Source organism: Anabrus simplex, chromosome 3 (genome assembly GCF_040414725.1).
Source record: "Anabrus simplex isolate iqAnaSimp1 chromosome 3, ASM4041472v1, whole genome shotgun sequence".
NCBI classification, from domain to species: Eukaryota; Metazoa; Arthropoda; class Insecta; order Orthoptera; family Tettigoniidae; genus Anabrus; species Anabrus simplex.
In genome coordinates, this window is record NC_090267.1 from 201,048,969 (window position 1) to 201,337,326 (window position 288,358).

Sequence of the window (288,358 nt, forward strand, 5' to 3'; positions counted from 1 at the left end):
CAGGTAGTCAGAAACTAAAAAAGCAAAAGTTATTGCCGTTATAAACAGTTCACGTGTCATCGCTATTGTGAAACGTGACCAACCCTAGGACGACTGAACTGCAGCAGCTATAAGGTGAAGACAAACTGCTTACCATTTAAATAATGGCTACGAATTTTGAGTCTGTCAGTACGTGACAGAATTCAAAGGGGTAACAACAAAACAACGAGTTCGTGGAGCACATACATTTCGGGATAAAGCTATTTTTATATTAAATAACGTGACCAGAAGGTGCCAGTTTATTGGGTAGTAGTGTAACTTATAAATATTCCCGCATGTGAACATTTAATCAATCGAGTTTTGATTAGAGTATGATCGGATATCGACAAATTTATCGATATTGGTTCACAATTAATCCATGTTGATAATCTCATAGAATAACGCAAAGGGTTGTTATGTCCGCCTTGTAAATATTTAATATCATTCATTAATTCAGTATTTAATTTTCTTACATCTTTAGAGAAATGACATTCTCTTTCTCAGCGTATAAACATCACAAGTAAAATTTCCGGTATTCTAGGAATCACTTACACCTAATTACATGAATTTTGATAGCAAAACTTTAAATCCTTAACAACACTGGTTTGCGAACCAGTAAATGCACATGCGTGCTTTATAGTGTACTACAATGTAACAAACTTCATAAACGATTACTAAACCCAAAGGATCGTACTTACATGGTATAATGGGCTGCTTGAGTCTCAGTTAATGGTAAGTCACGAAGGAAATGATAACCGTAGAAGGACTAAATTTAAATCTGAATAACTGGCAAGAATTTGGAGGTTTTTATCTGCCGATATGTTGTTTTAGGATAATGAAGATGTTTTAATATGAACTTGCAGCGTTTCACTAATAAACTAACAAAAATTTAAGTCTAAACTCTTACTTTACAAGATAATTTTTCAATGTAATACATGTAATAATTTCATATTTTATTATCAGTATTCATGAAATTAAGTTTAAGTATCTCTTAGAATATGGTAACTTTTACTTATGATGTTTATTCGCTGAGGAAGATAATGGCAGTTCTCGAAACATAGACGACAAATTAATATTGAATTATTGGAGGATATTAAATATTGACAGGGTGGACCTAACAACAATCCCTTGTGTTATTGTACGATCGGATAGACATAACATGGAAGTGAACAAATTTCTTCTTCTTCCTGAATATTTCTCAATCAATTTTGGGTCGGCGCTCTGTGTGTATTTAGCCCAGCTTGGCCCTCCCTGACGCCTACCCTATTTGAAGGGATGTATGCAGTGTTGGTAGTGTGATGTGTTGATAAACCAGACATGGCTAAAATCTCCAGTCCATGCGGGAATCCAACCGAGATCGCTACGTTGAACACTCAACCAAGCAACTAGCCATGGCAGTTAGCACACACAGTTCCGTTTTCCTTTGCGGGTTTCAACTTGGGCACAACGCAGTCAGGGCACCCACGAATATTAACACAACATATTGCAGCTGATAATCAACTAAATACAGCGATGGATCGAGAAAATCCGATTCGATCATATGAACATACGACACTTGTAGAGTCCGACCCTCATCAGCCCACAGAGGATATGGCAGTGAAATCGGGCGCATGCTAGTCGATAATTACCAGTCACTTGCCAGCAAGTCAATAATCTTTATGTCCCCCATACATTCACTGAAAAAGTAACACAGTGGCGCCTGTAAATCTCGGAAGAGAAGCATTCCGTTTCTTAGCAGCATACTGACGCGGGATATGAAAAATGGATATGAAGAATAGACATAATAATCATTCGGACTCAGTGGCTCACGATAGGTTATCTTCACCCAAGGTTGCTGGCTCGATCCCGGCTCAGTCTAGTGGTATTGGAAGGTGTTCAAATTTTTTGCACCGCAGCGCCTCCTAAAAAAAGATCCAAGTTGTTAATGAGACGCAAAACGAATAATATTATTATTATGAAAGTGTTAACAACCGCTTTAGAAGAGTAAAGTTTATTATTTTTGTGAATTAGGAGAGGTTAAATGCATTTAAAAGTGCGTGATGCTGTACAAGAAAATTATTTGTTAAATTAGGCGGAACGGGGAAAGGGGATTCATGAGTAGTATTTGTGAACCTAGTGGGGCAATATTAACATCTTGTCACTATGTTTTTCAAGTTATTTGTCACTATTAGTGTTTGATTGCAGTATATAGCACCTGTAGAGTTCTGTTAATATAGTAGAGGTTAAAGACATTAAAAGTGAGTGATTCTGTACAAGGAAATGACATAACGATTTTGCGCATACTATACAAATTTTAAACTATAACGCATATCCCAATAAGCAACACCTACCTCCAGAAGATGGTCCACAATTTGGAGAGGAAAATCACCGGTTCTCCGCGCGACAAAATTATTATCGGCACACTTTATCTTGGTGCATTTGTGTACGGGGGTGAGGAGTAAGGAGGGAGCTGTCCCAGTTCCGATAGTGCTGCCAACTGAATGAAAATGAAATCTGAATTGAATCGAGAATATGATCGATCGATATGAATTTTCTAAACCGTTATTATCTTAAGTCAACAACTATGTCACACACATAACATTTCTCTATGCGAATCTTGTTACTAGCATGAATTCTATAGTTTGGCTTTGCTGTGTAAACAACAACAGTACTAGTACGTAAAGTGTACGCCAGATGTCACACAACGATGCTTAAGCGATTCATAGTTTGTGTTTCAAAGGTTGCCAGTACGAATCTCGAAGATTGCCGAGGTCGACCGATTCAGCACTAGGGTGTAAATGCACCAAGATAAAGTGTGCCGATAATAGTATAACTGGGGAACACAATAGCTCGGGACGATGTATATGGTGTCGTTTAACATACCTCGACAAGTGCTTTATACTGTAATTTAACACTAATAGTGACAAACTCGAAAAATGTAGTGACATGATATTGAACTTCGACAAATTTCCCTCTAAAATTTCAATATGCAAATCAATAGCGAAATATATTCAAAATAAAAAGGTAAATGCCTGTTATAAACGCATATAAAGTGAAAGAGTAATCCAAACGTCGGCAAACTTGAGAAACTACTTTGTTAAATCTGTACCGGAAACTTAGTTACGCTTCTTAATCGAAGAGCCACTGCACACATTCTGCAATGAAACATACAACATAGAACAAGGCAGCTGTATACGTTTTACCTACTACCTAACAGAACAACATAGGACATCAATACAAACATAGATATAAACTATACTCCTATTATGTAAAGGTTTCTACGTATTATTACTGGTGGCGTAAACACTGAGATGTCAAGTCATCGTTAGAACAGTTTCGGAAGGACAAGTTCAGCTTGGTGCTGGCCACGGACACAAATAACTTCACAGCTTTAAAGAATACCACGATAGACGTAACAATCTCTACAGATACAATTTTGGCATATACGTTTTATACATTGCACTAATCGTACTGTTGTCCTGTCACCATCAAAATGTAACGAATCATTCAACGTTGTGAGAAATAAAATAAAAGACATGGAAGTTCGTTGCGCTCATATCTTTCTAATCAAACATACCATCAACCCATGCCGGCAATACTGCTTGGGTAAGACGATTTCCGGCAAAAACGTGAGCGGTAGTGACTCGAATACTACCTACCCGGATATTATATTCTATTTCAGGTTACGCGAGGGAAAAGCAGCTTAGTCGAGGTAATTTCAACTCAGAGTTAACGTTTGAGAATATCCTACAAAATATCTGAAGAGTCTGTATAGGCAAATCCAGAACTTAGACAAGATTGTTTGCCACCGTAATGGCATTTAACTAGCTTCACGGAACGATCCCTTGCCTCAAACTGCGCATGTTAACAATCCCGTTCATTACCCTACCGCTTGCGATAGTTGTAACATTCCGTGTATTACTCGTGTAGTCTAATACCAGCTGACATGCAACAGACACGAGTCCTCTAACCCACTTTGAGCACAGACATTAGCTTATACAACAAATTTTATTTTATTACTTTCCTAAAATTGTATCAGGCTGCCACAATGACGAAACATAACAGATAAAAATAATATGGTTAGACAATTACAAATGAAGGATAGCAAATGGTATAAAAGTTAGGAACAATAAGACATTGGTTACATGATATATTACGAGTGATGTTGTAGATCGCGAAATATCCCGTAACTGCCGAGATTTCAGTTTCCTTTACTAAATTATTCGACCGGGCGAGTTGGCCGTGCGCGTAGAGGCGCGCGGCTGTGAGCTTGCATCCGGGAGATAGTAGGTTCGAATCCCACTATCGGCAGCCCTGAAAATGGTTTTCCGTGGTTTCCCATTTTCACACCAAGCAAATGCTGGGGCTGTACCTTAATTAAGGCCACGGCCGCTTCCTTCCAACTCCTAGGTCTTTCCTATACCATCGTTGCCATAAGACCTATCTGTGTCGGCGCGACGTAAAGCCCCTAGCAAAAAAAAAAAAAAAATATTCGACGCCTAGCATTTTCGCAGGTCTTTACAAGAAAGCTTGGAATTGTTCCACGAGAACCCATCACAAATCCAATCACCTTATTATTATTATTATTATTATTATTATTATTATTATTATTATTACAAGCTGCTTTAGTTCACACCGACACAGATAAGTCTTATGGCGGCGATGGGATAGGAAAGGGCTAGGAATGGGAAGGAAACGGCCTTGGCCTTAATTAGGGTACAGCCCCAGCATTTGCGTGGTGTTAAAACGGGAAACCACGGAAATCCATCTACAGGGCTGCCAAACCCATTATCTCCTGGATGCATGCACACTGCTGCGCGCCCCTAACCGCGTGGTCAACGCTTCCGGTAATCCAATCACCTCAATATGATCAAATATAAATTTTTAGTAGGGCTTGTGTTTGTAGATGGCTTCATTCTCACTGTCAACCTCCTGCGGCTGGTCTGAACTGAGTTCAAATCTCACAGTTGGATCTAGTACCTAGCTAGTTTTCTATTAAGCTTTAAGGCTATAATATCAATTCGCTTTGTGCTCCCTTGCATAGCGATTCTAGAAACGTCCTTTTGAGTTGTATATCGTGGTTGCGCCGAGAAAAACCACCATGTGATGATGTTTCTGCTTAGAACTGTGACCAGAAAAGTTATCTAACCTAAGGCTCAGTATTGTATGAACTAAAAATAAACGAATTTTCATTCAAGGGAGACATGTGCTGCGGGTCAGTATTTCTCCCTACAACATTGTCACATAACGGTACTTCGAGGTGCAATGACGACATGCTGTCCTTCGCAACGTCTCAGCTATAGCATGTGGTGGTGGTGGTGGTGGTGGTGATTATTGTTTCAAGAGGAAGTACAACTAGGCAACCATCCTCTATATAACACTAATCAGAGTGAAATAATGGAAGGGGTCCGACACTTCGAAAAATGAAGATATCGGCCAAAGGAAGACAAGGGCCACGAAGGGCATGAAAATGAAAGACTCCCTAGCCCTCGCAAACCTAATAGCGTCGGGGTCTGAAAAGAACAAGAGTTGACCAAGGGAGGTCGGATAGGACAGATAAAAGTGAGGAGCCTGGCACAAGTAAGTGGAAGCAATGCCAGGACTCAGCTGAGGGCCCCGTAGTCGCCAACCCACGCCCCAAAGTTCAGAACCCCTGGGGCCCCTTTTAGTCGCCTCTTACGACAGGCAGGGGATACCGTGGGTGTTATTCTACCGCCCCCACCCACAGGGGGAAGAGCCTGTGGCGGATGGTATGGTGACAGGAACTGCGAAATGTTTCATCGTGCGCACAGAAGCTCGAGGACGTGTGGAAGAGTTTCGGTCTTATTGTGGCAACAGTAGTTACCGTCCAGACTTCTCCACTGCACAGCTAGGACTGCAGCAACATTGTACGTCATTTTGTGGGCATCCTTCTATGTAGAGAAGGATAGATAGAAGATTTTGGTGCCAGTTTCAATTATTTGGGGGATGTATTCTTCATAAATAATAACCCTGAGAGACTTGCCTAAAAGTTCGAAAGCAGGGAGAATTATCCTTTACAGAAGGACCATACTTCTTCTGTGAAGGTTTCTAAGATAACCAATGTGAATACAGCGTCCGTACTTAATTACTAGACTATAATTACTATTCAAGCTATTACTTTTAGATTATATCTTCATTAGATTTATATATAATAACTAGGCACGATGGCGTACAGGTTGACAACTCAAAGTGAGAGTGCTGAACATGCTTCTATTTTCGGCAAGGTTACTGGTGGTCAGCTGAGCGAAATCTCCGCTCCCATACCTACCCAGCCCCTTAATACTAATCCATTTACAAATGCTTTTAACAACTTTCCAAATTCATTGCTAAAGTTCAAAGTCTAATTCCTCACTTCCACGAACTCCGTAACATAATTGCTAATGTCAACCATCACATCGTCATGAACGGGGAAACCTGGATGAAACCTTGGTTGTCAGATTCTCTTGTCCACCTCGAAAATTATACTTTGATCCGAAATGATCGCACAGGTAAAGCCGGCGGCGGAGTAGCTATGTATATTAGGAAAGACCTAAAATATAAAATAATCTACAAAACAATTAGTGAATACTGCGCAAGGCCTGAATTCATGTTCATAGAAATTTAGGCTTTAGGTGAAAAGTGCTTACTGAGTGTTGTGTATCGCCCACCAAAGACTGGATACATCACCGACCTTGAAGACATCTTACTTGACCTCTTACCCAGGTATGAGCATGTTTTATTACTAGGAGACCTCAATACTGACATCCTTAACGACAAAATGACAGACTAAACAACTAACCAACATATTTAAATCCTGTAACATGACGATTTTGCCACTTAACGCAACACATCACACAGCCACGTCATATACATTACTGGACTTAATTGTGACGAATAACCCTGACAGGGTACTGACCCACGGGCAAATGTCTGCTTGCGGACTATCCAATCACGACTTAATTTATTTAGCTTATTCACTTAAATGCCCCAAGTACAGACCTAAATTAATTACATTCCGAGAACTAAACAGTAAAAATAATGAAGCCCTATTAGAAGACGCTGCAAACATACCTTGGCATAATGTCCATATTTTAGATAATATAGATGATAAAGTGGAGTTCTTAAACACACAACTGCTAGCATTTCTTAACAAATACGCACCAAAACGCACTGCTCGCGTAACATGACCTGCGGCTCCATGGATGACTCAGGAAATACGAGACTTAATGATAGAGAGAGACAAAGCTTTCAGAAAATTTAAGACTAGCCAAATACCAAACGATTTTGACCTGTACAAGACCCTCCGTAACAGGACTACACAGGCCGTAAGGAATGCTAAAATAAGACACTCGCAGAACATTTTGCTAACCCGGAACACGACAACAATCTGGAAAACCGTTAACAAAATTGGCATAGGTGGAAATAAAATACATACTGCTAACATTAAGCTACCACTGGATGATTTAAACCAATACTTTACTACAAGACCCGTTAACATTGACGAGACAACAAAAGAACAGACGATTAACAAAATTCTACGCAATGGCAATCCTAACAATGGAGGAGAACAGTTATATTTTTCCCTCGTAACTCCTACAGAAGCGAGACAAATTGCACGATCAATAAAGAGAACTGTGACAGGTTGTGACGAGATTGTTCCACAGTTACTGTTAAAAACTCTAGACGTAATCCTACCAACTCTAACCCACATCATTATTACCTCACTGATAACCGGCATATTCCCTTCCCTTTGGAAATGTGCAATTATTCGCCCACTCCCCAAGACCAACAATCCCGTGGAACCCAAAGACTTTCGATCCATTTGCATTTTACCAATTCTGGCCAACATTTTGGAGAAAATAGTTCACAGACAAATAACTGCATATTTATATAATAATATGCTTCTTGACAAATACCAGTCTGGTTTTAGAAGCAATCATAGCACAACTGCTGCACTGCTTAAAGTTACAAACGACATACGAGTAGCTATGGATAAGGGAGAATTTACTGTTTTAACTCTTCTAGACCTTAGTAAGGCCTTCGACTGGGTTGACACGGTCATACTAATAGCAAAATTATGTGCTCTTAATTTCTCACAAAGCACACTATCCTGGATATATTCCTATCTCTCTGATTGCCGGCAGTGTGTATTTACAGGTGAAAATTTCTCTTCATGGCAATCTGTAGAGACTGAAATACAACAGGGGTCAGTGCTAGCGCCACTCCTATTTTCGATCTTCATTTCAGGACTAACACAAGTAAGTAAACATTGTCAATATCATGTGTAATCAGACGACCTACAAATATATACACATGCACATCCTCGTGACTTACCGAATGCAATAAATAATATGAATGACGACCTAGGAAGAATATGTAGGTGGACCGACGATCATGCACTAAAATTCAATGCCCAAAAATCGCAGTAAATTCTTTTAGCTATCCAGAAAACCCACGCACGACTTACAGACGTGCATACTCACTCAGTAACATTAAAAGGCACTCAGTTACAATTCAAAGACACAGTTAAAACTTGATCGTGGATAAAAACCTTAGTTGGAACGATCATGTGTTTTATTCCTTTCATTCCCTTAAGAAACTCAGAGATTTACTCCCCCAAAATGTAAGAAAACTGCTTATCCAAGGTATGGTAGGGGCCGATGACCTTCGATGTTAGGCCCCTTTAAACAACAATCATCATCATCATCATCATCCAAGGTATGGTAATGCCAATATTCGAGTACTGTGACGTAGTATACAGTAACCCTAAACGCCTCACTTTCCATCAAGCTCCAAAAGGCACGTAACGCATGTGTTCGACTTATTTCAGATATACCAAGGTTTCGCCATATTTCTCCCGCATTTGGTAGGCTTTCATGGCTATGCTTAAGAGAATGACTAAATTTACACACTGTTTCCCTGTTACATCGTATACTGAACCTTAACACACCTTAATACCTTGCCACACAATTCCGTTACCTAGCATCACCTTCTAGTATTCCTACCAGATCATCATCCACCTCAGTACTAAGCATTCCCATTCACCGCTCAACTGGCTACAGTAGATCATTTGTGGTCTGCGAGCTCATACTTCCAGCTAGTACCAGCTTCAGACAGCTTATACAAGATCTGCATGAGAAGAAAAACAGCATACCAGAGGACTTCTATGCAACATCTGCTATGCAAGACAGGACCTGGATGGAAGCTAATCATGATATGCAACATGTGACGACGAGGTCGGCGATCCATGATTTCCACCACAAGGAGTGCTGTAGCAAATTATTTCACGAATCAAATGACGAACGTGTGTGTGTGTGTGTGTGTGTGTGTGTGTGTGTTGTGCTTTGAATTCTGTGATAGATACCATATTGTAAAATGCAGGAATAGACAGAAATCCATCGTAGCTTATAGCAAAGAAAAGTAATGTGTATGTAATGTAAATGTAATGTAATGGTATTCTGCACGGCATGTGCGCGTTTTCAATAATAATTTGTGGTCGGCGCCAGCCGAATTTGGAATTCCCTACCCGCTGAAATTAGGAGCGTGTTAAACCACCTCCGCTTTAATATACTCTGTCAAACCTGGTTAATAAATAATAATTTCTTATAACATAGTAGGATTAGTTCATAGCTAAGTTATAAGGTTAATTAAACATTTAATTGATACCTTAAGATATTAAACTGTAGATAATTTTGTGTATATTTAACTCTTCATGTAGGTGTATGAATGGTCGGACAGAATAGCAGGCTTCATAGCCTGAGTCCCGCCAAATAAATAAATAAATAAATAAATAAATAAATAAATAAATAAATAAATAAATAAATAAATAAATAAATAAATAAATAAATAAATAAATAAATAAATAAATAAATAAATAAATAAATAAATAAATAAATAAATAAATAAATAAATAAATAAATAAATAAATAAATAAATAAATAAATAAATAAATAAATAAATAAATAAATAAATAAATAAATAAATAAATAAATAAATAAATAAATAAATAAATAAATAAATAAATAAATAAATAAATAAATAAATAAATAAATAAATAAATAAATAAATAAATAAATAAATAAATAAATAAATAAATAAATAAATAAATAAATAAATAAATAAATAAATAAATAAATAAATAAATAAATAAATAAATAAATAAATAAATAAATAAATAAATAAATAAATAAATAAATAAATAAATAAATAAATAAATAAATAAATAAATAAATAAATAAATAAATAAATAAATAAATAAATAAATAAATAAATAAATAAATAAATAAATAAATAAATAAATAAATAAATAAATAAATAAATAAATAAATAAATAAATAAATAAATAAATAAATAAATAAATAAATAAATAAATAAATAAATAAATAAATAAATAAATAAATAAATAAATAAATAAATAAATAAATAAATAAATAAATAAATAAATAAATAAATAAATAAATAAATAAATAAATAAATAAATAAATAAATAAATAAATCAATAAATCAATAAATAAATAAATAAATAAATAAATAAATAAATAAATAAATAAATAAATAAATAAATAAATAAATAAATAAATAAATAAATAAATAAATAAATAAATAAATAAATAAATAAATAAATAAATAAATAAATAAATAAATAAATAAATAAATAAATAAATAAATAAATAAATAAATAGCATAATTGATGGGGAAAACTGGAAAGAAAACGGTCGCAGTGTGTAAATTTGATACCGTCCTAGCATTCACCTAGATTTGATGAGGTGCCAGGTTGAGCACTCAGATAGTAGAGCGCTGGCATGATGATCCCAAGTAGGCAGGTTGGATCCCGACTCTGCCCGCCGGTATTTGAAGATGCTCAAATACGCCAGCCTTGTAGCGGTAGATTTACCGGTATGTAACTCCTGTGGGAACAAATATCGGCACCTCGGCGTTTCAAAAATATGGTCAATGGGATGTAAAATCAATGAAATTAATATCTGATGCACGGTAACTGCACAAAAAAAATTCTATGTTGTCCAATTTGGGGATTTCAACCTACTTTTATTAAAGACATGAATACCAGAGTGACAGTGTGACTGATTCCTGGGAGCCATCGTTTTAATCGCTGTCAATCACGTAGTATATTTTATAGGTTAGTTCCATGGCTTCGGCATCGATCTGAATCAACTAGGCAGGAACTTCGCTGAAACCAAAGTTCACATCTTGGTCTTTGCAATTCTTAATGGCTATCATGATTGAACCACGTTGTTCTTTTTTGCTGGTCTGCTATGTTTATTATTCACTTGAAGCATGACGCTCTTTTATTCGGCTCCATGGCTAAATGGTTAGCGTGCTGGCCTTTGGTCACAGGAGTCCCGGGTTCGATTCCCGGCGGGGTCGAGCATTTTTGCCACAATTGGTTGATTTCGCTGACACGGGGGCTGGGTGTATGTGTCGTCTTCCTCATCGTTTCATCTTCATCACGACGCGCAGGCCGCCTAAGGGAGTCAAATCAAAAGACCTGCATCTGGCGAGCCGGACTTTTCCTCGGACACTCCCGGCACTAAAAGCCATAGGACATTTCATCACGCTCTTAACATGCAACGCTCCTCCTGAAGGTTCATCACTTTTCAGACGTAGCTTGTGAACGTGAGATCCCCAGAGATGAATCTTGCATTGCACACCTTTCTCTCCCTTTCCCCTTCTAGAGCCGGCCTGACTGGCTCAGACGGTTGAGGCGCTGGCCTTCTGACTTCAACTTGGCAGGTTCGTTCCTGGCTCAGTCCGGAGGTATTTGAAGGCGCTAAGGTACGTCAGTTTTATTAGCACGTAAGAGAACTCCTGCGGGACTAAATTTTGGCTCCTCGGCATCAGTGAAAACGGCAAAAGTACCTAGTTAGTGGTACGCAAAGCTATTATTATTATTATTATTATTATTATTATTATTATTATTATTATTATTATTATTACAACGTGTTTCATTGTTTTAGTTCGACCTCACTTGATCCTTCCGATCCGAACTCTAAGGCAGTTCAGCAGGATCATTATTAGTATCTCATCTTTTCTTACCTATCTTCTTAATGTTTGATTAGAGGGCGTGATAGCCGAGTGCCATAGTCACAGATTTCTCATGAAAGTGACCACGGATCGAATTCCGGCCAGTCGACACGGTATTGTCGTAGTGGTTTAGGTTCCCGGTAAAACTTCAGGTTCCCTGGCTATGCTCACGATATCGAAAGTCACATAAAACTACAAGCTTGCCACTTTTTCTTTTCATCTTAATGTTTCGAAGTAATAATTTCGTGTGGCTATTTCTAGCCGAGTGCAGCCCTTGTAAGGCAGACCCTCCGATGAGGGTGGGCGGCATCTGCCATTTGTAGGTAACTGCGTGTTATTGTGGTGGAGGATAGTGTTATATGTGGTGAGTGAGTTGCAGGGATGTTGGGGACAGCACAAACACCCAGCCCCCGGGCCAATGGAATTAACCAATTAAGGTTAAAATCCCCGACCCGGCCGGGAATCGAACCCGGGACCCTCTGAACCGAAGGCCAGTACGCTGACCATTCAGCCAACGAGTCGGACATGTTTCGAAGTACAATCTACAATTTGCTTTACGTCACACCGACACAGTTAGGTCCTATGGTCTGGGAATGGGAAGGAAGCGGCCGTGGCCTTCATTAAGTTACGCCCCAGAATTTGCCTGGTGTAAAAAAAACGAAAATATGGAAAACAAGGGCTGCCGATAGCAGGGTTCGAACCCACTATATCCCGGATGCAAGCTCATAGCTGCGCGCCCCTAATCACGGCCAATTCGCCCGGTTGTTTGGAAGTACTTTCCTCCATTGGATGAGGCAACATAGACTTGATACATCCGTGAACCTTGACAGTGAAGTTGAGGATTGGAAATTAATTATTGTAAATGATATTAGTGAAAAAAAATACCATATCGGGGTACATATATATATGGTCCAAATCACTTGTGTTGTTATAGGTATACAAGCTGAAATACATGGATATAGCGACACAATGTCTACCATTATATACCAAGCATGCGACAACAATTATTTTGAAAGACACAGTCTATAAAGGTAGAAATGTGTCAGTATAATTAATTCTCCTTGGCTGAATGGTCAGCGTACTGGCCTCCCGTTCAAAGAGCCTCGAGTTAGACTCCCGGTTGAGCCAAGAATTTTAACTGTGTTTAGTTCCTCCAGCTCGGGGGCTGGATGTTTATGTTCACCCTATTGCACACATTCATTGTTATACAACAGATACTACAAACTAAAAAATACACGTAAAAGTGAATACATCCCTCCACATAGGGTCTGCGTCAAGAAAAGGACTCGGTCGCAAAATTAAACTTAATCCACAACAGTGACGACCCTGCGTGGTTGGGAAAAGGTCGGGAAGAAGAACAGAATTGGAAGGAAACAATAGAAGGGGAAAGAATAGACGAAGAGATCACCATGGGATCGGGTGAGTGGGTAAAGCTGGAACCCAGGCGCTGTAATGATATAACTGGAAGGCAAATAAGAATTTCAAAGATCCACATTGAGTCTGTATGTGTACAAAAGCAGATTGGTGTTGTATGAAATGTACAAATATTATTACATTTAACTGATTCCAATTGAATGAAAATCCACAGCCTGTTTCCAGTCATTCGACCGGGTCAGGAATGAAACGAATGAAACCTCCTCTAGCGGCGAGGATAAGAATTGTGCCGGCTGCCGAAGCCTGTCGTACTCCTCTGGGGCAATGATTGATGAATGACAGATGAAATGAAATGATATTGGGGAGTGTTGCTGGAATGAAATATAACAGGGAAAACCGGAGTACCCAGAGAAAAACCTGTCCCACCTCCGTTTTGTCCAGCACAAATCTCACATGGAGTGACCGGGATTTGAACCACGGAACACAGCTGTGAGAGGCCAGTGCGCTGTCGCCTGAGCCACGGAGGTTCTAACTGATTCCAATTACAGTGTCTAATTTAGTTCAAATTGATTTGGACTTGTAATATCCACGTAATTAAATTTGCTACCATGGTTTCACATTTTGACCGACAGAACTGTTGCTTTTGCTGGGAATTATGAATCAAAATTCAGCTAATATGTTGCCAGCAATTATAAATTAAATTAAAGAGAGGTGCTAAGGGAATTTAAATGTATTTTCTGCCCATTCCTTATATGTTTCAGATTTATTGCGTATAAGGGAAAATTAACATGTTTCACTGGAAAAGTCAATAGCCTTTCTACGTAAGTTTCATATTGAATTATCTCTTGTAACTCATAAATGTAGCTCAATTCCAGGGGTGCTTAGGGACCATCATCAACATGTTATACAGTATTTGGTGAAAGTACAGCATTCCTTGTACATCAGTATCGTGTATCTACGTAAATTACAGGCCAGATGATCACCAAAGACAGATCTGATGTACAGCTATGCACCGAGTCAGGCGTGGAATATACTTTCTCCCACCAGAAGTAAATTAGCAGTCCGAGCGTTAATTATGTCGTGACCTGCTCTGAAATGCAATATATTTTTCCACTGTGACATGTCTCTGCGTCTATATATAGTGCGATCTGATCCAACAACTTGCGCTTCTATATATGAACTGTTTTTCTCTGCATAGCTCAGATGGTAACGCTCTTCTTTCACAACAGTGTCTTGGTTTATATTCGCTCACACAAATTTCTTACTGGACAAGCAGAGCAAGGGTAGGATTGTTGACATATCCCTTGTTCCCCGCCACTTTAATTCAAGTAATGCTATCGGTTAATTTTCGCTTTAATACATAGGTCTCCGGAGGCAGCGAGTTGCAAATGGGCTAACGCTAGGGAGGCATCGGCTGAGACCTTTATATTAAGATGCAGCCGTGGAATTTATCTGATATGAAAATGGGAAAGAACCTATGTTAATTTTGTAATATCTTGGATATTTTTGGCCCGTGTAACCTATATTCATGTTCATTGTGACTCGGTGCTCGCTCGGGCATCTTTTTTTAAATTTTCTTTACGTCGCACCAACACAGATAAGTCTTATGGCGACGATGGGACAGGTAAGGCCTAGGAATAGGAACGAAGCGGCCGTGGCATTAAGTAAGGTACAGCCCCAGCATTTGCCTGTAGTGAAAATGGGAAACCACGGAAAACCATCTTCAGGGCTGCCGACAGTGGGATTCGAACCCACAATCTCCAGAATGCGAGCTCACAGCTGCGTGCTCCTAACCGCACGGCCAACTCGTCCGGTCTGGGGCATCTTGACACGATTATTAAGCAGAATAAGTTAAAAAATAATTATTCTTTTTTTGCTATTTGCTTTACGTCGCACTGACACAGATAGGTCTTATGGCGACGATGGGATAGGAAAGGCCTAGGAGTTGGAAGGAAGCGGCCGTGGCCTTAATTACGGTACAGCCCCGGCATTTGCCTGGTGTGAAAATGTGAAACCACGGAAAACCATCTTCAAGGCTGCCGACAGTGGGACTCGAACCCACTATCTTCCGATTACCGGATACTGGCCGCACTTAAGCGACTACAGCTATCGAGCTCGGTAGAAAAAAAAATTATGTGCATGAGCAGTTTTAGCCCGCCTGGTGGCAATGATTGTTAAGGCGTCAAGTATATACGGGCTGACACCATGGTTATCCGGTTCGAGTCCCATTAGTCGAAAAAGTTTGGCCGTCAGGATAGGAGAACTGGTGGTACACAATTTCTAATCACTAGATTGTGCGCCAAAAGCCTGGATTCAATCCAAACCTCTCCGCTGTGGGCATATGTCGCTGTTGATGGTGATCCGTCCGTTGGATGGGGCTGTTAAACCTTGAGCAGACCCCTTGGTGCTATTCTACAGAAGTAGGCTATGTGCCGGCATTTGATTTCACCCTCTCCCTTCCTACTGTCTATATCACGTCATTCATTTCATCTCATTTATTCCTCTCATGAGGCTGATATCAGGAAAGTCATCCGGCCAAAAAAATTCGCTACAAAAATTCATCTCACTTCATATCTGACCACGTAGGGCAGCGGGAGAAGCGTTGGACATACATATATACATACATACATACACGAGCATTTCAGTTTTATGTACGGTAAGACTTTGGTCATCAGTTTGCGAGTACAGTATGTTTCTATGGGGACGACCAAAAAGTACATTTCCATGTGTATGTATATGTGCCTTGAGATCGAAATGGTAACTGTAAAGTCGTACAGTATCCGAATCGAACTCACGACCAAAAGGTTTTCTGGACCTAAAGATCAATTTAATGGCCACGTTTTTACACTGGGGATCACTCTATGACTATGCAATCTTATAAATTCATACATCATATGATAGGTTTGTCAGAAAATAATAATAATAATAATAATAATAATAATAATAATAATAATAATAATAACGCAATTGTGTGGAACATGAATTCCCATATCCCATACACGAAGAAAGAAACATCTCTTCTAGAATGTTAAAATTTTATCATTGCATTGTGTCGAAGTTGTGGTGGAATTCTATACCAGGTTGGAGATTAACAGCTACCCAGAGTGTTACACCTTCGAATGCTTTCCCATACCTTCAATCTAAAGAAACGCTAGTCTACTACCTTATGAAAATTCTCTGTGGCCTAGGCCAATAGAAGACCTTAATAATGAGTAATTACAATGCCATAGATTACACAGGAAATGAGATACTCAGCAAAGTTTAAAATCTAGAAACACACACGCTTGTTCAACGAAATTTCGCAGATAGTTATACTTCTTGTAGGGGGTTTCAATTCCGAAATTCAAACATCCTGTTCACAACCGTAACCTGTGATTCGAAACTGGTTTGGGTGTCGTGAAAAGCCATGTGTTACTAGTGCTACTTTACAATATCCAAGGATGAACAGACTCCGGCCTTTGAATTTTTTAATTGTAGAATATTCAAAATCCCATATAAACACCACGACACCAACGAGGGAGTACTCCACCCTGCCGTAAAATCTAATGGTCTTAACCCTCGTAAAACTTAGTAAAGAAACCTATATTAGTCATTTTCAGAAGTGAAAAATGCATACTTTTACAAATAATTATGGAATGCAAGATGAAATTGGTCGTGAACGTTAGTGGGGTAGATTACCTTGGATGCGGAACATCTGGCAATGGTTCAAAATACTCCATGATGGTCGCCAATCTGTTACGAGACAGCAGCAGCAGTAGTAGTAGTAGTAGTAGCAATTGTAGTAGAAGTTTAAGAAGAAGAAGAAGAAGAAGAAGAAGGAGGAAAAGAAGAAGAACAGGCAATATACCCTATGTGGCCAAAAGTCTCCGAATACCCCTTGCTCTTCATTCCAAATCATACAGCCAACAGCGTGTAGGACCTCCTCTTGCTATTATTACAGCGTTTAACTTTCGCGAAGGGCTCGCCACTAATTTCTGATAAAATGAAAGTGGAATTTTTTTCCATTCTTTCTGAAGGATGGCGATTGTTTGTTGTCAGTTGTTGGGTGAGTTGATATGACACACAACCGATGCTCTAGTTCATCCCAAAGATGTTCGATGGGATTCAGGTTGGAGCTTTCAGCAGGCCAGTCGAGCACATCCACCTGATTATCTTAGAACCACGATGCAATGGCCCTTGCTTTGTGGACAGGATACAGAAAATGTTCGATTCAAACTGCTGGCACAGTGTGGGAATTAGGATATTGCCCAAAATATCTTCATAAGCTCCTGTGATCATTGTGCCATCGACCAGAACTACCGAGGCCAAATCAGCTTTAAAGCTGTACACTTGTCTGAAGAGAGGACAGATAAACTGGCTGTTATATGTGGGACGATAATCGGGGCACAATCAGTGCCTGTGAATGCCACATAAAATATTAATAAATTGACCAAGAAGCAAACAATTCTCTAGTTTACACGCCGAATGACGTAGTGATTATAGTCAAGTGTTATGTAGAAACTGATCTACAGGGACGAATCTTTTATATATAAAACTTCAAAGGCCTTGTTGGGGATTCAAACAGAGGCCGCCTTAGCAGAAAGTCTCTGACAAGTACTTTAGCCAAATTTCTGATCGTCGAACTGGAAACAAGCTTCAAGCCAAATGGTGGAAGCACCAATAGTACAGGAGTTTCTGGCAATGTCACCCAACATGACATTAATTTGGCTCCCATGAGATTAAATCCCAGTTTGTGGGAGGAGCTACAGAATTCCTGTCTGGTACCTCAGGTGGATTGCCAGGTCCCACTATGGGACGTTTACAACAAGTGCTTCAATTAGTATGCTCAGCTGGCCGCTGATGCAGCATGTAATTTGTAGACAGCAGCTCAATTTGCATTCTTTAAAAACAGGAAAGGGTATGTTATGTATTTTATGCAATGGCCACAATCACACCAGTTTTATAATATTCTCTTCCATCTTCAAATGAACAGGGTAGTTTTAGATTAGCTTTACGAATTTCATTATAGGCATTACAACGTTGTTTTTGATAGTGATGATAATGATGATGATGATAATAATGGTGGTGGTGTGGTGATGACTATGATTATGATGATACAAGCAAAATATATAACTCACTCACTAACTAATAATTCTCACACCTTCTACGAAAGCGAAGGGCTGAAATTTGACACTAGTATTTCTTACAAGTCAATTAAGAACAGTAACGTTATTAATAAATAAAATATAACGCATCCCGTGCGACGAACAGACATTCAGATAATAATAATAATAATAATAATAATAATAATAATAATAATAATAATAATAATAATAATAATAATAATAGTAATAATAATCTTATGACCTCAGTTACAGGGTTGCATAACTCTGAGATATGGCACCATTTAGGTGACCTGTGTGTCATTTTTGACTCTTCGTATTAATAAATCGTAATCTCGGAATCAGGAAGCTAACAATCTACCAGTGATCACAGAGATAATTTGCCGGATCAACTCCAAATGTGTTCACTAGAATTTGTTTACTTGCCTACAAGACTGCTATGACAAGATATAGCCAAAAGACCCCTGATCTATACCAGGGGAAGTCAGAGGCCTTTGTCACAAGCGAAAATCTCGCCAACCACTCGAGCCCTGACCCGGGTAAATTCTCTCTTGAGAAGACTACTGTACGTTTAATGATGAGTGGAAAAGTTCGTACGATGGATTAGTAACGACAAATTATGTTGAAATAAATCTTTTAGATATACTGTATATATAACCTGTAAGTACAATTATTATCACGATAAAAGTACGGATGCGAAGATCTTCTGCCTTTCTGTACTGGTCTTAACAGTAAACACTTTGTTATTATTAGAAGTACTTGGAGTAAATAGAACTTTGTCGAAGAGCACTAAATAAGCGTAAAGAAGGGATGGTTTCACTCTTTTCTGACTGTTAATATTTTGATTAAATCCACAGGAACCCCAATTCTAAGTGGATACCGAACTACATGGGTATAAATTATCACTTCAAAAACTCCACACACATTTGCTGTGGAACCATTATAGATGCCACTTAGCAATCACGACCCTTCATCCTGGATTATAAATTTCAATGGCAAAGCAAAGTCATCTCCGTACAGGCCATGAAGGGATGGAAGGTAAAGGTTCCCACCACTGTGTAACCTCGGCACTTGTGGCGTAGAGTGTTTGGCTCTACGTCCAGCCGTCTTTACCCTGAGGAATAGTTTGTTGTACGCTGAGTGAACCTGAGGACCATGCGCACCTTCGGAAGTGGAAATATCATCTCTTAAATTTTTCGACATCCTGAAGGGGAATCGAGGTCACGTTCTTCCTAGTAAACAGAATACACCTTTTCCATCTCAGACAGGCAGCCCTTATGTTAATTTCATTGCTTTCAGGTTTTTTTTCTTAAAACAACCATCGCATTCATACGTATGTATTATGATCAACGGGCTCTGTGCCGATGGTAATTTTAAGCTCGGTACGGGAGGTAATGTGGTGGTGATCATTATTTTAACTAGGTGATCATCCCTTCTTAATGCTAATCAGGAGAGGAAGATGTCCAATCCTTCAACTAATAAAGGCGTATGTTTATTAATTTCACACATTTCATCATTCGCCGATGATCTTCAAGCGGTCAGACCTCCCGTTCTCCAGCTTCGGTTACATTTAGCGTATATGATTATCTTTAAAATAGCAATTAAGGAGCGAATTCGCTGCGCGTTTCGGGCTGTTTAGCTGTTTGCGTACATGTGGAAGCTGTGTGCGTTCGAACCGCACAACTGGCAACTAAAGATGGTTTTTTCGGTGGTTTCCCCATTTTCACACCAGGTAAATACTGTGGCCGTTTCTTAATTAAGGCCACGACCAATTTCTTCCTAGTTCTAACTCTTTTCAATAGCACAGTTGCCAAAAACTTACCTGAGTCGGTGCGACGTTTAAACACTTGCAGAATAAAAAAATCAATCACCACCAATCAACATGTAATTGTCCGACTCGTTGGCTGAATGGTCAGCGTTCTAGCCTTCGGTTCAGAGGGTCCCGGGTTCGATTCCCGGCCGGGTCGGGGATTTTAACCTTAATTGGTTAATTCCAATGGCCCGGGGGCTGGGTGTTTGTGCTGTCCCCAACATCCCTGCAACTCACACACCACACCTAACACTATCCTCCACCACAATAACACGCAGTTACCTACACAAGGCAGATGCCGCCCACCCTCATCGGAGGGTCTGCCTTACAAGGGCTGCACTCGGCTAGAAATAGCCACACGAAATTAAAACATGTAATTGGAAGAAATCCAGTATTTGAAAAAGCATGGAAAACTGGACGTAATTCAGGTTACTTCGTCTGTGTAACCTTGGTAAGGCACCGAAATGACTGTATAATTTTACTCTTCTTTCATGTAGAAGGAAATGGAAGCGAAATCAATCTCCTTGTGAAGATGCAAAGAACGGAACGATGATCATTCACCACTGTCTGTGTCAGCCCTCATAAAATATTACAACTTATTTGAGAGTAACGTCGCTTCCTCTTCTCTGTCAATCCACACCCTTTCTCGCGCAAAAACATAAAGAATGCGGAGCTATGAATGAAGAAATCGTCGTAAAACGACATAGCGATGGCCTAGAATGAAAACCTCGTATCTCACAAAGTTCTTCCTATCCATTATTTCCCTTAAGACTGGTCACGCCTCCCAGCCACACATGAATATTCAGTCCATCAGAACAATGTTCGTTGTGTTCTTTATTCCTATGCCGACGTGTGAAGGAAAATGAACCTTACCGTACCGTACTATAGGAAAGTATGTCTGCGTGACGTATTTACTAACTCCTAGAGTATAATTCTTATAAGGTTCATTTTCCTTTACGCGTCAGCATAGGAAAATAAACCCTTCGAACATTGTTCTCATGGACTGCATATTCATGTGTGGCTGGGAGGCGTGATCAGTCTTAAGGAAATAATGGATAGGAACAACTTTTTGAGATACGAGGTATTCAGTCTAGGCCATCGATAGGTTACTGAGAAGTGGAGATATATGTTGCGAGAAGCTGTGAGTTTAGGACTCGGCTCTATCTGAAATCAATATGTTTCAATTACAATCAATTTTGTAATACATTCATGAGCATTTCACTCTGACGACAGGCAGGCTCAGAACAAGCTTTTTACATTAGATACACTCTAATATTATTTTCCATTCTAATGTTAGAAATTCCCAAGCAAGTGACACTAACAAGTTTCACTGGGTATTCTAGACAAGGTCTTAACTGTACTGTCTTAATTTCTCTCTGTACACGCGACATTAGAGTCTGTAGCACTCTACATTTCCAGCTACATTTTCTTCAACTCTTGTTCAAAAAGGTAAGTTATTACAAAGCCTTTACACTTCGTTGACTCGGGGAGCAGTCAGCTTTCGTCTTGTTCTCTTCAGGGATGCATTGTAAATCTATTTGTCCAGCTGTCCGTCAGTGTTCACTATAAAATGCGTGGTATGTCCAATTATTTACAGTCTAAAATCGTGTGTCATTGGCGCAATGAGGTAATTTTGCCTTGTGAATTTGTCCTGTCTGTTGATTGTTAAGTTAATCTGTTGAAGGAATGCTTTCGCTTGTATATACACTGCTTTGACCGTCGGACAAGAGGTCAGTCTGTGAAGTATTGAGTCACTTTGAGCACAACATGAGCAATAATCAGAATCAGTCATTCGTACTCGATATAGCCTTTCCTTTGTTGGTAAAATGTTATGGACTACCATACACCATGTAGATCACACTTTAACTGGTAAGTGAGGAGCATTAATGTTTTTCCAGAGTTAATGAAAGTTAGTGTTTGGAGGGACTTGTTGAAATAAACGCATATGCGGTGAAGGTGATAGGCTAAGTATATCAGCATAAACCCGGCGTGTTATTTGCCCTTCTCTTGCTAACTTAGCTTCCACCAGATAGCACCATACTTGCAGATAAATGCCGAGATACTTCAGGCCTGGCGGGACAATCCGAAGATCAGGTGGATTGCGCAAATCCGTCACAGTAGACCGGTGTTTCAACCAAGCAGATGAGAATCTCTGTAGTTTCATTTATATTTTCTTCCACCACTCAAGAAGAGAGCTTGGCATTTATTGACGACTAGGGTTCGGATGTTTAGGACCTAAAATCATACAAATACGCAGACAAATCTGCTCTAAAAAATAGCTAAATACGAGGGTTGTTAATAAAGTAGTGGCAACGCAGTCCAGGCACTCGCAAGAGATTTGACATGCGCAAATAAGATAAGGGAGTGGTCAGGTGGCGCTGTTGTCAATGTGTAGTGTGGATTTGACGGGCATCAAGTTGGGAGTGTTGTTGGTGTGTGGCGTTGAAGTGAAGAGTGTCCATTTCAGTGCTCTGTAGTATGTTTTTCGGATTAAAATCGAGGTTGCCCGTGGCAAAAATGCATCAGAATGTTATCGAGAATTACGTGAAGCCTGTGGCGAGAATATATAACCGTATCGGACGGTTGCATGATGGGTCAAGGCGTTTCGTGCGGGTCGAAATGAGGTCTTGGAACACCCTGCGTACTCACCAGACACGAGACCTTATGACTTCGACCAGTTTCCGAAGTTGAAGGAACCCCTCCGAGGTCGCGCGGTAGCGTGCTCCGTCGCTGTCATCAACAGAGAACGCCTTGCGAACGTTCCCCAACGGCTTCCCGACATTTGGTAAAAGTAATACACTTTGCGAGTGACTACAATGAAGGAATGCAATGCAGTTGTACCTGTTAGCTCATTAAATATTTCATTCTATCAACATGTTTTATTGCGCACAAATGTGCATGAACAAAATTCTTATGAACAATCGTCTGTACAGAATTGATTCTATCAATATTGCCATTACTTTATTCACAGCCCTCGTATGACCCAAAAATGGAAAATATTACCAAACATATGTACTTCCAACGAATTATTTCTGCCATTAGTTATTTGACAATCTTATTACACGACTTAATTTCCTTACTAGATCTTTTAAATTAATTTCACTAGCCTATATTATAAATTCAGCATCCAACGTTAAAATGTGGTCAGTACCGAATGTATTTTAAATTAATATTGCAGTCTTACACAATGGAGGCAGAAGTCACATCGCTACTCTTACAAACCAAATTGTATAGTTATCGGAATTAAGAATGCGCCGACAGCCACCGTGGAAACAAAAGTAATATATGGGAATACGTATTTGTTGAGAGATCAGAAGAATGCACTTAGCCAGTGAGGCACGGGGCGAAGGGGTTTTCACCAGCAGAGCCAGTGACGCAATGTTTACCATAGCAACTCCGCTACTACCCAGGCGACTTTATATTATCTTCCACTGGTAACTCTTCGCTCTTGTCAGTTGTAATCCAGCAAGCTGCAAAGTGTGAGTCAATGTTTTCGTGTAGCAGATAAGAGCAGATAAGAGCCGATCTGTCTAGGCATAACAGGAAGTTCGTGCTTGCAGGCCACATTCCTCATTCTTGCATTCTTCTCATCTCTACACAGTACCTCTTATTCCCTGTGCGTCTAACAGTGTCGCTATGCTGCTGGACATTAACACGCTTTATAGCACTTACTTTAAATTCACACACTTTGCAGAAAAGGATTTTTCCTTCGGAAGAGAAGCATTCCTCCCTCAAAACTTTAACGCAATTTCTTCATTTAACACTTTCGCGCTACGTAAAGTATACACGAGCCACGAGTGCTAAGACAGATAAGAAGATAAGCCTTTGTGGTATTCCTTGTCTCCTAACAAGGGTCTTACTCTAAAGGAAGTTATTATAAAACTAGCGATTTAAACTCGTACGAGACACAATAAGCGTCTTCAGCTTTGAGGCCCGAGCTTCAAGTTTCGTCACAATGCCTTAAAACATTTGCGCAAGCAACAACGGATATATGTTCAAAGAACAATGCATTTTTTCGTGCAAAATATGACCTTAAGCAACTTAAATGAGCGAAATTTGACCAAAAGGATCGAAGTTGGTAAAATATGCATTTATGTGCCTATGAAGTAAAACTAAATATGCTCAGAATCGTCAAATTCGTTCAATTCTCCAACAAATATCCAAATAGGAAGACAGGAAAAATATATTTCCTGAACATCCGGATCCTAACGTTAACATTTACCAACCCAAGCCTACCAGCTGCCGGCTAAAGGTACAGCGCAGTTATCGGCACTCGGACGATATTTCCATGCCAAATGTACTATGAAATAGCACATATCTGTCTGGCAATCGTTAAAGGCAATGGTAGTACTTGTGCAAGGTACCAGCTTTGTGGTAGAATGTATGAGAGAGAGGTATCAGCAGTAGAATTATTTTGCATAGACTTTTATCTTGATTTCTGGTCCTAAGTTTTGTTGATTCATGTCACTGGTATTGGGAGCGCAATGTACCACAAGTAACTTACGTGTTTCCACCGTTTGTAGGGGTGACAGTTGAGGTAAAGTTTTCCAGTCTGCTACGGGAAGCCCTTTGGATATATTGTAGTTGACAGACAGCCCAGATACTGCACTTGACTCTGCGAGAGCATTTCGCATGATATGCACATTGTTATCCGATGTTAATATTACATTGACGTCATCCGCGTAAGCAGCTACAGCGAGCTCTGACCTTCCTTATATTATTCCTTCTAATTCCTTCTAATTCCTTATGTAGCTTACAAATAAGAGGATTCAAAGCCAAGGTAAACAGCACCATCGAAGCCGGACATCCTTACTTTATTGACCTCTTAGTGTGAAAGTCATCAATTTGCAAAGTCGCAGATACGTTTGTGTATAGCCGTTGAATGTAGGATAAAAATGTGGCGCTAAGACCACGCCATTTAATACACTTTGTCAGATAATAATGATTTACAATGTCGAACGCACGCTGATAGTTTAAAGACACTAGTAAGTGAATGATTACGATTGGTTCACGCTACGTAATCACGCAACGCACAGGTGACCTCAACAATTGTTCGACAAGGTATTTCACAGGACTGTGCAGCGTGAATGGGGGAGTACAATAAATTTCTTAACCTGTTGACGAGAATACTGCCTAATATTTTGTAGCCATACGTTAGAAGAGTGATTGGGCAATAATCATCGACTGTAATAGCTGTAGACAACTTTATCGGTACAACTTCTCGACAATGGTATTCACGAAGTTATTTCCTTTGTAGGACAGTATTCAGGACACAGGTGAGGTCTTCTCCAATTGTTGGTCAGCAGACAGAGTAAAATTCCTGAGGTATTCGATGAATCCCAGGTGTTTTTGAGTACTTCCCTTGACGTATCTCTGTTAAAACTTCATTTTCGGCTATGGGTATTTCAAGGATTGAGTTGTCTTCTTCTGTGAGAGTTGTAGGCTTACAGTGAGCAAAAAGATTCATTGCGTTGCTTTGGGTTGGCTCGCTGCTGTCGAAATATTAACAGCCACCTTTAGTGCTATTCGAAGACGATTGCAACCTCCAAAGGTATTCCGCAAATATCCCGCAGAATGGCAGCTTTACGTCTCTCTCACGTTCTACTCAAGGAACAACAGTATACAGGAATGATGACGAAAAAGGCATTACGTTACTTCTCTGCTGGTCAACAGACAGAGACGTTACCATGTTAATTGATAGGTTCGTTGTAGGTCTGCGAGGGTGTCTGTCATCCAACGCAAAGCACGAAACCCGCAGAAAATAGTAATGTCAAAAGTAAGCGAGATTATGTAGATAATAAAAAAGTATTTACAATGGAGGAACGTTTCACATATATTCTAGAGATTTTACAGGAAGTCAATTGTGTAAGAGAAAATATCAATTAACTCATTTGTTCTCCCTGTAAACCACCAGTCCGTTCCGTGATTTTTAAATCATATACATATCAAAACCTGCTCCTGGGTAAGTGAAGTGAAGTTTGATCGAGATCTATGTATCCGTTTCGCCGTGGTGGTGAAGCAGAAAAATAGACAGACAAATAGACATGAAAGCTAAAAACCAGTGATAAGCCTTCATTTGACCTAAAACGGATAAATATATGAAAAATTGGCAAATTAAACGAAATTACACACAGTGGACCCGCTACAACTTTATTTATATAGATTACATATTTATTGAAGAAATATAATGTTTAAAAAGGCAAAACTCTGGTGATATGCTACATGTATGATGGGTATCCATCCAGAAAGCTGGCTTGATCCTCCACAGCTCCACCAACAGCTGTCATAGACGGCCTACGCGTCACTTATTAGGCATACTAGGGAATAAACAGTGAGGGAGTTTCCCGTTGCTTTCCTTACCGTTCCAGAAGTTACTATTACATATCAGTCTGTCGAGCCTACTGAAATGCGTACACCAACCGACCCTATGAGCGACATTTTCATACTATTCATAACAGGGACCGGCTGTCTAAGGAATGGTATTACTAGCATCGCTCATATATCATAGTTAAACGAAGGATTAGACTGAGACAGGTCAATACAGTACGAAAATATATGAATGAAATTCTTCTTCTTTCAGACAATATATATTTTTAGATTAACATAATTAAACAAAGAAATTCCGTGTTTGTTAAAAAGTACTTGCAGAATTTTGAATTAAATATCTTTCCACCTAGAATGAATTCAGTGAAACCTCAATGGACATTCTGGAGAAAGAAATTGAAATTATTATATTTGGCTTAACCATAGATCCTCCGTGGCTCAGGTGGAAGCACACCGGCCTCTCACCACTGGGTTCCGTGGTTCAAATCCCGGTCACTCCGTGTGAGATTTGTGCTGGACAAAGCGGAGGCGGGACAGGTTTTTCTCCGGGTAATCCGGTTTTCCTCGTCATGTTTCATTTCAGAAACTCTCTTCAGTATCATTCCATTTCAACTGTCGTTCATTAATCATACCCCAGAGGAGTACGATAAGCTTCGGCAGCCGGCACAGTTCCTATCCTAGCCGCTAGATGGGGGCTTCATTCATTTCATTCCTGACCCGATCGAATGACTGGAAACAGGCTGAGGGTTTTCATATTTGGCTTAACCACACTAGGGTTACAGAAATTGGAATTCGGCAACCTTACTTCAGTTGGCTTTGCAGTATATCACCACAGTCATCTCGAGGTTCTTAGGTGTACAGGGTCGTCGGTTTCCAGACAATATGTTGCGAAACATCGAGAAACGTCTCTCCACATCAACGGATGTTAAGGGTTCATACTTGAATCAAGCGAGATCTTCCTCTTCAAAAAACACGCACAAACATTTTTCTCCTTTCAATATTTCACTTCTCTTGTACATAGTTTTATATTCCTGGATTTTCAAGCACTAGTTATTTTTTTCATTTCATTTAATTTTCTCTCTTTTCAGACGTGGTTTATATTTATATGTGTGTGTACTAGAGGAAAGATGATGAAGAGGTGATGGATGTGCTAATGGTGGTTCGAATAGAGAATGGACAGTTAGAAATATGTTCGAGACAAGGCGAAGTTGCAAAAGAAACCGTGAAGACCTAAGAAGAGGCTGAAAAGGACCAATAAGCCAAAATAAAAGCCGTAAAATGCAAATAAGGACAAATAAAACACACCATTTCCTGGCCTACGATGATCCAGAATGAACATAAATTATGTTGGGTCTTGTCTTTGGACACTCGAGTAAGAAACGATTTTTCCTCAACTTCCGAGCCCTAGTCATGATACCACAATAGAAAAAAAACATAATGCAGTTCACATATCGATATTCTATCAAACTATTTCTTCGCAGTTATGGACGGGGTAGGTAATTCTTGCTTACTCGTCCCTCCCTTGGACGGATGGGTTCGTTGTTTACTAGCTGATTTGCCTATTTTGTGCTGACCTGGGTCAAGCGATACTTCTGATACGGGGTCCTCCCGTCGTAACTCTTCCTCCTCTAGTTCCATTTGAATGTTCCACGATTCTAGATTGAGTGGCTTCTGCTCATTCTTCACCGAGCTCTCCAGATCAGATGAAGATGAATTATTTTCCTAAGGACGTTGGCTTCCAGCTTCTAACATTTTCAGCGTTTGTAAAGCGATGGCCACTGTACCATTTTGTTGGTCGTCCTGTATCAGTGTGTTTGTAGTCCCTGTATTTTCTTCTACATTTCCTTGATCAGATACATGTATGTCTCTGTTAACTAATGTGCCTTCTATTGAGATGGTATCTAAGTTTGAACTGTTATTCCTCTCTAATGTAAGTAGGTCCCCTGCAGTTGCGTTAACTCCATGCTGCGAACTCTCATTATTTAACACTGGTGCTTTTACTAAGTCGATGTGTTCTTACTTATTATAATTACTTGTGCCTGGTGTTGTGGGGTTGATGTTTTCCTCTCTGATCCTGTCTACTGCTCCGTACGGACGATAGTTTGTTTACATCCGTGAAAGCTGTTTCTGTATCTGATCGTGGGATGTCAAAAGAGGGAGGTTTCAATAGATCGCTCATTGTGAGGCGTGATCTGGACGCCACTATTGTTTTGGTGTTAGTGAATCTAGTGGAACAATTAGTCCGAATATGGGAAGAACTTAAACATAAAAAACAGTGTTGCCCCTGTCCGGGACAGGTTATATATGTCTCGTAACTCGCTACAATGACGGTTGAAGGAATAGATTTTTCAACTGACATCTGAACTAACCTTATTTCTGTATGGACTTGATAGCGACACCTATTTGATCATTTATCGTTTTCTATCTGTTATACTTTTCCGTAATTCTGGGGTACGTATTGCACCCGCTTGTTCGGTACTACCGGCGATATATTCGTTAATCGTACAGTGGTAAGTTCTATTTCACCGAGCATGATTGTTACTGTTACTGAATCGCCATTCATTAATTTAAGAGAAGTTGTACTTGTTAAAGAAAATTAAGTATTTTTGACAGCTTCTACCATTATAAAATTTTATATGGGATGAATTCTGTTTTCCTACTAGTTGAATTGTGTGAAGTTCATCATCACATACCTTTAGAACGTCTCCTATACACTGGGGAATTTCACGGGTTGTTGGTCTCTGTTGCTCCTTGTCGAATATCATTTTCAGTGTGTTTTGTCGTATAATTTTTTTATCTCATTTTGCCCAGATGTACTCTCTCAAAAACTTCAAGTAAAGAAACACTCGCACTACTGTCCTCGTCAAGTTAGCAGCGGACCGTCCAGACAACCTGCTTGTTTGCTGTTCAAGCAACAATGTGTGTATGAGGCAGATCGTTAGAATACATTTTATGTTTGAAGATAGCAGAATATTTATGAATTTGAAAGCCCGGGTCCTTTTTAGTAGGTATTTTTAGAACACATGAACATTTCGGGACCAAATAGATGGTCTTATACCGAGGTGAATAGAAGCCATTGAAGACCTGGCCTGCTACGACGACAGCTGCCCAGAACCTTTTAAGTTTATGAAGTCTGTACCACATATAGAGACAGATAGATTATGACCACATTCTAGGTGGAAACTAAACCGGCGCTATGTAATAAATAATAATAATAATAATAATAGTAATAGTAATAATAATAATAATACTTTTACAGCTTTTGGAGACGAGAGGTACTGGAAATTTGTCCCACAGGGGTTTCTTTACGTGCCGTTGAATCTTCCGAGACAAGGCTGGAGTAAATGAGTACCACTGGACTGAGCCAGGTTCGAACCTGCCAGAAGGCCAGTGCTCTGTCTGAGCTACTCAGCCCAGCCATCAGCTTATGTTAGCAAGCTGCAAGCTAATGGCGAGAAGAACGACCTAGATTAGCCCACGCATACCAGATTTTATTTATAATATTACCGACAAATGATCTTTGACAATTTTGGGCAACGTAAGCAATTTGATAAACTCAGTTGTAGTGCTTGGCTTCCACGACCGGATCCACTGTCTCTCATATCACACAGTTTCTCAGTTGGTTTAACCACGTTCCAGAATTTAAATCTTTAGAATCACGTGGAACCGAAACTAAGGACTCCGAGTAAGATACAGATACGTCACCCCTAAACCACGGGGCTGGCCATAGATGGACATGTTCAAGTATGTAAGAAGGGAAACCTCTCGGGGAGCCTTGTGAAAAGAAGGATGGAATTCATAGTGCACATATCAATACATGATGAGCTACACAAGAATATTGTGGAAGGAATGGTGGAGGGAAAGAACTACGAAGGAATGCCACGGCACAGTGATATTCCCCAGATTACCAACAATGCCTGATGTACCAACTACCTGGAAAAGAAGAGGAAATCCCAGAATAGAGAAGCATGGAGAATTGTTATCAAGCAATTGAAGGATTGAAACTATTTTTTCTTTTTGCAATTAGCTTTACGTCGCACCGACACAGATAGGTCTTATGGCGACGATGGGAGAGGAAAAGGCTAGGACTGGGAAGGAAGCGGCCGTGGCCTTAATTAAGGTACAGCCCCAGCATTTGCCTGGTGTGAAAATTGTAAACCACGGGAAACCATCTTCAGGTCTGCCGACAGTGGGGTTCGAACCCACTATCTCCCGAATATTGGATACTGGCCGCACTTAAGCGACTACAGCTATCGAGCTCGGTAGGATTGAAACTAATGATGATGAGTCAAGAATCGGAGTACCACTGCATTAACCAGCTTTTCTTCTTTTTAGTATGAATTAAATTTATACAAATCACGTCGTTAGAGTGTCTGACTGTGAAAGAAGGAGGAACGGGATTTTTGAGCTTCTCAGACTTTTAATTTTTGATATCCTTATATTCTTGAGCATTCTCGTTTTCTTTATTTTTTTACTTTTCTTGCTGTTCTTCCTTCTTTCCTTTTTTTTCTGTTTCTAATCTGTGTATCCTATATTTACTAATGTCAGTATCATTTTAGGGGTTAAATTGCATCAACACGTGTCGTATTTCAACCCGCCGAAGAACTCTGACGGGACATTATTTCAAGACGCTGGCGACTGATAAAGCCTATAATAACCGAAGGAACTTTAAAAGTGTATTTTTATAAGAGAATTACTTCTCTGCTTTAATTCATTTTTTATTTCTTCCTGTATTTATTTTCTCCACTAATTGCTCTCTCTGTTTCCCGTTCTGTGTTTCCTCTCAGATACGCCCTCTGCTATACTGCTCATAGTTGCTCGTTACAGTACAAAGCGCAAATATTTGACTAATGGGGTACACAACAGCTTATACACAAAGAACAGAAGACTTAGAATGGAAATCTTTATACAGTTTAATAATAATCCATCGAAGTAGAATTAGCCTCGAGCGGATACCATCACAGTAGCAGGGACGTGATTATCAAATAGCTTGACAGTAATATAGCGTTTAATCTGCATTCCTTCCAGTAGATTAATTTTCGATTTCAAATCACGCTGCAAAATACATTGGACGTCGAATGTAAGTTCCAGTTGTTCCATTTGTAGCTGTTGCATTGAAGAGAGGATTTCATCTTTCACTCAAGTGGCTTTGTATGATTTTGAATGTTCCAATTTGAAACGCAAGGTATTAAAGTAGTGGATAGTGTTCGTTTTATATTTATTTTAAAATATGAGATATTTGTACTATGTTTATACCCCTATTGGTAGAGGCAATATAATCTATATGAACGGTATCTCCCTCCTGTCGTAAAAGGCGTAGCATCTAAGTTACCATCTACGGAGCATGACTTGGTACAATGAGGCCCCTATCTCCATCCGGCATAGCTTCCACGTATTTGAACTAGGCTCCTCACTTTCATCATTCCTCTCCAACCTCCTCCGTCAACTCTTGCTCTCTCCTGACTCTAACCGGTATTAGGTTTTGGAGGCCCTTTGGTCCCATTTACCAATACCTTCTTTCTTCGAAGGATCAGTTCTTGAATCTAAGTCCCACCGAAACGAAGGAACACATTATCTGCAGAAACATAACGAGAGCTACAGAATTTATGTAGAAAGAATCTGGAGCTCGAGTTGTTGTTGTTTCGACTATTTAGCGAAAACAAATTAACGAAATCATGATAAAAGTGCGTAAGTATAAAAAAATCAAATACATAGGTATCCATGACCTATACAGAGAATAAGACTTTCAGTATGGAAATATATTATTATATTTTATTTTTGGCTTTTAAAATTTTTGGGCCGCAGTCTCTCAATATATTGGCTGTCGGCTTCATTAAAATAACACATTAACGTCCTGTTGATTGTCCAGTTTGTAGTCAAATGTATTACTGAAGACGTTATTAATAATAATAATAATAATAATAATAATAATAATAATAATAATAATAATAATAATAATAATAATAATGTATCGGAGGTACATCATCTCCCTTCAATTAATTGAACTGTGCGCCTTCTAGAAGGCCATCTGTGATGTAAACCCTGAACTGTGTATCTAAAGAAGTTTAGACCTTTAATCTTCAGATGTCTCGACTACCGACTTATATGCCCCCCTCTGGCACGAGGACGGACTATTAAATTTTCAAGGGAAATTCCTTGTTTCAAGATTTGTACACCTGAAGTGTTTGTAGATTTTTTTTTAAATGTGCTGAGGGTGTCAGCACTTCTAAGGCTTCCTTCTTCCTTATGTTATGGACCAATCAGAAAGTTTTGTATATATTTTGGTAGCCAGTTAAAATTGTGTGTGTGTGTGTGTGTGTGTGTGTGTGTGTGTGTGTGTGTGTGTGTGTGTGTGTGTGTGTGTGTACCGGCATTCTGCCCAGAGAGTCCTAGACCTTTCCCCTCTGCTATATAAGCTGGGCGTTTTTGGGCCAATTTGTCTTCTTCGTCGCTCCAGTCATAGAGTCCATACGGTATAAGTGGAGGCAGGGGAAGCCTTGCCTGTCGTCGGAAGACACACCAGCTAAAGGTAATGACAGACGTCTTTTAAATATGTGATAATTCCAGAAAGTTAACTTTAGGGGAAGATTTCAAAATTTCAAAATGTAAATTTCTAGTTTAAGGTCTCCCTTTTAAATGTAAATTTTCAGGAAAGTCTAAGAACTATATTCAGATATCTGCTGGGAAATATGTAACGTAGGGAATAAAGAGTGTTCATCCTCTATTAATTCCCATTCAACTTGGTATGGGGGTGAATACGATTTTCTACAAACTCTAAAATCTTCAAACCAGTTTGGAACTTAATATTCCGCCATATAATCACCGTCTGCAGTACAGGCTTAGCCTCTAAGTTAGCCCATATAGGATTTTAAGGGTATTTCGATAGAAGTTCAAGTGTTTCGCCTGCAAGCATTTTGCTCATGGCCGATTCCTTAAACCTTTCCTTGCGTACACTAAGGCCATTTTGAATGGGCACTCGTTGCCTCTATTTGAACTATCGTTAATTATGGACGAGTGTGTAATAGACCGTCGAGCTGAAATGACAGTGAACTCTGCTTTGAAGTTTATCGAGTGTAAAATTGGGATAAGCAACTTGTGCCTTTGAAAGGCTGCACTGTGTAAATTTTGGAGCTCAGTCTCCTGAATTGTAATTGAGTGGAGCAAAAATGCTCTTTGAAATGATGTACGCTTAGGGATACCACGCTAATTCATTTGTAAACTATTGTATCGAAAATCATCTTCTTGGTACCTGATTATTGACTTTAAGTCATTATTCCATTTAACTGTTATTTTTCGCTCTTCACTCAGATTATCCATCAAATTTTAAAATCAAAGTTTAAGGTCAGAAAAAGGAAAGAAATAAAATTTCAAAATTCCGTGTTTTAAATTATGCTCTCATCTTTTCTCTGTCCACCCATTCACGCCAGCACCTTCTTACACCTCTGGAAACTACAGTATTTCAGTGATAATAATAATAATAATAATAATAATAATAATAATAATAATAATAATAATAATAATAATAATAATAATAATAATAATAATAATAATAATAATAATAATAATAACCAGCTGTAGTACCTGGCGTTGTCCGGACAGTTTCTGAATATTTACCTTTTAAGACTTGCATTACCAGTTAGTTATGTGTGAAGTGAATTTTTATAGAATTCCTTTTTGAGTTGCAGATTGATATGTTACGATCTATTATATACTTTTAGAATTATTTAAATGTGTTTGATTTCAAGTTTTAGATTATTTAATTTTCGAGTAAAAATTCGTCCTTATAGGAGCTCGATTAGACTGGGAAGTATTTGATCCGGTCAAAAATCAATAAGTGATAACTATATGTATTTAGCCGTCGCACTATAGGTACGATCTATAGGATTTCAACTGTCAATGAGACTGCTTCCCTCTCGCCTCCACCCCTAAGGGATAAAAAATTGCCACCATTCATCTCAGTGATCCCGAAAATTGTAGATTCTACACTGTTTTCGATTATTTTTATATCTCACTCCCCCCTCACTCTCACACCAAAGGGGACTGAACATGACTTTAAAAAATTCGAAGTGTCACTACTCATTTCAGCGACCACGAAAATTATGGATTCGATACTATTCTAGATTATTTTTGTATCACCTTCCCTCACCCCCTGCCCATAAGGGTGCTAAGAGTGTCTTACTCACACGCGGTTTATCTCCTGATGCTAATTGATAAGTGTACCAAGTTTGGTGAAATTGCTCCAGTGGGTTAGGAGGAGACGTGTCATATTCACACACACACACACACACACACACACACACACACACACACACACACACACACACACACACACACACATTTTTATATATAGTAAGAAGATGAAAATAAGATTTTTATATAGTTTTTCGATTATTTTTATATCTCACCCCCTTGTACTTGTAAAAAATCCGCAGTATTACTATTCATCTCAGAGACCATGAAATCTATGAATTCGAAACTGTTTTTAATTATTTCTATATCTCACCCCCCCCTTCGCTCCCCACGTAAAAGGGGGCTGAACTTGGACTTTAAAAATTTCTGGAGTATTACTTTCCAACTCAGCAACCCCCAAAACTATGAATTCAACACTATTCTCGATTATTTTTAAAACTAACCCCCTGACCCTCCTCCCTTAAGGGCGCTAGGGATGGCTTACCCCCACAGTGCTCGTTTCCCGATAGTAAGTAATATGCGTATCAAGTTTGGTTGGCAGCTATGCCCAAACGTACATGCATAATCTCGCTGCTCTAGAATACTGGAGCTGACGTTGCCATGGTTACAGAAGTTCATTTCTTTTATCCGATTCCATGAGGAGGGGGAGTGTAGTACCAATATCTCCGTAACGGTTGGTTTTAGGGCGTTAAAACGTTTTCGGGCCCGTTACCGAGTTTTGTGCTTTGGGTGAAGAAAATTAAATTGAGCTTTGTATCGTCCTAATACGACAAATTCGATATTTTTCCTATATTATCCTATTATTTTATATCTCCCCCGGTGCCCCCCACCTCGAATTGTTTTGAAAATAAAATACAGCCCATGTTACTCACTGGCAATGTAGCTTTCTATAGGTGAAGACATTTTTAAAATCGGTTCAGTAGTTTTTGAGTCTATCCGTTACAAAGAAACATACACATTTTCCACTTTATAATAGTATAGATAATAATAATAATAATAATAATAATAATAATAATAATAATAATAATAATAATATTTGCTTTACGTCCCACTAACTACTTCTACGGTTTTCGTAGACGTTGAGGTGCCGGAATTTAGTCCCGCTGAAGTTCTTTTACGTGACAGTAAATCTACCGACAAGAGGTTGACGTATTTAAGCACCTTCGAATGCCACCGAACTGAGCCAAGATCAAATCTCCCAAGTTGGTGTCAGAAGGCCAGCGCCGCAATTGTCTGAGCCACTCGGCCCGGAGTACTGAAGATGTTTTAGTGTGCTGTTATCATGATTTTTTTTAAAAATTGCACGTAGGTCTGATGAAATGAAAGTAATGACACGAAAATGATAACATTGGGACGATAGACAGATGTTGATTGGTTGAAGTTCCGGATACTCTCATACCAGAAAATTCATTGGAGCCATGAGTTAAACCGTCAGAGATTCCTCGGTGGTATCCACCTTATCGGTTATTTCTTTACAAAAGTGACATATATGACTGCAGAACACAAGAAAATAATATTATGAAATTACAGATCTGGCTCCAAACTTTGAGGGTATTGCATTTCACTTAACATTCTGGTTAGAGATTACAAGGTCTATTTTGGTAAATCTCTTCATCCTTAAAGGCAATGCAGAAAAGATAAATTGTGATGTTATTTTAGTGTGGTGGTGGTGGTGGTGGTAGTAGTGATCGATTTTTCAGAAAATACGATGAGATAATTGTCCTCTATTAATTATAATCATAGGAAAAATAGGAGTAGTTCAATTTCCTGGAGGAATGAAGGGGTATGCCAGAGGAAGGGTCAGTCATGGACGACTTGGAAATGAAAGGTGTATTGGGCCTTGCAAACCTAATACCGTCTCGATTGGAAGAGGAAAAGAGATCAAGAAGGGATGAATGAGAGGAGCTACTACTAAGTGGAAACAATTCAAGACCATTGGCCGTGGCCACCACTTTACATTCCAAAGTTCAGAGCCGCGGAGGGCTGTTATAACTTGTCAGGATCTGTTTCTATCACAGTACGGAAGTCGACCTCAATGAGTTAGTCTATTTGTCGTTCTTTTATTCTAATCTCTACTGAGATTGGTATCATTCGAGTATGTTTAAATGTAACAAATCTGAGTCTTTAGCTCCCGACACATTAAGGAATTCCGGAATCACCAATTTACAGAAATGGAAAGGACGTTAATCAAACGTTAAAACACCATTTGTTCTCAAAAACAACTTCGGGGTTCGTGTGAGTATCGGAGTGCATACACAACAAAGAAGAAGTTCAATGATCAGCTTCGTAGTCGAATTTATATTACCTAGAGAAACTGATTACCTCTGATGGAGTAGGAGCACACCATTCGTTCGTTTTATAACATTTTTTAATTTATTTGGAACGTCGGCAAGCTGTTGTAATTTATACGAAAGTGAGATACCATTCAACCTGCCGAAGAACCAGATAGTATATATCATTATTATTTAAGGACAGCAGAATATCGCTTAACCGTCTCAAAGAGGATATATCACGTTCCATATGACCGACAATTCTGAAAATTCGAAGTTTTCACTGTGAAGAACTTATTTTATTAACTTTACTACCCATTATTGAAACTAAGGAAACACAAAATAACAGAACAAACATACAATGACTCTTTCCTGTGTCTGACACTGGGCTGTGATTTGCCCGGAGGGATACACTTGCCTGCAGCAAATTAGTTAAAAGAAGTGAGTTGGCCACTTCAATACAATGCTTTAAAAGGCACTGGACCAAACGAGTGTTAAGAAAATAAGGAGTGTGATATTGGAGTTACATAGCCACTGACCGATGAGATGGCCGTGCGGTTAGGGGCACGCAGCTGTGAACTTGTATTCGGGAGACAGAGGGTTCGAACCCCACTGTCGGCAGCCCTGAGGATGGTCTTCCGTGGTTTTCGATTTTCATACCAGTTAAATCCTGGGGCTGTATCTTAATTAAGGCCACGGTCGCTTCCTTCCCATTCATAGCCCTTTTATATCCCATCGTCGCCATAAGACCTATCTGTGTCAGTGCGACGTAAAGCATATTGTAAAAGAACAGGAAACATAGCCAGTGCTTCTCATTAAGCCAGCCGCGGCTGAAAAATCCGCCTAATGTGTGCGGGATGTTTAAAATGAAACGTTATTCTCTGTGGTTTGTATTCCACGTAATACTGCTGGTCCCAACGCAATGTAATGACTTTATAAAACAGCCACATAAAACTACAAGCTTGCCAGCTTTTTCTTGTATGAACATAAATCCTCATAGATAAGAAGCTAGAAGGGAGGCTAGGAACACAAAGAAGAACGATCTCAATGGTAGAGCAGGCATAGGAAGGGTAATTTAAGAGAAACGGAAACAAGGGTAGAAATAAAATCACTGAAAGATGTTGACTTCCTCTTTCTTTTTACCTCTCTTTTATTGTGTCGGCCGCGTGGTGTAGGGGTAGCGTGCCTGCCTCTTACCCGGAGGCCCCGAGTTCGATTCCCGGCCAGGTCAGGGATTTTTACCTGGACCTGAGGACTGGTTCGAGGTCCACTCAGTCTACGTTATTAGGATTGAAGAGCTATCTGACGGTGAGATATCGGTCCCAGTCTAGAAAGTCAAGAATAACGGTCGAGAGAATTCGTCGTGCTGACCACACGACACCGCGTAATCTGCAGACCTTCGGGCTGAGCACCGGTCACTTGGTAGGCCAAGGCCTTTCAAGAACTGCAGTGCCATGGGGTTTGGGGTTCTCTTTGATTGTATGTATCATATTCTCTACAAATAATACACTTTTTACATCAAAGAAGAAGAATTCGTAAGAACAAGGTCCTGATGGAATCCATCCGAAATAACGATAGCAATTATAATACCTCAGCCGTTTATCAGCCATTTTCATTTCAAGCCATTTAGGCCGTTTGCATGCAAATTTTGACGTTCTGTTTTAGCCTAACAGATGGCAGAGAGTGTGTACCTCTGTTGGGTGACCTATGGTTGAGGTTTTATTATTATTTCTTTCTGGTAAGGAACAATCACGTTACCAGAGGCCGTTCACATCTCGACATCGTACGATATCTTACTACTTCGACCTTTAAAAAATCCGACAACGGTACATCTATGGTGTTTGAACCCGCAATCGTGTGATGTGGAGGCTGATATACTCTAACCATTGAATCGTACATGAAGCTTCTAATGACGCTGGTAATCAGAAATGAGTTGAGAGGAGATAGATGTAGGAGAACTGGGATTCAAGAGAAGAGTGCTTCAAACAGGACGGCGCTGTGTGAATGGTAGTTATGAGCCTGTCCGTATCGTTTTGTATTTTCATATTTCTCCTCCCCTCTCCTTTCTGCTGCTCCCACTGCCTACACTGTTTTGTCTTTAAAGTTACCTTTTAGTGAATTGCTATCCTCCATCCTATCTCAAGTGAAGAATATTTAATAAAATATTGGATTATTCGTGCGTATGAAATGGATATCTGGGTTATTTATAGGCGTATGCTCTCGTCACACAATTATTAATTCGAATGCCATCCCCTTGCTGTGATGTTAAGTGCTCTTCAATGAATATTCAGAGAAGTAAAATATTTGTATATCTTTGTAATCTCCAGGTTGGGCGTGACGCTAACAACTCACCTTGTAAAAACTTTGACTGTTATGAAACATAACAAAAAGCCTTAATACACTACGACCCAACGGTACTTGATATCGAAGGGAGATAAAGATCTATAACACCGTCATTCATCCGACTGCATTGTATAGCTACGACACATGGGCAGCCAGGAATATATAGCTTGGTATCTTCGAAAAGAAAGTGATGTATCGAATTCATGGGTCTGTCCCACGTAGAGGAAAGTGGAGACAGAGGATAAATAAAGAGATAGGCGGATATCGGATTACAGAAATGGACGAATCCATTGAGCTGGTCATGTGGTAAGGTCGCCAGGAAAGGCAATTCCTAGAGCTGTGATGGAGGGAATACCACAAAAAAAAAAAATGCATCCCCTTAGAGCCAATGCTGCGAAGGCTGGATGATGTGGAGAAAAGACCTAAATCAGTTGAGCGTTGCAAGAGATTGGAAGAGAGAAGCACTATACCCGTAATATTGAACGAAGCATTTTGACTGATAGGGCTGGAGGAGAGAACATTGGACGTACCTTTACACGGTGTTGCCTAATTCCTGCATTCTTTTCTCCTTCACTTCGCTTCCGCCTCACTTGTTCGTTCGTTCAAACAGCTCAGAAACGAAAGGTTTGGCAACTCCAAGCAACTTGAGCCAGCCAGCAGACTTATCTCCATGGCAACCGCACGTTTCCATGGCATCCATACCCCCTACCCCCTTCTTCCCACCCACGCAGGCAGTAAACGGACCTCTCTATAAGAGCTGTCAGAATGCTATGACCATAGATCGGTAGAGATGGAGACAACTTGTTAATGATGATGGTGGATTGGATAAAGGATGTCCTAATATAACAATAAACGCGCTGAAAATAAATGATAGCATACAACATATTTGCCTTTTAGATGGTATCCTTAGTTTACCATACTGTAGTTCTTTTGCCATCATGTGATTCTTTGAGCTATACTAGCGGTAGCTTCGTTACTGGTAGAGTCTCCGAAGCTGGAGGGATCAAAAAATATAATGGTCCAGACTAATAGATAGGCAGCTATCCACGCGGTTGTGAAAGGATAGCCTTTTCTTCCTCTTGGTTGACTGATGGGCTAATATCCTGTCCCCGTCAAGCCTTCCAATTCCGCTGCCCATGGCTCTTCAAGAGCTGTAACTAAGGTAAGTTAAGGAAATTTAAGGCAAGGCATCACATTTTAATATAATTACACCATATTTTGCATAATTTCCATGACTTAATACATTCAAAAGCGACGGGCGCATTTAAGATGTGTAGACGCAGGATGAATTCGCCGATTCTACGGGAAGATTCGGTAACGAATGCGGGGTTGGCCGGACCTCGCACTGTATCAAATCACGCCTAGTTCTCATAAGGGTACTGGCGTGGAAATAAATATACTCCAGAGGATTGAACAGACATGACAGTAAACAGAAGCTTTAAAGAGTTTAATTTTCAGAGAAATTATTTTAAAATTATATTGGCGATAAAATATTGGAAGACAAATTAGAGTTTATTTTATATCTTTCCTTAAATAAAACATGCCTCCACTTCATTTAAATAGGTCACTTCGGTAATCACTCACTTGAATCAGAATCTCAAATTAAATCGTTCATTTCTAAACAACAGTGATTTTCTCTTTTGTCGTTACTTTTAAACAGAGAGAATGAACTAAACGAGCTACCTCTCCTCCACTCATCAGCATTACACTCCGTCTAACTCTTCTCTTTATATACCTATAACTCGTACTCAGCGTATAACCGTTCATTCCAAGTGCCTGGTGCCTGGTTATGGAATTCTCTTCCGTTGAGAGTTAGGAACTGCACGACATTAGCCACTTTTAGAAGACCTTGCCGGAATTTCCTCCAACGCGGGTAGCCAGGTTGTATGATTGCATGGGTGAATGTGAGAATGAATGACTTAGTAAAATATTTTCATAAATTCATAAGTTACTTATATTAAGATGCACTAATTACGTAGAGTATTAGTTTACTAACTATAGAACCAAAGATGTATATTATAACTTACCAGTTTGTTTTTAAGTATTGTTCATCATTATTACGCAGTCATCTAGTTACACACAAAATGTTGCCAACATGTTATATGCCTCCTTCTTTTTACAGCAGATTGTTTGTTAAAAGTTACTTTCCCCCATTACAGTCATCATCTATGTGTCATAATCATTCAGAAGATGGTGGATTCGAACACTATCGGCAGCTCTGAAGATGGCTTTCAATGATTTTCACAAGGCTGTGCCCTATTTAAGGCAACGGTCTCTTCCTTCCCATTTCTATCCGTTTGCCTTGTTGTTGTTTGAGTCATTAGTCCATAGACTGGTTTGATGCAGATCTCCATGCCACCCTATCCTGTGCTAACCTTTTCATTTCTATATAACAATTGCATCCTACATCTCCTCTAATTTGCTTGTCATATTCATACCTTGGTCTACCCCTACCGTTCTTACCACCAACACTACCTTCAAAAACTAACTGAAAAAGTTCTGGGTGTCTTAAGATCTGTGGGACAGAGCACGTTCAGCACTTAAAAAAAAAGACCTATCTGTGTCGGTGCGACGTAAAGCAACTAGCAAAAAAAAAAAAAAAAAAAAAAAAAACAACAACAACAAACAAACAAACAGAACGACTTGGGATATTCTGATCATGTTTTCATCTCCTTCGACAGTAGTACATATAACATTACCTTTCCTGAAAACACGGAATTCCAACGTGGAGGCAGGGAAAAACTGTTCACTGGTCTGCAGCAGCTAGAGCTTGTGTCAATTAAAAGACTTGAGATATCTTTTACATGTAAATTATCTGCTACTCCAATTTACATTGGCTTGTGTCCAACTGCTGACTTCCTTCTCTTTTAATTTCACTTGAGTGACTTCACCACCCGGGATGAGCTAATAACTACGCCGAATGTCGATTAACGGAAGCATATAAAATCTTAATCAAGCTCGTTCTTTTGCTGAGAGGTTTTAGCAGTAATGAACAACCAACCAGAGAGCCCTGAAGAACAGCCAAAGGGACTGCAAATGGTCATTTAGAGCAGCCCTTGTGATAGGCTCCTCTCTTTATGAACCGCAACCAATATGTACGTACACTCTGGAAACAGGCCGGAAGGGGTGCAGTGAAAGCAATGACTACTCATCGTTACGGAACTATTGTCAGAGCAGCAGGCCAGGTTAAAGTTTCACGAGCACAGACCTTTCTTTTTTAAATTTTACAATTTGCTTTACGTCGCACCGACACAGATAGGTCTTATGGTGACGATGGGATAGGAATGGCCTGGGAGTGGGAAGGAAGCGGCCGTGGCCTTAATTAAGGTACATCCTCAGCATTTGCCTGGTGGGAAAATGGGAAACCACGGGAAACCATCTTCAGGGCTCCCGACAGTGGGGTTCGAACACACTATCTCCCGGATGCAAGCTCACAGCTGCGCGCCCCTAACCGCACGGCCAACTCGCCCGGTCACAGAACTTCACTAGGTAGAGCACTAGAAGAAGACTTTATTAATATCGAACCAACTGGCTACGGGTACCGATCATTTACAGTCCCTAAAAACAGTTTCCGACCACTGTACTATTTCAAATTAAGAAATCCTGATCTCGCATGATTGTAGATGCTACGAACTTGAATTTTCTGTGATTCAGCTTATGGCTGGATTCCTCATTAAATCGAACTTTTAATTAAATAATTTCGTGTGGCTATTACTAGCCGAGTGCAGCCCTTGTAAGGCAGACCCTCCGATGAGGGTGGGGAGCATCTGCCTTATGTAGGTAACTGCGTGTTATTGTGGCGGAGGATAGTGTTACGTGTGGTGTGTGAGTTGCAGGGATGTTGGGGACAGCACAAACACCCAGCCCCCGGGCCACTGGAATTAATCAATGAAGGTTAAAATCCCCAACCCGGCCGGGAATCGAACCCGGGACCCTCTGAACCGAAGGCCAGTCCGCTGACCATTCAGCCAACGAGTCGGACATGAAATCGAACTGAGTCGTAGTGAATAGTTCTCGAGTTAGAATTCTCTTGTTTAGATTTTTTCTTTAGCTCTTCACATTGTTTAATCAGTGAGGTCAATACCACGCACCATATGCCAATTTTCTTTCCAATAATCAGTATTGCAGGACTGATGCAGTTGTAATAATAATAATAATAATAATAATAATAATAATAATAATAATAATAATAATAATAATAATAATAATAATAATAATAATAATAATAATAATATTTAATATTGCTTTTACGTTCCACTAACTACTTTTGACGGTTTTCGGAGACGCCGAGGTGCCGGAATTTCGTCCCGCAGGAATTCTCTTACGTGCCAGTAAATCTTTCGACACGAGGCGGTCGTATTTGAGCACCTTCAAATACCATCGGACTGAGCCAGGATCGAACCTGCCAAGTTGGGGTCAGAAGACCAGCGCCTCAACCGTCTAAGCCACTCAGCCCGACTTATGCACTTGTACGTGATAATAAAAACGCTTTTGTGATATCGATTGTCGATCTTCATTGTTACGCAGCGAGCAAATTGGCTACACAATTTAGGAGACATGATAGTGAGGTTGTAATCGGGAGATAGTGGATTCGAACCGCACTGTCGGCAGCTCTAGAGGTGGTTATATGTAGTTTCTCATTTTCATAATAGATAAATGCTAGGACCTTAATTAAAGCCATGGTCGTTTCCTTCCATGTCGTAGCCCTGTCTTATCCCATCGTCGTCATAAGACCTGTCTGAGCTAGTGTGTCATAAAAAAAAAAAAAATCGAAATTAGCCATTCAAGTATAGTATGCATACTTTTGATGAAAAATGTTCTGTAATTTTGAAAACATCACGCAGTTACTCTTCTAAATGATAAGATATTTACATATATGCCACCCCTCGGAAGGAAACAATTCATTTGCCCTTCATTGCAGTTAAATTTTCCGAGAATGTACTACTCTAAATACCGTATGCTTTAATTTTCATTACATTCAAAAATGTCAGAATGAGTGGCTCGGACGATTAGAGCGCTGGTTTTCTGATCCCAAGTTGGCAGGTTCGATCGAGGTTCATTCTGGTGATATTTGAAGGTGTTTAAATACGTCAGTCTGTCCAGCACGTAAAATAATTCCTGTAGGGCAATATTCCGCCACATGTACATCTCCGAATATCGTAAAAATAGCCAGTAGGACGTTAAACCATTATTATTATTATTATTATTATTATTATTATTATTGTTATGTCCGACTCGTTGGCTGAATGGTCAGCGTACTGGCCTTCGGTTCAGAGGGTCCCGTTTCGATTCCCGGCCGGGTCGGGGATTTTAACCTTAATTGGTTAATTCCAATGGCTCGGGGGCTGGGTGAGTGTGGCGTATTCAAGATTAGAAATCATCCTAGGTAGGGCCCTCGTGTTCATAGGCATGCAGGTTGCCTAATAGGCTGTCTACTAGAAAAAGACCTGCACCAGTCCTCTTCGGAGGCCATATACCATTATTATTATTATTATTATTATTATTATTATTATTATTATTATTATTATTATTATTATTATTATTATTTCAGTGTTCTGAAAGATAATATTACCGTTCATCAAAAGTTCTTTTACCTGCGGCTCTGCCCGCGTTGACCGGGTTTAGTGTCGCTTGAGTTACGTAAAAATTATTATAGTGGAATAGAAAAATCTACCCGTTTAATATATTGCAGTGAAGTAGATTTCAATACACCTTGGGTAAACCTTTAAGGAGATAATGCTTCCAATGTTGACAAATGTTAAATATACTCAGCTGTTTGTTCGCACAATGATGAAACTATATTTCCAATATAACCTATTTTGTTATTTGGTCACATGCAGCCATTTTAAACTAACTGTCAGCTACACAATATAGACCTACATTTACGAAAATATTATTAATTCTCCCTGTAGTGACCCCTGTTCAACAATGAGTCTTAGTCTCCTCGTGTTTCCACCTTTAATAGACTTATCGCTTCATTTCTATACGCAGTTTACGAGGAAATAGACGCTTCTTTATCCTACTTTTAAGAAAACTAGCCACTTGTGGTCGATGGTCATTATATAGATTTATGTTTTCCAGTGGCTTGTGTTCTTACGCGCAATTCTGCGGTCTCATTCACAAGAACTGATATCAGATAAGATTGGGAGTATCTAAACTCCACGTCGAGAATTAGATCCAATATCGGAGACCATAATGCATTTGTGTTATGTTCAGTTCTCAATATCTATATATATAAAATTAGAGTTTTGCCTGTACATTGCTTAGAATTTGAAAAGAATGGTATTTCTATATCGGTCATGTCCACAGTAACATGGAAATGCATTTTTTACTTTTCCGTAATTTCTGTCTGTCTGTCTGTCTGTCTGTCTGTCTGTCTGTCTGTCTGTCTGTCTGTCTGTCTGTCTGTCTGTCTGTCTGTCTGTCTGTCTGTCTGTCTGTCTGTCTGTCTTTATGTATGTATGTATGTACACGCATAACTAGAAAACGGCTAAAGAGAATTTAATGAAAATCGGTATGTAAAGTCAGGGAATATGTTGCTACAATTTAGGCCATAAATAATTTTATTTACGCTGATAGAAATGGTAGTTTAGGGGAAGGCCTAAAATTTAATTTTCAAATATTTATGTTATTAGTGGTTCTATATTAACGAAAATTGGTATGAAAAGTCGTAAAATAAGTACCTACAATCTAGGTTATAAATAATTTTATCACCGGGCGAGTTGGCTGTGCGCGTAGAGGCACGCGGCTGTGAGCTTGCATCCGGGAGATAGTAGGTTCGAATCCCACTATCGGTAGAACTGAAAATGGTTTTCCGTGGTTTCCCATTTTCACACCAGGCAAATGCTGGGGCTGTACCTTAATTAAGACCACGGCCGCTTCCTTCCAACTCCTAGGCCTTTCCTATCCCATCGTCGCCATTAGACCTATCTGTGTCGGCGCGATGTAAAGCCCCTAGCAAAAAAAATTATTTACGCTGAGTGAAATGGTAGTTTAGGGGAAGGTCAAATATTTAATTCATAAATATTTACATTATGAGTGGTCCTATCTCAATGAAAATTGGTATGCATAGTCGGAGAATGAGCCACTATAATCTAGGATATGAATAATTTTATTCACACTGAGTGAAATGGTAGTTTAGGGGAAGGCCTAAAATTTAATTCTCAAATATTTATATAATTAGTGGTCCAATCGATAAATACTACATAACTAAAGTTATATAGAATTAAATTTCCGACCATTTATGTCTCATACATTTTACCGTACCTGCTATGATAACACAGATATTCATGAATTTGTAATTTTGTTGCTAAGTTCATATAAACGCCGAGCCACGAGAAAATTGGTTAACAGAGTTTAGTGAAAATCGGTATATAGAGTCGGGGAATAAGAAACAACAGTCTAAGCTATAAAAATGTATTCACCCTGGATGAAATTGTAGTTTAGGGGAAGGCCCTTAAAATGTATTTTTTAAATACGTCTGTATCGACAAGTACGTATCGAAAAGTATTACATAACAAAAGTTGTAGAGAATGCAATTTACGATCATTTATGTTTTATTCAGTTTTACCGTACCGATTATGGTAAGAGTGGTATTTCAGAGTCGGAAGAAAACTAAATGTGAAGGCCTACAATATCGAAAGCGCATAATATTGATCAACAATAACATTACTTTGACCATAGTTTGTTGTGATGTTCTTTGTCTCTTATGCTGCCTGTCAACTCCGATAGATGGGACTACTGCTGCGTACCGAGTGTAACAGTCTGACTGAATATTGGCGGGAAATAGCTGGGGAGTTAGAAAACTTTATTCTTTAGCATGCCATTCCTCTGGTTCATACATTTTCTGATACTACTGGTACGTAACACATTGGTCATCGTAGTATTCCAGCTATTCGATCCCTACTCTGACACGATGTTTTGAATGAGCATTGTACACACTTAAAGCAGAAGTTTACATAGTAGTAGTATGGCCTGGTCTAGAATAACAATTTAGGCCTATTCCAAACTATAGCATCACAATTCACTAAATAACTCAAAATTAAACCCTGAAAAGAGGCATTTCTTAAGAAAAGCTTCTTATTCTTATTCTTCTCCACTTTTATTAAATTATATATTCATTTTATTCCAAATTAGCAGTGAAGAGGGGGTTTCTTCTGTGGCAGGGAGGAAAATTTTGCCCCCAAGTCAGATAGATTTTTGCGCCGCCAGTGTAGTGAATTAAGATTTTCCGACACATCGGGTACTCCTAGGAATCAGATTAGTAAACGGGCATAGTTTTTGCCCTGGGAGTCTCCACTATTCGACCCCTCCCCGCCGAAAAAAGACTAAGAGTGTTCACGGATCACGGCTGTCTGCGGCTTTGATCATTCCAGCTCTAGAACTTTGGACTGTTAGATCGGCAGCGTTAAGAGCTATGCAATTTAATACAATCTTGCTCACAACGCGTACACTACCTAACCCAGAATTCTGTACACAATACAAAATTCCGTAGCGAAGCACGCGTACATCAGCTAGTATATACATATAGTCTTGATATAAGGGATTTATCCCGTCCTTCCACAGCAGTGACTGGCAGGTTGACCCCAGAAAGCCAGCTCTGAGGCGTACACTAGGCTCTCGCTGCCATGTAGCCTAAGTAACATGAATTATGTTATAAACGAAGGAACGTAATAAAATGATTAATCGAGAGAACTAAGTTATGTTGTCACCAACGGTAAACGACAATGAAGATTGGCCACTGATAATTTGAAACCATTATAGCGAAACTAATTCCCGCACTATTTACTGATTGCTTACATTCTCAGAAATATAAATTAGACCTTCTTCAGCTGTAAAGCTTTCTAATTTAGTATGATAAAAGTATAATTTTAACTCTTCATAGAAAACAATATTTTCCTTTTCAAAATCAGTTATTCAACAAATGCGGATAATTTTTCCCTTAAAAATAAGTTTAATATTTATAGTGATATTCGGTGCACTTTTTTAAATATCAGCTATTTTAGTGTTGTCATCTTATAAACACCTGTAGCTCACTGGCGTGTCGAACTCCGCTGCCATGTCGAGTAATGTTCGAAGGAAGTGCGTGACGTCATCAATATCAACCCCCGGGGTTCCATCCTACGAGCCTTAGCCGATAGTGGTCCACCGACGCAACCCTGTGCTCGCGGCTCTACAGAAATGGATAAAGTTCTTTAATACTGTACATATATTAACTAATTCTGGTCATCATTAATACAATAATGCTTATGTTTTGCAAAAAAACATACCATATTTGTGATTCCTCCACCTCTATCGTGCAATAATCAGAGGTGCAATAATACGAGTTGGATGTCTTCCCGTACTTGTAATTATGACCCATTCTGGATTAGGTTGGAAAGTAAGCCACCGTGTTCTTCAGAACTCTACCATTCTAGTGAGTCGCACACAACTTACATGTGAGACATATGTGTCAGTCATGGAGCTTCGGATGGTCCGGCATTGTCCTTATGTCGAAGGACTGAAATTCTGGTCAAGAGCTAGTTAGTGGTTTTTAACGTCGCACTAACACTTTGAGGAACTTCGGCGACGTAAGGGTGGCAAAGGGATGGGATTGGGAAGGTAGCGGCTATGGATTTAATTAAGGTACAGACACAGCATTTGCCTGTTGTGAAAATGGGAAAACACGGAAATCTATCTTCAGGGCTGTCGACGATCGGATTCGAGCCCACTGTCTCCCGAAGGCAACCTCAGAACTACGCGATCCTTACCTCAGGCTAACTCGCTCAGTCTGGTCAGGAGATTAAATTTACTCAGTTTTGTAAGGACAAATGACGAGTTATCTCTTATAAAAGTCAGAAAACTCGGTCTGAATTGAACGTAATACGGACCAGGGAGTCATCATTATCCAGGATCTGCACGTCAACTGGCTGGACAGCAACTGTTTTGAAGGTTTTCGATTGTTATGAATTACGAATCACTCAGTTTATAACTCATCCAAGTGTTGGTCTTTCTCCTTGATTTACAACTCAAAATCACAGTAAATTCGTCTTCTTCTCCTTTTAGAACTTTTGCCCAATTTATTGGGGTCAGCAACCTGTGTGTATTGGATCCGGTTTTACGGGCGGATGCCCTTCTTCACGCCGACACTATTTGAAGAGCGGTATTCGCTATTGAGTGTTCTTATGGTGGTTGGCAGTTTGATGCATTGAATGTGGATGAAGAGAAGTGTATTAAGACGAACACAAGCACTCAGTCCCCGAGCCACAAGAATGAATCATAGAGTCCTTAGAACCTAAGGCCAGTGCAGTAACAATTCAGCCAAGGAACTAGACCACTATCGGGGTAGAACGCTCGAATGCAACGATCTCAGCTTGAAAGTGCGCATTAGCGACCATAGTTTTCCAGCAAAACTTAACATCTCTGTCTTTTACGCGAACCATATTTCTAAACCCCTTGCACTCGTATTTCGGATATATTCTGACATCACGAAATTATGCTGCGGGCCTACTCGTAATGTCAGAACTCTTTCGAGATGTGTTTATTCTAAGAAGAGCGCGCAGTGACGGCAGCATTTAAGCTAATAACAAATATTGGACGTAATTATATTCGACTCCAACAGATCACCACAGGACTCGAACGAGGGGGAAAAAGCCAAAACTCACGCGAGCCGGGACTGGCGGCAAACAACCCATCATAAACATCGGTTGGAGATCGTCCATAAATTCACTCAAATGGACAGCATCATTACTCACGAAGTCCGCATTCGTACTGGGGAGCTACGGTTGTATTTCACCAACTCTAATTATTGCGGACAGTAGATTGTATATCGCTTAGCATGAAACTACGTCCTTACGCTAATGCCATTGTCCAACCGTGATATATGCAAGCCAGACATAGACGAAGACAACCGGTATCATAATAAAGATCAATGATTTCCATCATTGTTGTCTACGACGAACTAATGAGGAAGATTTCTGGCGCAGTAGCTTGCCAAGTCTACGCATCACTGTTGTACGCCGTCGTCTCCATTTTGCTGGTCATGTTCTGCGTAAGCCTAGGCATCGCATACCTTGAGTGAGCATGCACTGGTCCCTTCAGAAGTCAGATGGACAAGAGGCCGTCCTCGGAACACTTGGCGGTGAACATTCACCAATGATCTGAAGCTTGATGGTCTATCTCGGAATGTTGCTGAAATATTCACAGTTCACAGAAGACAGACAGCGATTGGAAGATGATGTCCCCAGATATGATCAACAGAACGGGAGAACATAAGCCGAAGTGGTTTGAGAGTCCTAGGGACCTTTCATATTCACGCTTTTGATGTCCTTTCCTTTGTCGATATATTCATTGTTCAAGGAGTTCAGCCTCTTACTCGTTCTATAATTAACGTAAGAAGGGAAGTGATTATCTCTATGCAATTGTCCTTGAAACAAACCTCAACACTACCAAGTACAATGTATTCCTGAACACCTGGGAAGTAATTGGGTGGTGAATAGTACACTTCCTAAATCACAAAATGTTCCTATGAACATAATACTCTATGGTTGATCGTTTGCATGTCGTGGGACTTCCCAACTTGGTACGGGAACTTTGTACCTGGCACATCTCGTGTCGAGGAGCTGTCGACATGTTGTGTACCAGCAGGAATACTGCATTCCAATACAAATCAGTCCTCATGAATGCACGCCTCATCACGTCACTTCATTGATGTTCAAATACGGTATGCCTGACTCCAAACTTAAGATTTGCATCCGGGTGATAGTAGGTTCGAATCCCACTATCGGCAGCCCTGAAAATGGTCTTCCGTGGTTTCCCATTTTCACACCAGGCAAATGCTGGGGCTGTACCTTAATTAAGGCCACGGCCGCTTCCTTCCAACTCCTAGGCCTTTCCTATCCCGTCGTCGCCATAAGACCTATCTGTGTCGGTGCGACGGAAAGCCCCTAGCAAAAAAAAAAAAAAAAAAAAAAAACTTCAGACTAAATAAGAGCTTTCTCTCCATTCTACTGTAGTTAATTGTTAAAGCACGCGTACTTGTTGAACGATCAGTCGTAGAGCATATATTCACAGGAAATCCGTGTTTTGTTTTGTGGTGTACTATTCCACCTCTCCCCCGATTACTATACACATGTTAGGGAACAGCCATCATATGAGGTAGCCTACATATCTGCGCAGCGAAAAGTCTAAGTATCATTAGTTCTTCATCAATTTGTGCTTACACAACCAAACTCCACTTCAAATTGTAGTGGAATTCCCTTTTTATAGACTAGGATTGCTCAAAATTCTGAAAGAACAACAAATTATTATTAAACTGCTGTCACAGTTAAGAAGATCTATCCCGATCCACCAAGGGATAGTGGGAGAAGGAACATACAAGATTTCGTCACCCGGTCGTTGGTTATTGTTAAGAAGTTTTGGTTGATGTGGTAACAGTGATGCATGTTGAATACTAGAATAATAGATACACTGAGGAATGTGTAAATAATAAAAAAATACAGTTCTCATTAGTTTTCCCCGACCACCATAGCTGCAATTATTCAACGAACGTGGTTAATAGAAGAGTAAGCTATTAATTTTCGTAAAGAGCTTTCATTGAGACCACCTAGTGACCCAACTAAGACTGAGGTGGTGATGATTATACTAATGAAGATATGTGTTTCAATAATATAGGCCAAAAGTATTAAAGGGGCGATGTTTTGTTAAGTTATTAAAATAAAACCGTTCTTTCAACCTAATCCTTCTACTGTTCCCGGAAGCCAGAAATGGAAGAGGTCGGCCCCCATATTAGAGTAGAGAAGATTCTAGAGCCTATAATAAAAAGGTTATATGAAAATGTAAATATCAAAATAATAGAGAAGAACAGTATAGTAGTTGATAGCGATTGGACAAGGAAGTATTGCAAAGAAGCTTCAGTCGATATAAATTTTGTGTGTTAGATATTAAAGGGATGAAGGGCAGTAAGTTGATTTCCAATCCTATTCACACTCCCAATCACGAAGTAGTTGTAGTGGCAGTAAGTGTACCAAGAATTAAAGAATTAAAGGTGTGACAGTAAATAAGATAAAAAAGGAGGACAATCCTTTTTACGGGGAATGAATCCATTACCTTATATTTAGCTTACCGTTTTCTATAAAGTTACTGGTATATCTAGGTGTATGAAGCACGGAAGTTTTTGATACATTAGGGATTAGTTTAAGTCTATTAGATGTAATGAAGGTAAATAATTACATGATTCACTCTATCACAGTAACCCTTTTAAATCAGGCACTTCACTACTAAAAACTTTTAAGTGCAAGTGATAAGCAATGATGCAGGGTTATTATTTGTGTAAGAAATGCTTATTTAAAAGGAAGACAATGCTATTTGGACCTAAAATTACGGCAAGTTGCACATTTCTGCAATTTTTGTTGACGTCAAATTTTGGAAAATTTAAGGATTTTCTAAATTTGATGGAATTAAATATGGTTGATTAAAATTAGTAACAGTTTTGAAATTACCGGAAATTTCAGAATTTTTGGATGAAGGCTAAATGTAAGATTTAATTCAATTTAATTTAGTTGACAAGTTGACATATAACTATTACAAAATATTGTTACCTCATTATGTATTGCATGCTTCTTTCTATACAAAAGTGTATCTCCTACACGTATTGCTTGTTATCACATTGGAACCTGAAGAGTCTTTTATACTGTGCATGACTACAAGACACAATCGCCTTCAACTTCTCATCAAAGCCAGCCTGCCTCAGTGAGCCTTGTGTGAAGATCGTTTTTTTAGCTTGACCTTTTCCTAGACGCTCAGCATCAACACTCACAAAATATTTCATGATTGTAAAAGACCGGACGCATGTTTTCTTCGTATACCATTTTGATCTTACACATTCACATGGTATGTGACAAAGTAGAATAAATTCAGTTGAACATTCATGTAAGTCATTACTGTGACTGAGCGAGTTGGCTGTGCGGTTAGGACCGCGTAGTTGTGAAATTGCATTCCGGAGATGGCAATTTCAAATCCTACCATCGGCAGCCCTGAAGACGGTTTTCCGTGGTTTCCCATTTTCATAACAGGAAACTTCTAGGGCTGTACCTTAAGGCCACGATCACTACCTTCCCAATCTTAGCCCTTTCCCATGCTTCCGTCTCCGAAAACTTTCGATGTGTTAGTGTTCCGCTAAACCACTAACACAAAGAGAAGTGTCGTTCTGTAAATCATGTAACATTATTCTTCCACACATGATTATGATCAAGTCGTGCTGTTGTGATCTTCTATTCGTCTTCTGCTTTTGATTATTATTATTATTATTATTATTATTATTATTATTATTATTATTATTATTATTATTATTATTATTATTATTATCAATGAACGATTACAAGAACCCAAAACATTGCAAGAAATGATATCAAAAACACAAATTTCGTGATGATGATAGGAGAAGCACAAAAAAGATCTAAAAAGAAGAAACACACATGTGATCATTAGAAATTACCTATGGGTACTGTAACATCGGATAAGAATTTCTTGGTCTCTTTGTCTGGAGGGAAAGCGTCGTGACCTTCGGTTCCAAGGGAGCCGGGTTTGATTCCCGGAAATGGCGGGGTTTTAACTGCGTATAGTTAATTTTGGCTCGGGGCCTGTGATTTGTGTTTGCTTTCATGCACACTTCTTCATCGACACATGCTTTGCCCTGCTACCAACCACACAAGAACACACAATAATAATCAATGCATCCCTCCACACAGGGTTGGCATCAGGAAGGACACCCGTAAAACTTGGCCGAATCTACACTTGTGTGCAACCTAAGTAACTGGAAAAGGAAAAGAAAATAATAATAATAATAATAATAATAATAATAATTTCGTGTTGCTATTTCTAGCCGAGTTCAGCCCTCCGATAAGGGTGGGTGGCATCTGCCATGTGTAGGTAACTGCGTGTTATTGTCGTGGAGGATAGTGTTATGTATGGTGTGTGAGATGCAGGGATGTTGGGGACAGCACACACACTCAGCCCCCGGGTCACTGGAATTAGCCAATGAAGGTTAAAATCCCGACCCGGCCGGGAATCGAACCCGGGACCCTCAGAACTGAAGGCCAGTACGCTGATCATTCAGGCAACGAGTCGGGCAAGGAAAACAATGATCGGATATGAATTCATATGAAAATTCAGAAACGTATAGAAAATAACACTGCTTTACAGGTATCGTAACAGTACTACGTTACAACGCAGTCGTCGAGGAACATAAGGAATTTACAAATGTAACTTAACAGTGGTATCTCCTTTAGATAACATTAAATTGTACGAGATGGAAGTGAGCACAGAAAAAGCTCGAGTAAAGTGTTGAAGAACTTATGCGATTGGCTCGAAAAATTTGACATTGTATACGGTATGGAACACGGGCAAAATTAATCGGAGAGAATAAGAAAATAACGTTAAGAGGTGACAGAGATACGTTGATGCCACAGTGGAATTGTCAGATTATCAGCTTGCATTCGGGAGATGGTGGGTTTGAACCCCACTTTCGGCAGCCCTGAAGATGCTTATCCACTCTTTCCCATTTTTTTTTTTTTTTTTTTTTTTGCTAGTTGCTTTACGTCGCACCGACACAGATAGGTCTTATGGCGACGATGGGACAGGAAAGGGCTAGGAATGGGAAGGAAGCGGCCGTGGCCTTAATTAAGGTACAGCCCCAGCATTTGCCTGGTGTGAAAATGGGAAACCACGGAAAACCATTTTCAGGGCTGCCGACAGTGGGGTTCGAACCTACTATCTCCCGAATACTGGACACTGGCCGCACTTAAGCGACTGCAGCTCTTTCCCATTTTAACACCAGGCAAATGGTGAATAATGCAATAGTGAATAGTCTACAACCCTCCACTCAGGGTAGGAATCAGGAAGGGCATCTATCCGAAAAACTGTACCATAAATAAGGCCACAGTCATTTCCTTCCCACTCCTATCATATCGTAGCCGCAAGACGTATCTGCGTCAGTGCGACCTAAAGCAAATTAAAAAAACTAAGGGTGACAGCAACCACTATCATCACTATCTAACCTGTTACCATGACGACTGAGCAGTATGTCCAAGTGGATAATTTTCGCCATTGAATGACCTGGCATAAATACCTAAATTCGCGAATGCATCTCTTATTTCAAGTCGTACGTTAAAAATATATCGGGTAGGTCCTATGAAAGATTCGAGTACTGAATTTCCGATAACTTTCTTATATACCTTTTTATAGAACACCTTAAGGTATGTGTGGGGGAATTTGTGCGCGCGTCGTCGTCTCCAGTCCCGGATATTAGATTCTTTTACAAAGCTAAACAGTGATCTCGTAGCTTAAATAAGTGTTAGAGTGGCGAGAGGAAGACAGTAAACACGAAGAAAGCAAGGACCTAACACCACAGGAAATAATTACAAAGACACTATCACTAAATATCAGTTTCCTTAACTGGAGGACAAGTGAGGTTAAGGAGCCCGAAACACAGTCACACGCAAATCGCGCAGCGAAAGAAAGAACCCAGTGAAATTCTCTTAACACAATACATCAGGGAAGGAATGCCCACACATGAGGGAAAAGTAGCGTGTTCATACAGATATTTACCATATCGCATGAGTAGTATAATAGACGGGTTCGGCCGCCTCCTCCTCCTCCGGCTCTCGGAAGAGGCCTCCTCCTCAGCCAGTGGCCTCCTCCTCCTCCTCAGCCAGTGGCCTCCCAGTGGCCACCTCCTCCTCCTCCTCAGCCAGTGGCCTCCCAGTGGCCTCCTCCACCTCAGCCAGAGGCCTCTTCCAGTGCTGCCAACTTAACCTAACTAGCGCGAGATAAACAAAGCCACGTGCTTTTTGACAGACAACAACGCACCGCTAACCTCAGTACTGCCATCTTGACGGGCCTAAACCTCAGTAGTGCCAACTTAACCTCACAAGCGCGAGGTAAACAAAGCCACGTGCTTTTTGACAGCCACGTGCTTTTTGACAGATTTATAAACAAAGCCACGTGCTTTTTGACAGACAACAACGCATCGCAAACCTCAGTACTGCCATCTTGACGGGCCTAAACCTCACTAGTGCCAACTTAACCTAACTAGCATGAGGTAAACAAACCCACGTGTTTTTTGACAGCCACGTGCTTTTTGACAGACAACAACGCATCGCTAACCTCAGTACTGCCATCTTGACGGGCCTAAACCTTAGTGGTACCAACTTAACCTCACTAGCGCGAGGTAAACAAAGCCACGTGCTTTTTGACAGCCACGTGCTTTTGACAGATTTGTAAACAAAGCCACGTGCTTTTTGACAGACAACAACGCATCGCAAACCTCAGTACTGCCATCTTGACGGGAATAAACCTTAGTGGTACCAACTTAACCTCACTAGCTCGAGATAAACAAATCCACGTGCTTTTTGACAGCCACGTGCTTTTTTGATAGCTGTCATCTGCCATCTTTGAGCACAGTGCTGCCCTCTTTAGCTACTTACCTTTGAAATGTGGTGGCGGATAATTTGAAAAAATGCTTTTCGACATGCAGCCATCTTTAATCCAGAGAGAACAGTGCTGCCCTCTATGTGGTGGCGGCAAATTCCACGTGCTCTTGTTTGAAAACATACTCACGTGCTTTTTTGACAGCTGTCATCCGCCATCTTTAATCCAGAGAGAACAGTGCTGCCCTCTATGTGGTGGCGGCAAATTGAAAAATTCCACGTGCTCTTGTTTGAAAACATACTCACGTGCTTTTTTGACAGCTGTCATCCGCCATCTTTAATCCAGAGAGAACAGTGCTGCACTCTATGTGGTGGCGGTAAATTCCATGTGCTTTACAAACCTATGTGCTTTTCTGACAGCTGTCATCCGCCATCTTTAATCTAGAGAGAACAGTGCTGCACTCTATGTGGTGGCGGCAAATTCCACGTGCTTTACAAACCTATGCGCTTTTCTGTCATGCACCATCTTTAATCTAGAGAGAACAGTGCTGCACTCTATGCGGTGGCGGCAAATTCTACGTGCTTTACAAACCTATGCGCTTTTCTGTCATCCGCCATCTTTAATCTAGAGAGAACAGTGCTGCACTCTATGTGGTGGCGGCAAATTCTACGTGCTTTACAAACCTATGCGCTTTTCTGTCATCCACCATCTTTAATCTAGAGAGAACAGTGCTGCACTCTATGTGGTGGCGGCAAATTCTACGTGCTCTTATTTGGAAACAAATTCTACTCGCTCTTCAGCTGTCATCTACCATCTTTAATCAAGAGAGCACCGTGCTGCCCTCTTTGTGGTGGCGGATAATTTGAAAAAATTCTTTTCGACAAGCAGCCATCTTTAATCCAGAGAGAACAGTGCTGCCCTCTTTAGCTACTTACCTTTGAGGCGGTTAATTTGAAAAATTCTTTTCGACAAGCTGCCATCTTTAATTCAGAGAGAACAGTGCTGCCCTCTTTAGCTACTTACCTTTGAGGCGGTTAATTTGAAAAATTCTAGCTGCCATCTTTAATGAAAAGGGCATCGTGGTGCTATCTTGCGGGTAATATTTTACGTCACAGCTGTCATCCACCATCTTGCATTGCTAACCTTAGTGCTGCCCTCTTTAGCTACTTACCTTTGACAAGCTGTCACCCGCCATATTGCATCGCAAACCTCAGTGCTGCACTCTATGTGGTGGCGGATAACTTGAAAAAATCTTTTTGACAAGCGGCCATCTTTAATCAACAGAGCACCGTGCTGACATCTTTAGCTACCGCCATCTTACATCGCTTACCTCGCTGCTGCACTCTATGTGGTGGCGGTTAATTCGAACAAGTTTAATCACGCATCGGGTGAGCTAGAGTAAGCACGTGCTGTTGTGATGACATCATCATACATGTTTAGACTTGTCCGTTTTCTTAAGATTAAGTCGATGTAAAGGAATGTGGTAGCGGTAAATTCGAACGAGTTTAAACATGCATCGGGAAAGCTAGAGTAAGCAAGTGCTGTTGTGATGACGTCATTGTGCATGTTTAGACCTGATCGTTTTTCTTAAGAGTAAGTCGGTGTAAAGCAATGCAATAAGTACAACATTTTTTGAATGCGATCAAATATTTATTTACAAATGTACTACAACAGTGTTCGTTTTTGCTGCTGACAAGGTTGGTGTGCTTCTTAACAACGTATGCTTCCGAAATGCCTCCTGCAACATTCAAATTAAACAAAGCATTTAGAAATATATTATACTAAGTATGTTATGCTTTACAGAGAAGATCATGTACTTCTTACCTTGCTGTTATTCCTTTTCGGAATCATCATCATCATCATGAAGTACTAGAGAAAGTTCATTCATACACTGTGTACAGTGTTCAATCCTCGGATTTGGTCCATCCCAATCATCATCACCATTTTCTCCTCGATGCTTGTAATGTCGCTCACAAGTTCTGCATAAAGCTACTTCGATTGACATCTTACTGTGTAGAGGAAGGATGTCCCAAAAATTATGTACGTAAGAGGCAGCGTACGTATATAAAAATCCTGGTGGTAAGTATTGAATAAGATGTTTCGGCATCGATGATCTACGTTTATAGAACATCTTAATAGCCTCACTCACTCGTGAAACATAAATAAGATGTTGCGTATGAGCATGCAAACAGCATGCACATTTACAGTTTTGTTCCATAGCGTACGATGTCGAAGCACACACTAATGAAAATGATAAAGATCTATTCTTATTTATAGTCTCGTAACAATATTCGTTAGCGGATGGTAAGTAACATCACTCATATGAATAATAAGACAATAGGCTGCTGTGTTAGCAGGAATGTTTTCAGATGTTTCAAATTCTAAACGAATATCAACTGGAGATTCTTTTATAGATTCTTCATGATAAGAGCAGTCTATAACTACAATCGGTGCTTTATTTTTAAATTCTTGAGGTGTAAATAGCGGACGATCTTCTTTCTGATAATACGATGATTGAAATTTACAAAACATGTCATAGAGCATCCCAAACTTATTTTTCTCAAAGTTAATGTCGATGTTTTCGTAGGGATACGTAATTCCATTGAGATATAGTCTAACGTGTCTTAATTTGCAGTGATCAAACAGTGAGCTATCTTTTTCGTGATTGAATTTACGATTAGTTTGAAATCCAAAAATAATGTACAAGGGCTTCTCAGTAAAACGTGATGTTTTAACTGCCCAGCTATGCTTGTTTGTAGGTGGTAACACAGGATATTCATGCAGCTCCCAACTTCTAAAACGTATAGGTAATGGTGTATCATTTTCTACAATCTTGAGCAATCGAAGTTTTTCACGATCAGATAAGGTTACATGTGGGATCCGCCACAGTATACGATGCAGTGTTATTTTCGATTCTACAGGTGTTTCTACTGCTTTAAGAGAATTGTAATCACTTCGATCACGGATTAGAATAAGCTCTTGTTTTACGTTGATTATAATACGTGTAAAGTCTTCTGCGAATCCAAAAATATGTTTCAGTGATAACATACCCGTAAAAGTTCCATCCTCATTAATCATCCAGTTGTTAGTAGATTTTGGACACCATCCAGCCATCCGCAAAAGATTACTTTCTTCATCACAGAAAGAAGGGTAGAGTTTCATTGCGCTTGTAATACCAACATTCTTCGTTCGATCTATTTCAACATTATTTACTTCATATCGCGCTTCAGAAAAGAGAAAAGCTAGAGCATGGTTGTTTAGTTGTGAAGTGCTTGGTCCACTTCCATCAGACTTTTCTAATCGTCCTTCAATATAGAGGTAGCTTTCGTGTGGTAAGGTGTAAACATCTTGTTGATTAATAATAAAATGAATTTCATCATTGTTATTTAATCCAAACGTAAAAGGTTGATAAGAATGAAGCTCACTTCGTACTACACCTTCACGACTTTCTACTGTATTCGTAATGTCTAGCATTTCTTCCATTCTGTTGTAGTAGTGTATATCCTAAATCTTGGAGTATCTGCTTATGGGTATCTGTTAACTCGATGAGTCTCTGCACACATGTAGTATGCCTTCGGAATGTACACCGTGTTTTATAGATGGTTTTCATACTGGTTTAAGATGTAGTTTGTAAGCTACGTACGCGTGCTGATCTAAATGAATAAGCTGATTATGTTTATTTACAAGTCTAAGAGTAATGTTGCTAATGTGTTTTACAGACACAGGATGATAAAGAACTACTGCTGGTTTCTCACAAATAGTATATCCACGTTCCTCTGTAACAATAAAGTCGTGCAGGACGTGCGAAGGTTGTAGATTACTATTCAAGTCTGTAATAATATTACAAGTAATGTTCACATTATAATCATCGAAGAGTTTTATAGGTTGATCAGACTCGTAACGTACGTTCGGTAGGAGCTCCCTCGATGAAAATCCAAGCAGTGGACCAATCGAATCAGGTTGTGATTTGAAGTCAATCTTAAATGATGATTCAATAACACATTTGTGCGTAATGTTGCTTATAGTGATTGAGAACTTGTAATTATGATTACTAAAACTATCTTCCCCAAACTGATCAATTAACGTACTTTCAATATAGTCGTGAATATCATCTACTGTATAACTACCTGAGGGTAGTGTTAGCACATACTCATCGTAATAGAACTTGTTTAAACCATCACGCACATTATAGATTTTATTGTAGCTTTCAAACGATACTAGTCCAAGACTATGCGGCTGATAACCAAGTTCGATTGGCGGATTAAAATAGATGGTTGTTTCAGGTCCTTCTCCACGTACAGCAAACGTTCTTTCACTGTTCGTCATCACGTAGACACTAATACACTTTCTCTACTGTCTGGGTTTGATATAAGAACATAAGACATAATCGTCCGCACATGCGTGTATTAAAGTTTTGCACACGGTTTTTATTGTAAACAATGTCTGCACTGCTTCCGAAATAACGTATGAGCTCAAAAGGAGGAGGTAAATCTCCATAGCTATCAAAATACCATACTTTAGATTTACGTTTTACATAAGCAACGTAATGAGTTCCAGGTCCACGACTGTCGTCCAAGTTAATTACGGCACTTTCACGTTCACGTGGACGTGCTGGTAGTTGATCACGCATATACACTCCTCGAAAATAATGAATTCCTAGTTGTTTAGCAAACGTAAAAACTTCATCATGCGTTAGAGCTCGATATGGCAGTGCATTCAGTAGACGTTTTTTGGAGAAATGTAGATACCAAGCCCTTTCTTGTATGGCGCTAGCTTCATGTTCACACCTTTGCCTCGTAACGCAATTGCCTCCATCGTCTTGTTATGACGTTCACTCTCTTTCAACTGTTGTTTCGCTTCTTCTACAGCTTTGACAGTTCTCGCTACAGCACTAGCACCACCTAGCAATGACCCTAAAGCTGCTAAGCCAGCAAACAGCGCAGGAAGAAATCCTCCTCGTTTTGGTACAGGAATAATTCGCGCACGTTTACTAAATATTGCTCTGCACTTTGGAGAAATTCTCGCTCTTGCTGCGCGTAACGCCTTAGTAATAGCTACACGAGGATTGTATTCCCCTCGAATAGCTTTTTGCGCAGCCTTTATAACATCTTTCCATCCAACAGTTTTTACTTTCTTCTTCTTCTTCATGTCGTTTGGATATCGTTGTTTCACCATGCTGGACACGACTTTACTAGTCAAGAGCAAATCATAAACTAACCGTTGCCTCTTGTTTCGTTTAATATATATATTACTATTACGTACTTTATGATTCAGTTATCATGAAGATTATAAAGCAGCAAGACACGCTACCTGTTACCGACATTGTACCACATCTCTTACCTAGTTCTAGTACAACTACAAGAAAACGTCATGGAACGTTGTTTCCTTTTACTGTGCGATGTATTATATCAGGTCCGTCGGGATGCGGTAAAACAAATCTTTTACTCACACTTATTACTTCTGTAAATGGTATACGCTTCGAGAATATTTACGTTTTCGCAAAGTCACTCTATCAGCCGCTATATACTATTCTACAAACTGTAATGCACGATCTAGTTAAAGATGGAATAAGATATTTTAAATTTAATTCACATGAGCAAGTACCATCACCAGACGATGTGCTTCCTAATTCTCTAATGATCTTTGATGATGTCGCAACAGAACAGCAAAACGTTATTCGTGCATTCTTTAGTATGGGTCGACATAAATATGTTGATTGCATCTATTTGTGCCAAACCTATTCTCGTGTGCCCAAGCAGTTGATACGCGACAACGCAAATGTTATTGTGCTTTTTCGGCAAGATGAGCGCAACATGCGACATGTGTATAACGATCATGTTAACACTGATATGACATTCGATGACTTTAAACGTATGTGTGCTAAATGTTGGTCATTACACCGTTACAGCTTTTTAGTTATTGATAAAGAAAGTGATGTACAGCATGGACGATATCGCATGGGTTTCGATCATTTTATATGCATTAACACAGAATTACAGTAACTACTTGATTAAAAACCACCATCATGTTAACATCTAGCAAGGAGATCACAAAACATATCATCCAAGCTCGAAACAATATTCGACGGAAATTTAAAGAGCTTAAACGTATTCAAGCAGACACGGATTTATTTTTAAAAACACAACTAAGTACACCACTCAAAGAAATTTTTAATTCTACTTCATTACCGCAGTCTACTTCAAGTTTTGCTTCTATGCAAACATCATATCATAAAGAGAAGCATGAAGAAGAAAAGCATGAAGAAGATACGGAAGAGAAGAAGCAGGATGTAGATCAAGAAGAGGAAGATAAGGAAGAAGAAGAAGAAGAACTTAATGATGCATCACCATCTAAGCGTGTTGAGTTTTTAACTACAGATGTTATTGCAGAAACACCTACTACATCGACGCAAAATCTACCATCTTTGTCTGAGGTTATGATTACACCAGAATATCGCAATCAGTTTAGAACTTTTATTCAAGATACCTATGGATCTCTCTTTGCACCTTATATAGAAAAACTTTTTACAGGACAAACTGACACTACCTATGGTATTCGCTACGAAGATGACTGTTTCCGGATAGGAAATTCAAATGTTAAGATTAATAGCAACAAACTCATTGTAAAAGGTGTTACCTATAAACCTACGAAAGGACTCTTAGAACTTCTTTTCTCACGAATACCTGACAAGGATATAATTTTACAAGATGATCTTAAAAAGTATAAAGCAATACTTTTTGCTACCGATGCAACACGACGTAATTACAAGAGAACAGAAGCTGTAAATGCGAATAAGAGTTACAAGTATCGTGAGTTTATTTCTAAGCTGTTTCCGACTGCACGTAGTCTAGACGTTATCTACAAGCCTTTGTTGCCGTATGTGGATGTAAGATACTGGAATGACCCAAACTTACTCGTTGAACGATTACAACTTTTAAGAGCATCGCAAGAGGCTGGTCACACTGGTCACGGATCAGAAATTCTAGAAATAGAAAGAGAACTACGTTATGCCGGTATTATTTTATAATGGCTCGTCAAGAGAAGATCTCACCTGTAAAGGTAAACATCGCACATGAGTTACATAAACCAGCACGTCGCACCTACTGTCGCAGACGCGTTATTACACGAGGAAAAGATGATCTCTGGCAAGCAGACTTAGTAGAAATGATTCCATATGCTTCTAGTAATAAGGGCTATAAGTATCTACTTACTGTTATCGATGTGTACTCAAAGTTTGCTTTTGCACAACCCGTGCGTTCTAAAACAGCAGCTCAAGTTAAAGAAGCATTTAAACATATTGTTGAAGAATCGAAACGCTGCCCAAGGCTTCTTCAAACTGATCAAGGTAAAGAGTTTTACAACAAGGATTTTTCTTCTTACCTCAAGTTACTTGGCATTCAACACTACTCTACGTTCAGTAATCTCAAGGCAAGTGTTGTAGAACGCTTTAATCGTACACTCAAAACAATGATGTGGCGAGAATTTACAGCGCAAGGTTCATATCGTTGGATTGATCTGCTACCTAGACTTTTATCTACCTACAACGATACACCTCATCGCACTATCGGAACAAAGCCACGTCTTGTTACAAAGAATACACCTCGTCTAGATGCTATTCATCTTGTAATCAAAACAGCTGATCCACGTCGCTATCGCTTTAAAGAAGGTGATTTCGTTCGCATTAGCAAACACAAGTCTATCTTTGCAAAAGGATACACACCTAACTGGAGCACTGAAATTTTTCAAATCAGAAGTGTTAAGCTTACTAATCCAGTTACGTATTTACTTCGCGATCTCAGAGGACAGCCTATTGAAGGAGGATTCTACATCGAAGAACTGCAGAAAACAAAATATCCTGATCACTATTTAGTTGAACGTGTTATTCGACGTCGTGGTAATAAACTGTATGTTAAATGGCTTGGTTTTAATAACAGCTTTAATTCATGGATTAATAAAGAGGATGTACTTTAAATCTTATGTGTGTTTTCTTTTAATCCTCTACGTTTCCTTTCTTCTAAGTCACTAGGACATGCTGTAGGATTAAACAACACCTGTAATATGTTTTGACAATTCATATTTATTTTAGACTATATACATACATTTTTATCCTTTGTTCATGTTACGGTCTTTGTCACTCAGTTTTTCGTTTTATTGCACCAACAACGACAAGTGCTGCTATATTCTTCTGAGCAGCTAAAGCACTAGGTAATAACACATACACACACACACACACACAGCATAACTTTACGAAGCAGATTTTAACAGCTACACTCTATGCAGGCAGCATGTAACTACGTATCAGGCGAACGTGTTCTAGGGCCGCAGGGGAGATGAAGCACGAAGAAAAGAAGATCAATCACTCTATTGATGAGTCCACGCCCAACATGCTTCCTCATCTTTCTCCCAGCACGTTTCTTCACCTTTTCCTTGTTTACTCTCTCCACAGCCATGATAAGTGTTTATAAGCGAAGACAACTCGTTAGTTTTAGGTCCGTGATACAGTTTAATTAGTTGACATGTACGGCACTGTCTCACAGAAGGTCTTCTAGCTAAACTCACGTGTTCATGATGTAAACTACACGTTTGAAGCTCTGACAAAACAGGATCTTGAGTCCACTCACGAGGCACCTTATCCCAAATCTTCTTTACAGCATTCGCAGCTACATTGACCAAAAATGCCTTTGGTAATGCATTTAACTCTTCTTCAGTAAAAGTGTTTAGTTTCTTTTTGCATGCATAAAACTTTACGATCGCCTTTTCAACTGCGTTACACTTAGTATCTGTTAGAAATGACATGATGTCTTTACTCTACAAATGTTTCTTTTACACTAAGGTTATTTCGACACTGCACTTTACATATGTTGTTCACTTCCCGACATGCACTGCGACACAACCAATCAAAGAGCATGCATACATGTTGTAAAGACTGTTTAGTTGTTTCTCTACTATGCTCTTTCGGAAGAGTTTTAAATGATGGGCACCCCAATTCATGCATGTCGATAACTTCACATGATGATGGTAGAAAATCACGCAACCATTCTTTCTTTTCACAACCCTTTAAAAGAACAAGATCTGCTCTTGACAAATGTGCATTCATCATTAAAGGTAGAAAACGATAAGGTATTCCTTTTTCTTCCCACTTCAAACCTAAATTGTTTTCAATCCACTGAGTCTGCTTTTTATCTTCATCTGTTTGCAAACAGTAAGGGAACGGTGGACTAAATACTAAACTAACAAGTTTTGGTGCCCACAACACACAGCAATCTAACACAGCCACCTCTTTAAACACAAACTTGTTTCCGTTTACTTTAAAGCCTTGCACATCAACTATTAATGTTTTCGTCATGTTTGCACTCCACACTCTATCACTGTTTCCCGAAGACTAAAGCTTTTAGTCAACGAACGGGTTTAAACATGCATGATAACGTCATCACTGCAGCACGTGCTTACTCTAGCTCACCCGATGCGTGATTAAACTTGTTCGAATTAACCGCCACCACATAGAGTGCAGCAGCGAGGTAAGCGATGTAAGATGGCGGTAGCTAAAGATGTCAGCACGGTGCTCTGTTGATTAAAGATGGCCGCTTGTCAAAAAGATTTTTTCAAGTTATCCGCCACCACATAGAGTGCAGCACTGAGGTTTGCGATGCAATATGGCGGGTGACAGCTTGTCAAAGGTAAGTAGCTAAAGAGGGCAGCACTAAGGTTAGCAATGCAAGATGGTGGATGACAGCTGTGACGTAAAATATTACCCGCAAGATAGCACCACGATGCCCTTTTCATTAAAGATGGCAGCTAGAATTTTTCAAATTAACCGCCTCAAAGGTAAGTAGCTAAAGAGGGCAGCACTGTTCTCTCTGAATTAAAGATGGCAGCTTGTCGAAAAGAATTTTTCAAATTAACCGCCTCAAAGGTAAGTAGCTAAAGAGGGCAGCACTGTTCTCTCTGGATTAAAGATGGCTGCTTGTCGAAAAGAATTTTTTCAAATTATCCGCCACCACAAAGAGGGCAGCACGGTGCTCTCTTGATTAAAGATGGTAGATGACAGCTGAAGAGCGAGTAGAATTTGTTTCCAAATAAGAGCACGTAGAATTTGCCGCCACCACATAGAGTGCAGCACTGTTCTCTCTAGATTAAAGATGGTGGATGACAGAAAAGCGCATAGGTTTGTAAAGCACGTAGAATTTGCCGCCACCACATAGAGTGCAGCACTGTTCTCTCTAGATTAAAGATGGCGGATGACAGAAAAGCGCATAGGTTTGTAAAGCACGTAGAATTTGCCGCCACCGCATAGAGTGCAGCACTGTTCTCTCTAGATTAAAGATGGTGCATGACAGAAAAGCGCATAGGTTTGTAAAGCACGTGGAATTTGCCGCCACCACATAGAGTGCAGCACTGTTCTCTCTAGATTAAAGATGGCGGATGACAGCTGTCAGAAAAGCACATAGGTTTGTAAAGCACATGGAATTTACCGCCACCACATAGAGTGCAGCACTGTTCTCTCTGGATTAAAGATGGCGGATGACAGCTGTCAAAAAAGCACGTGAGTATGTTTTCAAACAAGAGCACGTGGAATTTTTCAATTTGCCGCCACCACATAGAGGGCAGCACTGTTCTCTCTGGATTAAAGATGGCGGATGACAGCTGTCAAAAAAGCACGTGAGTATGTTTTCAAACAAGAGCACGTGGAATTTGCCGCCACCACATAGAGGGCAGCACTGTTCTCTCTGGATTAAAGATGGCTGCATGTCGAAAAGCATTTTTTCAAATTATCCGCCACCACATTTCAAAGGTAAGTAGCTAAAGAGGGCAGCACTGTGCTCAAAGATGGCAGATGACAGCTATCAAAAAAGCACGTGGCTGTCAAAAAGCACGTGGATTTGTTTATCTCGAGCTAGTGAGGTTAAGTTGGTACCACTAAGGTTTATTCCCGTCAAGATGGCAGTACTGAGGTTTGCGATGCGTTGTTGTCTGTCAAAAAGCACGTGGCTTTGTTTACAAATCTGTCAAAAGCACGTGGCTGTCAAAAAGCACGTGGCTTTGTTTACCTCGCGCTAGTGAGGTTAAGTTGGTACCACTAAGGTTTAGGCCCGTCAAGATGGCAGTACTGAGGTTAGCGATGCGTTGTTGTCTGTCAAAAAGCACGTGGCTGTCAAAAAACACGTGGGTTTGTTTACCTCATGCTAGTTAGGTTAAGTTGGCACTAGTGAGGTTTAGGCCCGTCAAGATGGCAGTACTGAGGTTTGCGATGCGTTGTTGTCTGTCAAAAAGCACGTGGCTTTGTTTATAAATCTGTCAAAAAGCACGTGGCTGTCAAAAAGCACGTGGCTTTGTTTACCTCGCGCTTGTGAGGTTAAGTTGGCACTACTGAGGTTTAGGCCCGTCAAGATGGCAGTACTGAGGTTAGCGGTGCGTTGTTGTCTGTCAAAAAGCACGTGGCTTTGTTTATCTCGCGCTAGTTAGGTTAAGTTGGCAGCACTGGAAGAGGCCTCTGGCTGAGGTGGAGGAGGCCACTGGGAGGCCACTGGCTGAGGAGGAGGAGGAGGTGGCCACTGGGAGGCCACTGGCTGAGGAGGAGGAGGAGGCCACTGGCTGAGGAGGAGGCCTCTTCCGAGAGCCGGAGGAGGAGGAGGCGGCCGAACCCGTCTATTATACTACTCGCATGTGTTAATCCATACAGTCAGCAGGAGCTTTACCTGCCCAAATTGCAAGAAGGTTTTCTCCAATAACTATTAAAATACGTTAAAAGCCTCTCAAAAATGAGGCATATTAAAAAAACTCAATAGAAACTGTAAAACCACAAACAATTGGATACCCATTTCTCCCGACAATGCCGGAAATAGCGGTACAGAGGGAACTAGTGGAGTACTGCGGAAGCTCCAAGAAGGATTTCTCGACTGACGGTAGTGCCTTAGAATATCACGGATGTGGAGTAGGAGTAAACAGGAAGTGCGCAGGCTTGATACAAGGAGAGTTCGGCACGCTTAACTGAATAAACAGTAAACAGTCTTGGTTTTTACAGAAAAAAAAAACTGCGGAAAATGGAGAAAGACGAGGAACTTCTAACGAGATTCGCCAAAGCTATGGGAGTAACTATCAACAACCTAAAGCAACATATGAAAAATATACTAGTAGAAAAGGTACAAGAAGTTATGGCAAGTGTAATTGGCATGAAATCAGTACACGCCAAAACAACGAGTAAAACACACTCTCCCGAGAGCTCAGAAGCTTTGATGAACCAGGAACAAAAAGAATAAAACCTTGAAAAAATACACGATTTATTCCAATCATCACGCACCCAAACCAAACATATAGCCAGAACAAACTACTCTGCAAGACAGATGCTGCTACCTCAGGCAGCCTAATATCCAATGAGACTGAACTTGAGGATCAAGGAACAAGTCAAAAGAACAAGGAACACAATAAGGTAATCCCCTGGACAACAGCAATACGGCGTAAGCGAAGTCCCATTAAATTCCGACAGATCCACAAAGCCCATATCATGAACCATAAACCAAGAAACCACAGTAAAAGAAATCATGAAATATTTCAATGAAAACGGCACTGAAAATATCACCGAATGTGAACTACTATACACCAAAAGTACCAACAAAGCCTTCAAAGTTGCACTACCCTTCAAGCATAACGAAAGTATATTCAGTACTGACTTCTGGCCAAAAGATGTAACATTTCGGCCCTTTCTGTTTCATCAATTCCGAGCCGAAACTACTTCTCTAGAATGCTGAAGGGCTAAGATCTCTAATGAAAGCTCAGGAATTCTCATTAATGGACCACGACCTATTAATAGCCATATAAACTTTTATTCTGCAATCAGTGGACATCAACGGTTATTACTCTGCCCTTGCATTAACAGAAGCAGGACATGAGGGGAGACCCTCTAGTGGAGTGTCATGCTTTTATAAGCCATCCCTTGGCCAACTAATTAGCAAACATATCGAAAACTCTGTGATCGCTATATTCAAACAATTAGCAGTCATCGGAATGCACACTCATGTTCATAAAAACCAGAACACCTTGAGAGACTAGAGATAGGAAGTTCATATTCACAGGACAAGTCCCTTAGTATGTTCTGAAGAAATAATTAGCATTTGAATCATGTCGGCCCTCAGGTTCAAGGTCCACATCGATATCTCGGGACACCACCACTGAATGGTAAAATGTGCCTGAGGCTCTCGTTGTCGCTATGAAATGTCGTATGGCTTTTAGTGCCGGGATATCCCAGGACGGGTTCGGCTCGCCAGGTGCAGGTCTTTCGATTTGACTCCCGTAGGCGACCTGCGCGTCATGATGAGGATGAAATGATAATGAAGACAACACATACACCCAGCGCTATAAACCGAAGTTAATGGATCTGTGTGGCTTTAGCAGACGTGCAGGATGCCTCGCAGACGTATGGGAGAACCGTACCGTCACATGAGTTTGAAGGAGGGCGCATTATTAGCATGAGAGAACGTGATGTATCCATCCGGGAAATTTCTGCTAGTGTGGGATGAAATGCGTCTGCAATGCAATGGGTATGTACAGAATGGTTCACAGAAGGCCGTAGAATACGATGGGTATGGTCGCACCACCCAGACCACCCCCCGAGAAGATCGACACCTCATCCGATTTGTTTGCAGGACAGATCTGCGTCCTCCTCGCCTCTGGCGCAACAGTGGAATAGTGTAATACACGGTACCCTATCAGGAGTGACAATTCATCGCCGTTTATTACGGTCTGGGTTACCGGCGCGTCGTCCACTTCTCCACCTACCTTTGACTAATGTACATAAACATGCTAGAATCTACGGGTGTCAAATTGATAGACCTGCACCTGACGAGCCGAACATATCCTCGGACAAACCCGGCACTAAAAGCCATACGCCATTTCATTTTTACATGCTAGAATGCAATGGTGTATGGAACGACGTTACTGGGGACATGAATGGCAGCAGGTAGTATTTTCGGACGAATCCAGGTTCTGTTTGTTTGAAATCGATGGCCGTATTTTTGTTCGCCGCAGACAGCGGGGAAAGGCATTACATTGGTTGCATTCCCACAAGACATACAGCAACAACTCAAGTCCTTATGGTGAGGGGTGCTTTGGGTTATTGCGTGTCCAGGACACTGAACAGTTTGACCTACGTGAATTATACCCTGCAACCCGTAGCCATACCCTTTCCGCATGACACACCAGATGCCATATTTCAGCAGGACAATGCGGGACCACATGTTGCTGCACGAACACGTGCCTTCTTGTTGTCACATGATATCAAACTGTTGCCCTGGCCCGCCCGTTCACTGGACTTGTCGTCAATCGAAAATGTGTGGGATATATGGAAAAACGACGAGTGTGGCGTTGTGACCCAATGCCAACAACCAATGATGAACTGTGGAACCAGGTGAATGCAATATGAACGGCACAATTTGCGCCTTATACGCATCAATGCCATCACGTATGGAACAAGTTACCAGTGCCCATGGATGACCCAGTTCCTACTAGGTAACAGGACACATGTTGAACCTAGGTGATTGAAATGCTAATTGCTTCCGCTGAACATACTATTGAACATGTCCTGTGAATATGAACTTCCTATCTCTAGTCTTTCAAGGTGTACTTTCGGCACGTCTAAGGAATCTGTTCTATTTCCTACTAGGAAATATGTAAGGGAACAAAGAGTAATTATCCTCTGTTGATTCCCTCTCAACTTGACATGGGGTGACTGAAGTTTCTAAACCACTTAAATTCTTAACACTTATTTGGTATTTAACGTTTCTCATTTACTCACCCCGGTTCAGAGTAGGCTTAGGCTCTGGATCATTGGACCATAAGCCCAGTTAGGGTTTTAAGTATTTCTAGGAGTGCAGGTGTTTCGCCTCCTTGCATTTTGTTAAGGGTCGGTTATAACCAACCTTTCCCTTGTCATTAAGCCCACTTATTATGGGCAAAAATGTCCCTGTAAATCTGTTGTGGTGTGTAGAATTGAGTCTGGCGTGAAGTTACCTTGAGGGACAGAACGTTATAAACTGTTGAGCAATAGATAAGCCCACCTCGAGGCAGGACTATGATATACTTGGAGCGCAGACTCCCCTGTGTTGTAAAGGATAGGAGGAAAACGTGCTCTTACAAATTTTGTAACTGCCAAGAGCAATCCAGCTCTTTACTGTGTAAATTAGCAATTGTAATTCTCTCAAGTTTTGTACATGATTTTTGGACTTTCGCGCATTCTTATTGTTGGAGCTGCCGAGCTCATCATATGGTTGTTATTTATTCAGAATTCTTTTTAAACTAAAAGGAAAGTTATTAAATTTCAAAAGGTATTGCGTTAAGTTATGCTCTAGTTAATTCCTTGTCCACCCATTCACCTCGGGCGCTTCTTATTGCTCTGTGAGCCACAGAAACCCCGGAATAATAATAATAATAATAATAATAATAATAATAATAATAATAATAATAATTTCCTGTGATTCATATATACCAAGAACAGCGCTTGTAAAGCAAGCTTTCCGACAAGGAGAGGCGGCATCTGCCGTGTGTAGGAACTATGTATTATTTCAGTGGAGGGTATTGTGTGTGTGGTATGTGAGTTGAGGGAATGTTTAGGTCAGCATGAACGACCGATAGGAGGATAGAAATGATCCGTCCGGGCTAAGACGGTAGAGCAATGGCTTTCTGGGTCCAAGTTGGAGGGTTCGATTTCAGATTAGTAGTGTTATTGTAGGGTGCTTAAATACGCCAGACTCGTTTCGGTAGATATACTGATTAGTTAGAGAAATTCTGAGGGACAAATTTCCGTCATCTTGGTGTGCCCAAAAATTTAAAAAAAAATTTAGAAGGATGTAACACGAATAACATTATAAGGCAAATAAAATTCATGAAGACAAGTGTACAACGATGATCACCTCGTTGGGCTGTATTTTACATCAGTTTTGTAGAGATGTCTCTGGACGATTGAGCAAGTGAAACTTCTCTAAATTTCTAAGGAAAAAAGATTCCGGTATGTTTCATGCTAAGAAAACGCAACCGTAGTGGTGTGTATTTTTAAAACGTAGCAGTTTATGCCTTGACTTCATTTTTTGTTTTTTGTTTTTTGTTTTTGAAATCTTAGTGCTATGAATAATCAACTTAACCTGATTCTAACTGTAACTGTTGAAGGTTTATCTTGAACGACAACTCATCAAAAACCATTTTGACATTTCTACCATTTCACTTAGGGTCATAACTTGATTTGCATTAAGCCTAGTTTTACTGTCAGATGCCTTTACTGATACCAAATCTAAACTTCGTGGCCCGGCCAAGAATCGAATCGGGGACAATCTGAACAGTGAAAGCCACTACGATTACTATTCAGCCCAGAAAACGGACTAAATTATCATAAACATAACAACAAAATTAATGTTACACTTAGTTTTATCTTGACTGTAGCACCACATCATTTTATAAAACGCCTAGCCACTGAAGCGATGAAGATGTAAAGTACTGGAAATTGACTTGGCGACATTCCTTTGAACTGCTGGAACCCCAGAACCACATTGCATGAATATACGCATGCCAAGGCAAGGGATTTGATGGTGCGGGGGAAGGAATGAGAAAGCTGCACACAAAGTGCTGACATTGGGAACGGATAAAACTCATATTATCCGCTCAGTGATTGGAAATCGTTAATTCCTTTTCTCATCGTTCAGTCGACTAGCTGCTCGTTTCTCTTCTTTACACCATCCGCGTCTCCCAGCTTTATTGGGCAGGCTGCTTGCTCGCCATCACAACTGATTTCTGATCAGTCGGAAAGAGAACGAAATGAGAAGGGTAAAAAGCACATAATACGTATATTGCCTTCCCAAGTTAGAATTAAAACGTCATCATAATTCGTAGTTATTTGCATTATCTCAGTTTCTTCTCCTCCTCGGTGCTACAGATTTTGGCTTGTCTTAACATTACGCACAATTCGTCTACATATTATTTTTCTTTCTTCTTGTACCTATTTGTGCCTTTCAGTTAGGCACTCCTAATTTACGTGGCGTTGACACGTCTAACTCTGAGATCGCATACTTTTCTTACTACCACAAGATCGTTGGTACTTCTTCATTCTGTAAGGCGGATTTGAAATACAGGAGACCTAAAACTCCATTAAGATTTGACGAGGCAATACTTCACGGAATATTAGGGGTAGAGAGGTAATAATTGACACACATGACTGGCATGACGCGGGGTTTTATTAGCATTGCAGAAGAATGTTGAAGATCACATGGGTAGATCGGATTACAAAGAAACATATACTCGCTCGAGTCAATGAGAGGAGACTGATTTAACAAAATTTGACCACAAGAAGAGACAGATTGATACAACACATTTGAGACATCCAGGACTTGTTCAGTTTTTGAGAGAAGTGGAGGCGGTAAGAACAGTAGTCTAGAGGTAGACCAAGGCATAAATATGACCAGAAGGTTAGAGTATATGTAGGATGTAGTAGTTACACAGAAACGAGGGGATGGAGAACTGCAAGAAACCAGGCTGCACGCTGATAACATCATTTCATTCGCCATGGCGGTTCACCGATCAGAAGACGGACTGTTATCGAGTTCTCCCGACCTCTACTGCTGTGATAAGAAGGTTCTTGTCATGCGGTAGTTGTTCAAAATGACAGACTTCTGCATTTGTGGAAACCGAGCTCGATAGCTGCAGTCGCTTAAGTGCGCCCAGTATCCAGTATTCGGGAGTTAGTAGGTTCGAATCCCACTGTCGGCAGCCCTGACGATGGTTTTCCGTGCTTTCCCATTTTCACACCAGGCAAATGCTGGGACTGTACCTTAATTAAGGCCACGGCCGCTTCCTTCCCATTCCTATCCCTTACCTGTCCCATCGTCGCCATAAGACCTATCTGTGTCGGTGCGACGTAAAGCAAAAAAAAAAAAAAAAAAAAAAAAAAAACCAGCATTTGTGGAAGTGTACTGGCGATATCCAGATCCTGAAAGTGTTGTTTCAGCTTACTGTGAACAAGACCTGTGCCAGAGATGACAAAAGGTCTCATTATTGCCAGGTCCATTTTCCACAGTTTTCGAACACAATGATTCAACCTATTTCTACAATTGAGCGGCTGAACTTGCCACATCTAAGTCGAGGAAGAGGAATACTCAACCTCAGGAAGATATACCACAAAAGGACAGAAAACTTACGAAGTTAGTCCTACTTCATTCGAAGCGAGATCAAAATTATCTTAAATGAATAAGAACCGAGTCTAACCAGCTTCGTCTTCGTCTCCTCCTACTCCTCTTACCCTCCATTACTCGTCCATTATTTTCAGTCCTAATATATCCTAATACATTCGATTCACATGACCCGGTCATCGAGAATGGGTTATACGAACCCCCTGTAGACGAGGTGACTCAATTTGTGGTTCGCTTCGGTTGTCTTTATGTTATAGCCATAGCCTGCGGCATTGACTGTTCGGATCATTGGGTTAAGAGCTAGACAAAAATACAAGGGACTGAGGTAGTCACCTTGGAACATTCCTCTCCTGACGTGCATTTCTCTCCTTTGAAAGTGCTGTCCAAGTCACAGTCGTAGTGTCCATTTTGACATCGCTGACTGCAGGTAGTTAACAACTGCTCGATGTACTTTGTACATTTTCAGTACTTCCTCGAGGTAATCATGTGGCACTGAATCGAAGGCCACCTTATAGTTAATATGGGCCCTGTGGGTGGCTTGGGGAACTACCACACCCTTGTAATTAGGTCTTTGCACCCTGGGGATTTCTTGTAGCAATCTTTTTGTTCTTCTGTCAGGATTCCAGCATGGATGAAAATATCTTGAAAAGTTCGAAACACACTTTCAACGTATTAGGTCGTGTTACGTACATGTAGTACGTGTTGAAGAGATGTTAAGTACAGAACAAAAATGGCCAGCCGGACACCAGTGGGATCCGAACCCACAACCTCCCGATTTCGCGTCGGTTGCTCTACCAATTGAGCTATGGTGGAGGTCCTCGTGTGTTATTCTCATTCTCACACTTGGCATAGCATTAACGGTCTGAGGTCACAGTTTCTCACTATCCTGCCAAGAAGGATCGCTTTGATAGTTTTCAGAATTTTCCCAGATGTCTGACCCGATTTCTTCAATAGTGTGCTGACTTGGAAACTTGATCTTCTAATCCTTTACTTTTTGTCAGCAGTGATCTATGGAATGTTTCCTCATTGGTCTAAAAGATCCTGCTTTTCTGCCGCCTCCTCTTACTTCTCTATACCTACGCAGTTTACTAGAAAGCACTTTCAGTCTGTCAGTTTGTTGTGAGTTAGCTCTTGTATTTTGAGTGGTCAAATTATTTTCTTGACTTATTTCACGAGTTTCTTTGATCTGTTGATTTTCTTGCTGGATTGAGAGAGACATCCTAAGTTTGCCCTGATGGTCTCAAATTTTCCTTGATTCTTCTCATTCATGGAGGATCATTACCACTAAACCCACTGGACTGAGTTTTCTGCTACCCTATCCTTCTTCTTATTATTACTGATGTTATTTGCTTTACGTCCCAGTAACTACTGTTACGGTTTTCGAAGACGCCGTGGTGCCGGAATTTAGTCCCTCATGACTTCTTTTACGTGCCAGTAAATCTACCGACGCAAGCCTGACATGTTTGAGCACCTTCGAATACCACAGGACTGAACCTGCCAAGTTGGGGTCAGAAGGCCAGCGTCTCGGCCGTCTGAGCCACTCAGCCATGCTATTATTATTATTATTATTAGTTTCTGTCGAATAAAAGCACTTCGCATTCAATATTGCAGCGAGCCAAAGTGACACCGTCAACATGGAAGGCCAGGTAATTTATATTTCTACATAAACAGGTCATTTGAAATTCATATGTCGCATTGTTAGGGTAATAAATGTCTAGGTTCGTTGTCAAGTTATTTCTTTTTCCCATTTATTACTCATATCCAGACACCCTGTTATATAAGCAGCCACATGAATCACCCAAGCAGTCGACCCTCCAAATATAGCCCAACCTTATCTGGCATAACAACATGCAATGTCTGGATATTTTCACTTCTTTCCCTAATGCACCTGCTGGTCGATACTTCATGACATTACCCTCATGCTGTGTGCTCTCTGAGTCATAGCCCCCTCTCGACGTGCTAAGCTGTCAGGTGAGCGATAAAAAGTAAATGTCATTCGTACCAGACCCAAGAAGCTATTAAAGGCATAAATACTGTTTGAAGGAGTATTAACTTTTAAAATATTATGTACCTAATAGTATGAAAATTAACTTTCCAGAGTTCATAATTTAATAGAAAATACCGTTATTTGTTTTACGTCCACTAACTAATTTTTAAGCTTATCGGAGACACCGAGATGCGGAATATCGTCCCGCAGGAGTTCATTTAAGTGTTAATAAATCTACCAGTACAAGGCTGGCGTACTTGAGCATCTTAGAATACCAACAAACTGAGTCAATTTTGATTTAAAAGATCAGCGTTTCTACCGTTCGCGTCTTTCGACCAAGAAGTTGATAATTAAAATGAATGCATGTATAATCACAAAATTTTAAGATAATACATTCTTTGTGGTCTAGAGGGTAAACAAGACGAGAAAGGTTAGTTACCAACACATGCTCAGCCACTAGTGATCAATCCAGGTGAACATTTTCTCAGGTCTTCAGCTCCCTACGATAGTATTTATTTAACATCCGCTTCCTTCGCTCAGGGTCACGGTGTCGACACCCGGCTCAGTTAGTTGGCTTTTATAAGATTCAAAACAAATAGCGATTTGCTTATCTGTCAACAGCCGAGTAAATACTACATCATACTACATTCAAATAGATTAATTAATAATAATAATAATAATAATAACATACATACATTATCATTATAGACTGTTATGCCTTTCAGCGTTCAGTCTGCAAGCCTCTGTGAATTTACTAAACGTCGCCACAATCCTCGATTTGCAACTAGTGTTGTGGCCTCATTTAGTTCTATACCTCTTATCTTTAAATCGTTAGAAACCGGGTCTAACCATCGTCGTCTTGGTCTACCTCTACTTCTCTTACCCTCCATAGCAGAGTCCATTATTCTCCTAGGTAACCTATCCTCCTCCATTCGCCTCACATGACCCCACCACCGAAACCGGTTTATGCGTACAGCTTCATCCATCGAGTTCATTCCTAAATGAGCCTTTATCTCCTCATTCCGAGTACCCTCTTGTCATTGTTCCCACCTGTTTGTACCAGAAATCATTCTTGCTACTTTCATATCTGTTACTTCTAACTTATGAATAAGATATCCTGAGTCCACCCAGCTTTCGCTCCCGTAAAGCAAAGTTGGTCTGAAAACAGACCGATGTAAAGATAGTTTCGTCTGGGAGCTGACTTCCTTCTTACAGAATACTGTTGATTGCAACTGTGAGCTCACTGCATTAACTTTACTACACCTTGATTCAATCTCACTTACTATATTACCATCCTGGGAGAACACACATCCTAAATACTTGAAATTATCGACCTGTTCTAGCTTTGTATCATCAATCTGACATTCAATTCTGTTGAATTTCTTACCTATTGACATCAGTTTAGTCTTCGAGGACTAATTTTCATACCATACTCATTGCACCTATTTTCAAGTTCCAAGATATTAGACTACAGTCTTTCGGCACAATCTGCCATTAAGACCAAGTCGTCAGCATAGACCAGACTGATTACTACATTCCCACCTAACTGAATCCCTCCCTGCCATTTTACACCTTTCAGCAGATGATCCACGTAAACTACGAACAGCAAAGGTGAAAGATTACAGCCTTGTCTAACCCCTGTAAGTACCCTGAACCAAGAACTCATTCTACCATCAATTCTCACTGAAGCCCAATTGTCAGCATAAATGCCTTTGATTGCTTTTAATAATCTACCTTTAATTCCATAGTCCCCCGGTATGGCGAACATCTTTTCCCTCGGTACCCTGTCATATGCTTTCTCTAGATCTACGAAACATAAACACAACTGCCTATTCTTCTCGTAGCATTTTTCAATTACCTGGCGCATACTGAAAATCTGATCCTGACAGCCTCTCTATGGTCTGAAACCATACTGGGTTTCATCCAACTTCCTCTCAACGACTGATCGCCCCCTCCCTTCCAACATGCCAGTGAATACTTTGCCTGGTATACTAATCAATGAGATACCTCGATAGTTGTTGCAATCCTTCCTGTTCCCTTGCTTATAGATATGTGCAGTTACGGCTTTTGTCCAAACTGAAGGTACCTTAACAACACTCCATGCTAATTTTACTACTCTATGAAGCCATTTCATCCCTGCCTTCCCACTATACTTCACCATTTCAGGTCTAATTTCATCTATTCCTGCTGCCTTATGACAATGGAGTTTATTTACCATCCTTTCCACTTCCTCAAGCATAATTTCACCAACATCATTTTCCTCCTCCCCATGAGCTTGGCTGTTCACAACACCACCAGGATGATTTCCTTTTATATTGAAATGATGTTCAAAATATTCCCTCCACCTCTCCTGTGATTCCCTGGGATCTATTATGAGTTCACCTGAATTACTCGAAACACTGTTCATTTCCTTTTTCCCTCCCTCCCTAAGATTCTTTATTCCTGTCCAGAAAAGTTTTCCTGCTGCTTGACCTAGCCTTTCCAGGTTGTAATAATAATAATAATAATAATAATAATAATAATAATAATAATAATAATAATAATAATAATAATAATAATAATAATAATAATAAACACCAACCTGGGCCCAGTATTTTGGAAGCCATGCTCTGCCTGTCACAAGTCAGGACTAAGGTCCAGCTGGCCCGGCTGGTAGTACCTCGTAAGGGCCCCAACCAGGTTTACGATAAAGATAATGAAAGCGGATGAGGATATGCATGTTCCAACGGTGGATAAAACGGAGGAACCATCTTCAGAGAGCAACGTCTGTTCTTCAGTGAAGCGGTTGCAAAAGGCGTCTGCACTCAAGAGAAGCGGCCTACTATCCAGCTCCGGGGCTTTCTACCTCGGTTCTGTTATCGGGAAAGAGCGATCCGACCCACTCATTCATTAAAAAAAGCAAGAATCACGGAAAGTCGTCAGAAGACACTACTCCAGGTGGTATTGTTCGCAGGAATCCACCGCTCCTAAGAACGCAAGCAGGCCTTCTGAATCTGGAGAGCCTACACCTAGATGCTTAGGAAAGGATTCTAAGACTGCGACACAGGAAAGTTAAAATCAAACAGAAATACTACTTTGGTACGCGAAACGTCAACTCATTGCTCAAGGTTGGCAAGCAAAGAACTGACGAAGATGATGGATCACCACAACATGACGATACCAGGACGAAGATATAAAGGGTATAGAAGGATATAGGATCCATAAATGAGTGAGAGCAATGAAGATAGGCAAGAATTTGCCAATATTTGGAACGGCCTGTGCAGTAAGTAAGAAAGTTACTGGCTCGGGAGTGAATTTCTCTAGTCCTTCAGATAGATTATCTCTTCAGACTCTTCATTGCGGAAATAAAGGGTGCACCCTAATCAATTCCCATGCACCAATAAATGAAGACAATAGACTCATCCCGAGAAAGTAGACCAGTTTTGGGAACTTCTTGAAGAAAAGATGGAGAAAATAACTAACAAGAACATTAAAATATTGCTGGATGATTTTGACGCCTAATTGGGAATGGAAGCACAATACAGATCAATAGTAGTAAGATATCATGCTTACAAAATGACCAATAAAAACGGAGTAAGACTTGTTGAATTATGACGCACGTTTGATCTTCGCGTAATGTCGACGTTCTATGAGCATAAACCAAGCAAACAGAAGACTTGGCGTTCACCAGGTAACCTAAATGGTGAGAAATCGATTGACCATGTTGAAATCTCTAGAAGAGTAATAAAAGGGAGTATGAACGTTAAAGTTCAGAGAGGTGAACGTTTGGAGTCTGATAATTACATTTCCAAGGTTAAAATTGATATTTCATTCCTGTGACGAAGACTCCAAACACTGGAAATAAAATTCGGGGATATGATGTGATGATCTTAAGATTAGTCAAGATGTTAAGGAGCAGTATCACCACAACTTGATTTTTGAATCTAAGAATACCGAGCTTGATAGCTGCAGTCGCTTAAGTGCGGCCAGTGTCCGGTATTCGGGAGATAGAGTGTTCGAACCCCACTGTCGGCAGCCCTTAAGATGGTTTCCCGTGGTTTCCCATTTTTACACTAGGCATATGCTGGTGCTGTACCTTAATTAAGGACATGACTGCTTCCTTCCTATTCCTAGCCCTTTCCTGTCCCATCGTCGCCATAAGACCTATCTGTGTCGGTGCGACCTAAACCAACTTGCAAAAAAAAAAAAAAAAATCTAATAATTGGGTGACATCGCATCTAAGATCCAACAGGCAGCTACCGCCACAATCCTGGCAGCTCCTAAACAAAAACATCGATGTTGGAATGAAACCTGTGATAATGCACTGGCTCGGAGAACTGATACCTGGAGAAAATGGAATTCGACTGAGGATCAAGGATGATTTTGATACATTCTCTGTTGCGCGGAAAACCGCAGTCAGAGTGTAAAAGCGATCGTATGAGGAACAAATGATGGAACAATTTGTTTAAGGCTTCCGGAAAAGCAACATCAAGGACTTTCATCAAACCACCAAATCTAATCTATAAAGTTATCAAAGTCGACTTTTTGAAGTTGGATAACATTAGTTTTTGAAGATTGTTTTGTTCATGTATCAAAGTTGTCATCACTCCTACTGCTTCCTTCTTCTATAGTTACCAACCAATCAGGAATTTTGGGAATATTTTCTCTAGCCAATTGAAATTGGGGGTGTATACAGGCATCCAGCCTATCTGGAAAGGTTTCTGGTAACTTCCCCTCGAAATGCTATAAAAGCTGGGCGGGCACCTTAGGGCTGTGTCGTCATCATCTTTGCTCCAGTTTAGTGAGTGCGGCGTGTTCTTTGGGGGCACGTTTGATCTTCGCGTAATGTCGACGTTCTATGAGCATAAACCAAGCAAACAGAAGACTTGGCGTTCACCAGGTAACCTAAATGGTGAGAAATCGATTGACCATGTTGAAATCTCTAGAAGAGTAATAAAAGGGAGTATGAACGTTAAAGTTCAGAGAGGTGAACGTTTGGAGTCTGATAATTACATTTCCAAGGTTAAAATTGATATTTCATTCCTGTGACGAAGACTCCAAACACTGGAAATAAAATTCGGGGATATGATGTGATGATCTTAAGATTAGTCAAGATGTTAAGGAGCAGTATCACCACAACTTGATTTTTGAATCTAAGAATACCGAGCTTGATAGCTGCAGTCGCTTAAGTGCGGCCAGTGTCCGGTATTCGGGAGATAGAGTGTTCGAACCCCACTGTCGGCAGCCCTTAAGATGGTTTCCCGTGGTTTCCCATTTTTACACTAGGCATATGCTGGTGCTGTACCTTAATTAAGGACATGACTGCTTCCTTCCTATTCCTAGCCCTTTCCTGTCCCATCGTCGCCATAAGACCTATCTGTGTCGGTGAGACGTAAACCAACTTGCAAAAAAAAAAAAATCTAATAATTGGGTGACATCGCATCTAAGATCCAACAGGCAGCTACCGCCACAATCCTGGCAGCTCCTAAACAAAAACATCGATGTTGGAATGAAACCTGTGATAATGCACTGGCTCGGAGAACTGATACCTGGAGAAAATGGAATTCGACTGAGGATCAAGGATGATTTTGATACATTCTCTGTTGCGCGGAAAACCGCAGTCAGAGTGTAAAAGCGATCGTATGAGGAACAAATGATGGAACAATTTGTTTAAGGCTTCCGGAAAAGCAACATCAAGGACTTTCATCAAACCACCAAATCTAATCTATAAAGTTATCAAAGTCGACTTTTTGAAGTTGGATAACATTAGTTTTTGAAGATTGTTTTGTTCATGTATCAAAGTTGTCATCACTCCTACTGCTTCCTTCTTCTATAGTTACCAACCAATCAGGAATTTTGGGAATATTTTCTCTAGCCAATTGAAATTGGGGGTGTATACAGGCATCCAGCCTATCTGGAAAGGTTTCTGGTAACTTCCCCTCGAAATGCTATAAAAGCTGGGCGGGCACCTTAGGGCTGTGTCGTCATCATCTTTGCTCCAGTTTAGTGAGTGCGGCGTGTTCTTTGGGGGCATGGGGCGTAGGTCTGTGTTCGGAAGGCCTAGCAACTGAAGGTGATGTCAGAATTTTCTTAACATGTGATAGCTCCTGCAGATAGCTTGAGGGGAAGGTTTTAAGCTTCTTTTATTCACATAAAGTACGAATTTCATTGTTTAAGTGTAGACTCTCGGCTGGTCTCTAGACTCTGTTCAAAATTCCAACTGGGAAACATGTAAACTAAGGGAACAAAGAGTGATTACCTGTTTTGATTCCTATTCAACTTGGTGCGGGTTGACTGACGTTTCTAATCATCTAAAATTCTTAACATACTTTTGGAAATTAATATTTCTTATTTAGTCACCCCGGCGTAGAATAGGCTTAGCCTCTCTACCTTTGGGCTATCATCGCACTTAGCGTTTTAAAATATTCTAGAAGGAGTGCAAGTGTTTCGCCTCTTAGCATTTTCTTCATGGGCAATTATATTAAATCTTTTCTTTTTACATTAAGGCCATTTAGAATGGACGCCCATTGCCCCTGTTTATTTTCTAATTGTTTATAGACCAGGGTGTAACAAACTGTCGAGCGATAACTAAGCCCACATCAGGGCAAAGATGTGTAAATACTTTGGTTAAGAACAACCTACAGGTTGTCAATGCGCTATTAAAAACTTATGCCTCTGAGAGGATGGACTCTATTAATTATGGTGCTCAGACTCCTGGGGTATATAAGTGAGTGGAGCAAACAGGCTCTTATAAAATAGTGTACCTGTGTTAAGAGTTATAATGCTCATCCTTCGTATATTATCACGTTGACAATTCTCTCAAGTTTTGTACCTGATTGTTGGACTTTACGTCACTGTTGTTGAAGCTGACGAGCTCATTATTGTATTGTTATTGTGGTATTTTTAATTATTTTAGCGAGAACTGTTAATGTGAGGAGTTAGCTGAGCCTCCTCTAGTACTAAACCCACTCAGTTACAGGACAGATATAAAAGGGGATCGTATTAAGTCTATATAGTGTGAAATTTCCCTCCATTTCACAGTTTAATTGTTGCTTCGCGTCACTGTATCGTGGCCTATGCGTTTAAAGCACATTTGACAATACCTAATCACTTGGCACGACCTAGAACTCCACCATTTTTTAGATTAATGTAATAATACTAAGTGATTCTTCTTTTCGTAGTACGAAAAGCTAACAGAGTACAGTATGCTTTACAGGATAAGCTTGCAGTGAGTTGTTACCATATGGGAGGGAAGAAGAGGGAATTCGATCATTACAGCTGATGAGTATTAATGGATTTCATTTTTTCCAAAATGTTAAAGGGCAGCTGGTTCACCCAGTATATCGTAATGTTGACCTTTACCATATACATTAAATAAATTAGAACTACTGTGGTCAAATATGAAAACCAAACGTGGGTCCATTTATGTATTCGATTTACGTATGCTCTTTGAATAAACCAAAATCATCAGCGTTCAAACTTTGTCGCATATCGTCATAAAATCAGTGCTCTGTTTTTCTCTACCATGTGTTTTAGCGCTTAGCTTGAAAGCAATAGCAGTAATGAAAATGAGCAATTATTACAAAATGAACTATTTGAGATCAAAGTATTGTTGTTTCCTTTAATTGATAAATTGGTTCTCCTATGGTACATATCACATCTTGACGTTGGATTTTATTATTATTATTATTATTATTATTATTATTATTATTATTATTATTATTATTGTAATTGTTATTAATAATATTTTTATTATCATTTTTTATTGGTGTATTACGGTAAGAATATTTGAAGCTGGAATATCTCCATGTTAGATATTAGTAATTTGTTTTGTACGGGCAGATGCGAAACACACAGCCATCTCCAGGTCTGGAAAAAAGTTCAAGGGAAACTTTAGTGCGGATAGTCCAGCCTGACACATGCATATCCTGAAGTCGACCTCGGTGGGCGTTGTAGGGATATAGCTACGTGTTGCCATGGCACGGGATATCTCTCGTTCAGGATTGGACAGACAGGACTGCACCACTTGGAAGATATCGAGAAAGTGGTGGGGAGAAGTCTAGAGATGCTTTTGGAGAATGTGATCCAGCGAACATTACGATCACTCTTGAACATAATTGTGAACATTAACGAGTGTACCTTTGATTAAGGACCAACGGAGTATTGTTGTTTGCTTGTTAATACTTATACAAATCTTGTGTCTGAGTTACTGATATTGGTCTTCTAAATCTCATGGCAACATTCGGTAGTCTACTGGCCGGTTTCGAGGCATAGACTAACAGAGTGTTTGTGCAAGCGAAAGCGTCTCTAAAACCAAGTGTTGGTGTCAGTGAAAAGAGAGGTACAGTATTAAAGTGATATGCCATGTATTCATGGGGAGAGCCGGCAGTTTGTCTTGTTATACAAAGCAGTGAAGGGCAATACAACTTATACTGTACATGCATTATAATAATTGGTCATCTAACTAACTACAAATGGTAGTGCAGTCAGCGCTATCGTTTCCTACAGTTCTTGTCCTATGATTAATGAATGCATACAGGGAATCTTCCAGCATTGTAAATATTTATTGAGTTTGTTGCTATCTTATATGTATTGTGTATTAATGAAGTACTAATGTACAGATTATGGTTAGGTCAGAATATTGATAGTTTATTTTCAATTATTGGAAAAGTTATTGGAGGTGCAGGGTGCAGTTCATAGCTGTTTATTCGTTTTCAGGGGTTTAGGTAACGCCCAATCAGCAGATAACCAATTTTGAAGCTCTATGAACACGACCCAAGTGGAATCTTTTATGCTCTACTATTTATTATTATTATTATTATTATTATTATTATTATTATTATTATTATTGTTACCGCGTTTTGATGGTAGTTATGCGTGAAAGAAGGTGCTGGGTGGTGAATAGATCTCAAGCTACTAAAGTGAAATTAATTTTAAAATTTAACAAGGTTATATTTTCTTTTCAAAATTAGGTAACAACAAATAGAACAGGTACTTGGTAGCCGAAACACAATTGAAAAATACATTTACATAGGTACCCCATTTGGGGCTTCAAAAGTCAGAAACATAATTCTTGGGCAATCAGCTCAGTTTTACCCCAAACACAATTTTAACAGAGGGGCAGAAAACCCCATTCATACCTAGGAGCCCTTGCTCCAAATTACACTGAAAAGCCTCCTCGAGGCATACAATATACCATTTTCAAAAGAGCCACTCGCTCTCAATTTTAAGCCTCTCCCAGGCCACACCAAACTCCACCTTTAAGCTGTCCTCAAAGGACATATACACAGGGGTAAAATACCCAACCTACTGAGGTCTATTAAATGACAAGAAGGTTAATTAAATGACCTCTAAAACAATTTGAGAGGAGGCGAACTTGCACTCCTAATACACTTTGTTTAAGACCTACTTGGCGCTAGGCCGTTAATACAAGGGCTAATCCCATACTAAAGAGGTGACTTAAGAAGAGAACAATTTGTTTTACGTTAACGAAGAATAGATTGAGAAAACTAAGTTCACCTCACAACAATATGAGTGGGAGCTCGAGAGGGTTAGCACTCTCTATCCCAGTATGAAGCTTTAAAAGAGAATATATGAAAAGAGTAGTTACATTTTAGGAAAAGGTTACATGGTTGAACGCTTAGAACCCGCCCCGAAAGTTAAACTGCTGAGCTAGCAAAGAAAGAAGTTATTAATCGGCCATTACCTTGTTGTTGACCGCTGCCGAAGAAAGAGGCGCTTCCCGCCTCCTGCTATGTACTTAACACACTGAAAGATGGAACAGAAGTGGCACGGAGACCCAAAAATCAGCAGTTTATAACCTCTCGTGGAAGGTTCTAGGCGTTAGGGGAATGAAAACACCCGCCCACAATTATTTTATTGGTTAGGACCCCGCAATCGATTCAAGTTGGGGGAAGATACATCTGATTGGATAGAAATTAATTTAAGAAATTCGGGATTGGCTACATGCAAAACAAGGGGAAAGAGAGGGGTATACAGCCAACTTAAACAATAACAGAAAGAAATTTAGCAAAGAACAAACATTTGAAATAAAAATTTCTTCAACAAAATAGTTCTTTGACTCCGCACTAGGTTGCACGATTGTTGATCTTCAGTAGTGTCCTCTAGAAGAGAAAGTTCACACTTCTTACTTCAAGCTAAACAAAAACACATCAAAAGTGACACAGTTCAAACACTCAAAATTTTCCACGTGGTGACATCTTCTGAGAAAGTAGAGAATTAATAGAGTAGATAAAGTTCAACCTTCCTCCAGAAGAGGAGTTTCGACTGGCGCAACTTTTAAATAAACGGTGTAGAGGTGTACCGCCCGGTACAGACCTCCCCCCCCCAAAAGTTCCTCCAGGGGTGACGCATGAGATCAGTTTGAAACAAAGTCCAAGTAATGATGTTGATATGAAGATAGATAGCAGGAGCATTTACAAGATTTCTTAATTCAGTTTCAAAATGTTGTTGTTGCAGGTGAATGAAAGTCTTTATGTTTGTAGAATTTGAATTTCTGAAGATAAACTTTTACTACTTAAAAGTGAAGAAAATTTTGCAATGTCCACCAAATATTGTTGTTGAATTCCCAAGTGTAATTATTGCTTATGGTGACTGTCCATGTAGTTGATGTAGATTAAGTTGGATGGCCAGACCGGCCGTTGCAGCTTGCGTCGAAAGGAGGCCGCTCGGACCCCTCAAGTACCCTGAGATACCGCTCGCCCGCACTATGAGGGGAGCAGAGGTGTTGAAATACGCCGCGCCCGCGGTGAACATATACAGGCTGCGGGCCAGTAGCAGGTCGTGCGCCGCACATCAGCCTTGGCCGGGAGGAGAGCTCCGGCTCGCCGTACACATGTCGTCCTCGCTGGAGAGGAGGGGGCCCATCCCCCTCCCCAGTTGCTGCACGGCGCTGCGCGGCTGCGGGGGCACTGAAACATAAAAGCTCGGCGGCAAAATTGTGTTGGACCATCATCTTTTTTTTGAGGGCACAGGCATGTAGATTGAGGGGCCAGCGGCGTGGCGATATCCATGGCATTTCATCTAAGCCAGCCACTGTATTTAGTGGAGCAGGAGACGGGAGCGTGGTAATGGCCGTGACAAGGACAGGATGGCAGTTTAACAATCGGGGGAGGTTTACAGAAATGCTTACATATAAAATAAAATAGAAGGAGCAGAATGCCTTAAAAGTGGAACTCAAAAAAAAATATAACCATCATATTCCTATCAAATTATATGAAGCAAGTTGACACAAAATTTACACCGGTTTCACCTGGGACAGGTGAACCCTAAATATCCTCTCGGTGGCTGGATTGCTTACTAACAATGTAACCGGTGTGAGAAAATCGAGAATGATGCATGGCCCATGGAATCTGGGGGCAAGCTTGCCCGCGGGAACAAAATTTTTGACCATAACCTGGTCACCTACCTTCAAAGGGGTGGATCTCCGTCCACGATCATACCTTTCCCTAACCTTTTCATGAGACACTTTAAGATTGGCTTTAGCCTTCTTCCAAAGATCTTTAATGTTATCCGGATCTATTGTCTCGGGTAGAATGTCATTCAGAGACCAGAGGTTAGAGAGCGGCGAGTTGGGAACAAACTTGAACATCAAAGAAGCTGGAGTAAACTTGTGAGATTCATGAACCGCCGAATTCAAAGCAAAAGCTATCCAATGCAGGGACGTGTCCCACCTGGAATGATCTTCATGATGATAGGCAATAAGTGCAGACCTGAGATTACGGTTAACCCGTTCAGCCAGAGATGGTTGAGGGTAATAAGCAGAAGTAGTTACATGAGAGATGGACAAGTCAAAACAGAATTTACGAAAAAGATTTGTTGTGAACGCCTTAGCATTATCAGATACAATATATTGGGACGGACCAAAAGAAGCAAAAATGGAATTTAGACAGGTAATGGTGGACTGAGCGGTAGCCAGCTTAGTCGGAAATAACCAAGAAAATCTGGTAAAACCATCTACACATACAAAGATGAACTTGTTGGCATTACCCTTTGACTGGGGGAAGGGTCCTACATAATCAATATACAGGCGTTCCATGGGGCGCGACGCTTGATGCGAAGACAAAAGGCCTACCTTGGTGGACATGGTGGGTTTACTCAGCAAACATGATTTACAAGCTTTTACAAGTTCACGGATTTCACCGTCCATACCTTTCCAGATGAACATTTCACGAATCTTTTCACGGGTTTTAAAGATTCCAAGATGCCCTCCTAATGGGGTCTCATGATAATACTTGAAGATCATAGGTACCAGAACGGCTGGAACGACAACTTTCATCATCTTATCATGCCTCGATGGGCAACATAGAACACCATTCCTCAGAACATAAGGGACAACCTGTTCCCCAGAAGAAAGGGTTTCCATTATCGGAGCCAGCGTCGGATCTTCACGTTGGTATTTCTCAATATCTCTAAAAAGCATGGGAGCATCTGTTAGGATGGCATTAACCTCGGATAGTATGGACTCGGAAGGTGATGAACTGTCGACCGGTTCGTGGGTCTCGACCTCGTTTGAAAACATACGGCTGAGTCCATCAGCAACAACATTTTCAGTACCTCTGATATGCCTGACATCGAATTGGAAGGCAGAAATACGAATGGCCCAACGGGCTATACGACCAGTACGACGCGGCCTACCTAAGACCCAGCTTAAGGCTTGATTATCTGTTTCCAGGTCGAATTTGACATGTTCCAGATAGAGACGGAACTTCTCTAAGGCGAATAAGACTGCCAAACCTTCGAGCTCATAGATGGAATAATTGGCTTCTTGAGCCGACAAAGTCCTAGATGCATAGGCGATGGGTCGCCTCCCTAGTTCAGTCTCTTGAAGAAGGACTGCAGCTACAGCTGACGACGACGCGTCCGTTTGGACGATGAATTTCTTTGAGAAATCAGGCATAGCAAGGACAGGGGCATTACAGAGAGCTAATTTCAGATCTTCAAAAGCGGCTTGTTGAGAAGGTCCCCACTCGAATTTGATACCTTTCCTACGAAGAAGGTTTAAGGGCGCCGCTCTATTAGCAAAGTTAGGAATGAACTTTCTGAAGAAATTCACCATACCAATAAACCTGGCGATGCCTTTAATGTCCTTGGGAGGTTTAAAATCACGGATGGCCTGTGTTCTAGAATGATCGACAGCTACACCATCAGGTGACACAATATGCCCTAGGAAAGACATAGAGGGCTTAGCAAAGGCAACCTTGGACAACTTAACAGTTAACCCAGCCTTACGAAGGCGATTCAGAACTTCTCGCAGATGATCTAGATGTTCTTCGAAGGTCTCCGAAAACACGACGACATCATCCAAGTAGTGATATAAGTATTCAAATTTGATGTCGGAGAAGACCCTATCTAGTAGCCTAGTGAGCACAGCTGCCCTCGTGGGGAGCCCGAAAGGCACGCGGTTGTATTCGTATAAATTCCAGTCCGTGGCAAACGCTGTAAGGTGTTTAGACTCTTCGGCAAGGGGAATTTGATTATAGGCCTGATTCAAGTCCAAGATAGTGAAGAACTTGGCCTTACGAAACCATGAAAAACAAGAATGAAGGTCAGGAAGGGGCACAGATTGCAACACCACCTTCCGATTGAGAGCCCTGTAATCAATGACAGGCCTGAAGCCTCCTTGGGGTTTCGGGACTAGAAAAATAGGCGATGAATACGCCGACTTAGAGGGCCTAATAATACCATCCTTCAACATCTGATCGATGATTTCTTTCAGAGCCTTCATTTTAGGTGGAGATAGCCTATAAGGTGGAAAACGGACAGGAATCGAATCCGTGACCTCAATTTTGTATTCAATAAGATCAGTAACACCAAGAGTATCAGTGAATACCTCTGGAAATGACTGACATAATTTACGAATACTATTAGCCTGCTCCTCAGGTAGATGTCTAAGGTCTAACAACATCTCATCCTGGGTAGGCGAAATAGAGAAACATGACACAGAATTACACGTTAATAGTGGGATTTTACAACTAGAAGCAAATTTGAATGTGCACGACCTAGACTGGAGATCGAGCACAAGACCAGTGTGAGAAATAAAGTCCGCTCCCAGTATGATGGGGCAAGACAAGTGCTTAGCCACAAACAGTTTGATTTTCCATGTAAACTTAAAAATACGAATTTTGACCAGTAAAGAACCTAGAATTTCTAATGGAGATGTATTAGCCGAAACATATTTAACAGGAGAAGAGTCATAGACAGGTAGTTTACAAACAGATTTCAATTTGGAGTACCATTCAGCCGAAATAATGGAACAAACACTGCCTGAATCTAATAGAGCTGTTATAGGTTCGTTATTTATCTCAATCTTAAGAAAAGGAACAGGTGCGGGGATATCCGCCGCAATCCTAAGACACTCTTTGGGGCATTCAAAAGATGTATTCGAAGACTTATCGTTCCCTGAATTCTCGACCTTTTTGCCAGGGGCTGAGCCTTGGGAAGATGGATTAGTTGACTCAGCCGAAGCCACTAGTCACTTTTGACTGTTGTTGGAAGTTACCCCAGAAGTTGAGCAGGAGGGGGTGCTATTCGAATTGGGACAATTCTTGGCGATATGTGAGAAAGCCCCACATTTAAAACAGCCCTGTGATGAACCAGCTCCATTATTTGCCCTACTAGACTTGATCAGAGGACACTTATTGCGCAGATGGTCAGGCGACCCGCAAGCATAACATTTACGAGGGGTGACTGATCGGCGAGGTGGAGGCCGAGTGTTACTAAAGGAAGGCGGGGGTTCTTTCGCAACACGCAAGGAATCGGCGTATCTAACTCCTTCCGCTGAGACGGCCAATGCTTCAAGTTCCGAGAAAGTTTGCGGGCATGCCGCGAAACACAAATATGACCTGTAGGGTGGGGAGATCCCTTCAACAATAGCTTGCACGATCTGATCCTCAGGGAAGTGGAGAGCAAACACCCTAGTATAAAACTTAATGTCCTGTATGAAATCAGCCAAGTTTTCATCCAAGCGCTGTACCCGATAATAGTATTTCTGAATCAGGGATGACCTCGCGCGGGCAGGAATGAAATTTGCAAGCAAGTGTGCGTGAAAATCTTCAATAGATGACTGTTCAGCAATAGCTCTTACTATTTTATCTGAGAGAACACCAATAGCATAAGGATAGATAATTTGCAAAATTTGACAAGGGGAAAGAGAAAACACAAGGGCGTGATCCTGAAATTCAACTAGAAATCTTAAAAATGAAATTACATCACTGGTGGTGTTAACAGAAAACTTAGAAATACCTCTGAGCAACATTGCCAATGGATGAGGCAAGCTGCTAAACCCGGGTGACATAGTAGGTAAAGGTTTCAATGGTAAGGAAGTTAATTCAGAACGGATGTTACTCAACGATGCACGGCGTTCAGATTCGGTGTCCAATGGGGCCGGGATAGTTTGAGCAGCAACGGTTATCCTATTGACTTCTCCCTTGGGAGGCGCTTCCTCACTACCTGCATTCACTATGGTGGGCTGATCAGATTTGGGAGGAACTTCCCCAGTTAACAATTGAGTGACTTTACTAGACAATTCAGAAATAGTTTCAAGGAGCGTATTAGCTTCCTTCCTCTGAACGTCATTCACCTTTAGAGACAACAGATCATTAACTCTATTTGAAAAGTGATATAGTCTGCCTTGCACACGCTTAATTTGATTAGGAGACGGATCATTTTCATCAAAAAAACTAACTACAGATGCTAGCCCAGAAATATTCTCGACGATCGTGGAAAGAGAGTCATCAATTTCTTTCTCTCCCAAATTGGGGATGGAAATGGGCAAATCAAGGGACTCTCTAAGTTTGTTAGTGTCGATAGCAACCGTGCCTCCAGATTGCACGTTTCTAATAGTTAATTCGTAGATCAACTCCTCTTTGCGCAAATAGTTAAGGAGGAGAACATCGCGAGGGCCGGGCATGATGACAAAAAAATTTTGAACAACCTCAATAAAAAATTTCCAGCAACTGAGAAAATGGTTAGAGTTCGGATCAAAACAGTGTTTAGCCGTCAAAAGGGGCTAAATTGAGACCCATTCAACCACGCTCTGCTACCACTTGTTACCGCGTTTTGATGGTAGTTATGCGTGAAAGAAGGTGCTGGGTGGTGAATAGATCTCAAGCTACTAAAGTGAAATTAATTTTAAAATTTAACAAGGTTATATTTTCTTTTCAAAATTAGGTAACAACAAATAGAACAGGTACTTGGTAGCCGAAACACAATTGAAAAATACATTTACATAGGTACCCCATTTGGGGCTTCAAAAGTCAGAAACATAATTCTTGGGCAATCAGCTCAGTTTTACCCCAAACACAATTTTAACAGAGGGGCAGAAAACCCCATTCATACCTAGGAGCCCTTGCTCCAAATTACACTGAAAAGCCTCCTCGAGGCATACAATATACCATTTTCAAAAGAGCCACTCGCTCTCAATTTTAAGCCTCTCCCAGGCCACACCAAACTCCACCTTTAAGCTGTCCTCAAAGGACATATACACAGGGGTAAAATACCCAACCTACTGAGGTCTATTAAATGACAAGAAGGTTAATTAAATGACCTCTAAAACAATTTGAGAGGAGGCGAACTTGCACTCCTAATACACTTTGTTTAAGACCTACTTGGCGCTAGGCCGTTAATACAAGGGCTAATCCCATACTAAAGAGGTGACTTAAGAAGAGAACAATTTGTTTTACGTTAACGAAGAATAGATTGAGAAAACTAAGTTCACCTCACAACAATATGAGTGGGAGCTCGAGAGGGTTAGCACTCTCTATCCCAGTATGAAGCTTTAAAAGAGAATATATGAAAAGAGTAGTTACATTTTAGGAAAAGGTTACATGGTTGAACGCTTAGAACCCGCCCCGAAAGTTAAACTGCTGAGCTAGCAAAGAAAGAAGTTATTAATCGGCCATTACCTTGTTGTTGACCGCTGCCGAAGAAAGAGGCGCTTCCCGCCTCCTGCTATGTACTTAACACACTGAAAGATGGAACAGAAGTGGCACGGAGACCCAAAAATCAGCAGTTTATAACCTCTCGTGGAAGGTTCTAGGCGTTAGGGGAATGAAAACACCCGCCCACAATTATTTTATTGGTTAGGACCCCGCAATCGATTCAAGTTGGGGGAAGATACATCTGATTGGATAGAAATTAATTTAAGAAATTCGGGATTGGCTACATGCAAAACAAGGGGAAAGAGAGGGGTATACAGCCAACTTAAACAATAACAGAAAGAAATTTAGCAAAGAACAAACATTTGAAATAAAAATTTCTTCAACAAAATAGTTCTTTGACTCCGCACTAGGTTGCACTATTGTTGATCTTCAGTAGTGTCCTCTAGAAGAGAAAGTTCACACTTCTTACTTCAAGCTAAACAAAAACACATCAAAAGTGACACAGTTCAAAAACTCAAAATTTTCCACGTGGTGACATCTTCTGAGAAAGTAGAGAATTAATAGAGTAGATAAAGTTCAACCTTCCTCCAGAAGAGGAGTTTCAACTGGCGCAACTTTTAAATAAACGGTGTAGAGGTGTACCGCCCGGTACAATTATTATTATTCTAAACTGAGGAATCCTATGGTGACCTCTGGCGACCATTTACCTGCATTTTAGCCAAATTATAAATTATTATCAGTATCGTCATCTAATTATGTATTCACTCACTTTAAATGTTATTTCATTGGAAGTCGTCAAGTGATAATTACATTCAATTATGGTACAAAAAATTAAAATGACATTTCATATTTTATTTATATTACAATTAGCGTCCGACAGCAGGGCAGATATATTAATTTTACTACAGATCTTATGCAGTTAAATATGTATTAAAGTAGCAGGAAAGCATGCAATTTGAAATCTTGATGCTTAAAAAGATGTACAGCAAGTACAGGATGAAAATTAGCGTTTCCAAAGTGATATCAGTTGGGAAGGCATCAAAGAGAACTGAATTCCAGGTGGAATAAACGAAATTGGAACAGATAGATCACTTCACGTATATACGAGGTGTAGAACTAAACATGGCCACAGAACTGCTTGCAAGCAGAATGCGGAGCCGCATAAGCATTCCACAGAGGCCTGCAGGCTGAACCCTGAAGAACATGTAGTGAAGATGTATGTATGGGGAATATAAATGCGAAATTTCCTGATAACTGAATAGGATTTATATTTAATTTCGGCGCAGGACAGAAAAAATAGAAAATTTCGGAATATAGTAGTACTGTTAGATACATAATTCTAAGGACTAGAATACCGACCGGGGTGGCGACGCATGTGAACGCGCTACTGCTGTAGAGCCAAGCTCTGCATTCGGGAGACAAGCGGGTATTAACCCCACCGTCGGTTTCCCAGTTTTCTCTTCCAGGCAAATGCTGGGACAGTTCCTATTCATAGGCTATAGCCGATTCTTTCCATTTCTTACCCACGTCTATCCACCATTCATTCGTTTCATCTTCATTAGCTTCTAAACTGAGGGTGGCGACATAGCTCCGTATAGGGAATCGAGAATACAATGACGGTATAGCCTACGAATGTAGTCAGGTGGCTAGCAGATATTCGAATGTCACATACTCACCTTAACGAGTTATCGGTTTTATTACTTGTTCTCATCATCTCATTTACTTTCCCTCTTATCAGATAGCACCTCAATTGACCTCCTGAGGCTGAAATGTTCTCATTCCATTCTTTAAAAAAGGATTAAGTTCCCTGGACGAGCCAGGGATTAAACCCGCGCCTTTCATGAATAAGGTAGTGGTAGTCATGCTACCCCTACATTACAGAGTTAGCAAATGTACGAGAACTTATGACACAAAAGAAAATGTACTCATGAAATGATGATAGTAATACGCATTATTTCAGGTCAACGTTAAGCACTGTAGTAGTAAAGACTTCTCCATATAAGCCATAAAAGCCCTTGCAGGAGTGCAGGGTCAAGACTTCCATTAATATTCTCTTTGTCGGGTTGAGTGGCTTAGGTGGTTGAGGCGCTGGTCTTCTGATCCCAACTTGACAGGTCCGATCCTGGCTCAGTCCGGTGGTTTATCAGGGTGTTCATATGCGTCAGCCCCGTGCCGGTAGCTTTACTGGCACGTAAAATATATCATGCGGGACCAAATTTCGGCACCTCGGTGTCTCTGAAAACCGTAAAAATGTAGTTAGTGGGATTTAAAGCCAATAACATTATTATAACTATAGACATCCATTATTCGTTAACATGGTCACCAACTGAGACAGAGTGGTTAGATCTATGACCGGCCACCTTTGCACCCAATAATAAATACTTTTCTCATATTTGACGCAGGCTGAATGAACCCCAGAATTCTGTGTCTCTCCAGGAGTGGAAGTATCGCCTGTAAATTTTTCGCTTCCCTCACGTGGAATATAATGTAAATGTGATTGACTTTTACGTCCCACTAATTACTTGACGGTTTTCGGAGACGCCAAGGTGCTGGAATTTTGTCCCGCAGGAGTTCTTTTACGTAGAAGTAAATCTACCAACACGTCGCTGACGTATTTGAGCACCTTCAAATACCACCGGAATGAGCCAGGATCGAACCTGCAAAGTTGGGATCAGAAGGCCAGCGCCTCAACCGTCTGAGCCACTCAGCTCAGCACACGGATCGCCAGTTAGGGATCACCTGAAGCTGGAGAGAGGGGTATTCATTTGTTGCAATCGAAATATTATACATGCATTTCATTTTCACCAAGCGAGTTAGCCGTGTCGTTAGCGTCGCGCAGCTGTGAGTTTGCATTCGGGAGATAGTGGGTTCGAATGACACTGTCGGCAGCCCTGAAGATTGTTTTCCGTGGTTTCCCATTTTTGCACCAGCCAAATGCTGGGGTTGCACCTTAATTAATGCCACGGCCTATTCTTTCCCACTCCTAGCCCTTTCCTATCCCATCGTCGCAATAAGACCTATCTGTAACGGAAAGTGAAACAAATTTTTTTAAAATGATTTTCCTTACTAAATGTTTATATACATGTTACAAATTATCGCCTCTAGATGTTAAGCAGTGTTATGTAATCTGGGAAAATATGTATCCTTTTTTTTTTGCTAGTGGCTTTACGTCGCACCGACATAGATAGGTCGTATGGCGACGATGGGATAGGAAAGGCCTAGGAGTTGGAAGGAAGTGGCCGTGGCCTTAATTAAGGTACAGCCCCAGCATTTGCCTGGTGTGAAAATGGGAAACCACGGAAAGCCATCTTCAAGGCTGCCGACAGTGGGATTCGAACCTACTATCTCCCGGATGCAAGCTCACAGCCGAGCGCCTCTACGCGCACGGCCAACTCGCCCGGTAATATGTATCCTACCCTTATTGCTTAGTTGATTTTCTTTTATTTTCTTTTGCCACACATTTTTTAATACACAAAAGAGTGTTGCTGGCCTACCCGGTGCGATCCCCTCTTTGTTTAGCGTGTTTAGAATTATATGAAATTATATCTCTATTTTTTTTTCTTTTCTTCTTATGAATCGCTGCCCAGGTATTTGATTCTGAAGCAGAATTTAACCCACGTCGTTCCGGATGAACCGAGCACACGTTTACCGCCTCGGCTAGACAGCGCCCTTACTGCACGGAGATATCTTTTAAAGGTTTTTGTGTACTCGTTCCTCCTGCCTTAACAGTAACTCAATACAAGTCACCCTCAACTAATCCTTAGTCCGACGCAACTCCGAACAATCGATAAGAAGCAACACGCATGACAAGCTTATCGGATTAACCAACACAAGAGCAGTAGTACACTGTCAGCCAATAACGTTTCGAAGTAAAGAACAACTCTGTCATTTAATTGACTCAAGGATAATGTCTTCTCTGATGACTCTATTAGTCACAATGTGAAACCTTATGCCAAAAGTCGCGCGCAATTACAAATACAGTAGATTGCACGACATTATTTGGGAAATGTCCGACTCGTTGGCTGAATGGTCAGCGTACTGGCCTTCGGTTCAGAGGGTCCCGGGTTCGATTCCCGGCCGGGCCGGGGATTTTAACCTCCGTTGGTTAATTCCAATGGCCCGGGGGCTGGGTGTTTGTGCTGTCCCCAACATCCCTGCAACTCACACACTACACATAACACTATCCTCCACCACAATAACACGCAGTTACCTACAAATGGCAGATGCCGCCCACCCTCATCGGAGGGTCTGCCTTACAAGGGCTGCACTCAGCTAGAAATAGAAACACGAAATTATATATTTGGGAAATGTGGGTGATTCTTTTCAGTGCTGATAAATGTATTTAAAAACTACAGGAGGTTTCCGTAATATATACTTTCAGGGCCGTTCTTCGTAGACTGCAGGTTTCTCAACGCATGTACGTTCAACATTGGGCCCAAGCCGAGTTTTCACATGATGCTGTTAAACACCTTTAACCGGACGTTCAAAAACAAATAGATAGGAAGAGGAGATCCTGTCTCATGGACAGCTAGTTCATCTGAACTGACCCAACTTGCTTTTCGTGGGGACATGGGAAGAGTCTTGTCAAAGACACCTGTACGAACTAAAGAGGAGTTCTTGACAAGAACCCTCGCTGCCTGTGACATCGTTGGACTGACGCCAGATTTGTTCAACGCCAGAATTTACTCGGATATTTTCGAAGCTGGAGGACCCATATTTTGAACAACTGTTGCAAATGTCTTCATAATGTATGCAGTCCAAGTAAACTCAGCAAAGATGGTTTAAATTAGTACACCTTGCCTTGAATAAAAAGTCCTTGAAAACTATAGAGAACATCCCCAATTTTTATGACACTGTCATAGATATTTTGACCAGAAAAACCGTGGAGTGGAACTTACTAGCAAGTTATCTAACTGATACGGTACCATCGAAAGAGAAACATGAGGCGTAATTTATTATTTTGAAGTGCGGGTTTGGTACTCCTATTTGTTCTAACTATTGCAATACATTCGAGACTTCGCCTTAATATAATCGTAAATAGTGCAATTCTCCACTGAACTAATAAGTAATTTGTATACCTAAATACAAACACATTGGAGTCCTTTAAACCTGGAATCTTTTTGGTAGTTGCTTTAAAACTGTATTACTAAAAATTTTGAAGAATTCACGCTCCGCCATTGGTTATGACTGGGATGGTAGTGATCGTGACCCCAATCGAGGCACAGCCCTGGCATTTGCCTGGTATAAAAGGAGAAGACAACGGGAAAGCACCTTCAGAGGTGTCGATGGTGTAGTTCAAACATATCTACAGAATCCTCTGTGAGTAGGGGCATGGAACACATCCATGGTAACCCCTGTCTGCCGTAAGAAGTGACTAAACTGGGTCACTCCCGAGGGACTCTGAACTTGGGAGCGTGAGTTGGCGAACACTGGGTTCCAGCTGAGTTCCTCCATCTTCACCTCCCGTACCCGACTACCCTTGGTCAAATCGTATTCGTTTTTATCGTCGATGGTAGTAAGTTTATGAGACCTAGGATATCTACAATTCCATGTCCTTCCCATTCCTTTTCATATACCTCCTTTCTTCGGAGGGCTGGTCTCCTCCATTTCCCTTCTGCTTACAATAAACAGGGAATGGTCATCTAATAGTATTTCCTTTTAAAGCAACAATAAAAAATGGCGTATGGCTTTTAGTGCCGAGAGTGTCTGAGGACATGTTCGTCTCGCCAGGTGCAGGTCTTTCGATATGACACCCTTAGTCGACCTGTGCGTCATGATGAGGATGAAATAATGATGAAGACGACACATACACCCAGCCCCCATGCCAGAGAAAGTAACCAATGATGGTTAAAATTCCCGACCCTGCCGGGAATCGAACCCGGGACCCCTTGACCAAAGGCCAGCACGATAACCATTTAGCCATGGAGCTGGACAAAACAACAATTATTACCATCATCAGAATACAAGGTTACAACTCCATGACCCGTATCGCGTAGCCACTTACCGATAACCTCAAGGTTCGATTCTGTACTCAATAATAAATTTGTGTCTGGCTTTGGCACTGGAATTGAAATCCTATCTCGCCTATTTTAGATGTAAGTTTGCCGGGCTGAGTGGCTCAGACGGTTAAGGCGCTGGCCTTTTGACCCCAACTTGGCAGGTTCGATCCTGGCTCAGTCCGGTGGTATTTGAAGGTGTTCAAATACGTCAGCCTCGTGTCGGTAGATTTACTGGCACGTAAAAGAACTCCTGCGGGACTAAATTCCGGCACCTCAGCGTCTCCGAAAACCGTAAAAGAGTAGTTAGTGGTACGTAAAATTATTATTATTATTATTATTATTATTATTATTATTATTATTATTATTATTAGATGTAAGTTTTCATGGACCGCCACTTCAGCTCAGTTTAATGGTGGAATGATCTTAAAACCATAGATCAGGTCCGCTTCTTCCGAAGAACGACGGTAAATCGAAACGTTTTTGCCACTATGTTTTCCAGCCAAACTATTGGTATGATTGAGTAATCGAGATACACATTCGATGTAACAGGGTATGCTGGGGCTGGCCCAGCTGCTCCACGGCACTGGCACTGTCGGACGGCTGGTGTGCTCAACACGTCCATGTGGTATCAGCAGCGAAGTGTTACTCGCTTTCTATGGAGCAAGGGACGAATGCCCATCGAGAGCGGTATGGAAATGCAAATGATGTATGGGGATACGTTTCTTGCTTTGAGAAGTGTGCTGTAGTGGTGTTGTGAGTTCACTAATGGCCGACAATAATGAAAACAGTGGCCGTTCCTGGCTATTCGCATACTAGGAACACCCGAATTGGTTAATACTGAACCCTTCACCGCCCAAATTTGTGTGTTCAATATGCATGGCATTTATTTTGAAGTACATTCAAAACATTACACATTTCCGATCATGTAAACTAACCGTACTTTTAATTTGAGCGCGCTCTCCCCACTGCCATGGTCACAACTCACGAGCATATAGTTTCCTGGCAGAATTGTAATATCCAGTTCTTAGGAGGGGTCCTGCCATTTCTTGATGGATACAGTACTTTTGTATCCATCTCTTGGCACAGGCCAGAGTAAAGTGTAGCTTCCACCGAAGTCCCAGTCTCATCCATGGCTGTGACAATATGGAAGCTGCTGGGGTATGGGTGGTGCTGAGTAATGACATTCAGAGCACGATTAGTGCATGATTGTTATGAAAGGTGTTGCTCATAGGGTCAGTCGTGCTGCAATAGCACTTTCTGACCCAGTGAGGAAAGCAATGGCAAACTACCTCACTCCTCGTCTTGCCTAGTACGCCTCATTTTGGTGCTGCCATTGGTTTTTGCGGTTTCCTTATAACCGCATAACCTTTGGCGATGCTATTTGAGGATCCAACCAGCCTCTGGGCTGATGACCTAACAGACAGACAGGAGGGATCCTATGAGTTTATGGAACGTAAAAGGCTAGCGGGGAGTAGGGACAAGGCCGTCTCAGATAGGTCATTTGGAGAGAATTACGGTAAGTTCTGTAAGTGCACTGTTGTGAGTTCCAGTGGGTGGTGTAGGGAAATCCACACAGTCCGGAGAACATTAACCACTACTGGCTACCGTCGGGGTGTTGCACTTTCTGGAGACCTAGTTACTCACTCACCTCCAGTTAGGTGCAATTCTCGCACTTGCTAGACCAGGCCAATTGAGTGAAAAGGGCCTTACGGTGCGGGGCCTTTGCCACCGCGCTACTTACCGACGTGCTTTTCTCGTTTATTTCCGGTAATATAAACATTTGCCAGCAATAAGACTGTATGAAGGGCTTACCATAATTCATCGTCATATGGTCCAAACCATTAGATGGAGAAATGGGGAGTGTCAACGGCTGATGGAAGAGTAAGTCTGCCATTCTGTTTATGTGCGTATTTATGAACGTGAGCGGACGTGAGTTCAAAGAGAGAAATATTGCACACCCATTTCAACTGACCATGAGCCGCCACTGAATGAAAATGAGCTGTTCAGGCGGCCTCACACCTCACTCACACAGGACAACATTGCCCTCGTGGATCCACTGAAGAAGTTCCTGACAGGCCAGAGATTCATTTCTGTCGACGAGGACATGAAGAGGCTACGTCTGTCCGGTGGTGGTTCCGCGCTCAACCGGCCGAATTTTACAACAGCGGCATCTCCAAACTAGTGGTGCGATGGGACAAATGCGGTAGTGAGTGTGTGAAAAAATAGTCAATGATATTGTGCCCGTCCAAAATTACCCTCGTCACTCCGGTTCGTTGCAGCCGTCGAGATAAGATACTCACCTCCGGGCGTGGTAATGATTCTGAGAGCATAGGTGGTAGCCGGGCGACCAAACTCTCTTCTTTCTTGAGTGCGTCAGCAGTATTAATAGATAGGCCTAACATATGGCATAAAATAAGCTATGAGAGGATGGGATGGTAATAAACTATCTACGAAGAAAAATATAGATACACGCGGGGTTCAAATTTTTAAAAATATCTAAGTTAAAATTTAGACTGTCAATTCACTACGGTTATTCATACGTCAGCTGTGGTTGCAGTATTTACGCCTTGCTTTGCCTACTCTTCTCATGAGCTCTAGTTAATACGGATTGTTCTCAGGATTTTTTAATTACTCGATTGAAATATAACAATGTTCCTCTTATAACTTCTTGACCTCAACTATCCTCCTGGATAGGTAGAAAGGACACAGACACTTAGAATACTGTCTGTATTTGACTTCCCTAAATGCTCATTATTGTGAGGTAAAGGAAGTGGGGACAAAAGATTTTCAACCTGCCCTTGTATTAGCCTCAATTACTTTTCAAAATTCATATTCTAATACAGATATATCAAGGGCACCGTGGTCTAATCCCAGCAACATAGGGTGGGATTTTTTAGTGGAACGAACACATGGTGAGTGGAAAGTCATCCAGGCTTTAAAACCGGCCAAAACATAAACTTAAGTCTGCGTGCTCCGACGACCCCACACAAATAGGAGAAGATGGCGATGAAAATGGAAAAACAATTCGTACAGACATATCACTCTCATCACGAAATGTAAAGACTTGTACGCTTAAGTAAATACACTTACCACGTGAGTGTCGCATTTTAAATCATTTATGTGCATGGACTTCTTGGTATTTACACGAGTCACTGTAAACGAGTGGACTCAAAACTAGTCGGTCAGTCAGTCAGTCAGTACCTTATTGCCTCCCAGTTCTTATGAAACTCTCTTTTTGTTCATTTATTTTAATTCTGTTGTCGAGTGCTCACTGATGCAGTAAGTGTTTATAGGCTGGTAGTAATTTCTTATTATCACAGGTATTATACGGGCTTACTTACTAAATTTTTCTACGTTCAGAGGGTCGATAATTAATAAGACATGTAAGAATTATTGAATATATTGTTCAGATACACGAACTTTCTGGATTCGATCCCTTATTCTGTAAAAAAATATTTTTAAAAACATTCTGGTATACTTCCAAAATGTTTTGCTCAGGTTTGGGAGGGCAGTTAGGAACTGGATTGTTGATGAGACAAATGTAGAAGCAGCAATCAAGAATTTCAACTCGCACTACGAGAGCCGTTCTTTAAAGAGTCTTTAATTTAAAGATCATTGGCTCACATTTTCAGTTTCCTTTTTCTTACAACTTCGTTAAACAATCTTAACAGTGAACAGAACGGGTTATTACGCTATGAAGAATCCTCCCGTTATACAGTAAACACATCCATCTCCCACAAACAGAAGTTGAATTGTAGGCGTATTACGTAAACAAACGCGTAGGTCAATTCTTCACTGTTTACGTACAATACTCATTAAACTGAATAAAGTATCTGCTACATAATCGTTTCTCTTACACCTACCATGAAATTTACAAGTTGCTTGTATTTTCAAAACACACACCTCATCAGTTCATCCTTTGTATGTAATTGTAATTGTTGTAGATATTGTAATCGTAGCTAAGTATAAATTCGTGCCCTTAAGTGTCGAAAATATATTTTTAAATCGACTTTGCGAGAAAGGCATTCAAATTTCAGTGCACTATTGTTTTACGAATTTGTACTTTGTGATTTTCTTTCTGAAACAAACGTGCAATTCTGATTTCCTTGATGTTGTGGGCAGCACAAGGCTGCGATTAAACACTGCTTGAGAACATTAAGGACAAAACGCGCAGTAATAGTTCACTATACATATGAAGAGAAATAATATCTCTATTGTACAATCAGCATACAGCAGAGATAAAACGCGGAATAGTGTGATTCTGCTTTACGTCACACCAACACAGCTAAGTCTTATAGCGACGATGGGTTAGGATCGGGAAGGCACCGACCGTTGCCTTAATTAAGGTACAGGTCCAGCTCCAGGCGTCAGAATGGGAAACAACGGAAACTCATCTTCAGGGTTGCCGGCAGTGGGGTCCGAGCCCACTATCACCCGAATGCAAGCTGATAGCTACACGACTCTAGCCACGCATCCACTTGCTCTGTAATTCTGATAGTGACAAGTGTGCCGTATTGAACTTCATGGGTATTAAACATAGTATAGCTGTTGACCTCTCCTTTCTGCAGTACTAAGCTTCGAAATAATTTAATGTCTATTAAAGGAACAATATATCAATTAACTTTGAGAATACATCGAAATTAATAATAATAATAATAATAATAATAATAATAATAATAATAATAATAATAATAATCACCAATGCTTTTACTAATGATCTGCTCCATATAAAAACAAAGATCCTGAATCGTACGACTGGTTGCAGACAGTTAATGTGAAAAATGGAAATGGAAATCCACAGCCTGTTTCCAGTCATTCGACCGGGTCAGGAATGGAATGAATGAAGCCCCCATTTAGCGTCGGGGATAAGAATTGTGCCGGCTGGCGAAGCCTGTCGCACTCCTCTGGGGCAATGATTAATGAAATGAAATTATACTGGAGAGTGTTGCTGGAATGAATTACGCCACGGAAAACCAGAGTACCCGGGATTTGAACCACGGATCCCAGCGGCGAAAGGCCGGTGCGCTGCCGCCTGAGTCACGGAGGCTCCTACACAGTTGATGTGATTTTTTAAATAATTAGCGTGTCGAAGATTCTTAATATAAGCTTTATAAGCTTCACAAGATCACTTTGAAATATTCATTAATGTTGTAAATTTACAGCCATATTTGCTCGTTGATAATATCTCAGGTCAGGTGACCAAGACGGAATCCATTGCTCAACCAGCCGTTCAGATAAGAGCAACTTGTCCCGCGGGACCTATGGCGGGAGTAGCAAGTTCTCTAATTCCTGGTTACTATTCCCTAGTGGGAGGTCCACTCTCCTTAATACATATCACTGACGTCGGAAGCAAGGGAGATTAATTACTGCTAGATATATTACAAAACTTGTCCTTTCCGCTGGACTGCTACTTATTTATATTAACTTAACGATAAACACACATTGGAGTAGGCTATATCTCTACAAATTAAGAGAATTTTACTTTGCTAGTTCAACTGTTTACTCCCACATAGTTAATAATGTGTGAAGAATATTCCTGCGCAAGGAAGTGAAACTAGGGAATAGACTCTGTTTAAGACAACAGTACCAATGTTTATATACCTACTTTACTGTAGTCCTTAATACTTTATTTTTATATTATTATGTTATACAATATTCGTTGAAGGTTGTTTGAGACCACGTTAAGCAAAAATCGCACATTACTTGAAGCCTTCCTTGCAGCCCATAATCTTTGCATTCTTTCTCTGGCAGCCTGCCTTCTCTCCTTTGTCCACCACCTATTCCTTTTCCGTCCATATCGGAAGCCTCTGAAGCTGCCGATCACTGATCTATACTTTGCTCCGTGTAGGAAGTCTTCAAAATTTAATTCAGACTGCTCAAGATCCTTCCGTACCTCTCTGAATCAGTTAATGAAAACTTTAGGTCTACTGTCAAGTGTTTTAAAAATCTGTTTTGTCCTCCTCTTCTGTCCATTGTAAACAGATGTCCATAAAATGTGAATCTTCTTTTCAATCTTTCACCTCCTTCGTATAATTATAGCCTAATAATAATAATAATAATAATAATAATAATAATAATAATAATAATAATAATAATAATAATAATGCCTTCTTCCTTGTATGTAGTACCGAAGAGGTACTCGATACCAATTATAATAATGTGAAATATTGTGAATAATGTTGTTATTTGCTTTACGTCCCCAAAACACCAAGCTGACATAATTATATGGCGACCTTCAAATACCACTTGACCGAGCCGACATAGAATTCGCCAACTGGGACTCAGAAGGCCAGTGCTCTACTATCTGAACCACACAGCTCACCTGTTGGGTGACTAATAGTGGAATATGTATGATTAATGGCCGGCTCCTTAGCTGAGTGGTTAGCGTAGAGGCCACCAGTTCTGGCAGTCCCGAGTCCTGATCGGGCGGAGAATTTTAGCCACGTGTGGTGAATTCCTCTGGGTCGGTGACCAGGTGTTTATGTTTGTCGTAAGAAAATTATCTTTATATTAACCTCAAGTGCTACTATCCTTCATATTAAGTTTGGCTCGGGTCACATAACTGTGAGCTTGTGTTTAGGAGGTAGAGGGACTGAACCCCACTGTCTGCAGTCCTCAAGCATGATTTCCCATTTTCACATCAGGCAAACACACGGGCTGTAGTTTAATTAATGTGACTTCTTTACCTTTTCCTGTCCCATAGTCCCCACAAAATCTGTCTGAGACGGTATTATGTAAAACAAATGGCAATGGAAAAATGAATACATCCTTGCGCATAGAGTTGGTGTCAGGAAGAACATCTGGTAGTAAAACTGGGCTTAACTGATTTGAAGTGCCGATCTTGTGCAATAGAGAATAGGCCAGAAGGGAATTACAATTTAATTACAGCTTACATCTACGAGAGCTCATTTTCAAAACTGAAAACTGATTGCCAATGAAACAAGAATCACTGCATATTATTGGTTAGTTCAATTTTTATTACATTCTACCGTACGTACCATACATATTCAAACATTTGTTATAGCGTGAGCTTTTGTACATCCTCGCCTTAGACTTGCACGGAAATCCATTTTTGATTCATCGTTTTCTCTGCATCTTCGGTGTGAAAGCGCTTGCCACAGGGAAATTCTTCACAAGCAGAAAAAGGTGATAGCCACTAGGCGCTGTGCAAACGCAAGCATTCACCCAGTCTTTTGGCTGACAGCAGTTCGATCATCCGTGAGTCTTGCGACCACCTCCTCCTGCATCTGCAGAAGTTACTCGGCGGCAAACGTTTACATACCGACGACGAAGTGAAAACGTCGATTCAGAAATAATTTTCATTGCAGACAGCAGACTTCTACGACGAGGGTTCACAAAACTTAGTCGATGCTACGATAAATATTTGAATAAGCCTATAAATTATGTGGAAATGTTGTTCAAGTTATCAATAATGGAATAAGAAAAGAAATTAACCAATAATATGTAGTGGTTTCTATTTTCCTGGCTCATCATCATCATCTACTAAAGGCAATTCCTTGTCGCTGTAGCCAGATCTGACGATCTTTTGCTGACCTCTTCATGTTGCTGAATGAACCACACGCCAGTTCACCGACGGAGTTCCTGATACATGGCATCCTTGGTCGTCCCCTGGGTCTCTTCCACAGTACTTTTTACCTTCATTGATGATTTGGAGAAGAGAGTCATGTCTCAGTAAGCGTCCAAGGAATTTTTTTCCTCTCCTTTATCATATTTAATAAATATCGATCCTCTTTTACGTTCTTTAAAACAAGGTCATCCAAACAACATGTTTTTGTAATTGTTCTCCAAAACCACATTTCTGCAGTCTCAAGGTTTGTTTCTTCCTGTTTCACTAATGTCCAGGTTTCGCATCCGTACAGTAGCACACTCCAAAAGAAGGTCTTGAGAAATGATTTTCTGGTCTCCAAACTGAGATGGTTGTTTAGCAATAAGTTTTCTTATTTTAGAAGGCTTGATTTGCTATCACTATCCTTTTGTTGATTTCTGAACGGGATCTGTTATCAGAAGTACTGTAATTACACTACCCAAGTAGGAGAATTATGTGACTTGTTCTATCGGTGAGTTATTCATTTTTAAGTGTTTTCTACATGTGGGCTTTTTTTTGTCTACTATCATGAATTTTGTTGTCTTTATATCGTATTTATTTTTAGTTTGAATTTGCTGAATGTTCTTAGTATCTTACTCGTATCCTTTTCAGAATTACCAAGATAGCAAAGCGGATACTGTACACCTAAATACCATTAAAATTCACCCCTTTAGTATTTTCTTCTATTTCTATAACGGAATTGTCTATGAACAGGTTAAACAGGTTAGAGAGAGGAGTACTGCAAGGCTGCGCACTTTCACCATATTTTACTGGCTAACGGTCCTTAATTAAGAAATAGCCCTTGTAGAATAGATGCCTGCTTCCAAGTTATATTGCTCTTCGATGGAGTCACCAGTGTTTTGTTATACCCGTTACCGGCAATGTGAAGTAGTATGATATCGCCGGCAGTTGGAGTTTGGTTGCTCATTTGGTAGAGTGGTCTGCTCTATGAACGATGTCAGGAAGGACAGCCAAAACGATGAAAGTACATACTAAAATCTGATATGAATAAGTACCAAACTCTTATCGATAAGTGTGTGGAAGTAGCGCCTGACTAGTCAATGTGGCAACGTGTTGTACATGAAGACTCACAGCATTTTGAACAACTGCACCAGCTCACAGCTATGTGACGTGAACTGCTTAGCCAACTCGCTCAGTATAGTTTTGATGTACCCGCATTGCAACAGAACTTGTAGTTGTAGAAGTATGTTTCATCAGTGATATAAGAACACATAATCGGTGACATTTGAAATAGTTCTGAATCGAGTATCACGAAGCTGTTTATTCATCATAAATATGAAGTCGAAGTATCCGACTCGTTGGCTGAATGGTCAGCGTACTGGCCTTCGGTTCAGAGGGTCCCGAGTTCGTTTCCCGGCCGGGTCGGGAATTTAATCGTTTCCGATTACTTGTTATGGCTCGGAGACTGGGTATATGTGTCACCTAGTGGCACGTGAACACGGCGTCTGTGGCACGTTAGACAACACACGAACATATTTGAATGTTTTAACCTAGAAACATAGGAGGTTATAATATTACGCTTCAATAAAGATCTCAATTTATCCTATCACCATATGTTTTACACTTTCTATTACTATTTGCATTACGTCGCACCGACACAGATAGGGCTTATGGCGACGATGGGATAGGAAAGGCCTAGGGATGGGAAGGAAGCGGCCGTGGCTTAAATAAGGTACAGCCACAGCATTTGCCTGGTGTGAAAATGGGAAACCACGGAAAACCATCTTCAGGGTGCGGACAGTGGTGTTCTAAAGCACTATCTCCCGGATGCAAGCTCACAGCCGCGCGTCACCCCAACTGCACGGCCAACTCGCCCGGTTTTACCAATTTTACAAAAGCAAAAATATAGACTACCTTATTCTTAAAATGTACCTGTTTTCTTAGTTTACTTTTCAGTGAAGTTTTCAAATAAAATCATGATACATCTGAGCCGTATCCTGACGGCCCATAAGAGATACTCAGATTATTATTTGACATAATATATCATTTTATTGAAATAAATTTCAGTCATATATTGTAATGAATCGCAGGATAGCGGAGACCGGAAGCCCATGGAGACATCAAGTTGCTGGATATTGCGCGATACTTCCTCAGGACCGTGAGAAAGGCTTAGCATCACCAGAAGTTAGCACATCTCGTCACGTGTAGAAGATGTTGGCCAAGAGTAATATTCAGCCAATGAGAACGCGTGGGGGTGACAAATATGGAGTCTGGATCGCGCGAAGTCATAATCCTGGGTTAACCAACATGGACAATTGCTTGAAATAAATTCTGTTAGTTGACGGATTTCCACAGATCGACAAGTGAAATATAATCAGGAGTACGCGATAGAAATAATCTGAAGAAATTTGATGTTATTTGGAGTGTGTTTTATGGTATGTTATAATTAATATTAATTCATGATCAATGGCAAGCACGCTGATTCGTGGTTTTTATAAACATGCGGGAATCCCATAGCTACAACGGTGTTAGCCACGCTTCCTTAGCGTCTCAAACTCTGTAGAGCGTAACTCTGATCGTCGAAGCCGACGTGATGTGAACGTTGTTCGGTATTGCTCCGATACTTGTACGTGCAAGTTGTTACGTGAATATATTCAACCCTTTACCCTTCCAGCCTTTGAAATGTGGCACCGGCTTGAGACATCACAGGGTCGCTGACTGGGTACTACCCACAGAGACATCTTCGAATATTATAAACTAACCTTAAATTAATTATGCAGGAAGGATAAAAGAGAAGAAAATAAAATAATTAAATAAAAATCTGAATGAGAACCTTTACGAATACAAATTTTATTGAAAGAATAAACTTTGGCAAAGCAAATACCTCTATACAAATCAATAAACTCTTCGGACCAAATATTGTTTATAACCTTTGTCAACTCCGACTATAAAGTATCAACATCATGACTCATAAAATTCAAATCTTCTTCCAAACACATTATTCAATTTTGATTACTATTTCCTTTCATCTTATTTACCAACTCTACTCCAGTACCTCCAATTTTAATTCAATTCCGTTCATATTTGGTTACCACCATATTTCAAACTTTCCAATAATAAAAAAAATATAATAATTTACCATCATAACCTTTGTTAATTCGTCACAGTGACCTTTGAAATGTTAATATACAACCAAACTTCTTCCATTCATTTTTTGAATAAACAAATTCGTATTTACTCTCCATACTTTCAAATTTACTTCATCACCATATTATAAACCTTGTAATTACAATTACTAATTATCAAATTATTTACTTGATTACAACCCTCCATTCTGAAATGTATGAGGCTATGTAAATTCATTAAGCACAACATCCGCCGTGTAATTCATGAACTCATCATTTTAATTAATTAAATTCATTAAATTCATTATAATTCACTAAATTCGTGGTTATCATGTCATTATAGTTGTTACCTCTAAAATCATAAATTTATCCAATTACGTTTGTAAGATTTGGTAATTTAATCCAATTTTTGATATATCATTAAATTATTCATCTCAAAATTTTATATAAAATAATCCCTATTATTATTTGAGTCCGAAACTATTTTACTTATTCTTTCTCAATACCATCCTCCACTCATATAAATGCTGATAATATGGAACGCACGCGCGAAATCGAAAGTAACCCTGACATAAATAAATTAAATTAATTCACCGATTCATTTAAAATTATAAATATCCCGCATATGCATAATCAGCTGTTTTATCATACACAAAACATATGCCTACCCTGTAGCAAGAAACCTACACAACAACAGTAATACACCTTAACCTACACTGATTCGACAAACAATGGGATAGAACCTCATTGTCACAAATACAAACAACCAACGTGAACTGAATTCAACATCGCAAGAAATATTGCAACTGCAAACCAGAATTTGCATTGCTCACACACTGAAGAACATATAACATGAACAAACACAACATAATTCAATCATATAGTCACAGGGAAAATCATTATTCACTGACTCGGCCGGGCATCGAACTCCGACCCTCAGTATGGCATCATTACAGTGACCTATCATCATACTCGCCACAATGAACTGTCACGAAGTATATCTATTATTCTTTAATTTAAATGTGCTGTCCTATGTTCCACAAAACAGAATTATCTTACGAATGACTGTAATATTTTTTACTTGTAAGACCCTACCACAGCTGCCAGGCTCCCTCTAATACACAACACGCCGACCCGGTCTGCTACCTTATCTCACGCCCCGACTCATTTCATTAACACGGCATTTTAACTTGTCCGCACCCAATTAATATTCTCTCTCTCTCCACTCTAAATGAAGCCATATGTTCCTCTACAATATCCTGCATATTCTTGCTTTCTGTGCGAACAGTAACTAATTATATATAACACTCTCACTGCATCTTATTTGTTCCATATTTCACGTGTATAATTCTACATTTTCTCACTCAACATTATCAGGAACACGTATATCACTATGCCGGTATTTATACATATATGGCGCTACACAATCTCATTGGTTCGACCCCTGCGGTTGGCATTTTGTGTCTTAGAGGCCCTACTTCAACACTAGCTAACTACATCTCGGATAAATTATAGGATGAAACTTATTCCCTAAAGCACTTTTTTTTTCATTGGTTAACAATACACGTTACTTACTGATGACATATATATTCAAATCCCACTGTAATGTGCCGGAAAAACCAAGGTTCGAATCTTTGGTCAGTAAAAATTTTCTTGACGAACTTTTCATGCGACATGCCAGGTTAATCTATCTACTCCCTCTGACTAATACCTTACTGATGCCTCCTAAATCACATTAAATATTCACACACATACACGCTAGTATTTATCAGAAGATCGCGCACTAAGGAAAACCATAATAGAAGATCATTATTTACACACACATTATTTCCTCATTCGCGAAGACCATTTTCAACACACGCTATAATATCACAATATTTACTCCCCCTAGACATCAGTATAAAATTACCAAAAAAACCTAACTATCCTTGCTACAGTACTTAAAAAGAAAATAAACGAATAATCATGCATTAATTTATTTACAAGTTAACAGCTAATCATGCACATGCCAGATATAATGAATCAGGGTACTTATCGATTCGGCGACGCTCCATACTCAGCTCCACGGCCTCATGGTTTCAGGTCGGCCCCATGATGTACTTAAGCCATCATACAGGCGGCCTCAGCACCTGAACCGATACCATTCTTCATAACCATGGTCTTCATTCCTGTGGCTTTAATGAATTCACACGACTTCACTTCTTAATACACTAAAACACATATAAAACACAGATATAATTCAATTATTCTAGCACATAAACACTTATTTACACTGGTAGTAAATACTTTGTCTCTGCTCTTTCCCGCGAGTTTACCACGTGGCACTGCAAAGCGTCCTTGCATCGATCTCGCTCCGATCCTATTTTTCAGTTAATATTGTAAAAGTCGCCTTCTTAAGTTTAACCAGATTTTCGGTCGTTATTGAGTTGAATACATAGTCTATCGGACCCGTAGTATCCTATCGACAACTAGTTAGTGGACTAGGAAATGCTCAAGATTAGGGTTCCTCGTGAACCACATACGCGTTACGTCCGACACGTTCAAATTTCCGTAGCAGAGTGAGTCTTCTGAGCGGCACGCGTCCTCTTCATGCACGCCAGCTCCTGGATATGGAACTCGGGGAACCCCATCAACAATGATGTAACATCCCGTCACGTATGCCTGCAATTATTTATTCCAATAAATTATTGCAAATATGCCGTTTTTAATTATTGTTCTCCAAATAGTTTAATAGTGTTTTCACATTATCCCTTGGTGGATTTAATTATTTTTGGAGGTCATTTGTATGGCACCCATCTTTAATTTACCCCCATCATTCCAAAACTTGCTACGCTGCTATTCGCTGCCTGAAAGTGTTGCCAACTTAAAACTGGTGACCTTGATCACACACTTCACGGAATATTCCAGTACTTCCCATTTCATCATCAAATGACCCTGACACGTGGAACTTATCTTTAAACCTGGGCAAGCGAAATGGCGCCACACATCCGGCCTATATTGACACTTTGGTTCATTCCCTTATATGCCATCTTTAATTTATAATATTTTAAAGACAATGCTATGAGCCAATTGGGCTCATCTTTCCCCCACTTTATTTTTGGAAAAATTACTGACAAGGGATTTTTCCAACCATACATCTTCCAAACATATCATTGTCTTTACATTTATTTCTTAATAAATCCAGATTTTAAACTCAAATTTTCTTCCTTAAGACGCTCATTTTCCTTTAACAGCTCAACTAATTCCTTGAACTTCTCTCTGAATTCCATTAAATCTTCACAGGCATATTTTCCGTTGGCACTTCCACTTCCATCCATTTTTCCTTTAAGCATTTCTTCTATGGTATTGTAGGCTAGCATGACATCTTCTTCGTCTTCATCTTTCGTCTTCTCGTCTTTTCCGCCGCCTTCTTCTCCTCCTTCACCTTCTTCAGGATGTCCTTCAAGATCGTCTTCAACTACCAACAGTGTGTTTTCTTCTTTACTCCTGTTCCTTCCAAGGAAAAACCCGGAGCATTTGGATTTAAGCCCCTAGCTTCCTCTCTCTGTGTCATGTCATGATTTTCCTCAATCTCATCTCTACATCTTCTGTTCTGATTCCCTTGCTGAATCGCACTCTTCCACTGGTCTGACGATACTCCTTTCGTGGCCAACTCCTCAACATATCTTCTAGACTCATTCCTGCGTTCTTGAAGATCCATTCTGTCGTTTTCTTCTCTTCTTGGTCGACCTCTTGCATCACCTGATCTATTATATGTTGGATATGGTCTTCTCATCTCTCCAAACCTTCCATATCTATATCGGTACCCTTGTCTTCTGTTTCCTCCATAATTCTGATTATAATTTGACTCATGACTTCTGTCGTTGACTCGTCCTCTTCCAAATGATTGAGCTTTCCAATTTCTTCCCTGGTATCCTCTTCGATACTCTCTGTTCTGATTATCATCGTTCTTGTTGCTGTACGTGTTGGTTCCCTGGGTCTTCCTCTCTGTTGAATTTTCTTCCTTGGTCAAGTCAATGGTATGGACTGTTTCAATGTTCCGATTCCTAGGATGATACAAGTTCGATGTTTGATCTAATTGCCTCAACAATACTTCGGCCTCTACAGCTGTTTCACGTTCGCAGCTATCAATGTCCTTTGCACATCCACAGGTAGCTGTCTTTCGATTGATGCGATTAACTCTTCTTCTGGAGGCGGACAGTCTAACTCCCTAAGCTTCAAAAGTTGCCCACTAAAAAAGTCTGCGTATCTCGTGGGTACTGTGCTCTGGTATTTTCGTGAATACAGTTCAAGTCTGAGTCCTTGTTGAACCTCCTGGCCCCAGTATTTTTGTAAAAAGGCACGCTTGAATCCTTCGTAATCGTCAAACCAATTTTTGAAAGCTTTAAACCAGATCAATGGTTGTCCATCTAGAAATCGCTCTACGATCCTCAACTGTCTATCCGAATGAATTCTGTTGTCCTGAATATATTCTGTCATCTCTCTAAGGAAACTTTTTGGCGTTATCTCGGGTCCACCAGTGAATTTCCTTGGCTTTCCCTCTGATAATCTCATCAATTCAAAGTATGGAATTGGTCCCATAATCTGTGGCGTTGAAGTTCGTTCTTCGAATGGTTGGTTGGTAGTTTCAGGTAAACGGGTCTGATCTACTCCATTTCCCAATCCTACACTACTAGAATGGCTTCCTGCTTGCTCTAAGACGTTTTGTTTATTTATCATTGATCGCATAAGCAGTTCGCCCTTAGTCTCCTGTAATTTCAATATCTCGACATCATCCTTAAGTCCCTTGATTTGTCCGATCTCCTCTTTCATTTCTTTCATTAATTCTTCGTGTATGTCCACCTTCACTTCCGTCTTATGGCATTTATGAGCCCATTCACTAATTTGCTTAGTTACTTCACAACCTTCAGCTCGAAGATCTGCTTGCACTCCATTTATTTCCTCCAAGAGTTCTTTCCTATTTTCAGCCATCTCTTCTTTCAGTTGGTCTTCTACCTTCTTAACTTCCCCATGGACATTATCTCTTAATTGCAACAACCGGTCATTAAATCCCTCAGCAGTCTTGACAAACGATTCATGTGTTTCTATTTGTAGCTTGGTAACTTTGGCGTCTGTCAATACGATAGCTTCCTCGATATCAACCATCTTATCCTTGATCGAATTTACGGCTTTCTGTTGACCCTCGACGTTTATTTCGACTTGACTCAGTTTCTCCGACAACCTGGCATCTACTTGCGATACTGTTAAAGCGACCTGATCTATCTTTTCTTCCAACTTGTCACTGCGGGTTACTGCTTCCATTCGGACCTCTTCTATCTGCTTCTCTAATCTTTGAGCATTCCTATCACAGCCCTCTTTAACTATAGTTATCTCTGTCGATAGCTGATCCTTGATACTGACCATCTGGTCCCTAACTTCTTTAAATTGTTCATTGACACCATCCTTAACTTCTTTAAATTGTTCATTGACACCTTGAAATTGTTCATTCGCACTCTCCTTAACTTCTTTAAATTGTTCATTGACACCTTGAAATTGTTGGTTAACACCTTGAAATTGTTGGTTAACACCTTGAAATTGTTCATTCGCACTCTCATTAACTTCCCTAAATTGTTCATTAGTGCTTTCCTTCGCTTCCCTAAATCGTTCATTTATGTCCTCCCTCAGTTCATTCATGAGTTCGGTCATAAGACCCTTCACCACCTCCACATCTACCATATTATCTTTCTGAGAAAACGGGCCTTCCCTCTGACCAAGTGCCGTGGATATGAGAAAGAATAAGTTCAAATTTCCATAATTACTATCATATAATTTAATTCCAGCTTCTTTACTTTACGTTACGTGGATAATATCAATCACAAATTAGGCCTAAAACATTGCCATCTAGAAGCTGTCCCTATTTCATCTACATTTTGCCAAAGTTTTATACAAAGAAAGCAAAACCCGGAATAAATTCGCAAACCACTAATTAACACAGCCCCAAGAAATTTAACATTGAACCACCGAATATCGCGATACTATCATTGGGCTTTCGAATTATTAAGTACTTCACATACAGTACATGCCAGTATACAAACACATGCCCTCAGCATTACGGCGGATACGACCGAAACAATGGCCCATATCGTCGTAAACTGACACCATAACATTTGTTACTGCCATTTTCCACAACTTGAGACCGAGGTCATCTCATCCTTCCACGAAAATCTACGATTATTCTTAAACTATTGCCCCTGGCTGAATTTAAAGAATAAACCAGACATTTTTAACCTCGTTTAGATTTAACACAATCCCTCTATTCTTTTGGGCATTTCTATTGAGTGACTGTCATGAGCCTATGTCCATAACAATGGTACTCACGATCTGTTCTCATTCAGTTTCGCAAAATAATCTACATTTACATGTCACTCATAAAATATCTAACAAAATCGTGAAACCCGAAATTTAGGATTTTTCCAAACAAATTTCCAAAATTTCTATCATCACCATGATCAACTTGGTTCCACTTAATGGGTAAACACACAATCGTGCCCCACGTCACGGGCGACAACTCAACCCTTTACCCTTCCAGCCTTTGAAATGTGGCACCGGCTTGAGACATCACAGGGTCGCTGACTGGGTACTACCCACAGAGACATCTTCGAATATTATAAACTAACCTTAAATTAATTATGCAGGAAGGATAAAAGAGAAGAAAATAAAATAATTAAATAAAAATCTGAATGAGAACCTTTACGAATACAAATTTTATTGAAAGAATAAACTTTGGCAAAGCAAATACCTCTATACAAATCAATAAACTCTTCGGACCAAATATTGTTTATAACCTTTGTCAACTCCGACTATAAAGTATCAACATCATGACTCATAAAATTCAAATCTTCTTCCAAACACATTATTCAATTTTGATTACTATTTCCTTTCATCTTATTTACCAACTCTACTCCAGTACCTCCAATTTTAATTCAATTCCGTTCATATTTGGTTACCACCATATTTCAAACTTTCCAATAATAAAAAAAATATAATAATTTACCATCATAACCTTTGTTAATTCGTCACAGTGACCTTTGAAATGTTAATATACAACCAAACTTCTTCCATTCATTTTTTGAATAAACAAATTCGTATTTACTCTCCATACTTTCAAATTTACTTCATCACCATATTATAAACCTTGTAATTACAATTACTAATTATCAAATTATTTACTTGATTACAACCCTCCATTCTGAAATGTATGAGGCTATGTAAATTCATTAAGCACAACATCCGCCGTGTAATTCATGAACTCATCATTTTAATTAATTAAATTCATTAAATTCATTATAATTCACTAAATTCGTGGTTATCATGTCATTATAGTTGTTACCTCTAAAATCATAAATTTATCCAATTACGTTTGTAAGATTTGGTAATTTAATCCAATTTTTGATATATCATTAAATTATTCATCTCAAAATTTTATATAAAATAATCCCTATTATTATTTGAGTCCGAAACTATTTTACTTATTCTTTCTCAATACCATCCTCCACTCATATAAATGCTGATAATATGGAACGCACGCGCGAAATCGAAAGTAACCCTGACATAAATAAATTAAATTAATTCACCGATTCATTTAAAATTATAAATATCCCGCATATGCATAATCAGCTGTTTTATCATACACAAAACATATGCCTACCCTGTAGCAAGAAACCTACACAACAACAGTAATACACCTTAACCTACACTGATTCGACAAACAATGGGATAGAACCTCATTGTCACAAATACAAACAACCAACGTGAACTGAATTCAACATCGCAAGAAATATTGCAACTGCAAACCAGAATTTGCATTGCTCACACACTGAAGAACATATAACATGAACAAACACAACATAATTCAATCATATAGTCACAGGGAAAATCATTATTCACTGACTCGGCCGGGCATCGAACTCCGACCCTCAGTATGGCATCATTACAGTGACCTATCATCATACTCGCCACAATGAACTGTCACGAAGTATATCTATTATTCTTTAATTTAAATGTGCTGTCCTATGTTCCACAAAACAGAATTATCTTACGAATGACTGTAATATTTTTTACTTGTAAGACCCTACCACAGCTGCCAGGCTCCCTCTAATACACAACACGCCGACCCGGTCTGCTACCTTATCTCACGCCCCGACTCATTTCATTAACACGGCATTTTAACTTGTCCGCACCCAATTAATATTCTCTCTCTCTCCACTCTAAATGAAGCCATATGTTCCTCTACAATATCCTGCATATTCTTGCTTTCTGTGCGAACAGTAACTAATTATATATAACACTCTCACTGCATCTTATTTGTTCCATATTTCACGTGTATAATTCTACATTTTCTCACTCAACATTATCAGGAACACGTATATCACTATGCCGGTATTTATACATATATGGCGCTACACAATCTCATTGGTTCGACCCCTGCGGTTGGCATTTTGTGTCTTAGAGGCCCTACTTCAACACTAGCTAACTACATCTCGGATAAATTATAGGATGAAACTTATTCCCTAAAGCACTTTTTTTTTCATTGGTTAACAATACACGTTACTTACTGATGACATATATATTCAAATCCCACTGTAATGTGCCGGAAAAACCAAGGTTCGAATCTTTGGTCAGTAAAAATTTTCTTGACGAACTTTTCATGCGACATGCCAGGTTAATCTATCTACTCCCTCTGACTAATACCTTACTGATGCCTCCTAAATCACATTAAATATTCACACACATACACGCTAGTATTTATCAGAAGATCGCGCACTAAGGAAAACCATAATAGAAGATCATTATTTACACACACATTATTTCCTCATTCGCGAAGACCATTTTCAACACACGCTATAATATCACAATATTTACTCCCCCTAGACATCAGTATAAAATTACCAAAAAAACCTAACTATCCTTGCTACAGTACTTAAAAAGAAAATAAACGAATAATCATGCATTAATTTATTTACAAGTTAACAGCTAATCATGCACATGCCAGATATAATGAATCAGGGTACTTATCGATTCGGCGACGCTCCATACTCAGCTCCACGGCCTCATGGTTTCAGGTCGGCCCCATGATGTACTTAAGCCATCATACAGGCGGCCTCAGCACCTGAACCGATACCATTCTTCATAACCATGGTCTTCATTCCTGTGGCTTTAATGAATTCACACGACTTCACTTCTTAATACACTAAAACACATATAAAACACAGATATAATTCAATTATTCTAGCACATAAACACTTATTTACACTGGTAGTAAATACTTTGTCTCTGCTCTTTCCCGCGAGTTTACCACGTGGCACTGCAAAGCGTCCTTGCATCGATCTCGCTCCGATCCTATTTTTCAGTTAATATTGTAAAAGTCGCCTTCTTAAGTTTAACCAGATTTTCGGTCGTTATTGAGTTGAATACATAGTCTATCGGACCCGTAGTATCCTATCGACAACTAGTTAGTGGACTAGGAAATGCTCAAGATTAGGGTTCCTCGTGAACCACATACGCGTTACGTCCGACACGTTCAAATTTCCGTAGCAGAGTGAGTCTTCTGAGCGGCACGCGTCCTCTTCATGCACGCCAGCTCCTGGATATGGAACTCGGGGAACCCCATCAACAATGATGTAACATCCCGTCACGTATGCCTGCAATTATTTATTCCAATAAATTATTGCAAATATGCCGTTTTTAATTATTGTTCTCCAAATAGTTTAATAGTGTTTTCACATTATCCCTTGGTGGATTTAATTATTTTTGGAGGTCATTTGTACGGCACCCATCTTTAATTTACCCCCATCATTCCAAAACTTGCTACGCTGCTATTCGCTGCCTGAAAGTGTTGCCAACTTAAAACTGGTGACCTTGATCACACACTTCACGGAATATTCCAGTACTTCCCATTTCATCATCAAATGACCCTGACACGTGGAACTTATCTTTAAACCTGGGCAAGCGAAATGGCGCCACACATCCGGCCTATAATGAAACTTTGGTTCATTCCCTTATATGCCATCTTTAATTTATAATATTTTAAAGACAATGCTATGAGCCAATTGGGCTCAATATAAATAACAGTGTATTGTTTTCAAGACCGATAAACAGTGTTTTCAGTCGTGCAGTTGACTAAATTAATTGATGCAGTGTTAATTTGCAGATTATATTATGGCGCAAAATTCACTACAGATAAATAGACGGTAATAATTAGCCGCAGACTGGAAGGTGAAGAAGAGACGCTAAGTTGTTTCACATTTTCGTGTCGGTACGTTTCGCAAAGAACTTTTGAACCGTACCGCGAGCCGCTCTTAATAACTGTATATAGAAACCCTAATTTGTTAAATTTCAAGTGTATTTGTTTGTCAGTGTGTTGACTGAGTTTACAGCTAACAAGGGTTGGTTCGGCACGTGCAGAATTGAGTAGTGAAGAGACATTCATCTAAAGCCTTCTGTGTTGCAGTGTTCAGTAACTTTCAGCAAGAAGATGGCACCGCCCATGGAAGAAGGAAGATTGTTTCTATGTGTTAAAGCAGTGATCAACATGGAGTAACCGCATACCACGGCAAGCATCTGAGCCGTTGCCAGTGTCCTGAGAGTCGTCCAAGATAAGACGCATGTTTTAATTATGGAATGTTATATGGGTTATGTTAAAATACTAGTGCAGTTTAGTGTAGGGATTTTCTTTTCGTAATTTAAGCCTGACGGCATGTGTTTATTTCACCTTTGTAATGTTGTAAATACGGATAAGGGAGGAATACATGATCTCTATATTTTAATTTAAGATTAGTTAGATGGGATAACGAGGGAGTTGTTAGAATTATTTTGTTGTTATATTATGCATGATAATTAGCTTAGTATTATTCCGATTTTTCCTTGTATATTAGTGATAAGAGGATTAGATTGACGAGATCATCCAATTTCCAAGTTAAACCCTTGCTATGTTGAGAGTAAATTCAATTTTGGTCACATAGAAAGTTAGTAACCTTTAGATTGCATGACGCATGGCATTTCAGAAGCTGACACGTGTGGAGCTGCATAGCACCATTGAATGAATAGGATCTTCCAATGTAGGTTGGAAACTGTTTCGCACAATGATTTGTACGGGAATCGAACCTGGATTCATAATGGAAAAGGCTGATGAGAATTGTAAGAAATATAAGAGGCTTAATGCATGCTAATTTATAAAATTGATTATGCAGGCCGATTGCATGCCTGATGAAGTGAAAAGAATGATGTGCAGTGAATATGTCCCTGCTATTGTCTTCTGAGAGAATATTAATTATGAGAATTGACGGAAATAGATGCCAGACCAAGGAGTTTGATGTGTGTAATAAATTATCGAAGCATGCCAGTAAGAAATACGATTGTACGTGAGCTTCCGTGTAGTCGAAGAAAGATGATATCGCCTCACAAGCTTACTTGTTAGCCGTGTTTACATAGACAGCGTGATGAGATGGTATTTCCGTGATCCAATCTTTGCGAACAGAATCCAAGCCTCAGTACAGTATTGAAATATAACATTTCCTTCCAGCCCACAGCACAGCAGGAAATATGTGACGAATGAACGCGCTTTTGGGTGCGCAAATGCAGCAGAAGAAGGCAATGTTGCCCATTGCTTTCCATATGGTTAATGAAGGATAATAATGTTTTCTCTTACAGGATGGTGTTTTGTGATATTTCGTGTTGTTTGGAAATGCTGTCTGGTTGTTTAAGGGGGAACAGCCCGAGTAATATTGACGGTCAGTCTTTGGTGAACCGCGTTTCACGTTGAGTCAGTGTAGTATGTAAGTCTTCCTTTCTTTATCCGATGTAGATATGTGAGATACTTTGCTTATTTTGTGTTCACTGTAAATATAGAGTAGGGAAATGCCACTAGTATTTTTCATAATTCATATCGTGTTCCATTGCGTCTTAATTTTCCTTTTTTATCAAAATTTTCTTTTATCTTAATTTTTGCTTTTATCGTTTAATCTTGCGACGACTCTATAAATTTAAAAACCCGTATCAATGTGATACTTTAAATTATGAGGCTCCATGCGAATCGACTACGTATCAATATATGCGTACGTATAGTATTGCATAAAATGAACACTGGACAATCATATGAAGAATATTTTGAAAAGATCGCAAGTATTCAATGTTGTGCTTGAAATTTGATTTCACATTTAACTTTGTTGATTAATGAATGTTTTTAATGTCCAGTTCCTTCTTCAAATTTTGAGATTATGTCAATGTCATCTTTATTTTTGATTTTTGATTAGTATGATTCGGTGCTATTTTGTGAATAAATTCATTCTACCCCATATTATTGTTTCTCATTGGAGTTATACCTCCATTTTCCTGTCTTTTACTTATATTTAAGGGAGAAACTTCGACTTTTAGCCTGGCCCATCGACAACCAACCCATTTCTCTGCCCAGCCCTGAGTTAGTCGGATGTTCATACAGGAATGGAGGCATCGTCCTAGTGGGTTACGACCCCTGGGTACGGTACAACATCAGTCGAGTAGATTTATCCGTAATGCAAACTAATACCTAAAAGACGTCCGATGATGGATTTGATGATGATTTTTTAAACAATTTTTTGGTAGTGGCTTTACGCTGCGCGCCCCTAATCGCACGGGCGACTTTGATTTTGAAGGTAAATAACCGGTGGCACACTAGAGAGTAAAAAGTAATAAACAAGTTCTTAATTGACACGCTAGCCGGTAAAGATTTGCCATCCCTGGCCTAAGCTAATACAAATTTTGTAAATGTGTATCAAGCCGTAATTAGTTGTTTAAATAATCAATACTTAAAAACGTGGTTTCATTATTATTTCCTCTCCGTATTTATAATGCAATTAGATTAAGACTTGACACATTAACAGAAGATGCTTCGGCTAACCACTTGACACATTACATTAGCCCACCCCCTTCCTCTCTGCCCGAAGAAAATATGGCGGAGCAGCTTTCGAATTTCTTCAAAGATGCCAGGTCATCCGCGAGTCTATGTAGTATAATATAGGTCGTTCACATCTTCCGCTGACCTCCCATACCTTTGACCATCATTGTTACATCAATAAAGTTCTTCTTCTTCTTCTTCTATTGCTTTCCCCACATCTGTGGGGTCGCGGGTGCGAACTGTGTCGCACTTATGGAACTGGCCTTGTTTTATGGCCGGATGGCCTTCCTGACACCTACCCTATATGAAGGGATGTGGTCACTATTGCGTGTTTTTTGTGGTAGTGCAGTGTCTGAATATGAAGAAGAGAGTGTTGGACAAACACAAACACCAGTCCCCGAGCCATAAGAATTAATCAGATGCGATTAAAATCCCCGACTCGGCCGGGAATCGTACGCAGGACTTATCCAAAGGCCTCAACGCTGACCATTCATCCAATGAGTCGGACTGCCAGTATTTATTAGTTTTGTATGAATGTTTATCGAAACAGAAATACGGTAGTTACTTTTCCTTTTACGACAGTTTCACATATTACCGAAATTACAAATTAATGTGAAATATGCTTAGATATTTTTCGTAATCACCATTATACTCTCCTTAATTAAATAACACCCTTACTTATTTCTCTCTCTTGTTTTCTTGGCGCAATAATTTTGTAAGTCGTAAATCATCGGGGATTTATAAAAGCTGATTCGACCTGAAGTACTGCATAATCATACGTCCCTACGCATTAGTTTAGTAAATTCCCAGGAGTATGATGGCTGTGTGTCACCGTTACTCGCTCGCTTCTAACCAAGGCAGCCGTGGTTCGAATCCCACCCAGTGGATGTCAGATTATTTCAACGGAAGTCACGACTTGTGGTTTGTTTCCGCGTAAAACTGGTAGTCTGTGGTTAAGATCATAATATCAACATTCCAAAACTACAATCTGGCGTTTATAAATTTCCCATCCAGTTCACGCGAGTTCGACTCCCAACCCGACAACAAATTTAAGCCTGAATCCAGGGTGGATGAGAGAGTGCACTGTGAAACGCAACTGAGGAGAGAAATGAGTTATAAATCCAGTTCGGCCATCCTTGAAGTAGTTTGGTTTCTCGCTTTCACTTCAGGGGCATACCAGAATGACCCCGTAACATACAGGCCACGACCGATTCCCAACCGTAGCTACACAAGTTCATTGGCTGCGTGGTATGATCTGCTTACTTTCGGGATATGGTGGGTTTGAATCCTGCCATTAGCAGCCTTTAAAATGGTTTTCCGTACATACCCGTGGTTTCCAGTTTCCAACACATGGCAAACACAGGTGCTAATATAGTCACGGACGCTTCCTTCCCAGTCGAAGTCCTTTCCCATCCCATCGTCAATGAAAAGCTATCTGGGTTAGCACGACCAATAGCACGATAGCTGCATTCGCTTAAGTGCTGCCAGTAACCAGTATTCGGGAGATAGTGGGTTCGAACCCTGAAAATGGTTTTCCATTGTTTCCCGTTTTCACATTGAGCATATGCTGAGGCTGTACCTTAATTAAGGCCAGGGCCTCTTCCTTCCCATTCCTAGCCCTTTACTGTTCCATCGTCGCCAAAGGACACATCTGTGTCAGTGCGACGTAAAGCAACTTGCAAAAAAGAACAAAAACCCAATAACAACCGGGCGATTTGGCCGTGCGTTTAGGGGCGCGCAGCTGTGAGCTCGGATCCAGGAACTCGTGGGTTCGAGCCCCACTTTCGGCAGCCCTAAAGATTATTTCCCATGGTTTGCCATTTTCACACCAGGCTGTACCTTAATTAACGCCAGGGCCGCTTCCTTCCCACTCCTAGGCCTTTCCTACCCTATCGTCGTCATAAGACCTATCTGTGACGGTGCGACGTATAGCCAATACTGTAAAAAAAAGCCACATACAATACAAAAGTAAACACACACATCTAGTGCATGGTGCTGTTGGTCATGATGTCGAAACTCATGAACCTGGATCAAGACCAACTAGATCATGGTGTAACAAATGTGGCTGTCCAACTCGGATTTCTTTGGTTCGAAGCTCACTCAATTACTCGTAAGCTCGTCTCCCCGTGACTTAGACGAGCCGACGCCCTCACTTGTGTCACGAAGCGTGGCTCTTCGTCAGGAGCGTGACAGCCTTGAACCGAGCTCGAGGCACCAGACAAGAGGAAGTACAGAGGCTGTCACTCGGGGTGACGAGAGAAGCTCACTCACTGTGCCAGCAGGAAGAGTAACTTAATTGACGTGGAATGCTTCACTTGCCCGACCCATTTAATTATGTTCTTACTTCTGCTTTGTTTCTCCTCACTCGGGTATCTTCAGATTCCAATGAGCACCGTTTGAAACACACCTGTTAACGAAGGAAGTTCCAAATATCGTGAGGTCACATTATTTCATATCAAGGCACATGCTATAGTAAATGTTGAATTTTCGGGTGGTGAAGGTGTACCATCCCTGGCTACTGTACAAGTTCACTGTATCCTTTAGCGAAAGTGGATTTTTGATCCTTATTGTTTCGGCTTAGAGTACATATTCCTATCGCTAGTAATTCTATATCTTCACCAATTCGAGACAGAGCATGGGAACCAATGTGCTATTATAATAAAACATATTCGTCTTTCAGAATTTTAAATTTCACCTTTCTCATCTACATAATTATTATTTTCTCGAATAATTTGTATTTATTAAGGTTTATATGATGTGTTATTTGAAGTTTTCAGTTATAACGAAGGTCAAATTAGATTGAAGTTGTTGAATTATCGATTTTCTTGCAATACGTCAGATACGTCAGATGGAGACGTCCATCAATCCTGGTGACAAATAGATATATGTAGCGTATCAGCGTTGTCTAGATCCCACGTCAAAAAATATTTACGAAGATAGAAATAATGAAACCTTAGATCTGGCCGGGATCCAGCTATCCTGGACGCGGGAAGAGCGTAATACTAAGCATATCGTACACATGCGATGGGTTTGCAAAATGTGTATAACAGGCGAACTCATGACAGGACAGGGAGGGTTGAGTTTTGACTTTGACTTTGTGTACGATATTTTACAATACATGCCTGGTATCCGTTCTGTGGCTTCGGAATGCTCTCCATGCACCTGAAACTGCTGTGAGCAATACTAAACTCCTGGGCTACACTTGTCACACTTCATCCTTCTTCCACTTTCCGGATGATTTTTCCCGAAGTGAAGTCATCCAAATGTTGTCTTCGGGCCATGCTGTAATGAATAACACCACCTCAGCGCACCGTAACAACTCGCTTATTGACTCACACTGTCTTCTCCCATTCTTTCAAGTGCCAAGTTTTGTGGATCCAGACCTAGCATATTTGAACATGTACGCAGTTGAAATTTTAGGCCAGCTGTATGTATTCGTGCCGTTCCATTTAAAAATATGGAGTTAGTGTCAATATCTCGGTTATAAATCACCCCATGAGAATAAGTAGCACATTATTTTACAAGCCTGTGGGTATCATCTACAAAATATGAAAACAGAATACCGGTATCTTTAATGGTTTAGACGTTTTTTCCGGTACCATCTTTGGTGAATATATATGTACACTGCTATATACGTATACACTGCTGTGCAAAAAGTAAGGGCGAGATATACAAAGCAACTAACCCCCTTCCAACATGGCGCAACAGCCCCGAAGGACCACGACCTATCAAGCCACCGCTACTCAGCCCGAAGGCCTGCAGATTACGAGGTGTCGCGTGGTCAGCAGGACGGATCTTCTCGACCGTTATTCTTGGCTTTCTAGACCGGGGCTGCCATCTCACCGTCAGATAGCTCCTCAGTTATAATCATGCAGGATGAGTGCACCTCGAACCAGCTCTCAGAAGCAGGTAAAAATCCCTGTTCTGGCCGGAAATTGAACCCGGGACCTCCCGGTAAGAGGCAGGCACGCTACCCTACAACGCGAGGCCGGCATAACATATCAAATACTCAGTGGAACTGAATGAACGTGCGGTAACATGTTACCAGAGGTCTCCCACACATGTATAGAAACCTGGCATGAGGTCAGCGCGACTATAGCCCTAAATAGGTCTGGATCCACAAAACTCGGCACTTGAAAGAACGGGAGAAGACAGTGTTAGTCAATCAGCGAGCTGTTACGGTGCACTGAGGTGGTGTTATTCATTACAGCATGGCCCGAAGACAACATTTGGATGACTTCACCCCGGGAAAAATCATCCGGAAAGTGGAAGAAGGATGAAGTGTGACGAGTGTAGCCCACGAGTTTGGTATTACTCACAGCAGATTCAGGTGCATGGAAAACATTCCGAACCACAGACATTGCTGCCCAAAGGAGAGGAGGGAGTCGACCATAGTCAACTACAGCAGCAGATGACCGCTACATTGTGCAACAGGCAAACAGCAGGTGCTATTGTAACCACATTTAACAAGACTGCAAGGCACGCAATCTCACGCCCCACATTGACTGCATGGGGGTGGTCTGTTTGCCCGACAACAATTACGTAGTGTTCCGTTGACACCTACACATGGGCGGCACCGTTTGCGATGGTGCCAAGAGCATCAGGTCAGAACCGACGAGGAGTGGGGTCGCGTGCTCTTCTCAGATGAGAGCACATTCAGCCAGAGTAGTGATTCTAGAGTACCCTCATCTGGCGAGAGGTGGTAACACGTAATGCATCCATGAAAATTGTCGAACATGATCATTTTGGTGGTCCAAGTGTTATGGTGTGGGGAGGCATAATGTTGCATGGGCGCCCCGACCTCCAAAAACTTTGAACGGGGTACACTCACCAGTCAACGTTATTGTGGCATTGTACTCCTTCCCCATATGCGTCTTTTCAGGGGTGCATTCGGCCCTGACTTAATGTTTATAGATGACAATGCACGGCCTCATCGAACAGCGCAGGTGGAGGAGCTCTTGGAACGAGAGGATATTCGGCAAATGGACTGACCTGCCCGTTCCCCCACCTTAAATCCCATCGAGCACGTGTGGGATATGTTGGGCAGACGTCCACATGCACCAACGACGACCATCTAGCAGCTGTCAAACGCGCTGGCGGAGGAATGGAACGCCCTACCACAAGACCTCCTTACTAATCTTGTGGCTAACATGGGAACACGTTACAGAGCATGCATCGCTGTCCGTGGTGATCACACACCCTTTTAAGAGCCATGTCCCTTCTTTGTGACGTCCAGGGTACCATCATGATTCGCAGTGACTTACTTGGAATTCATTATCTCTGTATTAAAATGCCATTTCTGTTCGTCTCATCGTATATTCCTTTCAGTTGCCTACCGTACCATACTGTCTTAGTTCTTCCTGTGCATGGTTCAAGTTTCATCGATCTCTGTTACTTGGCAGGGACACAACATGAAAAACTTACTTTCGTCCTTAAGTTTTGCACAACAGTATATCTCTACATATGTGTGTATGTTTGGGAATGTGGGTTTGCGGGTCGGTGTGTGCGTAGATCAGTACTGTTAATATCGCGAAATTTTACCACGATCCACAGTAAGAGAAAACTTGCATGAAAGGCGATTTAGTATAGTTAGAACACTGAAATTGTATCTTAATATTTGATACGCGCAGGTAGGCCTATTGGATAAGAGCGAAATAAATTTCTCCTCAGTTTTGTCTTCGTAATATGCTGAAAGATATGAACAAGAAGAGATATGGATAGTTTCTATTGCCATCTGAAAAGTGACGAATGTTGTTTCTTGTTTCTGGAACATGGAAGATTAAATGATCCAGACCTGCTGTGTTATGTGTATCTGAGCCAGAAGCATGCATTCAGCAGATGGTGGATTCGACCCTTGCCATCGGTACCACTGATTTTTCTGTGCTTTCCTTTCATCATACCTGGTAAATACTGAGTCTATACCTTAATTAAGACCATGGCCATAGCAAAACCAAAAGCCTGTATGCGTCAATGCGACAATGAATGACTAGTAAAAATAAAATGGCGCTCAAAGTCAAGGATTTAGAATCAAATTCCAGTACAGTCGGTTGGCGCCTAGGTGTGCTTAAATACAAAAAATCACATCAAATCACGTCATTTACTATCCGGGTTCAAATTTCAACCTTGTCCTCCTAAATATGAATTACCTTTAAGGTGTAAAATTTAATTCTAAAATTTAAAAAACCATTGTTCGTACTGTCAATATTGTCTTACTTTCTTACGACTTCGTAGCGTAGTAGTAAGTCTCTTACCCTCTGCACTCGAAGTTGTGGAGTCGAATCCTAGTACTATTGATTGGCGTTTATATTACCTAAAATGCCAGTTATCTACCTCAATATATATTTTCTTTTTTGCAGTGAAAATTCGGACAGTTTAGTTTTCCTTTAGACTGATAATAGTTGAAGGTATGTAAATCACATGACATAAATTTTTTAATGATTCCAATAATAAATCCGAGGACAAATAGACAATATGCTTTACGTCGCTCCGATACAGACAGGTCTTATTGTGATAGGAAATGCCTAGGGATGGGAAGAAGCGACCGTGGCCTTAATTAAGCTACAGACCCAGCATTTGCCTGAGAAGCCACAGAAAACCATCTTCAGGGATGCCGACAGTAGAGTTCGAACATATTACGATTTTCAGAGACGGTGAGGTGCAGGAATATTTTTCCTACAGGAGCTCCTTTACATTACAGTAAATCAACCAACACGAGGCAAGTCCATTGAACTGGACTGGAATCGAACCGAACATCTTCTAGGCTCTGGAAGCCATCAGTCAACCGTCAGGGCCATTCAGTACAGTGCTGGTGTTAATAGACATGAAAGTGGCGAGAATGACCTTTAGTACAGTCAGTTGAAAGTAATTGCAGGAAAGTATTCGCGGTGAAACGATAAAGGCGAAGTTAGGAATGAAGTCGGCGGATGAATTTTTGCATAAGAACCAGCCTACTGTGGTAGGGTCCTGTGAGACGAATGGAGGAGGTAAAATAGATGATGATGATGATGATTATGATGATGCTTGCTGTTTAAAGTGGCCTAATATCTAGGTAATTGGCCCCTAATGGTACGAAATTTAATGACAATTTAGAAGTTCCAAATCATCCACTGACCAGAATGAAAACGTGATGAAGAATGAATGTATGGATATGAATTTAAAACAATCCGTGGATCCGACCCAGAAACTATCATAAACAATAGTATTACTGATCAAGGGATTGCTTCTAAAGCACAATCCTGCTGAATCGAGGATGCTTCTTGTCTACAGGGGTCCAAAATCCAGGTCAACGGCCTCTTATAATGATACTTATCGCCAGTAAAGTAGAACCATGGTATTTGTCATGTTGCGGTGCTAATCAAAGGTAGCGTAGACTCACGGTGTTCCACACATTATGGTACTACTCACAAGTAGGCGTATTGTACGTCGCACAAGTAACGCAGACCTATGATGTTTCTCCCATAACGGCGCCACTCATAGGCAACGCAAACTCATGGTGTTCCTCACCTAGGTGTACTAATCACGGGTAGCGGAAACCCACAGTGGACCGCTCTCTGCTGCTACTTATCACAAACCTATGGTGTACTTAACAAAGTGGTACTACTCGCAAGTAAATGTGACCGATTGTGTTCCCCGCGTGTTGGTACTAATCGCAAGTAGTTTCATGGTTCTAATACAATCATCCCTTGGTCGCCCCTTTTAGTCGCCTCTTACGACAGGCAGGGGATACCGTGGGTGTATTCGTCTGCGTCCCCCACTCACAGGGGTAGGAGTTAAAATTACCTACGAAAGTCATAGACTCGGCCGTGGAGGGTAAGAGAAGTAGAGGAAAACCTATGAGTCGATGGATAGACTCATGTTTAATTATTTACTCGAATAATTTAATGTTTAATGGAGTAGAAGACACTACAGTGGCAATGACGGAAAGAAGTGTTGTGAAGCAACTGTTGTATACAAGGAACTTGGTATACAAGGCACAACATAAAAGTTTATTGCTTCAACACATTTATGCAATATGCAATATGTACATGAAATAGAACGAAACCTTTCTTGAAGCTTGTTGAGTTGCACATGTTTAATGTTTTTTTTTGCTAGGGGCTTTACGTCGCACCGACACAGATAGGTCTTATGGCGACGATGGGATAGGAAAGGCTTAGGAGTTGGAAGGAAGCGGCCGTGGCCTTAATTAAGGTACAGCCCCAGCATTTGCCTGGTGTGAAAATGGGAAACCACGGAAAACCATCTTCAGGGCTACCGATAGTGGGATTCGAACCTACTATCTCCCAGATGCAAGCTCACAGCCGCGCGCCTCTACGCGCACGGCCAACTCGCCCGGTATGTTTAATGTTAATATAAGGTAGTAGGCTGAAGGCCTGAGTATTATTCACATACGTAAGAATTGAGATTCCTATATACATTCAATCTTGTCTTGACGAGACAGTCTGTTCATATGAGAGAATGTTCTTGATAGTCGAAAACTATCGGTCATGTATAAAAACAAGTGTAACTTGTAGAGAGAGTTCGTATTAGCAGAATGCTAACAGGAGGCGTATAACTTGCAAGGAACTTGCGTCTAGTGTTCATATATAGCAGAATGATATTATTGGAGTCGGAGCACTGTAGGGGACTTGAGTGAGTAGCAGAATGCTTGGATGGGTGCTCGACGTGGCTACGGGATGCAGGATGAATGAGGCAATGTCCAGAGGTGAAACCTCACGGCAGGAATTAGTCCACCTGTTCAGAACACATTTTTAAGAGGGTACCTCCGTGTCTCACTTGTGGTGTAGTCTGGTCGTTGGACACTGTAGGAGTCCTGGAGAGGCGGGAAACGGTGCTCCTTTTATAGCGCTGGCTGACGTCACCTGGCGATCACGTCAGCGCACTGCAGTCTTCCTCGTGGTCTCTGGAAACATCTATGTGTCGGGCGGGCCGCGGAGATTCTAGGCGCGGAGGACACACACAACAACAACATTGTTCATTTACGGAAGCTTGAAAACAGAACGTCCATTGTAATAAAGAGGGTGTGTGTGTGTGTGTCTCGTAAGTATAATTTAAATTCGGGCAATACTGGGTAAGAAAAAGGAACAAGGAGCTAAGTCTAAACGTATACAATGCTACTTAGTCATTTCAGTAGTTCATTTATACCGTAGCATAATAATGAAGTGTCCGATACAGTGTGGACAACGGAAGTGTGTAAGCAAGCAAATAAAAGTTTGTACTTACAATGTAGTCCAATCATACTTATTATATTACGTCATACACCAGTTTTCAAGAAACATACGTTTATATTGAAATTTCGGATGGATCTCTACCGCGTCTGTATAATGCCTTATACTCCTTAATGTTTGAAGAGCCTTATATAAATGACACTGTCAATATCAGATTTACATTTATGCTTAAAACGAGGCATATTTCATTTTAAGATAAACTGATATGTTAATACGATTTTCACTGAGTGGCTTTACGAGCCATTAATTGTTTCAATTTCAGTGAACGAGGTTTAAAAGCAAGTCTCCAAGTAGGAATGAGCTTGTAAGCGACCTCTCTACCAAGGTTAATTGTTTCCAGAAGATAACGACTGTCTAATACCAGACATTTAAGTAGAGTCCAACATTTTGACATCTCCACAATGAGTGTTTCTCATCGCCTTTCTACAGCTATGCCATTATGATGATGATGATGATGATAATTTTTTCTTGGCAATCAAATATACGGCTTATATCACGATTAAACTAATTTGTAGCTGGCAAATCTAAAGTTACACACGCTAATAGGACATTGAAGGTCGAGCCCACCATCTCCCGAACACAAGCTCACTGCTACGAGACACGAACCTCGTAGCCAACTCGCTCGTTACTTGTGATTGTTAAAGTCTCCTTTTCAAAAATGAAAAGCCATGTCAATCCAGCACTCCAGGGGTAAATACAACGAAGTGGAGAAAGTAAGAAGAAAGCTAGGGTCTATAATGATCCAGCCACTGTTCTGGAGTTAACTGAATGTTCATGTAAACTTGGACTCATGGACAAGGAACTACCATAAGTTTACGCCGGTGGTTGGTAGCTGATTCGTGCTGTTCCTTAACAATAGGTTATATTTTTGTACTGACTTGTGGGTGGTTTCTATTGAATGTTTTCGAGTATTAGGAGAATGTTTATTTATTTCAAAGTAAAAGGTATAGAAACCTTGACGATTGAGTACTGAAAGACAAAACTGTCTATAGTGAAATAATTTTGATATGTAATATTTTTACTATCTGTTTAACGTCGCACTAACACATCGAAGGTTATCGGCGACGGAAGGATGGGAAAGGGCTAGGGATGGGAAGAAATCGTCCGAGGCGTTATTTGAGGAGTAGCCCCAGCATTTGCCTGGTATGAAAGTGGGAAACCATGGAAAACCATCTTCAGGACTAACGTTGCGACGGTGGTATTCGAACCCACTATCTCCCGAATGCGAGCTCACAGCTGCACGACGCTATCCTCGCAGCCAACTCGCTCCGTTTATTTGTATAAATGTATTCCGAACAAGGCTCTTGAGATAAAAATACGTGACCTTAACACTCCTTCGCAACTCTTTAACTAGCAGATAGGCAGACGGAACGAGTAATGTTTACAACCTAGGAAACCTGAATAGAGTATTTATTCGACATAGGTTTTCATGTCAGTTAATGGCTGTATTGCTTGTAAATCCTTCAAAGCATTCTGGATTTTAACTCCCTCATGTACAGGGTATTATCTATTTTGATAAAACAACTGAATTTTTTTATTATTTGCAAGATATATAGAACAAAATCAGAATACCGTTTACATCTCTCCGCTCGATCTGGTGTTCCAGTGCGATGATGTTCAGCTAGCAGAAGCAATTCCACGATAACAAACCAATAAATAAAAAATACAACATGTTGTGGTTAACAAAAACACTGTCATGTGTTCCACACACTACGTAATTCATTGTGGCGAAAGAATGATTATTTGTTCAGTGGTTACGTTTATACATATAACGTCAAATTTAAATGGTAAATTAAACAGACATAAAGTCATTTGATGGTAACAGTTTTATCTGCGTTGTGCAGCATTGACATGATAATTACTGTATTTATGATGGCTAACTTCATCGAGTTCTCTTCAGTTAACATTATGCCCACCTCCGTAGAGTAAAATTTAGCACTATTTTTTGCCCTCCTCTGGGGCCCGGTTTCGATTCCCAGTTTTGCCATACATTTACAATTGGCAAGAAAGCTTGTAGCCTATGTGTTTAAATATGCAAATACCGAGCTCGATAGCTGCGGTCGCTTAAGTGCGGCCAGTATCCAGTAATCGGGAGATAGTGGGTTCGAGCCCCACTGCCGGCAGCCCTGAAGATGGTTTTCCGTGGTTTCCCATTTTCACACTAGGCAAATGCCGGGGCTGTACCTTAATTAAGGCCACGGCCGCTTCCTTCCCATTCGTAGACCTTTCCTATCCCGTCGTCGCCATAAGACATATCTGTGTCGGTGCGACGTAAAGCAAAAAAAAAAAATGCAAATGCAGCTTACTGAAACAATCTGCCCACGATTTTTTTGTCCATATTATGGTAATGTTTCCACTCACGTCTTGGCACTACAGTCCTTGGAAAGCTTTGGTCTTCTTTAAAGATTTTGCGTGTATCTTTATACATGATTATTCATGAGGAGTTTCTGCCACATACGGAGCTGATGAAGATATTGAGTAAAAAGTGTTATTATTATTTATTTCCAGAAGTCTATATAGAGTTTCCTCCAATTAATAGACCCTATGATATCTTGAATATAAGCCAACTTATAATATTCTTTTGTGCAAGTGCCTGCATGGGCGCATATGACAACTCAACCTCCCCCTCCCCCCCTTTCCAGTCACGGATAACCACCAAACAGGCCTCAAGCCTCCTATCTCTTCCCGCCACGGATTTCAACATTATATCCACATCCGTAGCGTAAAAGTTAGCACTAGGAGAACACGCTATCACCTCATACCCTTATCTCAGCAGGTTTCCAAAGTCACATAACTGCTATATAAGCTAAGCACGTCCATGCACACACCATAGTCTACTCCCCCAGCTACAGATTACCGCCAGTTGTGGGTACTCCCTGTCCCTCTCATTGCCTGAGTAATTGTGCATATGCACAGTTCAAAAAATTAGGGGAACATGTTTTTGAACGTATGCCATGCTCCACAAACCAATCCCTCACACCCAAATATATAACCAACTGAACCTTTATTCTTTACCGTTGAAGTATACACAAGAACATCGATGGATTCGCGTTCACTTTCAGAACACGAACGGAAATGTCCAAGCAGGGGCGAAAACAAAGTGATAACAGTCCTCCAGGGTGCATTTTTATCACAGTTGGAGACTCTCAGTATGATATATATCCTCCATGAGGATTTATCACAGCTTGGCACCTACGTGACATGCTCCGTATAAGTCGACGGAGGTCACGTTGCGGTATCAGGTCCCATTCTTCAATGAGAGCCTGTTCGAGGTCTTGGAGAGTCTGTGGTGGAACAGGACGCCCACGAACGCTTCTGTCAAGTGTCAAACCTACACATGCTCGATGGGATTAAGGTCGGAATTCACTGCTGGCCATTCCATCTCTTGAATGCCCAGTTCTCGCAAGACAGCTCTGGTGATGCACGCTACATGAGCCCTGGCATTGTCGTGCATGAGTATGAATTCAGGGCAAACAACGTGCGCAGCAACCAACACTTGATGTAGCAGTATCTCCTCGATGTACCCCGCAGCGGTAAGATTACCATGGATGACGACAAGATCCGTACAGCCATGAAAACTGATGGTACACCACACCATCACAGAACCTTGCCTGAACAGGTCGCCTTTTTGGACGACATTTGGCATGTACTGCTCACCATGGCGTCTCCATACACGTTGAAGTCCATCACGCTGTGTCGGGGAAATTCTGGACTCGTCTGTGAGCAACACAGGTCTTCATTGGCGAACTTGCCAGTTGACGTGTGTATGGGCAAACAGAAGGCGAGCTGCGCTATGTTGGTCCGTTAAACGGGGCATTCGAACAGGACGTCTGGGTCGTAAGGACACTTCTCATAACCTGTTCGTCACTGTCTGGTCAGACACCGTGACTCCAGTGACCCTCCTGAGGTCTTGTTGCAGTTCTCTGGCAGTTGCTGAACGACGCCGCGACGCACAGATGTTCAGATATCGGTCATCCTGTGGGGTTGTCATGCGTCCACGACCTTGTCCAAACCTCCTTGTGAACTGGCCTGTCTCACTGTAGCGATTCCACAAGCGGAGGATAACTGACTGAGAGGCATTGAGATCCACAACTACACGACGAAAAGTCCATCTTTGCTGGGTCAAAGTGACGGCCCTTGCGACTTGAACCTCGTGAAGATGTCTCATGGGATGTGCTCGTTGTTGTACAACATGCTCAAATGATCGCAGCAGTCTGTGTGCCTCACAACGCCACACGGACGCATCGCTATTCACTTTATTTTGAGAGGTTACCTGACAGTTTAATGCATGGCTACGCCAACAGATGGAGTATAACTTCGATTTGACATACCCCGAGTAGCTAAGGTCTCAAGGTATGTTGTACGACCATTGGAACCCCATCCACCAAATTAACGTTCACATACCAGACGTTACAAAACATATTCCCCTATTTTTTTAACTGTTTAGATTCTACCGATTACCACTACAATCTCCTTCCTTCCTTCCTTCCTTCCTTCCTTCCTTCCTTCCATTACTATAACTACTCCTTTCCTGTAACTTTCGTATACACGTATTTCTGACTACAGCTAAGTACTTGCTTACATTACTGGGGTTATTCCACTCATTCTTAATCAATCTTATAATTTTATGATTATTTTCTTTCTGACTTAATACTAATAGTTCACTGTTACTAAAAACTTTTCTTCTAATCACTATAGTTTCTTTACATACTATTAAGCGATGGAATTTGGAAAAGGTGAACGCGAACTATATAAAGAAGGTGATAGGTGTATCAAAAACGACGCGATCTAGACTTGTATATCTCCTCGCAAGGGAATCATTTCTCATAGAAGATCTCAGCACAAGTATGCACCTACCGAACACCGGTGCATCAAAGAAACTGCTAGCAAATCTGACGGAGAAGAGAGAAGAAGACTTCTATGGCACAGGGGCAATGATAGATCGCTCGTGGACAAAAGCTAATTTAGAATTAAGACATGTCATTACAAGATTAGCAGTTCACGGTTTTCATCACCTACTCTGCAAATCAAAACACTTCCATGACCCAAGTATAGACTGTGAGTGCAAACTTAGAAAAACGTGTGAACAGTACCACATTGAATTCTCTACAAGAAGAACAATGTCTATAAGTGATTATGAAAATATGTAACCCATCAATGTAATCTATATTCTCTGTTATAGCTATTTGGCCTCCTTAATTATATTATTATTATTATTATTATTATTATTATTATTATTATTATTATTATTATTATTATTATTATTATTAAGCGATGAAATTCTCCTCTCACTTCGCCACACACAGCACACATATTTCATGGTCCTTTTCCCTTATCCATCCCTTGTTTATGTGAATTTCCATTATCCACCATATCAGCCCTCTTCTTTCTCTTCTGCTTACGTTACCCTTACATTCATTTCGTTGTTTATCATATTAAATACTGAGAGGTTCCCCTTGCTCTTGCACTTAGACTCCAACAACTGTCATTAAATATTCTTGACCCTTCGTACGATTCTCTTCTATATTTTAGCCTCTTCTCTTACCATGTCTATCTCCCATTAATTACCAAATCTCAACCCAAGATACTTTTAACCTTACCTAACCAGTAATCTTTGGACATATTGTCCCTGTGATGTCGGAATGCCCTCTGCGGAAGCAGATCCCAGCCTTCTCTTTTGATCCTTGACGAGTAACTCATAATTCTCTTTAAAAAGTCTACATGAATATTCTGATCACATATTAGCCTTGCACCACAATTTTCTGTACAGTATGGCAGTCCAATTTCAATTTTATTAAATCAATTTTATTAAATTTATTATTTAGTTTAGTATTTCACTCACCTCCTCTACTCCCCATATCTCAGTACCATTAACATTCTGCTCTTTACTACAGCTTGAAAAACTAACTTTTGGATCGTATAGTCTAAATTAGGGAACTTATTTTCTAAAATCTTCATTACTGAAAGTGCTGCCAGTTCCATTTCGCTTGTGTTACTTGGTGAGTCCATTTCCCATTGCTACTTATATATATTCCTAAGTACTCTAGTTTGTTTGTTATCTCCATTTTTCTTCCTTTTTATCATCCATTGCACATTTACCGCTCTTTTTCACCCTTTTTACATATCAACACCTTCATCTTACCAATGTTAATTTTCAATGACATTTTTTTAGAGAAGTCCATCACCTCCTTTATACGTTTTCATGCCTCCAGCCGTTAGTGCCATCAGAAGAACATCGTACGCGAAAATCAAGCCTGGTATTTCTAGGTTTCCTAATACTGGACAAGCCCACTTCTCTCCACCATGAGCCTACAGTATATCCTTTATAAATAACAAAAACAGACTAGGTGATAACATTTTTTTTGCTAGGGGCTTTACGTCGCGCCGACACAGATAGGTCTTATGGCGACGATGGGATAGGAAAGGCCTAGGAATTGGAAGGAAGCGGCCGTGGCTTTAATTAAGGTACAGCCCCAGCATTTGCCTGGTGTGAAAATGGGAAACCACGGAAAACCATTTTCAGGGCTGCCGAGAGTGGGATTCGAACCTACTATCTCCCGGATGCAAGCTCACAGCCGCGCGCCTCTACGCGCACGGCCAACTCGCCCGGTAGGTGATAACATACACCCCTGTTTCAACCCCATATTTGACTATCAGTCCACATACTATCCATCATCTACTCTAATACTGCAATATTCCCTTTCATACATAGCCTCAATCGCTCTCTCATATTGATCGAAACCCCTAACCGGCCTAACTTCTCGAACAATACCCCCCTGCAGACTGTATCGAAAGCCTATCGTTGGAAACGTAAAATAATAATAAAGTAACTCTTGACAAATAATCGTTTATTTAGTTAGCTCGTAATATGGAGCTCGAAATGTTTTGAATTCCTTAATTACTGCCTAAATTTAACCAATACAAGTCATTTTTTTTGCTAGTTGCTTTACGTCGCACCGACACAGATAGGTCTTATGGCGACGATGGGACAGGAAGGGGCTAGGAGTGGGAAGGAAGCGGCCGTGGCATTAATTAAGGTACAGCCCCAGCATTTGCTTGCCGTGAAAATGGGAAACCACGGAAAACCATTTTCAGGGCTGCCGACAGTGGGGTTAGAACCTACTATCTCCCGATTACTGGATAATGGCCGCACTTAAGCGACTGCAGCTATCGAGCTCGGTCAAGTAAACATTGCTTATTGAATAATAGTGGAGAATTATATACCAATTCATATCATTTTTTGCTGAATATGTTTTCTTCTGAAATTAGCTCTGTAAGTTGCAGTAACGCACCATAAATCACGCTGTATTTTGCTTTTGTTCATCTTCCAACCCCGATCTTTCTCAAATCCATTTTCACATTATCCAGCCACCTCATTCTAAGACTGTCCATCATTCGACGTCATCCTTGCTTCCCGTTGGTAACCTTCATAACCATCCTCTGGCATTATTTACACATGGACCACGCACCACAATCTGTTGCATTTAATTCCTCATATGATATTTCTTCTGTTGTATAGTTCTATCTATTCATTCTCACTTTCCATACTATCCTTCACTGAACTACAAATATTTTTTCGGCTTTTTTCTTCCCCATCTCCTTAAGAGTTCCTCAACCGTGTAAGTCTTTGTTCCGTCTGTGAACAATACATCATTACAGGTCTCACTACTACATTCAGAACCAAAGTACAGAAAAATCTATGACAGTATAACAGCAGCTTCTCATGCGTTAAGGTTATGGAGGAAATGAAGTGAGTCGAGCAGCCTGCTACAAGTAGGCGAGACTCCTATTGAAGTTGTGTTATTCACATCACTGGATAACTCAAGTACAAGGATTTCAACGTCCATAAGTGTATAATAAAGGCAAGTAAATTTCAAAACTAGGCAAGAAGAACTGAAAACATGGCATTTATGGAACATGTAAATAGCCGAAGGTACGTACCTATTGACTTCAGCGTCAGACAATTTTTGCAGTTACAAAAATCAGGAGTAAATAGTTACCGACTTGAGCTGTTGTGCTTTTTATTCCTGTCATTTTATCCCAATTTATTGAGGTTAGCACGTTGTATGGATATGGCCCAATTTTACAGCCGGATCGCCTTCCTGACCCTATGTGGAGGGATGTATCAGCATTGCGTATATCTTTGGTTTTTGTCAGTGTGATGTGTTGTGTATGTAAGAATTGTATTGAGACAAACGCGAACACCCAGTCCCCATACTAGAGAATGAACCATACGCAGATAAAATCTTCCCCAAGGCCAGAATCGAACCCGAGATCCTCTGAACCGAAGGCCGGTATTCTGACCATTAAGGCAAGGATCCAGAAACCGATTTTTAGCTATTGTTTCATTAACATTTTGACAAATAATACCGAAGTTGCTCTACTGACCATTCTCGATAATTGTACGCAACCTTTGTTTACTTTGTGAAATATAATTAAATGATAGTCGAGAGTCAGCAAAAACTGTAAACGTTTTGAACTTATCTCCTGTCCCTGTTTGATAAATACGTTTAAAATATCAGATAAGTGTTAAAACTAAAACCAGGTATTTCACAGTCTCATTAATTGTAATAACTGAAAGGAAAAGGTGTGCATTGCTCGTGCGAAATTTTGGCTTAAATGGGAGTAAATAGTCATCCGATTCTTTTTCCTTAAAGTACTTTTGAATGTCAGCAAACTGTGCCAGAAATCGAACATACAAATCTAACAAATAATTGACTATTCTCACCTGATATCCCTGGGATGAACGAACATGCGAATTTATGGTTATGAGACTCGCAGTGCTACTGGAAGGAAACGAGGAGTCAGATCAGTATATCAAGCAAAATGATAAGAGCTATTAAAATACATATTCAGAATTTAAATATTCAATCGAAGAGAAAGATGGGTAGTAATGGAAGAGATATTTCCAAAACTGGTCTGAAACAGGGCTTCTGACTGTCAATATTCGTTTTCAGTGTTGTTTTCCAATCGGAGGGCTTTGAGAATGTAGCGTCTTCATGTCTCGAGAACCAAACAATGAACGAAAAACCGGTGACAATGCTCACGCTCAATTTCAGCAGTACGTGACGATAAGTATCCAGATATCTTGAATCCCTTTTCGGTGCTGAGGCTTTCACGTTTTTCACCGCATATCTTACAGACCGTATACGTTAATTCGGACGAGCTCCAAATTTACAGTCACGTCAGTATCAAAGATACATCGAACGCAATAAAAGACGTAAACATTGGCCTACAACACTTCAGTGTGTACGCCACTGGTTCTCTCCCTCTCAAAACAAGTGTGCACGCCAGTGATTCTCTCCTTCTGAAACTCAAAAATCCCAAACGTTATTATCGGCTCACGGGGACTATCAAATGCCCTGCAGAAACTACACTCTCATGCCAGCGACTTCAAATGCAACTGTAATATGATACAGTAAATTTGTGTAATAATAATAATAATAATAATAATAATAATAATAATAATAATAATAATAATAATAATAATAATAATAATAATAATAATAATAATAGCCCCGAATAGACCTGGGGCAGGTTTTTCGAGTTAACGCCGTACAGGCGACCTGCGCGTCTATGAGGATGGGACCTTACCTATGATGACTTCTAATGATAAAGACGACACACACACACACACACACACACACACACACACACACACACACACACACAGATCCCGAGCCACCGGAATTAACCAATGAAGGTTAAAATCTCCGACCCAGTCGAGAATCGAACCAAATGGACCAAAGGACAGCACGTTAACCATTTAGCCATGCAGCCGGACAGTAAAATAGTAAAGAACCTTGGTATGAATAACAAACTCTTGACTGGTCTTTCAGAAAAATGTACGTGACGCTACATCCACTTCAACGCCCATAGGACATTTCGACGTTCCAATTCTTTTACAATGTGCTTTATGTCGCACCGACAAAGAAAAGGTCTTATGGTGACGATGGGGTAGAAAAGGGCTAGAATCGAGGAGGAGGCTATCGTGGCCTTAATTAAGGTTCAGCCCCAGCATTTGCCTGGTGTGAAAATAGGAAACCACGGGAAACCATCTTCAGGGCTATTGACAGTGGGTTTCGAACGCATTATCTTGCAAATGCAAGCTGACAGCTACGTTGCCCACTCCACGAAGCCACTCGCTTCGTAAAACAGATTGCTGTTGTAATCTATGACTGAGTTTTAATTAATTTTGTCGAGTAAACACGAAACGGGTCACCAGAGAACTTTTACTTGGCACTGCACACTGCACCAGTGGAGATTTCGGGATAATTCACCTACGTTCATTAGCTTTGTGTGAGAGTGGATTTTTTTTTTTTTTTTGCTAGTTGCTTTACGTCGCACCGACACAGACAGGTCTTATGGCGGCGATGGGACAGGGAAGGGCTAGGAGGGGAAGGAAGCGTCCGTGGCCTTAATTAAGGTACAGCCCCAGCATTTGCCTGGTGTGAAAATGGGAAACCACGGAAAACCATTTTCAGGGCTGCCGAGAGTGGGATTCGAACCTACTGTCTCCCGAATACTGGATACTGGCCACACTTAAACGACTGCAGCTATCGAGCTCGGTGAGAGTGGTTCAATCAAGGGGTTCTAAATTTTAAGTTTCCAGTATCCTTTTCGGAATAATATTACCAGTTTTAATATTATCATCATCATCATCATCATTTAAAACGCATTTTCAATTTCCTGCGTTCAATAAATTATTTGAAATTTATTTTTCATTTTTTCCACTTAATTTGTTCATAGAGGATGGTTACCTAGTTGTACTTCCTCGTAAAACAATAATCACCACCACCAACTTCACATGATGCACTGCATGACACGGAACGTTGAAAGTACTTGACCGGCGAAATAATGGTACAGAAGTAAAAGCTCGTGACAGAACTAACTGTATTACCTTCTACACAGGTAGTACTGACGTATTTACTAGCTGTAATACCAGTCTTGATGGGAACACAGTTATTTAAACATTAAATTTTAGTCGCTTTCCCCTAAAGTACAATTTAATCCAGCGTGAATAAAGTTATTTATAGCCTAGACTGTAGTGCCTTTTTCCATGACTTTACATACCGATTTTTATCAAATTATGTTCACCCATTTTCTCGTGGCTCGGCACTGATTTCGACTTAACAACAAAAATAGAAATTTATGAATATCTCTATTGTTATAGCCGGTACGGTAAAAATGTTTAAACCGGCGATTTGGCCGTACGGTTAGGGGCGCGCAGCTGTGAGCTTGCATCCCGGAGATAGTGGGTTCGAGGCAGCCCCGAAGATGGTTTTCCGTGATTTCCCATTTTTATACCAGGTAAATGCTGGGGCTGTACCTTAATTAAGGCCACGGCTACTTCCTTCCCACTCCTAAGCCTTTTCTATCCTATCGTCGCCATAAGACCTCTCTGTGTCGGTGCGACGTAAAGCAAATTGTAAAAAATAATGTATAAGACATACTGTAAATGATCGTATATTATTTCTATATAATTTTAGTTATGTAGTACTTATCCATAAGACCACCAATGATATTGATTTTTGATAATTGAATTTTAGGCCTTCCCCGAAACTACCATTTCATTCTGTGCGAATGCAATTATTTATAGCCTAGAATGTAGTAGGGGCAGCCTAGCCGAGGCGGTAAAGGCGTGCTCGGTTCGCCCGGAAGGACGTGGGTTCGAATCCCAGTCAGGAAGTCGTAAAATTTAAGAAACGAGATTTCCACTTCCGGAGGTGCATATGGCCCTGAGGTTCACTCAGCCTACACCAAAAATGAGTACCGGTGTATTCCTGGGGGCAAAGGCGGCCAAGCGTAGAGCTAACCACTCTACCCCATTACGTGCCGCGGTTAACAATGGTGGAAATCTTTACCTTCCACTCCTCCAAGGGCCTTCATGGCCTGTAGGAGGTGTCTTTCTCTTTGTCGTCTCGAATGTAGTGCCTTATTTCCCGACTTTAGATACCTATTTTGATTAATTCACTTCAGCCATTTTTTCGTGATACCCCTTCAGACAGACAGACAGGACGGAAAATTAAAAAAGTGAATTTCCTCGTTGCTGTGGACACGGGCGATACAGGCATACCATTCTTTTATAATTCTGAACAATGCACAGACGGAACTATTATATATATATATATATCGATCTCTAATAAATAAGTCCGGCTCCATGGCTAAATGGTTAGCGTGCTGGCCTTTGGTCACAGGGGTCCCGGGTTCGATTCCCGGCAGGGTCGGGAATTTTAACCACCAGTGATTAATTTCTCTGGTACGGGGGCTGGGTGTATGTGTAACCTTCATCATCATTTCATCCTTATCATGACGCGCAGGTCGCCAACGGTCATCAAATCGGAAGACCTGCACCTGGCAAGCCGAACGTATCCTTGGACACTCCCGGCACTAAAAGCCATACGCCATTTCATTTTTCTAATAAATAACACTGTAACTATTAATTAACGACGTGGTCAATAGCAAGCACTGGCAAATCTGTCGCCTAATAAGCATTAGGAAAACAAGTGAGCGGCCACTATATTTATTCCCGCAAACTCCATCGAGTTCTGTTGAATACAGACCATAGTAAGCCAGAAGTTGCATCTTATTTTCATATAGGATGGTGTGTTGAAAACAATTTTGTTGTGATCTCGAAGATTCAGTTACGTCAAAAATCACTTTTGGTACTGAGTGGAGAAATGAACGTCTAAGAACTTACTTTTCATATTCTTACAAACATTCTTCTAAAAATATCACTTCACACTTCAATTTACGTAGCATTCATAAAGACTCTGCTTACAGAAACAGACAAAAGTTGTAGCTGGAATATACAGTCCGCAAGTTATTTGCGTGAGTACAGTGACAATCTGGCAACGAAAAATAAAGAGCTGGGATTTCACTGTCTTTCTTCAATGACTGCTCCCTTGCGCCTTTACTAGTCCATGTATTATTTAGGTCTCGGCGTCAGCAGTAAACCTACCTTACTGTTTCTTTTGGCTATGTTTATACTCGTCCGTCAGAACAAAGGGCTCTTCACTTGAACGTCGGCCACGACTCCCCAGAGCCTGATAAAAGTGACAGGTACAACAAAGACCCTGTAAATGAGATATTCCACCGACTGTTGTTTTAGACACGGCCAAGCTTTGTTGCCATGAAGAACAGTAAAAAGACCCATTCGCACCTGAAACTACAAGTTAAATTGAAAACAATTCTGAACACAGAAATAATTTTATCAATGAGTTAAAAATAATTTTTCGGTATGCATTGCATATAATTTGCACTTTACTGCAACTTAGCCAGATGTGCAATGAAACTTCGCGGATATAAGGATATAAGGATCCCTTCAATTTATTTCAAATATGATACCAGAATCTTAATTGCCTACATGTGGATTTTCAAACATGATAATATTATTATTGGCTATACGTCCCACTAACTACTTTTACGGTTTTCGGAATTTGGTCCCGCAGGAGTTATTTTACGTGCCAGTAAATCTATTTGAGCTGACTTACTTGAGCACCTTGAAATACCACCGCACTGAGCCAGGATCGATCCTGCCAAGTTGGGGTCAGAAGGCCACTCAGCCTGGCGATTTTGAGACATGGATTATAGGAATCTGTCCCAAGACGTGCATGTGTTGGTAGTAAATATTTGTTTAATAATACAAGTAAGATTTAACGCCTTCCCTTCTGTCAAAGTCCACGTCGAACTACCAGTGTTTGGCAACAAATGTCAGTGAAGTAAAAAACGTCGATCGTTATCTATGTATTTCATTTTTAAGTGTGTCTACCCTTCGGTCCCGTTTCCTGATATGGAGTCGGGGATGAGGTAGGATGAAATTATATCGTATGTATTTACGGCCGGATGCCCTTTCTGTCGCCGAGCTCAGTTGAGGAGCTGATAAACATGAATGGTGGTGAACGAAATTAAGTAAAAAGGTAAAAGGAACCGGCTGTGGCGTATGAAGAGGAACTGTCGTGGCATTTGCTTGGAAGTGAAAATGCGAAACCACAGAAATCATTATCAGGACCAGTAGTGGCGATTAGGGGGGGTGCAAGGGGGGCAGTCGTCCCCCCACTTTGTGGAGGAAAAATTACATTTTTATTCCATTTTAGCCGTCTGAAATTAGGAATTATGGGAACTGTTTTTAAAAATAGTACAAATCATGTTGTCTTATCAGCTAATTATTTCCTTTATATTTCAATTATAGCCAACTGCCGTAGCCTTGTTGAAACACCGGATCCCGTGAGATCTCCGAAGTTAAGCAACATTGGGCGTGGTCAGGAGTTGGATGGGTTGCCACGCGCTGTTGGTGGGGGGGGGGGGGGGTAAGGGAATGGAGGAGCGGAAAGGAACTGGCCACCCTACCGTACGTAAACTCCGGCTCAGGAACACCTTTGCGGAGGTTCGGACCTGCCTTCGGGCAGAATAACCCTTACCTTACCTTTCAATTATAAACAAAATGATTAGCGGAAATATGCATAAAATGTCGTTCGTCGCGGCTAACTGACTTGTATGGCGTCAAAGCAAATATTGGAGACATTGCATGTGCTGTGAGGAAGGGTAGCAGGTTTTTTTCAAGATCATAGACACTGAGGTATGATTCATCTGCTTGCCACACGCATTCGTCAGTCGGGCAGTCTCTTTAGTGTCTGTTAGCTTCTTAGTGTGTAGTCAAAAACTAGACGATTTTTAATTTTATAATCACGCCGTACTTCTATTTAATTGTAATATATAATATTCATACTTTGGTAAAATTTTATTGTATAGGATTGAATAAAAATATTAAAGAAAACTATTGTTACTGCTCTTAAGTTGGTAAACTGTTAACACTCACCTTTCTGTCGGAATTAGCTTTTTTCGGTTTTTATGTATATAGCCTGCCCCTTTCCCACTCCCACGCTCGCTATATCCTCCTGAGACCCCCGGTATAGTATACTATACCTTAGGTTTGAGGCATGATGTGGCCTCTTGTATTGTCACTTGCTGCATTTCTAGCACATGGTGACATCTGTGGGAACTAGTGAGAACTATCAGTGCAGAAAAAATCAGAATGTGCTTTAACTCTTTCCTGAACCCCAGAACCTAGTTTAAGTCAAATCTTGCAAAAATTCAAGTCCCGGGTCTCAGGAGGATATCCCACAAACCTGGGTACCTTTTGTTGTTTGAACATTATTTGCCCCCCCCCCCCCCATTTCATATTCCCAATCGCCGCTACTCATCAGGACAGCCAGCTGCCTCTGTGGATCAGCGGTAGAGTGTCGGCCTCCGGATCCCAAGATAGCGGGTTCAAACCCGGCAGAGATAGTCGGATTTTTGAAGGGCGGAAAAAAGTCCATTCGACACTCCATGTCGTACGATGTCGGCAAGTAAAAGATCTCTGGTGACACATTTGGTGTTTACCCGACAAAATTAATTAAATCTCAGCCATAGACGCCTAAGAGAGTTTCGGTTTACTCGGTCTGCCATCTAGTGGGGGCCTAGAGTAAAACGGAACGTCGAAATTGACGAGCAGACAGCCAGATGGCGTCAAATTGAAATGTCTGCACACGGTAGCTGAGGCCATACGATGATTATTATTATTATTATTATTATTATTATTATTATTATTATTATTATTATTATTATCAGGACAGTCGAAGGTGCGGCTGGAATCCACGTGTCTCTCGAATGCAAACCTTGGCTCCATAGCCGTAGCGCATTAACATGCGTGGATATCAATGTATTATAATAGTTAAAAAAAAAATTCCCGGAAGGAAACCATAATTTAATTTCATTAATTGCAAATTTCAGGCATTTATACAAGTGTAACACATGCTTCCCTTACTGCACGTCACTGCGCTGTCATATGTAGGAGGCTTGTAGTGTTGTCTCAACGGCGCACTAGCTGCCAGCGTCTTGGAAAGGTGTAGCGGTCCAACTGATGAGCCCACTGCCACACTGGGGCGAAACGCTGGCCAATTTCACGATTGAAAAGGCCTAGAGTGCTTGAATGTATTTACATTAGTCTTAACTATTCTTATTTACATTTTAAAACCCAGCTAATATTTTATCATTAGCCCTCTACACTTTAATGTGTATATACTCTTTCCCTCCTTTTCAATATTGGAATAAATGCATCGAAATTTATTTTAAATTTCAGAGGAGTGATAATACGAAAATATGATGAAATTTGGGAAGCAGAACGGCTCTCTAAATATCTCACTGCCTAGAATCAAACTGCCTTAACTGTGGGAGTGACGTACAACGAGGAAACCATTCTCTATTAACACTTACCAGAAGAGAAAAGTGAAGGGTTCCAACCACTCGAAGAATGATGGTATCGGCTAGGTAAGGGAAATGGGCATTAAGTATTTATGAAAGTGGAAGACTTCCTTGACTTCACAAACCTTTCTCCCTTAGCCCGCTGTCACACAGGGCATCGAACGATCAAGAGCGACCAACTGGCATCGAGTACTAACGACTAAATTCATTTACCTTGTCACACTGCTCATCGATCGAGAGGGATCGACTGCACGGAAACAGCTGATACTCCCGCCCAGTACCGTACAGGCTACAGATGTATTCATATTCACGAGAGAAAAAGAATGTGTTGTGAAAGCGATAATTCGGGTGGAAATATGATTCTAACCTATGAATATATTAGGAGAAAGGAAAGAACCAGACGATTGCAGTGGACAAGGTAAAGAGCCATGGAGAATTCCACCAAAGTGTGCCTTCGTTGTGGAATGACGAAGAAAAATTCAGGAACTAGTACCGAATGCCCATCAATAATTACGGTAAAAGGAATTAGAGGAAAAAATGAAGTCAATAATAAACATCAGGCAAACAAATTACAGGAAAAGTATACGTTCTGAGGAAAGGCTGACACTATCATTAAATTCAGTATTCACAACGTCAAAAGTGATGTTCACCTTCGAAACAACTACTGTATGTCCGTGGCAAAATATATCAAATAAAAGATTAGTGGCAGGTACATTTCTTTGCATTCTGCAGGATTCTAATAAAGTATTGATAAAAAGGACTGAAAACTGTTATGTACATCAATTTGAATTCATAATTTGAAGGTGCTACCATCAACAGTGGAAATATATTTATTTAGGCCTACAGGTTTCTGGACATTGGTGACTCGTACAGATTTAGGATTGCTCACAATACATCAGTGGATTTGTTCCTATTATATGTGATGCCATTCATAGAGCACTACAGCCAGAATTCTTGACAGGGTGAAAATTCCAACGAAAGCCTCACAACAGTGGCTCATTGTACTTCAAATATAAGACTAATACCATTTATGCTTATTTGTTTTAATGATGCTGGATCTTGGGGCATAATTACTGTCTTTTCAAATGATATATTGAGGTGTTTATTAGATGGAGGTTAACAGCTTTTTTTTTTTTTTTTTTCATACCACTTGGTGAGATCCCACCTACCAAAATAATAGACATATCAAGAAATGCTTCCAGTCAAAATTTACATTACCTAATGTAGAAATAGTGTGTCAAGTTTCATTACAATCCTGTAAATAATTTTGAAAGAAAGAAAAATGCACATATGCTCTGAATATTGTGAAAATGATAAAAGCAATGGAGTTCCTTACACTGTTTCTCTCCCTCATGATCCTCTGCAAATCTCTTGTCGCCTCTCCTCTTCTTTGTTATTGTGCCATGTTCATTTTGCTTTCATGACAAGCATGTTGCTGAATTTCTGTAGGCCTACTGTGTTTTGTAAAAGAATCCAGGTCCATATCCAAACTTTGCAAGAATGACAATCCTGTCTTAATTTATATCATTGCAGACTACAGCAGCTTCAAAAGCAGCTATTTTTACCAAATGGCTGTGAAGAAAGGTTGTCTATGGACATCTCTTCCAAAGTAAATTCTCTTTAGGGTTCTGTGTATTCACATATGTGTACATTTCTTGAGGAGTTCAGGTGAGGCTAGTGCTCTGTACACTAGCTTAATAACTATAGGAAAAGCTTCTGGAATATTGTTCTAGTAAGTATGTTGGCAGTGTAATAGACTGATACTTGTCACAACTACATGTAAATTACACACAATGTCTTGTTTATTACCCTCATCACTAAGCATAAAGTACTGTCTCCCCAAACTTTGCACTGGCAGCTGATCTAATTGCTCACTTGGCAATAATAAGCCAATTAATATAAATCCTGCACTTCCATCCAAGTTACTGGTAAACTCCTTGGTACAGAGTAACAACTTTTTCCGCAAAGGTCTGGTAGGACTCTCTTTCTTACCTCAATGTTGATTTTGCCTTTCTGTGTATTGTTCATATGTAACTTCTTTACTGATATGAACATGACCAAGCCTATCTATCCATCCTGAAATACTTTCCTTATGAATCAGTTCAAGGAAAATGAAAACTTTGCCTTCAATTTCACCAAAAATGAGAACCAACCACTGAAAAAAATAATAGGTGCTAATAACAAGCACCTTGCCTTCTATTTTTAGAAGTGAAGAGTATGCCTTTCTAACAACTAAATAGACTACTATTGCCGTCTACAGTAAAATGTTATTTAGGCCTGTTGCTCAGGTGGTAAATGATTTAATTTTGCTATATCTTACATTGCCTGTCAAAACTGTTTGTAAATACCAATTATATAAATTAATGTTTGACAGAGTAGGGTGTATGGGCCTTGTAAGATCTTGGATTGACTTACAGGGTAATTAATCTACTCAACCTTTTATTACAAGCATGTAACTGTCATATGAATATATTTTTTATAAATAATGTACATATTCTGCCATCATATCCCCTTAATATCACATCACACAAAATACAGTTTTTTATGTTGTAGATTAAAATCTACAAAACTTTGGTAGAAACATCTGTCAAAATAGTTACAAATGAATTTTTCATCTTTGTTTTTCATTGTTTATATGGATCTACAGCACAAGAAATAAAATAATCAGTCTACCTTGATGCCCTCTGTAGGCCTATATGTTATTAATAAATTATAAGTACAGTAACAGACATGAAAGTAGTGATCGCTGGTGCAGACAGGTACAATGGCAGGAGAGTACTTGGAATGAGGAGATAAAGGCTACCTAAGTTACAAAGTTATACGGTGGCAGGGAGGGATTCTGTTAGGTATAACTGTAGTAAGAATTTTGTCCTATGCAAACAACTCGGTCTATTGAAACTGTGCAATCTAATATTAATGGATCTACAGCACAAGAAATAAAATAATCAGTCTACCTTGATGCCCTCTGTAGGCCTATATGTTATTAATAAATTATAAGTACGGTAACAGATATGAAAGTAGTGATTGCTGGTGCAGACAGGTACAATGGCAGGAGAGTACTTGGAATGAGGAGATAAAATAGAACTGAATGTCAGGTTGAGAATACAAAACTGGAACAGGTAGATAATTTCAAATAGGTATTTAGGATGTGTATTCTCCCAGGATGGCAGTATAGTAAGCAACATTGAATATAGATGCAGTAAACCCAATGCAATGAACTTGCAGTTGTGATCAACAGTATTCTGTAAGAAGGCAGTCAGCTCCTGGACAAAACTACTCATGTCTTTACACTGGTCTGGTTTCAGACCACCTGTGCTGCACAAACCTAGTGCAATGAGTTTGCAGTTGTGATCAACAGTATACCGTAAGAAGGAAGTCAGCTCTTGGACAGAATTCTCAATAAGCTGGTCTGGTTACAGACAACCTGTGCTGTACAACTGCTTACTACATACACACAGAAAGGACCTACTACATGTATTTCAAAATACTCCTTTCCTTGTAAACCATACATGTTCTACCACATAAAATATACAAATTAAGATGTTGTAATAATGCTAATAATTAATAAAAATTGGAGTTAAGGTTCTTTCCCATCAGGTGCTAATACACACAACTCACTGAGGATTCCAATAAATATTTATAGATAAGTATAACAAAAACTGATTTAATTTAAAAAGTAGAACATTTCTCAAGAACATAAATTTTATTTGATTCTTTCTTGGTCTAACAATGTATACAACAGTTTCTGAATTTTAACTTTGAAAACCCTTCGACCTAGTACACTCATTCTTTCCATGTCATCATGAAGACACTAAAAATAACATTGATTATATTTTCTTTTCAGTTTTCAGCATCTTTTCTAAATATTCACTTAACACATCACTGTCACTTTCACATTTCTATTTCTTTTTTTTTTTTTTAACTGCTGGCAGAGCTGTTGGTAGAAACAGAACTCACTGGACTGGACCTTAAAGTCCCTTCAATAATTACTGAACTGCAGGATTTAAACCCATCCAACACAAATTATTTCTGCCTCCTTCTTCTCCATTTCAGCTTGGTGAAAAGGCTCTCATACACCAGGTGTCACTTCCATACATGTGTTTGTTATAGAACTGAAAAAAATGAACAACATATTAATGCAATTCTTCTAAATTGGAGCTACATTTAAGTCTAGACACAAGCCTTCTGTTTAAGAAATTGTTACTTTCAATAATTATTTTAGTAAGATGATTGTTAGGTTAGATTATATTATATTACTTTCAGTTATATCTGATAAATTAATGAACAGATGGGTGGAACTTATGGCCTACAGACTGAATCTTCCCCTCACTCTTTCACAACTAGAACACTGGTCTGTAATGTAGGCCTACTTTTAAAAATAAATATTACAGAATTGTACCTTCTTCTAGCAATGAAGAGTTCCAGAAAGTTGAGGGCATTGAAGTAGACCCATTTTATGTTTTCTGTACAGCAGAACCTGGGAGGAGAGGGAGGATGTTATCTCTCCAAGTTCGATATCCAGCCTTCAGAATTTGCCATGTTTTGGCACAACTTTTTCCTGAAACAATGAATCAGAATATTGTGACAAAGAAAATATACATGTAGTAGGCCTACTTATGGCATAGGCCTACACTTATTTGTCATTAAAGCAAACAATGGTATTCATTTCATTAGGTACGAGATGGAGGTTAGGAAAGCACTGCTTATGTTTTCCAAACATTTCTTCAATTAAGTTACAAGAATGATAATTACTACTTCTCCTAGTGTAACTCTTTTTACCAATCTATTCCGTATAATATATTTTATCAATAAATAATCTAAGATAACACTATTCATAAGATAATCGTAATAAATCTAATAATTACTTACCAGTTTTTTTCCCAATTCTCCACACTATAGAATGCCATACAAAATTCACGGTCTCCCTATTACTATATCCAGGGAGTCTAGGATTATACACCACTTTGTTTTCATACACTACACTAAAGCAAATTAATGTTTCGATTTCATCAACAGATAACTATGTTGCGTCCGCCATTATCGAACGACTGCGACTGAAAAACGGACACGTTTGTTTTTACAAACCAGTCGATCTTCATCGCTCGTAGTTGATCGCTGACGATCGATGCTGTGTGACTGGTGCCGCTGCCCTCTGTAGGTTTGTTTTCTTAGTCGGTCGATCGCAGTCGTTCGATCGAGCCTGTGTGACAGCCCCCTAAGCGTCTGAACAACTCTTAACATACCATATGTTAAAAAAGGGTTCACAGCACTTTGGAGATTAAATAATATGCGTCTGTAAAGAACAAGAGTTGAAGAAATTGAGATCACATAGTAAAGATGAAAGAGAAGACATTTTGAGTAAGCAGAAGCAATACCATATTCAATTAAGGATTCTGTAGTTGTTAACTTACATTCCTAAGTTGAGAGCCAGTAGGGATTACTTAATTTTGACAAGTTGTATCATGAGACCTCTTCTGGAGGTTTTAGTAATATGGATAACAACATTAACTGTGAGATATAGTATCTGTGTACAGAATTCTGTCTGTCTAATACTCACGGGCGATGTGGTGAATTTGTAAAGCGTAATGGTAGACTTGTTCTGCACATATTGTAGGACAGTGATCATCGGATATTTGATTCATAGGAATTTAACATTATATATAAAATTCAACAATAAAATGCGGTTGGCGGATAGGTAAAAATTAAATGGCGTATGGCTTTTAGTGCCGGGAGTGTCCGAAGAAAAGTTCGGCTCGCCAGAAGCGGATAGGTAGAAGTACGAGATGAGACACAGTCATGTTCCAAGTTCGAAATATGCCATGAAGTTTCAAGATATTCCAGTATTATCCTGGGGAAATCAACCATCGTATCTGAAAAATACATGTCAACGAAACCGATTACTGAAAATAGTATCTAACGAATATTCTTTTAATAAGAACATTTGAGGGCAAATTTATATGTATTTGTAAATAATCTCCAACCAAGATTGGAAAAAGAATTTTGATAGCGATTTAAATAGGAAAAATATATATTACTGTAAATCGATTCTCTTCTTCTTCCTCTTAGAATTTCTCGCTTTCTTGAGGTGAATTGACCCTTAGGTTCAATTTCTATTTAAGGTGGACGTCGTGGAGATGTGTGTTTGTGTCCACGATCCGCCACCTCCAAATATCATAGAGTTAACGGGCAATTATTGAAAGGGTACGTCTCAACATCACTCCAGGGTCATCTGCACCCTTGAAACGCTGCCACGTCGAGCTTCTGTACTTCGTCAAGTCAGGGAGAGTCACACATGATATTCGGTGACGTTGCATGACCTCTGCCCTGTGATAGTATAATATATAAAAATATAGTTCATTTATTCAACATACATTAAAATAACAGGACGGACTAGCCAAGCAGTGCAAAGGTAATGGATCTACCTCTTGCTTGAAAACCATGAATTCCAATCCGCCTCATGCAACGATATTATTCTGTATCTGAGGTTTGCAACAGAGTTTCCTCACGCTAATGAGACCAAATGAGGGTTTCTCTATAACAAAGGCAACGAATCTGGCATACAATCCGAGTGAAGTGACGTGCATTACGAAGTCATCAGAATCCTCTAGTTTTAAAATTGTTGAAGAGGACACTTTTTCTTATTCAGAGTATTAATTGAACTGTATTGTAGAATGTACATTTTCAGAATATGCATTGGGGATCCATAAGCAATTATAAGTAATACAATAAACATGAAGATAGCATAATATACTAAAATACGTGTTAAATATACAGGGTGAAGCGTAATTCGCGCACTCGGGCGTCGCAGCGCGACTCCTCACATGCCAGCAATAAAAAGATGTCTCTTACAAAATTTCGTCTTGCGAGTATATCCGGTAGAAAACGGACGTTGAAGAGTAGCCATCTGGCAACACTGTAACCATATGTAGGGTAACTACCGCTGTGAGCACGTTCTCGTCGTGTTGTACAGTTGGTGCAGTGGGTTGCAGTGCAGCTTTTGGTTGGCATGCAGGAGGTCGATGGTTCGATCCTGGGTTGAGGCGCATTTTTTATTTGCTAATTTCCATCTGACATTACCTACTGTAATACAGTAAGACACCGTTTCTGAGGTGACATGTATCCTACATTTACAACATTTTGTAACGCTGAAACAACAAATACCTGGTTAGACTAATAAGAAATAGACAGCTGAAACAAACAGGTTTCACATCTAGTAGATGAAGTGGTGCGAATAAATTCACGCTCACGACGTGGAAAGGGCGCCTTTCAAAGCTGACCAATGAAAACGATTGTTCGTCCATTTCTAGGATCGTAGTATGTAAGTGCAAATGGTTTCTAGTGGACCCACTGCAATCGCTGTTGACGATTAAGATGCCAGATACCATACCACCTGGACTACATTTACGAAAGAAAAACATACGCCTGAACCCAGGATCGACCAGTTGACCTCCTGCATGGTAACCCAAAACTCTATCCACTGCACCAACTGTACAGTACGACTAACTCCTGTTGACAGAGGTAGTTACCATACATGTGGTTACAGTGTTGCCAGATTGCTACTCTTCAACGTCGTTTTTCTGCCGGATATACTCGCAAGACGAAGTTTTGTAAGAGACATTTTTTTATTGCTGGCATGTGAGGAGTCGCGCTGCGACGCCCGAGTGCGCGAATTACGCTTCACCCTGTATACTATAGTCTTCAAAGGGTTTTGAATCTGAAGGATTTGTCGTTCACATAACTCTCCAAGGTCATCTGACAAGGTAACAGTTGTTCTGGCTAATTAACGTCCTTCAGGTTGTACGAACCATGCATTTGGTAGCGTTTTAGAGGACTAGACTAATTTTTCCGCTATTTTTCCCAAATTTTGGTAGAGTCGCGGATGCGAAATGTGTCACACATGTGGACCTGAGCCTGGTTTACTGTCTGATGTCCCACCTGACCTAATGTCATCACTATTGCATTTTTCTGTGGTGGCTGGTAGAGTGGTATATTTTATGTATGTGAAGGTCAGGAGGCACTACGTGTAGGGGGCTTGCCCTTTTAGCCTGGCGTTCCAGAGATAATGTAAAGGTTTATGGTAAATAAATAATGAATGAATGAACGAATGAAAGCCGCGGATGGAGGCGAATGCTATACCGAGGCCTAGGATATGAGGAATTATTCATACGTGGCTAAATACGCCCAAGCCGGTCAAGAATCGAGCAATGAGCCCTCCAAGTCGAAGGGAGCAATCTACCAAGGAGCCAGACAGTTTTACTTAACAAAATGGTGACTGAAGGATGAGTAGAGACACCGCATATATGAAGTTACGTCTCGTGTTATACAAATCCCACTGCTTACATCAATTCAAGTTGGTGCAGGGTCTTGTGCAAAGCACGGCTATAATTGGCACTAATTTAGGTGTGAAGATCAACTGTCTACATTAAACCAAAACTTTTAATGAACAGAGTTCTCTTGCGATGTCTTTCATGTTGTTTACGAATATGAAGGTTCATCAGAAGTAAACAACTTACCACCACCGTACAGCCAGTGTTCATTTAACCCGTAGCCGCCTCTAGACAATGTTTTAGTGTCCAGACTTCGTTTCCAATGATAGCACAGGCCTGCAAAATTAAGGGTCTTTTCTCTCACAATTCGTACCAAATGTATAGCCTTCTGGACCGTTCGATCACAAACTGAGCTCAGTTTGTCTCTATCACGTATCTTTTTTCACCTACGTGCACTGATACCTTCAGCAATGTAAATGTACTTATAAGAATTTAATATGAAAAACTGAAGAAATGAAGCAAATACGAGGGTTGGAACTTAAATAGCGGCAACACTGCTGTGCAACGGAATCTGACATTGCCACTGATAGCACACGTTGGTTACATACCTACCTTACCTCAGAGCAAATGGACTCGCCCTTCCCACATCACCTGCGTGCGCACAAGCGAGAGAAACACAGTCTTGTGAGGTAGCGGTCTAACGTAACGTTGTCACTATATTTTCCAAACAGGAACAACGGCGTTGGATCAAGTTTGAATGTGCCAGAGGTCGTACAGCATGCCAGTGTCATCAAGGTCTTCAAGAGGCTTGCGAGGAATCTGCATTGCCTTACAGAACAGTGGAACGTTGGGTAAAAGCCTTCAAAGATGGTCGGCAAACTGTGGCGGACATTGATAGGGTAGGTCGTCCTAGGAGCGTCAGTGAAGAAGTGCGTTACTCTTACCGCGTTACTGGCCGGTGATCGAAACCAGACGATTCGTGAGTTCGCCCAAGAAACCGGATTAGCGCATACGACTGTGCTTCACATCCTGAAGGATCGCATGGGCATGCGAAAAATTGCATCACGATGGGTTACTCATGATTTGACGGAGATGCACAAATGTTTGCGTTACGATGCTGCTAAGACGCACTTGGAGCGCTATGAGCGCGAAGGAGAGACTTTCTTACGCCGTATCATAACCCTGGATGAGACATGTGCCAAATCGTACGAGCCAAAACTGAAACGCAAATCGAATGAATGGCGTCATTATGGGTCACCACGAAAATCGAAAGTTCGTCAGACCCCAGTACGGTGAAAGTTATGGTCATCCTCGTGTTCGACTGTGATGGTGTTATCCTAACGCATTACATTCCTCCACGGCAGACCATCAATGCACAGTATTACTGTTCGTGTTTGGAGCACCACCTGCGACCAGCTTTGAGAAAGAATCCACCCATCATTTTTCACGACAATGCTTGGGCGCATACAGCATAAGCTGTGGCTGATTTGTTCGGTCGATGGGACTGGGAAGTACTGTACCATCCACCATACTCCCCAGTCATAGGTCCTTGTGACTTCAATTTGATTCCGAAGATGAAGGAACCACTTCGTGCCATTCGCTTCAGAACTGTTGAAGAGATTCGACAGGCAGTAGACCCAAGGTAACTAGAATATAAGGTAGGCTACTCCAGCGGTTGAAGCTTCCATTGACTGGAGCGCTCTGACGTCACTCGCGGTATGAACGATAGCGAGTAAGGAACACAGTCGCAGTACAGCAAGCCTGTGAATTCTTGTGCCTGTGAAACATCTTCACAATCTTTCATCAAATAATAGTCTGGTTTAGTCCGATTCGATAAGTAACGGCACTTCCAATAGATTTTAAAACGAGAAAATGCGTTAAATTTCGTCACATGCTGAGCAGGTAGAACATCAACTATCAAGCACATGACATATAATACGATAAGAAATAAAATATTGCCATGCAACTCAAAATAATTAATTTATTTCCTGATGAAGTAAATATTTAGATTAAATGGCATAGGAAAATATGCATCATATCGACATCATTATAGAATTATATTAAATTATTAAAACGTACGTGTCAGGAAACTTAATTACTTGATGATCCAGCCCAAAGCTTAGCCTTCTTATTGGCATATTTTCTCAGTGCTAGCTCCTTACTCTTTACATTAAAATGCCATATCCTAATAAATGTCCTGGTCCTTACGTAGAGACAAATTATTTTGTCATGGAATACTGGAAATTTTGACTTAGTAATAGAAGTAAGAGTTTTCACTTTTTTGCATCTGGATACAGTCTTACCGTGAAACACACCAAATGAAATCTCGAACTGGGCTACATTTTTAACCACTCATGACTGGGATGTGTGAGGCCACCTTTTGAAATAACCGAGATCCAGTAACAGGTCTCTTCTCGCACGACATTTTTGTCTCTTTCTTCGTATTTACTGTATATCGGATCACGGATACTGTATTATTTCACGAGATTCGAAATATATTCAGAAATATAAGTTATTAGCACATAATAATGTTAATGTTATTGGATTTTACGTCCCACTAACTGTTTTTGAGCACCTTCACCACCGGACTGAGACTGGATCGAACCTGCCAAGTTGGGCTAAGAAGGCCAGCGATCTACCATTTGAGTTGTTACTCAACCCGGCTATTAGCACATAACAATAATTATAGAAAATATGATTTTCATTCAGTCATTTATATCTGACACCTTTTTACAGTACGAGCTGTAATAATGGAGATATTCAAGAGTTTATTACAAAGTGTTTCAATAACCAAGCATTGCTGACGAGGAAGTATTGTTATGCCATCACAGCAGCAAACTAACTGGCTATGATGGTTGTTGTCGTTATTGTCTTTATAATATGCGAAATAATAATAATGTTATTTGTGTTACGTCTCACTAACATTTACGGTTTTCTGAGACTCGAGGTGCCATAATTTTGTCCCACGGGAGTTCTTTTACGTGCCGACAATTTATAGCGCCACACACGTTTCCATAATATGTTGACTGCATTTTAATCAGTACAGTGGTTCTACTTCAGATACTGACAACACGAACACTGTTCACGTAGTGAACCACTATAAAATTACTATATATCCGTGATCCGATATACAGTAAATACGTAGAAAGAGATAAAAATGTCGGTCGGTCGGTCGGACGGTCACTTGCTTTCTTGGCTTACGCTGCGTGAACCATCAAGGATAGACCCCAAGTGTAAGCGTACGAAATGTAGAGCATAGAATCCTCTACAAAAAAGTCCCGGATGGCACATACCTATTTCCAACCGGCTGCCCTCTAGAAGCGATTTTATGCTACAGTCCGCGGTAAAAAATGTAACTCCTTAAAATTAAATAAATATTTCGACATTATCCACGAGTTCCTCATCAAAATAAATTGTTTGACCTCCTCCAGTATTTTATAAGGATTACAATAACCTTGTTAGGACATTATTTGCATGAATGGTTTCATACCACATGACGTCATGCAGAAGGCGGACAGGGAGAGAAACAAGTGAGCGCGATGCGGGAAGAGACCCCTGTGCAGTAGACCATTCCATTCGCACCATCAACAGAACAGGCTCTGCTAAAGTTATACTACGACTTCTACATCGCTGGCAACGGGTTATGCACAACGCTGGTGACTACATTGAAGGACAGTAAAGGTTGCTAACATGTAACTTTTTGTATCTGTTGTAAATAAATAGATGCCACTATATAAGTTACAACCTTCGTATTTAAGGTATATTTTACAAAAACTTCTTCATTCTCATAAAAAGAAATCTCACATTTATTCAAATGCTCCATCCTGGCTTTTTCTCTTGTTGAAAAATCGTACTTTATACCAATATGATCATAGTCACAGCCTTCTAGTGTGTGTTTCTGATGCTGGCTAACGGCTAAGTACACATATTTAACACTAGCAAATGTACCCGTGCTTCGCGACGGTATTCTACACTGTATACGGATTTCTCCGTAAATGACTGTAAAGGCAGTGAGTAAGATTATATTAAATTGCGTGTCCCTTAGCGCTCTCCGAGAAACAAAAGAGGAAGGATGCCATACGTTGTTTCCGATGTAAGGTAGGCATTGGGGAAGTTTTGTTGATAGTCGCAGGCCACAATTTTTACTGCCAATCACAATCGAGTTCGAGAGTTTCTACTATAACGGAAGGCTCAATTGGCAAACGCCATTCACAGAAGAGATGGAAAGTCTTCATTATAAAGACAGGTCCATTTTCCTAATGTCAGTCACAATCGAGTTGGAGATGTTTGATTATAATCGAGAAATACAGCGCTATCTAACGTATCAACAATCGAGACATGACAATAAGTCATAGAACAAAAGTTGTAAATCTCAATAAGTTGAACGGCGATTGAGCTATCTGTTTTGTAATACGACTTACCATTTAGCCACCAACTACCCCGAAACGAAGGTCTGCACCGTCATTAAATATGCATCAATACATTTGAACAGCTTGGAACTTTCCCTCAAATAAAAGAGTGTCCAGGTTTCAAGATTATCATTCACATATATAGGAGTAATTAAGGAAGAAAGTAATAAAGTTAAGATAGTTGAAATTAATATAAAATAGGATTAAAACTGAGGACAGCCGAGTAGGACATATATGTAAATACCAAGTGGATGTATTGGAAAGTAATATTTATTTATTTATTTATTTATTTATTTATTTATTTATTTATTTATTTATTTATTTATTTATTTATTTATTTATTTATTTATTTATTTATTTATTTATTTATTTATTTATTTATTTATTTATTTATTTATTTATTTATTTATTTATTTATTTATTGACTTTAGCAGTGGCGAAGTTAGGGCTCGTGGCCCTCTCTTACACTTAACGACATAATTAATCTACAGATAATATATATATAAGAAATGTACTATTCTATCATAAAATCAAAGATAAGCTAAAAATTACAGATTTGGACAACATATAATGAAGAAAGAAAGCAGAGTTCAACAAATAAAATAGAATAAAATTCGGAGCGTATAGATAATGAGAAAGAGACAAAGTCATAATGAAAAAGTAAGATACAAACTGGAAGAAATAAGCAATGCATAAAGAGAACACAATAGGTAGTAAAGTAAATGGAAATATAAGTATGGCCATAAAAGTGATCTATGTACATGAGTAAGAAGCTAAATATTATGTGCATGCACTATGATGATAATAATAATAATAATAATAATAATAATAATAATAATAATAATAATAATAATAATAATAATAATATCCATCAATACATTGTGACGATAAAAGTTATGGATATAAAAAGGCGGTAACAGATGAGAAATTTAGGCGCAGGGATTCTTAGGTAAACAGATAAGAAGATGACTTATTGGGTTATTAATTGAGGCTAAGGAGACAAGGCAGAGGCAGGAAATTAAATCGGAAAACAGAAGTAGAATAGAAATACAGTAAAAATTATAGCAAATGCCAGAAAACATCTTACGGTGTGGAATATTGGGCTACACTCCGCTCTACTGTTCAAATATCAACAACGCCCCTTAGTAATATTCGAGGACGATTGTAACCTCCAACGGTATTCCACCAATAACCAGCATAATGGCCGATTGACGTCTCTCTTGTTATCTACCCAAGGAACCACCACCAGTTTACAGGAATGATGACGAAAATGGCAATAGTTTACTTCCCTGCCAGCAAGCAGTCAGAGACGTTGCCATGGTAACCTGTAGGTTCGTTGTCGGTCTGTCGAGCAGTCAGTGCAGAGCATGTGACCCACAGCAAATAGTAATTTTCTCAGTCATTTGAAGACTAAGCGAAATTATGTACTCAACAAAAGTTGTTTATAATGAAGTGACGTTTCACATGTAGTCCACGGATTTTACAGAAAATCAATAGTATAAGTGATAATGGAAGAGGACTGTCCATGTTTCCCTATAAACCCCGTCAATTCAGACATTTTTAACTCATATGCATGTCAAAACCTTCCACGATATGACTATACTCTAAATATGAAGATTGGTCGAGATCTATCCAGCCGTTTCACCGTGATGGTGGAACAAACGAACAACACGAAAAATAAAAACCACAGATACGGTCTTGAGTTGATCGAAAACGGATAAATATTTGAAAATTGGCAAAACAAACGAAATTACAGACAGCAGATCCCTTACAACTTTATTTACATAGATTATAATATTGAATCATCAATACAGCTGAATCACAATTATATTAATGCTGCCAGTAGTAAATTAACATTTGGAAATAAGGCTGCGTGATGCGCCATTCTTATATATTCTTGCTTCAACACATAAACTTAGAAGGGAGCTAAGGGTTTAAATATAGTACATTGTGAAACAAGCCTATAATGGCTTCGCTCGTTTTATAAATTCTATACGAGTGTCTTAATAGACATTGTAGGCGAGTTGCATACGACTGTTTATGCTCGACGAAAATTACAACTCTATTTTTTAAACATTCATAAATTTCTGTCGAGATGTCACTTGACAGTTGAGTTTACTGAACAGAGCGCAGAGCGCATGCGCTGGGTTATTGATTTTCCGTGAGTGGATCAGAGACCTTGACAATGTCATATGTTTTCAAAGCTTTATTTCAAATAAAAATTGTTTATTGTACAGTTGATAAAGTGAATTTGTGGGAATGTGCCGTGTGGTTGTGGAATATTGGAAGTAGAAGGTGCATTGATGTTAATGTGTGTTTCCGACATGTTTGATTTTACTATCCTTACCTAATCGGTCAAACATTTGTATCATAATGAAAATCTGAACTTTGATTACTGGAGAACCTGTATCATGATGAAATTTTAACTGTAATGTGCCTCAGTAAGATTCAGTTTTCTGGCATATAATGTTTATATTTCAGCATCGTCGTGCATAAAAGTGTTTTATACTGATTCAAAGTATCAGCAAGTTAGTATAAGGAAAGAAAGATTTAAAAAACGCGTTGATCTCCTCCATGCGGTCACAAGTTAAGACGCTTGGGAATAAAGTTTCCAGGGGAATTTTCCATGACGTAAAATCATACTCTGCTTGAAGAGAGAAGCGCCACCGTTCAAGAAACAAGGAATAAGTTCCGCCCACGCGAAGGAAAACAAAAGACGTTGCGCGTCAATAAAGTCATGGAGATCACCAACGGGATATGCTGAATACGAAATATAAAGCCGACTTTTACATTCCCTGTGGTACCTGCAATACGCGAGATGCGGAGAATCTACATGAAAAGAGAATCTATCAAAAGTTCAGTCCCAGCAGTGTCAACTGCGATAAACAAACAACTTCCATAAACTAACAGAGTAACGAGGGTAAGGGTGACAGTGACCGTCAACGTAGCGAAAAATCAGCAAATGACCTATATAAATAAAATCATAACGACCGCGTGTCTGTGCATTGACTATTTTCATATATTTATCCGTTTCAGGTGTAATAATGACCATCTGAATACTTTTTTAGCTTTAGTTTCCTGAAAGACCTGATTTTTAACCACATATCCCAAAATAAAGATGGCCGCACAATCTGTCAGGCGAGCTAGAAAATTAAAATACGGCAAAATTATAGCTTTTAGCCTGTAACCGACGAAAAAGTTCCAAGATGTTTGAACTTTTCACTTTTACCCCCGAAACATGTCGAAATATTGAGGCAAATTTTATGACGGTGCAGACCTTCGTTTTGAAGTATTTCGTGGATAAACGGTAAGTCGTATCACAAAACGGGTGGCACAATATCAGTTCTACTTCATTTGTCCTATGACTTTTTGTCGTATCTTTCAATCCCTTAGATTTGGCTCTATTACTCGATTGTACGTAAATTTTGCAATTTTTACACGTATAATTAATAGTTTGATGCACTAATAGGAAAGATAGAATCATCAAATTCGGCACGTACACTAGTCCACCCAGTAGCCATATGTGAGCCAAATTCTATGCTTCTAGCTGTCACATAAATATCCGAAAAGTAATCCACTGTGTGAAAATCTTACCCAAATTTTACACTATTCAACGTTCCTAACTCAGTCTAACCCATGAACGGAGGAGAAGCTAGAAAATGGCATAGGGTCAACCATTTAGACCGCTAAAAGAGGTGTATTATGGTACAATCTGTTTGTCGATACGATGTACCGTTTAGCAGCAGTTAATCTGTGAATGAAGGGCTGCAATATTGGATACGTGCATATACTTTCGTATATATATTCACTGAAGTCGATTTGTAGCGATCTAGGAAGTGTGTATCTGCTATTATAATTAATACTCTACAAATCGATTGTAACTATCTGCAGGAGGGCGTTTGCTATTGTAATCAATACTCCCCCTCTCCGACTCTTGTGTAACTGGCATTAGTAAGGAGAGCCTGTCATTATAATGAATAATTTCCTTCTCGATTTGACTGGCAGAGGGCAAGGGAGCATTCAGATTTGTTCAAAAATCCCCTACCCATGTGTGTTTGGCAGTAGGTAAGTGTGCCCGCAATTATAAACAAATTTACCCATCTAAAATATGACTGGCGTTAGGCAAAGTGGCCTACTATTATAATGGAATATCATCATCTCGGTATGACTGGCAGTAAGCTGGCTGGCATTAGGGAAAGAGCCCTGTCATTATAATGATAACAGCACCACTCAATTTTGGCTGGATGTAAGGAAGGTGCCTGTCTTGATAATGATACCTCCTCAACTGGAATGTGACTGGAGGTAGGAATGGGGGCCCGCCATTTTAACGAAAACTCCCCAAATCGATTGTGACAGCGCAGTAGGCAATGGGACCTGTAATTATAATGTAAACTTCCCAACTCGATTGTGAATGGCAGTAGGCAAGTGAGCCTGCCGTCATCATCACAACTCCGCAACCCACACTTTACATTGGAAATGACGTACGGGGACCTCGCCATACCGTTTCTCGAATAACATCTAGATATATGTAATTTAAAAACATCCTATTCACTGCGTGTAAAGTAATTTTCTTCGATATCCGAATGCAAGGTAGAATACCGTAGCGAAACGCGGGTACATTTGCTTTTTATTAAATAATTTTTAGTTAGAAGTTAGTATACAATCGCACGTAATCAGATTAAGAATACGTAGCGATCCTCGTGTTCTGTTCTAATATATTTCAGCCAGTGTCATTTCCCTCGATGATTCTGAACTCCCTTTTGCTGTGTTCGGTACTAACCCTTGGTGTAGGGATAGCGTGCGTACCTTCCATCAGGAAGTCCTGGGTTCGATTCCCGTTAGGTCTAGGAATTCTACTTCTAGACTGAGGTTGGGAATGCGGTTCACTCAGTCTTGTGAGGCGGAGTGAGTAGCTGCTGATATCGAATGAAATAAAAATCACTTTATTTGCAAATGAGGTGCCCACCTCGGTGGCAAATGACACAAAAATAGATTTTTTTCTTTTTTTGCTAGTTGTTTTACGTCGCACCGACACAGATAGGTCTTACGGCGACGATGGGACAGGAAAGGGCTAGGAGTGGGAAGGAAGCGGCCGTGGCCTTAATTAAGGTACAGCCCCAGCATTTGCCTGGAGTGAAAATGGGAAACCACGGAAAACCATGTTCAGGGCTGCCGACAGTGGGATTCGAACCTACTATCTCCCGGATGCAAGCTCACAGCCGCGTGCCTCTACGCGCACGGCCAACTCGCCCGGTCAAAAATAGATTATTATTTTTATTATTATTATTATTAATATTTTTATTATTATTATTATTATTATTATTATTATTATTATTATTATTATCAAGTACTAAATTTTAAATTTAAAAAATAATTCCTGAAATACGGTAATATATAATTTACACTAACAATTTTTCTATTAAACACAAAGATCACCCTTAATAAATGTTTATTATTTACAAAATTCTACTCACGTACACAAAGGGGCATGCAAAGCTAGAAACCCCAGCGACTTCAAACCCTCGTGTGCACACAGTAGGGCTATTTCACTTTTATATTTGCAGGCTCTCCGATTTTATAAAGTACAAACAGTCATCATCATCATCATCATCATCATCATCGCTCCAGTAAGCCGGTGCAGGTGTTTTCGAGAGAGTTCTAGTTCGTCCTGTCCATCCACCCATCCACATATCTGATGTTGTGCATTTTGCTGCAAATTTTTGGATCCCTTCTTGCGAGGTCAATGAAAATGTGCGTCTCCAGAAATCAAAAGGCGCCCCTCCGGGCCCCTTACGAAGAATATTCAATTTATAGTATGCTTTTGGGGTCCTATTTTGCGCCATTCTTCTTATACGCCCATACCACCGTAATTTACTTAATCCTAAGTTCTGAAGTGATACTAAGAACACGACGAAGACCCAGTGCGGTGGATTTGGTCAAAACTAGCAATGACTGACAGGAACTGGACCCGGGCCTCTTACAGGTATCACACATATAAGAGACGCAAATAAATAAAAAAATATAACCGGAATGGGGGCAAGAACATAAATTTATTATGACGAGAAAATAAAATAAAAAAGGTCGCATAGGCGAAACAAAGGGGCCAAAATCAAATATATTAATCATACCTGGCCCATAATCAAAATACAAAAGATTCCCAGTTTATCACACATTCACACTCTCTTATCTTGATAAAAGACTTAATGAAAGTACAAGGGCTTGGCATCTACCATCATTAAATGAAGAACATCAATTTAGGTGGGTAAACAGTATTTCTTTAATGCACATCAGGTCTTTTTTGCTAGGGGCTTTACGTCGCACCGACACAGATAGGTCTTATGGCGACGATGGGATAGGAAAGGCCTAGGAGTTGGAAGGAAGCGGCCGTGGCCTTAATTAAGGTACAGCCCCAGCATTTGCCTGGTGTGAAAATGGGAAACCACGGAAAACCATTTTCAGGGCTGCCGATAGTGGGATTCGAACCTACTATCTCCCGGATGCAAGCTCACAGCCGCGCGCCTCTACACGCACGGCCAACTTTCCCGGTCACATCAGGTCTAAACAACTATAAGATTAGGGAGTAACAGCACCTTATCATAACCTTCTCCATTTCAATTCATAAGGTAAGACATGAAGCCCTCAACAATCCATCCACGTCCCCCGAGAATACAAGATAAGTAAAAGAGCTTAAAACAGGAGAAGAGGGAAGGGTGCACCGAGCTCATAAAATAAAGCGAAGAGAAAAGAGAAAGGGGGCGGTTACCATGGTTTCACGCCAAACAACTAAGATAAAATGGAAAGCCATCCCGCAAAGAATAAAACATATTAAACTAGAAAATAGGTAAAGAAAGCCAATGACGGCAATGTGAAAGGAAAAATTAATACGTAAACTAGACACAAAAGGTATCACAGATCCAAACATCAGAACCACCCACGCTCACACAGAGACCAAGGTGTTAGGTCGCCGAATAAAGGGACGTATAAGAACGTTAATGCACAGCACATAACAAAATAAACAACCACTCTCGAGCTCAGACAATATGAACCAGAAAGTGGTCCATCTTAGAGAGACGGAGTGTCTCCAACACCAAAACACACAGAAACAGGCCAATCGCGTTGTTAGCTTGTATTCATACCACGCCTATATAGTGGACATGGAGTATACAGAAGACGTGATAAAATAATACAACATGCGCTCAAGCGGAATGTTAATGAAGCGACATGAGTAAAAGGTCTCGGACGGCACACAGCAAACAATCACATACACACACACATGAATCCGTATCACCCTCTGTTCTCTAAACAAACATAGCGAATCGGTAAAGGAAAATACCGAAAGAAGCGTGTCAAATCAAAGTTAACACACAATTAAATTAGCAACACCCGTAATGAGGGAAGCCTTTCCAACCCAACCATGATGAGCACAGAACGAAGAAATAATAAAACAAGAGAAGATTGAAGAAAAATAAATACCTCAATTACGTAAGCAAATAATATTCTCGAAAGGCCGATATATGTACAAATACATCTTTAATCTGTTTAAATATCTTTTATATGCCGCAAAGGCGACTTGGAAATCCAATCCTTCCATCTTCTCAAGTCAAAACTCCCCACACAACCAACCAGAAAGATACCCCAACAAGACGGGGCAGAAAAGAAATGTCTTGAACTACGCTAACGCGTGAGATGCCATCTCCCGGAATAAGAAAAGATTACGTAGTGGTAACAACACATGATGGGAAAGGTTAACAGTTCACAATAGATACAAGAGTTCGCTAGGAACGTGAAGAATTCAGAAAAGGCAAACGTACCATAAAATGACATGGTGCAGTTGAGTTCCCAACAGACTTCAATCAATCAATCAATCAATCAATCAATCAATCAATCAATCAATCAATCAATCAATCAATCAATCAATCAATCAATCAATCAATCAATCAATCAATCAATCAATCAATCATCTGATTTTAAGGCTGTCGCTCATGTGGCATATTCCCTATCATTTGTTTATATGGAATTTTCTTAAATATTTCCAAGAAGGAAATTCATCGAACATGTTCCTCGTTAAGTATTATTCCAATCCCTTATTCCTCGTCCTATAAATTAACATTTTCCCCGGTTTGTCCTCTTGATGTCCAACTTTGTGTATCTTCATATTATGATCTTTCCTAATTTTAAAAGCTCTAATCAACCCTATTCGTCTACTGAAGTCATCACACGCCATCTCTCCACTGAAGATCGACATGTACCGCTAAGACGAGCAGCTTGTCTCCTTACTGGTAAGTATTCACTTGCCAAAGCTTTGCAACACTTCTGTAAAATTACTCTTTTGTCGGAAATCATCAAGCGCAAATCCTGATGCTTTCCTTTGGATATATTCAATTTCTTGTATTAAGTAATCTTGGTGTGGGTCCCATTCTCTGGAACCATAATCTAATGAGGGTGTTACTAGAGACGTTTAAGCCATCTTCTTTACTTTCTTACCACAACACTTAAATACCCCCATAACCATGAGTAGAGATCTGTATCCTTTCGGTACAATTCCGTTAATGTGACTACCCCAATGGAGGTCATTCCTTATATGAACACCTAGATATTTACAATGATCTCCATGAGGTAGCCTCACGCCATCAACACACTAAATAAAAAGGAGAGGAATTTAACAACCTGACTTTTCATCCCGTTCATCATCATACCATTGCTTGCTGACTGTCTTACAACACTGTCGACGTCTTGTCGTAGCCACTCACAATCCTGTAACTTATTTACTACTGTAAGTTGTTGCCTGTTATTCTCATACCTTATTTTGTCTCTCCTTGTTGTTTGGAGACTTTAACGGAAAAATTCATGTCAGTGGCCTGTAAGTGACATTTTACAGGTCCAGTCAATGTTGCTGCTCCCATTCCGTACGTTATAATTGTACAAGGTATGTTTTGTACAGTGTAATCTTGAAAGCTTCGGGAAATGTAACATCCCAAAGTAGTCAACGAAGCGAATGGTAGGATGTTGATGCATTTCTCTGTTTATGATATTGTTAGAAGAAACGAGCTCCTTAAGTATTTTAAGTTATTAAAACTACCTACTTGTTCATTTTATACTCGCTACTGCTTCAGGATCTCGACAGTAGTATAAAATTGGAGAGTTCTGCGCCCACCTGCTTCACCGGTCCCTGGGAGAAGCCTCCGCTTCACGGAATGTGCTGATTAAGAGTGCTTGTTTAATCCCGTGTGACCTCACTGGAAAAACTGGGCAGTTGACAAAGAGCGCGCTCTTAACCTCATATGACCATAAGCTGGCTACATGTCCAGGCTTATACTTACAGACCACGGGTTTGAACCCAGGCCTAAGGGCGTTAAACTTACAGACCTAAGTTCGATTACGAAGCAAACTGCATAACAGTGCAGGTTTAACCTTACATGATGATCATAGCTAAGAGGATAGGCTTAGCCTCACGCGGACCAGGCGTAAACCTAAGCGGTTGCCCTTCCTTACACTAGCTCGGGCATAACTTTACACAGTAGCTAAGAGTAATGACTTTACCTCACGCTGGTAGGCGTAAATTTAACCTAACCTAACTCACACCCTGCCTAAAAGTGCAGGCATAGCCTTACGCTGACCAAGCATTAACATAACCGGTTGCCTTTCCCTACACTCTGGCTAGGTCCAGGATTAACCTAACTAGACAAGATGAGACATAACCCAGGGGTTTTTGGAGCTGAGCTTGGAACAAGGTGGCGGCTACACGTTGTACTAATAAAACCAGGAAGATGGCGTAAGGCTTAATACATGTGCTTTATTTATATGGGCCGTAACTTTGGAAGCTGAACTCGGAAAAAGATGGCGACACTGGACTAGGGAGGGAGATAGTAGTAGCGTATACGAGTCCAAAGCTCGGCCAGCTGGATACCTCGCTGCACACCCTTTTTTCTGCACAACTTGTAAGCAAAGAGAATGCTTGTAAGGAGCGGTAAGGAGTCTGGATTTTAGAAATAGCCGTGAGAGCGCTAAAGGTGTGGTGTGTATGTGCAAACTTCATCCTGAATCCAAGGCGATGTACCCAAAACCAAGCAGAGTTAAACCTAATAATAGACAAGCCCAGAATAATAACTGTAAATCGAGAATTTCATCCAGAATCCAAGACAATTTTTAACGTAATAATAGATCAAGTGAAACACGTCGGACGCACAGAAAGCTAAACAAAGTGGCAGATTATTGCGCAACGCTACGAAGTGCGTCCCTCTAAAAATTCAAATCATCGACCCTTGCCGCCAAATGCTAGGAAGTAGAACGCGGTAAAAATCCAAATTTGCTAGGAAGTAGTACGCGATAGAAATTCAAATCGCCGGTTATTTCCGTCATTCTAATAGTTTAGTTGAATGTTGACAGATGGCACATACAAATAACACCTTTAGCGCTCACACGGCTATTACTGAAATCGAGACTCCTTAGCGCTCCTTACAAGCATTCCCTTTGCTTACAAGTTGTGCAGAAAAGAGGGTGTGCAACGAGGAATCCAGGTGGCCGAGTGTTGGACTCGTATACGTTACTGAGATAGTGTAAGCCTTAATACATGTGCTTTATTCATTGGGGCCGTAACTTTGGAAGCTGAACTCGGAACAAGATGACGGCTACACATGGGACTAATGATATAGTGTGAGGCTTAGTACACGTGCTTTATTCGTAGGGGCCGTAACGTTGGAAGCGGAACTCGGAAAATGTTGGCGACACTGGACTAGGGAGATAGTGTAAGCCTTAATACATGTGCTTTATTCATAGGGGCTTAACGTTGGAAGTAACCCTCAGGGGCTTGGAGCTGAACTTGAAGTCTTGAACAAGATAGTGGCTACACGTTGAACTAATGGAACTAGGGAGATTATGTAAGACTTAGTAAACATGCTTTATTCATAGGCTGTGCTTGGAGCTCAACTTGGAACAAGATGGTGGCATGGGACTAGGGAAATGGTGTTCGGTTGCCCTTCCCTACATCCCGGCTAAAAGTGCAGACTTAACCTTACGATGACAAGGCGTTAACCTAACCGGTTGCCCTTCCTTACTCTAACTCGGGCATAACATAATACGCTAGGTAAGAGCGCTGGTTTAACCTCACCCTGGCAGGCGTTAACTTAACCTAACCTAAATCACAGCCTGGCTAAAAGTGCAGGTGTAGCCTTGCGCTGACCAGGCGTTAACCTAACTGGTTGCCCTTTCCTACAGCCTGGCTAAAAGTGCAGACTTAACCTTACGCTGACGAGCCGTTAACCTAACCGGTTGCCCTACGCTACACCCCGGCTAAAAGTGCAGGCTTGACCTAAATAGACAAGATGAGACATAGTCAAGGAGGTTTTGGAGCTGAGCTTGGAACACACGTTGTACCAATGGGACTTAGGAGATGGTATAAGGCTTAATAGATGTTCTTTATTCATAAGGACGTAACGTTGGAAGCTGAACTCGAAACACGATGGTGGCTACACGTGGGACTAGGGATACGGCATGTGCTTTATTCATAGGGGCATAACGCTGAAAGGAAACCTTGGGTTTTAGAGGTGAGCGACCGCATAAACGGCAAAAGGGCAAAAGGGAAAAAGGTCTAAGTGGCAAAAGAGCAAAAGGGCCAAATGTCGAAGGGGCAAAACGGCTGAGTGGCTAAAGGACAAAAGGGCAAAAGAGCCAAATGCAAAACGGCAAAAGAGCATAAATACCGATAGGACTTAAGGGCTAACGGGCAAGAGGGTTAAAGATCTAAAGGGCAAAAGGGCTAGAGGGCCAAAGAACTAAAGCAATAATGGGCTAAATGGCAAGAGGATAATGGGCTGAAAGGCAAAATGTCTAGAGGGCCAATGGGCTAAAGAGAGAAAGGGCTAAAGGACAAAAGGGGAAAACGAGCTAAAGGCCGATAGAGCAAAGGGACTCTAGGACAAAAGGCCAAAGGGCAAAAGTGCTAAATGGCTGAACGGAGAAAGGGCTAAAAGGCGAAAGGGCAAAAAGGCCAAATGGCTAAAGGGAAAAATGGGAAAAGGAATGAGCTGTGGTCTAGGGCTCAGATCTGAAATTGGAACGAGGTGGCGGTACGGGACTAGGGTGATGTAAGGCTTAATACATGTAGTTTATTCATAGGGATATACCTGTAGTTAGCTACTTCAAGGTCTTGAAGCTGAGCGGCTGCAGAGTTCAAGACGCTATCGTGTGGGCTGATGCTTAACGCACTGTTGGTTGTTAGTGTTCGGAACACTGAATTTTTTATTTGAAACTTTCGCGCTTATAGATTTAAATTCTAGAGGCTTATGGTACCTTATAATATTGTTGACATCACTTAGAGATTAAAACTTCGTGTTCAGAACCGAACAGAATTGTTGCACTCCACATGACTGGAAATGGAACCCAGGGCTATTCCCTTTAGACTGCTGATCATCATGCAATGTAAACGACTGCACAGTGAAAGCGTGCGTTAATTCAAAACATCCAACCTTCGAGCTACAAGAAATTTTAAAAATGACTGACCCGATTAGGAATCTGACGAATGGCTCCTTTACGTGAGCAGCAAACAAGCATGAATGTACGTTAAAAGTTTGCATGTTTAATAAATTGAAACACCTGGCTTTAGCGCTACAAGAATTGAAATTTAAAAGAAAAAGTCACCTACCGAACTAGGATTCGAACCTGGAGCTGGCATGGACTCATAATAATAATGTTATTTGTTTTACGCCCCACTAACTACTTTTACGGTCTTCGGAGACGCCGGCATGAACTCAAATCTGAAGTGCTATTCAAACATCTAACTCCGAAAATTCAAACATCTAAATCTGTGCAAAGAAGAAAATCGCCGACTCGTGGTTTCGAACCTGGAGCTCACTTGAAATCATTACTAAACAGCGTAAGTGCATGAGAAGAAAAATGTAAAAAAATCTTAAACCTGACCTGGAATCGATGACGAGCTTTTCTTGAACTGAAGACTAAATGTGAACGATTAGCACAAAGTACGTTAACTGAATACGGAGAGAGAATGCAGCAAATGAAGTGAGGTTGTGACAGTATGTGTGTCTCAGCAAAAAATTGACTGTACGAGCAAGTTGATTAGACTTGAAATGTTTGCTGAGACACGAAATAGAAAGTCGATTGTTTTTATTTCTGTATTTAGCCTAGTATGCACATCTCAGTAAAAATAAATTGGCGGTACGAGGATGTCCACTAAACTTGGAAGTAACTTATTTGCTGAGTCAGGGAATATGAACTTTCTTTTTTCCACATTTAGCTCTGAGTTGTAGATTTGAACCCTGTAGACTTGGAATCGCCTGCTGTAATATCTACATCACTTAGCACTAGACGTTTGAGCTCCGAGAAATTAAAAAATGTCCCCAGCCCCACTGGGAATTGAACTCGGCACTCTTTCCCTTGGACTGCGAACTATGAGAGTAACTAAATGCTTGTGCGTTAAATTCAAAACACTCAACCTGCGAGCTACAAGGAATTTAAAAATAATGTAATCGCCGACCCGACTAGGAATCGATCGTTGGCTCCTTGCTTCTGCGATGGCGTTTGTAGGTAAAACCTTAACATGGTTTTGATGGTAAAGATACGTTGAAATCTTCTTCATTACTATCGCCATCATTTTCATCAGTATTATCTTGCTTCTATTCTTCTTCTTATTATTATTCTCCTCCTTCGTCTTCCTCTACTTCTTTTCGTTCTAGATCATCATGCTTGTGTTCACCTTGTTACGTCTGCACGGCGACGGAACGTATAGTAGGCTTAGAAAATGAGGTAAAAGTAAAATGCTTGATGGCAAAGAAACACTGAGATCATCATCATCATCATCATCATCATCATCCTGCTTCTCTTTAACTAGAGATGTGTGCATAGTAACAGAACTGGTAGCAAGCGTACGGGAAGATTTAATAATCTCTCGCAGAGGCGTACTTTTTAAAAATAAATCAGTATCCGCACGAATACGTTTGAGCTCTTTAAACTACACTACAAGAATTTTCATGACGTTTCCCGTTGTAAGCGTTTCTGGACTGTCTTCTGCAATGTTTGCACTGAAAAATTGTCTTACAAAATATCTCGTAAAGTCTCTTTTGATAGCTCCGGAGGAAAGTGTTTAGCACACTCTTTGCAATTATAGATAGGAAGCGGTTGCTCCATGATGGACGAACTTCTAATAACTAGACTCCCATATTACTCAAAATATGACTCTGCCTGGGGGCTCCTTCTCTTGAACTTCAGACTATCATGCTAACAAAATGATTGTACATTACAATCTTGCGTTTAATTCAAACACCTGGCCTTCGAGCTCGTGAATTAGAGTGGCGATTCGCACTTGATGTCTCTTGTGCATTAGTTCTCAGCCAATAGGATTTAAAATTTATGAAGGTAACTCGCTCTCTATAAAAGAAAAGCACACTGACTTCGGCCCCGTGTTGCAAATAGCTTATGTGATATCTGCTGATATAGTATCAAGCTTTGATACATTGACTTCGCCAAGCAACGCAAGGTTAGAAAGAGCGTTAGCGTAAGTCACGAAACATAGCGTGGATTCAATACATTTTTTACCCTTTCGGCCTTCGAAGTTCAGATCTGAGCCCTAAAACATGGCTCATTCCCTTTAGCCCTTTTGCCCCTTTGCCTTTTGCCCTTTTACACTTTAGCCAGTTGGCCCTCTAGCCTTTTGCCCTTTAGACCTTTTGCACATTTGTCCTTGAGCTCTTTTTCCGTTTTGCCATTTAGCCCGTTTGCTTTTTGTCCTTTAGCCATTTAGCCCTTTAACCCTTACGGCAATTAGCCCTTTGCCACTTAGCCTTTTTGCCCTTTATGCGGTCGCTCAGCTCCAAGACCTAAGGTCGCCTTTCAGCATTATGCCTCTATGAATAAAGCGTATGTATTAAGTCTTCCACCATCTCCCTAATCCCATGTGTAACCACCATCTTGTTCCGAATTCATCCTCCAACGTTACGGCCCCTATGAATAAAGCACATGTATTAAACCTTACGCCATCTCCCTAGTCCCATTAGTACAACGTGTGTAGCCGCCATCTTGTTTGAAGCTCTGCTACAAAACGCCTAGACCATGCCTCACCTAGTCTAGTTAGGTTAAGCCTGCACTTACAGCCAGGGTGTACGGAAAGGCATCCGGTTAGGTTAACACCTGGTCAGCGTAAGGCTATTCCTGCACTTTTAGCCAGGGTGTGAGGTTAGGTTTAGTTAACCCCTATCAGCGTGAGGTTGAGCTAGCTCTCTTAGCTAGCGTGTAAAGTTATGCGCGTGCAAGTTTAAGGAAGGGCAACCGGTTAGGTTAAGCCTGTACTGTTATGCGGTTAGCCTCGGCATCGAACTTAGTCTGTAAGGTTAACGCCCTTAGGCCTGGAGTCGAACCCGTGGTCTGTTAGGTTAAGCCTGGATATGTAGCCAGCGTAAGGTCATGTGAGGTTAAGAGCGCGCACTATGCCAACCACCCTACTTTTCAAGTGAGGTCACAGGAGGTTAAACATGCACTCTTAGTCAGCACATTCCGTGAGGCGGAGGCCTCTACCAGGGGCCGGAGGTGGCTGTGGCGCAGAACTGTCCAATTTTTATATTACTCTTGACTCATCACAAAGCCACATATTTTACTTCTGTTGATAATCTTTCCCATTCTTTAAAATACTTTTTTGCAAAGATCTAGTTTATTTTGTACTTGCGTCTGTCTCAATCCATAGCATGTCATCATCGGCAAATACAAGCCCACTTGTTGTCAAATCCTTCCTTTTACTGCTTTTATAACATCATCCATTATAATAATGAAGGGAATTAACGAAGAACAACTTCCTTGTATGACTCCGCTCTTGTTTTCAAAACAACTTGACCTGCTTCGTTGAATTTGAACACAGCACTTTGTTTCACGATAGTTGTTTAACTCTAGCTATAGTGCCATCTGACACGTCTTTCCGCCTCAGTCATTCCCTATAAATTATACTTGGGTGGGTATGTGGCCATATGCCTTCTCAGTATCCAAGAATACAACTATAACAATTTTATTCTTACCCCAGCATTTTTCAAGGAGTAATCTTTCCGAAACAGGTAGGTCTAGGATTGATCTGCCTTTTATAAATCTATGTTATTCTTCATGAAGGATAGATTCAAGTGATTTTCTGACCTTTCTCTCCAGTATGGGCTCGTATATCTTAAACCAGTGAGAGAGTTATTACACTTCTTTCGGTCAATTGCCTAAGTACCTAATGGAATGACCATTCCTTGCCTTCTCTTGATATTACATAATTATTCCAATATTTATTGTTTGACTTCTCTGCGTAGTATTTTTATAAGAATGTAATACTCAATGTTGATTCTAATTTTAAAGGTAATCTCCCTTATCAATGTATATATTTTCCTCCAATGTTTCTTATATCACCACTGTTTTAATAGGTACACTACTTCCATGTGCCTGTGTCCAAGGCTGGTGGGATTTTCAAATACCGACACTAAAGCTAATGCGGATATAATGATACTGCACAAAAAGTGATATCGGTGCCAGACTAAGGTGTAGGCTTAGTAAACAGGATGTGGAGTGACATACGTTGCCGTTTCTTTCCTCATTAGGCCAGAAAATGTTAGTGCAGCATGACTAACCTCATGAGAAGTACTCTCCATAATACTCAGTTGCATTAGTCGTGTTCTCAGGATTATTTTTTACTGCCACAGCCATAAATGGGACTGATACTTCGTTTGAATCCACATTTTACCTGTTCCAAGAGACAGATGAAAAAAATACCACATCCATCAAGAAATAGCAACTTATATCTTGAAAATAAACATTGCTCATAGACTTATTTTCTGACGAAAAGGACAATAAAGTATATAATATTCAGTGTATTACATCACTCCCCCAAAAAGCACACTAAAAAGCAGCATAAATGAATATGTATTTTATAATCCTTGCGTACGGTGATGGAATAATCAATAGACTTACACCGAGAAAATCAACGACGTCGTCTAATTGGAATGTGTGAATGTGCTTATTGCTTCCATACGAAATGAAGCGAGTAATGTTTTACAGCCGTGCACGTAATAAGGAATTAATTAAATGGCCAAGTCCAGAATATATTAATAAAAATTTCCAAGGAAGGTGGAAATCGTTTGCAGAATATAACTGTTAAAATATATGGGATCGGTATAGTATATGGAATGAAGGAAAATAATCGTAAAGCATTTGGACTTGCTAGGTCTGTTCCGTCTCCATATTCTGCTGGTCCTTCTATGTTTTCGAGGATCATTTTTTCTTGTTTGCTTATATTGATGAGTACTAAATTGAGTGCGAGTTTTATACATTTTTAACAAGGTGTTGATATAAGCCCTTACGCGGTCAGTTATGGTGTCTAGCATCCGACGATTGTCACTATTTCGCTGGTGGTTGAAGAGGATGTGGTCAGGAAAACGACCTCAGATCTTAACTAAATAAATCCAAATTCAGACTATCTCTAGTTTTCCTGTATTGTTCTGCCGATTACACGATTCCTTATTAAGCTCGAGGTTGTAGGTGGGTTCAGTAATCATAAGCATCGTTATTACTATCAGAATTCACTCCCTGGTGAATATAATGATGGTTTCTTAGATTGCTAAAGAAATATATAATGCTGTATAGAGCCACATGCTCCACCACAATTCTACAACATTAAACCAGGAAACCTACTTCTTGTTGTAGGGCCTGAAAGTCTTTTATTCTATGAATTTCTGCTTTTCTACGATCTGTTATCGTACACGTTTCTTCGTCGTTGCAGTTCAAAATATTGTGGAATTCTTGTGGACAATACGCCGTCACATTCAGAAATCAAATACTAATAATAATTTTGTTTTTACGTTCCACTACCTTTTACGGTTTTCGGAGACGCCGAGGTGCCAGAATTTCGTCCCACAGGAGTTCTTTTACGTTTTAGTAAATAATTCGTCACGAGGATGATGTATTTGAGATCTTCAAATACCACCGGATTGAGCCAGGACTGAACTTGCCAAGTTTGGGTCAGAAGGCCAGCTCCTAAACCGTCTGAGCCATTCAGTCCGGCTAAATCAAATAGCACATCCTCCCAGTTGCTGAAGTCATTTGGCACTGCTTCATATTAAACTTGCATACATTTTTCTATCCTCTCCCTGAATACGTTGTCTATTATTCAACTGAGAACACATCACTTACTTTGGAAGGCTTGCGTTAGGCATTCGGACGACGTGACCTGCCCATCGAAGTTGATATTTGATTACAGCCTCAATTCTAGTGTATAGGCCCCTTGTAAGACACTTATGCACGTTGGATAATCCTGCTATTTTACTCTATGAATTCTTCTACGGTGATAGTGTTTGCGAGACTTACGTGTCTTCTGCAAGTACTCCAAGACCTTATGGAAGTGTTCGTATCTATAGCACTGTAAAGATATACGAGTAGCTTGGACTGGACGCTGAATTCATCGCTATGAAGAAGACCGAACGCCACACTAGCACATCTGAGACTAAATTAAAGCGTCTACTTTCAGCATTAGTCGCAAGGTCAAAGCAAAGCAAAGCAAAGCAAGCGACGTCATCTCCGTACAGGCCATGGAGACCCTGGAAGGTAAAGGTTTCCACTATCCGTAACCTCGATTCTTGGTGCCGTAGAGTGCTTAGTGCTACACCCGGCCCTCTCTGCCCCACGAACTAACCTGGTACTCATTTTTGGTGTAGGCTGAATGAACCTCAGGGCCATTTGAATCTCCGGAAATGGAAATCTCGTTTCCTAAATTTGTCGACTTCCTGGCGGGGAATCTAACCCACGTCCTTCCGGGCAAACCCAGAACGCCTTTACCTTCTGGGCCAGGCAGCCCCTTTGTCGAGAGACACCTACCAGGATAAGGAAAACGTTCGACATAGAATCGTAAGTCGGCAGTCCATTAGTAGTGTATTAAAATCGAGATGCTGAAACTTTAATAACATTTTTCAGATAGCCAGATCTTTAATTATTCAATGCATAACGTTATTGCACTATTACACTCATGTTCATAAAAACCAGAACACCTTGAAAGACTAAAAATAAGAAGTTCATATTCACAGGACATATGCAGTAGTCTGTTCTGAAAAAAAGAATTAGCATTTGAAACATGTTAGCCCTCAGGTTCAAGGTCCACATCGATATCTCGGTGCACACCCATCTACTGGTGAAATGTACCTGCGGCTCCCGTTGTAGCTATACACCGAAGGTAATGGATGGTGTGACTTGGAAGAAGTGCAGGATGCCTCGCAGACGTATGCGAGAACTGTACCCTCAAATGAGTGAGTGTGAAAGAGGGCGCATTATTGGAATGAGAGAACGTGATGCATCCATCCGGCAAATTGTTGCTAGTGTGGAACGAAGTGTGTCGGCACTGCAACGGGTGTGTACAGAATGGTTCACAGAAGGCCATAGAACATGACCAGATAGGTATGGTCTCACCATCCAGACCACCCGCGAGAAGATCGACACCTCATCCGAATGGCATTGCAGGACAAATCTGCGTCCTCCTCGGCTCTGGCGCAAGAGTCGAACACTGTAACACATCGTACACTATCCGGAGTAACAGTCCATCGCCGTTTATTACCGTCTGAGTTACCGGCGCGTCGTTCACTTCTCCGTCTAACTTTCATAATGTGCTTAAACATGCTCGACTGCAGTGGTGTATGAAATGACGTCACTGGGGACAGGAATGGCAGCAGATAGTGTTTTCAGACGAATCCAGGTTCTGTTTGAAAATAATGGCCGCATTTTGGTTCGCCGCAGACAGGGGGTAAGGCACCACATTGACTGAATTTTCACAAGACATACAGCGCCAACTCAAGGCTTATGGTGTGGGATGCTGTTGGGTACAACCACAAATCACAGTAGGTGCGTGTCCAGGGCATTGTGACCAATTTGACCTACGTGAATGACATCCTGCGACCCGTAGCCATGCACTTTCTGCACGACACCCCAGACGCCATATTGCAGCAGACAATGCGCGACCACATGTTGCTGCACGAACACGTGCCTTCTTGTTGTCACATGATGTCAGACTGTTGCCCTGGCCCGCCCGATCATTGGACTTGTCGTCAATCGAAAATGTGTGGGATATGGCGAAACGACGGGTGCGGTTCTGTGAACCATTACCAACCACCAAAGATAACCTCGGGAACCCGGTGATTGCAGCATGGATGGCTACACCCCCAGGACGCCATTCGCGCCTTATACGCGTCGATGCTATTACGCATGGAACAAGTTATCTGTGCCCATGGAGGACCCAGTGCCTACTAGGCAACAGGACACATGCTCAACCTAGGTGACTGAAGTGCTAATCGTTTCTGCATAACATACTAATGAACATGTCCTGTGAATGTGAACTTTCTATCTCTAGTCTTTCAAGGTGTTCTGTTTTTTATGAACATGAGTAGTATCAGTTTCTCGTGACGTTACTATCCTATACATATACTGTATAACAAGTGAATTTTGACTCCATAGAGCGTTACTTTGTCCATGGCTTCTCACAAGCTGCTCACGGCTTAGAAAGTGATCCATGTTCTGAGAATTTCGGAATGGTTTGTCATCTCACTGTCCTTTGGATTCAATGTTAAACTAAAGTGCTGAAGCTTCTAGTTATGAAATTCATGGTTGCATTATACATCAAGCTTGTCCACTTGTTCCATGATTGTGATACTAAAATTTCTTTGTAAAGTGATAAAATAACACATCTTTCTCTCCACACAAGTTGACGAATAAAGGCTTCGGATACCATAGTAAATAGCTGGTTGTCCTTGTGAATTCATATCCGCAGTTCATAGGTATGTTGGTGTATTTAGACGAGAAATGTATTGTCATTATCATGATAATTTAGTGACATTTACATACACTTCAAGGACGCCCACTGTAGGATATCACTACGAGCTACTACAAGTCAGTTACTATCTTCAGATACTCTAAAGTCTAGATAGCGAATGTACTTCCTCATGTGTTCTATCATCAGTAGGTTTACTCATTGCTGAGCGTCGTGACCTCATTTCTTCACTTTGTTAGTAACTGTATCCTTAACGAGATTTTTTCATGCTGAGCGGTCTTCAGCTCTTCTTAAGATATTGTGAAGAGGTAGACCGGTGATCTTCTTTGCTTGGTCTAACCATCTACTTGTTGTTCTGCCTCTTGGTCTGGTGCCTTCAATTTTGCCTTGCAGAATGGTCTTTTCTAAACTGTCTCCTTCTCTCCTCGAAATGTGTCCCAGGAACTGTAGGTAAGTTTCACTAACGCGGGAAGATAAACGTTTTGTGATGCTCAGTTCTTCTATAATGGAGGCATTTGTTCTTCTTTCTGTCCATGGTATACGGAGCATTCTCCCCCAACACCACATCTCAAAGGCATCTATTCGGTTCTTGTCACTAGCCTTCACAGTCCAGGTCTCTCAACCGTATAGGAAAACAGAGAACACCAGTGATTCCACCAAACTTATTTTTACTGTTTTGGACAATGCCCGGTTCTGCCAGATCTTTGTGAGTTTAACCATTGCGGCACGACCTAGGACAATCCGTCGTTTTGTTTCTTTATTACAATTTCCCGTGTTACTGATTACGGATCCCAGATATACACAATCATTCACCAACTCCAGATCTTTCAGACATCCTGTTATTTGGATTGGGATTTGACTTTGTCGGTTGATAACCATTAGTTTGGTCTTTTTCATGTTAATTTCTAGACCAAAATCCGAACTAATGATTGTCACTGTAGAGAGCAATTCATCAAGTTCTTGTCCACTTCCTGCAATGAGTGTAGTATCATCAGCAAAGCGTAAATTGTTGATTTTCCTACTACCGATTGAAACTCCACTATCCCAGCCATCCAGTGCTCTTCTCATTACATACTCTGCGTAGATATTGTAGAGTTGAGGTGACACTATGCAACCTTGTCTCACTCCATTTGTCACATTGAAAAATTCTGAGCATTCACCATCCACCCTTATGGTTGCATTATGACTATTATAAAGACTTTTCAATAATGACGTTAAGTATTTTGGGACTCCACATCCATTGAGTACTTACCACAACTTGTCCCATTTGACAAAGTCGAAGGCCTTTTCATAATCAAGGAAACAAATATACGCAGGGACACAGAACTCACGGCATTTCTCAACTATCTGCCTCATGTTTGTTATTGACTCTGCCACAAAACCTGCTTGTTCAGCAGAGATCTGAGACTGCAAGAAAGTTTTTAGTCGTTGATTTATTATGTACAGCAGCACTTTGCTAGCATGTGATATTAATGCTATGGTGCGGTAATTAGAACAGTCCCTAACTGACCCTTTTTTGTGAAGAGGGATGAGAACAGATGTATTCCAGTTTTTAGGCCATTCTCCAGTTTTCAACACTTTTCATGTGTTACTATAGTTGAAATTACGCTAAGTTGCTCCATAAATAGCAAATATGGCAGACATAAGCGAGACCATTCACCGCTACCAACTTGAATAGTATCTTATGGAAATCACATATAACAAAAACAGTGTTCAATGCAAGGAGCAGTAATGGAGATTTACATACTAGAGTAATCCTACTTCAGCTACGTTGTACTCATTATTTCACTAACCCGATATTTACTAATAACCCCACAATCCTATCCCCTTGTGTGTGGGGGCGACAGAATAACACCCGCTGTATCCTTGCCTGTCGTAAGAGGTACCTAAAAGGGGCTCTAGGGTCTCTTAACTTGGGAGCGTGGATAGAGTACCACAGGATCTTAGCTGAGTTCTGGCATTTTTCCACTTGGTAGTGCCAGACTTCTCACTTTCAACTATCCTATCCGACCTTCCTTGGTCAACTCTTGTTCTTTTTCGATCCCGACGCTATTAGGCTGCGAGGGCTACGAAGTCTTTCATTTTGTCGCCCTTGCATTTCTTTGGCCGATATCTTCATTTATCGAAATGTGGGACCTCTTCCGTTTTCTCCTTTGATTAAAACAATAACCACCACCACCATCATCACCACCACCACTACGAATACTATCGTAATAGCGGCTCGCCTAGCCGAGGCGGTAGAGGCGTGATCAGTTCCTTTCCCCGTCAGGAAGACGAAATATTTAGAAACAATATTCACACTTCTGGAGAGAAACATGGCCCTGACGTTCACGCAACTTACACCACAAATGCGTACCAGATTAATTCCTGGGAGTTGGGCAGGGGGGGGGGTGGAGGGGGAACGAAGGTGGCTGACCTAACCAACCACTCTATTCTACTTAGTGCCGAAGTTATTGATTGTGGAAGGCTTTACTGTTTCTATTCCATGGGCCTTCATGGCCTATAGCAGGGATGGCGAACCTTTTCCAACTAGTGTGCCATTTTAACTCTGGTTTATTATTCTCATCTGTTGACTGTGCCACTTGTTGTTTTCCATTTCCATTACGGGATGTCTACAACCTACAACACCGCTCTAGCAACTTCCTTTCAATTTCCCGATTATGTTTCATAATACGTTATTTATTTTATCATTTATTGAGTCATTTATTTATTAATTTATTTATTATACATATTTGCACAACGGGTGCAATATATCTTGTAAATACATTTGATTGCATGTTCCGTGGGGCCGGGGCTGTTACCTACCCACTCGTAAGCCTATCCCATCGTCGCCACAAGTCCTATCTGTGTCGGTGCGACGTAAAACAAATTGTAAAAAAACTATTAGATATAAAAATCTAAAGTACTAATATTGCGAATGGATTTCACTTCCTCCATTAGCTTCATTATTTTCCCATGTTGTAGTTTGTACGCTCAACAATTAAACTAATTTCTCCCTCATCATATTTCCATAAGGAAATCTAAGAAAAACCCAGCTATCCTTGTTTGTAAGGTCACATTAATGCTTTCATCAAAACATACTGCATATATGTGGGAGTTATCCAAATTAGCTTTCAAGTGTTCCGAACCTACTTCACTCATTTTTATTATTCTATCCTTGACAGCAGTTCAGCTGGCTGGGATTCCTTTAATCTTGTTAATTATTAGTTGTTTGTTAGGGAAGTTTTCAAATAATGTGTCGAACGTCAATAAGAAACTTTCTTTCAACAACTCACCGTCAGAAATCTATTTCCCATGCATGCTGTACTATGCAGTAAGACAGATAGAAACAGTCGCACTATATTATTCCTGGGCCGGAAATATGATACAAAAGAACTAGTTTGTGAAACGAACTCTCTTCTTTCTTAATTTGAAATGCAACAAACATTTAAATGACCAGTCTCAAAATTGCGCTTTACATTAAATATGGTGGATACAACTGTTTCCAGACACAGGCAACACATCTTTTTAACAGTCCGAATTCCCTTGGCCAGAGTTCTTGAAAAATACGGTCACCACCTTTGTTAAGTTTCTGTTTTTTTCTCGGCAGCGAAAACATATTTGCGATGTCCGTATACCAAACCACCAGGAAACGACACTATCTCACTTGACTTTCGGACCTATCAGTGTAGCAGTGTTGCCATATTGCACGTCCGAATGGAACTAGTAGTTAGATTTTCGATATTTATTTCTTACACGTGAAACACTATAAGATATGCACTGTCTGTAGTACGAGACGTATATATAAAATATTATTATTTCCATGTGGCGTGCCACCGAAATCGTGTCCGCGTGTCACCTAGTGACACGCGTGGCATAGGTTCGCCATCCCTGGCCTATAGAGACATAGCGTTAAAATCCTAAAGGAAAATATATAAAAATAGAAAATAATATTTCTCTGAAACATACCATTAATCACTTTTAACATAGGTCTACGATAATATGAACGTTAGCAATAGTTCAACGTATGGAAAATCACTGCCACCTAAGGGTTGAAGGGTAACTCTAAGATGTATCGGCAGCATAGTCTCTTGGAAACACTCTTCTATTCAACTATATCATAGTTAAACCGATGAGAGTTACCAGCGGTGGAGTTTCGACTTAAACCTTAACCGTGGATCTGTCGTCTGTAAGAACATGGCAGACAAAATAAAAATAATTACTTTTCCTCACGTAACACACTTAGGGTTTGCTCGTTTATAGCATCTTTCTGGCTTAAATAGATCTAACATTCGTATTCATCTTGCTGCCGTTATTATCACAGTGACGTGAAAGTAAACAGTTGGGATTTATAGCGACCTGAGTGAGCACAATGAAGAGTGACCGATCCTGTAGTACCTATATACGACAATCGTGTTATATTGATTGAGAACTCGCAACAGTGTTATTCTCTAGGCACAAATACAATTGACGAACGACTTAAATATTCAAGTTATAGTGATAAAAGGCAGCTGTTTCTCTCAAAGCTTGTGATTTGAACACATCTGTTCGCAGTTTTCCGAATTCACAAATATAAAGTCTCAGTTGGCCATCTCTGTGGTGTAGTGCCAACCCCGGAGCCCGGGTTCGATTCTCTGCCACATAATTTGAAAAATGGTACGAAGACTGGAGCGGGGTCCGCTCAGCCTTCGGAGGTCATCTGGGTACAGGGGTTTCGATTCTCATACCAGCCATCCTCGAAGTGGTTTTCCGTGGTTCCCCACTTCTTATCAAGGCAATTGCCTGGTGAGTTACCTAAATTAAGGTCACGGCCGCTTACTTCCCTCGTTCTTGCCTATCACTCCCAATCTTCCCATCCTTCTCAAGGCCCTGCAACATAGCAGGTGAGGCCGCCTTGTAGAAGTTGGCCTACTTCTCCTACTCCCTAGTTTTATTCCCAACCAAATTTCTCACGCTCCAAGACACTACCCTTGAGGCGGTAGAGGTGGTATCCCTCGTTCATTCCGGGGAATGAAATCAACCCAGGAGGGTAAACGGATTAAGTAAAAATAAAAATCTCTATTAATAAATTGTCAAATAAAAATTTACCATGCAATTCCTAATAGTTTAACGATAGACCTTTGAAATAAGAACATACTTTGTCTCCTTTAGTTTAGCCTATATCTGATCCTCCAGAATAACGTTAACATTAGGTGGTCTCTCAGACTTCGTGTCCGTTTAGTGACAGAGATAATTTACAGTATGTCCATTGTTAAGGGTTAAGAATTGTATTTCTGATTTGTATTGCCTTTTGACATTATCAAACTATATCTAGATAAACAAATAATATAACAATGAGGCAGATACTCTCTTTCGCTCATGGTTGAATTCTTTACTTGCTTTAACTGAACTGTGCTATGGAGAATAGCTTGGAATGCTTTCAAATGTACGAACAGACTTACATCTTCACTTCAGCCAGCCAGCAAGTAAATTCACGGCACGATTGTCTGTGTGCACTCTCTTAATGAGTAATGCGATAAAGAAATTAACAATTTAGGACGAGACGGTCGTTCTTAGCGTAGCTAGCGACAATCACTACGAAACACATATACAGAATGTTCGGAAACGTGAACAAGGTATACAAGCGTTAAAGGGTTGGTCATACTGTAAAATATTTTTTTTAAAATAATGAGATATCTCGTGTTACTCTCATTTTATCTGCTTCGGAAGTCAGCCAATCAAAAAGCTTCGCGGGCTTTGCGTTGCGGTGTTACTAAATCTTCTCGTGTGTTAAGATCGGCTTGTGAGCCATGCCGAGAAATCAGCAACGAACACGAACACACCGAGCATTTCAGTCGGTGTCACGGTAGTGCACTTGCTATTGTGCGAGCTCTGACACCCTTGTTTAAATCCCTCCCCAGACGAAGATTATCTTCGATTGGTGTTCTCAATCCTCTCAAGGCGTTCTTAAAGGTGCCCGTACACTTGAGAGTAAATATTGGCGAGAACCTCTCGATAGCAGTTACTCGCCAGTGGACACAGTGCCGAGGGCAACTTACGGAAATTCGCTCGCAACTCTCCGAGAACTAACTTGTCTCAACTTGCTCGCTAGTCGACACGTGCTCCCCGGCCCTCTCGGAGATTAACTCTCCAGATACGAACTGTGTTCGAATTGTGGCGGAGCTATCGAGAGCGTCTCCACAGCAGTGTTGCCACTATTTAAGTTCCAACCTTCGTATATACCTTTCTAATTGAGACATCTTCATCAGACTTTTAATGCTTTTCTTAACTAATTATTCTAAGTCAGATAGCCACAGCAGTCATATAAACCACATTATTTTAGCATGTTTCTGGCGAACGAAAAATCTACGGCACATGTGCCAGGCGACTATAGACTATTTGTTGCGATATACCATAATGACATTGGAACTGCATCTGAAATTAATTATTTAAAGCCTCTTTTTTTTGTGATAACATCATACTTATATACAACAGCTCTTCTCACATTATCTATCTCTCTCTCTCTCTCTCTCTCTCTGTATTTCTGTGTCTCCGAAAACCATAAAAGCAGTTAGTGGGACATAAAACTAGTAACAATGTAAATGGAAGCTATTCCATATTAAGCTGACACACTTGTTATGTCTAGGGAGTTGATAGTTCAGCTACCGAGCTCGATAGCTGGAGTCGCTTAAGTGCGGCCAGTATCCAATATTCGGGAGATAGCGGGTTCGAACCCCACTGTTGGCAACCCTGAAGATGGTTTTCGGTGGTTTCCCATTTTCACACCAGGCAAATGCTGGGGCTGTACCTTAACTAAGGCCACGGCAGCTTCCTTCCCATTCCTAGGCCTTTCCCGTCCCGTCATCGCCAAAAGACCTATCTGTGTCGGTGCGACGTAAAGCAAAATAGCAACAAAAAAAAAGATAGTTCAGCTGTATTCTGTTCTGCTGTGTACTTTAGGTTCGTTGATACTAATGAGTAGTTGTTCACTTTGCCTGGTTGTGATACTGTACAGGATAATAATATCAACAACATCCCTCCTGCCTCCGTAGCGTTACGGTTAGCGCTATTAGCTGCCGTCCTCGCGGACCGGCTTCGATTCTCAGTACTGCCAGATATTTAAGAATGGCAGGACTGGTATGTGGTTAAAAAGGTACATGCAGCTTATCTCTATTAGGGGTGTTCGTGGAAAGAGCCGAACACCCCGGGACAAGGACACGAGATATTTTTTTTTTTTACGAAAATTGCGTTATCAGTATATTATCATGTTATTGGTGGTTGTTGTTATTATTCTATAGGATTTCCATTATTTAAGCTCATGTTTATGATATCGAAAGGTATATACAGCAACTCTTCTTACACTATTATTATTATTATTATTATTATTATTATTATTCTCACTCTCTCTCTCTCGGGCCGATGACCTTCGATGTTAGGCCCCTTTAAACAACAAGCATCATCATCATCATCTCTCTCTCTCTCTCTCTCTCTCTCTCTCTCTCTCTCTCTCTCGCTTGGTGCCTCCGAAAACAGTAGATAAGTGATCCCATTGTCAGCCAGGTATGGTGTGCTTCACGTTGCATTTAGCGATCGTTTTTCAAAATTGAGAAAAAATTGACTTTCAGGTGGTTAGAATGTTGATGATTTCTGTTGTATTCTGACGTTTTGACGGTATACAAGTATCCCCTGAAGGGAATTATAGAAACATGACGAACCGGCTACCTAAGGGAGCGGTCGTTAGATGACCACTGAATTCTCCTGGGGGATATTTTCCATCAATCTAATTGCAAGTTCGACGTGCAGAGGGACGATGCAATATTCCTGGACCTTTCGTTCTCAACAAAATGTGAGCCAATTTACCATAACTTTGGTGAATGGTCTGAGTTCATCAGAGTGGTGACACAATCGATCCATATTCCGGAGGAGGACACTCGGCGGTTCCTGGTGGTGACACGGAAGAGGAGGATTACCACTTCATCTGAGCCGGCGCAGGATCAACACCATCTTGTACCGTCACCCCCAGCTGTTAGTACTTTTCTATCAAAAAGGTTCATCGTACATTAGGAAATATGAGGTGACCTCGCGCAGATTATTATACGATTTACGCACACCTGAAGAATGGGCACTGCATATTGCACATTGTTCTTAGGTTTTGCCTAGGGAAATTCATTTTTTTTCTTTACATTAAAAAAACTTTTGTTCTGGAAGGAAAAATAGACTTCAATCTCTGTTACATTGTGCTGCTAATGGCGCCAGCTTGGACAGAGATACAAAATACGTTTCTCCTACTGCTATAACTGGGATAGATATATCTTCTCTTGTAAACGAGTAGGGTCATACAAGAAATCTCAACTTGGTGTGGAATGTTTTGGTTTTATGTCCTACTGACCACATTTTTCCAAGACGCCGAATTGCCGTAATTTTGTCCCGCAGGAGTTCGTTTCCGTCCAGGTAATTGTACCGCTATGAGGCTGACGTACACAATTTAGCGTATTTAAGCACTATCGGACTGAGCCGAGATCGAAGAGCTCTACCGTACGAATTCTTCAGAACAGCAACTTTCACTCGTCCCAGGTTCACTTCTTGTATCTTTCCTGGCGACATGGTTGACAAGTTATTTCGAGTGATATCTTCAATAATTGGAATGACGAGCCAATTTATCTTCTGCAGATAACAATTCTCACCACAATCACACCTCAATGTCTCAAAAGAAGTACCATTCCTAATTACTGTAGATAACGGTTTCAAAATTTGAACTGGCTAAGAATCGTAACTTGTGTAACTTGTCGTTAGATAAGATGATGTGTGCTAAAAAATATATATGCACATCTTTCACAGCACAATTGAGAAAGAATTTCTTCGAGAAAAGGTATCCGTTGTAGAAAGTAACCAGCATGCCATCTGGATGTGAATCTGATAGAACATGCTCGCGTTTCATAAGGGTGAAGAATACAATAGCCGGCCCCGTGGTGTAGGGGTAGCGTGCCTGCCCCTTACCCGGAGGCCCCGAGTTCGATTCCCGGCCAGGCCAGGGATTGTTACCTGGACCTGAGGGCTGGTTCGAGGTCCACTCAGCCTACGTGATTAGAATTGAGGAGCTATCTGACGGTGAGATAGCGGCCCCGGTCTAGAAAGCCAAGAATAACGGCCGAGAGGATCCGTTGTGCTGACCACACGACACCTCGTAATCTGCAGCCCTTCGGGCTGAGCAGCTGTCGCTTGTTAGGCCAAGGCCCGTCAAGGGCTGTAGTGCCATGGGGTTTGGTTTGGTTTGGTTTGGTTTGGTTTGGTTTGGTTTGGAAGAATACAATTCAACCTGCGTCCATGTGGGACAGAAATCCACATTGTTGTATCTGAAGAATTGCATTTTCAAGTAAATGGTATCGTTATTGACATATCGCCTTGATGTGAAACCGATGTGAGGATAGTCCACATCAATCATGAAAAACAGAGTGGATAAGCAAGATAGTGATGGTGGTGGTGATTATTAGAAAAAAGTAAAACTGGGAAAATCACCCTCCCGTAACACTAATCAGACAAAAGGTATTGAAGGGGCCGACCCCTTCTAAGAATAACGTTACCGGCAAAGAAAGAGAAATGCCACAAATGACTTGAAAATGACAAGACTCCCTACCTAATACAGTTGGGATCGGAAGAGATTAAGAATTACCGAGCGAGTTGGCCGCGTGGTTAGAGGAGCGCAGCTGTGAGCTTGCGTTCGGAAGATAGGTTGTTCGAATCCAACTGTCGGCAGCCCTGAAAATGGTTTCCCGTGGTCTCCCATTTTTACACCAGGCAAATTCTGGAGCTGTACCTTAATTAAAGCCACGACCGATTCCTTCCCCCTCTTAGCCCTTTCCTGTCCTATCGCCGCCATAAGACCCATCTGTGTCGGTGCGACGTAAAGCATATTGTTTAAACACGAGAAGATTACGACTTGATCAAGAGACGTCAGATAGGAAAAATTAAAGTGGGGAGCCTGACGCATACGTAGGTAGAGTCTTAAGTTATGACAACTAATTTTTTTCTTGCGAACAGGAGACAACACGGAAAACCTAAGATATGAATTTGGAAACTACGGTATGTTCTTGCGTATGATGCCATTAGATGGTGTATGTAAACAACAGTGTGGGTCTAAGCATGCCCCCAATTTCAGTGTGTGAGTGAGAGCGTCACCAAATGGAAGTCAACAAGCAGGATCAACGATCGTATATTAAAATAGCAGTTCTCCGCAGGAGAAATGCACGCTAATGCCATGCAGAGCTGCGGGAAGCATTAGGTGTGCATGCCATGCCCTACAGAACAGTGGCGAGGTGAGTGGAGACGTTCATATGGAGTAGAGTATACAACTGCCGATTTGCCTCGCCCAGGCCATCCTGTGTCCGTGGACAAATGTGTACGGATAATGGTGATCGATCAGTGTTTACATGAGGACAGGCCGTGCAGTGCGAATTAAATGTCCAGATCTTTTGGACAATGCCATAAACCTACACGATAACGCGACAGCTCACACAACAGCCATCGTTCAGCGTCGCTTACTACGGTGGGAATGGGAGGTTCTTCCACAGCCGCCTTATTCGCCTGATCTGAGCCCATGTGACTATGATCTAATCCCCAAAGTCAAGAAGCCATTACATTAACAACGGTTTGCTAACAAAGAGGACATCGTAACAGCATTTCGGAGAGAGGTGTCACACATTAGCGATACAAATGCAGCGAATGGTATTCAGCGCCTGCCCCACCGCTGGCAACGCACAGTGGAAACCTTGGGTGATTATTTCGAAGTTCTGTAACAAGTGGAAACCTGTCCTTTGTATGTAGTCTTCTGTATTTGCTGTCTATACTATCATAAAACAATGTTTACCAATGGCCTATGTTCTGTTACTTTCCTACAAGAATCTCCTGAAGTTAGAATTTGCCTTCAGGCACAATTCATAAGTGCATGCCCTATATTTCCAAATGCATATCTTAGATTTTCTGTGTTGTCTCCTGTTCGCGAGAAAAGAAGTAGTTGCCATGACATATGACTCGACCCTCGTATAATTAGAAACAATGTCAGACACAGATCCGTATTGGCCAACCCACGCTCCGAAGTTGAGAACTCCTGGGGTTACCCCTGTTAGTCGCCCCTTATGACAGGGAGGAGATATCTTGGATTTATTTTACTCCCCCCCCCCCTTCTTATCTGAATAGGGAAGTGGAAAAGCAAGCAAGCAAGCAAATCTGAAGTTGTAAGGTGACGTTAGGTATCGTGAACTTATCCACGGGATGTCCAGGTTTACATAGATTACAAATCACAGAATTGTGACTTTTCGTAAGAAAAAAATCCCACACACATCTACCAGGATAGTAATTTTGGCCGTCTTGGTGTAAAGCTAATAGTGATAAGATAGTATGTGGGAGGGCTGCAATATTTCAACCACTAATTTATCTATACAGGAACTACACCGTGAAAACATAAATTAACTGCAAATTACGGTATAGAACTTACTGGGTTTCGTTGCTATCACTGAGCTAAAGCGAAAGACAATATACAGTTGAAAATAGTTGTGGAATCGTTTAAATTACAAACCTAACATGGGTCTTACTTTGATTAGAGATACGCAGTAAAATTCTAAACTTGCTCCGATCAGGGAATCGATACTGAAACCTCGAGCATAGGAGAAGGCTGCTCAACCAATTTAGATAAGCACCCAATATTAAATGTTTCATGATAACGACTAAAAAATGTTAATACAGCGAATGGATCTTGTGGTATCCCCAAAGATTTTACAATATTGAACATTGTTAGGTGTACTGTTTTCATAGGCAGGGTTGTAACAGGTGAGCCAAATTGTGTTAATACGATGTACCACTTGTCTTCCAACAAGTGGCGAACATTTCCAACTTCTCTAATAAGGTAAATATTCATTTAATGGAAATATTTTTCTCACAAATTGTTTCCAAAGATCTGTCAAATATGAGACTGAGGATCTACTCTGTATCTGTCTATCGTGGAGGGAATCTAGCCTTGCAACTTCGTCCAGAGTAGCAAAATAGAGAACTAAATAGTATCTCCCTCTTGGAAGTTGATAGCATTTGTTGTTTTAATTTCAGTGTAAACATTTAGGGATAGTTATTAATCATTATTCCTTTGCAGTTAGTGTGTTATTTAGTCATCAGTCCATAGAGTCGTTTGATGCAGCCCTCTATTCTACCCTATCCAGTGCTAACCTTCTCATTTCTACGTAACTACTGCGTCTTTGATCTACTCTGCTGTCCTTCTTTTTTAAAAAAATTCTGTCGTGGTCTTTTCCTACGGTTCTTACCCAATTCACTTTCCCGAAAGATGACTTAAACTAGTCCTGGATGTCTCAAGGTGTGTCCTATAATTGTATCAAATACATGAATACTGGCAAATGTACCCGTGTTTCGCTACGGTATTCTACATTGTGTAGGGATTTGTAAATTAATATGCACGCGACGACTGCATGTCTCTTCGTGTTATCGAAGAAACGCCTTACGGAGGTCCGCATACGGGTAAGGTGCGAGCTGTGGAGTTGTCATGATAACGGCAGGCTCACATGCCTACTACCATTGACAATCGTATTGGGAAGTCTCATTATAATGGCAGGCCCCTTTGCCTACTGCCGGTCACAATCGATTTGGGAAGTTTTCGTACAATGGCATGCCACCTTTCCAACTTCCAGACACATTCCAGTTGAGGAGTTTTCATTATAATGGCAGGCAACATGCTGTGGTGTAGGTTTTAGTGTCATTACCTGCCACCCCCGGAGGCCAGTGTTCGATTCCACGAAATTTGAAAAGCGGTACGAGGGCCGAAACGGGGTTTACTCAGCCTCGGGAGGTCAACTAAGTAGAGGGGGTTTCGATTCTCACCTCAGCCATCCTCGAAGTGGTTTTCCGTAGTATCCCACTTCTCCTCCAGGCAAATGACGGGATTGTACCTAAATTAAGGACACGGCCGCTTACGTCCTTCTTCCTTGTATATCCCTTCCAATCTTCCCATCCCCGATAAGGCCCCTGTTCAGCTTAGCAAGTGAGGCTGCTTGGACGAGGTACTGGTCCTCCTCCCCAGCTGTATCCCCCCGACCAAAAGTCTCACGCTCCAGGACACTACACTCGAGACGGTAAAGAAGGAATCCCTCCCTGAGTCCGAGGGAAAAACCAACCCTGGAGGGTAAACATATTAAGAAAGAAGGAAGGAAAGAAAGAAAGAAAGAAAGAAAGAAAGAAAGAAAGAAAGAAAGAAAGAAAGAAACGAAGAGATTGATGTGGCCATATTACACTTACTGTAAACGGCGTTAATCGAAGATAAAAGAGTGTTCCATCCTGTGAGTCGAACCTAATAGGAAAGAGCTTAGTGGATGCTAGGACAGTGATGCGTAATTTAACCACCTTAGCTACCGCGAACCCTACTGCATAGTTAGCACGTTGTACTCCTTTTAGACACTACCAGTCCGAACGTAGGGTAGTGTTACTCGCAGCTGTGATCGTTTTACATGTTCATTATATTTTAAGGAATAGAAATAATAGAAATAATACCGCCCCCAATGATTTCTACCATACTCGTGAACATTATATAAACGGTATAAATGTACTAAGGCCATAAGAAGCAGGCAGTAATGTTTTACGTATGACTATGGTATACGCATTAGCTGGGTTACCTACCTCCAAAACAATAAGGGGTTGTTGAGCCACCCGGTATATCCAACTGCGTTCTTATGTTAAGCCCCGAATTATAAGCCCCCAGCGCGCGGGGAATTTTGAGGATTTTCTATTTCTCTAGGGATCTTGAAGTCATCAGCTACTCTGGTACCAAGTTTCTCAGGTGCCTTGAAGTACCTCATGAATTCATGTCTATTTTCATTTTTATACCTTTTTTATACATTTATATATCTAAACAGACTTGCATTTATTATTATAGGATAGATAGATAGATAGATAAATAGATAGATAGATTATAATCCATATCTTCCTCTGGTCAAATTTAGCTAAATCACTCTATCACCAGCTCGATTCCACATCTCTTCATTTGCGATCCGATCAACCTATTTCATCTTATGCATTCTTCTAAACAACATATTTAGAATACTCTTGCTCGCTTTCTTTCTGCGCAAGTTACTATCCATTATTCTCTTCCATACAATGCTACGCACCACAGAAAACTCTGCAAAAACAGTAGTATGTAAATTAGTTTATATATGATAATGTATTGTATGTTTGCAGATGCTTGGTATTTCAGGTGTTTGTCATCATTTTTCACGAATGTGGTCACAGCTAAAATTTTATTTCTTAATATAGGATCGCCAACGGCCGTAGCCGTGTTGAAACACCGGATCCCGTGAGATCTCCGAAGTTAAGCAACATTGGGTGTGGTCAGGAGTTGGATGGGTTGCCACGCGCTGTTGGTTGGGGGTAAGGGAATGGAGGAGCGGAAAGGAACTGGCCACCCTACCGCACGTAAACTCCGGCTCAGGAACACCTCTGCGGAGGTTCGGACCTGCCTTCGGGCAGAACAACCCTTACCAATATAGGATCATCATCATCATCATCATCATCATCATTTAATCGTCATTTAATCATTTATTGCATTCAGCAAGGCTTTGATGCCCAAGGCAGAAGATACGTGAATACGTAGTATACAATTACAAGTATTAAAACAACCATCAATCATAACAAGAGATTAATGTCACATATTCAGGCAACGATCACATATCTTTGACCACTTAATTCTATCCTTCGGATCTTCCAATGTTGCTGTTACAATGTCGAGCAAATCTTGTTCCGGGGCGACCTCGTAGACGTGCTCCTATAGGCAAGCAGTAAAATACACGGTTTGGGGAGAGAGCTTTCTGCTCTAATGCCTAGTTTAGACGATGCCAGTTGCTGAGACAATTGTTGATGAACGTTGTCATGTAATTACTGTGGGACAATCGCCGACTAACCCAGTTGAACGAGAACCCGTTCAAACGAAGAAGCCATTACCACGCCAGTGCGCAGCGTCTGTAGTGTCACGTGAGGAATTAAATTTACTTTGTAATGATATGTACCGGTAATTCATTGCTGAGTCATACATAGTTTTGTCCTGAGTCATACCGAATCATTGAATGTTAATTTTGTCGATAATCTCAGAAAGTGCCCTTTGATGAGCATTTATGTCTTCGTATAGGTCATCGTGCTGATCCCACAAACACTGTCGTTCCCTATACAGCTCAACGAATTTTACGTTAGTATCGTCACCCCACTTTGGAGCCATATTTACGCGAACAGCCTACAACTAATTTTAAAATTAAAGCATTTACATTAACAAGACCAAACAGGCGGCTGCACCTCGCGGTTGACACGAGCGAAGTGGCACAAAAGAAATATACAGCTACTGGACTGTCACGTTCACACGGCGCCAATCGTCGCGACAATAGTGAGCTCCTGGTGGTGGGGATTGCAACTGGGCCCAGTTTGTTGTCGTCAGTCTACTCCTAGAGACAATCGATTACCTGGACAATTGTGAGAGCTGCCTAGACAATTGGAACGAAGTGTTCATACATAGCCAGTAATTGTAAACCAGTCGACTGCCAATTGTCTCATCAACAGGCATCAAGTAAACTAAGCATAAGAGCGTGTCCCAGCCACTATATTCTTTTCCTTTCCAATATCCGACTGATGTCTGCATTCCCAAAGCGCTGGTACAGGTCTTCCTTCAGCCTCATTTAGCCTTCCTAAACCACCTATTCATTAGTACCCTCATCTCAAAGATACAAATTTGTTCTTCGAAATTTTGTGATGTCGCACGAGTCTCACATTCATACAGTAGTACAGGTCTCACGTCGGGATGGAGCTTATTTTCTTGTGATATCAACAGTGATTTGAACAAGTTATTTACATTATAGAAAACATGAGTGGCATTTGATATCCTCTGCCTTACTTTCCTGCCTCGCTGTATTTAAATTTATATCCTAGTGGTTTTGTTCTAGATAAATCTGTAGATCCCGTTCCTAGATGTCTTGTTCTTGTACAACGTTGGGGCCTTTCATAACAGCGGACATGTGCTAAATTCGAACCACTGGCGTAAGGTCTCCAACCAATAATCCTTACCGGCATTCCGTTAGTAAGTTCACGGATGACCTAAACATTCTAGTTTTCTTGTACCGTAGCTTGTATATAGGGTCCACAACACGTAGGCTGGTTACTTTCATTAATACACTAGTTACGTAGAAGTCATCCGTATTCCTTCTTTGGGTCTAATAACGTAAAAAAAATACCGAGCTCGATAGCTGCAGTCGCTTAAGTGCGGCCAGTATCCAGTATTCGGGAGATAGTAGGTTCGAACTCCACTGTCGGCAGCCCTGAAAATGGTTTTCCGTGGTTTCCCATTTTTCACACCAGGCAAATGCTGGGGCTGTACCTTAATTAAGGCCACGGCCGCTTCCTTCCCACTCCTAGCCCTTTCCTGTCCCATCGTCGTCATAAGACCTATCTGTGTCGGTGCGACGTAAAGCAACTACAAATATATATATATCGTAAAATGTTTAACTAATCGACTGTGATTCTGCAACCTTCAGAATGGGAGATAACTGATGAAAACACATAATTCTAGGACGACCATGACGAGACTGGCATGGTTATAAATTACTTATATTGTAGATATGTATATTCTCCTGGTGTAGGGGGTATCGCGCCCCACCTGGGGGCTCCAAGTTCAATTTTCAGTCCAGGGATTTTTTTAATTTAATTTTTTTGCTATTTACTTTACGTCGCACCGACACAGATAGGTTTTATGGCGACGATGGGATAGTAAAGGCCTAGGAATGGGAAGGAAGCGGCCGTGGCCTTCATTAAGGTACAGTCCAAGCATTTTCCTGATGTAAAAATGGGAAACCACGGAAAACCATTTTCAGGGCTGCTACAGCGGGGTTCGAAACCACTATCTTCCGGATGCAAGCTCACAGGTGCGCGCCCCTAACCGCACGGCCAACTCGCCCGGTCCAGGGATTTTAAAACCAGCGTATAATGAGGACTGAAACGGGACAAACTGAGGAAGTATTTATAGGAGAGGCAGCGGATCTGCTCCCGAACGTCAAGTAATATAGTTGTAAGATCACGCCGACCACTTGGCACTCTAATACCTTCAGCCAAACTAGCTGAGCAGCATTCATAACCTCTCTTTGTGAGCATTCATTTCCTTTTCAATCATTCGCTGCTGAGCTCTTTCCTTAGACCGACTTTTCGCAGTCTATTCATCTAGGCGTTGAAATTATGCACTAATTTGTGAAAGATTATGATCTTGAAATGTAACTCTATTTACGCCATTATTAAATATTATTCAGACAGTAAAGTCAGCCCGTGATGATAATACTTGAGCAACCTGTACTACTGTAGATTCTCAGTAGATGGAAACTTCCGCGCTGTGTTATGGCGAGCTGACCTCAACTTGTATGAAGTTCTTGAAGCGTGAAAACAGTGCTGCATGTTATTACACCGACAATTAATCAGCTCATTTTACCTGGCGTGAACAATCACATGGATGCATCTACCACGTCGACGGGCAAATAACCAGACACTGTAAGTCATGGTGTAGAGCACACAGTTGTCTACCGAGGCAAGAGGATAAGGATTGTTAAATACTTGTCGCCGTGAACTTAGCATTTTATTGTCAACTCGGAAGATCTGGAACAGACCTCTCCATTATTATTATTATTATTATTATTATTATTATTATTATTATTATTATTATTATTATTATTATTATTATTATAACTCTTTGTTAATAGCGACTTGGGCAGCTACATTATGCATTCAAGATTCATATGCTCGACGAAGAATTTTGTCATTAATTAATAATTAATGAATTAATATTCCTTGTAGCCATGCGATGACGTTCTGCCCACCATTCTCGGGGCTCGGTATAATATGACAGTAATAAGAGCAGAAATAATATATAAACCAAATAAATAAATAGAGAGGTACTCTACGTGACAGCTGCTCTAGTAGAGAATCTAAATCATCGGCCTCCTATTCAGTTCATATGAATAATATTTAATTACTTTTATTTGTTGTTTAGATGTTTTCTATAAGTTGTTTTACGTTCCTCCGATACAGACAGATCTTATGACGACGATGGGATTGAAATGGACTAGGAGTGGAAAGGAAGCGGCCGTAGCCTTAACTAAGATACAGCCTGAGCATTTTCCTGGTGTTAAAATGGACAACCACGGAAAACAGTATTCAGGGCAGCCGACGAAAGAATTCGACCTTTTTAGATTTAAGCGGGGTTTAAGTTATGACTCAAAATATAAATTAATCAAGCACCAGGCGAACTTTCTCTATCTGATTTTATTTCAAAAAAGAAATTATATACCTGATATTTCAGGTGAGGAAGTGCAAGTGATGTCTAACAATCACCAACGAATTTTTCAGCACAGAGTCCGCTATGGTCTGGATGGTGATGTGCGGGATTATATTTATTCTTAGAAAGTTTAGATGAGGCAATTGCCATGTTCATAAAAGACACACATTTAAGTATAAGATCTATAGTGCTACAATACTGGCAAAAAGTAACCTTACTGACAGAAGTTGCAGTGTTTATTGTGTGTGTGTGTGTGTGTGTGTGTGTGAGAGAGATGTAAGAATCCAGAAACATTAAAACTATGAAATATAAAATATATTATCATGGATACTTCATACGCGTTTTTTGTACTGCAAGTACAGATTTAGTGTTTATCTTTTCTTTTGATTCAAATGCATGTGTACCTGGCTGTTTGGTTTGTTATTCAAAACCAATTGAGCAGATATCCACAGTTCTTGCCTTTCAGACAAGCAACTCAGTATTGCGAACATCCTAGGTATATGGACTACGAATGTTAGGTAAGTAAAAATATAAGAAATAATCGAGGCTGCTGTTCATTTTCCTCGAACCTTGCAGTGGGATCATTCACCATACCCGTACCTTTCACCCGGTCGATGATAACAATATATGCTAGTCTTGTGGATCCATTCGTGGAAAGATATCCTGCTTCTCTTATGTTCTTTGTTTATTCCAGAAAATTACAATCCTTTTCTTAATCACCGTTATCCGGTCGATTAGATTAGCAGCTTGCCTTTTTCTACCACTACGAGCTCTAATGTGAGTCAATGGATTGTTTCACTTAAGCATCACTACGAGCACTAACGTAAGTCAAGGGAGAATTTCACGTAAGCCCTTATAACTACATTCGATGTGGATACTTTTCAAAAAAAAAAAAAAAAGCCTGAGGGTTTTGAACCAAGGAGCACATTACCGAAAGAATAATGTAAATAAATTAATCTGGCTACGATTTAAATAAAAAAGAAAACGAGCTAAGAAACAAGCTGTTTTAGGCTGTTTTTACTGAACTGTATTTAGGCTGGGAGTGATTATCGTAATTTGTATTTAAAGTTTGATAGAGCTAACCAAGACTCACAAATTGAAAACCTTCTCGGACCCTTTAGCTTTCAACCAGTGTTGCCAACTTAGCGGATTTTACGCTAAATTTGGCGGAATTAGAAGACTGTCGGCGGAGAAATATATAATTTAGCGGACAGCGGATATTTTGGTGGAATTCTAGACTTATTATAGCGGAATTTAGTGTTTTATCCATTTTACGTTTTAAAAAAAAATTTGTACTCTAGTATGTCTCCGAGCTATTCCTCCGTATTTCTTGTCAGGAGCTAGCAGTCACATGAGGAAAACATGTTATATGGATTTGATGTTATGAGATCATGGTATCATACATTTGTAATGCGTGCGGAAAGGTTACTTATCTCTTAGTTAACGAATGACGACAGATAATGAAACTGTGAGAGAGTAGCATTTATATTTATGCTATGAAGGAAGACCGTTTAATGAACTGGCCTGTTCTCTGTGTGGCCCTTGAGGTATGGGATTCACCTAGTTTGCACTCGGCAGTAAAACGCCTGCTAGTTTTAGCTCGCCGGCTCGCAGACAGGGGGTTAATCCCAGTGAAACTCACAGATCAGGTGAGTGCAGACATTTATTATTATTATTATTATTATTATTATTATTATTATTATTATTATTATTATTATTATTATTATTATTATTGCTCAGTTTTATTGCTCATTATTTGAGATCGGATTTCTTATCGGAATTTTAGCGGATTTTTAGTAGTATTTAGCGAATCTTGAAAATATAATTTGGCAACATTGCTTTCAACTTTCGGCACAATTGAGGAAATTGCCTAATTTTACGTGTTTCGTAGTTTGCTAGTTTGCTAAGAAATGTTTTAAACAATAACATAATAAAAAATAGGTTCGCCGTCTCCTGAAGAAGTGTCCCTCTTCCGCCAATCACAAACCCATTAACTTCCCATTTTTTAATCCCATACATATTTTCCAGATACTCAGTGCATGTTTCAAATATGACCTTTTCCTCCTCACACTCTAATCGAGATTGCTGTTCATTTTCCTCGAATCTTATAGTGGAATCAATCACCATACCCGTACCTTTCGCCAGGTCGATGACAACAATATATGCTAGTCTTGTGGATCCATTCGTGAAGAGACACCCTGCTTCTTCATAGACCTCCAAGTGATGTTTCCGGAGGCTTCTAGCAGTCAGTGTGTGAAATTATTCCTTAATTACTTCAAGTCGCACAGTAAACCCTAGTTTTACGGCTGGGTGCCCTTCCTGACGCCAATCCAATGTGAAGGTATGTATTCACCACTGCATTTTTCTATGAAGCTTTGTATTATGATGGGTTGCATGTAAATGGATATTTGTATTATGACGAACACACACACAGCCCCTGAGCTAGAGAAAATTAACCAGCGCGGCTAAAATCCATGGCCCGGCTAGGAATCGAACCCGGACCCATCTAAATCGAAGGCTGGTACACTGGCGATTCAGCCAATGAACTAAACTGAAATATTAGTGAAAAGTGGAAAAAGCATGCAAGAAAATGTGGATGAGTTTATATAATTATGGAAGTACAACAACATGTGGAATGAGACCAGTTAGAAGGAAGTAGTGAGTCCCATCCATGAAGAAAAAGGTAGTGTTCGTCTCTTAAGAGGAAGCTTTTCACCTCTCCTAAAATTAACCTTAATTTAAGAAGTGGTTATGGCCCTAAAGAATGTGTGGCTAGGTGTGATAGCTTAACAATAACAATAATAATAGGTGCTACAGCCTGACCTACAAAGCGACCACTGCTCAGCCCGAACGCCTGTAAATTTTGAGGTGACGAGCGGTCAGTGCGACGAATCTTCTCGGACGTTATTCTTTGCTTTTTAGAGTGCCTTGCTATCTACTCTCAGCTAGCCGAATTGTTCTTACGAAGGCTGAATGGATCTCGAACCAGACCGCAAATAGAAACAAAGATCCCTACCCTGGCCGGGAATTGAAACCGAGACCTCCCCACACCGCGGAGTTGGCAATAATCGTGTGGACTTATTTCTTGTGTTGACCGAAACTATTTAGGCTGCCTATGTGTCAGTTTTGACATCCTACTTTGCTCTTTCAGAGAGCAGAGAAACTAGAACGCTACTGGTCAACCTGTTACCGTGAATTCCAATTAATTCTATCACGCGAATGTCAAATTGTTACCAAAGATCTTTTACACGTTGGTCAAGTAGCAACAGTCTTTTTGGTATACTCTGTATAATGGGATTCTAGTGATCTACTGCATCTAATACATTCCATATAGAGGAGTATACCAAATTAACTGAAATTTTCTGATTGTCTGGCCTGACCATTTCCAGCTGATGGTGAGCGGAGTGACATTATGCATCTCATGGGTCTACCTGGTATGATAGGGTATAGTCAGCTCATAAGGTACACTTACACTCAAAATAGAAACATCTCAGGCGACTCCCTCATTAGTACAACAATACGCACGCAGACACACCCAAAATGCTTAGCCTCTACTTAGGATAATGCTCTGGGTCGAAATGAAATTTTAACCTACCGGACTCTGCTCAAAATTCATGGTCCTTATCTCTGACAAATCTTTGATAAGTACGAGAGAACTTTAGTTAGATTTAAGAAAAAGTATAAATGCTATTTGTTCGGGGCGTCGACCCATGTGGATCCTTTGCCCCTGTTGCCACAATACTGCACGAACCCGCGTGTAATTGGAGTGGCGGTAGTGTGGAATGTCATGTGTGAGCAAAGGAAGATTAAGGACGTCACAAATACCCAGTTCCCAGGCCAGGGATATTAATCATTACAATTAAAAACCCCTGACTCGGCCGAGAATCGAACCCAGGGCCGCGGAATGACAGAACTTACTTGAATACAAAAACGATTTGCTCAGTTAGTTTATAAGCTGAAACCGACACTGCTCAGGTTTTACATTTACATCTGATGTACAGTCATTGTCGATCGAGAGCCGTTTATAAGCAGTTTTTCACCATATTAGGATCCTTGATTGAATGGTCGGCGTAGTAAACTTCGGTTCAGAGGCTCCGTGTAGGAAATTTAATCTAAAATGCTCAATTTCCTTCGCCGGGGGGAGGCACTAAACACAAAGCTGTCTACTCTCACCGGGCGAGTTGGCCTTACGGCAAGGGGCGCGCAGCTGTGAGCTTGCATTTGGGAGATAGTGGGTTCGAACCCTAATGTCGGCAGCCTTGAAAATGATTTTTCGTGGTTTCCCATTTTCACCTCAGGCTATATGCCGGGACTGTGTCTTAATTAAAGCCACGACCACTTCCTCACCACTCTCAGGCGTTTCCTCTCCCATCGTCGTCATAACACCTAGCTGTGTTGGTGCGACGTAAAAGCAGTTTACCGCAGATGTCACCCTCCCTCAACGGACAGTCTGCCTAACAAGGGTTGCACTAGGGTAGCAATATCCATAAGCAATAATTATTATTATTATTATTATTATTATTATTATTATTATTATTATTATTATTATTATTATTACCATTATTATTATTATTATTATTATTATTATTATTATTACCATCGACATAACTTAGTCGTCATCATCAACCATCGTCATTCATTCGCTGGTGAGATTAAGACTTATCTTCTGTGTAAGTTATCAATGTTCTTAGAAGGCTGAAGACACCACATCTAGACCACAAGCCCTGCAGTCAGCAATGCTGACACATCAAATATACGAAATCTACGAAAACTTCTTGTTTGTGTAAAGCTTCGCAAACGTATCCTCTAAGACTTCACCATCCTTTTCAACTAGCCGGACTGAGTAGTTCAGACGGTAGAGTGCTGGCCTTCTGACCCCAACTTGGCAGGTTCAATACTGGCTCAGTCCGGAGGTACTTTAAGGTGCTCAGATACGTCAGCCTCGTGTCGGTTGATTTACTGGCACGCAAAATATAATCTGAGCGGCAATATTCCGGCACCTCGGCGGATCCGAAAACCGAAAATGTGGGACGTAAAGCCAATAACATTACGTATCTCCAAAATCCTTTTATAGGAGGCCTTCGTCGCTGTGGTCCACAATACTGTGGACCCACCAAAACATACATCCTTACAGTTGAGTCAATTCGGCTCTTCACCATAACAGACTTTTTGTTGCAATAAAGACAGTTTTAGAACGTAAAGTATGTCTTGAATTACTTCATGGATACCTACACACGTGAATTCCAAGTTTCAATGAAATGTCCTTCCGCGCGAAGTACACGCTGAAAGTGCAATCTACATACCTGCTTCATTCATGTAAACAAATGTTTCTTTTGTGTGTAACAAGTGCTCAAATAGTTTGGCAACTGCAAACATATTATTGAAATGTCGTCTTCAGTTCAAGTGAACAACATTTAAAATATTTTGGCGCATGTTATTAGGAAACGAATTACAAGTCTGTAAAAAAAAAAAGGTCAGATGTTATATTCTCAACCTGTAAGCTGGTTGGATCACCAACTGCCCCATCATCAATTACCGTACAAAGCCTGGATTTTTTAAAATGAATATTTTTAACACTTGCATGTAGTTGTAATTTAAAGAAAGGAAACTAAGGTAACACGATTCATATCGTAGAAACTGTTCGGTGAAATGAGGTGGTGAACCGCATGACTTTAAATGAAGAGGTCTTCTGTTGATTACTGTGAAAATATGTCTGCTAGTATTAAATGCTTCCAAATACCACGCTCAGGTAGGGCTGTGAGTAACTTTCTTTTTCTTACCTCCCAACAGATCTTTAATATCTCTTTCTGAAAAGCAGTATCAATCACAGGTACACAAGAGTAACACGGCGCGATAGAGGAAACTTACGTTATCAAGTGAATCTGAATATCAACCGATGATATACACGCAAAATGTCTACTACAGACAATTAAGCCAATTTCGTCTGAGAATGTAATTCAGATGAGTATTGCTTGGCATCATTTTGAGCATAATGAAGGTCTGTCTTCCTGTTACTAACGTTACACAATCATATTCAAATATTAAAATGTGTATTAACAGCCATATGAATTTAATTATAGCTAGTTATTAATGTGGTTAGTTTTTTAATTTTAGTATGAATTAGTGCGTTTAAATACGTTGCTACCGAGCGAGTGGCTTCGTGGTTTGGGTCAAGTAGCTATCAGCTTGCATTCGGGAGACAGTGGATTCGAACCACATTGTCGGCAGCCCTGAAGATGGTTTTATGTGTTTTCCCATTTTCACACCAGGCAAATGCAAGGGATGTACATTAATTAAGGCTACGACTGCTTCCTTCTCGTTCATTCATTCCCATCGTCGCCGCAACACCTATCTGTGTCAGTGCGACGTAAAGCAAATTGTAAAAAAATAAAATTTAAAAAACACGTTGATTTTTTAGTCCTTTTTGTGGATTAGCACTATGTTGCGCCCAATTTTATTCGATTATTGTCTAATATTATTTTGTACAATTAATTTTACAATATCTGTCATTATTTGAAGTTGACAGCTGTTAATAAGGAACCACTACATTCTATAACTGTTTTGTTATAGTAATCAGCATCACTTTTTATATGAAACATCAAAATAATAAAACAGTGTCGTGTTCTAACACGCGTTGTTTTTATTGTCAAGATTGAAGAGTAAACTCCCAAAGTTACAGCTAATTTGTAGGACCGTCGTTATGTTCACCAGAGAAAGGACTAAAATCTAGGAAAGTAAAGAAAACATTCCAGAAAGATTCACAGAATAAGAAGAGGAGGAACGACGGGAGAGAAAGTGTTACGAGGAAGACTGGAGAAGCTGTTCCCGCGGTGTAAAGTGCTCCCAGATATTACAAACTTCTATAACAGCATATATCGTCAGTGTTCAGTGGTTTCTGGGACCTTCCCATATTTGACAAGCAAAATTCTTATTCATTTGCATGTATTGAGCCTGTCCCTACAAAAAGGAGATACAAAGTGCCTAAACGTGAGCCAAGCTATAAACCGAAAGAAAGTTGATGGTAAGTCCCGGTGAGTTTGCTGAAAATTATTGTTCCGAAGTATGCATGGTCTACAGGCTCACAAAGGAAAGTTAAATAAATAAAGGAGATGAAGTCAAAAATAAGTACACATCCAGTAGATAAAAAGGAAAAAGAAAACAACAGGCCTAATTGTGTTTCACACCATGCAGTAACAGTAGTCCATGAGCGCAATGCACAGTATCCAGCCTTCTTTGCTTTGTGAGAGGCTGCATACCGAAGATGAAGTTCTTTCATTCTCTTGGCATTCCCTAAGTGTACATCATACTACAGTCGAATCCAAAATCTTGACAGAATATTCTTAGGGAGTGACATAAACACTAAACGACTTTATGTGATCTGTACTTGAAATTTGCCACTGAAAAAAGACGTTATCACTGTCTGAAGATAAATGTATGGACGAATTTTTCAATGAAGAGTACGATGTTGTTTTCAAGTGTCCTCCCTTAGATACCTGTAAGATTTAAGACTCCTTGGAAGTGAAAATATCATATGGTACAGAGAAGAGACAATTGCTGCCAAGAGAGATTAAAGAACTTCACTTTCGAGATGCAACTGTGCACAAAGCAAAGATGGCTGAGTACTGCGTACTTTTTAAACAGAATTCTTCAGTTAATTTCTGTATATTTACAGTAAATCCTACCGACACCTAAACTTACCTCATCACCAGCATTTTACTAAGGAAATTCTGGACATACAATCTGCGGATACATGATTGTTGAAAAGATTTAAAATGCATGTTTTGTGGGACTAAAGTATTGCGGAAAGGGGCTGTGATGAAATCGGTGGCTGCATTATGAAATATCTGAAACGGAACCGGTTGTACGAAATTGTGGTGTTTTCCGATAGCTGTGGAGGCCAAAATAAAAAAAAAATGGAGCATAATGACACTTTGGTCGTAACTAATTAAGACTGAATTTTTAACACGATAGAACACCGGATTTTTAAATCTGGCCACCCAATTTTGCAATCAGATTGGGACTCCACGAAAATCTAGAAATACCAACGAAATCATATTAAAGTGTATGACCCTACCAGTTGGGAGCTAATCATTGTAGAAAGTAAACGAAAGAAAATAGTTTGTGTAACAGACATGCAGCAACACGAGTTCTATCACCCGAATGTTCTAAAATCTCGAATCTTGAACACCAACAAAGAAACGCGTGTAAGTGGTATGAAGTAGTATGGAATTTAAGTTTTTCATTTTTTCTACATCGCACCGATACAGTTAGTTCCTTCGGCAACGATGGGGTAGGAAAGACCTAGGAGTCGGAAGGAAGCAGCCGTGGCTTTTATTAATTAAGGTGCAGCCCCAGCGTTTGTCCTGTGTTAAAATTACAAACCACGGGAACCAACTTCAGGGCTGCCGACAGAGTGGTTCGAAACCATCATTCACCGACTGCAAACTAATAACTATACTGATCGAACCAAGCATCCAAGTTGCTCGGTCATTTAATAATTTAACGGGCGAGTTGGCCGTGCGTTAAATGGCACGCAGCTGAGCTTGCATCCGGGAGATAGTGCGTTCGAACCCCATTGCCGGCAGCCCTGAAGATAGTTTCCTGTGGTTTCCCATTCTCACACCAGGCAAATGCTAGGGCTGTACCTTAATTAAGGCCACGGCCGCTTCCTTCCCACTCATAGCCCTTTCCTATCACACCGTCGCCATCAGACCTATCTGTGTCTGTGCGACGTAAAGCAAAATTGTATTATTATTATTATTATTATTATTATTATTATTATTATTATTATTATGTATTTCTCTAAGTTTCTTCGGTAACCAATTACGAGCCTGTATGGATAGATTCGTCTTGCATGGCGCCGACCAGGCCACACTAGATTATGTATATTTTGCGTGTGTGCATGAAAAATAGGCTTGTAATTACATGAGACTATAAAATCTTATAATAATTTCGTGTGGCTATTTCTAGCCGAGTGCAGCCCTTATAAGGCAGACCCTCCGATGAGGGTGGGCGGCATCTGCCATGTGTAGGTAACTGCGTGTTATTGCGGTGGAGGATAGAGTTGTGTGTGAGTTGCAGGGATGTTGGGGACAGCACAAACACCCTGCCCCCGAGCCATTGGAGTTAACCAATGAAGGTTAAAATCCCCGACCCGGCCGGGAATCGAACCAGTACGCTGACCATTCAGCCAACGAGTCGGACATAAAATCTTATGATCATATGCAACATGATCTCCAGTTTAACATGGATTCCAAACCACAGCGATGTGGTTTTCCGTGCCCAAAATCCAACATACATTGGTCGCGTTTCGAGTCGCATTATTCGTGTGAGAATAGGTACACACGGACCGCTACCTTCAGGCTGCTGAGGGTGGGAACGGACCCTCCGTCTCCCGAATGCAAGTTTCCCGTCGCATGATCCATACTGTGTAACTAAGTTGCTCGATGCACCTTTCTACTGACTAAGATGTGCTGCCCAAGCTCCAGAAGATTAATAAATTATGGTATTTGCTTTACGTCTCACTAAGTACTTTTACGGTTTTCGGAGACGCTGAAGTGCCGGAATTTTGTCCCGCAGGAGTCATTTTACGTACCAGTAAATTTACCTACACAGGCTGACGTATATGAGCACTTTCAAATAGAACCAGACTGAGCGCTTATAAATATGCGATGAGTTATCTTGATTTTCGCAGTGTGATGTTGGCCACAGAATGAAGAGTGGACTGCGGGTAGAGCGGCGCTGGCCTTCTGGCTCCAACTTGGCAAGTTCAATTCTCGGTATTCCTGCTCTGTCCACTTCCATGATCAAATCTGTCCCTGCGACAGGTGCATTGCCTGCTCGAAGTACGTCATCGTAGTCAACTTTCCTTCACGATATTCGTGATTAATACTACTCCATGGGTGATCCAATCATGTAGTGTCTGGCCACATGTCAGATGTTTCCATGACAGCAAGTCAATATTATACTTCAATCGGTATGAAATAAGTTTTTACCAAAGCAAATCAGTCATAGACACCTCCGACCCCTACCCCCACCCGTACCTTCAGCCGCGCATTGCAAGCACGACTGGCTGTTTTGGTATACAGAATCCCTAAGCAGTGGCTGTTGAGCTAAATAATTTGAAGGCCTTTGTCTTCATCAGTCGATACAGTCAATTTTCTTTGCCTTCTTAGTGTTAAGACGTAAATTTAAACATTGAGGCGAATTTCTTTTACTGTTTCTTCACTTGTACCTAGGAATCAGTCTTGTCCACTGAAGCCAATAACACACCATCGACATTCACTTGGATTTCAACAAGTCTTCTGTAGTGGCATCCATGATTATCATAAAAAGGGAAAAGTGGAAGTAGAGGCCCTTGCTGGACACTGTGAGATGAAATAATCGCCTCATAAGCCAGTAGCTGACTGTCTTTATAATATACCCACGAAGTTATCAGACGGGAAAGATTACGATTGTATGAACCCCAATCTCGAGTGCGAGTGCATAAATCGTTTAACCAAACACACAGTACAAATGCGACCTGAAATCAGACATTAAGTGCAACAGTCGGTTACGGCAAACCACTGCGAGCGTCGGACTGGGGCAATCGATTGTCGTGAATGTACCTAGCTTTAATGCTAGGAATAGTAAGGTTCAGTCATATCTACAACATATTCAAGAGATGAACAGGGAGCCTTATTACAGTGCATTATTGCGGAATGACGCCACAGAATATGCCATTGAAGCCTACTCTTCAAGCACAAGTATACTGCTGCCTGAGTGCTGCAGTACAGAGGGAGTGTGTTCTGGAATGTTTATCCAGAATTTATTACGAAGTTTACGGTGGTCTCGCACTTCAGTCCGCTGTAATCCAGGAAACTATGAGGGAATGTCGGTTGTAAACAGTAGTTCATTTAAGAAGCCTCTGGCATTTCAGTGTGAGGAGTTTTATTCTCAGCTGTAGCTTAGCACGTATTACTGACGTAAGTAGTGCTTTGTTTAAAATAGGTTCTTTTAATGCAGAAGAGAGAAATGTATTGTTTAACTTGGGCTGCCTGGACATTTCTAAGCCATTCATTAAGTATAAACAAACTGGTTACACTTCATTTCCGTGAAAACAGCACATCAATAGCGCCTTCCATTTCAGAAATATTTGGGCGTGCAAGTTTTAGGTTGTTCACCCCGTATAAGTGATATGAATAAGGAACTGGAAACACAGATAAGGCTTTTTTTTTTCGGATTATTTTATACTGTACTGTTACAGGATTGTGGGCGACTGCAATAAACCTCGACAAATTCATGAATCGGACAGCAGAAAATGGTATGTCCGACTGGTCGGCTGAATGGTCAGCGTTGAGGCCTTTGGCTCAGAGGGTCGCGGGTTCGATTCCCGGCCGAGTCGGGGATTTTAATCGCCTCTGATTAATTCTTCTGGCCTGGAGACTGGGTGTTTCTGATTGTCTCAACACTTTCCTCTTCAAATTCAGACAACACACTACCCTACCAACCACTAAAAAAACACTCAATAGTGATTACATCCCTCCACATAGGGTTGTCGTCAGGAAGGGCATTTGGCCGTAAAACAGTGCCAAATGCGCACACGTGTGACACAGTCCACACCCGCGACCCCACACACGTGGGAAAAGCGGTAGACAAAAGAAGAAGAAGAAGACAGCAGATAATGGTATGATGGTAAACGGGGTGGATAGTCAGGTTGCAAGTTCCACCAAGGGGAAACACGTCCTATTAGTTTTAATTACTCTGTTGATGGGATGACAGTAACTCATGGGTATCACTGTAAGTAACTGGGTGTTAATATAAAGAACGATCTACAGAGTTTTTTTATTATTATTGAGATTGTAAATGAAGGTTATAAATCTCTTCATGTATAATTGAGGGTATTCAGGACAGGGTTGCAGAGGTAACAGAAATAGGCTTCAGACTCACTCGTGAAATGACAAATTAAAGATGAACAGTGTGTGATGGATTACTTAGAAGGGCTCTTCACCAATTAAAACTGGACAATAATTTCATTAAATTGGTTGTAAGTACCGTAGTTAAATGCCTCAATATAGCACTGTATAGTCTATATTTAAAAAATGGAACACCATAAGGGCAAGAAAGCTATACACCACAGCTGTATCAAAACATAATTATTTGGATGTGTTACCGTAACTCAAGGTTTGATCACTTATTTAAAATACCTTTGTCAGTTGCAGTTGGTTTCCATATTAAGACATATTTTCAAACTGTCAGTTATTATACGAACAAACCCCATGGCACTACAGCCCTTGAAGGGCCTTGGCCTACCAAGCGACCGCTGCTCAGCCCGAAGGCCTGCCGATTACGAGGTGTCATGTGGTCAGCACACGAATCCTCTCGAACGTTATTCTTGGCTTTCTAGACCGCGGCCGCTATCTCACCGTCATATAGCTCCTCAATTCTAATCACGTAGGCTGAGAGGACCTCGAACCAGCCCTCAGGTCCAGGTAAAAATCCCTGACCTGGCCGGGAATCGAACCCGAGGCCTCCGGCTAAGAGGGAGGCACGCTACCCCTTAACCACGGAGTTATTATCTTACTAAATTTATTTATTTATTTATTTATTTATTTATTTATTTATTTATTTATTTATGTTCATGGCATGCCAACCATATCTTATAATCTACATACAGTTTAGCACACACACACACACACACACACACACACACACACACACACACACACACACACACACACACACACACACACACACACACACACACACACAGAGAGAGAGAGAGAGAGAGAGAGAGAGAGAGAGAGAGAGAGAGAGAGAGAGATTATATGACAAATATAAATAAATATAACGATAAAACAATAATAGCAAATCATTAATGAAGGTATTTTTAACATTTATATAAAAGTTCAATACCAACTTAATTAACCTATGATATAGTTCTACATAACATAAAATAGCATAAGAGCTGCACAGCATTTGTCATGATAATACTTTATATGAAAAATTACTTACAAACGGCAATAAAATGTAAAGTCAAAAGAGCTTGCAGAGAGTCCTGTATCTTTCATTTTCTTGAAGCTGACCCTGTCTACGAGTATTTCTTCTGTCATCAGCCGTCCTATGTTTCAGAGAATATTCTTGTACATAAGCGTTGGATCCCACAGAACTCGTGGCTCGAATAAGTTAATAAATATCAAACTAGGCACATTTTCAATCACAAGTTGGTTCTTGGATAGTGTCATAATGACATTCAAAGTGCTAAATACCATTTCACAGTCAGCGGTAGTTATTGGCAATGTTCATATAGCCACAGAACAAGTAAGTTCTTCACTGTTGGCCTTTAAAATACTGTGGAAGATTTAAAACATAAAAGCACGGACAAACTTAAGTCAATTTAAAGGGGAATATGTTTCAGACTGCATTTCGCCTTTTTAGATATGTTTCATACTCCATTCCGGTGCGTTCCAGTACCAGTGCACTCCTGATTCAGGGTTTGTAGTAAGGATGTAAAGGAGAGTGTTCATAAGTTTCTAGTAACAGGCCTACCACAATTAGAGTATGGTTTCAGTGTGTGGGACCTTCAACAGAACTACATGATTCGAAAACTGGTAAAAATCCGAAGAAAAGCAACACGACTTGTTCTGGCTGATTTCCGACGAGTAGTGTTACGACAATGTAGCCAACTTTGGACTGGAACGACTTGAGAAAAAGAAGACGAACTGTTCGACTAAGCTGCCAGTGGAGAGATGGCGTGGAATGGCATTAATAGATGAATGTTTTAATAGGTGTTTCTAAAAGTAGGTTTATGTAAAGAGGAGTTAGGAGTTGGAATAATTTACCAAGAGTGCGTTCTTAAATTTCTAACTTCTTTGAAATCATTTGAGAAAAATCTAGGTAAGTAACTGATACGGGTTCTGCCACCTGAGCAACAACTCTATACGCAGATAATTTGTGACTGTTGAAATTTGAAATATGTGATGACATCGATATCACCTGTCGGTTGACTACTAGAATAAACAATGTGCGCCTTCAGTTTCCATTCAGTGTTGGATATCAAGCTGTGATATGTACATCAGGTGCATAATTTCTCATTTCCTCCCGATGTTATAGGAAATATGTCTGGATCATGAATAACTGAATACACTTTGAAGTAACATGTTGCAAAGCTCGGCATGCTGTCAAACTCGTATTGCCAGAGAAACAGAAATCCCTATTGTTGTTTCATATTCTTCAGTCTTATTTCTCTTTGGTATACCTCTGTTCCTTGGGAATGAGTGAAATGACTGCACAGTTCGGGGCGAGTGACTGAGAGCTTGCAGGAAATAATAGGTTCGAGCCCCATTATAGCCCTGTTGACAGCCCTTAAGGTGGGTTTTGTGGTTTATAATTTGCACACAAGTCTGTTCCTTAATTTTAGCCACGGCTATAATTTTCTGGAATCATAAAAGTTAACGAAAAATTCAAAACTATATCAGTTAGCCGTTATTCATTGAGTTCGAAACTGGTTCACTAATGGCATGTCTCTTAACGCACTTACCACTGAAGACAGTTTTTTAGGAGCATGTTAGTAAAGCGACATTGTAATTAGTCTAAAAAGGATTGGTGCGACATCTTAGTAACAATTTCACGGAACTTAACACAGGACAGGAGTTCTTTTACCGCACGTGCTACAAAAAAGCAAAGGAGGATCTTGAGAGAGTTCTAGTGAGAATGGTGAGGTTTTTCTCTGAGGGATGTCACTGTTTGTATGTGGACGAAATTTTCGTATGCCAAATTTATAGTAGTACTTAATTGTGCACACAAACACGGAGAAATTATGGTGGATTATTGATTCATCAGTAGGATGTAAATTAGCAATATATGCTCATACTCGAGCATCTATGTAACTTGTGATGATGACGACGATGATGATGATGATGATGATGATGATGATTATGATTATGATGATTGTTGTTTAAAGGGCCTAACAGATAGGTCATCGGCCCCTAATGGTAGGGGATGGAAGAAAAAGACATGATACTTAAAATTTTAAAATATATCCACTGACGAGAATTTAACAATAAATGATGATGAAAAATTATTATGGGATTAAAACAAGTGGATGTAATTCGCAATGCCTTATTTTGTAATATAATTATAGAAAATATAGGTTACAACGGAATAAGGCATTGCCTTGAAGAACAGAGATATATACCATTCAAGCTAGAAGTTAAAATAAGACATCAAAATACGCAAAAACGCACTGAAATAGAGTCAATGGGATAAAAGCGCAGTTAATAAAAATACACTAATACGTAAATGTGGGGTAAGAGGTGCGAGGGGTAAGCATGGCTGCCGCGCATGCGCTTAATCTGAAGTCTCAAGGCCTGATCAAAAACATCAGTTCCGTCTGCGGTGACTTTTGCGAATTGAAATGGTGTCGTGAAGTTTCAAAGTGGCGGTGAAGTTGTGCCTTAGTTACACATTTACGGTAATTAATAAGTACTGCATAATTAACAGTTTAATAAGGAATATGCAGGAGCTGGCATTGTCTGTCACGACTGATGTTTGTCGTAGCGTACCTACAGGCTGCCGCGATTTCCTGTCAGACGCAGATAGTGCCTAAATGAAGTCAAATGAGGAGGTTTCATGATAATTTTAAGGAAAATAATCGATGGTAGACTAGGCAGTATTGTAAAAGATAATAAACAAGACCTTAATTGACACGCTCAGGTGGCAACACGCCGGCCTCTTACCACTGGGTTCCATCGTTCAAATCCCGATCACTCCATGTGAGGTTTATGCTGGACAAAGCGGAGGCGGGGCAGGTTTTTCTCCGGGTACTCCGGTTTTCCCTGCCATCTTTCATTCCAGCAACATTCTACAATACCATTTCATTTCACCTGTCATTAATTAATTATTGCCCCAGAGGAGTGCGACGGGCTTCGGCAGCCGGCACAGTTCCTATCCTCACCGCTAGATGGGGCTTCATCCATTCCATTCCTGACCCGGTAGAATGGCTGGAAACAGGCTGAATTATTGTCGCATTCAAATTGTTATTGTACACTTGACCTGCAGGTTTTATATTGTCGCTGCTGTGCCGAAACCTCGAATGTGAAAATGCTCTTCCTATCCATTGTTTCCCCTAATACGGGTCACGGTTCCCAGCCACATTTTGTTTTGCATTTCATCAAAACAATTGTCGTCGAGTTCATTTTCCTATGCGCATCTGTAAAGGAAAATTAACTCTACTCAAGACCGACTGTAGTCGGTCTTGCTCTACTGTACCGTACTGTAGGAATGTATATTTTCATGAGAATTTTGTTGTTGTTGCTATTTTGCTTTTCGTCGCACCGACACAGATAGGTCTTACGGCGACGATGGGATGGGAAAGGCTAGGAATGGGAAAGAATCGGCCGTGACCGTAATTAAGGTGCAGCCCCAGCATTTTTTCTGGTGCGAAAATGGGAAACCACGGAAAACCATCTTCAGGGCTGTCGACAGTGGGATTCGAACCCACTATCTCCCGGATGCGAGCTCACAGCTGTGCGCTCCTAACCGCATGGCCAACTCGCCTGGTCATGAGATATTTATCCATTCCTAGAGTATGGTGTATTTTCTGATGGACTGTATATTAATATGTGGCTGAGAGACGTGGCCTGTGTTAAGAGAAAATGATGGATAGGAAGAGCATTGTCACATTCGAGGTTTTGGCACAGCAGCGACGGTATAACAATGGAATCAGACGTTGTCGACAGATGATAAACCGTTTGGGGCCTGCATTTCATTTATACAATTCAAAACAATATCACTTCTCTAATTAGAATATTTATTTTTCGGTCCCAAACGACATCTTCTGTTTTACAATAAGTTAGTCATAGTTCTAAGTACCAAGTATGTGAAGACATATTATGGAATTCATAACTTCACCTGAGTTTAAAATTTGTTGCCTTCCTTTCTTTTATTATTTTCAGTTTTGAAACTTTATTTAGTGAAACTAAAGTAGAAAATATTTTTGAATAAAATAAAGCATTGTTACACATGTTCAAAATCTAAAAGCTGACCTCACATCATCAAGTAGTACGACTATGTTAGTAATCCGTGGTGAACTTTTCTCCCAAAAAGGGCTCCAGGATCTAAAATATTTGGGAACAACAGCTCGGCAGTAACACTTCCCTACAAAATCAGTTATAAATCGTGCATGTTGATGGACGAGAAACAAAGAGGATCATTAAATTATCCTTAACCATTTTAAAAATACGCAGAACACTAACATTTTCCAGTCTTGATTGTGATTGTTATTTGAATTCTGAAGACGTCCATTAGATTGGACGAAACAGATCATTATGTGCATAACAACCTTTCTAATTCGGCTCTTATATCCTAATCTCTTGTTTATATTTTACTGTTTTTAAAATATTTCTTTTTCTAAAGAGAAATACTATGAATTATCAGCATCACTGATCATCAAAAAATAGCTACGACGAAGTCCGTCTTGTAGGATATGTTACTGATGCTTCTTATAATTAACTTGGGACATCGTGTTCAACATAGCGCTTACGAATTGCATATGATTACTGATTTTTTCATTTTCCTTTAAAATTAATTGGGTAGGAAGCATCTGGGAGATTAATTGACTGGATATCGCAGTATGCAGGTCTGTTTTCACTTTCAGTAATCGTGATGAGGCGCTCCAAATGTATCGTACAGTAGTTCTCCAGGGTTTTCACAAGAGTTAAGATAACGGTACCGATACAAAATTCTTTTTATATACATGCCCTCATCTATACTGGTTTCTGCATCCGGCATTACAATAATTCGAACTGAAAATTTAGAGATAAGTGCCCATCATATTATATATAGTCGATTCAACAAGGGAGGATTATGTGAGAATACAGATATCACAATCCTAAGATATTACGTTTATACTTTCAAAAGAATGAAACATATTAAAATATACTCAGTTATACAGTAATGAGCTGCCATGTTAATATGAACCACCAGGAAAATACAGTTACCCATAATTGTGAAGGGACAGTTTATTTTCTACTTTCTCGTATGCTATTGGCTTTACGTCGCACCGATACAGATAGGTCTTATGGCGACGACAGGACAGGAAAGGGCTAAGACTGGGAAGGAAGCGGCCGTGGCCTTAATTAAGGTACAGCCCCAGCATTTTCCCGGTGTGAAAATGGGAAACCACGGAAAACCATTTTCAGGGCTGCCGACAGTGGGATTCGAACCCACGATCTTCCGAATACTGGATACTGGCCGCACTTAAGTGACTGCAGCTATCGAGCTCGGTCTTTCTCGTATGAGGATAGTTCTTGTTTCTTTCTGGACAATATATGACAGTATCTGTATTTCATATTATCATATAAATTGACCCAAGATATTCACATTTTTACTGAATGTTTAATATTCTCTTACGAAACTTGTTAGATCCGAGGGGAGTGCCTACTTGCATTGTACTGGTTACAATGATAAGTTTGTTAGATGTATTTGGAGGGTCGTACTTCGCCCTGAAATTTTAATTTGAAACCTCAGCCTGTGTTAGAAAAATAGTCTTCCTGAACGTAAGATATTACATTGGGTAATCCAATGCAAGAGGGACAAAATTTTGCAATTTTTTAAAGGAGAGTTTATTCAATTCGAAGTTCGAATTGACGGTATTTCATCACTTGCTTTGTGTTGTTACATCTACTCTCAAATGTTTGTAAATATTTCTAAATCCCCAAGTAAATCACGACAGAAAGGGAAAGAATATATTATTTTAGCAACAGCCTCACCAACTGTATATTATTATTATTATTATTATTATTATTATTATTATTATTATTATTATTATTATTATTATTATTATTGCTATCGTTAATACTGTAAAATGAGGTACTGAATTTTGTCAATGCATTTCTATGCTTTTAAAACGAGTTTAAGTTATACCATTCACTACAAATTTCCTTAAACACTACTTGGCACTTCTTTTCTTGCTAGTGGTTCAACGTCGCCCCAACTCAAGGTAGTTTCCGTTTGGCAATGGAGGCATAGGGAAAGGGATAGGTCAAGGAAGGAATGGCCGCGGCTGTATTTAAGATACAGCCCCAGTCCTTGCCTGGTGTGAAAATGGGAAACCATCGAAAACTATCTTTAGGGCTGCCGAAAGTGGGGTTTCGAACCCACCAGATCCCGAATACTGTACACTGGCCGCACTCTAATGACTGCAGCTATCGAGCTCGGTGCAGTATATTTCGACGACAGGAAGAAAACTGCTCACAGTTCAGAATGAGAAGGAATATAAAGACTTCCTTGATTGATAAGCTTCAGAGTTGACAATTACACTAAGCAACTCGCGGAAGTTGTTAATAATAATAATAATAATAATAATAATAATAATAATATGGCCTCATAACACGTATGAGCTCGTAGAGACTGATCAACCGGATCTTATCCTACTTCACCGAAGTTGAAAGACCTTCAAGTAATAGGGATCACACATGAAGACATCAAAAAAAAAAAAAAAAAAAAATGAACTGATGAAAGAAAGGAGGCTCACAGAAATCGAATGCGGTAATACTGGCAAAGAATTAAAGCTCAAGGATGCAAACGGTTGAAATAACGTGATCCACAGCCAGCCGAAACGAATAATAATAATAATAATAATAATAATAATAATAATAATAATAATAATAATAATAATAATAATAATAATAACGTCCCTCCATCTATTACGAGCTTCTCAGAAACGCAACAAGAATACCACGATTTTACTCTGAAAAAGAGTTTGGTATCAGTAAATTCACTGCCACGGGACTCTTAGTATTTACACGTTCTACACGGGAATCATTCCGGCAATCTTCAGCATTATAGTCAAAGGCATTATCAACAACTCTGCACAATTTATCAAGGATAAGCTTACAGGAAGTGATATAGAAGTACAGGTGTCCTAGAATAGAAAATTTTACAATAAATTCAAAAATTGATGGAATTAATATTTACAATTTTAATATTTATTCTAAATTTACCTTTTCCGTAGTAGTCTCAGGAGTGTCCGAGATCATGTTTGCTTACCTGAAAGCAAGAAAATAATTTCTTAGACAAATAACACCACCACTTGACCACTGCTTGCTGTTAACAATTATATCATAATACCACACAATGATAATACCTATTTAGTCTACATGACAGCAAGATAACTTTACAGTATAATAATAATAACTAGCATGTGCCCGCGGCCTTGCCCGCGTTTATTAATTCAACCATTAGATGTTTCTAAACTATTTGTTTAAAAGCAAATTAAAACATTATATTTATTAACTCACATCGTCTTGACGTAAATTGCATGAAATATATGATTTTATTTTTATTATATAGTTACTTCCAATGCTCAAGATACCGGGTTAATGGATGGTACAAATAATATTAAAACCTTGTAAAGGACCATGTTATATAGTACAAAATATATTGTTTCCTTAGAGTTTCGGGATAAACGATATTAATGTCCTCCCATTTGTAGGTAAGATGTACACTGTATTCTGTTTGCCTTTCGAACTCCACGTACAGTTGACAATGGCAAAACCACTGTTTTCGAAGATGGAGTCCTACAACTTTAGCGATTGTCCTTTGTCAACATTTCAGATCTCTGTGTGTCGTAGATTTGACTGGGCTTCACACATAAACACACAAACACTTACGAATATTACGGGCTGATGGCTCCTCACGTCGCGGACCGTAAATGGCTTCCTAATCAATGGACTTACAGTCCGAGGAATACTAATTCACCCGCAGCATGCTGAGTCATGATGGTGCCTTCAATAATATTCGTCATCAGTTTCAGAGCCGTGTTCATTGTAGAGAGAAGGATAATCGGTGCCACCACAATCGTCCACCCCAAGATGTTCGAAGGTATTCCAAGTGACTTCAAACTGTTCAAAATATCTGTCGTGTACTTGACAGCCTCATCTGTATGGCATGCCGTATAGATAGACTTTACAATTTATAGAAAACCGGATAATTCTTGTGAGTGTTGCTTGTTGATGACGTTGACAGCTTCTTGTCTTGGTGCAATAATTGCTCTTAGACACAGCCATTAGGTGAAAACCTGTGCCCAGCTATGACAAACCAGACATCATGGATTGAAGGCTTGCTATGGCTTCCTATTCCACGGAATTAAAATGGCATCTTGACATATATGTATTATTCATTGTTTATTATTATCATCGTCTATCTTGTGTAATATATGTTTCCTCTAAATGTATACGTGTCCAAAACTTGTCCCCTTTCTCTACGGGGTTTGGGGGGTAAGTGAGATGAATCTTCGTAGCGATTTTTTACAACCGGATGACTTTCATGACGTCAACCTAATCAGATGAGTTAATGAGATGAAATGAATGATATGATGTACGATAGTAAGAATGAAGAGAATGAAACCCGGCGCCGGCACACAGCCCACTCCTCTCGAATAGCTCAAGACTTTACGTCCAGATCCGACGGACGAATCACCATCAATGGCGTCATATGTCCTAACACCATATATTACCCAAAAACTTCTTCCTACGCCCTGGACGTAAAATGGCTCCTTGAATATTGTGTTCTTTACCTAACTTTTGTACGTTGCCTAGCGACAGGACTCTATGCATATAATCTTGGTGACAGCACGTTAGATTATCACATCCCAGTACACGTTTTCCGAAGGTTTTTCGTTCATAACTCACCAACGAAAGCGAAAATGAAAATTCCGGCTTCGAGGTGCATTCACACCCCCTTCCATCTATGCTCAAAATTTCAGATTTCTGCGTGCTGTAGATTTTGCTGGGCATCGCGCGCAGGCACATAGACACACAGATAAACACTTCCTTTTATTATTGTAAGATATAGGCTAATAATATGTTCATGAAAAAATGACGCTCATCCAGACAAGTTGTTTACCTTTGGAGTTTAATTTAGTAATTTTAAGAACTAATGCCTTCACATTTCGAACAGCCAAAGCCACGTTTTAGGAAACCACTATTTCTGTGAATTTAACTAATAGACTACTGAAAACGAAAACTACAACACAATACACGAGATACATCTGCGCGTCTGTTAACCTAATCCTATTACAACCTACAAATATTGACCTTGGCTACTTATTAAATTGTCTGGTCTTACTACATCTTGTATAATTCATTTATTCGTGTCAATCAAATCAACATCAGTGATAAGACATCGCATGATGGTTCAGAATCGTGAAAATCCCGTATCAAGAAAACGCCCTGTACAGGGAATATGACTATAATAGCTGAATGATTGGAAGTAGTACTGATACATAACAGCGCACCATGAAAACTCGTGATACACGTGCGTGCTGAATACTGGAGGAAGAAACAGATACTTATTTGGAGGTTCGAATCTGATATGGGAAGACTATCTTCGTGTCTTTGTTAATGTTCGTCTAGTCACGTTGATTAAGACAAATCGAAATTCAATTCAAATCTAAATTAGTTATCATATTTCAGGTACGACGCTGTGTTTGTTTTTAAGTAGTTCTTGAATGAGCTCTTTGCAGTGAGCTAAGCTATTGGCGACAGATGTGTAATGGCCTTTCGATTAATGAAACGAATGTTCAAACCGCCCACCTCATTCGTTAATGCAAATCTGAACACGAAGGAACAGAGACATTCTTGTGGAACCTGCCTGCAGGCTTCAGTGATGAGCCACTGTATATGATTCAGGCTCTCCTGCTTCTATGCACTCATTCTTTCACTTAATCTCAGAGGTAGAAATCTAGTGGAGTAAGTTCAACTGATGTAGCCGGCTATGCGACAGGGCTCAGTCGTCCAATCCATAGTTCCGGATATGTCCTGTGCAAATGGTTCCGTAATGCCAATGATCAATGTGAAGTAGCTCCACTCTGCTGAAGTGGGAGGTTTTCTCGAAGAAACTGTACGTAGCGTTGTCCTGTGAAGTTTTCTACTAAGAAACACGGTCCAATTAACTATTCATACCATGCGTTGACGTCCCGTAGTACCTGAACACGAGATCTCATTATCCAGGCAGGATTTTCAACGCTCCAGTAATGGAAGTTGTGACGATTAACGACTCCGTTATTATGAAATCTATATTCGTCAGTAAAGAGAATGCCCGTGAAGAAATCCGCATCAGTTTCAACTCGCTGGAATATTTTTTGTGAAAATTCCATCCACGTTTAGAAGTGAAATCCCTGGCGTAGTTGTTGATGATAGGGGTGGAACTTACAGCAGTGAAATATGCGCAGTCAGATTCATGACTGATGTTCAGTTCATTCCCAATGGCCCGTGAACTTGTGTGTGGATTGTACGCAATTTTCATTATGAACAGCTTCTTTGTTATTCCCAGACATGACTGAATCATCCCAAACAGGGGGTAAAACATGAAATGTCCCCGCTGCACGCAACCATCCTTCAACCCTCAGGAATATATGTAGCTGACATCCATCGTCCAGGAAATCGTTCGTGATATAAGCGTCTGGCTTGCCGTGAATTTTGCCTTGCTTCCCCATACAGCAGTGCGATACTCACATAATCATCCCGTGAATACATAATTGTTGTTTGTGCAATAACCGTGACCGATACGTACGGCAGGTGCTCGCGCTTTACTTCAAAGTTTACGATGTGCAGCTTCATGTGCCCTACGTCCGAAGTCCAGACAGCTGTTTGCCGTTCTTCAAGTTGAACGTGCGTTGTTACTTGGTTGAATGTATGTGTCATAATGTTGACAATAAGTGCAGTTCGTTTCGTTCGTCGTAGCCGCGTGCCATACGAAAGTCCAAGTTATTCTTCCTTTCTTACGTGTGCTTTTTTGTGAAGGTGAAGAGTGATATTTGAGACAGCGAAGTTCTTTAATTATGAATGTCTACACAAGCACGTTGAGTGCCAGAACGAAATTCATGGGATCGCCGTCTAGTGCCGTGAATTAATAACATCGAGTTACTCCCTGGTGCCAACACATTCACAGGCTTAACCAAGTAAGTAATCGCTGAAACGAGGTTATATGTATGATATATTAGCTTTACGTCGCACCGACACAGATAGGTCTTAAGGGGACGATGCGACAGGAAAGGCCTAGGAGTGGGAAGGAAGCGACCGTGGCATTTGTTAAGGTACAGCGCCAGCATTTTTCTGGGGTGAAAATGAGAAACCACGAAAAACCATCTTCAGGGCTGCCGACAGTCGAGTTCGAACACACTATCTCCCGAATACTGGAGACTGGCCGCACTTAAGCGACTGCAGCTATCGAGCTCGGTGGTCTAGGACTAAAATACAGTGACCATGGTCTTAATTTATTAATCTGCCTGGTGTGAAAATTGGAACGCCTCTGTAGTGTAGTGGTTAGTGTGATTAGCGGCCACCCACGGAGGCCCGCTTTCGATTCCCGACTCTGCCACGAAATTTATAAAGTAATACGAAGTTTGGAACGGGGTCCACTCAGTCTCGGGAGGTCAACTCAATAGAGTTGGGTTCGACTCCCACCTCAGTCATCCTCGAAGTGGTGACTGATGATCCCTATAATAACCCAGCTATTACGTTTGTCGTCCAAGTTTCGAATTCATTAGAGTTAACTTCTAAGACGCTGGCGACTAGTTTGTATCACAGAGAGTCTTTTCATTCTTGTCCCAAGCCAGTCACTTGGCCGTGACCCCAGATTTCTAGGCAAGGTAATAACAACCAGATGCACGGTTGGCCTAATCAAAATAAGCACCAATGAGGGCTGTTCACATTCTTCGCTATGAAAAGCGGTAAGAGCCTCTGTGCCAAGCCAATGTATCTTTCTAAATAAACGTCATAATAGAGTAACAGCCTCATTTATGAGCACATTCATGTATACATTGTATGTTTTTACAACGGCAGAAGCAGTTAAACGGCCGCAAGTATATCTTCATAAACAGGCTTGCGAGTTAATTTGTTGATGGTGAAATCGGTATGGGGCGCTGCTAATCTTCAAGACCGCTAGGTACGTTCTAAGAAGCAAATTCTTCATTAGCGAAGTTATCTGAGCAGGCATGTGGATTTACACCGTGTAGAATTTTCAAGGAAGAGAGATAGGCCTACATTACAAAGGTGACTGAACGTGGCAGAAACATACGACTCTTCATATTCCTATTCTGAAAGCTGGTGATTATGACGTAAGCATATTCAATATATTCTCATTATTATTATTATTATTATTATTATTATTATTATTATTATTATTATTATTATTATTATTATTATTATTATGTCCGACTCGTTGGCTGAATGGTCAGCGTACTGGCCTTCGGTTCAGAGGGTCCTGGGGTTCGATTCCCGGCCGGGTCGGGAATTTTAACCTTCATTGGTTAATTCCAATGGCTCGGGGGCTGGGTGTTTGTGCTATCCCCAACATTCCTGAAACTAACACACCACACGTAACACTGTCCTCCACCACAATAACACGCAGTTACCTACACATGGCAGATGCCGCCCACCCTAATCGGAGGGTCTGCCTTACAAGACTAGAAATAGCCACACGAAATTATTATTATTATTATTATTATTATTATTATTATTATTATTATTATTTACAAGTTGCTTTACGTCGCGCAGACACAGATAGGTCTTATGGCGACGATGGGATAGGAAAGGGCTAGGAGTGAGAAGGAACCGGCCGTGGCCTTAATTAAGGTACAACCCCAGCATTTTCCTGGTGTGAAAATAGGAAACCACGGAAAACCATCCTCAGGGCTGCCGACAGTGGGGTTCGAATCCGCTATCTCCCGGTTACAAGGTCAGAGCTGCGCCCCCCCTAACCGCACGGCCAACTCGCCCGGTGGGCTTGATATCGACTGACACAGGTGGCACTTAAGGGTGTGCAAATCCGACCACTCATGTTCGTGTTTCCGGTACATCAAAGAACTCCTGACGGACAAATACTGGTATCTCTTTCATCAAACCAAACCCCATGGTGCTACAGCCCCGAAGGGCCTTGGCCTACCAAGCGACCATTGCTCAGCTCGAAGGCCTACAGGTTATGAAGTGTCGTTTGGTCAGCACGACGTGTCCTCTCGTTTTGGCTTTCTAGACCGGGACCACTATCTCACCGTCAGATAGCTCCTCAACTGTAATTACGTAAGGTGCGTGGAGCTCGAACCAGCCCTCAGAATCAGGTAAAAATTCCTGATCTGACCGGGAATCGAACCCGGGGTCTCCGGATAAGAGGCAGACACGTTACCCCTACACGGCGGGGCCGGTGGAGTCTCTTATAATGTACAACAATTTAGGGTCCATTAAACAAATTGTAGACTAGAATTATTTCACTCTATTACATAACTAAAAATCACTGCGTCATAATCAACATGCCCCCAGATTTCTATTTTACGACGAGACCCTACAAGCAACTGTACCAGTGAATAATTGTCACTAGCTCGGATGACACGTAGAGACGATATACAGCATTCAGTCTCCGTCCACGGCCAACGAGGGATTCAAGTGTTGGGAGGAAATGACCGCAGGGGGCAAATATCAAAAGTTACCATCACAGGAAGTAGCAATGAGAGAAGTAGAAGATGAATACACAACATGACGAAAATCAAGATAGAGACTCTCAAAAGTGCTATTCGCAATTCGTTGCACGTTCTCTTGACACACTCTCAGGTGCAGGCAGAGGAAGGACATATGAATGTTCAAACAGCTAGGAAATGGGGGCTGTCAACATGACAAAAGGGAAGAAGGAGCAGCGCAACCCCTCGTCTCTTTACCAACGAAACTGCTTGCATATGTTTGTGACACAATGTTATTAAAAATATTTGGTGAATTAACATTTGAATTTTCGAGCGAGTTGCCAACGCGGTTGAAAGACAAACATTTACATTTGAAATATAAAACAGGTTATCGGTAGGAACACCAGTAAATTTCGGACATTCCTTAAGAATAAAAGCCGCAATAATGATACGTCCGACACGTTCAGCTTTCACACTAAGACCTTAGTTGGTACAGACACGATTGATAAACGTTTCACACCATGTGTGTATAAAGCATGTTACAGCACACCAAATTGCTTTTCCATTATTTCGGGTACATGTAGCATAATTTCCATATAAAAAGGTGAACTATTAAACTATTAATAATTAAACAACTAAAACAATTAAAACAGAAATATTAAGCTGGACTTAATTAGATATGCAATCGGACGAAAGCATACCTGACAGTTTCTTCAAACTCTGTGGTTATGAAAATGGCCTTGTTACTACATTACTACTTTAAAATCTATTTCTTCTTTTCCTTCCTTCGCTGCTTTACGTTATACCCCAGAATTTTGTGAAAAACTCATTGACCCACTACACTTCATCTTCAATCCGGCAATAAACTTACTTGCATTTCCTTCAATTTGGAAAATAACGCGAGTGCATCCTATCCTAAAATCAGGAAATTCGTTTCTAATTAACAGATATCGGCCCGTCGAAATATAAATAAAGAATGGTATTTGCTTAACGTCCCACTAACTACTCTTTTCGGTTTTCGGAGACGCCGAGGTGCCGGAATTTAGTCCCGCAAGAGATCTTTTACGTGCCAGTAAATCTACCAACACGAGGCTGACGTATTTGAACTTCTTCAAATACCATCGGACTGAGCCAGGATCCAACCTGCCAATTTGGGCGTCGAAATATTATAAGCTGATGCCAAAGTATTTATGTTCATACTGTACGGTAAAATATCTGCATTTCTCGGACCGTTCGTTACAGCAAACAAGCACGGATTTCTTCCTCGACAATCTGCGGTTTCAAACTTCAGAACTCACTCAAGAAGTTTCCAGGTAGCTACACGAAGGGGAGGGGGGGGGGGGGTCAGGTGGATGATAAAATATTCACTGAATTTAAGAAGGTTCTTGACAAAATTGGTGGGGTTATATACTGTACTTATAAATAAACTATGTGTTTTAGGATTTCCTAGCCATTTACTTCAGTTTTCCAGGGCATACTCGAATGGCAGGAAACAGTACATAACTTATCAATGATTTCTCCATCGTGAATACGTTGTTAATTCTCGAATTTCACAGGTTTCAAACCTAGTTTTGAATTTTACAAATGAATTACTTGAACGGATTACGTACTCCTGCCTCCGAGGTACGAACTCAGAACAGCACTGTTCTCTGAGAATCGACCCATAGGGAAGTAGGAGGAACTGCTGCGGAAGCTAGGATTCATTGCATGTGTAATAAGGTATAAAATCTAACGAAATTTTATTTATTCCATATAATAATATAGTATAGGAAAATGGTTAAAAACTGAGTTTTCAGAGTCTTGAAAAAGTCGTCGGTCACAAGGAAGTACAGTAAGAGTCACGAGGATGATGATTTAGTGTACACAGGACATAGGTGAAACTCGGGACCTGCCTAAGAAGAATACGGGCTTTCAGGCCTGTGATTGGCGGAGCCCGTAACCATGTAGAATGTTCTATGGTACGTAGAAGATTTCCATAGACTTCGAGAACATTGGGTGGGGCTCTGAGGGCTGCATAATCGTAGACATCCCTACCCCAGAGCCTTCTGTTAAAAACTCGCCTAACCCTGTGCCAGTCGACAAGGAAATTGTGCAATTGATGATGATAATAATAAGGTTATAATCGAATTAGACTTGGAGCAATCAGACTCGCCTAGACGACTTCTACTCAATACTGTCACTTTAGTGTCTTACGTCTCTGTAAAATGTGTACATAAATTCAGTATTCTCAAGACTATTAAATATTCTATAAGTGAGTGGAAAGCATCTTCTTATTATTCGTCTTCTCACCTAGTTGGAGCTTCCTCCCCAGTTCGATCCCACCGCCTGAAAACAACCCAATCAATTAACCAGCCAACCGAGCAACCTCCTATGAAATTCTACCTCTGTCAGTCACGACACTCCCATAACTTACTATAATATTATGCCGATGATTTCAAGTAGTTAAGCTCATTCACTCGATTACAGATTGTTGTCAACTACGACATGACCTAGACGAAGGAATGCAATGGACCTTCAAAAATAAGAATCATTCTAAAGGATTCAACTGCGTACCGATTAACAAAAGACCTGTCAGATATTCATACAAATTGTGAGTGGCAACACTACAAGCAATAATGGACAAATAAACTTCTTTTTTTGCTATTTGTTTTACGTCGCACCTACACAGATAGGTCTTATGGCGACGATGGGATAGAAAAGGCCTAGGAATTGGAAGGAAGCGGTCGTGGCCTTCAGTAAGGTACAGCCCCAGCATTTGCCTGGTGTGAAAATGGGAAACCACAAAAAAACATCTTCAGGACTGTCGACAGGGTGCAAGCTGACAGTTGCACGCCCCTGACCGCACGGCTAACTCGCCCGGTATAAATAATCCTTGTAGTAATGTTTGACCAGGAGCTTACTTTCATCTCACATATGAACAAGATAATTAGCGAAAGTTATCGAAGCCTAGGGTTTCACTAAAATGTACACATGTATACAAAGCGGCTGTACGGGTAAAACTGGAATATACCAGATAAATTTTGAACCCGGGCAGCCAAATTTATATTAAAAGCATAGAACAAATTAAAACACCATTTCTCAGATTCCTTCATCTCAAAACAGCAACAATATACCCCTTTACGGTACCATATTATGAAATTTAGTAGGTACTAAATTTTCATATGAAGAAATTGTAATATCGAAGGCTGGCGGATAATATTCATATTTTGTACAATGTAAATGCAATAATTGATAACTCGGTCTTCTTGTCACACTTCAATATCATAGTCCCCTGTATTACATAAAGGTGAACCACAGCGTAAATAAAACCTGGAGCAAGAAATATTTTGCAAGAAAATTCACAATTATATAGGCTGTGCAATGAGCAAAACAGTGCTGTTCGCAACAACCGGAGCCTAGATTTCAGTATTCCTCTCCATGAATTTATTTTCAGTTTCATAATTGTCATAAACACCCAATAGCTGAATATAAATATTGGCCATTCCTAATATTAAAAACAACTGCATATACTGTAGGTATTAAATAAATAAATAAATAAATAAATAAATAAATAAATAAATAAATAAATAAATAAATAAATAAATAAATAAATAAATAAATAAATAAATAAATAAATAAATAAATAAATAAATAAATCTTATAGGATAGTATGTATATTTTAGAAAACTTGCCACTCTGATAAGAAATCTCATTTTCTGGTTCGGTGAAACGAACGGTAGGAAAATATTTCATTCTTCTTTTCTCTAGTTTGCCTATTCAGTAACATGGCCTAACATAGCCGGTGGTGGAAGTGTTGAAGATCCGACCATACTTCTGGCCCAATAATAATAATAATAATAATAATAATAATAATAATAATAATAATAATAATAATAATAATAATAATAAAATGAATATCCACAGCATGTTTCCACTCATTCCACTTGGTCAGGAATGGAGTGAATGAAGCCCCCATCTAGCGGCGAGGATAGGAAATGCGCCGGCTGCCGAAGCCTGTCGCACTCCTCTAGGACAATGTTAAATGAATAACAGAGGAAATATTAATGGAGAGTGTTGCTGGAATGAAAGATGACAGGGAAATCCGGAGTATCCGGAGAACAACCTGTCCCTCCCCCGCTTTGTCCAGCACAAATCTCATATGGAATGACCGGGATTTGAACCACGGAATTGAGCAGTGAGTGGCCGGCGCGCTGCCGCCTGAGTCACGGAGGTTTAATAATAATAATAATAATAATAATAATAATAATAATAATAATAATAATAATAATAATAATAATAATGATTTCACACCGAGTGAGTGGGTGGACATGTAGCTGTGAGCTTGTATTCTGAAGATGGTAGGCTCGAACCCCACCGTCGGCAGCCTTGACGATGGCTTTCCATGAATTCCCACTTTGATACCAGGCAAATGCTACTGATTTATCATCATTAAGACCACGGCCATGTACTTTCCAATCCTATCTCTTCCCTATCCTTGTATCACCGACAACCTTGACGTTAAACCACCAGCAAAACTTTAAAATTAAATTTAAAATAAAATAGTAATAACGATATGTGTTCAGCGTCCTTTCAATTCTTATACATTCTAACAGATACTGGTAAGAAGGAATGGCTGCTTTGTTGAACTTTTCCTTTAAAAAGTAATTACCACCACCAGACACTAGTAAATCTATTGACTGGGGACTATCACTTTTTATCACTTTTAAATGCGACCTACCCACGTCAGCATTCCATCCTGCAAACTTGAGCATAGAATGTGCATGACTAACCAGCTATCCAGCGCATCTGGTCGATATTTTGAATTTATCAGTCAAAATTCCAGTTCTCCACTTCTCTCTCATTTCTTCTCTTAGGGAATTGAGGCTTGAGAACGTAGGCAACGCAATCTGTGCCGTCTGCATTTACTAGATTAACCCATTTCAAGAATAACCAAGGCGTTGCAAGGTAGGGCTTGTCTTAGATTTGTGCTTCTCTGTCGTCTGAAAGATAGGTTTACCCAGCAGTATTTCATTTAAGTAATGGAAGTCTGTCTTCAAAGCTTTCATGAGTTACTAAATATTCCTGAGCTCTAATTGAACAAAATGGAAATGGTAACTAGATTTTCCTCTTTGAATATTTAAAGGAACAGTGAGATTAACCTCCTTCATTCGTTCAAGAAATTTTCATCAAACTGAAAACCTCGACAATCTTAACCAAACTATTATTTTATTTTTTACTTAGGTGTTTGATGTTTAAAGACATTGAATATATTAAAGTCCTATGGATGTACGTGTATTCATGGTTTAGATAGTTCAATAGTATTTTGTCTTTTATTATTATTATTATTATTATTATTATTATTATTATTATTATTATTATTATTATTATTATTATTATTATTCCTCCTCTTCCCCCTCATCCTGATGGGGTTTTGGGCACTAACTATGTCACACAACTTGGTAATGTTATAAGGACGGATGCCCTTTTCCTGAAGCCAATCCTACGTGGAGGGATATATTTACTATCGCGTGTTTGTCATGATTGGTAGTGTGGCGTGTGTATGAAGAGATCTGATATTGAGACAAACACGAGCACCAAATTTACGATCCAGGGGAATTAACTAGAATAGTCTATAATCCCCGACACGGGCGGGAACGAAACCTAACAGGAGGCATCGACGCTGGCTATTCAATCAGTTTTGGGAGGGTCGGCAAATATTATGGCACTCCGAGTCGTAACTGTTAGCACGTTAAAGGCTTCTGTTTACGCACTTTGTATCCACCCAACAAAATCAACTCAGTTTCAGGGCAGGAAATCGGGAATGTCAAAATACTGTACTAAATGGCTTGACTGGAGTTATTTCCCTAACATTTTCTCGGAGACACTAGAGTTGGTCATCAAACTGAAGGGACAGTACAGTAGTTGGTTCTCCAGTAAACAATATGTTCTTCCCCATTTTTAGCAGGCAGAGGACTGTTGACTGCTACTGCTGTATGTATGGTTAAAATATTACTATACGGTATCAACATTACGCCGACGAGCAATTGAATTAGAGACATGTGGCCTGTAGCAGATAGCAACGCCTTTCGTGCTGATAATGACAGCGATGGGGCACAGCATGGATTCCGAAAGACATCGGAAGCACTGGAATTTATACTAGATCTAATTGTTATAAATAGCGCACTCTTTAACGAAAAGCAGCCATAAGTTATTGGCTGTAGTCGTACTTTAGGAGTAAGCACAACACGGCAACCATCCTCTATTAACACTAATCAGAGGGTAAAAATGGAAGGGGTCCGACATGTCGAAAAATTAAGGTATCGGTCAAAACAGCAAATTGAGAATTCTACTGCAGATTTTTCACTTTTACGCTTTTGAAGACCGTAGAAAGCAGTGTCGTGTACTTATCGTGTGTAATTTCTTTCGACCACGCGTGCAGCTGGATTTCTGAAGTTTTTGTTAATCACGGAAAGTATAAATTCTTGTGAAATGTAACATCTGACGTAGTATTTGGAGTTTGGTTGGGAAACTAATTTGAGAGAGGTTAATATTAAACTCCAATCCTCGTTCCTTCTAAACAAGAGTTCTGCAGACAATGTTGTGATCACACTATTCGTTGACTATTCAAACGGAGAATCCCACTTCTAGGACCTTCCATAAAATCCCTTCTATTGTGCCATTACGACTGGTCTTACAAGATACGAATCGCTAAGGGACATCTAATAACAGGCATAGTGCGCTATCAGCTATAGGATGACGCACTAACGGAGCGATAAACAGGAATGCAATGGCTTTATGGATTAAAATGAGCCTGCCAAACGTCTTTCAGCTGCGAATTGCTCACAAAAACTGAAACATTTTTTGTTGCTATTTGTTTTACGTCGCACCGACACAGATACGTCTTATGGCGACGATGGGATAAGAAAGGTCTAAGAATGGGAAGGAAGTGGCCGTGGCCTTAATTAAGGTACAGCCCCAGCATTTGCCTGGTGTGAAAATGGGAAACCACGGAAAACCATCTTCAGGGCTGCCGACAGTGGGGTTCGAACCCACTATCTCCCGATTACTGGATACTGGCCGCACTTAAACGACTGCAGCTATCGAGCTCGGTAAAAGTGAAACTAGGACACGGAGTAATTCCACTGCGCAAGCGCGCAAATGGGAAGGTCGATCGATACAGATATACATATCGATATATCTCTCATATTCAAACCAAGTTTACTATTATACAAGTTACAGAACTACTGTATTTAACAGCACGAAGAACATAAATATATGTAACTGTTCTAGATTATTTCGGCAGTCTTTCGTAAATTTGTTCATAGACCAGCTTCATGCAGTTCTCTTTGCCCTGTGTTAACCACTTCTCTGCGTAACCACTGAATCCTTCATCTACCGTAACAGTCTAACATACTAATGCTTTGCTCATCTAATTTTCAACACTTATTTCCTGAGAAACCAAATGAACAAATCCTGGATGTCCCAAAATAATTCTGTCATCAATTCACCTCTTTTTCTCATCAACTCGCTAATTTATCCTCTCACCATTTTCACACAATATCTTTTCACTTGTGACCTGGTCAACCCATCTTGTTTTCAAACTTCACACTTGAAGGCTTTTATTCCCTACATTCCACATCCATTAACTCCGCATTCTTTGTAATATGCATACCTTCATTTAGAATGAGAATGTTTCTATTGATTCGAAAGGTTCTTCTCAATTGGGCTGGTCTACACACGGGTTCCTTACGTCTACAGTCATTGGTTATTCTGCTGCCTATTCAGTCCTCAGCCTGAAGGTTGGTTGGATCCACAACTGCACCACAATATGATGACATATACAGGGGTATATAAATTCCTGTTAGACACTTTGAAAGACTATAGGGGGAACCGATTGGATAACATTTCAATTGGGAATCCATGTCCGGAGACGAACCTTTTTCCCACTACACGCAAAACACGACCTCACGTTTAAATGTTCCACCCTGCAACGTCAATGAGTAGTGACTTCGTCATCCGACGACGATCACTTGAATATGTGTCTGTTATCAGTATTATGTGTTGCTTCGCACGCCATTCAGTGCGTAGCTGGCCTGCATGTTCGCCCGAAGTGACGACGCTGGACTATTTCCTGTGGGACCTCGGTGGAGCCAGGGAAAATTCTGCTAGCGCGGTTTGTGACAGCGGTGGATATTCGACTATCAGTCGTTTGTCACGGAGTGAACCAGAATATAATTTTCAGGTACAATATTTGTATCCAAGTGGGAGGTCGCCACGTCGAGCTGTTCTTGTAAGTGGGCACACAAGAAGTGAAACAAAAACGAACGTAGCCTACTCTCCTCCACTCATTGACGCAGAAGACTCGGGATATATAAGTGCGTGATGGTATTTTGCTTGTAACGGAGAAACGGTAAGTTTCCGGATATGGGATCATATTCAAATTTTATCTACTCTGTCCCCCTTACAAGCCCTCAAAGTGTTTACTATGAATTTAGATACACCCTGTATTTCATACCCTTGGGATTTTAGAACACTATGACTTTTAGGACTGGTCCAGCAAATATTTTTCTTTGGTGTCTGCGTATTTCTCTTTTGTGTCTACTAAGTGATTGGCTCAGGCAGATTCTGTTTTATGTGTGAGTAATGTGATGGTACCTCAGTTTGAAATTTTGACCGTATGACTCATTCTGCGTTTAAGTATTCTCACAGACACGGCTCGATATGGCAGTTGCTGATGTGTTCACATCTGAACTACCATACTTGCCATAACACAGGTTACAAGTGCATCAGATGTTCGTTAATTTGGAGCATTTAGCCTATTACAATTTATATTCAGCTATCTACAGTGAAACAACAGCGATCACGCGTCATAAATACAAGAAATGGATTGTTCACAATTTATTTATAAAATGTATTTTATAGTAACCCGAATGTATCCCAAACATTGTTGTAATTTTTACAATGGTTCCTAAAGATAAAGGTTTAAAACAAAATTATTATAATCAAATTCTGCATCTCTTATTTGTCGGGAAATTTGTCACCAAAATTGGTTGAACTATAGACTATATGATAGACATATAGTGTACTGGGATAAGTCATCTCGTTCTATAGTACTAAATGGTATGAATCTGAATCCTGCTGCCGTTGACTGACATTTAAGAATGATATACCAGAAGAGATCCATGTCAAAAAATTGCAAAGTACCGGCATTCTGGTTTCCCTTACACTTATACTAATTGAAGGTACGTAAAAAACACGCACACAATAATACTCGTATTATTATTATTATTATTATTATTATTATTATTATTAAAGTTTTATGTGACTCTTCATCAGGCTGTTGGTAATTGTCATGGATATTGGTTAAAAAGAGCCTCCGTGGCTCAGACGGCAGCACGTCGGCCTCTCACCGCTGGATACCGTAGTTCAAATCCCGGTCACTCCATGTGAGATTTGTGCTGGACAAGGCGGAGGCGGGACAGGTTTTACTCCGAGTACTCCGGTTTTCCCTGTCATCTTTCATTCCAGCAACACTCTCCATTTTCATTTCATAGCATCTATCATTCATTAATAAATCACTTTGGGAGTGGCGACCCCATCGTACTAATAGCCTATATCTGCTTCATTCATTACATCCCTGACCCGGTCAATGACTGGAAAACAGGTTGTAGGTTTTCATTTTCATTGGTTAAAAAAATTGCTTACAATGTGGTTTTCAACTTGTCCAGTATATCCAGACAACTGATGTGATTATTTTTTCTTCTTCTGTTCAATAACGCTGATGTTGGATGGGTTAGGTCGTTACTACTCTCCTCGTCAAACTAATCCTAGACAAGGTACATATGATTATGGCATGGCAGATTGCCATCTTGACAGACACTAACACCACTCGGGGGGGGGGGGGGGATGTCACATAGTGGTGTGCAATCCAGTCTAAGTCTGAGTGTAGATGTCACATATCTTCTTCCTCTCTCTCCAATCCGCCTCTGAATAACAATCTTGGACGAGATAGCCGAGTTACATTGTCACTAACTTATCACAAATGTCGAGACGATTCGAATTTCGACAAATACCTTAGAGAATTCTGAAATGGCAAGCCTCTGTAGAACACGTAAAGCTGAGATAACGTGGCTGCATAAACAGGTATCTCAAATTACAAGGTTTGTTTGCTTTCAAGGGCACTACAAGGAAGCCGGTGATCAAGGTTTGGTGTACGTTTGAAGTAATTGTTATTTTGCTTATATTTGTTGTTTGAGCGCTTGAATTCATTCTGTCTCACTTTGCCAAAAGCAAAGAAATGTCATCACCGTACAGGCCACGAAGGCCCTTATAAGGCTGGAAGGTAAAGTCTTCCACTATCCTTAACCTCGGCACTTGATGGGGTAGAGTGGTTAGCTCTACGCCCGGCCAACTTTGCCCTGAGGAATAAACCTGGTACTCATTTTTGGTGTAGACTGAGTGAATCTCAGGACCATATGAACTTTCCGGATGTTGAAATATCGTTTCTTAAATTTTTCGACTTCCCGAACCCATATCCTTCCGGGTGAACCGAACACTCCTCGCCTCAGCCAGATAGCCCCTGTATCACTTTGTTGTCAGGGGTCGTAATTTTGTCCCGGAAGAGTTATTTTACATGCTGGTGGATATACTGTCACGAGGCTGACGTGGTGATGTTACTTCTTCTTCTTAATAATTAATGTTATTTGCTTAACGTCCCACTAACTACTTTTACGGTCTTCGGAGACACTTTCTTCTTCTTCTTCTTCAATCGCTTTTCCCGCACCTTGTAGGGCGAGGCTGACATGCTTGAGCACCTTCAAACATAACCAGAATGAGTCAGAATCGAACCTTCCATCTTGGGGTTAGAAAGCCAGCGCTGTTCTTTCTGAGATACTCAATCCGATTCGTGCTCATGGGGATTTATGAATATTGTCCTTTACATTTCAAATTGTTCCAACCAGCTATTTTAGTAAATACTAAGGAGCAGACGGCACTTAATTAAAGTATATAGTTATTTTCAGGTCTAGGCACATTGTAGATCAGATTCCCACGAGCCTTATGCCGAAGGCCGGAAGGTGTAAAATATTGAACAGCTTCGATTTATCCATGCGTCAGAAGGTGCTAGTTTTCGACGCGCCAATGCCAAGCATTTTATATATACTATGGATGGCAGAAATCTTAACGGATACGTGATTACTACAGTGGCTTGGCTGTGGCTTCCCAGCCGGAAGGCTGAGGTGCGAATCCCGATCGATCCTGGGTTGAAATTATTATCTCAAAAATAATATGGCATCAGGAAGGGCATCCGGACAAAACAAAATGAGCCTGATTGGCTCCTATGATCGGAGAAATGGCTGGGATAAGCTGAAAATTTTATAGTGCAAACATTTACCTTCAGTATCTCCACAGCCCTTCATGACCGGTATGGAGATATTTTGGTTTGCTTTGCATCGCACATTATTCACTAACCAGAAAAATGGCGAGATTTAATCAGATAATCATCCTTAATAGCTGTTAGTGTACATACCACGGCAGTATATTCAACAAGGAATCAAATTCCTCATTGGTATTCTCAGCTTACTACAGCTTCTGGAATGTTATCCCGTTTTGTTTCCGAGAAATTTGAGCGTACTCTGAAACTGCTACAAACTATGTGATGAATGTCTGATGCCTGCTTATTACTGTAACAACATTTCAAAAAGTTTAAACCTGCTCCATCCAGCAAAAATGTTGTTATGTACTTGAAGAACGGACACAGTATTTCACGTACTTATTGATTTACTGCTAACCGACGTAAGTCAGATTTTGAAGATGAACGGCAAAAGACATTTCTTAATTCCTAATCTGCTAAAATAGCAACTAAATAGGCTATTATTTTCTTGAAACGTAGATAAATTGGTTAAAATATTAAGACTATACAACAACTTCATTCTGTAACAACTGACTACACAGTGAGCGTTTCTAGGGGACAGTAAACAGTAAGATTCACTGGTGTGGGTAGAGTGTCATCCAGGAATTAGGTTGAGGCAGATGTTGAGGAAAGTAGAAGAGAGGGAGGAGGGGAAGGAGAAGGTGGTAGTGTTTCACGTTGGTGCCAACAACGTAAAGCAAGCTGATATAAGTTGGAGATGTGTGGGATCTGGTAAATGCAGCACGGGTGAAGTTTAAGAAAGCGGAGATTGTTATTAGTGGAATACTGTGTAGAAGGGATACTGACTGGAGGGTGATTGGGGATTTAAATGAGACTATGGAGTGGGTATGTGGGAAACTGGGAGTGAAATTTTTAGATCCTAATGGGTGGGTAGGAGATAGGGATCTGCGCTCAGATGGCCTTCATTTAAACCGCAGTGGTACGTATAAGTTAGGAAATTTGTTTGGAAGGGTAATAGGGAGGTACATTCAGGGAAACGGGATGGCCTAGGGAGCGGTGATAAGGGAACAGGGAACTGGAAATCAAGTAGGGATGACATAAAATTGTTAGTGTTGAACTGTAGAAGTATTGTAAGGAAAGGAATAGAATTAAGTAATTTAATAGATATATATTTACCAGATATTGTAATAGGAGTTGAATCATAGCTGAGAAATGATATAATGGATGCAGAAATTTTCTCACGGCACTGGAATGTGTATCGTAGAGATAGGATAGGAAGGGTGGGAGGGGGAGTGTTCATTCTGGTGAAAGAAGAATTTGTAAGCTACGAAAAAGTTTAAGATGAGACACATGAAATTCTAGGTGTAAGGCTCATTTCTAAAGATAATAGGCAACTTGATATATTTGGAGTGTACAGATCGGGGAAGGGTAGCACTGACGCGGATTCGGAATTATTTGATAGGATAGTCAGCTATGTGGGAAACGACATGGAAAGAAATGTGATTGTAGCGGGAGATCTGAATTTGCCAGATGTCAGTTGGGAAGGAAATGCGAACGACAGGAAGCATGACCAACAAATGGCAAATAAGTTAATATGGGAAGGACAGCTGATTCAGAAAGTGATGGAACCAACCAGAGGGAAAAATATCCTGGATGTCGTGCTGATAAAACCAGATGAGCTCTATAGGGAAACTGAAGTAATAGATGGCATTAGTGATCATGAAGCTGTTTTTGTGGTAGTTAAAAATAAATGTGATAGAAAGGAAGGTCTTAAAAGTAGGACTGTTAGGCAGTACCATATGGCTGGTAAAGGAGGCATGAGGCAGTTTCTAAAAAGTAACTGATCGGTGGAAAACGGTAAATAAAAATGTAAACAGACTCTGGGATGGGTTTAAAGAAATTGTTGAGGAATGCGAAAACAGGTTTGTACCATTAAGGGTGGTAAGGAATGGTAAAGACCCACCTTATTATAATAGAGAAATAAAGAGACTAAGAAGGAGATGCAGACTGGAAAGAAATAGAGTTAGAAATGGCTGTGGAAGTAGGGAGAAATTGAAGGAACTTACTACAAAATTGAATCTAGCAAAGAAGGCAGCTAAGGATAACATGATGCCAAGCATAATTGGCAGTCATACGAATTTTAGTGAAAAATGGAAGGGTATGTATAGGTATTTTAAGGCAGAAACAGGTTCCAAGAAGGACATTCCAGGAATAATTAATGAACAAGGGGAGGGTGTATGTGAGGATCTTCAAAAGGCAGAAGTATTCAGTCAGCAGTATGTAAAGATTGTTGGTTACAAGGATAATGTCGAGATAGAGGAGGAGACTAAGGAAAAGAAGTAATAAAATTTACATGTGATAACAATGACATTTACAATAAGATACAAAAGTTGAAAACTAGAAAAACGGCTGGAATTGATCAGATGTCTGGGGATATACTAAAGACAATGGGTTGGGATATAGTACCATATCTAAAGTACTTATTTGATTATTGTTTGGTTGGAGGAGCTATACCAGATGAATGGAGAGTTGCTATAGTAGCCCCTGTGTATAAAGGAAAGGGTGATAGACATAAAGCTGAAAATTACAGGCCAGTAAGTTTGACATGCATTCTATGTAAGCTTTGGGAAGGCATTCTTTCTGATTATATTAGACATGTTTGTGAAATTAATAACTTGTTTGATAGAAAACAATTCGGTTTTAGGAAAGGTTATTCCACTGAAGCTCAACTTGTAGGATTCCAGCAAGATATAGCGGATATCTTGGATTCTGGAGGTCAAATGGACTGTATCGCGATTGACCTGTCTAAAGCATTTGATAGGGTGATTCATGGGAGACTACTGAGTGCAATTGGACTAGACAAAAGAGTGACTGAATGGGTTGCTATATTTCTAGAAAATAGATCTCAGAGAATTAGATTAGGTGAAGCTTTATCTGGCCCTGTAATAATTAAGAGGGGAACTCCTCAAGGCAGTATTATCGGACCTTTATGTTTTCTTATATATATAAATGATATGAGTAAAGGAGTGGAATCGGAGGTAAGGCTTTTTGCGGATGGTGTTATTCTCTATAGAGTGATAAATAAGTTACAAGATTGTGAGCAACTGCAACGTGACCTCGAAAATGTTGTGAGATGGACAGCAGGCAATGGTATGTTGATAAACGGGGTTAAAAGTCAGGTTGTGAGTTTTAAAAATAGGAAAAGTCCTCTCAGTTTTAATTACTGCGTTGATGGGGTGAAAGTTTCTTTTGGGGATCATTGTAAGTATCTAGGTGTAAATATAAAGAAAGATCTTCATTGGGGTAATCACATAAACGGGATTGTAAATAAAGGGTACTGATCTCTGCACATGGTTATGACGGTGTTTAGGGGTTGTAGTAAGGATGTAAAGGAGAGTGCATATAAGTCTTTGGTAAGACCCCAACTAGAGTATGGTTCCAGTGTATGGGACCCTCACCAGAATTACCTGATTCAAGAACTGGAGAAAATCCAAAGAAAAGCAGCTCGATTTGTTCTGGGTGATTTCCGACAAAAGAGTAGCGTTACAAAAATGTTGCAATGTTTGGGTTGGGAAGAAATGAGAGAAAGAAGAAGAGCTGCTCGACTAAGTGGTATGTTCCGAGCTGTCAGAGGAGAGATGGCGTGGAATGACATTAGTAGACGAATAAGTTTGAATGGCGTTTATATGAAAGTAGGAAAGATCACAATATGAATATAAAGTTGGAATTCAAGAGGACAAACTGGGGCAAATATTAATTTATAGGAAGGGGAGTTAGGGATTGGAATAACTTACCAAGGGAGATGTTCAATAAATTTCCAATTTCTTTGAAATCATTTCGGAAAAGGCTAGGAAAGCAACAGATAGGGAATCTGCCACCTGGGCGACTGCCCTAAATGCAGATCAGTATTGATTGATTGATATATTGATATTGGTGTGATGACAGAGGTTGAGGTTGGAATACTGTGCGTATCAACCCCTTCAGAGAAGGGAAATTGAAACGGAAAGAAGGAAACAAACTGCCTTCAACTCTCGAAAAAATAGGAGGCAGTTTCTGTGATGGAAGGAAGAAAAAGGCCAGGGTTCGAACCTGTATTCAGCTCGCTCAGTCAAATAATTTTATTGAATTGTTTCATTTTTGTAGCTGTGTTCCTCTCTCCTAGCATATAAGGTGTCACATCTGACCCTGTACACGACTTGATCTAAATATATATACATACTAGCTGATGTACCCGTGCTTCGCTACGGAATTCTACACTGTATACAGAGCTGTAGGTTAGGTAGGGTACACTTCGTGAGCAAGACTGTATTAAATTGCATAGCTCTTACTGTTACCCTAGAAACGTGACGGATAAATCACCAAACGTCTTTTCTCATATGAAGACTGCGTTAGGGAATTTTCATTGTAATGGCAGGCCTGCTTGCCTACCATCATTAACAATCAGGTTGGGGAGCTTTTATTATAATGGCAGACACTAACTCTCCATTTGCCTTTTTACATCCTCAGAAAGACTGTCTTAGTGGTTTTTCCAACTGAAATGAACATAGGTCATTACAATGACGTCAGTAGGAATGGCGCGAGTAAAAGCAATGATTTCACATGAAATATTATATCAAATGAAAAAAAACACATTTTCTCACTTTTAACGAACAATACTTTTTTCTAGGGGGCTTTACGTCGCACCGACACAGATAGGTCTTATGGCGACGATGGGATAGGAAAGGCCTAGGAGGTGGAAGGAAGCGGCCGTGGCCTTAATTAAGGTACAGCCCCAGCATTTGCCTGGTGTGAACGAACAATACTACGCTGCCGATCTAACAGTCCAAAGTTCCAGAACTGGAATGACCAGGCCGCAGACAGCCGTGATACGTGAACACTCTTAGTCTTTTTTTGGGGGGGGGGCGAATAGTGAAGATACCCAGGGCAAAAACTATACCCTTTTACTAATCTGTTTCCTAGGAGTACCCGATGAGCCGGAAAATCTCAATTCACTACACTGGCGGCGGAAAATCTATCTGACTTCGAGGCAAATTTTTCCTCCAAGCCGGAGGAGAAACCCCCTCTTCACTGCTAATTTTGAATAAAATGATTGTAGAATTTGATTAAAGTGAAAAGTAAGATGCTCTTTTTAAGGAACGGCTCTTTTCAGGGTTGAATTTTGAGTTACTTAATTGTGGTACCATAATTTGGAATCTGCGGTCGTAATGTCCCACGAGATGTAAGATGATAACACTGGCAAATGCGGACCAGTACCACCCCGCAACTTAATTTTCATCAGAGTGGTAGACTACTTTGCAAGGGGTTACAGTGCCTCATACGAAATTCATAACATATTTCGTACAAAATAAAATTCAGGAAAGTCAATCGTCAAAAATTACCAGTATTTCGCCCCAGTGCGGCATGGGCTCATCAGTTGTATACCGCACCTTCCCAAGACACTGGCCGGCTAGCACGCCGGTAGTGACACAACTGCAAGCTATACTGTACATGTGATAAGCACATTGCAGTGCCGATATACTAGGGGAGATTAGTTACATCTCCAGTTGCTCTTATATGCCCTCCCGTAGGTGTTACTTTGAAGAGAATAGAAATTAAGACATATATTCTCCCGTTCATCTTCAAAATCTGACCTCTGCAACAGAGAGAAGTAATTCGGTCTTAAAACGCAAGTCCTGCATTGTGTTTTTGAGGATTAAAGGGGATTACGTTCTGAAAGTTAATTTTGAGATATTTTATGGATTACTAAGCAGACATGCTTTGTGAGTTGACATGTGGTCTTCAATGAGCTGTTCATTAACAATATTTGTACATCAAAATTTTAACTTCAATTATCGGATAATAGTTCTTTTACAAATTATTTAATTTCATTTTCTGGATCCCGACGAGCAAGGCTCATATTAAGGAATTATACACGTGATACTGGCACATAATTAGTAAGATATGTTTGAAGATAATATATATATATATAATTTTACAGCATGTTCATGTCATTAATGACATCATAAGAGATTTCACATTTCTTTTATACTGATTAGCAAGAGCCTCCGTGGCTCAGGCGGCAGCGTGCCGGCCTCTCACCGCTGGATACCGTGGTTCAAATCCCGGTCACTCCATGTGAGATTTGTGCTCGACAAAGCGAAGGCGGGACGGGTTTTTCTCCGGGTACTCCGGTTTTCCCTGTAATCTTCCATTCCAGCAACACTCTCCATTAACATCTCATCTGTAATTCATTAGGCTAATCATTGCCCCACAAGAGTGCGACAGACTTCGGCAGCCGGCACATTTCCTATCCTGGCCGCTAGATGAGGTTTCATTCATTCCATTCCTGACCCGGTCGAATGACTGGGAACAGGCTGTGGGTTTTCATTTATACTGAGTAGCAGAATTACATGATGTAAGTTCAGCTGAGAGACTGTTATAGATCATGAACAGGTTTTTTCTTGCAAACTAGATGTAACCATTAGTGTTGCTGTTATGTGACTAATGTGGGTGATTTCTGTATTTAATATTATATTGGTGGATATTACATAGTATTACATACTGCCAGAGAGATTATGCACTAAGAACTACATTATACCAGGATGCTGACCTAGATAATTTTTAACTCTCGAATGAAGCACCTACTGGATTTAATTCAACAACAGTAGAGGTACAAAAGGCATCTTCAGTCAGAAATAACGTTAGGACAGGGTAGGAGGAAATCAAAAGTATTTCTCGTCAGTATAAACATCAGAAGACTCAAAGTTTTGTCCTGAACAATACTTCGAATCGCACCTGTCAGGCATCTCTTGAAGTTACAGGCTTGTAAATTCACTTTGTCTGGGGCTGGACGTTACAGAGGCTGCCTACCCTCTTGATTAAAACTGCTCCGTACAGCAACAACTTCAAATTAAACGCAAGTCTGAAGACTTTCATGTGCTCAGCATGCTTGACGCCAGGTAGTTTGTTTCGCAGTGTTTCTACATTAGAACGACATCATTTACTCAGAAGGGTTTTGATCAAGTATACTAGAGGAGAAATTAATTCCGTGGCGTTGAGTGGAGTAATTCAGTTGAACAACACATAATTCTGAAAATAATTTAGTGAAAAAATGAAATGAGTATGCATATGGACTGCCTGTAGTATGCAATGGTTAAAGGGGACAGATCACTTTCTTGTTCTACAGGCTTCAACGTAAACAATATGTATTCTTGACAAGGAGAGTATTTAAACGCACAAACATTCTTTCTTCTTTTTATGGGTTATATTAAATTTAACTCCACACTTCTTCATGATTAGTATTTCACATAATCTCTTGAAGGAATTCTAGAAAACAGAGTGATACTGTTTGCTTACGAGTTGCTTTAATTCGCACCAACACAGATAGGTCTTATGGAGACGATAAGGTAGGAAAGGACTATGTGTGGGAAGGAAGCGGCCGTGGCCTTAATTAGCGTACAGCCCCAGCATTTGTCTGGTGTGAAAATGGGAAACTACAGAAAATCATCTTCAGAGCTGCCGACATTGGGGTTTGAACCCGTTATCTCCGGAACGAAAGTTAACAGCTGCGCACCACGAACCGCACGGCCAACTCGCTCGGTATTGTTTGCTAATTGACATCATAACCATGCACAATATGATTCTTACCAGGCGAAGAAGCCACAGAAGAATGGCTGCTTCTTTCACAATCGGAACCATCGGAGCTATCTCGAAAGTGTGTTTTCCTCAGTTTTCCTGCTCTTCTCTAAAATAGTGAAGGAACCTTTTGGTTTACATCTTCACTCAAGTACACATAATTTAAATTTAGTGATCTCTGTTCTCTGCAGCTAGCGGTAATGTCACTAATTTGATAACCGTAATCACTTCTTCCAAGAGCCTCCGTGGATCAGGCAGCAGGGCGCCGGCCTCTCGCCACTGGGTTCCGTGGTTCAAAGCCCGGTCATTCCATGTGAGATTTGTGGTGGATAAAACGGACAGGTTTTTCTCCGGGTACTCCGGTTTCCCCTGTCATTTTTAAATGCAGCAACACTCTCCAATATAATTTCATCTCATCTGTCAGTCATTAATCATTGCCCCAGACGAGTGCGACAGGCTTCGGCAGCTGGCACAAATCCCATCCTCGACGCTAGATTGGGGGCTTCATTCATTCCATTTCTGATCCGGCCGAATGACTGGAAACAAGCTATGGATTTTCATTTTTCAATCAGTTCTTCCAGTGGTCAACGTAGCTTCGGTTCAGGTTCGCAGTCGGGTCGAGGAATTGAGCCGTGTGTTGAGAGATAATCATCAGCTGATATTAAGGATAACATTGTGAGAAATATTTACTTCATCTTCGTCTATAAAGGAGTTCAAAATAGCTTACTTTCTGTCTGTTTGTCTCTATGTATGTATGCATGTATGTACGGGCATCACGAGAAAATGGCCGAAGAGAATGAAAATCGATTATGTAAAGTCAGGGAATGGGGCACTATAATCTAGGCAATACATAATTTTATTCACCCTGAGTAATTAAATGAAATGGCGTATGGCTTTTAGTGCCGGAAGTGTATGAGGACACACGTAGGTGACCTGCGCGTCGTAGGTAAGGTAAGGGTTATTCTGCCCGAAGGCAGGTCCGAACCTCCGCAGAGGTGTTCCCGAGCCGGAGTTTACGTGCGGTAGGGTGGCCAGTTCCTTTCCGCTCCTCCATTCCCTTACCCCCCACCAACAGCGCGTGACAACCCATCCAACTCCTGACCACGCCCAATGTTGCTTAACTTCGGAGATCTCACGGGATCCGGTGTTTCAACACGGCTACGGCCGTTGGCTGCGCGTCGTGATGAGGATGAAATGATGATGAAGACGACACATACACCCAGCCCCCGTGCCAGCGAAATTAACCAATTATGGTTAAAATTTACGACCCTGCCTGGAATCGAACCCGGGACCCCTGTGACCAAAGGCCAGCACGCTAACCAATTAGCCATGGAACCTTCACTCTGAGTGATATGGTAGTTTAGGGGAAGTCGTAAAATTCTCAAATAGGCCTATCTATCTTATTAGTGGTCCCATCAATAAATACTATATAACTACAGTTATATAGAATTACATTTACGATCATTTATGCCTTATACAATTTTACCGTACCGGCTATGGTACCATAAATTCACGAATTTCGATTATTGTTGCTAAGTCCATATCGACGCCGACCCACGGGAAAATGGGTGAATAGAATGTAATGAAAGTCGGTATGTTAAGTCGAGGAATAAGAAGCTACAGTCTAGGATATAAATAATTTTATACATGCCACATGAAATAGTAGTTTAGGGGAAAGGGCCTAAAATTTAATTTTTAAATACCTATGTCATTGGTCCTATCGCAAAGTAGCTAGTACATAAGAAAAGTTATGAATAATAATACTAATGTTATTTGTTTTACGTCCCACTAACTACTTTTTGGTCTTCGGAGACGCCGAGGTGCCGGAATTTAGTCCCGCGGGAGTTCTTTTACGTGCCAGTAAATCTACCGACACGAGGCTGACGTATTTGAGCACCTTCAAATACCACCGGACTGAGCCAGGATCGAACCTGCCACGTTGGGGTCAGAAGGCCAGCGCCTTAACCGTCTGAGCCACTCAGCCCGGCCAAAGTTATGAATAACACAATTTCCGATAATTTATTTCTTAATATGGTTTGTACAGTACCGGCTATGATAACAGAACTCATGGATTTAGACTTTTGCTGCTCAGTCCACATGAACGCCGAGCCTTCTAATGTGGAAGTATTGTTCAATCATGTTAACCGGCGGCGGTTTTTGTTGTTATTTTCTTAACGTGTAATCGCGTGGTCATTGGTCCATATCGACAAGGAAAATTGTGAATATGATTATACAAATGAGGAAAAAAATAATAATGAAGGACTGATCCCTTGAAGAATAACACAAAAGGGAGTCAAGGATGACTCCCTTTACATTAGATGCCATAATATCACAGAGTCGGAAGAAAACTAAATGCCAAGGCCTACAATGTCGAAAGGAGTACCGGTACTTAGCAACATGGCGGATAGATGTGTGAAGTGCTCCGAGAAATTTAAAGATAATAATATGAAGGTAAAGTGTAAAAAGTGCCTTAAGTGGTTTCACATGAAGGAAGAATGCATGAGGTCAACCAAACACGAAATAGATCGCCTCCTTAGTCTTCCAAAAAAGGATAGGCTATGGATATGTTTGACCTGCAACTCGGCGTCACTCGAACCTGAGCTTGACGTTCCACCTGACTCAAATTTACAAGATTCCATTTCCACAAAATTCAACGTAATATTAAGAAAACTTGGTGAACTAGAGTCAGTGTATAAAGAACTGAAGACTTCTGTTCAATTTGTCAGTGACAAATTTGACGATTTTAGTGTTGAGGTGGGCAAAATGCAATCAGAACTCATAGTGCTGAACAACACAGTACAAGACTTAAAATCGAATAACCGCACCCTTTCCGGAGAAGTGACACAGCTGAAACTGGACGTTGAAGAACTAAAACAATATTCAAGAGCTAATAATATGAAAATATCCGGGATTCCGTACCACTCAGAAGAAAACTTAACCGAAATTGTCCAGAAAATTGGAGAAATCCTTGATGTACCAATACATCCAGACAGCATCGACATTGTTCACAGGGTTTCTTCTTTCAACAAAACCAGTGTGAAGCCCGTAATAGTCAGATTTGTCCAACGCTGGAAAAAGGATGCTCTTTTGCAATCAGCAAGACGCCAGAAGAACCTAACCTCTTCTCTCCTAGGCTTTGGTGGTCCAAAAGTGAATATATACTTGAACGAACACCTTACGCCCTACAATGAATCTCTCTTCAAGAAGGCTCGTGATGCTAGGACAAAGGGAATTGAACGTGCATTTGTGAGACAAGGGAGGATTCTGGCAAAAATCTCTGCCACCTCCCTCGAAGTATTTACAATAAAATGTGAAGACGATATTGAAAAATTGATTAGGCTCGCAGCATCTAGGCCTAAATGAGCTGTCAGTCTTCACAGATTCCTTCTTATGTTTTATATTTATGTATATTTGTTTCTCTTCCTCTTCTTTTAAACTACACTAATGACACTTCGATATTCGAATACAATGTAGAATACCGTACCATGGCAACGTCAGCTCCAGGATTCTACAGCAGCGAAATTATCTATATAAATAAAATTGTAGGGGGTCCGCTGTCTGTAATTTCTTTTGTTTTGCCAATTTTTCAGATATTTATCCGTTTTAGGTCAACTCAAGACCGAATCGGTGGTTTTTACGTTTCGTGTCTGTTTGTTTGTTTGTCTGTTTGTCTGTTTGTCTGTCTGTTTGTCTGTTCAACCAAACTTCATATTTACAGTATACTTATCCCGGGGAAGGTTTCGATATGCATATCATTTTAAAATCTTTCAATACACGGGGTGTTTATACGAAAGCCATCACGTCGAAACGGCTAAATAGATCTCAACCAAACTTCATATTTAGAGTATGCTCATCCCGGGGAAGGTTTCTATGTGCATATCATTTTAAAATATTACAATAGATGGGGGGTTTATAGGAAAACCAGAATGGTTTTCCTCCTTTTTCTCTTATACTATTGATTTTCTGTAAACTTCGTTTACCGTACGTGGAACGTCTCTTCATTATAAACAACTTTCGTTATGTTCATAATTTACCTTACTCTTCACATGACGGAGAAATTTACAATTTTCTGCTGGTACCATGCTCTGCATTGAGTGACCGACAGACCGACAACGTCCCCCTGTGGGTGGGGGCGGTAGAATAACAAGAGAGGTGTCAATCGGCCATTCTGCGGGATAATGGCGGAATATCGTTGGAGGTTAGGCCTATAACCGTTCTCGAACAGCTTCAGTAATAACACCATTAGTCATCTTATATGTTTACCTAAGAATCCCTGCTCCTAATTTGCTCCTCTGTTACGGCTTTCTTATATCCATAACTCACACCAGCATAATTTATTGAGGGGCATAAGTAAGAGCAATACATTCACTTGGTATTTACATATTTGTCGTCATCCGGCTCTCCTCAGTTATTATAATCTATTTTCCATTAATGTCAGATTTCTTAACTATTATTTTCTTCCTTAATTACTCCGTATGTATGTTGATTGATTGATTGATTGATTGATTGATTGATTGATTGATTGATTGATTGATTGATTGATTGATTGATCGATTGATTGATTGATTGATTGATTGATTGATTGAATCCCAGCAGAAAGGCGTAATTGTTCAATACAATCCTCCACATTCGGTTGGCCTCAGGAACGGCATACGATCTTAAAATTGGGCCAACTCCCGAGATCTCTCAAACATAAGAACACAAGTCGGATGAGAGAAGAGAGTGGTGATGGTGCTGATTTTTGTTTCAAGAGGAACTACAACGGGGCAACCATCCTATATTAACAGTAATCAGTGACAAAAATGGAGGAATCCGACTCTTCCGAAATTAAGTTATCCGCGAAGGGCGTGGAAATGAGGCCTCGAATGTTCTTATGCCGTCGGAGTCTGCAAAGAACAAGAATAGACCACGGAAGTTCGGATAATATAGCTAAAGTGAGGAGCGTGGCATAAGTAAGTGCACCTAAAAGGGTCCGTGGTCGCGAGCCCACCCTGCCAAGTTAAGGACCCCTGGGGCGATTTCAGTCACCTGTTACGACAGGCAGGGAATAACCCGGATGTATTCCTCCCCCCCCCCTCCCACCTTCACCACGCAACAGGCGGTTCACAGAAACGAACTACGATGCACACGCTACGCAAAATACAGTAGGTCACTATATACACCAACAGCAATATAAGGAAAGAAATTACGTACAGATGTTACATGGAAATCTTTCCTTTATAAGAGAGACAGCTATAAACAAAGAAATAAGATACACGTGCGGTTGTGTGCTACACAGTCACGGTGCTCCTGTGGGGAAAACCAACATCTACTGTCGTTCTCTATATGCGATTTTCTATTTTACGCAATAAAAATATCACACGAGAACACTTTAACGTATTCTAAAAGCAACTTTATTATCGCTACGAACTTATCCTGTCAGATAGAAGAAAACATTCAGTGCCTCTCTCGGAATACAAAAAAGAAAACAATCGCTCTCTAAAACAATCTACATAGAATTTATACATGTTTTACATCAGAGATCTAATGGTGCTGTTCCTTGACGCCATATTGGAAATCTGTGTGCCGTACGTCCGCACGTTATACGTCCATGGACACGAAACATAAATATAATAACATAATAATTTCGGCTCATCATAAACCTTCAAAATACTAGTATTGAAGGTTTTATCCTAATTAGGATACCTGTCCTACGACACTACTGCGCAACCAATCTGGGCCACCCGTGAGTCACAGGCAACAGCTACTTCGGTCAGCTTCAGCAGTCTATATCATCCATGTCGATAAGCGTAACCGAAATCAATATTGCTCTGAGCAAAAGGAACTTGACTGCTTAATGGTATTCACACTGGTGGCGCTTAGTTCTTCTCTGTATTACATTGTTACTTTCTAACTGAGATTGTTAACATATCTATGTGAGTGTTCATGTCAGTTATTGCGTTTAAAAATATCTGAAATATTGTTTCCTGTTTCAGAAGTGTTGCGACGGTACGTTAATTTATTTCCACTTTAGAAATTTTCGGATACTCTAATTTCATTGGGAACCACTGCATCTGAAATTCTTTTCTGGGCGGGGTTTGTGGTTGTTATTTGGAAGCATTTTGCGGCCTTTCCCTTTCTTTTGCCGATATCTTCATTCTTCGAAGTATCGGATCTCTTTCAATTTCGTTCTGATTAGTGATAAGGCAGGATTGTTGAGGAGTTGTCCTTCCTTTTGAAACAATCACCAATACGGCCATTTCAATTCTGTTGCTGATTGCGATTTTTAACCCCTTTGTGGACTTTATCTTCCTTTTCCGATATCTTCATTCTTCGAAGTATCGCATCTCTTCATATTTCGTTCTGATTAGTGTTAACAGAAGATTGTTGCGCATTTGTACTACCTCTCGAAACAATAATCACAACTACCTCTATTTTGTTGACTATTACCCCTTAGTACTTCCTGCCTTCCCAGTTTCTGCTCTGAGAGGGGTTTCTGTTTTTGATATTTTCGAGCTCATTGCGGCCCTTCCCTTTATTTTGCCGATAACTTCATTCTTCGAAGTATCGGATCTCTTTCAGTTTTCTTCTGATTAGTGTTAATAGAGGATAGTTGCCCCGTTGTACGTCCTGTTAAAACAATAATCACCAACACCACCGTCACCAACAGAAAATAATCACCACCACATGCACTTTGCTGCCCATTACAGAGTTACTGATTGGGTTTCGACACTTTTGTGACTGTTCCTTTGACCATGCCTGCTAGGAAGCGAATTAACATTGGACGGTCCATATCAAAAGCTAAAAAAGTTAAGATATTGAGGGCTTCCGAGACTGCTTCAGACCGCGAGGCCAGACTCAATGCAGACAGACTGAGGAAGAGCACTCACCGTGATTCGGAGAGTGCTTCTGAGCGCGAGGCCAGGCTTAGCTCACAGAGAGCACGCCAGTCCACATCTAGGGCGTCTGAGACTGCTTCAGACCGCGAGGCCAGACTCAGTGCAGACAGACTGAGGAAGAGCACTCACCGTGATTCGGAGAGTGCTTCTGAGCGCGAGGCCAGACTCAATGCAGACAGACTGAGGAAGATCACTCACCGTGATTCGGAGACTGCTTCTGAGCGCGAGGCCAGGCTTAGCTCACAGAGAACACGCCAGTCCACATCTAGGGCGTCTGAGAGTGCTTCAGACCGCGAGGCCAGACTCAGTGCAGACAGACTGAGGAAGAGCACTCACCGTGATTCGGAGAGTGCTTCTGAGCGCGAGGCCAGGCTTAGCTCACAGAGAACACGCCAGTCCACATCTAGGGCGTCTGAGAGTGCTTCAGACCGCGAGGCCAGACTCAGTGCAGACAGACTGAGGAAGAGCACTCACCGTGATTCGGAGAGTGCTTCTGAGCGCGAGGCCAGGCTTAGCTCACAGACAACACGCCAATCCACATCTAGGGCGTCTGAGACTGCTTCAGACCGCGAAGCCAGACTCAATGCAGACAGACTGAGGAAGAGCACTGACCGTGATTCGGAGACTGCTTCTGAGCGCGAGGCCAGGCTTCGCTCACAGAGAGCACGCCAGTCCACATCTAGGGCTTCTGAGACTGCTTCAGACCGCGAGGCAAGACTCAGATCGCAAAGATTTAGACAGATGCGTTTAAGAGAAACAGAATCAGAGGATCAGCGGATGGCTCGAATGGAGCATGACAGAGAGCACCATTCCCTCACACGCGAAAACCTAGCTGCGGAGGAATATTCTCAGGCGTTAACACAACGACGAAGTACCTACGCATCGTTAAACGAAATGCAAAATGTCCAGCAGGAAGAGAAAAGACAACGTGCAGCAGAAAGACGTTCATCAGAGACCACTGATGAATATCTCAGACGGTTAGATGAAGATAGAGTGAGACATGCCAATGTTAGAGAATTACATTCAACGTCAATTGAATCTAGGTGTCCTAATATGATTCCATGGCATGAAAAGCAGCGAAGTGCATTTGCTTATAACCCTCTTATCGACTACCATCCAAGAGCCCATATTGGGTCTTTGAGTAAAATGTGCCCTTTCTGTAGGGCTCTCAAATGGAAGCAAGAGCCAGAGGGAATGTGCTGCTCTTCCGGAAAAATTAAATTAAATCATCTAACTCCTCTACCGGAACTTCTTATTTCTCTGTTAAATGGGACGCATACTGACTCTCGCCATTTTCTTCAATTTGTGCGAGCCTACAACAGCGCATTCCAAATGACAAGCTTCGGAGCTACTAAAGTAGTGGAAGGAAATTTTATGCCAACATTCAAAATTCAAGGACAAGTATACCACTTAATAGGTTCACTTCTCCCTGCAAACAATGAAAATTCTAAATATCTTCAAATATATTTCATTGCAGACCACAAAGCACAGGTAGATCAAAGAACAGCAATAATACCAAATTTAAAAACCCATTTAGTTAATGATTTGCAGGGCATGTTACATGATGTGAACCCATATGTCAAGGAACTGAAGACAACTCTAGAGACAATGCCGGACGGTGACACCCACAAGATTGTGATCCACGCCGACCGAGTTCCTGCTGGTGAGCACAGAGGCTGTTATAATCAGCCGACAACAAACGAGATAGCTGTCATATTGGTTGGACACGAATGTGATAAGCGAGACATCGTGCTTCGGACAAGAGACCAGGGCCTGAGACGAATATCTGAAACCCACCGATCATACGACGCTCTTCAATATCCCCTGATGTTCCCTCGTGGAGATGATGGCTACCACTTCCTACTGTACCACGTAGACCCACGAACCGGAGAACTAAAGACCCCTCTCAAGAAAACATCTTCTCTTCAGTTTTATTCTTATCGTATAATGATAAGACAAGGCGAGGTAAACTACTTACATTGTTACCGTCAACTGTCCAATCAGTTCTGGGTAGACATGTATGCTAAAATAGAGACTGAAAGGTTAGTCTATATCAGAACACACCAAAGGGAATTAAGGGCTGAGAGCTACATTCACCTTAAAGACGCCCTGAGGAAGGACGAGGGTAACATGGCAGATTTGGGACGGTTAGTCATTTTACCGTCCACTTTCACTGGAGGACCCCGATATATGCACGAGCGATCTCAAGATGCACTCTGTTATGTGCGAAAATACTCATGTCCAGATCTTTTTATTACAGCTACAACTAATCCAAAATGGGAAGAAATTGGTAATGCCGTATATAATGGTCAGTCAGCGAATGATCGTCACGACATTATTACACGTGTATTTCACATGAAATTAAAATCTCTCATGGACTTACTAACCAGAGAACAAATATTTGGGCCAACTCTTTGTTTTATGTACTCTGTTGAATGGCAAAAGCGTGGCTTGCCTCACGCCCACATATTATTATGGCTTGAGGACAAGATACGACCCGTCGATATTGATAAGGTTATTAGTGCTGAATTTCCAGATCCTGATAAAGATCCACAGCTTTTTAACATAGTTAAATGTCACATGGTCCATGGACCATGCGGATCTTTCAACGTAGGCTCACCATGTATGAAAGGTGGACGATGCTCAAAACGATACCCACGAGCATTCGTCAATGAAACTGTCACAGGGAACGATGGGTACCCATCCTACAAGCGCAGGATTCCTTCTATGGGTGGCTTCACTGCACGCCTTATGATAAATGGACAGGATATGGAAGTGGATAATAGATGGATAGTGCCATACTGTCCTGTTTTGTCTAGGGTATTCAAAACACACATCAATGTTGAATACTGTAGCAGTGTTAAGTCCATCAAATACATCTGTAAGTACATCAACAAAGGAAGCGATCAGGCAGTCTTAGGTTTGCAAGACAAAAATGATGAAGTGTGCCAGTATCAGAGCGGAAGGTACATATCCAGCTCAGAAGCAGTTTGGCGAATTCTTTCATTTCCTATCCATGAAAGGTATCCTCCAGTAATGCATTTAGATGTTCATCTACAAAATTTTCAAAGAATTGTCTTTACTGCAGAAACGGTTCATGACATAGTAGAAAATCCACGTAACACCACCTTAATGGCATTCTTTAACTTATGTCAGACAGATGATTTTGCTAAGACACTGTTGTATGAAGACGTTCCCTCTTACTATACGTATAACAAACAGCAAGGTACATTTGTAAGAAGAAAGAAAGGAGTACCTGTGGTAGCATTTTCGGGCGTTAGAAAGCAGCACGTAATTAGCCGAGTGTATGCAGTCCATCCTAATAATTCCGAGTGCTTCTATTTACGCATGCTTCTGTTCACTGTCAGGGGACCAACATCCTTCACTGACCTTCGCACCGTCAATGGCATACTTCACCCTACATATCGGAGTGCATGCAAAGCCCATGGATTACTCCTGGATGACTCTCAATGGGAAGAGACACTGAAGGAGGCGATAGTTTCACAAAGCCCAGCAAAACTTCGCCGGCTTTTTGGCATATTGTTAGTCTTTTGCAGTCTCTCTGATCCGTTGGATCTGTGGAACAAATATAAGGAGAGCCTAGCAGAAGATTTCTTACGACAACTTTCCCCCTGTAACGACGGTACTGCTCATGAAATGATCGCCCATGTGGAAGACAGATGTCTTCAAGACCTCGAAGAATACGTTCTATCGATTGGCGGTCAGCCTTTGAACATTTACGGCCTTCCTTCCCCTCAGATCTTACAAACGTTAAATGCTGACTATCTCAGGGAAACAAATTACAATAAAGAAGCGTTAAGGTCTTTTGTTCAATTAAATGAACCAAAACTTACAGATGAACAGACTGTAGTATATCGGGAAATATTAAACTGTGTTAGAAATAAGGAAAGTAGAATGTTTTTCTTAGACGCTCCGGGCGGAACTGGAAAAACATTCCTGATTAACTTACTGTTGTCTAAGATCAGACAGGATAGTAAGATTGCTGTAGCAGTAGCCTCTTCGGGGATCGCAGCCACTCTTTTACCCGGTGGCAAAACTGCTCACTCGATGTTTAAAGTGCCTATAGATCTTGACTGCACAGAGTCACCAATATGTAACATCACAAAACAAAGTAACATATCCAAGGTTCTGCAAGACTGCAGTCTTATAATTTGGGATGAATGCACTATGGCTCACAGAAAGGCGATTGAAGCAGTTGACCGAACGCTGCGGGACATCCGAAACAGTGATAACTTCTTTGGAGGTGTCCCTATCCTCTTTTCTGGTGATTTTCGTCAAACGTTACCGGTTGTTCCAAGAGGGAGCAGAGCAGATGAAGTGAACGCTTCATTAAGGAGATCATCACTTTGGCCAAATATCAAAAAACTGTCTCTGATACAGAATATGAGGGTACATCTAGGTGGTGATGAAAACATACATACATTCACTGAAATATTGTTGTCGATTGGGAACGGCTCACTGGGAGACAGTAACGGGATCATTACTCTTTCTGATGAATTTTGTTTGTCGCTTTCTAACCTTGAAGCTCTCATTTCATCGGTGTACCCGGACGTAGAAAATATTAGGAGCAAACCCATCTCATGGCTCTGCTGCAGAGCGATCTTAACTCCAACTAATGAACAAGCGGCGTACATTAATTCGACTATCCTCACAATGTTCCACGGCGAGGAGACAGTTTATACGTCTGTCAATGAAGTAATCAACTCTGACGACGCAGTTCACTATCCTCCTGAGTTCCTGAATTCTATAACGGCTCCGGGGCTTCCATCGCACAAAATTACCTTAAAGATCGGCGCACCAATCATACTCATGCGCAATCTCAGCCCACCTAATTTGTGCAATGGGACAAGACTTCAGGTAAACGCCCTCCACAAACATGTGATAGAGGCAACTATCATGACTGGATGCGGTGAAGGAGAGTCAGTTCTTATCCCGCGGATACCACTAATCCCAACCAACTACCCGTTTGAGTTCAAGCGTCTGCAGTTTCCAGTCAGCCTCTGCTTTGCGATGACTATTAATAAATCCCAAGGCCAGACGTTGAGTATTGCTGGACTTGACCTCAGATCACCCTGCTTTTCCCACGGGCAACTGTACGTCGCATGTTCCCGAGTCAGCAGCAGCAAGTCCCTGTTTATATGTGCACCAGAAAATAAAACACGAAACATTGTTTATCAAGAGGTTCTTCAATGACTCTGTTCTTCCTTCGCTTCAGTACGTGTACTGGTGACAAATTAAATGAAATTGATCCCATAAACGAATAGACTCCTAATTATGGGAAGATCATCAGTGTTACTTAATTTTTCCAAGCACACTGTTGATTATCTGGAAGTAGAAATGGGGGCATGCCAACATAATGAAAACTGGCCAAATCGACACTGACTGGGAATAGGGAAGAAGACCTACGTTAAAATGGGAATTCTCCGAATTGACTGCGATTGGCCCTAGGTAAGGGGGTCTGCCCTTAAAATGAAATCTCTCGAGCTTGATTGACACTGGTGGTAGGCAAGGGGGAGTGCTATTATAATTAAAACTCCTCAACTCGATTGTGAATTGCAGTAGGTAAGGGGCTTGCTATTATAAAAATCCTTCCCAATTCGACTATGACTGGAAATAGGAAAGGAGATCGGCCGTTATAATAGCAACTTCAAACTCGACTGTGACTAGCACTGGTAAACTCTACCAGCATTGATGATGAAAACTCCCCATTTTGAATGTGACTGGTAGTAGGCAAGGGGAACTGCTACTATAATTAAAACTCCTCAACTCGATTGTGACTCGCAGTAGGCAAGCGGGACTACCATTATAACCAAACCTCGCCAATTACACTATGACTGAATATAGGAAAGAGGGCTGTGGCTATCGATAGGCAAGTGGGCCGGCCATTATAATGAAACCTGCGCAAGTCCATTGTGACAGGCAATAAGAGAAAGTATGCCTGACATCATAACTAAAGGGTGTATTCTGCCCGAAGGCAGGTCCGAACCTCCGTAGAGGTGTGCCTGAGCCGGAGTTTACGTACGGTAGGGTGGCCAGTCCCTTTCCGCTCCTCCATTCCCTTAACCCCACCCAACAGCGCGTGGCAACCCATCCAAATCTTGACCACGTCCAGTGTTGCTTAACTTCGGAGATCTCACAGGATCCGGTGCTTCAACACGGCTACGGCCGTTGGCTGTCATCATAACCAAAGCTGCTCAAATCTACTGTCTGTAGCGGTAGGGAACCTTCCACCTCGACTGTGACTGGCAATAGGCAAGAGGATCTGCCACTGTAATGAAAATACCCCACGTCGGTTGTGACTGGCAGAAGGTAAGGGGGCCTGCCAATATAATTTTAACTCCTCAACTCAATGTTTTTCGCAGTAGACAAACTGGAATAATATTACAATGAAAACTGTCCAACTTCGTTGTGACTGCCAATACGCAAGGGGGCCTGGCAATATAATCAAAACACGATAACCGGAAATAGGAAAGAAGATCTGCCGTTATCATGGGAACCCCCAAATTGACTGGGTTTGGCAGTAGCAAGGGGACCTACTTTTATAACCCACACGCCCGAACACATTTTTGATTGGTAATAGGCAAGAAGGCTTGACATTGTCATGAAAAGTCGCCAACTTGATACTAACTGGCCATAGGCAAGCGGAAATGCCATTTCAATGAAAACTTCGCAAATCAACAGTGACTGGGGATAGCAAAGACGACCTATAATGATAATGGGAACCTTGAAATTCGATTGTGACCGCCTGCCCACCAGTGGGCCTGCCATTATATTGAAGAACCCTAAATACATTTCGCTAACAGTAGACAAATGGGCCTTCTTTTCTAACCGAAACTTTCCAACTCATCTGACTGGGAATAGCAAAAATGATCTACCGTAATAACGGAAACCCTCCACCTCGACTGTGACCGGCACTAAGTAAGCAACCGAGCTCGATAGCTGCAGTCGCTTAGGTGCGGCCAGTATCCAGTAATCGGGGGATAGTGGGTTCGAGCCTCACTGTCGGCAGCCCTGAAGATGGTTTTCCGTGGTTTCCCATTTTCACACCAGGCAAAAGCCGGGGCTGTACCTTAATTAAGGCCACGGCCGCTTCCTTTCACGTCCTAGGCCTTTCCTATCCCTTCATCGCCATAAGACATATCTGTGTCGGTGCGACCTAAAGCAAATAGCAAAAAAATAAGTAAGCAGAACTGTCATTATAATTAAAACTCCCAACTCGACTCTGACTTCTACTCGAACTCCCCAATTGGACTAATACTGTCGGTAGACAAGTCCGCTTGCCATTATAGTTAAAACTCCCCAACTGATTATCATTGGAAAAAGGAAACAAGATATCCCATTGTAATGGGAACTCTCCAACTCGACAGCGACTGGAAGTACACACGGTGGCCTGGCATTAAAACGGAAAAACTCCATCACGTTTTTGATTGCTAACACCCAAGGCCACCTGCGATTTCATGATACTTCCCCAACTACACTATGACTGGAAATAGGGAAGGTATTTTCATTATAATGGCACGTTCCCTTTACTACTGTCAGTCGCAGTCGAATTCGAGTGCTATCATGATGCCGTGTCATAAGAGGCGACTACAAGCAACCTCAGGGGCTGTTAAGTAGGGAGTATGGGTTGGCGATCGCGGGGCCTTAGCTGAGTCCTGACATTGCTTCTGTTTCCTTGTGCTAGGCTTCTCACTTTCATCTATCCTTTTCGACCTCCCTTGGTCAACTTTCGTTCTATTTCAACTCGCACGGTATTACGTGTGGAGGCCTTTCATTTTCACGCCCTTTGTGGCGAGGGGGGGAGTGATATATACAAATAATCGAAAATAGTGTCGAATCCATAGATTTCGGGGTCGCTGACATGAATACTGACACTTCGGATTTTTTAAAGTTCAACTTCAGCCCCCTTTGCGGTGGGGGCGTACAAATATAACCTACTATGTGGAAAAAGTACTGTGGGAGCAAGACGCCCCTAGAACCCCTCGGTAGGGGGGTGAAATATAATATATATATTAATAAATTGAAGTCGCTTTGGAGACTCACCTAAGGGTCCGTGGTCGCGAGCCCACCCTGCCAAGTTACGGGCCTACTCACTGCCTTTACAGTAATTTACGGAGGAATCCGTATACAATGTAGAGTACCGTAGCGAAGCACGGGTACATTTGCTAGTAGATAGTAAATCTTCCTAAAAGACCGGGCGCACATGAGAAGAGACGAAACTATCAGCAACAAAACGTCTCGAGATGTTTCCATATAACATTGTGAGTTGATATGACATGCGATCTCATTTTTATATTACTATCTCATATGTTTAGAGGAGGAAAGTACAGCTTGTCGAAAGTTTGGGGTGCATCCCGTTAACAAAAAAATCATTACTCTGTTTTTTGGATGAATTAGAAGAGGACGATAAGAAACTCACATCACTGATAAAAGGTACTTGCACTAAACTGTTCAGCACTGAGCTCGATAGCTACAGTCGCTTAAGTGCGGCCAGTATCCAGTATTCGGGATATAGTAGGTTCGAACCCCACTGTCGGCAGCCCTGAAAATGGTTTTCCGTGGTTTCCCATTTTCACACCAGGCAAATGCTGGGGCTGTACCTTAATTAAGGCCACGGCCGCTTCCTTCCCACTCCTAGCCTTTCCTATCCCATCGTCGCCATAAGACCTATCTGTGTCGGTGCGACGTAAAGCAACTAGCAAAAACTGTTCAGGTATGATGATCATCATTACGTTGTTTTTGTAACCCACATCTCGTGCCAATTTAAGTCTTCTATACTGATGTATTGCAGCAAGAGAGATGCCTACGTCACGCATGCGTAAAAAGAAATGGTTTGAGTACCCATGAGACGAAAAGTAATTCTAGGTTTCTTCACAGTTTTGCCTCGAACGGTCTCTGGCAGCCTAGACGAGCGTCTCAGCCGGTGTACGGCTGATACAGGACATAAAAAACCATGTTAACTTCATCCTGTCTTTGACAAAAACGACTGGATCTGTCTCGTCTCGACCAGTGTGCGACTAGCCTAAGAGACACATACGTTTGCCTTCTTATTGCCTCTGAACTTCTGAAATCAGTCATTACTAATCTGCATTTAGGATAGTCGCCCAGGTGGCAGATTCCCTATCTGTTGTTTTCGTAGCCTTTTCTTAAATGATTGCAAAGAAATTGGAAATTTATTGAACATCTCCCTTAGTAAATTATTCCAATACCTAACTCCCCTTCCTATAAACGAATACAGTATTCGTCCCAATTTGTCCTCTTGAATTCCAACTTCATCTTCATATTGTGATCTTACCTACTTTTAAAGACTTATTCGTCTACTGATGTCATTCCACGCCATCTCTCCACTGACAGCTCGGAATATACCACTTAGTCGAGCACCGAGCTCGATAGCTGCAGTCGCTTAAGTGCGGCCAGAATCCAGTATTCGGGAGATAGTGGGTTCGAACCCCACTGTCGGCAGCCCTGAGGATGGTTTTCTGTGGTTTCCCATTTTCACACCAGGCAAATGCTGGGGCTGTACCTTATTAAGGCCATGGCCCATTCCTTCCCACTCCTAGGCCTTTCTGTCCTGTCGTCGCCACAAAACCTATCTTTGTCGGTGCGACGTAAAACAACTTGTAAAAAAAAATACTTAGTCGAGCAGCTCGTCTCCTTTTTCCCAAGTCTTCCCAGCCCAAACGTCCGATCTACGTTTGAAGCTAAACTGAAAATAACATTCCGTTCTAGCATGTTCTCCTAAATTAGTTCATGCCAATCAACGTCGGAAGTTTCTCTGAGTAGATTTTTATTTCTTTAATTTCTTGACTTGGTGATACAACAAGTAGTGAGATAAACGATCTTACTCGTGAAGTCTCACGTAAAGTTACCCATGGCTGAAGAATGGTTTTGAAAAAGAAAAGATAGATTCTGTTAGAAGTTTTACGCTGAAGCTTATCGATCGTCACTGAGAAGGCTGACTGCAATGGGAGATATCTTTGTTTAAACTGGAAAGGCATGCATGCGTCAAGGTGATTAGATTAGGCTTTATTATTGGTATACGAACCTACTACGCTGGCGTAGCAGGGGGAGAGGCGATACTCCCACGTGACGGGTCCCAGGTGGCGGATATGGGGGTCCTAACCAGTTTGCCAGCGAACTTGAGGGACCAAACACACAACCCCCTGTGGGTGGGAGACCCAGATGAAGAATACACCCACGGTACCCCCTGCCTGTCGTAAGAGGCGACTAAACCGGGCGACCAAGGGCTGATCCAATTAGAACTCTGATACTACTTGTAATTAGTATCATCACGCAGGGAACACGATGGGTCGCTTTTACTTGCGCGTAGAACCACTATGTTAGGTACACAATAGGTTTGTGATTAGTAGCGACAGTGTGTGGCTCAGGATGCATTTTACAGTACCTATGATTCGTACCACTATATGAGCGACACCATGGTTCTGCCTTACCTACGATTAGTACCCACTACGTGAGGAACACCACGGGATAGTGCGAGTCCCTGTGGTTAGTCCACTTACATAAAGAACGCCATAGGTTTGCGTTGCCTGTGTAAGTTTGCGTTGCCTATAAATAGCGACACAATGTGCGAAACACCATAGGTCTGTGTTACATGTATGCAATACATTACCTGTGAGTAGTACCATAATGTGTAGAATACCGCGAGTCTACACTACTTTTGATTAGTACCGCAACATGACAAATACGATGGTTCTACTTTCCTAGCGACCCTAACCGCACGGCCACTTGCTCGGTTTAGTTATCTTTTTTGCTACTTCCTTTATGTCGCACCGACACAGATAGGTCTTGTGGCGACGATGGGATAGAAAAGGTCTACTACTGGGAAGGAAGCAGCCGTGGCCTTAATTAAGGTACCGCCCCAGCATTTGGCTGGTGTGAAAATGGAAAACCACGGAAAACCATCTTCAGGGCTGCCGACAGTAGGGTTTGAATTCACTGTCTCCCGGATGCAAGCTCATAGCCGCGCGCCCCTTACCGCACGGCCAACTCGCCCGGTGCTCGGTTTAAGTGCTTCTATTACATTACACTGTAATTCTTGTCCCATTGAAGACGGATATGAAAGGCATCATATATAAATATATATATTTGCTATTTTTTATTTTATTATACTCATAATCAATTTTCCAACAAAGTAGCGCATATGCCGCGTAGAATATCTGCGCGCTAGGTATCGTACGGTTAGGAAATGATTCAGATCACGTAGCCAACTCGCTCTAAGAAGATAGTAAATTTCTATGTGACAAGACTGTGACACCTTTCTTTGTTCTCTGTTTGTATGGAGGCAATTCAGGGTAACGACTACCCAAAGAAAGCTTGAAGTACGCGATTATTAGTTTCAATTGACACTTCATTAGAAACAGTAAGAATCGCTCTTCCTTCAAGCTGCTAAGGAGCGACAGTAGTGAAGTCAATATCACTATGCAGTCGTCCAAATGCATCTTGCATTTGTGGGTATCATCTTGAAAATATCGCAATCGTCGTTCCAGTCTTCTTCTGCCTCTAATACCATGCTGAAAATTCTCTCTCTCAATTCATACGGGCATATAGCTATCAATGCAATTAATTCGTACGAAAGTATGTGCTACTTCAAACATCTGGCAACAGTCAAAGAGCGTGAACCCCTCATTGTTGCAGGCAGTATTTGAACAAAATGCTTACTCAATAGGATTAGGATTAACTTTCCACTGAAAAGATCGGGACGTTTGGTTGGATTCTTGAGAAGTCTGTCTCTTACTAAGAATGCACGTAAATGAGTCACTGGAGCTTCATCCCACACTATTAATTTTGTATATGCGAGTCTTTTGCTTCAGGTATATTTGAGTTCATGTTGTAGATTATAATTCAGAATCGGTGGTATTTTGAAGAAAATGACCGGTTCACCCTCAACGTAAAGACGTAGCAGCTATTCCGGTAGACATTACTGTGGTGGCTTCATCCCCATTTTCTGTGATTATATGATGTAGTATCAAGTAAATGAACATTTTACCTGTACTTGCCGGTCTATCTATATACGAAACACCTTTCGACATGATATAGGATTCTGGGCTTAGGCCGTGTCAAGAAAACAAGGTGAAATTTTTTTACGCAGAGAACTTTGCTCCGCGCCTTCAGAAGAAAATCTCGACTGTTCATGAGGAAGACTTCTTCAATAACAAAGGTTGAATTTTAAAATGTTTTCCGTTGGTTATAGTAAGTGGTACGCACATTCGTCACCAGATGGCTCGCTGTTTGCTACCACATTCGTCCCTGATCATTGATTTATTGAACATAACAGGTTTTCGCCCAGTTACAATGTTCCAAATATGCAATTCAAAAAATAAACACTTACTGACTATTTATTAGCTAAGTACTAACTACTTACTACTTAACTACCTCTCAATCTACTATGTAGCATCTTGCACATGGGCGGATCGCCAGCTCCACATGCAACACGCCACCTCTACATCTAACTAAATTAACTACTTAACTACATTAAATATATACTAATTCTATCCTAAATCTGTCTGGGCGCGACATCGCCCCTGGTGAGGAACTGCAACCACCCTTCCCTGGGATGTCACGACCAGACATGTCTCATGAGGCTCGGAAACCGATACCTCATAGACCCCTTAAGCTGTCAGTGTTATTATTTCCTCACCACTTCTTTATGTAACAGTCCACATGTGTGCGGATTGTCCAGCTCTACATGTAGGCTGACACGCCTGAGTTGTTCTGCATTGTCAATCAATCAATACTGATCTGCATTTAGGGCAGTCGCCCAGGTGGCAGATTCCCTATCTGTTGCTTTCCTAGCCTTTTCCGAAATGATTTCAAAGAAATTGGAAATTTATTGAACATCTCCCTTGGTAAGTTATTCCAATCCCTAACTCCCCTTCCTATAAATGAATATTTGCCCCAGTTTGTCCTCTTGAATTCCAACTTTATCTTCATATCGTGATCTTTCCTACTTTTATAAACGCCATTCAAACCTATTCGTCTACTAATGTCATTCCACGCCATCTCTCCGCTGACAGCTCGGAACATACCACTTAGTCGAGCAGCTCTTCTTCTTTCTCTCAATTCTTCCCAACCCAAACATTGCAACATTTTCGTAACGCTACTCTTTTGTCGGAAATCACCCAGAACAAATCGAGCTGCTTTTCTTTGGATTTTTTCCAGTTCTTGAATCAGGTAATCCTGGTGAGGGTCCCATACACTGGAACCATACTCTAGTTGGGGTCTTACCAGAGACTTATATGCACTCTCCTTTACATCCTTACTACAACCCCTAAACACCCTCATAACCATGTGTAGAGATCGGTACCCGGTGCCGAGACGGATTCCATAACTCGGCTCATCTTTCGCTGCCTCATTGAAAACTTACTTCCTCTCGTCCCTGATTAGTCTGATGATCTTCCTCTTACTTCGCCACGCACATACGGTGTAACTAGGAACACCTTAATTCCAGCTTAAATGCTGTCGTCAGCTCTCGCTTGGAAAGCCCACCCTGTGCTAGTCACTGTTCAAGTGACAAAACGCGTTATACAGAACCCTTATAACTCTTGACACGTCTTCTCTGCTTGTTTATTTCCTCTCCAACATTGTGCGGAGAATATCAGAGTAGAATACACGAACTCCATAAATCTTCAAAATGTACCTTTTAATGCTCGTAGTATTCATATAACTGAACTACATTCTCCGTACCTATTTCCACTGACTATAAAAACAGTAGTAACACTACATAGAGCATTCAAACTGCATCATCATACAAGACGCTCAGAAATAATGAAGACGACTTCTTAATTTTAAAAAGAAATTAGAAGAATGTGCTACATAAATCACAGAAACAAACTAGAGTTCGCAGTTTTCAATCAGGCGGCGTTTTGTCGACTACATTATAAAACTAAACACACGGAAGAGCCCCATTATATTTTTGTTAGTCGCTTTAGGTCGCACCGACACAGATAGGTCTTATGGCGACAATAGGATAGGAAAGGCCTAGGAGTTGGTAGGAAGAGGCCGTGGCATTTGGCTGGTGTGAAAATGGGAAACCACGGAAAACCATCTTCAGAGCTGCCGAGAGTGGATTCAACCCACTGTCTCCCAGATGCAAGCTCACAGCCGCGCGCCCCTAACCGCACGGCCAAGTCACCCGGTGATCCCCATTATTAACAAAGATTGTGCAGTAATTCTTGTTTCACTGCATATTGTGTAAGTTCATAGAATATAACTTAATTAGGTTGGGTCTCTTAAACTACAACAGTCATCATTAACTTATTTTTTACTCGTCTCAGAAAGGAAAGGGAGTGATTCTTCACAAATATAAGTCATGTCAGGAAATTAGCAGATAGCAAAACCTGACATCCTAACAACCAGCGAATGAAATGATGCTATTAAGGTGACTGCCAATATTTATCATACCTGTGCTCCTCCAGGAAGGTTTGAGGATGAAACCCACGGCTGGTATTGGAGGAGTGAGAAAGACATCGTTGGACAATCTGGAAGCTTGTCCTTAAGGATAATTACCCCCGTCAGACAGGATAAGATCAGTAATAACATCAGCTCTAAGTGATAGAAACTACAGTATTGAGCCATATCACTATATGCCTCAATACATTTATCAGAACACTGTGGCATGATTTTATATAATACATCATTGAGTCGCAGGGAACGAAGGCAGGAACACTGGAGGGCCGTGCTGTAGCTCATAAGAACCCCGTATCGACCCGGTAGGAACGTACCCCTTGAGTTCAAATTGAGACGTTAGCCGTGATTTCAGTCATGCAGACCCCTACTTTAGCATCAAGTCCAATCGCTGCAAGCTGCAGGGGAGGATATTTGAACGTGGGGATCCACATAACAGTTGTATCAGGTTGACAAACTTCGCTATCCCAGGGCTGGAATCACCTGAACCTAAGCCCATATATCCGCCACTGAGCTAGATTCCACAGGTGTGACTTTATACGAAATCAAGAATAGAATTATTTTAGGCCAGGAGGCAATAATAGTGACTACTTGTGCTAAAGAAATGCGAAGTTACTTTTCTTGCAAGTTGCTTTACGTCGCATCGACACAGATAGGTCTTATTGCGACGATGTGACAGGAAAGGGCTAGGAGTGAGAAGGAACCGGCCGTGGCCTTAATTAAGGTACAGCCCTGGCATTTGCCTGGTGTGAAAATAGGAAACCACGGAAAATCATCTTCAGGGCTGCCGAGAGTGGGGCTCGAGCCCACTATCTCCCGATTACTGGATACTGGCAGCACTTAATCGACTGCAGCTATCGAGCTCGGTGCGAGAACCTTTGAGTGGTTGAATGTTTGTTTCATGGTGTTCTCTTTCTTTCAGGATGTGTGTATGCTCTTGTAGCTTTTCACTGATTTAACAACAATGACCTACCGAGTATGGATGTGTTAACAACTTAAATCTCTGTCCAGCGGCGGCTCGTTTGGGAGGCGCTAAGGCGTGCGCCCCCCCCCCCTCCACGGGGTTCCATTAAATTCGGGAATTTTAATCTTAAAAGTTAACTAGGGAAATATTTTACTATAAGATGATTATCAAGGGCGCGAGTTGTACTGTACTGCGGCCCGATGCGCTGCTGGCCCTGAGCAGGAGGGCGCTCTCTCATAGCGGACCAAACTCCGAGTCTCGCTTGACTGGCCTTGAGGGAGCCAATCAGAGACATTAAAAATGTGCTGTTCTAATGGAGATTCCGGCGCGTTTCTGCCGCGGCCTATCATTGCAGCCAACCTACCCGAAACATTGGTGATCTGATTTCTATTTAACAGGAGTCAATTTGTGCCATTTCTCTCCTAAAACGAGAAACTATTTTACTGAGTTAAATGTGCCGGTATATATTTAAAATAGTCCCGTAATTTTTAGGATTATTAACTAACGAAACGAGTAACGACTGTAACTACCGTCTCCTAGCACTTGAATCATGTTGGCCATACTCACTGGAGAGCGCGATGTTTAGCTTTGTGTTGATCTCGTGTCCGACTCGTTGGCTGAACTGTCAGCGTACTGGCCTTCGGTTCATAGGGTCCCGGGTTCGATTCCCGGCCGGGTCGTGGATTTTAACCTTAATTGGTTAATTCCAATGGCACGGGGGCTGGGTGTATGTGTTGTCTTCATCATAATTTCATCTTCACCACGACGCGCAGGTCGCCTACGGGAGTCAAATATAAAGACCTGTACTTGGCGAGCCGAACCCGTCCTGGGATATCCCGGCATTAAAAAGCCATGCGACATTTCACTTCAATGATCTCGTGAGGTGACTGTGACAAGGTGAAATTAGGAGAAAGTTTGTGATGATTTAAATTAGGAGAAAGGTTGTGATTTATATGCAAGCGTAGTGTTATGTTTGAACTTCGTACAGTATGATTACCATCGAATATATTAAAGAACTAACGAGACCTCCTGTAGAGCAACCGAAAACGGTAACCGCTGGACCAGAACGTGATCAGAGGATGAAGGTATATACTATCTTGTATTAAATTTCATTAATAATAATAATAATAATAATAATAATAATAATAATAATAATAATAATAATAATAATAATAATAATAACTGCATATGCATTGCACCGTATAGTATTCGAAGTGTGTATCTTGATAAAATGGTTTGAAGAACTTGAGATACTTTTGGAATTACGAAACAAAGGCGCGCCCGCCACTGCTGATACCCACGAGCCGCCACGGTCCCTGTCACATTTTATCTCTCTCCACAGCCTTTACATCAATTAGCAGGTCAATTCCCATAGCCAAGGAACATTAATTTTAACAGAATGAGCAGTGTATACCAAACGTACTGTGACCGTTCGTCACCATGCCATAGGCATGTTAGGAGGTCTAGTCAATTATATATGCCGTTTTCCGCAATATTCTGCGACATATAATGTCGAAATCAGGAGTCTACATGCCGAACCGGGATGTGATTTGCGAAACGCCAGCCCTAAGGGAGCAGTTTTCTGCGCTGTGACGAGAAAAGGATAGCGTTACTGCTGAAACTTGAAATCGCGCTCTCTTTTCGTGCGATCGAAAGTGGGCTGAATTAAGGTGTGTTAACCCCCCAAGAAATAAATGTCCCTTACTAATTCAACATCACATTCATTGGTGCCACTTCACCATAATTAACTAAAAGGAGGAAGGAAGAATACCTTCATCTGAGATAATTTCTGGAAATTTATGAGTCATGTCTCATTCGAACCGATGTATTTAATGCTAATAGTTGATGCATATAAATGCAATACTTTAATAGTGGATCGGTACTGACGCCTGTCATACAGTAGTACGCAGATTAAAGATGACTGCTGAAATCTGACAACGTGTGGAAAAAAAGTGGGAGGTCTTGGGTGATGAAACCATGACGCGTGAATTTCTAAAAGGACGCTTTTGAGATTGTGAATGACCCACTGATCGTTTTGGTTTTATATGAGATCAGTAGAAAGTAGGGGTCACGAGCTATAATTTGATTGCTTTCACGTCGCTGAAAGATTCCGTTTACCGGAGCTTTATTTCGACCAGGGGCGTGGTTTACCTCACCCCCGACTATTCAGTCCGGATGCTATAAGTAGAACCTGGACTTAGATACAGTATCCCATTGTAATTTGTGTAGCCGCAGTACTCACACGTTAGGAGTGAACTTGGATATCAGTGTATGAAGTATTGTGTCGAGGAAGAAAAACACATCAGTGCGATGTAAAATATCGCGAAATAAGCCGTGTGGTACAAGATAATGTACAGTGGTGATGAATAGAAGTCTTATCTCAACATTTAATCTTTTAAATATCAACGACAGCCAGTCGCGGCTCATGATGCAATCATTAGTGAAAGGGCAAACGCATCAGATTGTTTAGAGGTAGTGAGACAGCTAATTACATTCAGTAAATAATAGTGACCGATCTACTGCATTTCAGGAGTGAGTGACGTTCAGTAAAATTAAAGAACGATATTCCTTACAAAATTAGCGTTTGCATACTCCATGGACACTTGTCGTGATAATTAATTAGACTGTGTGATTAATGGGGAAATGAATAGTGATTTATACGAACTTGCCACTATTTGGACTAATCTATTTAAAGTTATTAGTGGATCTAATCATCAGTAGATTCTTTGAATGCACATAAACAGGATTTAGTAACTGATTTTCCCATTTTTGCCTGTATGTTCGTGAGTGATCATCGGACCCCGAGGACTGGAGCCTACGAGAAACGCGCCTAAGTGCCTGCTGTCATTTCTTCAGTGGAACGTCTAGAGACTCCACTAAGAAGACCACAGTTCGAGACAAGGGTCGTGTTAGGATGAAGAGGAACCAAGGACTATCAAAGAGAAGACCACTCATCATGATGGTGTAAATTCTCAAGTGTACCTCAAGATGACAGCAAACCATACCCAGCATTCGATAAGTACATTCAATTTGAATACATTAAACCACGAGATTTGCATGCCAGTAGCAATTTTTATTTTGTAAATATTAAAATGTTATAATTAATAATATTAAAAGGAGGGAACACTATACGCGTGTGACTGGGAAAAGATTATTTATTATTTTAATTAGGGTTTCTTGATGATTCAAGAATAATCATTGATATTTAGCAGGCTCATTTGCATGAATTAGTATATAGATCTCATAAATTCTTAGTGCATATGAAGCACATATTTTAGCTAAATTTATAATTTCTTCGTTATGTTACTATCTGGTAAAGATTTTCATAGTAATTTGAATATAGACTATATGTTTGCTTCAAGGTGATTCAGGTATTTATAAATCCCATATAATAATAAGTGATCATTGAAGATGTCCAAACCAAGGTAATATGTGTATTATATAGATATGCGAGAATTGAATTAGTTAAACAACCTGTGAGAACGGAGTCTTCTCTGTAAATTAATAGAACGGATCTGAGATGCGGTGGTATGATATGGAAGGGTGAAGTTTGTGAGATGTTTGAGATGTTGGAATGATAAAGGATTATAATAATTATGGCTGTTGTGATATATTGAATTAGGCTGAATATATAGCCAGATAATAAATAATAAGTGATGGCTCTCAAATGAATGCGTACTTGAGAACAAGCCAAGATGATATAAAAGAAAAAGAAAGAAAGAAAGAAAGAAATAAGGAATACAATATAGTTTTGTAGCCGCAGAGCAAAGCACACAGCCATTGTCATACGTTGATGTATTTACGATTAAGGATTTGCAGGGTCTGAGGGGAGATTGTGTTGTTTCCAACAAGCTTAGCGTTTATCTGCAAGACTTCCTTTCATTTGCCAGTGCAGTATCGATCCCATTCTAATGATACGTTATGAGTAACGTGGATAATTTTATGATTTTGCGAAGGATGGATTCCTCCCCATTTTCATATATTAAATTAGCTCGTGATAGGAGTTTCAGATTTTTTACCTCGGAATCTGAAGTACCTGGGTTCGACTCATGTTGGAACGAAGAAAAACTTAATACTATGGCTTGATTAAGCCATATCTTCAAGATGTATTGTATGCTATATTGAACCCTTGAACTTACCATTCCATCGTTGGTCGGCCACGGCTGCTACAGTAGAACAATCTAGAACTCTTAAATCATGGGTCGTTGCGGGAATAAATTCGGTCACGATCTTAACCAAACGATGGGGTTCAGAAGAGAGCCTAACTACTTGAAATGAGGAGCAAAGTGTGCTTACTAACTTTTATTAAATTGAAATAGCACGATAACATCATTAATTTAATATGCATTCTTGCAAAAAATAAAAAAATATAAATTATTGATTTTTGAATGTTTCAAACACAGTCACATTACATAACGTTAATTTGTTTCTTACAATATCGAAGAGTTGCTTCGGAGAAGTTAATATATTAGTGGACAGCGAAACTGAAAAACTGAAAAAGGGAAGACCTGAAAACCGGGCACCTATTATTCCAAACGAGAACTGAGAGTTAATCCACACGATCCGTGGAAAATCGGACTTTCAACAAGTAGAACGCCTGATTTTCTCTCAATTAAGGTTATCCACCAGTCGAATACCCTTTACGGATACGGAACACCCGCCGAATGGACCCTTAATCGAACCAAACTGACTATCAGTTGCTTTGGATAGGTTGCGAAATATTATGGGAAAGCATGGTGTTCACTACGAGTTAACAGCATCATTCACAATTGAAATAAAATTCCACCATGTATTTGTCATTCATGACACCCTTAAGTGATAAGGTAATCCCGATGCTAAATGTGCATCACCCAAAACAGCTGTTCGGAAGGAACCAACAACAACATGATCCATGAGGATCTTACGTTATGTCGTTCTAAAGGAACAAAACTGCGAAATGCAGGAAACACTTATTCATCATGCATTTAGAAGAAATGCCAAACACTGAAGTTAATTAAAAAGTGGAAAGTCACTTGAAAAGTATTATTATCGAACCGATTTTCAGGTTAGAAATGGTTTTGTTACGCTAAATAAAATTACCAGTCCACGTTAAAAATTACTACAACTTTAAGGAATTCTTTCCCTTGAAAAACAATGCTACCAGTACAGATCCATCTATTTACTGTCTGTCCCAACACACTACTTATAAAGTGATTACTTACTTACTTCAACTATGAATAAAAATGAAAGTACGACAAGATTGAAAATAAAATATTGTCACTGGCTGACGAATCGAAACCGCATTCGCAACTCAAGTCTCACACTAATACACTGAGTGTCAATATGCACACTATCAAATGAAACGGACGTGAAAACGATAAAACAATAAAGTCCGTAAAATAAATTAACATATCGAAGTTATTAAAGCTCAACACACGCGGAGAATTACAGTAAAATATTTAATCTATATCGGGTCGATGTCCAACATTTGGGCAACCCTCACTCACTAGTGGTCCCGTTATCTCAAGGAGAGCTACACACAGACCCTCTTCATAATTCATATTTACTGTAGATGCTACCTTCCTCCAGGCCACTTCAACAAAAAACAAAACAAAAGAAACATCTAAACTGAGACTTGAGTGTGTACAGCTGCCATCCCAGACCTATCGTCGGGCTCACTTGAAATCTGTACATCCTAACACTAATCACTATGTACATGATACCTTCCAAATTCTATCGTCGGGCGTGAACTAGGACGTCTCATCATCAGTGACTCCAAGGATAACATGTGACGTCCTAAATCTATCGTCGGGCGTCAAAGTGGGTCGTACTACGCCTCCCTTAACATATCAGGCGAACTAGCAATTTCAAACAACTCCGACTTTCAATACTAAACCTGGTCAGACAAATACCACACGACGGAACCACGTCTCTTACTATCAAACGAATGCAAGTCAAAAAATACAGTAAGTCTACCTCGTTACAATACGTGAACTCGAAAATAAATATACGTGACGAACAAATCTCCACCTCAAACACAATCTCAGCCTGTGCACACGTTTACCATTTAGTGGATGCCTTCAAAATAATAATCATCACTACCGCATTCGAAACTCACAAATCGCCTATCGTCAATTCCAACTATTTATATCAATGACATATCCAGTGAACAAATTCAATACACCCCAACCATGGGTCCGAAATGCTCTTTTATCCTTGAGGTCGCATTATCTTACTATTCATACGGGCTTTAAGTAACAGATTTTAACCTTGGGATTTTACTTGGGATTTTACTAGAAATCTACGGTGCTTCACACAGTAGTCGTCTCAAATTTCGGATTGGTAGCGGAAAACAAAACAGCCTGCCTCAATACAGCCTGTTTCTTAAATACTTCCTCTACGAAAATATAGCCTGTCTCAAACTCATTCTCCTCGCTTCATTCCAGCGGTATCACTTAAAATCCAGGCTTCATTTCATCCATCTCTCTCATCTTCACATACATATAAATTCGTCGCTCTCAATCCCTTTTTCTTATATTTCCAAGACCCTTTTTTCATAATTCAATCCCCTGGTGAAAACAACAACCACTGTAAAACACATCTCTTACTTTACTGTTATTACGACTTTCAAACCTCGAGAATCCAAGAGCACACCGCGACTTTTCGTATCATTGATATACACGATGTCTCAAAATTTTCCTTCCCACTAATAACTGTAACTCTATCAAATTTCACTGAAATTACCTAAATATGCCTGCGATCCTTGTAAAAATATATTGGTTAAATGCACTTTTAACATAGAAAAATTTCTTTATCCCACGGTAGACATTATTATTATTATTATTATTATTATTATTATTATTATTATTATTATCATTGACAAACATTTCCGAATTCAACTGATATTTGAAATTTAGGTATTCGCCACGACTAATTTATAACTTATAACTTCCCAAAATTCCACGCTTTGGACAATATCTCATCGAACATTAACACCAAATTTTAAGCGTCGCATTTTACCGTTTCTTGACATGAAATTTACACACTGAAAGTTTCACACGCTGACCAAAAATTACAACACTTTTCGCCTGATAATTACGAATATCAACCCGACAATCATCTTGAAAAATTTGTTGGGACAGAACAGTAGAACTAACTACAACATAATATTAAAATAGACAGACCTGCACAATGGTGACATTCCCAGCATTCTGGTTACATCGTCACCAGCTGACCTCGCTCCTTAGCCGTACATTTTCACAAAGAACATTATCATTTCCAACATCTCACTCTTACAAACACTACCCTTCTCACACACGATATTAAAATTACCACATAAACCACGCACTTTTCTCTGTAATTGGCACCACGAACTTCCCTCGTTCTGCAGTCCTCTACGACTGTCTGGATCGTTCCCAGAGTTGTCTCTCTCCGTTACTCCAATAAAACAGGTGTTCAACAGATAAAGGGAGCAGGACTACTCTGAATAGCTTCCCCAACCCTCTTCACTTTCAAACGTACATGAGATGATATAAATAAAATCTGCTCTGTATATTTTAACCAACTCCTACACTTTCCTAGTTCATCGGCAAACGTTCTAACTTTCCAATCACCTTCTCTTCTTAACCGAGTATGTGGACCTTAGCCACGGACATGTATTTAGTTATTTGTCGATGAATCTGGCGCGAATTTCCAGTGACGACGGGCACAAGCTCCCGCGGCTTCAAGTTCCAGATCGACACTGAAAAATATACGGTGGGGGTTTCTTTTATAATCTCAGAAGGGACGCTATCCCCACTATTAAGCTTGATTGTGTAATCTGCCAATTTTGCGTCCAATAGACCGATTTTGATGAGACTTGTCCCAGACTTCCGGACAGGCTTGCACTTATTTTAGATGTTAATCTTATAATTTTACCACACTCACAACAGGGGAAATAAATTATTTCGGCCCGTGCGTTTCGCGCGTTTTCTTAATCCCCTGACCTTGGCACGTGTAGCTAGTTCACTGATCTGACGCTAACATGTACTTGGGCTTAACTGCATTTAAGTTTTTCCCTGGGGGCTCTGTCTTCACGTAGGCTGTACGAATAATTTATTTATTTCTTTATTTACTGTGTTGCCAAAATCCCTCGTTGTATAGAATTCAATGAATTTAAAGAATTGTCGGGCACTCGAGTTCCACCGAGGTGTCCCGGTATTTCACGAGCTTGCCATGAATGAGATCCTTCCCACGCGACATCGGGGCTCTTAGGAGCGCAACATGGCTGCCCTCAAACATAAAAGTAGCCTCTTGATACCAAATAAATATTGAGAAAAGAAAGTATTTTTCTCTCCGTAGAATTATGGGTTCAATATGTTTGATATTTTTCTATGTAATGTATTTACGTGTTTTATTATTCCAAAAGTGTTTTGTGGTGATGGGTTCGATACGAGCGTTTGTTGATTTTACTTTGTATATAATTTGTTAGGTAAACCCAGGATACGCGTATATGTTCAGTGTAGTATGTAATTGTTGTGATCGAATAGACCATGTGTTTGATATACGGCGATGCAATCTCGTGTGTAAAAGTAAGTGTACTAATGGAATGCATATATTCCACAACCATGATAGTTAATTAAAAATATGATTCAACAAGAAGGTGCCATTTTATTAGCCTATTAAAATAATAGATGCCATTTAATATCACTGTTATAGATAAATAAATATACGTATCAGTGCGAATTAATCAAATGATTTAAGGTATGCCAAGCGATAATTACAACTGTGAATAAACTAAGAGGACGTTAAGGCATACTATATATATATAATTATTGCTGCAGTGTTAATTATTTCTTTGTTTATGTATTGTAATATGGCATCATCTCGTGTACTTACCGAGTGATTTTATCAGTATAATAAAATTTTAGCAATTTTTTTTAACGAAGATTCCTCTCATTTAATAACATTAGTGTATTCCTCTCACATTATAGAGAACCCTACTTTCGTTATATTTTATGTAATGCCCATTTTCTTTTACGAACATTCCACCGCCCCTATGCTCTGTGAGCTCCAACCGTAGACACAATGAAAGGAGGGAGGACGAGACTTCAAGCCCGGGAAATGACTTCTGAAGGTTCTCATCCAACAATTCCATTTATACATCCGTTTGTGAAACCGAATTATGTAATAGTTGCCCTAATATGCACGGGATGGATATAGTACCTTTCCACTGGCTTGCTCCACATCTTTTTTTCACTGTCCCACTCCTCGCCCTCACATTCTCTCACAAAGTAAAATAATGTTTGTTGGACTTAAACCACTAATGGATTCGTTGCTATTTGCTTTACGTCACATCGTCACAGACAGATCTAATGGTGAACATAGGACTGGACACGGCTAGAACTGGGAAAGGGTGTATTTAATTATTAATTTTCTGCTTCTTGTTTAACTTCGCACTGACACATCGAAGGATTTCGGCGATGGAGGAATGGGAAAGGGCTAGGATTGGGCAGGTAGTGGCTGTAGCGTTAATTAAGGTGCAGGCACAGCATTTACCAGCTGTGAAAATGGGAAACCACGGAAAACTATCATCAGGGCTGCAAACGGTGGGATTCGAATCCACTATTTCCCGAATGCAAGCTCACAGCTGCGCGACCCTAACCGTCCGGCCAACTTGCTCAATGAGAAGGACGTGAATGTGACCTTTATTAAAGTTCAGCCCCAGCATTTGCCGGATGTGAAAATGGAAAACGACAGAAAACTAAATCAGGGCTGTCGGTAGTATGGTTCGAACACGCCATTTTCGGAATGCAATCTCATATCACACCTACCGCACAGCCAGTTCGGTTGGACTAATAGATTGCAATAACGATTATGACACCCAGATGTCCGCTGCTTGCCGACTGACAGATCCTCTCGGGGCTAGCCTCCTTGTATAGGATCGAGGCTCGCGTGGCATTATATTGTAATACTAGCACATGTACCCGTACTTCGCTACCGTATTCTACACTATATACGGATAAAATGAAATCCACAGCCTGTTTCCAGTTATTCGACTGGGTCAGCAATGGAATGAATGAAGCCCCATCTAGCGGCGAGGATAGGAAAAATGTGCTGGCTGCCGAAGCCTGTCGCACTCTTCTGGGGCAATGATAAATGGCTGACAGATGACATGTTAATGGAGACTATTGCTGGAATGAACGATGACAGGAAAAACTCGAGTACCCGGGGAAAAACCTGTCCCGCCTCCGATCTGTCCAGCACAATTCTCACATGGAATGACCGGGATTTGAACCACGGTATCGAGCGGTGAGAGGCTGGCGTGCTGGCTCCTGAGCCATGGAGACTCACTATATACGGATATCGAAGTAAATTACCGTAAATGCCGTGAATAAGATTTCTTTTATTGCATGTCTCTTAGCGCTATCCGAGAAACAGCATGGGCAGGTCCCGATACATTGTTTTCAATGTAAAGTGTGGGTTGCGAAGTTATGATGATAACGGCAGAAGGAAGTTTACATTGTAATGGCGGGCCCCATTGCCTACTGCGCGGTCACAATCGATCTGGAGAGTTTTTGTTAAAATGACTGGCCACCTTCCCTACTTCCAGACAGATTACAGTTGAGGAGATTTTATTATAATGGCAGGCAACTTCCCTATTGCCAGTGAAAACTGAGTTGTGCTGTTATTATAATGACAGGCCCCTTTTTTTATGACAGTCACACCGAGTTGGTGAGTTTCCATTAAAATAGTAGGCCACTGTGCCTAATTCCATCACATTTTACATGGGTACATTTGTTTATAATGGCGGGCACCCTTGCCTACAGCCGAACACAATTAGGTAGGGCAGTTTTGAACAAAATTGCATACTCCCTTGCCTCCTGCAAGACAAATAGAAAAGGGAATGATTCATTACAATGGTAGGCCCTCCTTACTAATGCCACTTACCTACGAGTTGAAGAATGACCCCCATTCCTACTGTCACTCAAAGTCGATGTGGGGTGTACTGATTAATATAGCAGACACACCCTTTCTAGAACACCATGCATGTTTATAATATTTCACACCTTCAGTTACTGCTAGTAAACGGTACGTCATATTGACAAACGGATTGTACCACAAGACGCCGTATTTAGCGGTCTAAATGGCTGGTCCTATGATATTTTCTTGTATCTCATATATTTATGGGTCAGATTGAGTTAGAATCGTTGAATAGGGTGAAATTTGGGCAAGATTGTTTCACATTTTCGGATAATTATGTGACACCTACAAACTTGGCTTTTGGCTCCCATGCCTACTGGGTGCGCCAATATCCGTGTAAAATTTGATGATTCTATCTTTCCTACAAATGATTCAAAGTATGAATAATGCGTGTAAAATTTGCAAAACTTACCTAAAATTGAGAAATAGAGACAAATCTAACGTATAAGAGATAGAGATACGACAAAAAGTCATAAGACCAAAGTTATAGATCACACCAAATTCAACGGAGATTGCACCATCCGTTTTGTGATAGGACTTACCGATTAGTTACAAAATACCTTGAATGAAGGTCTGCACTTACATTAAAATTGCCTCCATATTTTGATATTCTTCGGGGATAAAAAGTTAAAAATTTAAAGATCTTGAAAGCTTTCCCTCGGTTACAGGCTGAAATGTATAATTTTTCCAAATTTCAATTTTATAGCTCGTCTGGCAGATTGTGCCGCAATCCTGATTTTGGGAGAGGGGCTAAAATTAGGACTTTAAATAAAGCTACACCTCTGTATATTTAGAGTATATTTTGATTGTGAATAAATAAATCAATTCATGCTCTCTCAACTATGAATTAAATAATAATAATAATAATAATAATAATAATAATAATAATAATAATAATAATAATAATTGTTACCAAGTTTTTTTGTGGTAGGTAGAGGTGAAAGAAGGTGCGGGGGTGAACAGGTCTCAGGCTACGAAATTAAAGTTAATTTAAAATTTAACAAGGTTATATTTTCTTTCCAAAATTCAGAAATAACACGAATGGCAGGTACAGAGTAGCAAGGCAACAAACGTACAATTACAGTATTTACAGGATTTGGGCTTCGAGCCCCGAACTCGCAATTCTTGGGCAACTAGCCCAACTTTACCTCAAAACAAGATTTAACAGAGGGGCAGAAAACCCCATTCATGCCCAGGAGCACTTGCTCTAAATTACACAGAAAAGCCTCCTCGAGGCATACAACACTCAATTTTCGAGAAAGAGCCACTCGCTCTCAACTTCAAGCCTATCAAAGGCCACACCAAACTCCACCTTCAAGTTGTCCTCTAAGGACATAGACACAGGGTTAAAGTACCCAACCTACTGAGGCCTATTAAGTGAGAAAAAGGTTAATTACATGACCTCTAAAATAACAATTTGAGAGGAGGCGATTTGCACTCCTAATACATTTTGTTTAAAACCTAATCTGGCTCTAGGCCGTTAATGCAAGGGCTAATCCCATACTACAGAGGTGACTTTAGAAAAGAACAATTTACATTACATTAAGGAAGAATCGGTTGTGAGAAATAAGTTCACCTCAAAACAATATGAGTGGGAGCTCGAGAGGGTTAAGCACTCTCTATCCCAATATGTAACTTTAAAAGAGAATAGATGCTAAGGGTCGTTACATTTTAGGGAAACGTTACATGGTGGAAACGCTTCGGACCCGCCCCGAGAGTTAAACTGCTAAGCTAGCAAGAAAAGAAGTTATTAAACGGCCATTACCTGGTAGTTGAACTGCTGCCCGAAGAAAGAGGCGCTTCCCGCCCACTGCTACGTACTTTACACACTGAAAGACGGTACTGAAGTGGCCCGGAGACCCTAAAATCAGCAGTTTATATACTCTCGCGGAAAGTTCGAGGCGTTTGAGGAATGATAACACCCTCCCACAAAAACTTTATTGGCTAGGGTTAAGCAATATATCCCCTCTGGGGAAGATACACCTGATTGGTTATAAATTAATTAAAGAAATTCGGGATTGGCTAAATTCAAAACAAGGGGAAAGAAGGGGTTATACAGCCAACTTAAACAATAACAGAAAGAAATTTAACAAGAAACAAACTTTTGAAATAAAAATTTCTCCAAAAACAGTTCTTTCACTTCGCACTAGGGTGCACTATTGTAGTTCTTCAGTAGTGTCCTCTAGGAGAGAAAGTTCACACTTCTTACTACAGGTAAAACAAAAATACATCGAAAACGACCCAGTTCAGAAACTTCAAAATTTCCAAGTAGTGACATCTTCTGAGAAACTTGAAAATTAACACCTTAAATAAAGTTCAGACTTTCTCCAGCAGGGGAGTTTCAACTGGCGCAACATTTGAATTAGCGGCGTGGAGGTGTACCGCCCGGTACAGACTTCCCCCCAAAAGTTCCTCCAGGGGGTAACACAGAGGAACATAAACTTTGTTTCAAAATAAGTTCCAAGTTATGATCTTGATATAGACATTAATTGCAGAAGCATTTATAAAATTCACTAAATTTGGTTTGATCCAGTTTCAAAATTCTTGTAGTAACTGTTGAAGTAATGTCTTTATGTTTGTAGAAGTTGAATTCAGAAGGAAAATTTTAGTTTTTTAAGGTTGATGAAAAATTTACTAAGTACACCAGATATTGCAGGAAATCCGAAAAAAGGTAGTAATGTTGAACTGGAATGTCCATGTAGGTGATTAAATATTTTCAAGGTTGATTAAGTTGGATGGCCAGACCGGCCGCTGCAGCTTGTGTCCAGAGGAGGCCGCTCGGACCCCTCAAGTACCCTGAGATACCGCTCGCCCGCACTATGGGAGGAGTAGTGGTGTTGAAGCACGCCGCGCCCGCGGTGAACATATACAGGCTGCGGGCAAGTAGCAGGTTGTGCGCCGCACATCAGCCTTGGCCGGGAGGAGGGCTCCGGATCGCCGTGCACATGTCGACCTCGCTGGAGTAGAGGGGGCCCTTCCTCTATCCCAGTCGCGGCACGGCGCCGCGCGGCAACGGGGGCACTGAAACATCAAAGCTCGACGGCAGAATTTTGTTGGACCAGAATGATAGTAGGGTACATTCATTGTGGTGAGGTTGAGGGGCCAGCGGCGTGGAGAAATTCATTTCATGTACAAGCCACTATGTGTAGTGGAGCAGGAGACGGGACCGTGGTAATGGCCGTGGCAACGACAGGATGGCAGTTTAACGGTTCGGGGAAGGTTTTACAAAAATGCTTACATATAAAACAAAATATTATAGAAGGGCCAGAAGGCCTTAAAAGTGAAAACCTCAACAAAAAAAAAATAATATAACCTTCATATTCCTTTCAAGATTATATGAAGCAAGTTAGCACAGAAATTATACAGGTTTCACCTGCGACAGGTGAACCCTAAATATCCTCTCGGTGGCTGGATTACTTAATAACAACGTAACCGGCGTAAGGAAATCGAGAATGACACACGGCCCATGAAATCTGGGGGCAAGCTTGCCCGCGGGAACAAAATTCTTGACCATCACTTGGTCGCCTACCTTCAAATTGGTGGGTCTCCGTCCACGATCATATCTTTCCCTAACCTTTTCATGAGACACTTTAAGATTGGCTTTAGCCTTCTTCCAAAGATCTTTAATGTTGTCGGGTCTATTGTCTCCGGTAGAATGTCACTCAGAGACCAGAGGTTAGAGAGCGGAGTGTTGGGAACAAACTTGAACATCAAAGACGCTGGAGTAAATTTATGTGATTCATGAACCGCCGAATTCAAAGCAAAAGCTAACCAATGCAGGGACGTGTCCCACCTGGAATGATCTTCATGATGATAGGCAATAAGCGCGGACCTGAAATTACGATTAACCCGTTCAGCCAGAGATGGTTGAGGGTAATAAGCAGAAGTCGTCACATGAGAGATGGACAAGTCAAAACAGAATTTACGAAAAAGATTTGATGTGAACGCCTTAGCATTATCAGACACAATATATTGGCACGGACCAAAAGAAGCAAAATAGAATTTAGGCAAGTAACGGTGGACTGAGCGGTAGCCAGCTTAGTCGGAAATAACCAGGAAAATCATGTAAAACCATCTACGCATACAAAGATGAACTTGTTGGCATTTCCCTTTGACTGGGGGAAGGGTCCTACATAATCCATATACAGGCGTTCCATGGGGCGCGAAGCCTGATGCGAAGACAAAAGGCCTACCTTGGTGGACATGGTGGGTTTACTAAGCAAACAAGATTTACAAGCTTTTACTAGTTCACGGATTTCACCGTCCATACCCTTCCAGATGAATCTTTCACGAATCTTTTCACGAGTTTTAAAGATACCAAGATGCCCGCCTAATGGGGTCTCATGATACTACTTGAAGATCATAGGTACAAGAACAGCTGGAACGACAACCTTCATCATCTTATCATGCCTCGATGGGCAACATAAAACACCATTCCTCAGAACATAAGGGACGACATGTTCCCCAGAACAAAGGGTTTCTATTATCGGAGCCAGCGTCGGATCTTCACGTTGGTATTTCTCGATATCCCTAAAGAGCATGGGAACATCTGTTAAGATGGCATTAACATCAAATAGTCTGGTCTCGGGAGGTGATGAACTGTCGATCGGTTCATGGGTCTCGACGTCGTTGGAAAACATACGGCTGAGTCCATCGGCAACAACATTTTCGGTCCCTCTGATATGCTTGACATCGAATTGGAAGGCAGAAATACGGATGGCCCAACGGGCTCTACGACCAGTACGACGCGGCCTACCTAAGACCCAGCTTAAGGCTTGATTATCTGTCTCCAGGTCGAATTTGACATGTTCCAGATAGAGACGGAACTTTTCTAAGGCAAATGGGACTGCCAAACCTTCGAGCTCATAGATGGAATACTTGGCTTCTTGAGCCGATAGAGTCCTAGATGCATAGGCTATGGGTCGCCTCCCTAATTCAGTCTCTTGAAGAAGGACTGCAGCTACTGCTGACGACGACGCGTCAGTTTGGACGATGAATCTCTTTGAGAAATCAGGCATAGCAAGGACAGGGGCATTACAGAGAGCTAATTTAAGATCTTCAAAAGCGGCTTGTTGAGAAGGTCCCCACTCAAATTTGATGCCTTTCCTACGAAGAAGGTTCAAGGGCCCCGCTCTATTAGCGAAGTTAGGAATGAACTTCCTGAAGAAATTCACCATACCAATGAACCTGGCGATACCTTTGATGTCCTTAGGGGGTTTAAAATCACGGATGGCCTGTGTTCTAGAATGATCGACTGCAACACCATCAGGTGACACAATATGCCCTAGGAATGACATGGAGGGCTTAGCGAAGGCGACCTTGGACAACTTCACAGTTAACCCAGCCTTACGAAGGCGATTAAGAACTTCTCGCAGATGATCTAGATGTTCTTCAAAGGTCTCCGAAATTACGACGACATCATCCAGGTAGTGATACAAGTACTCAAATTTGATGTCGGAGAAGACCCTGTCTAGCAATCTAGTGAGTACAGCTGCTCCCGTGGGGAGCCCGAAAGGCACGCGGTTGTATTCATACAAATTCCAGTCCGTGGCAAACGCTGTAAGATGTTTAGACTCTTCCGCTAGGGGAATTTGATTGTAGGCGTGATTCAGGTCCAAGATAGTAAAGAACTTGGCCCTACGAAACCATGAAAAGCAAGAATGAAGGTCCGGAAGGGGCACAGATTGTAACACCACCTTCCGATTGAGAGCCCTATAATCAATGACAGGCTTGAAGCCCCCTTGGGGTTTCGGGACTAGAAAAATAGGCGAAGAATACGCCGACTTAGAGGGCCTAATAATACCATCCTTCAACATCTGATCGATAATTTCTTTCAGAGCCTTCATTTTGGTGGAGATAGCCTATAAGGTGGAAAACGGACAGGAATCGAATCCGTGACCTCAATTTTGTATTCAATAAGGTCAGTAACACCAAGAGTATCAGAGAAAACCTCTGGAAACGACTGACACAACTTACGAATACTATCAGCCTGCTCCTCAGGTAGATGTCTAAGGTCTAACAACATCTCATCCTGGGTAGGCGAAATAGATGAACATGATGCAGAATTACATTTTAACAAGGGGATTTTACAATTGGAAGCAAATTTGAATGTGCACGACTTACTCTGAAGATCGAGCACAAGACCAGTGTGAGAAATGAAGTCAGCTCCCAATATAATGGGGCAAGACAAGTGCTTAGCCACAAACAATTTGATTTTCCATGTAAATTTAAAAATACGAATTTTGACCTGTAAAGAACCTAGAATTTCTAATGGAGATGAATTAGCCGAAACATATTGGATCGAAGTGGAACAATAGTCAGGAAGTTTACAAACAGATTTCAATTTAGAATACCATTCAGCCGAAATAATAGAACAAACACTGCCTGAATCTAATAGAGCTGTTATAGGTTCATTATTTAACTCAATCTTAAGAAAAGGAACAGGTGCGGGGGTATCCGCCGCAATCCTAAGACACTCTTTGGGGCATTCAAAAGATGGATTTGCAGATTGAACGTTCCCTGAATTTTCGATCTGTTTACCAGGGGCTGAGCCTCGGAAAGATGGATTAGTCGACTCAGCCGAAGCCACTAGTCACTTTTTATTATTGGCATTGGTGGAATTTGCACAAGAGGTTGAGCAGGAGGGCGTGCTATTTGAATTTGGGAAATTCTTGGCGATATGTGAGAAAGCCCCACATTTAAAACAGCCTTGTGATGAACCAGCTCCATTATTTGCCCTACTAGTTTTGACCAATGGACATTTATTGCGAAGATGGTCAGGCGACCCGCAAGCATAACATTTACGGGGTGTGACTGGTCGGCGAGGTGGAGGCCGAGTATTACTAAACGAAGGAGGGGGTTCTTTCGCGACACGCAAGGAATCGGCGTATCTAACTCCTTCCGCTGAGACGGCCAATGCTTCAAGTTCAGAGAAGGTTTGCGGGCACGCCGCGAAACACAAATATGACCTATAAGATGGTGAAATGCCTTCCACAATAGCCTGTACAATCTGATCCTCAGGGAAGTGAAGAGCAAACACCCTAGTATAGAACTTAATGTCTTGTATGAAATCAGCCAGATTTTCATCCAATCTCTGTACTCGATAATAGTACTTCTGAATCAGAGATGACCTCGCGCGAGCAGGAATAAAATTTGCAAGCAGATGTGCATGAAAATCTTCAATAGATGACTGTTCGGCAATGGCTCTTACTATTTTATCTGAGAGAATACCAATTGCATAAGGATAAATTATCTGTAAAATATGACACGGAGAAAGAGAAAAAACAAGGGCATGATCTTGAAATTCAACTAAAAACCTTAAGAATGAAATAACTTCACTGGTGGTATTAACAGAAAACTTAGAGATACCTCTGAGCAACATTGCTAATGGATGAGGCAAGCTGCTGAACCCAGGTGACATAGTAGGTAAAGGTTTCAGTGGCAAAGAAGTTAGTTCAGAACGTACATTATTCAACGACGTACGGCGTTCAGACTCGTTGTCCAATGAGGCAGAGATAGTTTGAGCTCCAACGGTTTTCCTATTGACTTCTCCCTTAGGAGGCTCTTCCTCGCTACCTACATTCACCGTAGCGGGTTGATCAGTTTTGGGAGGAACTTCCCCAGTTAACAATTGAGTGACCTTACTAGATAATTCAGAAATATTTTCAAGCACCGTACTAGCTTCCTTCCTCTGAACGTCATTCAACTTTAGAGATAACAGATCGTTAACTCTATTTGAAAAATGAAATAGCCTGGCTTGCAGACGCTTAATTTGATTAGGAGAAGGATCATTTTCGTCAAAAAAACTAACTACAGATGCTAGCCCAGTAATATTCTCAATGATCGTGGAAAGAGAGTCGTCAATTTCTTTCTCTCCCAAAGTGGGGATGGAAATGGGCAAATCAAGGGACTCTCTAAGCTTGTTTGTGTCTACTGCAACCGTGCCTCCAGATTGCACATTTCTGATAGTTAACTCATAAATCAACTCCTCCTTGCGCAAATAGTTAAGATGGAGAACATCGCGAGGGCCGGGCATGATGACAGAACAATTTTGAAAACAGGACAAATCAAAAATTCCAGCAACTGAGAAAATTGTTAGAGTTCGGATCAAAGCAATGTTTAGCCGTCAAAAGGGGCTAAATTGAGACCCATTCAACCACGCTCTGCTACCACTTGTTACCAAGTTTTTTGTGGTAGGTAGAGGTGAAAGAAGGTGCGGGGGTGAACAGGTCTCAGGCTACGAAATTAAAGTTAATTTAAAATTTAACAAGGTTATATTTTCTTTCCAAAATTCAGAAATAACACGAATGGCAGGTACAGAGTAGCAAGGCAACAAACGTACAATTACAGTATTTACAGGATTTGGTCTTCGAGCCCCGAACTCGCAATTCTTGGGCAACTAGCCCAACTTTACCTCAAAACAAGATTTAACAGAGGGGCAGAAAACCCCATTCATGCCCAGGAGCACTTGCTCTAAATTACACAGAAAAGCCTCCTCGAGGCATACAACACTCAATTTTCGAGAAAGAGCCACTCGCTCTCAACTTTAAGCCTATCAAAGGCCACACCAAACTCCACCTTCAAGTTGTCCTCTAAGGACATAGACACAGGGGTAAAGTACCCAACCTACTGAGGCCTATTAAGTGAGAAAAAGGTTAATTACATGACCTCTAAAATAACAATTTGAGAGGAGGCGATCTGCACTCCTAATACATTTTGTTTAAAACCTAATCTGGCTCTAGGCCGTTAATGCAAGGGCTAATCCCATACTATAGAGGTGACTTTAGAAAAGAACAATTTACATTACATTAAGGAAGAATCGGTTGTGAGAAATAAGTTCACCTCAAAACAATATGAGTGGGAGCTCGAGAGGGTTAAGCACTCTCTATCCCAATATGTAACTTTAAAAGAGAATAGATGCTAAGGGTCGTTACATTTTAGGGAAAAGTTACATGGTGGAAACGCTTCGGACCCGCCCCGAGAGTTAATCTGCTGAGCTAGCAAGAAAAGAAGTTATTAAACGG